Below are 288,358 nucleotides of genomic sequence, written 5' to 3' on the forward strand. Positions count from 1 at the left end.
TGGCCACAGGCCTGGTGAGCCTCAACCCCAGCAACTTTTTTTTTTTTAATTTTTTTTTCAACGTTTTTAAATTTATTTTTGGGACAGAGAGAGACAGAACATGAACGGGGGAGGGGCAGAGAGAGAGGGAGACACAGAATCGGAAACAGGCTCCAGGCTCCGAGCCATCAGCCCAGAGCCTGACGCGGGGCTCGAACTCACGGACCGCGAGATCGTGACCTGGCTGAAGTCGGATGCTTAACCGACTGCGCCACCCAGACGCCCCAACCCCAGCAACTTTTAAAGGAACCTGAAACTTCTTGCTCTCAGGGTTGGGTGGTTGTTTCTGGGAGGGGTGGATAAACTGATTTCCATGCTGTGACTCTAAAGCGAAGCTTTATAGGGGCACCTAGTTTTGTAGGGGCACAGTTGGTTAAGTGTCTGATTCTTGGTTTCAGCTCAGGTCATGATCTCATGGTTCGTGAGATGGAGCCCCAAGTCAGGCTCTACCCTGACAGTGTGGAGCCTGCTTGGGAATCTATCTCTCTCCCCCTTCTCTCTGCCCCTTCCTTGCGCTCTCTCTCTCTCTCTCAAAATAAATAAATGAACATTCAGAAAGTGAAGCTATATTCTTCTAAAGAAAACATTTATAGTATTTTGCTAAGTGATGACTCTTTTTGTGTTTCCAAAGTAAAGGAGTTTGGCCAAGAAATCCTATAGAATAGGGGTTGGAAAACTTTTCTAGAAAGGCCTAGACAGTAACTAATTTAGGCTTCCAGGCCACAGAGTCTGTGTCACAACTACTCAGCTCTGCCATTACAGCCCAAAAGCAACCATAGATTATGCGTAGATTGAATGAGTGTGACTATATTCCAAAATACCCTTCACTTATGGACACTCGCAGTTGAACTTCATAAAGTTTCCATAGGTCATAATGTATTCTTCTTTAGATATTTTAAAACCATTTTAAACTGTAAAAACCATTCCTTGCTCATTGCCCTTAAAAAAATTAGGCAGCCGACCAGGTTTAGCCCATGGGCCATAGTTTGCCCAGCCCTGCTATAGAAGAAAGCCATTTGCTGTGGAAATCTGTGTCTCCAAGCACTGGGGGCTTACACTAGCCCTGGTCCTGACAGCCAAATTACGGTGTCTCTTCAAATCTGTGCAACTAAATAAATGAGGGCAGGCCCCTCTTACCATCTAGAATGCGATGTGCGTACATTGGTGTTATTTCACGTATCAGATCCCTGCACGGAAAACACTGTCATGCCATTAATAATCTTCCGAGGAACACCTTGAAACTTGACTCTAGGAGGGCACGTTGCAAATGGGCTCTAATGGCTTTTATTTCTCATTCTTGTCACCTCAGATCTAATCAGCTGTTTTGTCATTTTTAATTCCGATTTGGCGGGATTCCCCCACTTCCCTGGCCTTGTAGGTAGATGCTCAGAGGAAAATGGGGCCCTGGGCCTCTGAGGGCTTGGGGGACACAACAGGGAGATGGGCGTGTGAGTAGATGGTGACCTTCGATCCTTGGCTGAATCAGGAGGACCAGGAAGAAACCCAAATCCCAGGATAATCTCCAGTCCTGCCCTCCACCTCTCTTCTCTGGTTCACTCATGTCCTGAAAGTGCTTTCTCGGGGGGGAGAGATCTCCCACTCCTCCATTAGGAATGAAGCTCAGAACTTATTGGCTGGGAAGAAGATGGCGCTCTGAACTGGAGGGCTCTCAAATGTGTGGCTCTTTCTTACACAAAGCAACTGAGCTGTGGTCCAGTTCCCCCGAAACAGAAACATACACCCCCATCTAGCCTTGAGACAACAAAGAGCCACCTTAGACCATGACTCTACCTCCCTTGGAAGGCAGCAAGGCGTTGTGAATAATGAAAAGTAATCCATTCGATAAAAATAAAATTGCAATTAAATATGTAACAATTAAAATCAATCAATCAATCAATCGAAGAAGAGCTAAGTAGTTTCTAGTGTTTGCATGATGTTAAGCATCTTACTTATATTAACAGCTCATTTACTCCTTATTGTAACTCAAGAATGTTACTGTTTTCATTTTGTAGGTCAGAAAAGGAAGCCCAGAAAGCAAGCCGTTCCTCCTGGTCCACGGTTGGAAAGTAGCAGAGCAGTTTACAAATGCAAATATATCCTGCTTCTGAGTCTGAGTCCGTAATTATAAACACCCACCCACGAGGTGGCTGTGCATCTTTGCCAAACCAAGTCACCTCTCTGAGCCTCAGTCCTCTCAGCTCTGAAGTGAAGCTTAAGACCACAAAATCTCTAACCTCACTTTCAAATCAAACTTCAGATTCCATTATTTTCAGCGTTCCCCTTTCAGGAGGGGAAAAAATAAACAAATAAATTCATATGGTAACTTCGTTAAAAAAACAAGAACTAAATTTCCAGGGTGTATCTTTGAGTCAGTATTTACTCAGTACAATCTCCTATACCTTTTCTTTTCCTTTTTCTTTTTTTTTTTTTTTGTTTAGTTTATTTTGAGAGAAAGAGTGAGTGGGGGAGGGGCAGAGAGAAAGGGAATGAGAGAGAATCCCATGGAGGCTCCAATGCGGGGCTCAGACCCATGAACTGGGAGATCATGACCTTAGAGTCGGTCACTTAACCGATTGAGCCACCCCGGGTGCCCCAATACCTTCTTTATATAAACCTATGGTACAATTAGTACTCACTCTTTCCTAGACTTGGGGAGGAGACAAAATGGGGGTCTCCTTAGATCTTTGCTTGCAAGAAGCTTATAAACTATCTTGAAGGTAGACATAAATCAGAGCATAGAGTTTTTCAATCAAAAATTCAAGATCCTGAATTATTTAAAGAAGCATTATGCTTATTACACTATATTTATTAACACAGAAAAATAGTTGATAGCAAGGTTTTACACCAAGGATTGAAGCTTTAGGCACTTTGGAGTTTAGCAGAAACTTGTTTAATTCATCGTTTCAATAAGGAGTATTTCTGTTTAATTCCGAAACCTAAGTAGCCAATTAACTAAAACTCCCATTCCTGGGGTGTTCCAATATTGAGTGTCAGAGACAGACGAAAGGATCAGGGCTGGGGTGATAAAATCCAAAGCCCTCCTCTGAATACTTGCTGAACAAAAGATTGGAGCAATTTCTTTCCAACCAATTAAACCCAGAAATCCAGATCTGTCCCAGCGGAGGCATGGGGGACATGAGGACAGTGAGATCCCTAAATCCAACCCAGTGATGCTATAGCCAATTGGCTCACAGGGAGAAAGCATCACCAACCTCCCCGTAGGGTATAAGCTGTGGCATTAAAAAGAGTCAAGAGTATCTGGGAGAAAGGCAGCCCTCCTCCTTCCTCCTTCCCTTCTCTATCTTACGGGCCCTAGCAAGAGTGACCTGACCCAAATTCATTTATACGCCTCATTTTGGTCTTTCAAATATTGATTTTCAAAATATTCTTCAGGAGAAAGCCACTCGGGGACCTTTACGCTGGGGTTCACAAATGACGCATGCCCAGATGCGTTTATTGCAGGATGGAAATAATAGACTTTTCCCTCTCCTCCTTTCTCTCCACCTAAGTATCTCTTTATTCATTACTTTAATTACCTAATCGTAAATTTCTTTAGGGGGTTACTTAGAAAGAAAATTAGCATCAAAGCTTGGCAGTAAATTCTGGGGCTTTTGGAGACAGTCCAAGCTGTTTCACCTGTGATTAATTAGATGGGTTTTTTTTTTTTTTTTTTTTTTTTTCCCTTTAAGTGCCAGAAGGCTGTTGAGGTCTTTAAGCAGTTACATGACTGCTGGCAGTGCTGCAATTATGATGGATGCATGCGTCTGGAGTCTGGGGCTGCAGCCCAGCATTTATCGGGATGTGTGTGCACGCGTGCGTGTGTAGGAGAGAGACAGAGACAGGGACAGAGACGGGGACAGACTTGGAAAGCACAAGTTCGGGAAAACTCCAAGTGTTTAAAACACACAATGAGGTGCTTCTTTAATACTCTTGCAAGTGCAAGTCTAGAAGCTCCTGGCCAGGATCTCCTATCAAAATACCTTGGCAATTCCAGTAATGTTGGCTTAGCAGGCCTCTTCCTCCCCATTAGTCACTGAAGTCCTCTGTGGGTCTTTGCATAAGCTCTTTTATGGCATGCACTAAGGAATGCACATTTTCAGCAATCCTTTTGCTATATATAAAGCAGAGCAGTCACACCTGTTTTAACATTTTGCCCTGGTGAAAATCAAGACGGGGAGAATGCTGTCTCTTTGGGTAATTCGTTGGGTATAAAATGATCCCCAAACACTGGCATAAAGGCAAAGCTACATCTTGGTGTATTTGGAAAAAAGTTAATACTTCCAGTCACAATGAATATGCTATCAAGGATGCAACAGAGAAATGTGGTGACTGTTTTATTACAAGTACCAGATTATCATTTTCTTCCTTTATTCTCTGGGTGAGTGAGGGAGTGAAAGAGCCATCTGACTCCATCAAGGTAGCAGAAAGTTTAAAGTTTTTGCCAACTTTTGCTGAAGTGTCTGTGTAAACTTAGAAAACTCCTAAGCTCCCAGAATTGAGATCAATGTCATCTAACATATATCGCTCCGTCTGCCTATAACGTCCACCACAGTATTTAAACAGCAAATTAATATCTGGTACTAACTTGCCCTCCAAGGGCTGACAGGCATGTTAGCCACATGGGCTGGTTACAGAGATTCCTGCCTAGAGCAGGGGTCTGCCGGCTCTTTCCGTAAAGAGCCGGAGGGTAAATGCTTTAGGCTTGCGGGACATTAGGTCTCTGTTGCAACCACTCGACCTTGTCGTTGGGTGAAAGCAGAATAATCAAGAGGCAAATGAATGGACGCCCTGTGTTCCAATAAAACGTGTTGGCTGACCCCTGGCCTACAGCTTCTCAGACTTTAACGGGCCTACAGAACACCTGGGCATCTTGTTACAATACAGATTTCAGTCCAGCCGGTCGGGAGCGGGCCCTCGATCTGCATCCCTAACACCCGACCGAATGGCAGTGATGCCGCTGGTCTGCAAACCTCACTTTGAGCGGCAGTCCTCCAGTGTCTCCTTGAAATGCATCCAGGCTATTTCCAACAACACAGGCTCTGAGAACGGAGACGGGCATTTAGCTCATTAGGAATATTGCTGTAGGAGTAGTATTAGGTTTATACCCTTCAGTCTATGCGCTTCAGAGAGTCTTCTGGCACGCACCCCTTGGGAGAGCCCCGGTTTTCCTCTCCTGGATGCTATCTTCCTTCTTTTTCACCTTTAAGATTGGTTGTTAAGGTCTTGCATTCCTAAGCAGACAGATGGCTCCGGCTGTGGTGCAGATGTACACACAGTTCATCACGGTCATTTATACCGTCTCTGCCGCCCAACTGCCAGCACCTTCCCAGCCTCGGCGTGGAGGGCTCTAATGGCCAAGCAAAGGGCCCTCTGGCCCCCGCCTAATTGGCTGCAATGCAAGAGCTAATGTAGGTTGAGAGACCAATTAACTGGGCTTGTTTCTACCAACAGTGCATCTGAACATCAATTATGCTAAACACCACGCTATATTAAGACATTTCCCTGCCACTATCATTTGCTACGGGACACCTCCGAGCAGCGCGGAAAGGAGTTGCCTCTTACTGCCTGTCTGAAGGGTTTCTCTCCATCAGTGCAGGGGAGCACAGCTTTAGAACCAGAAAAACCACAACTCAGGGACATATCTGACACTAATTGGTTACCTTCTCTGGGCGTCAGTTTCTAGACTATGGGGATTTAGGTCCAAGAAGCCAGAGAACAGGATGGGTGAGAGATCATGGTAATCCTGTATGACCCACTGATCCCCTCAAGAAATAGAAGACATTACACACTGGGATGCTCAAAGGATACTTCCCCTAGAACCGGAAAAAAGCGAATAACTGGAAGCTGTTAGGAGGAGGAAGTGATACTTTCTTCTATAGGTTTAGTTAGGTTTGCATTCCATTCCTCCTCCGTTATTTCATTGCGAGCTTCTCCCTTGGAATGACCTTCTTCACTCACTTTCACATCGACACTTTGGTCTTGAAGCAGCCCAGTTCATTTCAATTCATCCTGATTGTGCAGCTCCTGTATACTGAAAATGCTGAGGCCCGCCCAAATTTATGACCCAGCGGAGTTTACAGTTCAGTTGGGAATATTGGGCTAATGCCGATAAGTACTCATTTACTCATTCACCCGTGAACAAATATTTGTTAATAACCCATTATACTTCAGGCACTCTGCTAGGCTACAAGTACTGTTCCTCCTCCTGTCTAGGTTTATTGCAACATGGAAAGGCAGGTGATCAAATGAGCAACAGTGACGTGGTGTGAGATGTGCTATTATGTCTGCCAGAGTGCAGATGCTCTGGAGGCACAAACTGCACCAAAAACAAACAAAAACTCTGGAATGTAATTATACCTCTGTATTAAAGCATTAAAGTGTAATGTATGCTTAAAATCCCCCATTCCGCACAGTGCTTATTCCGAACAAGAGAAAACAGAATATTAGGTACAAGCTCCCTCAAGTTCCAGCAATCGGAAAGCTATGTTTGCATTTATTCTTGAACCCATCCTCCTGGTCTTGCAGGAAGAGATGTTATTTCTCTCATTAAGGTCCTTCCCTCCACCTGTGCTCTTGCCCGACCCTCCTGTCTCAGCTGGGACCTTCCTGCATCTGGGACTCCCTTCCTCCTTCCCAGATCGGTGACTTCATCTCAACTGGTCCCTTCTGCATAGTGTAAAATTATGATCAAGTCTGTTGTCTATCTTAAAAATAAAGTCCTCCCTTGATCCTGCATCTCCTTGCCCTTTCTTACCTCCCAAGCCCAGAATGCTTGCTTCTTCGCTTGTTTTCTATTATTTCCATCCTCTTCTCCCTTGTTCTTCAAACACCTGCGGTCTGGCTTCCTCTGTCCCTGCATGCCCAGACGCTGTTGTGGCAAAAGGCTCTAACAATCTTCCCAGCTAAACCTGATGCATTCTTCATCTGATGTCATATTTCTTTATCTTGACCCCAAATTTCACATTAATGACTATCCAGTTCTCTCTTTTCCTTCTTTGCTTCTGTCCTCTCTCCACTACTCCACTGACCAATCCCTCTCCTGTCCTCTGTTGACTCTTACTTCACTGTGTGTACCTTAAATGTTGTGTTTCCCATTTGTTAATCCTTGGGCCTCTTCTCACTTCATACTATCCCTAAATGGCCCCTGATCACCCCTGTCACCTGACACCATCTGCTGACTGTCAAAATGCATTCTGGTCAACTCTGCTCCTCTGAGCTTCGGCCCCCTCTACCTGCCTCCCAGGCATCTCTGCTGGTTCTAAACATAAGTCTTCGGTTTTCCACCAAAGTCTGTCTTAGTGAATGGTGAGATCGTGTGCAACCTGGATGTTGTCGTCTACTCTTGTTTTTCTCATCCCGACACCCAATCGATCGATAAGTCCTGCCGACTCCGTTTCTCTACGATTTATTCATTATATCTGTCCTCGCTTCTCCTATTCACTGCTCCTGCCTTAGTTCAGGTCTCATCATCTTTTATATGGACAAAGGCAATTAGATTACCATCGGATTCTTTTGCCTCTGCAAAAGATGTTATCTCTGATTTTATACCCTTTCAGTCTACCCAACACACTGTAGTCAGGGTTACCTTTCTAAGATACAAATATGATTGAAAATAAAAACACACACAAAACCTTCTGTGGCTGGCCACTGCCGGAAGCAGTTGTCAAACTATACAGGAGAGGTTCGGCTGAGACATTTGAGCAAGGCTCTATGATAGGGGATAGAGGGGTAATTAAGGACTTTGAAATCCAGGCTCCCACGTTCTGCTCCTTGTACCTCATCCAGCATTGTGCTGGCAAGTGTTTACCAACCAGCCCTCAAACGGTAAAAACAAAAACCCCTATTTGCAGAGTTTGATGATTTCCATGGTGCAAGTACTCCCACTATGGCCGGTTTCAAGCTACGAACATCCCTGGAGCTGGGAAGAAATGTTCACCACTACATTTCACAAGACCACAGCTCTTGTTTCCTTCCCACACTCTATGGTGGGGAGCAAGTGAAAATGCTTCCCTGCCCATGTCTGGCCCATTGTGGGGGAGGCCTTTGACAAGCCTCACCTTGCTACAGACTGTGCTGGACCTCAGAGAGGAGCAATGGCATGCAGAAACCAAATGCAAACTGACGAGATGCCCAGACTCCATAAACAGAAGGTGAGGTGGAGCTGATGCCCACAGCAACGCCATGCAGCTGCTCATGGGAATGCCCACTTCTCGACATGGAGGACGGGGGGACTGGATAAAGGGATGCCCTTGCTCATGGACTGGCTCACCACATGCTGACGCCCTGCAGCTGGCCTGCCTGAAAGCCACCCTCCCAGATGGCACTGCCTCTGTTCCCCAAAGCAGCACACATGGAACTTTTTTGTAACCGTGACCGAATGGATTACTCCTTTCTGCACAAGAATGTATGTCGTTGTCAACATCAAAAACTTCCCTGCTCTGCTCTGGCAGCACCTGCCTTTTAGATTGGGTGCCTTCTGAACAACTCACACAAAGCATTTAAACCTGTCTGACTTCAAAAGTAAGGTAAGACAAGCCACGCTGAGCAGTATCGCACACACCTAATATGATTATTTCTCCTCTCCCTGGCGATAATAGAATTATGCAAAAGCCGCCCTGACCCAGTAACAGTTTGCTCTTCAGAATCAAATCTCTGCTTTCCCCAAACTCACGACTCCTCCCCTTGACCCCCATCCCTGCTTGCTTTCTACTCCTTTGGCATTGCAGCACGTGTCTGTGCAGCACACGTCTGTGCACTATCCTGCAAATCCAAGAGTGTCTCCCTGGCAAAGTACAGCAAACTAATGAAAGATGTGGCCAGATTTATCTAGTAGGTAAATGATGAAGAAAAACCATCCACCTCCGTCTATTAATTCATTCTGAAATGTTAATTATCTCCGGTGTGACTTACTCCGCTCAGCCACGTTTCATTTAACGAGTGAGCCTTTTTACAACTTTCTCAGGATTCCTCCAGTTCTTACTGTCCTCACGTTGTCTGAATCCTGGGAGGGGGCATGTTCTGCTACTGGGCTCGAGTAACAGTTGATTGACAGACAGCAAAATAGAGCCCTTGAGGGAAGATCCAGAACAAAGCAGCCTCCAAATACCAACCACCTCCAGGCACGGGGCCTGCACTTTACCTATGGACACCGTCCCAGAGAGAATACGCCTATACTTCACAAGCACCTTGTCAGGGAGTCATTATTAGCAACCTCTCTTGGGTCAAAAAATGTTCTGAGAAGTTAGGCCACTTCTCCAAATTCATGCCAGACAAATCAGCAGAGCCAGACCTGGAGACTGGCCTCTCTACCTTTAAAACCAGATTCTTTTCTTCATCCTGCATTTCACACATAACTGGTGCTCAGACTTTCTTTCACTCCAGGAGGAAGACAACGTTTGCCTAACGAGGGTTTATGAGGTTATTTTGTTTGGTGGGTTATTAAGAGGCAAGAATAAGATGAGAATGCAGTGAGAAGGGCATCTGGGAAATGCTGGAGTGACTTAAGAAAGCGGTAGGTTCTCTTAACTGTAGAGCTTTTAGTAATCTACTCTAAATGTATGGATTACAAAAGGACACACTTCTTGAAAACATTTATTTATTTATTTATTCATTTATTTATTTATTTATTTATAATGTTTATTTTTGAGAGAGAGAGAGAGACAGAGAGAGACAGAGCATGAGCGGGGGAGGGGCAGAGAGAGAGGGGGACACAGAATCTGACACAGGTTCCAGGCTCTGAGCTGTCAGTGCAGAGCCCGACGTGGGGCTCCAACTCACCAGCTGTGTGATCATGGCCTGAGCTGAAGTGGGACGTTTAACTGACTGAGCCACCCAGGCGCCCCCAGAAGAACATTTTTAAAAAAACAATTCTTTCCAGACTTCTTGGGGTATGAACTTCAAGCACCGAGTTACGAAGACTTCCTCTGAGTCTCAGGTTAGAAGCCCATGTGTGCAGATGCCCAGACCCAGAACATCTTTGGCAACAACAAAACAATGAGTCTCTATTCTTCTGAACTGCTTTTGCTCATGCCTTTAGTGGTATCAAACTTCAGGACATATGTTCCAACAACAAATTATAAATTTATTTGTGAATGAAGTGAGATTTCTGTAAAGCTAGGGAAAGTTATTCCTTTGGTATGAAATCTCATGTTTATTATTAATTTCTCCATCTAATATCCATTCAGCACCTAATGTGTATGAACCGCTAGTCTAAGTGTTGAAAACAAAGCAGTGAATGGGGCAATGAGTCTTTTAAAAAGATCTCACTTAAAACAAATTTACTTAAAATAAGATCTCTTAGGAGGCCAGGAAACACTGTGAAGTGAGGACCTAGGTGGTGGCAACAGGGGGGCAACAAGTAGATGAAACCAAGACATGTTTTAGAGGTAGAAGTGACAGAACTTGCTGATGGATTGGATATAGATTGGAGGAAAGGAGAGGTGAGGATAAGGCCTTCCTCATTTGGCCTGAGCAACTGGGTACATGTGGGTGGAGTGAACTGAGTTGCAGTCCCATGGAAAAAGAAAGGACTGGGGCCAAGGGAATGGTAGAATCAGTAGTTTTCTCTTGATCATATTAAAATTCACATACTATCAGACATCCTGGTGTTGAAATTAATAGATGCATGGGACTCAAGACATACAAACGGGTTGAAGATACAAATTTTAAAGTTATCAAGATCTTTAAAGTTAGAGACTTGAATGAGGTTACTAAGGAAGGTAATAAACATAGGGAAGATGAAGCAGCTTAGGTTTGAGCGCTGGAACTTTCCTACACGAAGGAGTAGATAATGGGACCTATTCAATATGACTGGAAGGAGTGACCAGTGGAAAAGGCAGAAAGCCCAGGGAGTGAGGTGTCATAAAAGTGAAGAAGGGGTTTTCAGAAGACAATGATAATCTATGTAAAATGATGCTGAGAGATCTTATGAAATGAAACAGGAAGTTAGCCCCTCTACTGAATAACATGCAGGTCACTTGGGACCTTGAGAAGAATCGTTTCTAGGGTGTCATCTGGCAGGAAGGCCAACTGGAATGAGTTGAAGAAATGACTGGGAGTAAGGAAATAAGTCAAACAACTAGTAATTACTTTGACGGAAAAAATTATGAGGACTTTCAAAAATCTCAGCCACATGATGAAATAAATATCCCATATGTCATCTGGAAAGTGATAGAGACTTCTAGAGAAGCCTCTCAAAAAAAAAAAAAAAAAAAGAACTGGTCTAGTGTTTAACAGATTGGAAAGTTTTGTTCTAAATGAATGGCAAGTACCTTAGATTTCTTAGAACCAGATCTGATATGTGGCTAGTATGTACTTGTCTGGCGATACTGTTTGGTACAATACTTCCATGGTGGTTGGTAAACAGTCATTACCTTAAGTAACCCCATTCCCCTTCCACCATACCAAGTGACCCAGCCTTCTAGACCTATTCAAAATATAATAATGATGTAACCACTAGCAATGTCTGTGATCAAGGGCCCTGCTCCCTCTATGTAGACAACATCTGATATGATTTTTGGTGTCTGTAATCTACATTTTTTAGATAACATTACTGCTTAGATCCATGATTTCAAATGCCAGTAGCAATACTAAGTATTGATAATTTTGTAGAGACAAGTCTGTTTCAGTGTATGTTACTTTCTGAATGTCTCTCAGTGGAGACTTTTACATCAAATCTTTAACTACACAGGCCCCGTTAGGAGTCAGAGTTTCTTCTTTTGCCCCAGATCAAGCCTCTGGTCCCTTCAGGAAACTCCAGGGCTTATTGGGCATGTGTTTTCTAGCTTTACAATTGAAGTGAAACTTATGGCAAGGCCAAGAAGCCAGGACAACAAAAATTCAAAATAACAGAACAGTTCTTGCTGTGGTGGAAGACAGCCAGATATAGGGTGCCATGAACTTAGCCTCTTCCTAGCTGCAAAGGCACTAGTTTGCTCCTCCAATATCAATTCCACTCAAGTCATGGTGGAGAGACCAATAACCTGGAACACACAGCAATGTGAGAATTATATATGTACAGAGTTATAGATGCAAATAAACAACTTTATGGCATAAGCTGTATGTGCTCCCTTTACAAAGTCAGTATTCAATCTGACTAGCGAAGTCACTAAGCCACTATCTGTGCTACAAAAGCCTTCTATAAGAAGGTCCATGTAGATGCCAAGAGTGTTTTTTTCTTTCCTAGTCTCTCAAACTGTCACTCCTCATAATGCCAGATAGTTTTGAAATTCACAGATAACTGAATTCACTGGCCTCAACCCACACCATCCCTGTGTCATACTTTCACCTGACCCCTCCATAGCACTGCTTTTGGCCAGAGTCTATCAGAGCTACTCATGAAAACAACTCATTTGCTTTTTAGCCAAAATAAACTAGAACTCTTGCTTCTGTCATTACAGTTGATAGGTGTTCCTGAAGGGCCCTTTCACTGCAAAAACCAATACACCTTGCATAGGAACTATGCGTTGAGGCATTGCTGGCTGCATAAGAGATAGAGGAGTTCTCCACAGACCACACCTTAAAACAGAGACACAAACATACAAATAAAAATCTGTATGTTACATTCAGGAATGCAGCAGGTTGTTGAGACCAAATACTGGACATCCTGCATGGATGCAATTGACCTAAATAGATGACTGTTACAAAGGTGCTATCAGGAGGTAGAAAGCTGAGCTTGGAATTATGCACTAATTGTTGTGTGTGTGTGTGTGTGTGTGTGTGTGTGTGTGTATGTGTGTGTGTGTTGGGAGAGAAGAGTGGTTGATAGGATTGAAGTGATTCCAGTCAGTGGTGCTTTCTAAATACTGGAAATGTTAGAAACAAATTCTTTCTCGAAGAAAGTTTCACAATTAGATCCAAATGATTCCACAGACTAAGATCAATAATAAGCTTGAATGAAATATCAGCAAGACCAGAGAATTCAGGTGATGATGAAAGTCAGAAGAAACAAAAAACAAAAATTAGATTTCTAGGGACTAAAACATTGACAAAACATTGTCAGGCATTGTATGTATAAAATGTTAACCTAAAATTAAAGGATACAACCACAAATATGCACAGTAAAAAGGATACTATCAAAATTAAATGCACAGAATTGAAAAAGAAAACAACTATAATGTGTAGATATCAAACATTAATAGCTGGCTTTTTAAAAGTCTGAGTAGAAGAATTAAATAGAGGCTATTAATAGGTGAAGAGACAATTAGTAAAGTGAAAAATACAGTCAAAGAACTACTCAGGGTACTGCATAGAATGAACAAAATGAAAGACACATTATAATATATAGAAGCCATGTCTTAGTGTAAGGGCCAGAAATAGATAATAACAGGGAAGAAGGGTAATATCTAAAGAAACAATGGCTATAAATTTCCTATTATAAACAAAAATCTCACTAGAACAATGCATTCCAGGCAAAATAAATAAAAAGCAATTCATATCTGGGGCCATAATAGGATAAACAAAGACAAATAAAAGGTCTTAAGAAAGACATCAAGAGCAGATATTTGGAATTACATCACACTCCTTAAAAATAACAGTGTAAGCCAGAAGACAATGGAATAATAACTTCAAAGTATTTAGAGAAAATAACTTTCAACAAAGAATTTTACACCTAAGAAAGTTTTTTCCATAATGAAGATGAGATATAGATATTTAAAGAGACATAAAAAACTTTGAGAGCTTATCACCATACACTTGCTAAAAGAATTTCTTAAGGTATACATCTAGAACAAGAAAAATGATTATGGAAGAACATTTTGAAATGCAAGATGATGTGGTACAGATAACCTAGATAAAATAGATAAATTCCTAGAAACATACAACTAAGACTAAGTCAAAGAAATAGAAAATGTGAACAGACCTAAAACTGGTGGGGAGATTTAATTAGTAATCAAAAAAATTCCAACAAAGAAAAGTGCAGGGCCAGATGGCTTCACTGATAAATTCTACCAGCAACAACGAAGAAACAAAAAACGAACAACAACAACTACAAAAACCGCCCAGAAAACCCTAAAAACCAAAATGACAAAAACAAAACAAAACAAACAAAACAACTCCAAAACAATAACAACAACAACAAAAACAAACAAACAAACAAAAACGAAAGGCAAAAGAAAGAAAAAAGAATTAGTGTCAATACTTCTCAATCTCTTCCAAAGAATTGAAGAGCACAGAACACTTCCAAACTTGTTTTTTGGGGCCAGTATTACCTTGATACCAAAGGCAGACTTAAAGACACTGCAAGAAAAGAAAACTTTAGACCAACATCTCCAGTGAACATGGATGAAAAAATCCTCAATGAAATACTAGCAAACCAAATTCAGCAGCACATTAAAAGCATCATACACCATGACTAAGTGGATTTATCTTGGGATACAAGAATGGTTTAACATACACAAATCAATTAATGTGATATACCACATTAACAGAATAAAAGATTAAAACCACATGATCATTTCAATAGATGCAGAAAAAGCATTTGACAAAATTCAACATCCTTTCATAATAAAAACTGTCAGAATGAACAAGGAATAGAAGAAAATTACCTAACTGTAATGAAAGCTATATATGCAAGGTCCATAGCATACATCATACTCTATGGTGAAAAACTGAAAGTTTTCAGGAAAGCTCAGGAAAAGGCAAAGATGCTCATTCTCACTTTCTATTCAACATAGTACTGGAAGTGCTAACCAGAACAACTAGACAGGTAAAAGAAAGAAAAGACATCCAAATTAGAAATAAAGTTATCTTTGTTTGCAGATGAAATGATCTGACATGTAGAGAAGCCTGTTGGAACTAATAATAAAATCAGTAAAGTTGTGGGATACAAAATCAACATGTGAAAGTCAGTTGCATTTCTATACACTAACAATGAACAGTCTGAACAGGAAGTTAAGAAAACAAACTAATTAATGATAGCATCAGAAACAGTAAAATACCTTGGAATAAGTCTAACCTAAGAGATGAAAGATCTGTAGGCTGAAGGCTACAAAACAGTGTGAAAGGTTGAAATCTTTTCTTGAGATCAGGAAAAGACAAGAGAGCCTATTCTCACCACTCCTATTCAACATAGTACTGGAAATCCTAGCTATATCAAATGGGCAAACCAAAGAAATAAAAGGCATCCAAATAAGAAAAAGAAGAAATAAAACTGACCCTGTATGTAGACAACATGACCTGATATATAAAAATCCCTAAAGACTCCACTAAAAAACTATTAGAGCTAATAAGTGCAGTAAAATCGCAGGTTATAAAATCAACATGGAAAAAATCAGCTGCATTTCTTTACACCAACAATTTAACATCTGAACGAGAAATGAAGAAAACAATCCCACTTACAATAGCCTCAAAAAATGGACTGAAAACTATAAGACATTGATGAAAGAAATTGCAGAAGACATGAATAAATGAGAAGATATTCCATATTCATGAATAGAAATAATTAATACTGTTAAAATTTCCATGCCATCTAAAGGTCCTTATCAGAATTCCAATGGCATTTTTTACAGAAGTAGAAGAAACAATCCTAGCATTTGTATGGAACCATAAAAGGATGTAGATTAGTGCAGCCACTATGGAAAACAGTTTGGAGGTTCCCCAAAATAGATAAATTCTATTTAAACATAGAATGCCATATGATTCAGCAATCCCAATTCTGGATATATAGCCAAAGGAAATGAAATCACTATCTTATTAGTGATTAGGGATTAGTGGAGAGATATTTGCACTTCCCCTTGTTTGTTGCATCATTTTATGAGAGCCAAGACATGGAAACAACCTAAATGCCCATCGACAGATGAGTGGATAAGTAAAATGTGGTACACATATACAATGGAATCTTATTTGGTCATAAGAAAGAAGGAAATCCTGCCATTTGTAACAACATATACGAGGGCATTATGCTAAGTGAAATAAGTTCAGCAAAGACAAACACTGGACGACCTCACTATTATGCAGAAACTTAAAAAAGAAATCATAAAAACAAGGAGTGAATTGGTGGTTGCCAGGGGCTATGGGATGGGGGAAATGGGTGATTGTGGTCACAGGGTACAAACTTCCAGAATAAGTAAGTTCTGGGGATCTAATGTACACTATGGTGACTCTAGTTAAACATAGCGTAACATACAGGTGAAAGTTGCTGAGAGAGCATGAGAGAGTAAGTCTTAAATATTCCCACACACAAAAAAGAAGGTAACTCTGTAAGGTGATGCATGTGTTAATTAACCTTATTATGGTAATCATGTTGCAATACATATGTACATCAATATATATATGTATATATATGCGCACATATACTTTAAACTCATACAATTTTATATATCAAATATATCTCAATAAAGTTGGGAAAGAAGTTATTCTTAAAATCTCTAAATATCTCCATTTATGTGGAAGCTTGTTTCACTATTTTTTTAGTTAAACTTTAATTCTGGACATGAAGAGGCTATTTACTAGGGTGACTATATTCTGGGAAAAAGGAAATACTCAGGCCTACCAAAAATGCCATTGTGGCCCATAGTGGAGGCTTACTATGATCAGGTAATGGATTCTTAACTTGAGCCCAACTCTCAACAGGCCTAGTTAGTAACTTGATTCAACCTGTGCTTTTCTCTCCCCACAGTTCCTTTATACATGGTTGGAACAGACAAACTTGAGAATAGGCAAGATCCACACATTGGCACTCTAGACCCATGGAGGTGAGTGTCATTAAGGCAGAAAGCACTAAATGGAAACCTCTGGAAATTCCCCTCATTACCAAGATAGTAAACTAAGAATAATACCTCATCCCTTAGTGAACTGTAGAAACTAATACCACAATAAAAGACTGGAACAAGGTAGGGGTGGTGATATATGTTATATTCCCACTTAACCCAATGGGGGACTTTGTAGCCAATTTCATCAGTACCTCCTAACTCTCTACTAACTGATTTTCCAGGTCACTAATTTTACCTTCTTCTTTACTCAAACATCTGTTAAACCCATCTTTTACATACAATTTTACTTCGTATACTTCTTAAATAATTTTTGACGGATCATCATTTTCTGGTAACTTTCTCCATCTTGTCACCCAATTTTTCTTGTGTGTGTGTGTGTGTGTGTGTGTAAACATTTTTATAGAAATTCAAATATTCTTTGTTTTCCAATAATATTCATTGACATAAAAATATCATAATATAATAATAGTAAATGGTAGAAGTTAATATAAAAGATTATAGATACAGTTTAATACCAATTTTGACATTATTTGGGGATTGTTTCTTATCAGCACATATACATGGCTGGCTTTTCTTTCCTCGTCTTTTTCATTTCTCTGAATGACTTCAGACTCTTTTATTAAGCAGCAGAGTTTTTAGAAGTCTTACATGAAAAAATGAGCAAAGGCCAAGAGGTGAATGCAGGCAGGGGCTCTTTCCCCTCCACATATATTTTCACCACTGTGATAAACAATCAACCACAAGGCATTTCACATCAGAATCTTGCCTCATAAAGATGTTTACAACAAAAATGAGAATGCTTGAAGAACAGAAGAGTACTTGTTCTTCAAGAAACCATGTCCCTGGGCACTTCACAAATATGCTTACCAGAGACAGGTACAAGGGACTAAAACATCTAATGTGACCCCTGGAGAGTCACTTTTGCTTTAATATATTTCTGAGGGTGGGGATGATGAGTGCAAACAATGTACATAAAGCTAAAAACCAAAGGTTACTTGAAAAGCTTTGTCATGTTCTACCAGCAACTGTGATTTCCTTGAAGATGGGCATGTGGTTTGGATTCACCTGCATCGGATTCTGTTCCAGGGTCTTGAGATGGTCTGCTTCATGTCCTGCCAGGCCAGTGTCCCCTCACTACCAGCAGCATGCTGACCTGGTCATCTGTGAAATCTGGGTGTTGCTAACCAGTCAAGACATCCAGATGAAGCAGAGAAGGGTCAGTGAGCTTAGTAACTTCTGCAGTGGCTATGATGGTGTCACCGTACTCACCTGTATCTTTACCAAATCCAGAAGCCACGTTCCCAAACAGGAAGTGGAACTGCCCAGCCTCCCTGACCACCCTCTTGGCACCCTCCCTATGCTCCCTGATGCTCCAGAATGTGATGCGCTTCGGCATTATGGCCCACGGGGATCCCACTTGTCATCCTCCTCTTTTTACATGGCTTTTAATTTTTGGAAAAATCATTGAGATATTCTTCCACAGTGAGACAGATGATATTCCAGTGTTTGAACCTAACAGCCACTTTTTTCCCATCAGTTCACTGAGAGGTTGTTCTAAATCCAGGAAGACCTCCCGAAGCAGGCTCCTGCAGCCCTCCTTTGCAACGGTGTCTGAATTCCACCCATGTTTGGTTGGCTCAGAGATCTGCCCTCTTGCACTTCATTCTTTGAAATACTTCCTTTTAAAACCAACTATAAATTAAAGCTCTGACAGTAGTTGTTCATGGCTCTCATAAACTGAACATAATGTGGGCACTCCTGACTTCTTGGCCGTTCTCGATACAACTGAACTTCATCTTTGGATTTACTTAAAAATGAATCCATTTGCTAAAGGCACAGACTAGTTTGTGTAACAAACTTTTATTTTCAAGTCTTCACTTATCTGAGCAGCAACTTCAAGAATCTGCTCAGGACTTAGGGGAAAATGGCGGCGTAGGAGGACACTGGGCTCACCGCGCGTCCTGCTGATGACTTAGATTCCACCTACACCTGCATAAATAACCCAGAAAGCCGCCAGAGGATTAGCAGAACAGAGTCTCCGGAGCCAAGCACAGACGAGAGGCCCACGGAAGAGGGTAGGAAGGGCGGCGAGGCGGTGCGCGCTCCACAGACTAGCGGGAGGGAGCCGGGGCAGAGGGGCGGCTCACCGGCCAAGCAGAGCCCCCGAGTCTGGCTGGCAAAAGTGGAGGGGCCTGATGGACTGTGTTCCGACAGCAAGCGCGACTTAGCGTCTGGGAGGTCATAAGTTAACAGCTCTGCTCAGAAAGCGGGAAGGCTGGAGGACAAAGGGAGGGAGAGCTGCTGAGCCCCCGGACGACAGAGCTCAGTTTGGTGGGGAACAAAGGCGCTTGCCAGCGCCATCTCCCCCGCCCATCCCCCAGCCAAAATCCCAAAGAGAACCAGTTCCTGCCAGGGAACTTGCTCGCTCTGTGCAAACACCCAACTCTGTGCTCCTGCGGAGCCAAACCTCCGGCAGCGGATCTGACTCCCTCGCTGCCACAGGGCCCCTCCTGAAGTGGATCACCTAAGGAGAAGCGAGCTAAGCCTGCCCCTCCTGCCCCCGTGCACCTTGCCTACCCACCCCAGCTAATACGCCAGATCCCCAGCACCACAAGCCTGCCAGTGTGCAAGTAGCCCAGACGGGCCACGCCAAACCACAGGGAATCCCACCCCTAGGAGAGGGGAAGAGAAGGCACACACCAGTCTGACTGTGGCCCCAGTGGTGGGCTGGGGGCAGACATCAGGTCAGACTGCGGCCCCGCCCACCAACTCCAGTTATACACCACAGAACAGGGGAAGTGCCCTGCAGGTCCTCACCACTCCAGGGACTATCCAAAATGACCAAACGGAAGAATTCCCCTCAGAAGAATCTCCAGGAAATAACAACAGCTAATGAGCTGATCAAAAAGGATTTAAATAATATAACAGAAAGTGAATTTAGAATAATAGTCATAAAATTAATCACTGGGCTTGAAAACAGTATAGAGGACAGCAGAGAATCTCTTGCTACAGAGATCAAGGGACTAAGGAACAGTCACGAGGAGCTGAAAAGCACTTTAAACGAAATGCAAAACAAAATGGAAATGACGACAGCTCGGATTGAAGAGGCAGAGGAGAGAATAGGTGAACTAGAAGATAAAGTTATGGAAAAAGAGGAAGCTGAGAGAAAGAGAGATAAAAAAATCCAGGAGATGAGGGGAAAATTACAGAACTAAGTGATACACTAAAAAGAAATAATATACGCATAATTGGTATCCCAGAGGAGGAAGAGAGAGGGAAAGGTGCTGAAGGGGTACTTGAAGAAATTATAGCTGAGAACTTCCCTGAACTGGGGAAGGAAAAAGGCATTGAAATCCAAGAGGCACAGAGAACTCCCTTCAGACGTAACTTGAATCGATCTTCTGCACGAAATATCATAGTGAAACTGGCAAAATACAAGGATAAAGAGAAAATTCTGAAAGCAGCAAGGGATAAACGTGCCCTCACATATAAAGGGAGATCTATAAGACTCGTGACTGATCTCTCTTTTGAAACTTGGCAGGCCAGAAAGGCTTGGCACGATATCTTCAGTGTGCTAAACAGGAAAAATATGCAGCCGAGAATCCTTTATCCAGCAAGTCTGTCATTTAGAATAGAAGGAGAGATAAAGGTCTTCCCAAACAAACAAAAACTGAAGGAATTTGTCACCATTAAACCAGCCCTACAAGAGATCCTAAGGGGGATCGTGTGAGACAAAGTACCAGAGACATCACTACAAGCATAAAACATACAGACATCACAATGACTCTAAACCCGTATCTTTCTATAATAACACTGAATGTAAATGGATTAAATGCGCCAACCAAAAAACATAGGGTATCAGAATGGATAAAAAAACAAGACCCATCTATTTGCTGTCTACAAGAGACTCATTTTAGATCTGAGGACACCTTTAGATTGAGAGTGAGGGGATGGAGAACTATTTATCATGCTCCTGGAAGCCAAAAGAAAGCTGGAGTAGCCATACTTATATCAGACAAACTAGACTTTAAATTAAAGGCTGTAACAAGAGATGAAGAAGGGCATTATATAATAACTACAGGGTCTATCCATCAGGAAGAGCTAACAATTATAAATGTCTATGCGCCGAATACAGGAGCCCCCAAATATATAAAACAATTACTCATAAACATAAGCAACCTTATTGATAAGAATGTGGTAATTGCAGGGGACTTTAACACCCCACTTACATAAATGGATAGATCATCTAGACACACGGTCAATAAAGAAACAAGGGCCCTGAAGGATACATTGGATCAGATAGACTTGACAGATATATTTAGAACTCTGCATCCCAAAGCAACAGAATATACCTTCTTCTCGAGTGCACATGGAACATTCTCCAAGATAGATCATATACTGGGTCACAAAACAGCCCTTCATAAGTTTACAAGAATTGAAATTATACCATGCATACTTTCAGACCACAATGCTATGAAGCTTGAAATCAACCACAGGAAAAAGTCTGGAAAACCTCCAAAAGCATGGAGGTTAAAGAACACCCTACTAAAGAATGAGTGGGTCAACCAGGCAATTAGAGAAGAAATTAAAAAATATATGGAAACAAACGAAAATGAAAATACAACAATCCAAACGCTTTGGGACGCAGTGAAGGCAGTCCTGAGAGGAAAATACATTGCAATCCAGGCCTATCTCAAGAAACAAGAAAAATCCCAAATACAAAATCTAACAGCACACCTAAAGGAAATAGAAGCAGAACAGCAAAGGCAGCCTAAACCCAGCAGAAGAAGAGAAATAATAAAGATCAGAGCAGAAATAAACAGTATAGAATCTAAAAAAAACAGTAGAGCAGATCAACGAAACCAAGAGTTGGTTTTTTGAAAAAATAAACAAAATTGACAAACCTCTAGCCAGGCTTCTCAAAAAGAAAAGGGAGATGACCCAAATAGATAAAATCATGAATGAAAATGGAATGATTACAACCAATCCCTCAGAGATACAAACAATTATCAGGGAATACTATGAAAAATTATATACCAACAAATTGGACAACCTGGAAGAAATGGACAAATTCCTAAACACCCACACTCTTCCAAAACTCAATCAGGAGGAAATAGAAAGCTTGAACAGACCCATAATCAGCGAAGAAATTGAATCGGTTATCAAAAATCTCCCAACAAATAAGAGTCCAGGACCAGATGGCTTCCCAGGGGAGTTCTACCAGACGTTTAAAGCAGAGATAATACCTATCCTTCTCAAGCTATTCCAAGAAATAGAAAGGGAAGGAAAACTTCCAGACTCATTCTATGAAGCCAGTATTACTTTGATTCCTAAACCAGACAGAGACCCAGTAAAAAAAGAGAACTATAGGCCAATATCCCTGATGAATATGGATGCAAAAATTCTCAATAAGATACTAGCAAATCGAATTCAACAGCATATAAAAACAATTATTCACCATGATCAAGTGGGATTCATTCCTGGGATGCAGGGCTGGTTCAACATTCGCAAATCAATCAACGTGATACATCACATTAACAAAAAAAAAGAGAAGAACCATATGATCCTGTCAATCGATGCAGAAAAGGCCTTTGACAAAATCCAGCACCCTTTCTTAATAAAAACCCTTGAGAAAGTCGGGATAGAAGGAACATACTTAAAGATCATAAAAGCCATTTATGAAAAGCCCACAGCTAACATCATCCTCAACAGGGAAAAACTGAGAGCTTTTTCCCTGAGATCAGGAACACGACAGGGATGCCCACTCTCACCGCTGTTGTTTAACATAGTGCTGGAAGTTATAGCATCAGCAATCAGACAACAAAAGGAAATCAAAGGCATCAAAATTGGCAAAGATGAAGTCAAGCTTTCGCTTTTTGCAGATGACATGATATTATACATGGAAAATCCGATAGACTCCACCAAAAGTCTGCTAGAACTGATACATGAATTCAGCAAAGTTGCAGGATACAAAATCAATGTACAGAAATCAGTTGCATTCTTATACACTAACAATGAAGCAACAGAAAGACAAATAAAGAAACTGATCCCATTCACAACTGCACCAAGAAGCATAAAATACCTAGGAATAAATCTAACCAAAGATGTAAAAGATCTGTATGCTGAAAACTATAGAAAGCTTATGAAGGAAATTGAAGAAGATATAAAGAAATGGAAAGACATTCCCTGCTCATGGATTGGAAGAATAAATATTGTCAAAATGTCAATACTACCCAAAGCTATCTACACATTCAATGCAATCCCAATCAAAATTGCACCAGCATTCTTCTCGAAACTAGAACAAGCAATCCTAAAATTCATATGGAACCACAAAAGGCCCCGAATAGCCAAAGTAATTTTGAAGAAGAAGACCAAAGCAGGAGGCATCACAATCCCAGACTTTAGCCTCTACTACAAAGCTGTCATCATCAAGACAGCATGGTATTGGCACAAAAACAGACACATAGACCAATGGAATAGAATAGAAACCCCAGAACTAGACCCACAAACGTATGGCCAACTCATCTTTGACAAAGCAGGAAAGAACATCCAATGGAAAAAAGACAGTCTCTTTAACAAATGGTGCTGGGAGAACTGGACAGCAACATGCAGAAGGTTGAAACTAGACCACTTTCTCACACCATTCACAAAAATAAACTCAAAATGGATAAAGGACCTGAATGTGAGACAGGAAACCATCAAAACCCTAGAGGAGAAAGCAGGAAAAGACCTCTCTGACCTCAGCCGTAGCAATCTCTTACTCGACACATCCCCAAAGGCAAGGGAATTAAAAGCAAAAGTGAATTACTAGGACCTTATGAAGATAAAAAGCTTCTGCACAGCAAAGGAAACAACCAACAAAACTAAAAGGCAACCAACGGAATGGGAAAAGATATTTGCAAATGACATATCCGACAAAGGGCTAGTATTCAAAATCTATAAAGAGCTCACCAAACTCCACACCCAAAAAACAAATAACCCAGTGAAGAAATGGGCAGAAAACATGAATAGACACTTCTCTAAAGAAGACATCCGGATGGCCAACAGGCACATGAAAAGATGTTCAATGTCGCTCCTCATCAGGGAAATACAAATCAAAACCACACTCAGATATCACCTCACGCCAGTCAGAGTGGCCAAAATGAACAAATCAGGAGACTATAGATGCTGGAGAGGATGTGGAAAAACGGGAACCCTCTTGCACTGTTGGTGGGAATGCAAATTGGTGCAGCCGCTCTGGAAAGCAGTGTGGAGGTTCCTCAGAAAATTAAAAATAGACCTACCCTATGACCCAGCAATAGCACTGCTAGGAATTTATCCAAGGGATACAGGAGTACTGATGCATAGGGGCACTTGTACCCCAATGTTTATAGCAGCACTCTCTACAATAGCCAAATTATGGAAAGAGCCTAAATGTCCATCAACTGATGAATGGATAAAGAAATTGTGGTTTATATACACAATGGAATACTATGTGGCAATGAGAAAAAATGAAATATGGCCTTTTGTAGCAACGTGGATGGAACTGGAGAGTGTGATGCTAAGTGAAATAAGCCATACAGAGAAAGACAGATACCATATGGTTTCACTCTTATGTGGATCCTGAGAAACTTAACAGAAACCCATGGGGGAGGGGAAGGAAAAAAAAAAAAAAGAGGTTAGAGTCGGAGAGATCCAAAGCATAAGAGACTGTTAAAAACTGAGAACAAACTGAGGGTTGATGGGGGGTGGGAGGGAGGGGAGGGTGGGGGATGGGTATTGAGGAGGGCACCTGTTGGGATGAGCACTGGGTGTTGTATGGAAACCAGTTTGACAATAAATTTCATATATTAAAAAAAAAAAAAGAATCTGTTCAAACATCTGGAAGCACCTGGTGGTACCCACTTTGGTCAGCTTCAGGATCAGTCTCTTTTATGTAGTCTTCTTGTTTGTTTCTAGTGCTTTTTGCAGCCAGGTAATAATGTCTGAAGTGAGAGTTGACATGTACCTGTGGAGCAGCTCAGAGACCACGTTTGGAGAAAGTAAAGGTTCCAGGGCATTGACATCTACTTCGGGGCCAGCTCCATATTCTCCATCACCTCTGTGCTTGTGTAGGTATTTGAGACCCATGTCAACAAGGCTCTTGCTCTCATTTGCTTCTAGGTCTTCTGACTTGAGCTCCTGCATCCATGTTCTCAGGGTCTGGTTGTACATGTTCAGATGGCTTCCGAAAATCTCACACTGGGGAGGGAAACACTCAACCATTAGGTTTGTGGCAATGATGGGTCATCCAGGACATACTTCCTTATGATTTCCAGATGGCAGATGAACCACGTCTTTTTGGACTCCCTGGGGTCTTCCTGTGTGTCCTCAATTCTAGCAGTCAAGTTTCCATCCAAGTTTCCAATTTCTCCTTGCAATCCTTGGGCCCCTAGGGAGATATAAAGCTAGTTTGCCTTTTTTGGTCAGATACACATTGGTCAATTTTTCTTCCTTTTGATAATCCTGACGACTGAGACTAGCAAGTGGGGTCACAGGAGATGATGACCAGCAAATTCTGCAGCACCATCAACATCTGCCTGACCAGCTCATCTGAGAGCCCCTGCATGCTCCCAAAGTAGCCATGGGTGAAGGTCATGTTGTGCATGTTCCCACTGTCCATGTGGGACTGCTTGAATGTCAACCGTTCTTGAGAGTGAGCACTCCAGGTCGATCAGCTTCTGGGAGGCTTGAAGAAAAGCCCCTTGTTCAATGAGATCATGGGTCTCCCTCACAATCTGGGGGCCTGAGATGTTCTTGAGGGTCTCTGAATACTTCATGTCCTTGAGTGGCACTGAGGCTCTGTCTCCAGTCTTTGCTGACATTGGCAAAGGACTTCTGGATGTGTTTGACATCGTTCCATGCCTTGTGGAGCTGGTTCAGGCCTGTACAGCACCCCATCCAACCACAAATAGATAGTGTCCTTCCATCTGGCCTCTGTGGAGGCCTTTTTCTGGGCCTCTTTTCTGCTATCTTGCTCCACTTTGTCCAGCTGGTTCTGGGCACTGAAGCATCCCAGCATCCCTTTGGACTGCTTCAATAGCTTCCTGATCTGTCTCATTGGTGGTTATAAACCAGGTGAAATCCCTGTACCTGTCACACTAGAGTTACCCATCCTCACTGCCCCCAGCGAGGAAGAAGCATCACCCATTTTCTTGGACCCCCTCTAAGTGTCACCCAATTTCTTGGACATATTCATCACAGTTACTTTAAAGTATGTCTTCTCTATTCTATCTAGATCATCTGTATTTTGTCTCCATTACCTGTTTCTTTCCTTTGGGTTTTTGGTCATTTGAGTCTCTGTATTGTCATTCATGGTAATAATTTAGATTATTATTTATTTCTTGAAGGTAGAAAAGGAATAAAAGAGACTATCAGTGTTGCCATATTTCAGCAACTAGAAGGAAGCAAGGCTCGGGAGCCTATCTGGAGGCTAATTTGGGTTGCTAGAAAAAAGCATAAATTAAGGCAGAGATAAGACTGACTATAATCATTTTTATAGAGTGCTAGATACTGTGTAGAAACTCTGAATAATACTAACTTCCAGCAGAGAGGGTTTATTTATTTTTTACTTACAGGTAGTTACAATAGGGATTGATCACCTTGATGTAATCAGGGAAGGAGAGGCACTGAATCTGACTTCAGGCTTTATGAGAACTATTCTATTTCTAGTTTGAAGTAATCCCAAAGTAGGACCTTTCAAGAACGTCAGCTGAAAGCAAAGGTTGTTTTTCTAGGCCCATCCTCTTGCCAGGCCTTGAATGCCAATTTTCCCCTCCCCAGCAGAATTCTCAATTTCTCTGAAAAAATAATCTGGAAATTTTTTTTTTTTCAGTAGATCAGTATACTGATCAGTATATGCTCTCCAATTTTCTTTAATTATCTGGATTGCTTAGTGATTCCCGCGAGTAAAAAAAGAAGGAGGTCCATAATCAAGCTTTGAGTAATGCTAATACCTAATTGTGTTGTATAAAAGGCAAGCTGGAGGTACCATGAGAATGCATATTCAAAAAAGCAAAAGGAAAATTAGAAGATTGTCTTACACGAAAGTCAAGGGAAGACAGTTTCAGGATGGAGGGAGAAAAGTGTGATTAACTGTTCTAATTCTCTATATTGAGTGACTTACGTGTAATTAGTGATCTTGAAAGAGTATTTTTAGTAAATAATGGAGATGACAGCTAGGTTGGGGTGGCTTAAGTAGGGAAACAGAGATGTGGAAATAAAGTAGCGAATGTAGACAGCTAGTTAAAAAAGACTGCCTGTGACAAGAGGACAAGAAAAAGGATGTATCAGGGGAAAGATGGGGTTGAATAATAAATTGAAGATAAGAATGGCCTTTCTTTACTGCCTTCTTCTCAGTACCATTAGCCAGCCTTTCCCTGCTTTCCTGAAAGATGAAATGCTGCTAAGATATTTTCTTGAAGGCAAGAAAGAGTGAAAGATGGACAGCATTTCCATACCTCAGAAAGAAAGAAACAAGGCTCGCTGGGCTATCTGGAGGCTGATTTAGGTTGCTACAGAAAAGAGTAAATTAAGGCAGAGAACAGGCTGACTTCAACCATCCACCTGACCTGAGGAGTCACTGCTTTGTCTGAAGTTGCCCTCTCTCCTGCCTTTACAAGAAACAGTCAGGAGACAGCCACACAAAAGCTGCTTTTTTTCCTTTTCAAAAACAAGAGGAGGGCTGGGACATTTCCCCCTAGCTGCAGGGATCTGTTAATTGGCTCCCCAGTAAAATTACAGAAGCAGCCTGCCTGATAATGATTGTAAATGACAGAGACGATCAGGTTTACCTTGTGACGTCCCCAGGGGACTTGTAGTTAGTTTAGTCTGAACTTACCATCAGCTGCTCAGGTAGCTTTCTTCTCAGCACGCAGTGGCTAGACTCATCCTGTATTCTTTCAAACCTAATTAGCATTAGGGGCCTTTTCTCTTTCTCCCTCCCATCCCTGGAAGCCTCCTTCTTCTTACTGTCCCCCCTCCTCCTCCTCACTTTCCATGTCTCTCTAAGCATGCCAATCAAGAAACTGAGGATTACTTACAGAGGTTGGGCTCTTTTGTCTCTTGGCCTGCAAGAAACAACTCATGGCTTTGAGCTGTAGGCTACTGTCCCTCCAGGAAACTATGCACCAACTTCACTGAACTCCAACCTCCATTGACTCCTTTACAGTTTGAAGGTACTCAGCTTGAGGATTTTATAGTTCATTGTAGGTGTTTGGAATGTACTATGGGTCTTAAATAGAAGCTAATATGCCAAAGAGCTAAATGTTGAAGGAGGCAGCTTTCATTAAAACCAAATCTCCAATCTTTTTATCTTCCAGAAATATGTGGATGTGGGTATAGTTACATATGTCTGCATATGTATGTTTGTATGTGAATTGTATGTATGTGAATATGAGGATATTTAATATATATTAGATATACTATTATGTACACATATAAAATACATGTAATCTATGTGTGTGTGTATATATACATGTATATGTGTGTATGTGTGGGTATGTAACATATATTACAGACATATATTACATAGTACATATACATATATATTAATCCAAACTGTAATGTATGGGTCACTTATGGATCTTATTAAAATGCAGACTCTGATCCAGGAGGTCTGGGACAGAGCCTACTTTCGGGTAATGTAGGTGTTGCTGGTTTGGGGACCACATTTTGGAGAGCAAATCTTAGAGAGATCTTTGCATATTCTCCTCCAGCGTCATCTTAAACCTAACTGCCCTACTCCTCAGTTCTGTGCAAATGTCGCTCCGGTATTTCTTTAAGGCTAACAGTCCACTTGATAGAGGGCATTTTTTGCTGTTTCTCAAGATGAAATTAGCAGACTGTGAACTGGTGTTCTGCTTTCCTGTTCCAGACAAGTCCACTGGGAAGTGCCAAAGATGATGTGAAATCTCTTTAGATTTTTATTAGTTTACTGTTATTTGTTTAATTTGCTAAATTGAGCAAGTTATGTCATGAATTTTTAGGTAATTTTTATCTATTACACTATGTGTATTTATCTATACGCATATGTATATAAGGTTATAAATTCACTTTTGCTATTTTTTTTCTCAGCATTTTGATGTTACTGGTCCATAACCTTTTTTTTTTCCCCTTCAATTTCTCAAGGGAAATCCCTTTATAGGGAATCTGCTTTTCTGTCTAAGTATAGCTATGTCTATATGTAGACTCATTTTACATATAGACTTCTTGCTCATGACTCACTGGACTTCTGATATCTCAGGATTCTTGTATTTTATCAATTCTAAAAATTTTGTGATTTTTTTTTTTTTTTTTTTTTTTTTTTTGCATCTTCCCCATTATCTCCCTGTCTGGAAATTGAGTTCTTTATATATTAGCCTTTCTCATTCTCTCCTCCATGTTCCCTAACTTCTCTTTCATATTTTCCATTTGTTATATCTTTATTTTACATTTTATGCAAATGATTCAGATTTATCTATATGTAACATTGCTTAAGTCACATACTGAATTTTAATGTAATCAACATGTCTAGAAGTTCTGATTCTTTTTCAACCCTGCCTGCTCATTTTTTCCCCATAGTATCCTTTTCTTTCATCATGATTTATAATTATATCTTTTTAACCTTTTTCATCATTTTAAGTGTATGGCCTTTTTCAGATTGTTCTAATATCCAAAGTCTGGGGTCATGCTAACTCTCTTGTTTGATTTGTCTGCTGATTCTGATTTATGAGGATAATTTCTCATTTTATTTCTAATTTTTTATTGTGGGCATATTGTCAGTTTTTAGAAAGTTTTGAATTCATGACCACCTCCCCCCCCCCCCCCCCCAAACACCAATGGAGTTTTAAAATTCTTTCCTGCAAAGCATTATTCATTTCTTTCTACCAGTTATCTCAAGAAGTTGCTTGCCTGGAATCAGATTCTTTTTCCCATTCCTTTCTCAGTTTTAAATTCCTGCCACATGGCATATAAATGGGGATACTACATTTACATATAATGTGAGCTTGGGGCTTCCATTTCTCATGATAGGTGTTTTTCGCACCAACATCCCTAAGCAGAGATAAATTTTCTTGTTCCTTTCTTGGGTCAGTATGAGGAGCCTGTTGATGGCCTCTTACACAGATAAGCTGAGCTTTCCCTGGTGATGGTTACCTTAGGTCTCAGTTCTTGTCTGTATTTCCTGGCTCCACGTGGCATTACAGTCACAGCCATTGACGAAATAGTCCTATGGATGAGTCTTCTATCTCTCACAGACACTCTTTCTGACTATGACCTCCTTCTTGCTTCTGGCTGGAAGCTTCTACTTCTTAAAAAAAAAACTTTTTTAATGTTTGTTTATTTTTGAGAGAAGGAGCGTGGGTGGGGGGTGGGGCGCAGAGAGAGAGGGAGACACAGAATCTGAAGCATTCTCCAGGTTCTGAGCTGTCAGTACAGAGCCCGACACTGGGCTCAAACTCACAAGCCGTCACTGGGCTCAAACTCACAAGCCGTCACTGGGATCGAATTCACAAGCCGTGAGATCATGACCTGAGCCGAAGCCGGCCACTTAACTGACTGAGCCACCCAGATGCCCCGCTTTTACTTCCTTTAAAAACTGCTATATGTTTAAAAATTCTTGTGTTGTAATTTACCTAGCATTTCTGAGAATTTGTAGCAGGAAGAAAATCCACTTGAATTCAGTTAGTCATACTGTTGAAACCATAAGTGCCCAGAGTGAGCTTTCAAAATATAAATGATGACACATCATTTTTACAGTGTTTTAAAATTGTTAAAGAGCTTCTCATTGATAGAATAACATGTTAGAATAAGATGTAATCTGTTTTTCATGGTCTAAGAATCTTTCTTAATCAGGTCCCACCCATTCTCCCAGTATCATATCATGTAACTCTTCCTGTGGCTCGTTCCTTATCCTGTAACCATACTGGCTTGCTTTCTTTTCTTGTACATGCCAAGTTCTCTCTCCTAAAACAGTGTTTCCACAGGATTCTTCCCACCTTTCAGTGGTCCTGGATCATCATATTCTCAATCACATCAATATGCTTAGTTCCTTCCCAGTATTTGACACAATACATAGTTATCTTGCCCATTTACTTATTTATTTTCTGCCTCTAAATAGAGTGTATGCTCCATGGGGAAAGCAACTTTGTCTTGCTCTATCCTCAGCATCTAGCACAGTACCTGATACACAGTAGACAGTGAATGGATATATGTGTTCAATGAAAGAGTATGGAAGTAATGTTCAGCATCCTGTAGTTTAACTTTCTGCTTTTATAAAAAAATAAAATGAGCTGGGAAAGTAGCTGAGAAAAGTTTAAGCACTTGTCCAAGATCATAAGTGTTTAATTAGATACCTGAAACAAGTATTCCTGTCTCCTGACTCCCCTGCCCTATTTTCTTTCTGGTCACCACTCCAGTGGTTATAGAAGGCCCAGATCAGGGATTTAGAAAGACAATGGATTAATAGGCTATAGGGTATTCCATGACCTCCCTCCCACTTATATGATGAATTTTGTGGAATATACACACAGATTAATTTTCTGAGGAAGAAGCCTGTACCTTTCATTCAATTTTCAAAAGAGTCAAAGCTTCAAAAAATCTTAGCAACTACTGGCCTACATACATATTGTTTATGAAATATTAAGTTCCTTGCATATTTTCTCTTGTCTTTGTATCAGTTCTTCTATAAGTAATAATTGAATAATCATTAAGGAAGTGAAAGACCTATATTCTAGACACTAGAAAAGATTGACTAAATAAAGTGAAGATGATACAAATGGAAAGATAGTCCATGCTCATGGATTGAAAGAATTAATACTGTCTTTTTTTATTTTATTAAAAAATTTTTTTTAATGTTTATTTATTTCTGAGACAGAGAGAGACAGAGCATGAGTAGGGGAGGGGCAGAAAGAGAGGGATACACAGAATCCGAAGCAGGCTCCAGGCTCTGAGCTGTCAGCACAGAGCCCGAGGCGGGGCTCGAACTCACTGTGAGATCATGACCCGGGCTGAAGTTGGATGCTTAACCGACTGAGCCACCCAGGCGCCCCAAGAATTAATATTGTTAAAATGTCTGTACTACCCAAAGTAATCTCCAGATTTAATGCAATCCCTATCAAAGTACCAATAGCATTTTTTCACAGAAGTAGAACAAACACTAAAATTTGTATGGAACCACAAAAGACCCTGAATAGCCAAAGCAATCTTGAGAAAGAAGAACAAAACTGAAGGTATCACCATCCCAGATTTCAACATATACTACAAAGCTACAATATCAAAACAGCATGGTACTGGCAAAAAATAGACAAATGGATCAAAGGAACAAAATAGAGAGCCCAGAAATAAACCCACACTTATGTGGTCAATCTATGATAAAATATAATGACAACACATCATTTTTACAATTTTTTAGAATTGGTAAAGAGCTTCTCATTTATGGGGCAAAAAGTCCCTTCAATAAATGATGGTGGGAAAACTGGACACCTACATGCAAAAGAATGAAACTGAAACACTTTATTTTACCATACACAAAAATAAATTCAAAATGAACTAAAGACCAAATGTGAGACATGAAACCATAAAGCTCCTAGAAGAAAACACAGGCAATTTCTTTGATACTGGTCATAACATCTTTCTAGATATGTCTCCTCAGGCAAGGAAAACAAAAACAAAAGTAAACTATTAAGACTACATCAAAATAAAAATTTTAGGCACAGTGAAGGAAATCATCAACAAAACAAAAAGGCAACCTACTGCATAGAATATTTGCAAATGACATATCTGATAAAAAGGGCTAATATTCAAAATATACAAGCTACGCAGCTCATCCCCCCCAAACCCAAAATAATCCAACTAAAAACTGGGCAGAGGACCTGAATAGGCATTTTCACAAAAACATACAGATGGCCGACACACAAAAAGATGCTCAACATCAGTAATCATCAAGGAAATGCAAATAAAAACCACAATGAGATATCTCCTCACACCAGTGAGAATTATTATTTTGAAAAAGAAATAACAAGTGTTAGTAAAGATGTGGAGAAAAAGGAACCCTCTTCCACTGTTGGTAGGAATGGAAATCAGTGAAGCCACTATGGAAAATAGTATAGAGGTTCCTCAACACATTAAAAATAGAAATACTCTATCATCCAGTAATTCCACTCCTGGATATTTACCCAAAGAAAACCATAACACTAATTCAAAAAGGTATATGTACCCTTATATTTATTGCAGCACTTTTTAAATAGCCAAGATGTGAAAACAACCTAGGTGACCATCAATAGATGAATGAATAAAGAAGGTATGTTATATATGTGTACAAACATGCACACACACACACACACACACACACACACACACATGCACACACACACTGGAATATTACTCAGCCACAAAAAAAAGAATGAGATCTTGCCATTTGTGACAAGACAGATGGACCTAGAGAGTATTATGCTAAGTGAAAATAAGTCAAAGACAAATACTGTCTTTGATTTCACTTATATTGGAATCTGAAAAAACAAAACAAATGAACCAAGTAGAAACAACCCATAAATACAGAGAACAAATTGGTGGTTGCCATAAGGGAGAGGGAGGAAAAAGGGGTGAAAGTGAGTGGAAGGTACAGGCTTCCAGTTATAAAATGAGTAAGTCATGAGGATAAGAGGTACAGCATAGGGAATATAGACAACGGTATTGTGGTAGTGTTGTGTGGTGACACATGGAAGCCACATTTGTGGGTGAGCATAGTATAGTATTTAGAGTTGTTGAACTACTATGATATACACCTGTATTGTAATATTGTGTGTCAACCATACTTCAGTGAAATAAAGGTCTGAATAATCATTATCAATTAAGAATCTACTATATTGCTAGAGGATCTAGTGTCATGATTTGTATTAAAATGTTGCCATTTATAAGTAAAAGGTTTTGTTCTAGAGCTATGGAATCACTTTGCACAGGAGTCTAGGGGTATTCTGACAATTTTATTTATCAAGACTGGCAGTAACAACACTCAAATGTTGGCTGTAGTGCATATACCTCAATGTTTATTTAGCCATATTTCTGGTAATTGTTCCCCTAAAATACTAAAAAATAAAGAGTTTCTCATTCTAAATTCTCTGCTGTGTTGGAAACGAGCTCATTTGTGGGATCAGCTTTGACTCTGGAGAAGTGAGGTTCAGATGCTGAACAGATTGGTTGATAATGTGTAGAGCAGATTTGTGGATTTTAAATATGAAAGGACTAATCTATACTTTTCTTTCTCAGCAATATTTTTTCCTACCAAATCTATGTGTAAAAGATCCTGCAGAGAATGGGGAGAAGGAATGATCCTGCCTTTGCAGTAGATGTTTGGTGCAGTGTCTTCCCAGACCATGAACCATTTTCCCTTTCATCCCTGAGAAAAGTCCTTCATTGGAGATCCCCTGCTGCTCAGCCATTGATAGCTGTGGTTGAGTGGCCAAAGCTGAACCCACTACATACTGTCTTTCAGAAATTAGGATTTGAGAGACAGAGACAGGCCAGTTAAATCTCTGATGCACCTACAACTCTTATCTATAAATGTGGAATTGCAAGAAAATATACTTTGCCACGTGTAATGAAAGGCAACAAAAAAAGCCAGTCTGTAAAAAGTGAAGGTAAAGATGACTCAGGTAAGCTTAAACAAGAAAAAAGAAAAGAAAAGAAAAGAAAAGAAAAAAGAAAAGAAAAGAAAAGAAAAGAAAAGAAAAGAAAAGAAAAGAAAAGAAAAGAAAAGAAAAGAAAAAGAATCTCCTTGGTCTCTGACAACTTTCCTTACAATTACTCCTTTTTTCCCCCCACATAGACTGAGTTAATTTTATTACAAACTAAGTTTAACTAATATAAAATTTTATTTCCTGTGGATGAATGTTCTTTCTTTTTGGTTTGTTTCATTTCTTTGATTTGTGTGCTTGGATGCAGAATGTCTGCAAGTGCTGGAGTCAAGTCAATTAGGTTCAAATGGTGATTTGATCACTTGCTAGCAAAGTATAATAATTTGGATGCACTCATACTAAAAATTTACTGGTTATCTGAAAGTTCAAATTTAACTGGGTATCTTTTCTTTGATCTAGCAACCCTACTTGTGCCATAGCTGCTTCCTTTGTAAAGTGGAGGTACTAATACCAAATTAGCAAAGGGGTTAAGAATGTCAAGGATATCACAAACATCATTTAAAATAATATATCAGAAATACAGTTTATTATTTTCTTTCCTCTTCTCTTTTACCTGTGTTGTATCTGGAACACAAGAAGGTGTTACATACAAAGGTCATCGTTACGAGACCACCAATTGGGAGTAAATGGTTCATTTTGGAACATGGGGAAGTTTTGTATGCTTTTTATGCAATGATGTCTTTATTCTCAGATTAGAGAATGTGGAAGGTCATGTATTTCTATCTGCGTGATTTCACCTTGGCACCCTATCTCAGGATATGCTAATATTCATTCCTGTGCCAGGCATATACCTAGGTCCTAGTTACACACAAACTGGTTTCTGATTCAAACTGGTGTCTCCCCATCTGATCTTTCTCACTTCCTATGGACAGAGATGAAGAAAGAAAAAGCATGAGGAATAAAGAGAAGGAGAAAATATACTGGTTTACTATTGGCCTGCTTGAGGAAAAAGAATGTAAGATTCTTCATTTGAGGGCTCTTTTATTTCTTGTCTCCTGTGTCTAGGTCGTCATTGTTTTTATCTTGCTCACTTTTTATCCCCTGACTGGAGGAACCCAAGTCCTGAAGGGCCTCTTTAACACAGCTCATTCTAACATATTTTCTGTTCGAGGGACACAGAGAAAGGAAATTTTCTTACACAGCATTCGTCATGTATTTCTTTATTTATCACTCCAGACCCAGTGGGATTGGATCAGACTTTTGCCTCTCCCCCGTGTGGGCTTGCTCATCAACCACGAAGCAATGGGCACAAAAAAGGCATCTTTCCATTTTTATTTTCCTGTCCAAAGTCACCATCTCTGGAGATGCTTTACAAGTAGCAAGCTAAAGGCTTGTGGAGAATATCAACAGGTTTGATTTTGAAGAGGCAGGGGCATTCTCCTCTGTGGTTTCCTTCATTTTTCCTTTCTCATTTTCTTTCACGGTTTCAGTTTCACCTAAATGTGGCTGGGGTGGCATTTTACTGCTGTGAGCTACGACGGTTTGCTTAGAACCACTAATGGAAATGGTTTTTGGCTGCAAATGATGAAGTGATGTAGTCAAAGGTGGTTTTGTAGTCTGGTTAACTGGGTCAACCATAGGAGAATCATTTATTTCTGTAACTGTCTCTGATGCCAGTGGCACCATGTTTATTATTTCATACGGACTCTGAGATGAAGTACCATCCATTTTGTAACAAGAAGTGCCATAAGGGATGGCACAAAACACAAGATCCGAGGGCAGTAGCTTAAAGTTATTGGGTGGCCGGGTAATCACAAACCTGTAAGAAAAGCCAAAGATGACTCCTGAGCCTCTCTGCAGCCAGGATGGCATGGCTACGGGTGATGGCCAAAACAAGGAAGTCTTTCTGCTGGGCCAGAGGAGGAAATGTTTTTGTTCTGCTTTGCCTCATTGGTTTCTGAGTAATAGTGAATACCCCTGGCACAGTATAACTGAAGCCTCAGACTAGGAATCAGGAGACTAACATTCACTTCTGCCTCTGAAACCAAGTGTCTCGGACCTTGGTTAGGCATGGCATCTCCCTTCTTTGGGCCTTGCTTTTTTCACCTCTTTAATGGGAGAGGGATAGGATGGAGGTGTGGACTGACTGATCTCTAATTGACTTTTGGACTCCAAGTTTCCCTGTTTTTAATATCCACTACACTAATGAACTCAGTTGGCACAATAGTGAGCACTTGGCCAAGCTTTATCAAAAGCAGATTACATACATTCCAGCTATTTCTATTCTGGCTTAGGCCTACCCTAATACTTACACCACCATCTTTCACACAGAATGTAGTGTGGCCAATGGAAAAAAAAAATAAACCAGTTTTATTGGAAATTTTGACTAGTAAGCAAATAGTGAATGTCAGTGAGTCTTAAAGAACACCCACAGCCTGGTCCTGTTTACAGGGCAGCAGGATGCCTTAGCACAGTAGCAGCTACATAGCAAATCCTCAATAAATGTGAGTTAAATGAATTACTACACGAGCATTCATGTCAGAACACTGAGGCAGAATAAGGCAGAATAACTTTTCATGTCTTTCATCCTGTATTTCCTCACCACTGCCCCAAATAGTCACCTCGTATTTCCTCAACGCCCATCTCAGTGCACCTCTGACCTCCTTTCACTGAACAATCTTCCCCTTTTTACCTTTCCTACTGAGTTCCCTGTGATATCTATAATAGTTTAAATAAGATCTACTATAGCCACATATTCCCTTTGAAACAGAAATATTTCCTTCCAGAATGTCCTCTCAAAGAGGGGCTGCACATTTTCCCTATTACCATGTTCCATGGGTTTTCCAGAAGTATTGGAGCAAGGGCATGGAGTTCAGGCAGAGAAAGAGAGAAACCAGCATCATTCATGCTTCCCAGTGCTGCTTCCAGAACATCACTGCTCCCCACCATCTTTGTGATGAATACTCTATAGCCAGATCACCATCCCTCTTGATTCATCAGTATCATCTATAGACCTCCATGTTTATATAGGTCTCTTGCACTTGGGATACTTTTTCTTTCAAGCTCTAGGACCACTATCATTTCATGTGCCTGCAATGTTTATGTGGCTTACAACTCCAAGAGCTAGGTGCCTTTCCACTACCCAAGAATCTTATCTCCAAACCACTTTCCTGAGCACATACTGGAAGTCATCATTTCTTGACATGTCCCACCTCTCAAATATCATGCTTCCAGAAATCACTCTCTGGCTGTCACTTCCCATCATTCTGTCCCCGTTCATTCTTGCACTCTAAGTACATCCACTGTTTAACGTCATCAGGACTTTCAATCCTTTGTCCTTTCATTTTCGAGTTGGGTATTGCTTCTACAAACCTACAACCAAGTTCTTCTATTACTCTCAGTAGCTAACCTACACTTTTACCTCTTTTCCAACTCCCTGTAATACTTCCTCCATCTTTTCTCTCAGCAACGGCCATGGCTATGCTTCACTGAGAGATCCTGGTGTTACATACAAATTCGTTTAAGCACATGGTATGGCAATGTTTGCCTTGGCACCCATTCTTTTCCTTCCTTTCTCTGATGAGCAGAAAGTTTTCTTTCCATTCAAGACTACTCCACTTTGAGGAAGTTGGTTTCTTTCTCCCTATGAACGAGAGCAAGGTTCTATCTTCTTCCACTCTATTGTTTTTAATTTCTCCTTGGAGAAATTAAAATGGACTGAATCCTGTCCATTCCCACTGTGAGAATCTTAGTTTGGACCTACATTATTGAATTGTCGGTAGACTGTACCCTCTCTTTTCCCCTTCTGCCTTCCACATACATTTCCTTTATGTTCTCCTATGCTGCTATCAAGTGGATCTTAGTTTTAACTGAAATATGAACATAACACTCCCACAATTTACACATACCAAGCCAAATGGGCTAGAAATGAGGCAGTCCATAAACATTTACCCAAGGAGCCCAGCAGAAAACAAGTAAATCTTTCCAGTGGCTTTTAGCTTTAAAAAGTTGCATAGAGATGGATGAGGGGTAAGTTACAAAAGAACCCTGATTTAAAATCTGGGTCTACATTTTAGCTGTCACTAGGGACACAGACACCATTCTCCTTACATAGTCAGTAGTAATTGTATCCCAATCATCAGTTCATTCATGTTATTCAGACCCATGCTTCCTTATTCCTACATCACTCTCTACTCCCCCTGGACCCTTCTTTGTAAGCATGGACCCTCAGCTCTGGACTTTTCTTTCACATAAAATAAAGTAGCTTTGGCTCCTATGCTTGGATAGATGGGTACCACTTTCCAAGGTAGCATACTCCCCTTTTTTCTTCCGGGTTGTTCTCCTCTTCATCTATCATGCGGTATAAGCCAAGGCACAGGATTCCAAAATTATCTAATGAGCCACAGAACACTTGCCCAAATGTCTTTCTTGGCTGGGGAGAAAAGAGAAAAACATGTGTCTGTTGGCACTTTAATTAAGCAATAACAAGCACTTACTGGAAAGTTATTATCTTTCTTTGCAGTAAAAGTTTGGAAGACCCAAAAGCCATTTCCTAATATCTTTTATGGTGGCATTGTCAAGTAGGAAATTAGGTTTATGAATAGTTTTGAGCCTCTAATCCCAGTGATTGTTTTTATCACTGTGGCCTTCCAGAGCCCCTTGTGGGTGTGGTGGAGCATGTTGTTATGCTAGTTTTTATTACTACCGCTGTTTTGGTAACCAGTAAGAAGTAACAATGAGTAACAGGTTGGGAAATTCAGTTTGCAAGCTATATAATGGGTTGGGATGTAAAGTGACCTCAAGAGGGTGTTTTTCTTATCCTACTCCCCAAATAGCACACAGTCCCGAGCCTTCCTCCTGACACTGTTCTCAGGCTATACCCAACAAGGGCATCATGAGACAACACGGTCAAAGTAACAGCAAGGGGATTCAGTGAAGTCACTTGAGAACAGTTCGTTTCATTATGTGATGCTATGGGGTAAAGAACAAAATGAGGACAAGATATAAGTGGAGAAAGGAAGGACAGGAGTGTTGACCAGTCCACTGTCAGCTCTGATAGTAACAGGCAGTTGCTGGCGGCAGTTATCCTGGGCTGATAGTCACTCGTAAGTCATTCCCAGGTGAGGAACCCAAGACCACAGAAATGCCAAGGGCCAGACTATGCTAAGGGAACTTGGCAATGTTGTTTGCACCTGGAATTCAGATGTACAGAGCATGGGCTTTCCCTTTTTGGCAGTATCTATTAAGACATATCAAGTATAGACACCTAGAAGAAATTGCTTCTTGTGAAGGGGTTTCTCTTTCTACTGATGTCCTCTGAAAAAACGAAAAATATTTCCTTATAAATTCCTGCCCCTGCTAACTGGTGGGGAGCTCAATGTAATGTCAGTTAAAGCTAAACCAAAAGGCACTGATAAGTTGATTACTCATTCCCAGGCTAGACCCCAATCTGATCAACAAATACCCAGATGCCTCCCTGGAATCTTCCTTCATTAGCTTTTCCCCTTGCCATAATCTACTGCTCACCAGCTCAGTGGGCTAGGAAAATTCAAGCATTTCCCACTACTTAGCCCAATCAGAGTCTTAGACTCAAACACAGAATCCTTCTGCCTGATTTCAGCTGGCATGATCAGATTTCTTTATCAGCTCAGACATAGGAAGAGTGGGCAGACCCTGGGTCAGACTGCCTTGGAGGGAACCCTGCTTTTCCAGTGGGACAAAATGTGATCTCAGGTAAGTCCTTGTTTCTCTGGGTCTCAGCTTCTTGATCTGTTCAATGCAATTAATAACAATACCTACCATGTAAATCCTTGGACAGATTAAATAAACAACAATAACAAGAAAAACAAAGCAGACAGGCACAGAGAAAATGTTCAGTAAATATTAACTATTAGAGTTATTATTAATACCCTTGCTAAGGTACAAAGTTATTAGACCTCTCAGATGCTTCCTGCAGACTTGGATTTTTTATCTGGAAGATGGGCATGAAAATGACTGCCTTATATACCTTTTGCAATTGTTGTAAAAAATAAAGATAGCACATGAAAATGCACTGCAAATTATAAAGTATGAGTATAAGGTTGTATTATTGCTCGTTATTATTTTTATGCTATAGGCTATCTAGGAACCCAAATAGCCTGAGTCATTTTCAGAAACCCAGAATGGTAAGGAAGGGGGAACCTTTATTAAGGTAGGAGTAGACTCACTTCAATGTTGGACAGAATGGTTTGGTTTAAGGACAGAAGCCCCAGCTTACACCGCGCTCTTCCAGACACAACCGAAGTGCAGCTGTGGATCAGCCCACAGAAACTCTTATCCAAAAATTGTTCCAGCTGGGAACTTATCCCTCCTGTCACCAGCATCTGAAGTAATTCCAGGACGTGATAATTGTAGAAGGCCTGGAAAGCAACGACAAAGCCACGTGCAAAGTCAGAAGAACCAGCATAGAAACTGTGGACGTGTATAGCCTTGGAAATTTAGGGGGGGTATCACTGTTTGAAATGGATCAAATGACACAAAACAGGGTCTCTCATTATCATTATTTTTATTTTTATTTTTTATCTTATTTTTGAGAGAGGGAAAGACAGAGCGTGAGTGGGGGAGGGGCAGAGAGAGAGGGAGACACAGAATCCGAAACAGGCTCTAGGCTCCGAGCTGTCGGCACAGAGCCCGACTCGGGGCTCAAAGTCATGAACCTCGAGATCATGACCTGAGCCGAAGTTGGACGCTTAACGGACTGAGTCACCCAGGTGCCCCTCATTACCATTATTAAAATCAACTAAAAACTGGCAGTTCAGGTAGGGCACTGGGTTAGGCCAGGTGCAGAGTGACCCAGTTCTTGCTCCCTCAGGGCTTACACTGTAGCAGAAGAACAAAATGGGAAATGATACTGACACCAAGGATGTCTTCCAAAAATAGCAGAGGAGTATGTCAGGCCACAGATACCCTAATAATCATCAACAGACATTTAAAACTATGTATTTAATGAGACTTCCATAGATTCCTCCCTAGGGACTACTGACATGATTACTGTCATCTATAATTGAATCTTCTGGATGTGAATCTACTTATATTCCTTTTGATTGTGACCCACTTGAGGACAGGTATTGCCTTGGGCCTTACTGATATTTAGATCTCCCACAGTTCTTGTGTGGAGCTAGAACACAAAATTGTAAGGGTTGAATAAATGGATGGAATTTTTGGAATCTCTGGCATCAAAATAAAACCAAAGGAAGACATGTGGGACAACTGCTTATTTTGAAACCACCTGGAGTCCGAATAACTCTAGCTATTTTATTATTTTTAATTTGTTTTTAAGTTTACCTATTTTGGGGGAGAGAGAGAGAGACAGAGACAGAGAGAGGGAGAGCACACGTGGGGTAGGGACAGAGAAAGAGGCAGAGAGACTTCCAAGCAGGTTCCATGCTGACACAGCACAGAGCCCGATGCAGGGCTCGAACTCACGAACCGTGAGATCATGACCTGAGCCGAAACCAAGAGTTTCGCAAACGCTTAACTGACTGAGCCACCCAGGGAGCCCCTGGCCCTAGCTATTTTCTTAAACTTCTTTTCCAAAGGATTCCTACCATATTCAGTGTAAACTGGCCATTGGCATACACGTAAAGAGCACTGGAATACATTACCCATCAGATTTTCTCAAATCTGAATACATAGAGTTTTAAGTGTTATGCTTTTTGTTTTATCGAAATTAGGCTTTTACTCCAGTAGACATGATAATTCATAGGTTTACATAGTACCTATAGAAAAGCTAGTAATTTTTTTTATTAAAAACAATGGGGCACCCGGTGGCTCAGTTGGTTAAAGCATCCGACTCGTGATTTTAGCTCAGGTCATGATCTTACTTGCTTGGGATTCTCTTTCTTCTCTGCCCCTCCTGACCCCCACCCCCAAATAAGCAAATAAGAACTTAAAAAAAATAATAGTAATGAACTCAATTGTTACTGTCTTAGAAATGTTGCCATTCACTTTCTCTACTCTCAGATTCAAGGACTCATCTTCTGCAGACTGAATTATGATAGCAACCTGTTTACCTGTCTTCCCGTCTTGTTTTTCTTCTCACTTGGAATCCTTGTTCGAACTGTTTCCAGAGAGATTCTCTTGAACACAAATCAAATCATGCCATCCACCTCCTAAAACTTTCAGTGTCATAACCCTTGCTGTAAAACCAAGCTCATCTCCTCTGTGAATGGTGCCCTCCAGTGCTCAATAGTCTATCTGTTGTTGAAGCTACATATTTACTCCTTCATGCCTTTGCTTTAGAACATCTGATCGCTCAACTTGGGGATCTCTTCATCAGAATGAAGTTTTCCTTTCTTTGTGATCCCACAGCCACTGGCTTTTGCTTCATTTCATCTTTCTGTATTATAAGGTTGGCAGTTTTTCTGAAACATACTTGACTTTGAATCTTGGACTGGTATGTTCTAGCTGAATACTTTTGGAAAATTCATGTGCTCCTTCTCAGAAACCAGTTTCAAAACCTTTACAGTTGACATGATAATACCACCTTTGAATATTGTTTGTGGGATGAAATAGATCTACTGCACACATTATTAAGTTCTGTTCTCTTCAACATTGGTTCTCATGTATCTGGATCACCTGGAAGGATATTCATGAGTGTGGGTTTCTGGAATACAAGATTTACTGGATCAGAATTTATGGACAGGAGTGGGAATCAGAAATTTAAAGGCCACCTCTAGTGGTTCTGCCACTGGTTGGTGCTCAGATCACTCTGGGCAACATTTACTTAAATGATGTGCTCTTTCCGAGGACGGACTTTGTCTCCTTAACATTCATGTTCTCGGGGGTGCATTGAACAAAGCAGGTGTTCAAAGCTGTACGAATATTGACTGCAATTGGCTGTTGATTTTTAACAAATAAACAAATATTTCTAGCAAAACGTAGAGGTCATTGGGACAAGAGGGCCTAGGAAATAATACAAGCTATATGATTTAAGAGAGAATAAAAGGAAAATAAGTTCTAAAGTAGTTTTCAGACTAAAAGATGACTTCAAATGTCCTGACTGAGGGGATCCCCTGACTGACGGTCTTCTCCTTACATTTCTTCTTTGTTCCATGTTGCTACCACCTAGAAGGGAGCTTCCAGAATTGGCTCACGGAAATCCAGGGGTGAACAGGGGACGTAAATCCAGGTTGAGCCACAATCCGTTTAAGAACAACTGGCCGTAGTGTACAGTGATCAAACATAATGCTGTTAGAATAATTCTCCACTGATGAAAGCAAAGGTCTAAATTCTAGGGCTGTTCTGGTGTCAAGGGCTCTCGGGAAACATGTGCTTTGCATATTTAACAGAGAGAGGCTTAGCTGTTGAATATGTCATTTCTTCAGTTTTGACTTCAAAAGGATTGCAATTCTATGTTGGGGAAAATAATGGGATTTACATGTCACCCTTATTCTGAGAGCTCATCTAGTATTCTTATTATCCTGGGTTCTCTCCTATTGGCCTCTTCCCCACCCCCCTCACTCCCACTCTTCCTTCTTCCTTTCTTTTTTTTCTTTCTCAAGAAAATATGAAAGTTGAAATGTGCTTCACATATTTTAAACTTGGATAGTGCTTCTGATATAATCAGATTTAGTAGAATTTGGACTTCCAGCGTTAGAAAATGTTGAGGCACAAAGTGTTTTCACTTTTAGCTACAATGAAGCTTGAGGTCTCTCTCATAACCTACAACATTTCTTAATAACATAGATAGTAACACCCTAGATACTTGCTGCTTTTTATTCTGAAAATCCATCTCCAAAGGCTTTAAGACCAACCATTCTTATCAAATATTTCTAATTGAAAATGAGGCTACATGGTAGGAAAACTGCGAGTAACCAGCAGAGGGACCTTAAGGGAGTCACATACCTTCTGTGAGCCACAATTTTCTTACAAGTAAGGAAATTGCTGCCTACGTTCATGTCCAGTTCTGAAGTCCAATTGTTATAAAGCCATACAGGAGTCCTGCTTATGGATCTGAGTGTCTCTCCATATATTTTTTTAAAGTTTATTTATTTATTTTGAGGGGGGCGGGGAGAAAGAGAGAGAAAGAGCATGAGTGTGCACATGCAGGGGTGAGGGGCAGAGAGAGAGAGAGAGGGAGAGAGACAATCCCAAGCAGGCTTCCGCACTGTCAGCGCAGAGCCTGATGTGGGGCTTGAACTCATGAACTGTGAGGTCATGACCTGAGCAGAAACCAAAAGTCGGACACTCAACTGACTGAGCTACCCAGGTGCCCCTCCACATTCGTATTTTTTTTACAGTATTGAGCTGAGAGAGGATTAAATGTGAATATGAATTATGTTTCACCGGACTGTTTTCCCATCTGGGGCAGTTTACAGTAGTATACCAGAGGCTACTTGAAGCCGTAGTGTCAGCTGTGTCCGATTTGGAAGGAAACACTATTATTTTACATTGGAAAGAAAAAAATCACCGGTGTATCAGGGGATAGAATGAAAAAGGACATGAAATCCAAAACAAAACTTCAGTTTAAGCAGTGACGACTTCACAGCACGTTATTCAGGCTTTGTTCCATCCTTGGGACCCACACCTTCATTCCTTTGTGTTTATTAAGGGAGGGCAGAGGAAAAGGTGGAGAAGTCCAGACTGGTGATCTAATCTTGTTTCAGACATGGGTGCGGCGTGTCCTGAGGGGAATCTGTTCTGAATGCATCTGTTTTCCCCTTTGCCCTTCTGGGTAGTATGGGCATCAGGGGAACAAGCTCTGACTTGTGACCTCTGACCATGCAGCAGCAGGAAACAGATCTCTTGGTGCCCTGAGCTGGGCGGCAGGTCCAAAGAACCGCTTGGAAGGTGTTTCTTGGGAAGGGGCATTATGAGGCAAAAGGCACATGCTAAATGGGGTGGGGTGGTGGACCCCTGTCCCTCACACAGGACTCAGGACCGGAAACTGGATATCTTGTCTCAGAACAGCAGATGGGATTCTGTTCCTTCCGTTTCATGCCTCTCTCTATGGGTCCCATATTCTAACTTCTAGGAGTGACCTTCCAGATCTTCTTAACAACAGAAATCCTCCTTCGAATCAAATTGGAGGCAGAGCATCACACACAGTGCAGATGAAAGCTGAGTTGTTCTGACTGGGGGGAGGGGTACAGGTGTGTGGGGGTGCCCTGATGGGGTGAGTGTGCCCAGGGGGACCCCCCCGCTGCTTGTATGCTCAGCAGCTCCTGAGCACGCTGGAAGGCAGATCTCTTTTGGCAAAACTTGAAAGTCAATGCACTGGAAGGCTACTCATAATCACAAAGATTTCTGGAAGGACAGGACTTTGACAGCAAGGTCTGACTCTGGAATCACAGAAAGTAGGGTTTGAAAACCAGCTTGTCATCTGTAAGTGCTGTGACTTTGGCACTTTATGTATCCCTCTAAGCCTCAGACTCTTTATCTGTAAAATGAGGCTCATAATTATATTCTCCTAATTGGGTTGAAAGAAGAATTAAACATGGTATTGCAGGTAATGCGCTTAGCAAAGACCTTGACCCAAAGTAAGTGCTTCAGAGATGTTATTATTATTCCTATCACAGTTATTGCCCTGATTCCTAATATTACCCTAACAACAGAACTTATTCGAAGAAGTTGCCATGAGGTCTGTGCTGAGAAAGAGCCGCAGGTGTGATGTGCAGGCAAAGAAACTGACCATTAGTGGCGCCTGCCGTGGGGATGGCTTACAGGGAGTGATAACCACGGACGGAGCTTGCAACTGCCATCCTAACTTTAAGGGGAGACCAAGATCTTTGCCTTTCTCCCCAGCCTCTGAGTAAGAAGATGCTCTGATAAGAATGGAGAATAAAGCAGAGTGGTGACGAACATATTCAGAGGCCACTGCTCTCATTTCCGCAAGACCAAGGGTCAGGTCAGGAGGCCAGCCAACATCAAATGGTACTCAGAAGAGTGGAGACGATAGAATTGGAGGCTCAGGTCTGACCTGTGGCCTCTTTCTTTCTATGTGGCTAGACAATGGGAAGTCACCCCCACCCTTAGAAAGCCAGGTGGACCCAGCAGCACCAGACGTCAGGGCAAAGGAAACAAGGGTGGGCAGTTACCTGATTATTTTCAAAGGTCTAGTTCAGCTTCTCGTGGTCAGAGATTTGGGGTTGGAGCTCTAAATAGTATTAAAGTGTGTTCATTTTGTTGTGTTGTACATCATTAAGGATTCAAGAGCTGGGGCGGAAGGTCACTAGGTAGATACGCAGAGGGTCAAGATCCAAGCCAGCCCCTTTGACATAAAAGCTTCATTGCTATGCTCACCCTATGTTCTGTTGACCAAGTGCTAGTCTTTTTAATTTTATTTTTTAATTTTTATTTAGTTTTGAGAGAGAGAAAGAGAGACAGAGTGCAAGCAGGGGAGGGACAGAGAGAGAGGGAGACAGAGAATCTGAAGCAGGCTCCAGGCTCTGAGCTGTCAGCACAGAGCCCGACGCAGGGCTTGAACCCACGAACTGTGACATCATGTCCTGAGCCGAAGTGGGATGCTTAACCAACTGAGCCACTCAGACACCCCTGTCCTTGCAGACAAAGTGAGGGTCCAGTGTGGCTTGTGACCTCATGTGACTCAGTTGTGTGGCTTTTTCTCTCTTCCACAGACTTCACTGTAGGGCCTCAGAAAAGACTCCTGAGTTCTTACATAGCTTATTTCCTTTTCCAGGAGGATGAACTTGTCCTTTCCCACTGAGAAGCCCAATGGTACAATACCTGAAGGTAGCCTGGGAGGAGGTGGTACTTCTCAGTGAGGTCACAGGTCCTGTGGTAAGTGGTAAGAGGCCCAGCTGCTGGCTCTCATGACCAAGTTTGTGTTTCCTATGCTGGCTTACGTTGTATGTTCATTTGTTTTTATTTCTATTCTCTTAGCCCTTCTCTGCCCATCCCTTTCTTCCCACCAGTTCTAAGCAGAGTCTGTGACTTTGTTCCTGCTGCTGTGGGCCAGTGGAGTTTAATTAAGGCTCCAGTTGAATTTAAGGCACAAAGGTGCCTGTCATCTAGGGATCTCTGAAGAGACCTGGGACCTTAACCCCATTGAAAATGTATCCTGCAGACGGTCCAGTTCATCCAAAGTCACCTCCTGCCTGATACTTCAAGTCATTAATTACCGGCAAGGGAACTGACATATCAATGACAGACAGTGATAAAACCCTTTCTCTGACACAGCCATCTTCCCAGCAAGGTCACCTGACTGGGCTCCTGGCTCAGTCAAGGCTGAATGCTGCCTAACCCTTTGGGAAATTCATAGTCTACCAACTTGTTTAATGTTAAGCTATCACCGACATCGTTTTCTCTCTCTGAGAACCGGATGGGATTTATGACACCCCCTCCCCACAAGGCTTAGGGAAGCAGAGGCCAAGGCAACATAATCCCCTGCTGCCATGAGGGCAGTGCCTATGGCCCAGCCACACTCCCCTAAAAAATGCAATCTGTGCCTTTGAGGCACCTGTACAATTCAGGAATGATGCCCTTTCCACACGGAATTACAGAAGGCTGCAAGCCTATCAAACTGGCTCCAGAGCCCTGTCCGTCTAACCACTGGTATTCAGCTGCTCCGCAGCCCTTCCCTTGGAAACTCTGGGGAGGCGTCTGTGAGGCAGCCAGGTTTCCGGTGGAGGGGTTCTTGCAGTCGTTCACAAATGGTGACGTACAGATTTTGTGTTTTAGTCCAACTCCCTGAACATAAGAGCACTTGCACCTCACTGCCTTTTCCCTTCTCCTCTCTGCCTGCAGTGTTTCTTCTCCCAAGATCAGAATGACACCAACTCCCTTCTTCCCCAGAGCTGGCCTTGCATGCCTCGACTTCAGTGCTGCCTTCCTTCTCTGGCCGCGCCATTGAGACTTGCAACTCCTTTCCTAACCCTCACATTTCTTATCTCACATTGCCTTAGCCCTTATATCTGACATGCCACATATGGCCCTTATTTTTCAGGTTCGTGTTTGGTTTTGTTTTGTTTTAAGTTTTATTTACTTATTTTGAGAGAGCACAAGTGGCGGAGGAGCAGAGAGAGAGGGAGAGAGACAGAATCCCAAGCAGGCTCTGCACTGTCAACACAGAGCTCGATGTGGGGCTGAAACTCATGAACCGTGAGATCACGACCTGAGCCGAAACCAAGAGTTGGACACTTAAGTGACTGAGCCACCCAGGCGCAACTATCATGTTTACGTTAATCTCCTCCACTACCCTAAGCTCTACGTGGGCACACAGACTTCTGTCTGTTTCATCACTGTTGTACACCTGGCACCTAGAACAGTGTGCCCTTCATAGAGTAGGTTTTCTCACAGTGCATTTAATTCTGCTTATGGAAATGCTGGAGTGGAGGCAAGGGACATGCTCAGAAGCTAAAGAAGTATTGAGAGCTGAAGACCAACCACATAGTCAGGCGCCCAGGGGGCACCCGGGTGGCTCAGTCCTTTGAACATCCAACTCCTGATTTCTCCTCACATCCTGTTCTCACGGTTTGTGGGTCTGAGCCCTGCATCGGGCTCTGCACTGGCAGCATGGGGCTGCTTGGGATTCTCTCTCTCCCTCTCTCTTCCTGCCCCTCTCCCACTGTCTCTCTCTCAAAAATAAACAAACATTAACAAAACAAAACAAAACAAAGCACCCCAGGAGAGGGGTGACATGGAGGGAGAGTCAACATAGCTCTGAACAAAACTCATATCGCCAAAGGCCAAAGCTTTTTTTCCTAGTCCCCCTGTCCCTTTATGGCTGAGTCCTGCATAAGCTGTTGAAGATATTTTAGAAAGAGGAGAAAGGAGTATCTCATAAGTTCTGACACCACAGCTTGGTCTGCCAAGATGCACTTGAAGCTCAAAGGTAGGTACCCTCCTCTTTAGGTGCTCATTCTTCCTGGTACCAAGTGATCTCGTTCTAAGGGCCAGAAGACATTTGTAATTTTGAAAATGTGAACATTTGGCTCCCGTTGCCAGGTAGTTGTGAAAAAAGATGAAATAATGTATCTGAACAAGATTTTTTGTGAAATTCCAAGAGAACTCAGAATTGTGAGGAATTCTCATCATTTCTCTAAGCCCTAACCATCCTTTCTACCCTCTGCAAGGGGCTTGGTTCACAGGTTCAGCTCAGCTGCACTTACTGTGGCCAGGAGGGAATCCAAGAAGCTGCCAGAAAAGACGGTGCCAGTGGAAAAGGATGTGCTGAGATGCAGGTTTGTTCCTGAGAATGATTCATCCAGTCCACTCAGCTGTTCAATATAGTGGATATTGGAAGGATTTTCTGCAAAGCAAAGAAGGAAAAAAAAGAAAGGCAGGCAGACAAGCTTAAGAATATGAGACTGCCATACAAAGCAGGCCAAGGGGTGACCACTGATCAAAGGATCTGATGTCTACTCTGGGGCCAATGTGGGATCTGCCCTTACTTTAGTATATCTAATCTATATTATATATATATTATATATATAATATAGATTAGATATAGATATAGATATAGATATAGATATAGATATAGATATAGATATAGATATAATTTTTTTTTTCTTTCCAAGCATCTTCCTCCCCTAAAGACATGTATCTGTCTTGGGTACCTTCATCATCAAGGGCATATCCTTGACCCAGTTCCTCCAAACAAATGCCTCCAATGTCACCTTTATATAATTTACCTTTCAAAGCAGGACACTTTTGGAAGTAAAAAGGGGCACTCTCAATAACTGCACTGGGACAACAGGCATAAATGGGAACATATGATCACCCCAATTAAAGGCATTTTTCATAACACTACATCATAGATACCTTGGTATTCACTTGGGTTTTTAGAGTTATCTGGGTCCAGGATAAGCTAAAGCAGTAACACTCAAAATTTAATGTGTGTATGAATCACCTGGGGATCTTGTTATAACACAGATTATGATTCACTAAGTCTGGGGGTAAGAACGGGATTCTAGGCGTCCAACAAGCTTCTAGTTTCCAGCTGCTGATTCATGGACTATACTTTGAGTAATAGGGCTTAGAGAATCCTCCTAACTGGGGCCCCTGTAGAAGTGGCCAAATTATCTACTAGCATGTCTATACTTGCCCCAGCTGCAACTCAGATCCTTGTAGGAAGCCTCTGAAGGAAATGCAACTGGTCATTGTTGGGAGTACAAACAGAAGCCCTGATTGCCGTTGTTCCAAGATTATTGTTTCAAAAATGTTTGAAGACCAAATAGCTTTGGATGACAGAGATAATATCTCCCACCAGAGCAAAGGGAATCAAGCTTACTGCCTGTTATAAAAGATTCTGGTTCCCAAAGCCCATGGTTTCTCTCCTACAAAGCAATCCATTGTTCGTACAGGTATTATTTGGCCCTTGTCATGTCACCCTGTGGGAATGAGGCTTTGGGCAAGCAGCACAAAATTGATGGTACTCTGGCTATTGCCACTGCTTTGAGTAACAAACTGTTCTTTATCTCTGTCCCAGGGGTCTTGTGTCTTCTTCCAGTATCCATGAAACTGAGGCAGGTCAACTTAATGGTTTGCAAGTAACATAAGGTCTTACTTACATCCTTCACAGTTCTTGACAGTCAGATTACAGATCAAACCAAACTTCCTGGGCATACAATGCAGAATACATTCCTAACTAAGACTGGATTATTCCTTAATTCTTCAAATCACTCCATGGTTTTATAAAAGATGAGCAATGTCTGACTAATATCTACCCACCTTTCTTATGCACATACACTTTTTTCTCCTTGCATTCTAACCCTCGACACACACACATACTCCAGGAGCCCTTGTCCAAATCTCGCTGTGTCTTCTTAAACTACTGGCCTCTGCTTTCTTAGCCATTTTCCTGTATGCCACTGGACATTCTGTACCAAAGTGCTGACAGTCAGGCCTGCAGCTCTCATGTCATTTTGACCTTTTCCAGCCAGCCAAAGAACAAAAAACTGAGGGAGCTGACAGGTGATTTGTTATACTAATTTGACAAGGGCTACCTGATGCCAGAAAGTCTTTAGTTCAACAAAGCTGTAAGTCCCTGGATGGTGACCAGATGTACTTTGGGGCCAGGGAAAACCTTGCTGGTCCTCTCCTAACCACTCCAACTTACATCACAGTTTTCTAATCAATGTCCTTAGTGTATCTACGCCTTGGGTTAAAGATGGTTCAAAAGGGTAGAAAAATAAAATATAAGTAAAAACTGCAGTTGACAGCTTCAGGTTCTAATCTGTGCTAAAGACACCATGCCCCTCTTTCGTATCTTCCCCTTTCATCATCAATTATTGCTATTATTAAATCCCAGTGTGTCCCCTGTTGTCTTAAAAATGTATCCCCAAATGCACAGGTACCTTCGCTGCCTTCCCTACTCTTCCCACCCTCAGAGCTCCTCACATCCAGGAAAGTCTCATGTATGTGCATTTTCCATATGGTGTTGGTGAGAGATAACAGCTTATTCTGGTGTTTCTGCATGAAGTATTTTCATTTTAGAAGAGCATCACTCAGAGCCAGGATTCAGATGACCCAAGGGAGGTACCTGGGACACAAAATTTAAGAACCCCAGGAGTGGACACATCCTTAAAATCTGTACCCCAAGTGCCTCATTTGCATCACCCTGGTATCCTGGCCCCGGTGTCACTACAGGAAAGGAAGATGCCTGATTTAAAGTCCCATGATGGGTAGGTAAGTGAGTATTGGGAGATCCTTCCTAGAAGTCTTCAAATCCATGGTCCCTCCCACAAAAGATTTCCTCCAAACAGACTGAGCCAGTGGCTGATTTCCTCCTGGTCACTGAACAAAAGGAGAAGGCAGATGCTATTCCTGCACCCTGACACCCAGATACAACAGGCTCTGCTTGATGATGTCACCAGCTGTGTAAAAGCCCAATGTAATGTCCAAACACTTAATGTTTGTCTGGGCCCCATTCTGATTCTTCTGTCCTTTGACTGTGGATTCTTAGATCACAAAGATTTCTCCCTTGAATTTTATCCTTGAAACACAACTTACTCAGTTCAGTGAGGATGGGGATTCTTCGGAATTTTAGTTTCTCAGGAAATCTGGTGAAACACTCTGAAGTCCCTTTTGTGAACACACACAACAAAGAAAAGAGATTGATAAATGCAAACAAAGTGGCTTTTAAGACTTGGCAAGGATGTAAATGCATGCCATGTTACTTGATGCTTTATCTTAACAAAGTTAAGGGAAAGAAAATTGGGGCCTCCTCAGCATTTCCTTTTGAGAAGTGGTGTGTGTTTTAAATGGCATTTCAAATGAACTACAAAAAAGTGAAGCTCTCCCAGTCGTTGCTTATTGATGACAAAGTAAAATATGATTATTCTGCATGGAGTGGTAGTGCTGGGTAATGGCTCAGACAGGCTGTGCCTCAATCCACATCCATTTGCTTGCAGAACTTTTAGGGAACCATGAATAAATGGTGGTGCTTCCCCACCAGTGCTTCTGGAGATACTACCACTAGTTTCTGGCTCCTAGTGCTCTTGGCTTCTTTGCGATATTCTCTGGGTACCCGGGTGCCCATGAGGCAATGCTCATGTCTTCTTTCTTCTTTAGCAGAACTGGCTGCCTCCCATTTCTGGTTGGCTTGACTCAATCCTAAATCCCTTGGGACTTCCTTAAAGATGGGCAGGATGTGACTTGGGGCCTCTGAGCTTTGCTTTCAGTTTACAGACAGATTTCCCTCCTGTGTTAGGAGGTGAGCCTCGACTCACTTCCTCTGTGGGCCTCGACTCCAAAACACAGCAATACATGGCACCAGCCTGAAACACAGTGCTACCTTGCAGGGAACAACAGGAAGGTTCAAAACCCAGATGAACACCAGAGTTTCGGTCTCCGAGCCACACTAAAAAAATGTAAAGGATGAAAAGGGAAGAGAGAGTTGGGAAGCTGGGGTCCACTTAAAAAAGAAACACACGCACAATGATCTCATCAGAAGTGATGCTTTGATAGGGTTTGAAGAGAGGTCTCTTGGATGTTTGAATGGAGTCCTGAGGGATATGGAAGGGGAATGGGCAGAGGGAATGGGATAAGGGATACAAAGCAGGAAAGAGTCAGTATAAATAAGATGAAGTAGGAGAAAATTCAAACTCCCAATTGGCCTCCAAAACCCTGTGTGATTTTCCTATAATTGTCATGGGTCACCATTATAGGGTGTAAAGTAGGGAACTGACATTATCTGTTAAATATTTATAAAAGATCCCTCTGGCTGCTGTGAGCAGTGGAAACTATAGAGCAATCAGGATTTTACCACAGTCCTATCAAATCTGTGAATTAAGTATATATAGTCAGAGGCTTCGATCTCAAATGTTCTTACTAGGTGCATACACATGCTTATCAGTTGAAATAACTGATTTGGACACCAGCTGAAGGACAGCAACTGAATTTCTGCCTTAACTCCCTCTTGTCTTGTAGAGCAATGGTTAATTTGAGTATGTGTCAGATCATAGCCTGGATATATTTCACTAATTGTCAATATTTTTGCTATGTAATAGTACATAGTATTATACCTGAAATCTTCCAGTCTGGCAGGGTGCTATTATAAAAGATTGCTTAATTGTAGATTACTACTGTACATTTAAATTTCAGTAGCATATTAAGTTGTCAGACTTAATTACCATTATATGTTTAGATTATGCCACAGATTATTTAGTTCAATACCTAGGTTTGCTAACCTGCTCTCCCTGTGATGTGACAGGGCAATAATTAGAACGTCACTGGAAAACCTAAAGTTTCCCACAGAAATGTCCAGGAGGCCTGGCGTTCTTACTGATCCTTAAGAAAGTCCTCACTCTGCTGTCCCCAACTCCCAACATCCCTTGGTGAATCACTGTATGGAATAGCCTTGGTAGTCTTAGATGGCCTTCACATATAAGTTTATCATGACTGCGAAGATGTGGAAAAGCCTGCTTATCCCACAAGAATCTCACCAGATATGCTAGGGCAAGGTTTCTGATTGGTACTATTGACATTTGGGGCCAAAAAGGTTTTGTTGTTATTATTATTTTAAATCATGCGGGGCTGCCCTGTGCATTATAGGATGTCTACCAGCATCTCTGACCTCTACTCACTAGATGCCAATAGTATCCCATCAAGTTGGGACAACCAAAACTGTCTCTAGGCATTGTCGGATGACCTCTGGGTGGAAGGGTGGCAGGGGAGAGGGGAACTGCCCCTGGTTGATAACCCCTGTCCTAGAGGAAAGGAGAGCAAACTGCCCATTGGCTAGTCTTATGTTGGTGCTCAGCATGCAAGATGTTTTCTGACTCCTGGCAGAATTTCATAGTCCTTTATACTGTCAGTTCTTGGAAGTGTATATTCTCATCTCTATCTCTTAGTGATGGTACAAGAATGGTATTCACATGAAATGGGAAGAATGGTTAAGAGAGCCAAACAGGCTTCTTCAAGGCTTCAGAATTTCTCTATATAAACTCCGAGTAGATTTCTATAATGACAGAGTAATTGATGAAAAATCTGAGTAATGATCCTTTACTATTCTTGGGTGCTCATAACGTGACTTTACTGATGTTATAGCCAGCAGATAAGCAGACTCAATGACCTTCGTTAGGTGGCGCAGTAGAGCCTGTCTAGGTCTCCATTTCCTGGTCACACAGTTGGGTATGATGATATCCCTAAAAGAAACCTTGCAAGGCTCCCACAATACATTTTTCTCTAAACCTTTCCTTTTATCTTTGGGGAAAGCATGTACTCATACTTCATAACAATTGAAATACTTTGATATGTCTTCATTTTCTCTGCCTCCTTTCCAAACCTTTTTCCTTCTCTCTTTTACCTCCTTCTACCAATTAATCTTTCTCCTTTGAGGGCATCCTTCTAGCCTGTAACAGAGTACATGGCACATCATACCAAATCAATATTGTTTTGTTGAATTAATGAATAAGCAAAGGGATAAAAATCACTAGAAATAAAGGAAAGTGGAATTAAATCCATAGGTTTCTCTCTTTCTAGCCTATATAAGATGTGAGATGAAGTGAAAGTAATGATAGGAAGGACAAGTCACCGAGATGATTAACTCAATGGCCAATGTCAGTTTATCCCAGGCTTAAGTGGGCATTTTCATTTGTATACTGATGACTTTGCCTTTAAACTGAATACTTCTTCTTTGTCCAATTATAGAAAGTTATAAGCATGGTGGGTACACACACACACACCACTCACACATATATCACACACAAATCGTGTGTAAATCTGAGTGACCCTAATTGCTAAGCTAAGGTTTTATGTGCAGAGCACAACAGCATTTTTTGATTTGCTCAGCAGAGATATGGTTCATACAGCCTCAGTCTGGATTTCTATGGCACTTTGATATTCATAAAGTGCTTTGTTATTAGCCTGCTTTGCAAAACACCCTGAAACTCTGGGTGCTGAGTGGGCTTTCATTGCTTAGTGAGGGTGTCTCAGGTAGCTGGCTCAGTTCACCTACCAGAGATTAGGCTAGATTGCTCATTTATTCCTCTGTCCCAAGACCCTTTTATGTTCTCACCTAGCAACAGCACCTAGGAGTCAGAGAGAGTTCTTTTGGTTTCCTAATTTGATTCATGAACATTTTTATCCAAAACAATAATCATGAAAGCCTTGTGATGCCGTTGATGTCTGACTGTTCCAAGTTCCATGCAAAGTGGTCAACAGCTATGTGGCTAAAGGACTAAGTTCCTGATCCTGATACAGAGGATCAACATTCCCAAGGGAAATGGCTAGATTCAGGGAACCCCAACCATGATTTACTTTTATTTGTTGAGTTGAAAATCTGTTTTAGATACAGAAGATTCTTCAGAAATAGTACTTTCATATTAGGTTGAGTGTCTAGTACTCAGTTTTGGAAACAAATTAATAGTAAGCCTTTTCCCATTTGGGAGGAGAAGGAAAACCACAATATTTAGTGGGAATTTACCTTGAACACTTGGGTACAGTCAAATATAAGGGCTCAAGAGTCCATCTTACTGGCTTATTTGTTGCAATTCAGTGTGTATGTGGTAAGCATCTAAGTGACCATAGTTGTACTAGGAACTAAGAGGAATACAAAGGAGGAAGAGACTTGATCCCCATCCTGAACAGATCCTGCTTCTCACCATCTCTTTCCAATCTGAAGCTGCAATACAACATTTTTAGTCTGTAGAAGTTGAAAGGGACCTTAGAGATAATCTTGTACAATTCATATATTAAAAGCATCTTCAAAGAGTAAGAGAGAGTTATACTTCATTCTCTCAAACATGAAACTAGGAAGAGTATGGAAACAACTCTAAGATCCAATGAGGATTGATACTACTACTGCTACTACTACTAAATGTTATTAATTATAATAATATGCCAATTTCTATCTTAACTAATATTTAATAACAGCAACAAAAACAGCACTAAAATTCAGTGATTTTTCTTAAAATTGGAAAATAGTGTTACATGCATTCCATTTAGAATACAGACATAGTTTTCATTTGACTTAGGATCCCCAAGGACTGAACTGTCTGCTACTTCCATTATAGAATTCTCAGAGTTGGAAGGGAACTTCAAGGCTATCTGGCCCAATGTCTCCTCCTCCCCATTATCAAAATACTTCAGAGAGGAGTTAATTCTCTTTCCTTGTTCCATTCTCTCTAGCCTCCTCCTGTCAGGGAGTTGTTCTTACATGGTTCTTCAGGCATATTGGGAGCGCAGCTAACCCGCAGTGATCCGATGTTGAGGGTAGCCATGATGGTCTCTGTGTCTACCAAAGCTGGGCTGCTCAAAGCCTTGGATGAGGAGGATAGAACAGCGCACATGGAACATTCCTCTATGTTGGCTGCGCGGAGGTCTTCAGGAAAGAGTGCAGATCCCTAATGAGAGAAAACCCAGTAGAGGAGGGACTTCTCAGATGGAGGGAATTTATATCATGGCTCAGGGTAATGGCTCTTTGTGGGTGATGCCAATTTTTCAGCCAAAGCCTCTCTAGCCTCCATTGACTTGGTTTCAAGACTCAGCTACCTGATATTTGAACACATTTAGCTTCATTGATCATTAATATCTTAGTGTGACTAAATTTCACAGGCCCTTTCTTGAGAGCAAGTCTGGATGAGCCAAAGGAGGGTGGAGACAGAAGAGCCCACATCCATTCAGATGACTCAAGTGGGAGAAGCAAATTAGGGATAACAGTAGGGATAACAGGAAACATTCAGAGAAAGGAGAAGTTATGGATCTAAAGGCAAATTTTGCATCCCCACAATTTTGTTTGTAGCTGACCTTTCCTGTTACTCTCTGGGTTAACTAGCATAGTGGTGGTTACTTCTTTCCCAATTTGGTGGAGACACAGGGATAGATCTGATCCCACCCTCAGGAAGCTTAGACTAGAATACTGGTAATTCCTAACACTAGCTGGATCTGGAGATTTCCGGTTCTCTTCCTGTCTTCCTTTCTCTGGCCTAATAAAAGGGTGCAGTGCAGAGAACTTTGTGGTGCCTTTTTTAAAGGGAAATGAAATTTGTTCCTTGACGGAACCATTTTTGAAATTTGAAAAATATTACACGTTGCCAGCATCATTTCATGAAAAATATTACATGCTTTGGTGCATTTCACACTGCCATATTTTTTTTTTAATCCAGGGAAAGAGAGGGATACAATGGCATACAGACCTATAAAGGTTCAGAGCAAATACAATTACAACCACAATGTCATATATGCAGAACCGATCCATTTCTCATAAATGTAAACCGAATTCTTCCTTTTCATACATCTATCAAGGACTGTGTGGCATTGTGTTCCAGATTAGATGTGTCTCCAGAAAAGACGAGAAAGTTGGAACACAAAGGCTTAGCTATTAGCTTTAGCTATTAAGTCAGAATCAGATTCAGAAATGCAGAGAAACTGTTATATAAAAACCATAAAACATAATAATAAACATAAAACATAACATGCAGTGGATCCTGAGCATAAACCCAGGAGCCAAAATGTCTAGATTTAGGTCTTAGTTCTGCTACTTACCAGTGGTGTAAACTTGGACAGCTTACTTACTCTCTCTGTGCCCAAAGTTCAACACTTTCACAATCTACCCCATAGGATTACTTTGAGGATTAAATGAGTTACTTTACGTAAGATGCTTGGAATAGTTTTTGATAGCAGTAAGCACTATATAACTACAAGCTATTATTTTGTTATTATTAATGCTAGTACCATTAGTGAATACAAATATTCACTCTATGTGACACTTACAGGAAGAATGTATATCTGGGGAAAATTCCGGAGAAACACCCATTCTCTCTTCAGGTAATCCAAAGATCCGATGAATACAATGTCCTTCAGCTCCTGCCGGGTATAGCTGCTAGCTCTCAAGGGTATTACAAAATTCCGAAGCCCCATCAGCGTGGAGTGGGCATCTCCAAAGACACATGCTACCACATGGTTCCGAAACTCATGTTTTGACTTGTCCATTCGTTTCTAAGCATAAGCAGGCCAGAGTCTGGTCAGTTTTAGAAACAAGCTGAGAGTCTCTCAAAGAGGGCTCCTTCCCCTCATACCAATACTTCTAGGTACATCCACAGGAGTACTTCCACAAGGATAATGTAATTCTGCAAATTGCTCATAAAAATGGAATTTATCTGCCTTGGGGCAATTCTACTTTTTATCTTTTTGTGGAGTTCCTTCTGACTCCACTGTTTAAAGTCTTTTATTAGCCTGGAGTACATCAATTAAAACTCAAATAAGTGTCATTCCTTGAGGTGTGACATCATAGAACCAAATGGGGAACAAATCTTTTATTGTCATTACATGTTTTTGGCCTTGTATGTGCTATAGTGAGATTCGATGGAAAGCTAAAACATTACAAGTTCCTTTGCTAAATTTATGTTTTCTAGTGAGCCCTGAAGATCACGTCAGGTTGTACAAAATTCTTCAGTTTTCAGTGGATTTTTGTATATACGAAAATATCCATTAGTTTGGAACATGTGAAATTGCCTTTTCACGGGCCAAAAATGGTTGAATATTGGTCATTTTATATGGTTCCACCTAATACACCAAACTGATTCAACAGATGCTTTGCAAAGTTGAAGAAATTTCTATGCAAAGTGCACAAAAGAAATAAAAAGGTCACAAAAATTCCATCTGAGATCAAGCATTTATACATGTCCCACACTATCATCAACAGCACCAGTTGTTAACGTTTCTTTAATATCTCTAAGTTGAAAATAATAATGTACATGAAAAATATTTAGGTTAGGTTTCTCCCACATTCACAGAGACTTTTAAGAATGATAAATGTCACTTTAAAAAAAAGAGAGAGATGATATTCCTGTAGGAAACTCATGTTGAGCCTTTGTCTGATTTCTTCCAGGGAATGAGTCAAGGTCCTCTCTAGTGACACTGGGATGGGCTGGAAGGAGCAGTGGATCTGGAGGAAGACCTGATTCTGTATTCTTTTGTATGACTACGAACAAACTAGTTTCACCCTCTCACCCTCAATTTCTGTAAGTTTCAATGGTTTAAAAATAAGAGTGAGGGGCGCCTGGGTGGCGCAGTCGGTTGAGCATCCGACTTCAGCCAGGTCACGATCTCGCGGTCTGTGAGTTCGAGCCCCGCGTCAGGCTCTGGGCTGATGGCTCGGAGCCTGGAGCCTGTTTCCGATTCTGTGTCTCCCTCTCTCTCTGCCCCTCCCCCGTTCATGCTCTGTCTCTCTCTGTCCCAAAAATAAATAAAAAACGTTGAAAAAAAAAATTTGAAAAAAAAATAATAAGAGTGAATTCTGTTGTAGAAATTAAATACCATATTGAAAATGTAATGCTCGACTAATTAGCTGTTGTTCAATACCTATTAATCAACTCTGAATCTTATCGAATTCCTAGAGTTTCAAAGGAGGACTCTTGGAAGGTGGTAGAGAACAAGTTAAATGCATTTAAAAGCATTTCATGTATGAGTGTGTTCTACATTCGTCTGCTCATGAAGACTCAGAATACTTCAAATGGATACATCATCCTCCCTCACGTCCGTCCTTAGCTGGGTTAAATGACAAGCTTCTGTGAAACACGGGCTGATAAAATCTAACCAGATAAATAAGTAACATCTGACATCTCCACAATTAGTTTGTCAAATTAGCATATATGAGGAAATACTCTCTTTTCAGAGGGAATTGCCCTGTGAGGGGAAATAAAGCTACTTGTCTGGAGAGCCTTCCTAGAGAGTGATGTGAATCTTAACCAAATCTATTAAATAATTGTCTCTCGCTAATCCGATTAGTTGTAACTTGAATAATGAAGCCTCTAACGGTATTTAATGTAATATGCCTGAAGTCCAACTATCGCTCTTCTGAGTAGAACTAAACAATTAGAAACAAGATGCATGGCAGAGTGCATTAATGGGCACAGCTACAGAGGCAATTTCTCCAACAAACTGTGGCACAAAACTGTCTCCCAATTGAGAAAGATGGCAGCTTTGGGAGGAAGTGGAGGGTGCACTATTTGTTCAAAGTAACTTAAGCCAACCACTTCCACTTGACCCTTCCACAAACCAAACCAAATTCGAAGACCCCTTGAATTCTGCAGTATGGACATTTCTCCTCTATGGTCACAAGTTTCAAACCTTTAGAATTTCTTAAACTAGAAGCCCTTTTAAACTTATCAAAAGACTTAGTTGGTGTTCTGAACTATATTCTACATCAAGCGTCAGAAAGGAGCTATCTATCATGGCAACCTGTCTCTGTGCTTAAGAAATAGGTATGATAAAACATCTGCCATTTCTATTTCTTGGTCTCTTGGATACCTCCATCTGCAACCAACTTCTCAACCTTTCTAATGATTTCCCTCCCACTGAAAACATGTTTATCTTCCTACTCAACGGAGTTTATTTTGCTTAGTTTAGAATAAGACATCATTGCTGAAATGGTGAATTTCAGCCGCAATCCTAATAGTGTTCTAGTTGATATGACAGTTCTGACAATTTTGTGCTTCTGATCAAATGATTGATCAGGCTTTTACAAAAATTGGAACATATTCTGTCAGGACACTGGTACCAAGCCACAAGAGCTCTCTCTCTCTCTCTCTCTCTCTCTCTCTCTCTCTGTGTGTGTGTGTGTGTGTGTGTGTGTGTGTGTCTAACAGAAGAAAAGTGAACTGAACTACTTTTCGAAAGCAAGAAAAAGATATAATTATCAATTAGTCATAGTTGAAAAAATGATATAGGGTTCATACAACATATAATCACTTTTATCAGTTATATTTACCAACAACTGCTTGCAAGTAAACCACTGAGATTATGCTAACTCTGGAAAATGAGAATAGATGAGGATCCAGAAAGCAGGTGTCAGAGCCTGGATTAGGATACAGACTTTTTACATCTTAGTTGCTGGCATTTCAGTAAATTGAGTTAGTTCATTTCCTTGAGAAAACAGAGGCAGGGACAGGATTCTAATATCTATTAGGATTCATCCAGGTTATGCATCTGGGAGATACACTCTTGCCTAATGTATTACGCTTAAGTACAGCCGGCTTTAAGAAAAACCACTATAGAAAATCCAAACTTTAAAACAATAATTAGGATAATGTTTATTTACTTTTTAAAAAAGAAAGGCTTCAGAGTTCTTGTAAATGGTTTCCCTGGTGCACTGAAATTAATTAGATTTACTAGCAAAACAGCAAAGTGTCAGGAGAACATTATTCTAAATAACTGACTCAGCTAAACCCTGAAAGGAGGGAAAAAGTAGTTGAACAATCTGATCTGATTGCTTCAAATCCCAGCATATTACCCACATCGTCTTTGTCAAATGCTACATCTGTTACCCTGCATACCATTCATATGGGTGGAGAGGAATGTGTCCTTCCTTTGAAATTCACAGTGTACAAAGAGAAATGGCAGGCGCTTATAACTAGTGTAAGGACTTACTTTCCCTAGATGACTAGCTTTATTTTATTTGAGATTTGGTGCAAGATCACCTACCAGAATCACTCTGTCCAAAGCAATTGCTCTGCACCAGTGAAACATGCCGCTCTCATCAAGCTGGTCACAACCCGGTTCTGGTTCATACAGAAAAGTCCTAAGTAGGGAGAATGGAGAGTTAGCTGAGAACGTTTGGGGCACTAATGTAACAAAGCCAAGATGTCAGACTCATTAGAACCTTGCACTCAAAGTGCAAACAACACAAGGAAAGTGACCTTCAGTCTGTGAGGGTCCCGAATAAAGATTCATGTCTGAAGGACACCAATGAGTGTATCACAGCTGAAGACATACTAAGCCTGTTGAGTGTGTGTATTTAACAGACCTATCAGTCTCTCCTTTTACCTTACATTATACTGCCTTAAAGGTAGTTATTTTTGCTCTTAATTTTGCTACTGCAGTGATGAAGAAATCATGGGAGGTGTTTTGGGCACCTGAATATAGAATTTAAAAGGCTGTGAGATTGAGTCATGAATGCTGTCTCTTTCCTTGGCCTGTTTTCCTCCCCTCTCTTTTCTATATCTTTGTGTATGAGGCCCTGTTGAATATGAGGCCCTGTTGAAACATCCTCACTTACTCCATGTGTTTTGCATTCTTTACAGCTTCCATCCCTGGCCTGCATTTGACTAAACTCTGCTCTAATCTTGGTTTAAGTCTTGGCAAAGCCCTCCACGTGATCACCCCACACTGGAGTTGGGCACAATGCTTGTCATGGATATGCTCAACCACTGAAAGCGTTAGATGATCTTTGGAAAAATCTCCTCGCATCCAAAGGAATGAATATTTGCTCAGTAGAGAAGAGAGGAAACCCTTCTGGAAGCACAGAAAGTTCGGAGTTGAAAGAGACTGAGTCAGGAGAATCAAGGCTTAGTCTGCAGAAATAACCTCAAAATTCCAGGGGCTGAACATAACCCGGGTTCTCACTCACACCATGTATTTTCCTCAGGCAAGCAGGTGCCTGTAGTCCATGCAGCCATCCCAACCTTTAAGGGCACAGAGGCTATACCATCTTAGGTTCACACACCTGGAACTCACATCCTTCTCAGTCGTTAAGGCAAGGGAAAAGAACTGGAGAATCAAGACTGGGCTTTAAAAAATTTTTTTAACGTTTTATTTATTTTGGAAGGAGAGAGAGACAGGGCATGTGCCAGGGAGGGGCAGAGAGAGAGAGGCAGACACAGAATCTGAAGCAGGCTTCAGGCTCTGGGCTGTCAGCACAGAGCCCGATTCAGGGCTTGAACTCACAAGCCATGAGATGGCTCACCTGAGCCAAAGTTGGATGCTTAACCCACTGACCTACGCAGGCACCCCAAGACCGGGCTTTTAATTTCATTGGCCCAAAGTGACATGCCATCATTTTTGCTTACATTCCAGTGGCCAAACCTAGTCAGATGGCTCCTGCTAGCTTTAACAGAGCATAGGGAGTAACTGAAATACTTAATGATCATTGTAGTCTCTGCCAGACACTTTAAAGACCACTCCTTGTTTTATGGATAAAAGTCAAAGTGCTAACAAACAGTAAAGCTGGTGTTTCAATATACTGCTAAGGTTGACATTACTGGTGCTCAGAATACCCAATTTCCCTTTCCTTCCTTAGTATATGGGCAGCTGTGGAGTCACATGACCAGTTCTGACCAATGAAATGTGAGAAGTGATGGCTCAGGTAGTGACACACTCCTGTGTGATTCTTCAGGCTCTCTCGTAACCTGCTTAAGTGATGACCAGCCAGCCTGACAATATGAACACCGAAGTGGAGCAGAGGGCCCTAGCCTCACTGACCTGTGTTGGACGTGTCACGGGAAAAAGAAATACACCTTTGTGGTGCTAAGCCACTAAGATTTCGTGGTTGTTACCATAGCATAAATGCATCTTCTTCTGACAGAAATGCCTTTTCTAAAAGACATGTTGCACGTAATTGTAGTAACTGGAGAAGTCCTGAGGAAATGCTTTCTGCAGTCAAATAACCTTTGAGAAAGATGCCCTCTCTTTGAGATTCACACTGTGCCTTAGCGTATGAAAGGTTCAGAAAAGTCTCGTAAAAAAGAAATCCTTGAAAGTTTATATAATCCAGTGTTTCACACACTTGTTAGACCACACACACGTTTACCATTTACTTATTTGATATATTCATTTACCAATTTAAAAATTCCTGTCACTATCTCTTGAAACACCTTTTGGGACATACTGTACAATGTCACATGATAGGTTCGGCCCCAGTAATGAGTACATTATGAGAGTACTCTCCTGTGAGGTTTTATCAAACATCCTGGGAGAAATACAACATATTGCACTCTGTGCTGCAAGTGAAGGTTTTTTTTTCTTTCTGTGAATTAATACAGCTTGTTATTCAACACCTGGCCCAAAGGCTCAGACTGTAAGATAATTATCAAGCAATTTTGATGTCTTTAACCAAGTCAGTTTCTAAATTGCTATCTTAAGTCATAATTTTTCAGACAAAGGAACTTACTTAAACTTAAGATTGTCAGCTTAGAAGTGTCAGAAGACCCAGACAGAGAAGCTGCCATGGGAGAAGGGTTTGGAAATTAAGAGCTTATTGCCAGTGAGATTGGCCAAGACTGAGGTGCAATCCTTTATCTTCGTCACCATTTAAGACTCCCTATAAACCTGGTGGATTCTAGTCATTTACCTAGCCAGAGAATGTTGCAACGCAAGCCTCAAGGTCAGTTTAACCAAAATGGGTTATCTTGTTCTTTCAAATTAACATGGCTTTTGGTGGTTTAAATACGGCTCTTAGAATTTGTGTACAAATTCCATAACTCGTGAGCTCTAACTCCTAATTCTAAGAGCCATACAGGCTCTCTTAATGGTACTAGATAGAACCGTGGTGATGGCTTTATGCCAGGCTTGTTAAAGAAACTCACCAGGGGACATACCTAAGATGAGTCTGTTTTTGATTTTTATCAGGATCTGGAGAACTGGCTATGGTACTCATTCATACAACCTACTTTTCTCTCCACGTGTAGATAGATTCCTAGACACCATCCCTCAGATACTGATATAATATACCCAGGTTACCTTCAGGGAGGTGGCTTCCTGCTCTCCGCTCTCTTCATTCAAGTGTGCAAAAACTGCTACTGTTTTCCTTCTGGTCACTTTCTTCAGCCTTTTCACTTTTCCCCTCCTTCTCCCTCTTCCTGCCCCTTCCTCCATCGCCATAACGAGGACTCCTGGTCTTTTAGGCAAAAGGAGAATAATCTTCTCCCCAGCACATTTTAGCTTGACTCGGGATACCAAATCAATCGCTGTACACTTTTCTATCATAATAAAAGCATGATCTATGTACACAAGCTGTCACAGACAACATCTTTCTTCATTCTGATGTTATGGAAAACAGATATGCCTTAGAGGAAACACCTGTTGGAGACCTGCATAAAAGAAAAGGCTGGAGGAGCCCCACTTCATCATAAAGGCATCCATCTGGTGTCCTTGCCAAGCAAAACCTGATGCAACTTATTTCACCATCTCTTAACTAAAGCTCCCTTCTGTCGTATGCCTTGCAAATGACATGATCCTTGCAGAAATATACCTTCCTAAAGAGAATAATAAATCACCTATGGGAATGTGCAGCACTAGCAGTCTTATAACTAGGAAATGAAGATTAGAACATAAAGGTTGATGCTATTGGAGGCAAGAGGTGCCACAGAACACCATCCTGGTCATTCAGGGCAAAAAGGAAAAGCCACACCCTAACCAGAGGTAGAAGTTTCCAGGGTGAAGGACCTTTCTGTATAGGAGAAACTGGCAAGAAATATGGTAGGAGTTCCCTGAGAGGGCCCTCAGCAGACATGTTTAGGATGAAGGCAGGGTAGTTCACTGGTCACAAGATGGGCTTCTCTTTGTGCAAGCAAAGTAGGACACTTCCACCTGGGAGCATCCAGGAAGCATCAAATTCTGAATTCCTCTCAGAGTCAGGTCTCTGATTTCCATATTCAGAGGCTGACAGGTCTAGTGTGTTGGGTGAGAACAGCTTTTGTAGCCAGTCCACTGGTGGATGTCCAGAGAGCATGGGGATGAAGGCTCTAGCTTTCCTTGCTGATGACTGCCTTCCTCGGAGCTGCTTTCATATGCACGAAGCCAATTATCTTTTGAGTACAAGCGTGAACACGTCCCAGCTAAGGAAGGCAGGCTCTTTCCTCTCTGCTCCCTGGAACCATTCCGAAGAGTATTTTTATTCTTCCATGTGCATAGCAACTTATCCTACATGAATCCTATCACTTAAAGGAAAATAGAAGCGAAGGACCATGTGCCTTCAGTTTCCAATGGTGACATCTGATGGAAGAGAGAGATCAAGCCATGTAGGAAATCCTCTGTTAAGGTGGGGTAGGCGTCAGTGTCAGGTCAGGAAATACAGTTTCCAAGACTCTAAGTCTGCTGTCATTATTTCCTCAAAGTTACAGACTTGACTTAGATTGTTCTTGAAGATGATCTACTAGTGGATGATATCCTCCACTGTTCATTGGTATCTATTATAAAGTTTAAAAGGCACCAACATTTCTTTTTTCTCTCTCACTCTTTTGCAGGCCACATTTTTGGATGTGTTAGGAAACCCTGGCATGTAACCATTCTATCTGAAGCCCTTTTAAAACTCCATAGGTGGCTTGTAAATTCTTAGGAGAGTTTTCTGGCCTGGTTGCAGAACAATGTATTTTTTGCTCAAGACTTGAGTTAAATTAAAGTAACAAGTTTTAAAGGCTTAGCATAGAAAGGACAAGCCCCTTGGCTGAGCGTTGGGAAGGAGTGGGGAGGAATGTGTCAGTGTGCCCAAGAGTTTCAGTGCCCTTCTTGGTTCAGTCTTTGGAAAACTCTACTGAAACTGTACCTTGAAGGTAGTGATCAAGTTCCCACCAAAAATGGAGGGAATATCTTCTGTCCCAGGATCCCTTTGGTACTACTAAGGACTTTGTATCTTGAAGGCTACAGCTGTCTTCTCTCTGATGACTTCGTGTATAGTGACAAGGTGATTCAGTTTACACTTAATCTGAAAATACTAATTGCTTGTCAATTCTGACTACCACCTTTCATGTTCTAGGAAAAGGACAATCACCTAAAATTTGGGAATGTGAGGGCCAAGTTATATAACCAGTGCTTCCCACTCTATCCTGTGCCTGTCTCTTTCTCTCTCTGTCTTGCACACATTTACACATACTACACAGGTGTATAGTCAAATTTTCAAATATGACCCTTTATGGCCATGTTATGATTTCATTTTTCTGGGTTTCACCTTGTTGCCACTTATTCATAATAAGGCATTGTTTTTTACCTTGAGGGAAACTTAAGGTTTAAAAACATGGGTTATTTTTTTACAATCCATTCCCCTAGGAACCTATAGATGAGCAAATGGAGAGGGTTCCCGTGAGTTCTCAGACACTTTTGGGACCAAGAAACCAGGTAAGAATCTCAGGAAGGAGGAGAGCACAAGCCCTGTCCTTGTTAGAAAGGCCTCGGTGATCACTTCCTTTTTCATGAGAAAGGCAAAGTGTGCACCTGGTTCTGCACCTTAATGACCAGCTTGACCAGATATCCTTGCTGAGACTCTGTTACCACAAGGCAGAATGCAAGAAAACCTGCCATGAAATCTCAGGGGATAATCCATATGTTGGCAGCAGGCTGGTGGTTATCTCTAAATCATCATGCCCTCTTCTGCCTTCTGGAAAACCCTAGGAAAGGACGGGAGTGGCTGCTGCTGTGTGTTCAGAACTGGAGGTTCCCAGTACAGGAGACTTTCAGCACTAAAACTGGACCCTCCACTACCAGAATGGGAAAAAGCTCCCAGGGAGGGAGGAAAAGGGAAGGGAGAATAAAACACTTGAAACACTATGCCCAGAAAACCTGCCTCTTTGCTTGTAGGTGGATTTGGTTGATGTTCGGTGGAAGGAAAGACAGTTGGGTGGTCAGAGCCCCATATGTTTTAAGACAAGTAGGTTCCAGTGAATTCTATCTTCCAACTTCCTGCCTCTGGTTCCTGTCTCTTGATTCTTTGCATAAGAAATCATGGTGGTATTATAAACTTTAATAGTAAAGATTGTAGGTATGATTTGTTTTAAAAAAATCTGTGAATGGCATTTTAAAAAGGAGACATGATAAAATTCAGGGCATCATTGTATTCAGTGTAATCTTATTTCAGTCTACATAATCTGTAGACTGTGTTCTAATGTAAACCAAATCAGCTGTGAATAGAGTGTTCAGTTTGCCTTTAAATGCTGCTTTACAGATGGAGTCTATCAAATCTATGGCCTCTGATTTCAATGTTTACAATTTAAAATCTCCACAAAGCCGGTTTTTTCCCACCATCTTGCTTAGAAATTAGACACAAGTCAGAGTGGTCCCAGACCAGGTGAAGACAATAATAAGATGGTGCTTCTAGTAGATAAACCCACATCTGAGCTTTCACTTGAGCATCTCTCTGTTAAGCTTTGCTTTATTTCTGATGGGTATAAACTGACAGCTTTCTGCAGAGCATTTTCTGTGAAAATATACATGTAGGCACCTCAGAATTTAAATTGTTACCAGACAGATGATCAAGGAGAAAGATAAAAAAAGACAGTTTCCCTCTTCCTCACCCACTCCCCAGACAGACCCTCATTTAAATCCCTTTATATTTTATGGATATTGCATTTGGGATTTCCTACAATTTGAGCACAAATGAGGCATGACCCAAAGCAGTAGGTACCTTTAATAAAGGCTGGAGTTTGTGCTGCGGGTAGAGGAGCCTGGGGCTCAGAGCAAACCTCACATCTCAGGAGAACAGTCTCCACAGCCCATCTTTTCAGCATGAGGCTATACTTTTAGGGTGCTCTTTTCTACCCCCCCTAACACCTTCTAAATATCAAGTGACATTCTAAACACAGAGGTTGACCTAAATGAAAACTATTTTCCAGAGTTTGGGATACAATCTTCTCTGCTCTGTGGACTAGCAACGGAAAGATCAAGTCAGTTACTGATACTTTTGATCCTGACACACATTATTGAAGCAAATGAGAATTTCAGGCAAAAGACTTTTGCCTTTTTGGTGGGATATGGAGGTAGGAAGTAGGAATTTGAAATATCTGCAAACTAGCAAATTTTTCATTGTATTTATAGTTTCTGAGGTTTTATGGGATTGAGCCTGGGTCAGAGATTAGCATGACAAAAATTATTTCCTCATGCATTGGGTGAGAAGCTTGGTCTGGGCAATTATCAATAATAATAACAGCCTCCCCCCGCCACTGAAGAAATTAGGACAGGAAAAAATAGCATCCATCAAAATATTACTGGTGTGTGTGTGTGTGTGTGTGAGGTGAGGGAGGGCTATCACATTGAAAGATACAAGCTGTGCAGAGGAAACAAAAATAATTGCAGGTTACATGAATGCTACTGGATTTTCTTTTTTAAATAGGAAGTTATTTGTGAAGTCTCCTTATCTACATTCCTTAGTTTCTCTGACATTCTTGTTGCTGAATGTCAACAAGGAGAGATTATTAGTGTGCTGGGGACTACAGGTTTTTGGAAACACTGAAAGGACCTAATGATGTGTTGAGGGTCACAGGCTTTTAAAATTTCCTCCCATCTGGAAGCCATCACTGGAGGGAAGGCTGTTGAATAAAGGCATCCTGAGTGTTGTAACATTTTACTTAGCACCAGTGACCTGTCAAGAAGCAATGGAGATAATGGCGGTGGAGGCCACTTGGGATCACTCATGACATGGGGCCCTCCTTCTGCTCAATGGACTACATGAAGGCTATTTTTTTTAAGTGGTGTGCCTTGATTAAAGGTGAAAAGTTAGAAGTAGGAGCCTCTGGGGGGTGGGAGAGGGAAAAGGCTGTGGGGCTGTGGTTAGTGTTCTTTAACAAGAAGAAGTGATTAAAGCGGGGCTGTTATTAGGGATGAAAGGTAGAGTCAGGTTTTTTTATTCCCTCACATGGGGGACATAGAAGGGGATCTGCAGAGTGATATGGCCTTAACAAGGCAGGAGGGTCACAAGCACTCTCCTTAGAGGTTCCCTATGTTTTAGCTCTTTAAGTTAAAGATGAATGAGAACGAAGGAGGAAAGAAGTAGAATGTTCCTCTTGTTCTGTTCACCTCTAATTTGAAATTAAGTTTCTGCAGCACATCAAGTCCTTAACTTTTCTTATATGTGACTATAAAGGTAACATTCACATCTGGATTTCCTGAAGCCAAGGCCTGTTGCATCAAGAAACCATCTGGATGCTCCACCTCTTACCTCTACTGCTTAAGCTCCAGAAGGAACTTTGCAATATTCTTTACTTAGTTCCAGCCTTTTAGAGGAGGGAGAGAAGGAGGGAGGGAGGAAGGGGGGAGGGGGAGAGAGAGAGAGAGAAGAGAAGAGAAGAGAAGAGAAGAGAAGAGAGGAGAGGAGAGGAGAGGAGAGGAGAGGAGAGGAGAGGAGAGGAGAGGAGAGGAGAGGAGAGGAGAGAATGATCCTATAAACTTTCTGGAAACTTTGCTGTAATTTAAAAATCACCATCAAACATACGCACATATATACACATTTTGGCAATAAAATTCCTTTGTATGTCTCACCTAAATGTCCCCCGTGCCATGGAACCTGTGCATGTTGGTAAGTGAGTTTTGCCTTGTATCTTTCTTGCCCTATCTCACACTAGGGACAAGAACACCCGATGGTCCAACACTAGTCACCCAACAGGCAGAAGTGCATGCCTATCCCTCTTTGCTGCCCATGCAGACCAAGTGGAAGACCCCAAATAGTGCACTGTCAAAGGCTTCAGCTAAGAAACTCTGGCTTTTATACATTAGAATAAATTGGCATCTGTATACAATTACATAGACAGTTAATATAAATGTAAATGATATCTGCCTTCCTGATGAGTAGTTTCTTGACTATTTTGAAAGAATGCAACTGCCTTCCTATCATCTCTTTCTCCTCCACCTCAAAATCTCCATGGAAATAGGTTCCAAGTTATATCTGAGCTCTCATCACTCTGTGAAAGAAAAAAGAAATTATATGCTCTGTGAAATCTTCTCCCCATCTCAATCATTAGAGCATGTGAAAGGAGCCTATTCTCTCTCACTCAGGATGCTGGGAAAAGTCTAACAGTAACCACACCAGGTTTCGGGTGTCTTAATGGTTATTTTATTCTACTCTTTGATTCTTTAATCTTTTAAATTATCATCATCATTATTATTATTATTATTTTCAATATATGAAGTTTATTGTCAAATTGGTTTCCATACAACACCCAGTGCTCATCCTAAAAGGTGCTCTCCTCAATTAGATGTCTGGAAATAATAGGTAAAGATTAATTTTAGGATAATTTCACAAAGGCAATAATTCTCATCCCAAACTTTTACTAAAAGTTTTGAAGTTAAAAGGGTATTGAAGAGCTTGGAAAAGTAGAGAGGCAAATAAGGAGTACCCACATAAAGAGCAATTTGACTCTACTGAAACAAAATAATCTTTTAAATTTTCATCATCATCATATTATTTTGTTTGTTTCAGTGGAAAATTGAGATTATATAATTGTAGAGTCAAATTGCTCTTTATGTGGGTACTCCTTATTTGCCTCTCTACTTTTCCAAGCTCTTCAATACCCTTTTAACTTCAAAACTTTTAGTAAAAGTTTGGGATGAGAATTATTGCCTTTGTGAAATTATCCTAAAATTAATCTTTACCTATTATTTCCAGACATCTAATAAAATACTGGTCAACTATCTATCTAGAAAAGGATTGACAAATTTTTTTCTGTGAAGTGGCTGGGGAGATAGTATGTGAAATATCGCAGGCCAAGAAGCAAAAGTGGTATTTTGCAGGTAGCTATATAAGAGAGAAATTAAATTTTCACAATCTCTCATTGATAGTATTCAAAATATACTACTACTATTGCTACTACTACTACTACTACTAAATACAGTTTTGTATTACGGATCTACTAATCAAAACAAAGAAATTTTTAAAGGGATCTTCCTTAATTGGCATTCATAGTTAGTATTCTCTGTCATCAAAATTAATTGCAAATGTTCTTATGTTAATGCTGACCCTAATAAGGTTTAACATATATAATCTTTGAAAATGTCTGTTTACACAGATAGGTACTACCAAATACTGATCGTACCCCATGAGCATATGATTCTAATTGAGCATATGCATCACTTAGAAGGCATTTACAGAATTATATTAAACTCTTCTTTCAATATTTGTCTTTTGGCAGGTCATTATATGGCAGATCAATCACTTACAATGGAAGTTTAGGTGGCGATGCCTCAACTGCATAGTTAAATAAACTTAAAAACGTAGAAATTTCCTTTGCACTTGCATCAAGGTAAAACAACAACAACAACAACAAACAAACAAACAACACAAAACACAAAACCAAAACCAAAACCAAAAAAACATTCCTGGAACTGAGATCAGAAAATATGCCCACTCCAAATGTGTGTGGAGATAATGATCTCACTTCTTGTAACTTCTGACATGATGGAAAGTATAGAAAGAAGTATGGGATTATTTGTGATTCAAAGAATGATAATTGTAAAGACTTTAGACAGAATAAGTTTTGCATATAAGCTTTGTTTTGTCTTTTAATTTGATGCTGGTTTCATTAAGAAACATTATAAAATCTACAGTGAATGCTAAGTCTTGAAGCCACTTAATGTTCTATGATAGTGCTTGAGGGCAGTTCTCCAGAAAAATTTGTTTTGACCCACAGCTCAAAAAATCACATTAAATCTTTTCAGTGCTAAGCTCTTGAACTGCTTTGTGGTAGGGCAAATCAAATACTGAGTTTATATTTCTGAGAAAAATTCACAGCACTAATAATAGTGTCCATGAGAGCAAATGAAATTCACCATTGACACTCTTGGCCAAACAAATATGATAAATTCATGTATTTCCCATAAAACACCTGCTATGGGTATTATAATGAATAACCACAGTGTTTACACACCTTGCACTCACAAGCTTTGTAAATTTTTCTAAGTAGGATTTTCTTTTTCTGTTCTACACGTATTTTTTACCATTATCAGTTGTAATACATCTTAGTGGGTTCCACTTCAGATTGTACTGGCTTAGTGTTTTCTCAACTTTTTTGAAGATATTTTCACAGGTAGTTGTGCCATGCAGACTATTCACAGAGGCTAATTTTTCAGTTACTTCAAATTCAGCATTGGCTCCCTTAATAACGAACAACTGGACAGTATCAGTAACATTTGTTGACTCACAAAGAGCCAAAGGAAACCACTCAAAATCTTTTGGCTTATTTTTTAATTAACTATTGTTATTGCTCCCAATGTCAACTCTTCAAGCAACTGTTTCTGCTGAAGGGCTAATAGTATTACACCATTATATTTTCTCTGGACACCCTTGCTGGCTGTTGCAAAAACAATTTAATTGACTTACCATCAATAAATGACTTCTCTTGCTTGGTTACCAAATAAGCTACTCATAAACAAACTTTGGGTGCAAATTTACTGTGATTAAACAGTCTTTTTAAATTTTCTAATTTTTTAAACCAGTGCTTTGCTGTAATAAGGAATACTGTAATAAGTACCTAATCTGATAATATCAACATATATTGCATTCTTTTAGCACAGCTATACTGTCACTGCAAATTAAACACACTGTCCTGCCATTTCAAGCCATACTAAAATAAGTGGTGGGCTGGATTTGGCCCTCAGGCCATAATTTTCTGACCCCTGAGCTAGAACACATCCTGGCATCATTTAAAAATAACTTTTGCACAGATCAAGGATATCACAAAGTCCCTATGGCGTTTGTTAATGTTAAATTTGTGCATGCTTATCTATAATTCTAAAATGTTTGGGTTTTTTAATTTGTAGATTAGAAATGATAAATTATTGTTGAAGAGAGTAGTTTCTGCAAAGAGATGGTTTATATCAGTTTAAAGGATCATGGCAATTTTAATATGAAGATGAAAAACTAGAAAAAGTAGCCATGGTGAAGTACTTCTAGAATGGCTGTAAGGACCTCCAAAAATCTATTCTTTCATAAAAGCAAGAGATATGGACAGAAACTTCCAAAGTCAACTTTTTTCAGAATTCTGAAAATTAACCAGAGGCTTCAAGTAATTAAGGAGTGTTTAGTTAAAGGAAAATGGCAGAGTCTTGGTAAAAAACAAACAAACAAAAAAACAAAACAAAACACAACAAAACAAACAAAAAACCCAGTGAATTTGTGCATTTAACTTGCCTTAATCTCATTACCCTCTTCCCAGCTCTGACGTAGCTTTAGAATCCAACAGCCTCACAATCTCAGTATCCACAAAATCAGCAGTCTAGCAGCCACTGGAGGGGGAAGGACAGATCTTGGGTTCCCCAAAAGTCCCATATAAAATGTCATTGAGTTTTATGGAAGCTTCCTGGAGATACCCACCCACAAATAAAGGTCTGCCTTCATATGACCTGATTCGGATTTTCCTCAGTGGGAATAGCTAGTACTCCTGAAGAATTTTCCAAAACTGGGGAGTAGCAGTTGCTTTAAATTGCAGATATTGAGGAAGAGATAACAGTGTAACAAACAAAAGGAGAGCCAAAAATTCCTTAAATGGCAAAAGTGGAGAAGGGGGAGTCCATGGGAGCTCGACAAGCTTTGATTTATTCATTCTAGGAATCTAAAAGGAAGCACATGCATGTACAGGACTGTGCACATGATGCCCAAGAGACTTGAGACATCCCTGATCTCTTATTTGTGGCTGCCCTGGAGAGTCTACACAGAGATGTAAACTGCTAGGGTGTTGAAGGCACTCCCCAACTGCACACAGAGCCCCTTGGCAAAGGTGGAGAGATTTATTGGTTCGAGGCATTTAAGGGAATCTCAGTGCAATCATTAGCTAACCAGAAAGTGAGTGTGTAAAGTCTTCAGTGTCAACATACCACAGAGAATACAGACTTTAAAAAATTATTTCAGAAAAGTTTTGTGACAAACAACAGGAACATGAACAACAGCAAACTCTAGGGTGAGGGGGGAAATAATTTCTAGAGTTGCTTTCTATTATTAAGAACATGTGGCTTTTAACAAGATATTATGAGACACCAATATCAATGACCTATGGCCCATACATAGCAAAAAAAGTAGCAAAAAAGCAGTCAATAGAAACTGTCCCTGCGGAAGCCCAGACCCAGGACTTACTACGCAAGGATTTTAAAACAGCTATCATAAATACAATTTAAAAAATGAGGAAACCATGTCTAAAGAACTAAAGAAAATTATGAGAACAATGTTCACCAAATACAGAATATCAATAAAGAGATAGAAAATAAGAACCAAATGGAAATTCTGGAGTTGAAAAGTATAATAACTGAAAATATATTTTTAAGTTTTTTTTTTAATTTTAATTCCAGTATAGTTAGCATACAGTGTTATAGTAGTTTTAGGTATACAACATAGTGATTCAACAATTCTATATGTTACTCAGTGCTCATCATGGTAAGTGTACTCTCAATCCCCATCACCTATTTAACCCATTCCCGCACCTACTTCCCCTCTGGTAACCACTAGTTGGTTCTCTATAGTTAAGTTTGTTTTTTGGTTTATCTCTTTTTTTCCCTTTTTCGTTTGTTTTGTTTGTTAAGTTCCACATATGAATGAAATTGTATGGTACTTGTCTTTCTCTGATTATTTCACTTAGTGTTACACCTTTCAGATCTATCTATGTCCTTGCAAATGGAAAGATTTCATTCTTTTTTATGGCTGAGTAACATTCCATTGTGTATATACCATATCTTCTTCATCTACTCATCCATTGATAGACACTTGAGCTGCTTCCATAGTTTAGCTATTATAAATAATTCTGCAATAAACATAGGGGTGCATATTTCCCCTTCAATTAGTGTTTTCATAGTTTTTGGGTAAATACCCCATTGTGTAATTACTGGATCAAATGGTAGTTCTATTTTTCATTTTTGAGGAAACTCCATACTGTTTTCCACAGTGGCTATACCAGTTTGCATTTCCACCACCAGTGCATGAAGGTTCCTTTTTTTCCCATATCTTCACCAACATTTGTTGTTTCTCGTGTTTTTGATTTTCACCAATCTCACAGGTATGAAGTAGTATCTCATTATGGTTTTGATTTGCATCTCCCTGATGATGATGAGTAATGTATAGCATCCTTTTGTGTGTCTGTTAGACATCTATATGTCTTCTTTGGAGAAATGTCTGTTTGTGTCTTCTGCCCATTTTTAATTGGATTATTTGTTTTTGGGGGGAGGGAAATATTTATACTAGAGGGGCTCAACAAGAGATTTGAACTGGTACAAATAAATCAACAAACTTGAATATAGGTCAATGGAGACTATTTAATATAAAGAATAGGGGGGAAATGAAGAAATATGAACAGAGATTCAGAAAACTAGAAAACAGCTTACACATGAGAACCTCAGAAAGAGTGGAGAGAAAGGGGCAAAGAGAATATTTGAATGAATAATGACCAAACACTTCCCAAATTAAATGAAAACCTTAAACTACATGTCTAAAAATCTCATCATACTCCAAGTAGGATAATAGCTACATTATAATCAAACTTTGAAGACCAAAGACAAAGAAAGAATCTTGAATGCCAGGAAAAAAGAAAACAACAACAGTATGATTGGCACAAGACAAAAGTTGCCAACTCCCACCGTTTCTTTTTTTTTTTTTAATTTTTTAAACATTTATTTATTTTTGAGAGAAAGAGACAGAATGCGAGAGGGGGAGGGCAGAGAGAGAGGGAGACACAGAATCAGAAGGAGGCTTCAGGCTCTGAGCTGTCAGCACAGCAGGGCTCACACTCACAAACTGTGAGATCATGACCTGAGCTGAAGCCAGATTCTCAACCGACTGAGCTACCCAGGTGCCCCAACAAACCCCACTGTTTCTTTTCAACATTGTACTGGAGGTTCTAGGTAGGGCAATCAGGGAAAGAAAGAAAGAGAGAAAGAAAGAAAGAAAGAAAGAGAGAAAGAGAGAAAGAAAGGAAGGAAGAAAGGGAGAAAGAAAGGAAGGAAGAAAGGGAGAAAGAAAGAAAGAAAGAAAGAAAGAAAGAAAGAAAGAAAGAAAGAGAAAGAAAGAAAAGAAAGAAAGAAAAGGAAAGAAAAGAAAAAGAAAAAGAAGGAAGAAAGGAAAGACATCTAGATAAGAGAAACAGAAGTAAAAGTAACTCTATCTGCATATGACACAATCTTACATTTATATGTAAAATCCTAAGGAATACACACACAAAAATCTATTAAAACTACCAACTTCAGCAAGTTTTCAGGATACATATCAATAAACAAAGATACATTGTATTTCTATATACTAGCAATCAACAATCTGATAATAAATTAAGAAAACAATTCCATTTACAACAGCATCAAAAAATTTAAATATTCAGGAATAAATTTAATAAAAGACATCCAGGATTTGTACAATGAACACTGCAAAATTTTGTTGAAAGATATTAAAGAAGATCTAAAGAAATAGAAAGACATCTCATGCTCATGGATTGAAAGACTAAGTATTATTAAAACGGCAATTCTCTTGGGGCGCCTGGGTGGCTCAGTCGGTTAAGCGGCCGACTTCAGATCAGGTCACGATCTCACAGTCTGTGAGTTCGAGCCCCGCGTCGGGCTCTGTGTGACCACTCAGAGCCTGGAGCCTGTTTCAGATTCTGTGTCTCCCTCTCTCTCTGACCCTCCCCCGTTCATGCTCTGTCTCTGTCTCAAAAATAAATAAATGTTAAAAAAAAAAATTAAAAAAAAAAAACAAAAAACGGCAATTCTCTTCAAATTGATCTGAAGTTTTAACTCAGTTTGTGTCAAAATTCTAGGTGTAGGGGTGGCTAGGTGGCTCAGTCAGTTAAGCATCTGACTCTTAATTTTGGCTCAGGTCATGATCTCTTGGTTGTGAGATCAAGCCCTGTATTGGGCTCTGGGCATGGAGCCTGCTTAAGATTCTTTCTCTCACTCTCCCTCTGCCCCTCTCCTGGTTGTGTGAGCTCTCTCTCTCTCTCTCTCTCTCTCTCTCTCTCAAATAAAATAAAATGAGATAAAATAAAAAAGAAAACTTAAAAAAAATCTAGCTGTATTTTTTTTTAGGATAACTTGACAAGCTGGTACTAAAATTCATACGGAAATTGAGGAACTTAGAATAACCAAAGCAATCTAGACAAAGAACAAAGTTAGGGAATCACACTTCCTGATTTCACAACTCACTGCAAATTATATTAATCAAGACATTATGTTAGTGGCATAAGGACAGACATATAGATCAATGGAATAGAATTAATAATACAGATATGAACCCTTTCATTAGTGGCCAATTCATTTTCAAAAAGAGAACAAGCATAATTCAATGGGGGAAAAGAATAGTATTCTCAATAAATACTACTGGTACAAATGGATATCCACATGTAGAAGAATAAAGCCAGGTCCTTCTCTTATACCTTATACAAAAATTAACTCAAACTGGATCAAAGACTTAAATGTAAAAGCTAAAAGCTTAAACTCTTAGAAGAACACAGGTGTAAATCTTCAAAGCCTTGGATTAGGCAATAGTTTCTTAGACATAATACCAAAGAGCACAGGCAATAAAAGAAAATACAGACAAGTTGGATGTCATTAAACTGGAAATCTTTGTGGTTCAAAGGAGTCCGTGAAGAAAGTGAAAAGACAACTCATGAAATGTGAGAAAATATACGCAAATAATATATCTGACAAGGAACTTTAGCAGGAACATATAAGTAACTTTTACAATTCAACAACAAAAGGACAATCTGGGCAAAAAATGGATAAAAAGGCTTGAATAACCATTTCTACAAAGAAAACATGCAAATGACCACTAAGCAGATGAAAAGATGCTCAAAATCATTAGCCATCAAGATATTCAAATCAAAACAATGAGATACTTTACACCCACTAGAATGGCTATAATAAGAAAGACACGTAATAACAAATGTTAGAGAAACTGAAACTCTCAGGCATTGCTATATCCTATACTTTTAAGTCTATATCCAACAGAATTGAAAATATGTGTTTATATAAAACTTAGACACAAATGTTCATTGCAGCTACTCATAAGAGCCAAGGAAATAAACAGCCCAAATATTTATCAATGGATAAATAGATAAACAAAATATAGTGGGCTGATACATTGGAATATTATTCAGTGCTAAAAAGAATGAAGGATTGACATGCTAAAAACCTTGAAAACATTATGCTAAGTAAAAGAAGCCAGATACAAAAGGCCATATATTGTATCATTCAATTTTTATGAAATATTTATAATAGGAAAATCCAGAAAAGTAGAAAGTAGATTAGTGATTACCAGAGGGTATAAGGGGTATATGGGAAGTGACTGCTAATGGTTATGAAGTTTCCCTTGAGAATGATGAACCTGTTCTGAATTTAGATATTTATGATAGTTGACAACTCTGTGACTAAAACCACTGAGTTATACAGTTTAAAGGGTGGAGATTAAAGTATGTGAATTATATCTCAATAACGGTTTCAATAAAAATACAAAGTAGCCACAAGAAGGAAAAAGTATTTTATTTATTTTGTACTCTTCATTAATTTTTAAGTGTATTATAGTACTACTATAGTATTCTATTTATTTTCTTAGAGGGCCAAATTCTCCGCCAATTCAATAAACTGTAACTGTACTGTGTGCCATAATACATATGATGACTACAGTCATAATGATAATTGAATAGCCTAGAAAAAGTTCAGTTATAGTCAACACATTCTTCCACAAAGAATCAGGAATTCCATAAAAAATCACAAATCCTATGTTTCTAGGGTTATTTCCATGTAAAGTTATTAAATGATAAGTAAGTTCTAGGCAAAGTTATCCAGAATGATTCATTCTGAGACTTCTGACTCATGGAGGTTGGAAAATCTTGTAATGAATATCTCATATAATGTTGACATTTATAGAAGATGAAACACTGTTCAAATTTCCACTCCAAGGCCTTACATGTTCGATTGAGTTCCATGAGAACAGAGATCACATGTGTGTCCAGGCACTCAGCATAGTGTCTTCCACATTAAAATTACTGGGGGCATCTATTAAATTTCCAGTAAATATTTGTTGACTTAGTGTTTAGAGACTGAATGATGACAGGCATTGACTGTATCTCCAAACTTGGCCAGTTGTGTTGCCACATTTTATTGGTTCAAGAGTTATAAGCCCAGCATCTCTCCTACAACTAAGGAATTTAAACTCAAAATAGAATTCAACTTCCTTATAGCTTTCACTTTCCATGATGTTAGGGAAATTCCAATCTATTTGTAGGTACATGGTGATTACAGTGAGATGGGCACCCTCACCAAACCATAAACTAACAGGTAAAATTTAAAGTAATAAAATACACACATGATGAATACCATTGGATGTATTAGAGGAAAAAAAAAAAACCAAGAGATTATCTAATACCCCCAGATTCCAGGGGAAAATGTTCAAGATAGCAGGTTGAATAAGATTATAATTTAGTAAATGGATTTAATAAATACCATTTCTAAAGAAATATTCTCTAAATAAAGTCCCTTTAGCCTAGGAAATGAAGAGCAGCTGGAGCCAATCACTTATCTAAACTCTTCCCATAGGAAATGTTTCCTTCCCTCTTGGGCTCAAACTCATTTGGCAATAGGTTGGAAAGGAAGCTCTGGTCCTGACATGTAGATGCAACAGGCTGTGATTAGCCTAAGAATCATTCAACTAACTCATTCTGCTAAAATTTCACGTTTTTCAAACAAATTTCAGATTATACTCTGTTTTATAATAGGTACCACATATTGAGTAAGCACTATTTGGAAGGCACTGTGCTAGGCGATTCACGTTGATTATTGCTAATCCTGCAATAACCTTATTTTCAAATGAGGAATTTTAGGAAGCTAGGTAACTTGATCAAGATCCCACTGTTGTTCTGTGAATAAGGAGAGATAGACTGGCCATGCCAACTTGAGTATTTATGTACCTTGAGTATTGTAAAGTAACATATGACCATTTGGTTGGCATACATCCTTTCCTAGAAAGCCGAATTAAAGCCGATCAAACTGAAAAACAGACTCCATTGAATGGCAAATAACCAATATGATAAGAATACCAACCTATGAGAGGCCTTGAAAGCAAGCAAATATTGCCAGTTTCTCCCACTTAAACACTGATATCAGCATTCACAAAGGCAAAAGTATTGGAAATTCTTTGAAAAAAAAAAAAGCGTTTCTGCAGCATAATGATTTCATGAGAGAAGAAATACCATGCTATGTTTCAAAACGTATTTTGTTTTAAACAAATTTTATCTTGTTTATAGGCAACCATGTAGCCTGAGTTAAATGGGTAGGTAATGGCTTTTGGTTTTACTATCATAGTTTTGCCTTTTCCAGAATTTCATATAATTTGAATCATAAGATATGTAGCCTTTTCAGACTGACTTCTTTTTCTTAGCAATAATCATTTAAGATTCTTTGTTGTCTTTCTGTGTCTTGATAGTTTATATTTTTTAATTATGGAATAAAATTCCATTCTTTGAACAGCATAGTTTGTTATCCATTCCCCTATTAAAAGGTATCTTCATTGCTTGTACTTTTTGATGTTTATGAATAAGTGGCTATAACATTCACATGCAGGTTTTCATGTGTATATACATTTTCAAAGAAGTTGGGTAAATACTTAAGAGCACAATTAGTGGATTGTATGGTAAGACTATGTTTAGTTTTGTAAGAAATCTCCAAGCTCTCTTCCCAAGTGACTGCCATTTTACATTACCAAAACAATGAATGAGAGTTCCTGTTGTTACAGAGTTGGAGGAATTGGTTTTGTTGGTTTTGTTGAATTTTAGTCAAATGAAAAGTTATATGATGGTATCTCATCAATGTTTTATTCTATAATGACAAATGACTTGAGCATCTTTTCATATGTTTATTTTCCAGCTGTATATCCTTTTTTTTTATTGAGGTGACTTTTGAGCTATTTGCCCATTTTTAATTAGGTTGTTTTTCTTATTGAGTTTTTTTGTTTATTTTGGACACAAGTCCTATACAAAATACGTGGCTTGCAAATATTTCCTGTGGCTTATCTTTTCATTTTCTTAACAGTGTCTTTCAAAGAACAGAAGCTTTTGAGTTTAATCAATTCCAATTTATTGACCTTATACTATTTCCTTTCCTAGATTGTACTTTTGGTGTTTTATCTAAAAACTCATCTACAAACCCGACTCCCCCTAGCCATTCTCTTATGTTTTCTTCTAGAAGATATATAGTTTTGCATTTTACATTTAGATATACATTTTGATCCAATTTTTGTTAAAGGTATAATTTATGTGTACATCTAGGTTTGTTTGGTTTTAGTTTTTGCATGTGGACATTGAATGGTTCCATTTCCACTTGTTGAGAACACCATCCTTTTTCCATTTAATTGCCTTTGCTCCTTTATCAAACATCAATTTATCACATTTGTGTGGACCTATTTTTGAGTTTATGTGTTATATTGATTAACATGTATATTCTTTTACCAGTACCATGATGTCTTGGTTAATGTAGCTGTCTAGTAAGCCTTGCAATTGGGAAGCATGAGTCCTCCAACCTTGTTCTTCTTCAATACTGTGTTGGTTATTGCAGACCTTTTCCTTTCCAAATGAATTTTAGAATCATTTTGTAAATATCTACAAAACAGCTCACTGGAATTTTGATTGGAATTGTGTTGCAGCTATAGATCAAGTTGGAAGGAACTGACATCTTAAGAATACCAAGTGTTCCAATTTATGAATATGGAATCATTCTGCATTATTTAGCTCTTCTTCAATTTCTTTCATCAGAGTTTTATTTTTTTGTATGTAGATCCTATACATATGTTGTGAGATATGTAATTTTCTTTTGATGCTATTGTAAATCGTATTTTTAAAATTTCAAATTCCAGTTGTTTGTGGCTTGGATATGAGAAAACAATTGGTTTTTGTATATTAGTCTTATAAGACTTTGCTATACTCACATAATAGTTGCAAGTATATTTTTGTAGAATCTCTGGGATTTTTACAGAGATAGTCATCTGAGAAGAAAGATAATTTTACTTCTTTCTTTTCAATTTGTGTAACTTTTATTTTCCCTTTTTTTGCCTTATTTCACTTGCTAGAACATCCAGTATGTTGGTAAGTAGGAATGATAAGAGGGTATATCCTTGCCTTGTATATGACCTTAAGGGGAAAGCATCCAGTTTCTGGTCATTAAATACGATGTTATCCATATGCTTTTCATAGATATTCTTTATCAAGTGGAGGAAGCTAGCCTCTCTTCACCTAGTTTGCGGAGTTTTTCCTTTTTAATCATGAGTGAATGTTATTATTGGGCCAAATGCTTTTTATGCATTGATTGAAATGATTATATGATTTTTCTTCTTTGGTCTGCTATATAGACAATTACATTGATTGATTTTTCAATGTTCAACCAGCCTTACATTTGGAATAAATCCTAAATGGTCATAATAAAAATTCTTTTTACATATTATTACATTTCAATTGCCTTTATTTTGTTGTGGATTTTTGCACATGTTCCTATGAGATACTGGCCTATAGTTTTCCTTTCTTATAATATCTATATCTGGTTAGGATAATGTTGGTCCTGAGTTAGGAAGTATACAGTTTATTTCTATTTTGTGAAAGAGATTGTGGAGAATTATTATCATTACTTAAATGCTTGGTAGAATTCACCAGTAAAAACTTCTGGGGGCTATTAATCATCGGCTATATTTATTTATACAGATAGGTCTATTCAAAGAGTTTTGTGTGAGTTTGGGTACTTTGTATCCTTCTTTTTAAAAAAAAAATTAATGCTTATTTATTTTTGAGAGAGACAGAGAGAGAGAGAAGTGCAGAGTATGAGCAGGGGAGGAGCAAAGAGAGAGGGAGACAGAATCTGAAGCAGGCTCGGGGCTCTGAGTTGTCAGCACAGAATCCAGTGCAGGGCTTGAACTCAAGAACCATGAGATCATGACCTAAGCCAAAGTCAGACACAACCTACTGAGCCACCCAGATGCCCTAGTACTTTGTGTCTTTCAAGGAATTGTTCCATATCATCTAAATCAAATTCTCTGCAGAGATTTAATAGAATTTCTAAATTATCCTTTTAATGTTCATGGAATCAGTAGTTAATGCCCCCTTTTCATTTAGTCTGGCTAGAAGTTTATAAATTGTACTGGTATTTTCAAAGAACTACCTTTGGGTTTTGTTGATTCCATTTTGGTTTTTTGTTTTAATTTTAATTGACCTATCCTCTAATTTCATTATTACTTTTCTTCTGTTTAGTTAATTTTTTTAAGGTAGAAGCTTAGATTATTAACTTTAGTTCTCTCTTTTCTAAACATAATTCATTCAGTGTCATAAAATTCCCTTTAGGCACTGCCTTTTTTCATGTCACTAATTTTGAGAATTTGTATTTTCATTTTTCTTGAAAACATTTTAACATTTCCTTTAGACTTATTCTTTGACCTATATGTTATTTAAAATTTGTTTATTTCCACATATGGGGGGCGGGCGGTTTCTAGCTCTTTCTGTAGTTGATTTCCAATTTAATTCCATTGAATTCTGAAAACAGATTTTGTATGATTATGATTCCTTTAAATTTCTTAATGTATTGGCCCAGAATGTTGGATGGCCCTGAAGAATGTAGTTTATTTTGTATACTTAAGAATGTGCATATTGCTATTGTTGAAGTATCCTACAAATGTCAATTAGATCAAGTTGATTGATAATCCTGTTTAGAGCAACTATATTCTTACTGATTTTCTGCTAACTTGATCAATTACTGAAAAAGGGGTCATTAAATCTCCAACTTTAAGAGTGGATTTGTTTATTTCCTCTTTCAGTTCTATCAATTTTTTATTCCATGTATTCTGATGATCTGTTTTTAGGTACATACACATTTAGGATCATTATATCTTCTTGAAGGATTGACCTCTTTATCATTAAGTAATGTCCCTCTTTATCCATTCTCCTTGTTCTGAATCTTCTTTGATAAAATTCAAGCTTTCTTTTTCATTAGTATTAGCATGGGTTATCTTTCTCCATCTTTTCATTTTTAACTGGTCCAAATATTTATATTTAAACTGAGTTTCTTATAGTTAGCATACATTTAGGTTCTGTTTCCTTATTCACACTGAGATATGTCTTTTACTTGTTTTATTTATACCATTCTTATTAAAAGTGATAACCGAGGGGTGCCTGGTTAGGCATCCAACTCTTGTTTTCCGCTCAGGTCATGATCCTACAGTTCTTGAATTCAAGCCCCTCATCCAGCTCCGTGCTGACCCGTGCAGAGCCTGCTTGGGATTCTCTCTCTGCCCCTCAACTGCTCACCCTCTCTCTCCCTCTCTCAAAACAAATAAACTTAATTTAGAAAAGTTTTAAAAATTAAAATTTAAAGTGATCACTGATATAGTTGGATTATCTACCATGTTTGTAATTGTTGCTATTTGTTGCATTTATTCTTCTCTCATACCTTTTTTTTTTTCTGTCTTCTCTGGTTTCAACTGGGCATTTTATATTAATTCATGTTAACTCCTCCTTTAGGATATTGCTTGTACTTCTTTTTTTTTAATTAAAGTTTTTTTAAATTTATTTTTTATTTATTTTTATTTTTTAAAATTTACATTCTAATTAGTTAGCATATAGTGAAACAATGATTTCAGGAGTAGATTCCTTAATGCCCCTTACCCATTTAGCCCATCCTCCCTCCCACAACCCCTCCAGCCACCCTCAGTTTGTTCTCCGTATTTATGAGTCTTTTCTGTTTTTTCCCCCTCCCTGTTTTTATAGTATTTTTGTTTCCCTTCCCTTACGTTCATCTGTTTTGAGAGACAAAACAAATTAAAAAAAATTTTAAATTGCCTTTAAATTTGCAATATACATTGTTGACTAACCTAAGCCCATCTTCAGATAACACTATAATGCTTTGTGCTGGTAGCTTATGACAGAGTATTCCTGATTCTTCCATCCCCTCTCTTATGACATTGCTTTTATTCATTTCATGTATGTATACGCCATCAACACTGATACAATTTTACTATCAGTACTTTAAACGAGAAACTGAAAACAAAAATGAAGTATTTTATTTTACCTTCATTCATTCCTTCTCTAATGCTCTTTAATGTAGATCTGAGTTTCTGACCTATATCATTTTCCTTCTTCCTGAAAAGACCTTCTTACTTTCTTACCTTCTTTTGATTCTTCTTAGAAGGCAGGCCTTCTGGTGATGAATTCCCTATGTTTCTGTCCATCCAAAAAAGTATTTTTCTCTTTACTTCTGAAGGAAAATTTCACTGCATATAAAATTTTAGGTTGATGGGCTTTTCCCTACCAATACTTTAAATATTTCACTTCACTCTCTTTCTTACCATAGTTTCTGACAAAAAGACCACTGTAATTCTTATCCTTGTTCCTCCACAAGTAGTCTGTTTTTTCCCCTCTGCTTTCCTTCACAAGTTTCACTTTGTTTTCGTTTTTGTTTTTTAGCGGTTTGAATATGATATGCATAATTGTAGATATTTTCATATTTATCACATTTGGTGTTCTCTGAACTTTCTGGATCTGTGATTTGGTGTCATTAATTTTGGAAATTTCTCAGCCAGTATTACTTCAAATATTTCTTCTGCTCCCTTCTCCCTTTTTATTCAAAAATGGATGTGCTACACAATTTCAAATTGTGTCATATTTCTTCAGTATTTCTCTGATTCTTCATTCTTCTTTCCTTTTTCTTACATATCACTTGGGGAAATTTCTGATGACATATCTTTAAGCTCACTCATTCTCTCTTCTGCTTTGCCCAGTCTACTAGTGAGCCCATCAAGGCATCTTTTTCAAAATTTCTGTTATAGTGTTTTTAATTTCTAGCATTTCCTTTTGGTTCTTAGAATTTCCATCCCTCTGCTTATATTACTCATTTGTTCTTCTATGTTGCTTACTCTTTTCATTAGAGCCCTTAACATATTAATCATACTCATTGTATTTATTTTTGTTTAGTTTTTTTTTAAGTTTATTTATTTATTTTGAGAGAGAGAGAGTGAGTGGAGGCGGGGCAGAGAGAGAGAGGGGGAGACAGAGAATCCCAAGCAGGCTTCATGCTAGCAACTGAGCTGGAACTCACAGATTCTGAGATCATGACCTAAGCCAAAATCAAGAGTTGGACGCTTAACTAACTGAGCCACTCAGACACTCCTAATCATACTCATTTTATTTTTTTTTTAATGTTTACTTATTTATTTTGAAGGGGGGTGGGCAGAGAGAGAGGAAGAGAGAGAGAATTGCAAGCAGGCTCTTTGCTATCAGCACAGAGCCCAATGCAGGGCTCGATGTCATGGCTTGTGAGATCATGACCCGCGCCAATGTCAAAAGTCCGATGCTTAGCTGACTGAGCCCCATAATCATACTCATTTTAAATCTCCTGTCTGATAATTACATCTGAGTTTTGTTCTAATTCTTGCTTTGTCTCTTTAAATAGTGTTATTTCTTGCCGTTTAGCATGCTTTTTGTTTTGCTTTGTTTTTATAATGGGATATGATGTATTAAGTAGTAACAACTAAAGTAAATAGATGTGAGTGTGAGGCTTTATGTTAATCTGGCTAGCAGTTGCACTATGTTTAATACTCTCTGTGGCTGAAGTTCCCAGAGGCTTCAAATTCCTCTCTAGTGTCCTTGCTTTTGTCTCATCTGTCTTTGGGTTTCTCTAAGACCTGTTTCTTGCATAGTCTGCCCTTTGCAACATTTTCAACTATAATCCACCGTCATTATAGCTGAGACCTGTTGGTGTGGTAGTAATGTACAGGAGAGGGGAAGATTACATAATTTTGTGATTAAATCTGTTTTTAGTAGTCCTGTGATCTTCACAAGTGTATCTTAGCTGCACCCTGCTCCCCACACGTGAGAAAGAAGGCTATGCAGGGCTCAAGTGGGAGAAATGCCATTCCCTGACCTGAGGCAGGCACTGGTAAAACCTTTTCCCCTAGGGAGTAAGCCTGTGTTATGGTGAACCCCGGGGGTGTATTTCACTACAGTTACTCTTCCCTTTCTGCTGTCGGAGTTGTGGAAGTGTTTTTTCTGGCTCTTTACTGTGAGAATTTGGTAGAGTTCCTGAAGGTAAAACCCCCAAAAGTGTGGATGTTCCTATAAATGTGCAGCCCCCAGGAGTTTCTCACTCTTCACCTAATCCACACTCAACATCTGTCAATTCATCAAAATTACCATTTAAGCTCACACCAGTGTCTGGGTCCATTGGGTCTCTCCCCAGGTAGGTGTATCTCTGCCGTGACTCTCCAGATTTCAGGGTGATGGTTTGTCCTGTAAACCTCAGCTCTCGGATGGGTAAAGAAAAGTCTTTAATTTTCAGTTTGAATAGTTTTAGTTTTCCTGTTGTAAGGACAGGAGTGATGACTTCCAAGCTCTTTACATGTTGGAGCTAAAACTGGAAATTTGGCAATGGCTTTCCTTCTTCTCCATAATGCAAGTTTCAGAGGCTGGTTCTTCCAGGTCACAGAACCAGCTCAGTTTTCAAATATGGTTCATATCTTAGCACATCCCATCTACCTGTTTAATCTGAGAACTCCCTCTTCAGTAATTAAATATACTTTCTTCATGGGTCATTATGGTGTGATTTATGACATGTGTGTAATTGTCAGAATTACTGTGGGTAATTAAAATATGAAGTGAATGCTGCCAGAGGCTTCAGTCACTCTCAGTGCCCTCATTAAAAATCAGGAGCTGACCAAATTATAAATAGACTGGTTTGCACAAGTTCCAGGCAAAACCTAATTATGAAACTTATCCTTATTCTATCAGAACTCACTCCATTAGTCATGCAAATTCTGAAAATGATTAAGTTATTTTATGTGCCGGAATTGTGGAATTAATAATAAAGAGGTGAGTAGCAGTAATTAGACATTACTATGAAACTTTATTATGTCAGGTCACTCTGGGTCATACTGTCTCTGTTCCTGACCCCACATCCAATACAACACAATACACACACACACACACACACACACACACACACACACACACATCTTTGAAATAGTTTAGAAAATGGCTTAATATTGAATAGTTTTAGTGGATTTATAAGAACTTTTTAAAATGGGAGCCAAAACAAAGAAGGATTTGTAAACTCTGCATGAGGTATTATCTTGGAGTTGGTCAAAGAAAGAGATTTAATAAGTATCATCAGGGGAATCCTTTCTCTCTACAAAAGGCAAAATACCACAAGGAGAAATCAGTTACTATGAGGATGTTTCAAGATATGGGAGCTGGACCAGGAGCAAGTGATAACTTAAAGCTTAAAGGACCTTTAGATGACCATGTCTACCTCCTTTCTAATTTGCAGACAGGGGACTTAGCCTAGAGACATCGTGTGGTTGCCAGTGAACAAGAGAGTCAGGTTTGAGCTTAGTGTCATGCTTCTTTTCTCTAAAGTGCGGGAGGACACAGACTGATGGGGAAATTGGTGAGCATCAGTTTTCTCATCACGGGACTGGGTGAAAGAACACTGAAGGCAGGTCCATACTAAGTTTCCAGAGTATGTAAAAGGTCATCTACTGGTGGTTTAGTTTGGTGAATCATAGTCTCATCTGAGACAATCTATTACTATATAGAAACAGAGATATCAAGATGCTTACTCAGAAGAGCCTGAGAACTTTGATGATTCAATCGACACATGTCTGGGAAAGCAAAAGTAAATAAAATTTAAAAGGTAAAAGAAAAAGAAAAGAAGGGAGGAATAGGAAAAGGAAAGAAGGGAAGGTGGGAGATGAAAAAAGAAGAAAAAAAAGAAAAGCACACTTCAGAGACAGATCTAAGATTCAAGAGTTACACATTTACATATCAGTTAGATTGTAGGGCCTTCAGCATTGCCAATCAGCTGGACTGGGGATGGGGCTTATGCAAATGTTCCTTTGTGGAGACAAAGGGGAAAATAGAGACTGTGGGTGAGGAAGAGAGAGGGGTAGTGGGAGGGAAGGAGAGAGGCTCATTTCTAACAGGAGTACATAAATTCAACTCTGCATAACTGACTGCCTTTATAAACTCAGTAGCTATTTGAAATTTACCCTTTGGTACTCTCTCCTTGGGTTAGGGGCAGAAAACTTTCTGAGATCTCAAGTGAAAGGCAGCAAAGCTGTGAACTTTGACCTGAAGCAGTTCCTCCCTCAGCCCCTGGTGGTTTTGGGTACGCAAGGCAAATGGCAACAATGACACGGATGTATCCAGATGGCATCTTCACACAAATGTGACAAATAAGCAAAGGTGGAAGGTCCTTGGGAAGGTGACAAAGAGGAAGAGATGGGGGACAAGAGGGCCAGTGGTACCGCATGAGAGAATGGGTCTGGTCTTGGGGAAGGGGCTGCCGAAGCTCACATTAGGTGTCTACAAGTCACCTACTGTAAATTTTAAGAGAGAATGGAGGGAGATCTGACATTAAGGGATCTGGGGATGGAGAGATGAGTGAGCATGACTGACAAACTCAGGAAAATGTAGAGCTTTATCAGAGAGAAGGTAAGGGTCTTGCTGACAGGTGTTGGAGCCAATCAGTTGTGTGTGTGTGTGTGTGGGGGGGGGGGGGTGTGTGTTGTATGATTTGACTTCACAGCAACACCATGAGGTAAATAGTAAAAATATTCTCATCCACTTTTTATGATGATGAGAAATTAGGCGACTCACTCACAGTTAAGCTGTGAGTGTCTTAAGCTAAGACGTTAAGCAACAACTTGGATTCCCAACACCTGGACTCCGTGTCTATTACATGCTCCTCTACAACAGAACTGATGTGGTGGTAAGTAGGGAAGTGAGAAAAATTAACACGTACTTCCCCCCACTGCTTGGCTTTTTAGAGGGTTGTTTTTTTCTCTTGTCTCCAAGGGTGGCAAGGCCTCAGGACTCTGCAGAGGGGCTCATGTGACAATTAGGCAGCTGCCTGGTCCCATCAGAGGGGGACAGCTAAAAACTCCCAAGGGCACACCTTGCCTCACGGTGTCCAAGGCCTTCGAGACCTCTGTTCCTGCATCCTCCATCAGCGGCCGAAAACCCCCTTGGGGAGACTTTCATCTCTTTTATATGAGTTCCAAGGGCCCTGCTGAACAATTCAGACTGCACGGAATCCTTTGAATCCTTTGTGCACCCCACAGGATGCTCGCATATTTGTCACTCGCTCAAAGAACAGTAAATCCTTCCAATGCGTCTTCTTGTTCTGTGTGTTTGTGTGTGTGTTTCAAGTTTCTCAGCTTTTTAGGGTAAGAGTATGACACATTCACCTCCAAACATGGAAGTGTCTCAGCGAGAGGCACTCTGAGAAAATGCATTTGAAAATGGCATTTGTTGGCTTGCTGGAGCCAAATACGGCCACCTCATCTCTTGCTTGAAACCCAAACAGGGTGACTGCCAGTCAGGGATTCCAACCAGCTGGTGGAATTGGCCTGCACAATCTGACAAAAGGGATCCCTTTTCCTCAACAGCAGCTTCTCCACCTCTTTCTCTCCCCTTTTTGCTCGAGAACGCACAGTTTTGCACTTGTCCTTCATACAAATAACTGGAGGGTGGGAATTATTCAGAAAGCTCATGTTCGACACCCCATCTGTTCATTTCTGACAGCAATATATAATGTAAGGCTATAAAAACTTGAAAAATAATGCAACATAAAAAGGGATTGACTCAGCTCCAAGAGGCCATAAATGGTAACAAATACCACTGGATGATTTATTTCATGCTGTAATCTTTACAGTAAGTCATCTTTCAGACATTTCCTTGTGACAGGTTTTAATAATATTAATGCCCAGAGCAATCCAAATCATCGCCAATAGACGTATTTATCAAGCTGCCAATCCGAGTAAATGAAATTCTATAAGCAATAATGTAACATGTTTAAAGGAAGCTAATAAAACAAGTCAGCAGAGAAATATTACTTCAAAGTATTCTCTCCCTCTAATCCAGTCCTGTATGTTATACAGCCAACATGCAAATCTTTCCATACTTGATTTATTGCTCCAAAAATACCAATGACCTTTTCCCCAAGCTTCTGTATATTCACTCTCACACATTCATAAAGCCTGCCGTGCATCCTGCCAGAGTTGCTGAACACTGGAGTGCTTAGCATTTATTGTTATGTTTGTCTTGCTTTTTACGCAGGTACTTGATTGGCAGCTGCAGTGGATAACATCTAAGTTTCCAAGCCTTATTAAAATGTAACAAATATCCAAGCCATAAACCGATCTTTGCAGGACCCATTCTAGGCAGGCCGTCCAGAATACTTGAGAAAGTGACTTGAGCAAAGTCCTGATGGTTCACTAGTTGCCAGGTAAATTTCACATGAGGGGAAAGCCAACCTGTGTTTTCCTTCAATCAGGTTTGCTTCGTTTTGCATTAATTATTTGTTATTCATGCAGATCACAGTACGCCAGCTGTTAAAGCATTTGGCATTTCAAATGCAGCTCAAGATCTGCTTCCTGCAGGAAGCCTTCCTTATTAATTTCACTCATTTTCTGATCTCTAGCGCAATAACTTCTGCTAATTAATGAGTCCATAAAAGTATAATGCACCTCAAAAGCACTCACCAAATAGTAGATGGAAATACAAAGTGTATCCATTTATTTGATCCATTCTACAATGGACTGATACATCCTTTTCCCTTGCATATCACACATATGCTCCTTGGGGATAGATTTTTTTTTTTATTGTTTAATGGGCATCACAAGTGTTCACCATGACACTGTGTACCCTGTAGGGGCACGGAATTATACATATTTATATCTATATCTATGTCTATTATAGATCGTCTATTGACATGATATTGGTTAAATGTGTTTACTTACGATGATTATGGTTCCTATGTTTATATGGAGTAGATAATGGGAGTAGATCCCATTATCTGCACTTCCCTACTTCTTTGAGAACTGCCTCATCCCCCACAAATGGCCATGTTTGTTCCTGATGACTCTACTTCCTGGACATGATTGGGTAAGTCAGGAAACCTAATTTGAGCTGAGCAAATCACACCCTCTCTTCCTATCATCAGAAACTGGGATACTGGGAATCTTGTGACCTAGTTTATAATATCAGAACTGGGATGCGGCTTGAGGACAGGAGTAGCCAGATTCTGCAGAACAGGGATACAGAAGGCTTCTGTGCAGAGAATGAAGCCCACTACCCATTGGGGGTGCAGCTGGACAGCACTGGCGCAGGGCACACAGGTTCCAACTTATTGGCTCCAGTCTCAATGGAAAACATGCAGTGCTTTCTCCCTTATAGTTTTGCTGTTCTGTGATTCCTTATTAGGTATTCTTTTTGTCTTTCTTTAGTTTAAAATAATTTCTGTTATTTGCAAGTGATTGGACACTAATTACAATGTTTATTTTTCACTGATTCAGCTTTATAAAAGACCACATGAGAGACACACTTTGGTTTGAAAGGACTTCATTCCTTGTAATGGGAAGCCACATTTTTATTGGATATGAATCAAATACAAAGCCCTTTGTAGCTTGGTAATCCAGAGTATTTTGACTTGAGTTTTGGAGTGCCCTTAGAACAGAGTGAGATTTTATTAGACAAATATGAGAAGGGAATCACATTCTAGGAATATGCACAGGTCCACAGCAGGAAAAGGAGAATGGTGCATATTTGGAGAAGTGGGAAAATATACTGTTTGAGCCCAAAGGAGTTTTCTGAGAGGCAGGGACCTTAGGATGAAGGGTATTATTAAGGATTCTGATCTCATTCCTAAAGGTATTGACAAACCACTGAAAGGAAACAGTACTGCAAAATTTTCATGTTTGATACCTCATTCTAAGTGCAATAGAGGAATGGATGAGGAAGGACAAAGGAAATGGAAGGAGACAGGGTGAACCAACATTTTCACCAGTGGTCCAGGGAAAGAAGATGGTGGCTTGGGCTGGGATGAGGATTGGAGATGGAAAGGGTGGAGAGACTTAAAATATTTTTAGGAGTTAAACAGAGAAAATGAGACAAATGATTGACTCCAGGACAGAAACCTATCTCCCAACTTCCTGACCTGTTCCTCTTACCTCTCACCAGGGTTGCCAGCCCAGACGTTGGCTACTGATAGATCTACATCGGTTTACTGTTGGTTTTACTGTTTGTTTTGCCTTTGTTTTTGCCTACCTTAGAGTGTGTTCCTGAGTGCAGTGAATAGACGCAGGTTATAAATCAGGCACTTGGGGAAAGTATTAATTTTAGAATTGTTTGCCCATTTGGTACAGTGAAATTGGTTCCAGAATTGTTACTTTTACTCCTTCTCCAATTCTTATTACTTCTTTTCAACTTCAGTGCTCCCGTCAATGATGTCTTGCCTTGTACACTGTGATTCTCAGAGTGAAAACAAGCCAGCCAGGGGTGGTATGAGAGTCACGGGTTGGGATACAGTTTGAAGAGGCCTCCCATCCCCTGAAAATTTCATTCTGTGCCCACATACATACAGCCACACTCCTGGGAATCACTGTTTTTATCTCTTCTCTCATCTTCTGTTATTTCCAGGCTTAGAAAAACATTACGATGAGATCCAGTGGTTAAAACAGTAAGATGAGGAAGAGTAAAGGGCGAGTACAAGAAGGAAAAAGAGCTGGTGACAGATGCCCAGATCTGGAGGTGGACCTGAGAATATCTGGCTAAAGAGTGAGAGACTGATGGGTTAGGAAAGGTGTTCCTTTACTTCTAGTGCCCTAACAAGGGAAATGTTCCAAGTGGGCAGGTAGGCTATGAAAGTCCCTCTGGAAGGAGGAATATAATCAGGGATGACAGAGATAATCTACTTATGTGGATTGTAAAAACGTTTCTCATGTGCTCTTCCTCCTGGTCCCAAATAACCTTTAAGATTTAGAGCCACCTGACATAGGCCCGTGACTTTGAAAAACAGATGAATGTAAACTCACCTAAGATGGTTTTTGCCTGTTTTGTTGAATAATACGTTCACCTTTCCCTCCTATAAATTAACTGTTTAAAAAAAAAAAGACAGCTAGAATCCATATAAAGAGGTCAGAAACTTTTGCCATTGGGTTCATTGATTTTTTTTTTCCCTACCTCAGAGTTTGTTCCTGGGTGAGCTTAAGGGATGCAGATGAAAATCAATGGCTTGGGGTGGGGTGTGGGTGCTGAGAGTTGTTCCTGGAAGACTGAACTCATAGGCCAAGCAGATACTTGACCTGACTCTACAAATCCTTCCCAGTTATCTTCTCCCTCTGAGCCATCTCTAAGTATCTTAAAACTGGTTTCTGGTGTTGATCCACAAAATGGATTTCTCAAGGATTAAAACAGAAATAAAGTGAGAAAAAAAGGAAACATATCACCCACCGTCCTGGCAGCTCAATACCTACATGGTGAGCAAAAACTGAAATCAGGGACATTTAATTTAGAAAGGCCCAAGAATATTTGGACCTACCCTACAAACAGTGGAAAGCCAGGCACTAGGCTTGGCTGACTGTAAAATATCACAGACTATTTCACTGGCAGCAAATCTAGCTAATCAGTATGAAAATGCTTTTCATGAAATATTATTTTAAACACTGGAAATATTAATGTGTTCTTACTTGTGGTAAATGCAAATATAAAAGTCTTAAACATAATAATCATATCAATCAATCAATAAAGACCGTGAACATTTTTATGTTGTTAGACCATCTACATTGTTCTCAGTTACTAAGACATACCTATGGTTTGAGATGCTACCCTAAATCAAAGTCTGTAACATCTGCCACTCCCCATTTCTGGCTTCTCTAGATCTTCCTGTAAATATGTACACATGTAATGTATGTATACATAGGTGTGTATGAAGTATAAATGTATAAAGTAAATCATATGTATATATATATGCACAGACATATGTGATTTACTTTACTGATTGATTCTCATATAGCCAACCCCAGAATCTTCCCCCAAAGAGTAATTTATCCACAATGTAGGCACAAGCAATTCTAAAAAATATGTATTAAAAATTTCTTCCATTATCTAAACTGAACATTTTACTGGAAGTTTGAGACTGAAAATGGCAGCTTCTCTCATACTTATAAATTGCTTTATGATTTTTTTTAACCAGCTTTTCCCCACTGGTACCTTAAACACAGATGAGATAAAATAATACCTACACTTCATTATGAGGAAACCAGAAAGCAGAGAGGCAGCAGCCTGTATGGGTTGAAAACAGCCTCCAGGCGAGGGCTAAGCCTTGCCTGATGGACAGAGGCTCCTGAGGCAGAGAAGGCCCAGCCGCCCAGCCTGTCAAGGGCCAGCCTAGCACCCTATGCCATCTCATCTGAGGGCGGAGCTGTGTTCCCAACATGATCCTGGGAGTGGAGGAAACTCTGGGTTTTACAATAAACATAAGGGGTTGTTTCTTGTCTTTACTAAAGGGTTCTCCACAGAAGTATGTATAATAATCTATTCATTTAGAACATAAAACAGAATAACATTTGGGGGAAAAAAAGTATGTGATTTCCACATGTTTTAAGCAATACGACTATTGCTTAAAGACAGATGGGCTTATAAATAAAAACAAGAATGGTGGCTACTCGGCTTTTCTCGGGGCTTTGAGAACGGAGTGGGTTTTCAAGGAGCCAAGTTATTTAGTTTACGTTTTAGCATTATCTGCAGCGATATTTCAGAGTGAAATAAGTAAAATATCTGTTCCTTTTCACTTGGCAGCAGCAAAGATCTCAGGGAAAAAAAATAAATAAGAAATATGCAATCCCCACGGTGTAATCCCAGGGTATGGAAACTCACTTCTCTTAAATACCTCCCTCTGGCATAATTGACTTTTCATATGCATTTTAATAATGGCATTTCAGCAGGTTGCAAGGGAATTTTTTTTTCTTCTGTTGTTGTTGTAAATTATGGTTTAGAAAAAAAGTGTTATAAATCTAATTACATTTTCACTTATATTAACAAGTCAGCACAATCTTCCAGCATGTTTACCAAGCAATTCCAATATTTACAGCTGACCTAATTGGTTGTGGGGTAGAAGCAATGAACAGTATTTTATTGTCCTGAGAGCTGCGCATGTGCTGAAGACAGCTGCTGAGGCCTACGGCTACCCAGCGACCCTGAAGTTTTGCCTGCCTCGTGTTTGCTTTGCCATAGTTGTCAATTAGCTGAACAGAACAGGATGCGGGGAGGGAAAGGGAAGTGGTTCTCAGTGTAGGGAGAGGAGGAGTTTGGTAAAGATGCCTTTTTTCAATCCTCTCTTGACAAGAAAGATTTTCCAATTATTTGGGGACTGTTACAGACTCAAAATGAAACTGTTGTTGGCAAGTTTGGGTGAAAAGTTATAAATAACTGCATTAAAGTCAACGATGTGTTAGGTAAACATCTTTGACACTTGCGGAGTTGAGGGCAATCATGGCCCCCCCCTTGACTTTCACTGTCTAAGCCACCGTGGTCTTTAGGAGCCCAGCATGGGACTAACATAGGCTGGAACTCTTATAGTCTTAGGTCTTTGGGGAAAGGGTTAAAAAAAGTAATTGTTCCACCTAGGCAAAGACCATATTGCTTCATGGGGAGACAGGGACTGGGGCTTCCTCTGTGACTAAAGGTGAGTTCTGCAGCAGCTTTATCACCCCTCAGATTTAAATTGAAATGACATTTATCTCTAAGTCCTCTGTCTTTCCTACTCATACAACTGGTGGTAACACAAATGAAGAATGCTAATAAGTTTTTAGCAGAAAGCTGCTTTGAGGTGAGTCTCCAGTATGTGGGTTCAATTATTCTGTGGGACAGTCATGTCTCCTGTGTCCTGATAATTGCTAACATTTATAGAGTGTTTTACTCTTGCCTAGGAACCTGGCCAAGAATCTTACACTTAGTCTTCTCATCAGCTCTGTGAGGTCGGTGCCACCTGTTTGACAGAAGAGGGGTCTGAGCCACAGTTCAGTAAGTGCCTTGCTCATGATCACAGAGCGTAGGAAATCACAGAGCTGAAGTCTCATTCTTGACAGTCCACTTCTGGCATGCCCACCTTACCCACGGATCTGGTGGACTCCTGCTTTATCACTCCTGCTGCAACCTAAAAACTAAAATGCCATAGCACACAATAGGCTTTGATGCGTGATTTTAGATATACCTGAAAGGCCCTTATTGAAGGTCACCTAAAAACATATGTCCCCTTCTGGTTGATGCCTGAAATTCCCTAGTTAGGGAGATTTTCTTAGCTGAAATCCCTGATCCCTGATGGAAAAAAAAAAATCTACCTCTGGAAGGGCTAATATTTTTTTGAAAGTGATGTTTGGTTCAAATAGCAGATGTTGATGGGGATAGTAAGTACCTGGGAAATACAAATCCCAGAAAAGGATGGTGGTGAGTGTCAAGCAGAGAGCAAAGAATCCTGAATAAAAAGTCTGTAACCAGGGAGCCTGGGTGGCTCAGTCATTGAGCGTCTGACTTCGGCTCAGGTCGTGATCTAGTGATTTGTGGGTTCAAACCCCATGATGGGCTCTGTGCTGACAGCTCAGAGCCTGGAGCCTGCTTTGGATTCTGTGTCTCCCTCTCTCTCTGCCCCTTCCCCACTCATGTTCTCTCTTTCTCAAAAATAAACATTAAAAAATTTTTTAAAAAGTCTGTGACAATTTTTCCTAGAAACTATGTAAGTCACGTCTCTAGTCTTTGAATAGAGTTTTATACAGAAAACTAAGCTTCCCATAATCTTCACCTTGTGTTGTTGGGTTGGTTTTTTATATACGCCCTTAAACAAACAAGGTCTCATCTCTGTCTTTTAAGAGATTATAAATGACAAGAATGAAAACATGTAAAAACTACTTAATGCAAATAAATATATACACTCCATAAATGATCAGCTGTCCACTGTAATTTTTATTTGCATATTAACAAAGCTGCTTCCTTATCTTCCCACCCAGCTACATTGATGGAAAGTTCCATACCCTCAAGTCCTAGAAGAATTTGACTTCATTTTTCTTAAGACCTGTCTACAGGTAACAGAAAGGTTGAAAAAAGGCCTTTGTCCCTCCTTTATTACAGACTCCTAAGCTAGTCATATAGGGCAAAGAAGACAGGAATAATGGAAGGAATATGCTGAATTTTCCATGGTATTCCGCTGACATTTTTACAATGTTTATTTATTTTGAGAGACAGAAAGAGAGAGAGAATGAGCAGGGGAGGGGCAGAGAGAGAGAGGGTGAGAACCCCAAGCAGGTTATGTGCTGTCAGTGCAGAGCCCAACACAGGGCTCAGTTTCACAAACCGAGAGATCATGACCTGAGCTGAAATCAAGAGGTGTATGCTGAACTGACTGAGCCACCCACGCAACCCTATTTTTAAATAATAGCAACAAAATATTGTTTGATAATCTGAATAGTTCATTTATTTAATGAATACCTAATGAATTACTCATATATATATACATACACATACATATATGTACATATATATACACATGTATATATGCATATATATACACACATATATACATATACATATACTTACATATATATATGTATATATATATATATATATATATATATATATATATATATATACTTTTATAGTATTTTTGCTAGAGTTGTAGCACTTTGATTCTCAGAAATCCAATTTTTGGCTATAGGTACAAGGTAAGAACTAGAAGTTCTTTCCAAATTCTTATTCTTCTATTTACTAGCACCCTAACTCTTTCATTTATCTTTGGAATTCAGGCCCATTGTGCTTAAAAATATCATTTCTACCTGTGTAGGTGTATGTCTATCTTTATCCCTATCCCCATACCTATCTATACCCCTAATCATGCATGATGCATTTGTATTACCATTTTCCTTGTATTTTCTACTGAGACTCGATGAAGATACGTATTGTATTCATGACTGACACACGCCCCTGCTAGGGGTTCCGACATACTCAAATGCCATCAGTTGCAATGAGGAAGGCAACTTCAGAGGTTCTAGAATCTCCAAGAATGCAAACGTAAGTGCTATCTGGACTCAGAGAAAGGTAGATCAAATGCTGGCTTATACAGTATTAAGCACATGTGGATTTCTAGAACATGATTTGAAATCCTATAGTAAAGGCAAACTCAATATGCATATAGGAATGAAATAATCAAAGAACACTTTTGATTTACTAGTTATGGACTCCATTTTATTCAAATAAAGAAGTCTCTGATTATCTAGAGGGAAAGTCATTTCAAAAGCTTAATATGGAATGAAGAAAGAAAAGTACCCACTCCGGGCGCCTGGGTGGCTTAGTCGGCTAGGCTTCCAACTTCAGCTCAGGTTATGATCTCACAGTTTGTGAGTTCAAGCCCCGTATCTGGCTTGGCACTGGTGGAGCAGAGCCTGCTTGAGATTCTCTCTCTCTCTCTCTCTCTCTCTCTCTCTGCCCCTTCCCCACTTGTGTGCTCTCTCTTTCTTGAAAGAAAGAAAGAAAGAAAGAAAGAAAGAAAGAAAGAAAGAAAGATATCCTATCACTTAAAAAAAAAAAGTTCCTGCTCAGACAATCTTATATGCTTAGTTTCTATAGAAATCTCAGGATGTGGAGACAGAAGAACCATGTGTGGTGATTTATATCCAATATTCTGACTCTGGAAAGACCCTGAAAACTGGTCCTCGGTAGGAGTTCAGTCATCGCTGAGGCTACAGGATGGTGCTTCTCTTGCCTGGAGAATCCGGGGCACAGAATTCAATTAGGTGTGTAGAACTGAGAATAAAACGGAAGGAAGGATCCAGCTTCCTTGCCTAATTCTGTGTCGGAGGGTAGGGTGAGGGTGCATAGTATCTGGAAGTGAGTGATCAGATGGGCAAATGTCTCAGGAGTCATCCCTGAGAATAATTTATACAAGGGCTGGGAGTGAGTGTGCCGAAGATAAACAATTTCTCCCAGTTAAATGGATTTCCCTATGTCCGTATGGATGATGTGCCTCTGATACTAACAAGCTTCTGGCCTGGCAGATGATATAATGGCAGTCCTTCTGGATGCTCTGTAATTTGCTCAGAAACTAAAGACTGCCATGAAATCAACTATTCTGGAAGGAGCTGAGAAACGGCCAAAGAGAGAGCTGGAATTGCCACGGAAAAAAGTGTTCCAGAGGGGGAACAGTGAGGTATGGGCAGATATGGACACGGTAAAGTGACTGTACCAGAGGAAGTTCCCATAGTACAGGTCTTCACTGAAAATCCTGATGATACACTCTGTTGAGCTGATGGGCTATGGATGGTGGGTGGTACACAGTGAATGAAATTGTGGAAGGTCTGGAACTTCACACCCTCTCCCCCTGAATGTGAAAGGAATTGGTTGCAAAGCATGAAAACCTAAGAGTCAGGGAAATAGTGGCAGAGGAGGATGGGGGAGCAGAACAACAACATGACCCATTTTACACTTGCTCAATTTAGGCTCTCCGTAAGAACTCAGCATGTTTTATCCCAATTATTTAGGTCCTAATAGTATCTCTATTTTGCAGATGAGGAAACTGAGCATAAAAGCTAAAGAGGATGGTGATCCAGGGTTCATGCCTGATATATGGACAATGCTCATGACCGATATCTGTGACACGCTTGACCTTTAAAGAGATAAGACTGGGTTGGATATTAAGAAAGAGAGAAAAAATGACATGCATGGTCTCCAGTCCTCTAAAAGCACATGGAGAGTATGAAGATGAAGTTGATACCATATTTACATATGATCTTAGTCACAAGTTTCACAAAGATATAGTGGGAAGGGAAATTATACAGGAAAGTTCAATATCTAGATTTCAATATAGTCTGTAGCAGTTGAATTAAAGCAGACCCAGAGGGAGGATTTCTAGGGAAGGGCTAATATACCCGAAGAAAACAAATCTTTTTTATAGGAAATGGTTTCTTATCCTGACCCAGGTCTATCATAAACTGCCTAGAAATTTCTGCTTCCTCTTGTTCATTTCATTAGGTATCTGTCAATATGTACTTGAGTTTATAAACACCTATTTTTAAAAATACTGAATGACTTAGTGTGGTTATTGTGTTACTGGTCAGTCACAACATGATATGAAATAATTGTATCTGAATCTTCTCTTTGTAATACCTCATCAAATCAGTTTTACTGAAGAAGTGAATTTTGATAGGAGAGGTAGAGTAAATAACTCAGTAAATAACTATAGAACAGTAAAATGGGTAGAACTCTCTCAAGCTCACCCAAAATAGGGTAGCCAATAAAGAAATTGGAAGTGAGGGCAAAGGGGATCCAGGAGCAGTTGAAATGTATTTTTATTTATCATAAAGTTTTGCGTAAGTCTCACTGGATCACCATGGAAAGAAAGAGGAAATATTCATCTTCACTCTCTCATGTTACATGAATCCCTTGATTTAACGACACAGAACAGAAGTGAATAGAGCTAGTGTTTGTTTACTTACTCAACAAATACACATTTAACTACCATCTATTAAATAGACTTTTGTGTGCTCATCTGAGAACCTAACTGCTATTTATAACATTGCTTATTCTATGGGAAGAGAAAGACCCCAGGGACACAATGAAATATTGGACTATAACTTTTGTATAAGTTAGGGCTGTCTGTACTGCTTCAGTACTAAGAATAGAAGATGGTAGTTTCTCAACTTACTGGAAAACCCACCGGTGGGCTGAAGATTACATCTTTAAAAGCACCAAGCCATTGTCAGCAAAACTATCAATAATGTTATGCTGTTTGGGGTATGTGAATGTAATACTATTAACACATCAAAAATGGATCACAAATAGCACACACCACACATTTTACATTTTTCCCCCAATCATAACTACTTAACTCTATTAAGCCATCAAATTTATTTTACTACTTGTTGTTACACAGAAAGTATGTTTATCAATTTAATAGCTGGAGTTATCTTTGCCCTGCAAAAAAAAAAAAAAAAGAAGAAAAAGAAAAAACTAAAACAAAACAAAAACACACCCTATTTTATAGTACTAAGTGGGAGCAGGATCTGTCATTGATCCTATTAACACTGTACTTAAATCAACTGAGCTAACCAACTCCATTGATGAAATATCACAGAAATGTACCCACAAATGGCACTTACGTATATAGAAGTATATATCACTGTCTAACCAGCAGGACTCTGATTATTTTTTTTAAAATATGTAGCTCGGGGCGCCTGGGTGGCTCAGTCGGTTGGGCAGTCCACTTCGGCTCAGGTCATGATCTCGCGGTCCGTGGGTTCGAGCCTCGCGTCAGGCTCTGTGCTGACAGCTCGGAGCCTGGAGCCTGTTTCAGATTCTGTGTCTCCCTCTCTCTGACCCTCCCCCGTTCATGCTCTGTCTCTCTCTGTCTCAAAAATAAATAAACGTTAAAAAAAAATTAAAATATGTAGCTCATGTGAACATATCTTGCTTTTCAATTAAGAGGTGCAGATGAATTAAGGATCATCTTTAAGAGATGATCTGGCTGGCTAACTTTCATGATCTCTGACCTTCTTTAGGAGCTTTTAAAGCATATTCAGGGATTTCCTGGCCAGATATAGGGCTGAAAGGCCCAATCTATGAATGGACCATGCCATCTAGACCAATTCTCCTTTTAGACGTCTGCTTTGAACAACTTCCTTATTTACCATAGACAGTGCAGGTATTTAAGACAATGGAAAACATACCAATAAGTGATTTTTTTGTAACTGACTAAAGAATAATGAGGAAAAGTCTGTGAAACTGAATGCCTACATTTACATTTAAGGATTTTCTATGGCTTTTTGTACCCATTACTTGCCAATCCTCTATTATCACAGAAGATGTGGAAAAGGATAAATAAGCACATAAGCATGGCTGAAGCACTTCATGTGTTATCCTCAATGTTGTCTTTAAAGTCTCAAAAGCAGTTTTTAAATGTGAATTATGTTTTTGTAACAATTGCGCATTAACATAAACAGAACATGGGGTGCCTGGGTGGCTCAGTTGGTTAAGCGACTGACTTCGGCTCAGGTCATGATCTTTTGATTCGTGAGTTTGAGCCCCACGTTGGGATCTGTGCTGACAGCTCAGAGCCTAGAGCCTGCTTTGGATTCTGTGTCTCCCTCTCTCTGTGCCCTCGTACTCTGTTTCCCTCTCTCTCTCAAAAATAAATAAACATTAAAAAAACCATAATCATCACGTATACACAAATACACAGATGCACAACACCAATAGCCAAGAAAGTATTCTTGAGAAATTTGAGATGTTCTTTCATACAACATGCTAGCACACATTCTCACCTCTGGTCAGGCTAGCTGGCACATGGAAGGCTCCGGGTTTCCCCCATGCCTTGCCCATGTCATGACCTTCACACAAGTTGAGATGCCCATTCTCTCCTACTTTTCCAAATCCCACCTGCCACAGGAAACTTTCTGGAACAATCCATCCACTCCTCACTGACCTCTTCTTCCTTTGCCCTCCTGCCCGAATTATCTATGTAGCACTTCAAGGAGTACTGCTTTATTTGAACTCTGATTTATGTTACATAAATTCAACTTGTTTACCCAACTAGATTGCATGGGGGTTGAAACATCATTTCTGTATCTCCAAACACATCAAGCAGAGTGCCTACTTAGCACATAGAGGCACTTAATAAATCCCTATTTACCAACCATTTAAAAAAGAAACCTGCAAACCTCAATTATAGTGAATAGCTGTTTTGTTGTCATTAAGAGTGTGAATTCCCGAAATTCCATAGCACTTTCCTCCACACAAAGTTCTTAATCCTTTCCCACAGATTATCTCAGTTTCCTAAAATACTGAAATAGAAGGCAAGGAAGGGCAGAAGCTAGAATTCCTAGGCCTGTTATATTCCTCTTGGAAAATGTGGAAAATGCGCACACGAAGAGGTGGCACCTTTGGTGGCTCAGACGGTGACACCTGCCTCACCTGTGGGAGTGGTAGGGTGAAAACCTCTGTTAACCAGACCCAGCTCTCCAGAATCCCCAGTTAAACAGAAGCACGGTTCTTCATATATTAAAAGAAGGAGGTGAGTGGGGCACCTGGGTGGCTCAGTCGGTTAAGCGTCCGACTTCGGCTCAGGTCATGATCTCAGGGTCTGTGAGTTGGAGCCCCGCATCGGGCTCTGTGCTGACAGCTCAGAGCCTGGAGCCTGCTTCAGATTCTGTGTCTCCCTCTCTCTCTGACCCTCCCCCGTTCATGCTCTGTATCTCTCTGTCTCAACAATAAATAAACATTAAAAATATATATATATAAAAAAAGGAGGTGAGTTATTTAAAATAACAAGATCAAGGATTTTATTTAAAAATCTACATCCTTGATAGGTTATACACTTACTACATATGCAGCCCAATTTTGTGCACCTTCCCAGGTATAGCACTTGATAATCACAATAAGGAATATCTGATGAGTACTTGCTGTCAGCCAAGAATCAAAGAGCTTTAAATAACTAATCTCATTCAATTGTTACAAAACACGAAGTGTTTATGACTATCATACTCATTTAATATAGCAAAACTGAGATAACTAGACAGCCTTTGAACTTAACCCTAACCCTACCCCACACCCACATTATGTAATGCCAGTACATATTGACCACACTCTACTGTTAATACAGTATCTACCTGCAGATAATCACAATTCTCAATCATTAAAAATTTTTCCTAGTATAGTATAGGTACTAAATTGAAATGTTGCCAACATATTACAAAACTATTTACAATGAACTTTGAAGCAAGAACTTTTAGATTAACCTTCTATTTAAAAAAATTTATTTCTTTATAAGACAGGGAGAGAGACAGAGTGCAAGCAGGGGAGGGGCAGAAAGAGAGGGAGACACAGAATCCGCAGCAAGCTCCCGGCTCTGAGCTGCCAGCACAGAGCCCAACATTGGGCCTAAACTCACAGACTGCGAGATCATGACCTGAACTAAAGTTGGACGCTTAACTGACTGAGCCACCCAGGTGCTCCATCAACCCTCTATTTAAAATCAACTGAACAGATCACCCTCCACTGCCAACCCTGCATTCTTGTTAATCAAGATTTTAATGCACTAAAGAACTGCAGGGAAAAAGAGAGGGGGAGAAAGAATTTCTTGACCCTATTTTGCCGATCCAAAAACAAAAGCAACCTCATCATCAGTTTGTTGGAAATAGGGGATGGATTAATACTAGAAATTGGGAATAATTGAAATTTCACCCCAGTCCACCTGTCTAGGGTACCTGATCTGAGAGAACACTGGGCAATGACCTTTGGTTGTCACAAGTATAAATTTCTCTGAGCGATGTTGCAAGGAGGTATATTTGTTTAGCTTAATGATATTGGGAGAAGCAGAGATGAATTCATGTAGGTGGGGAACAATTCCACTGGCCACTATCAGGGCTGATAAAACCAATATTCTGGTTTACATCACATTGGTATTGCCCAAGGATCTTCGGAAAACGAGAGGGAATCGGTTCTCTGAGGCTCTTACCTGGTGGCGAAGCTCACGTTGCTCATCAGGTTTGCCTGTCCGAATGGCAAATCATCACTCTGTGTAGAATCAGAGAATTCCCTCATGCTGCCTCTCTTTACCAGAAGTGTTGTCCCTGCAAGAGCGCAGCAATCTTAATGAGCCAGTCTGTCTTTCTGCAAGGCATTTTTGAACCACTGCTACTGCCTGAGACAGTGGGCCCCCGACTAGGGAGAGGGTAGAGATCCTTAGCCACAGACTAATTCTAAGAGGATGGATTATAGAAATTTCTTCAATTTCCTTCTGCATGGTTAGAGAGTGGGTAGAAAATGATTGTGAGGATTTCAATACCATATGGATGCCTAAAATAAGCACCTATTGAGTTGCTGCTCTACCTTTCTAAGACATCACTCTAGCTCACCCAAGTGTAGCATCCCAGGGAGCTTCCTGTTACAGACAGGGTCTACAGCCACTATGGGACTCCAAGAAAGGATCACTATGCAAGTCCCTTTTCCCTTCTGCAGATACTGCACAGGCTATAATTTATTCTCCTCAGATACTGCCTCCTTTGCTTTACTTTTCCTTCAAGGAAGGATTCCTTTATGATTAATTTCAGCTTTTGAAGAATCTTGATCTTGCATGGGCGAGGGCTCAAAATATTTGTGAATTTCCAATCTGGAAATAATACAAAGGGAAATCACTTTCTCACCTGCAAAATGGGAATGATACTGGGACTTCAAAGGGTGACTGTGAAGATAAATGCAAGAAAGCTTGAAATTTAATAATGAAATGAGCTATTTGCAGCTGCTCTGAGATGGAAAAAAAACCTGACATATGGACCATTACTTCTCCAGTGATGCCATTTTTATTCCAGAACCCAGATTCGACTTAGGAATTCTTTCAACACACTGGGCTAGGACATCATTATTGGTCAATCAGAATTGGCACTTAGTATTGTGATAAGAAATATCATTCTAAAGGATGCCTGGAAGTTACATGCTTCTCTTTCACTCTTCAAGGACCCTGCATTATCTGCTTGCCTGAACCAGACTGCTGGGTGATCAGAGATTGGGAACTGTCTGAGAAGAAGTTATCAAGGAGATGGACAAAGTCAAAGAGTAGTTATCACTGTTACTCTTCCTCCTTGCTTACCCAAGTGGAGAAAAGAAACACAACCTTTTTCTCCTGTGTCAATTTAAGAATTATCTGCGTACTCAGACTACTCAAAATGAGGAGTTCAATTAGAGCAAACCTTTAAACCCACATATCACCTGGTTTGGGACAATGGCCGACAGAAAGAGCCACAAAAACATCTTGGTATCCCTCTTCTTTTGATGTAATTCTTTCTGACCCATTCTAATCCATGGAAAATATCAATTGAGTGAAAACACACTTCTGGAAGAAGAGACACCGCCTTTGGATATGGGATTTGTCAGCTTCAATCAGCAGTAACTGCATCACACAGGTGTTCTAAGAGTCAAGTTTAAAATGAGACTGCTCCCTACCTGTAATCCCCAGATGCCTTCACTTACCTAGGGTGGGTTGATGGGGGTTTTCAGGTTGACTGGTGTTTCCTTATTTCCTGGTTACCTTTTGCCCTGGGGGGAATGGCTCAGGGACAGAACATCTGAAGAAAATTCTGAGTGAGGATTGGTGTGTCAACTGTCAATCTTTAAAGGCTACCCACTGAGTACAGGTGATAGAAGCTGAACTATGGAATGCAAAAGGCAACATGCCCAAACTGGCTTAGAAATGCTGGAACATTCAGGAAGTCTCTGCTTTCTCAAAGCCTAACTTGGCAGCCAACATTTGCCAGGTATTAAAAAACGGTGGGAGGGGATAAGTGGGTGAGGTAAGTGCTATGTATGAACCCCTTGAAATTTTTGCTAAAACTTTGAATCTTCCCTTGCGTTATTTTTAACAAAATCTCTTCTGAAAACACATTAAATATCTGTATAATTTTGGAAACTTTCCCAGTTCTGGAAGTATGTGCATGTGGGGGTCTGAAAGAGAAGCTGTATGGTGGCTGGCGACACCTCTGGCCTTGGGCTGCCTGCCTGAAAGTGAAAGGTTAACTGGCACACGTGACCTCTCCTGGTCCTGGTCCCTTCCAACTCAAATTCCGTAATCCTAATGACCATCACAAAATGTCTAGAAGTGTTCTCTCTACCAGGTTGCAGACAGGGCAGGTAAGAATGTGCAACATCTATTATTGCCCCTACCCCCAGTTTCTATGCTGCTTCAAATGACTGAGGAAAAAGCAAAGAATACCATAGAAATCGGAAGCCAAAGTCCTCTATCTCAAGGCAGTTGATAAGCAACTGAAGTTTCTCTGATTACATTCTAAGGCAGTCTGATCATTTTAATATATATTTTTATCTATCTCCAGATGACAATGTGCAAGAATTTTTTCATATATTAGGCAAGAAAAGAACGGAATGGATTTTTGCCTTAACACTCTAGCTAGACTGTTAATGTCCCTTCATGATCTCCTATGACCTCCCTACAGATATTCCAGAGAAGGTTTATGGATAAAGCATCAGACCTCAAAAAAGGACATGGTATCTAATATATGTAAATTATTTTAAAAAAAAGTCCCTGTAAAAGGCCAACATTTTGATTACATTTCTCTCTTCTTCAAGAAGTGATACCCTTGAAAGCCATGGGCAAACATTTTCTTTTTTGGTTTACATGATAGGACTGCATGTGAAGACATACCTCATATATGGATAGCAGTAACTCTAACCCTTTCTATCTCATCCAAGAAATCTTATCATCGCCCAAATAAGCAAAAATAATTCCTATATTATTTGGATAATTATGAATCTGCCACAATTTCCTAAAAAGCTAAATTGTTGCAATTATTTACAAAATTTAATATTTGGCCACCATTGTGACACGCCTAAAGAGTGGTATCATGTATGCTGGATAGGAACCACTACTCTTAGGAGATAAAGAAGAAGCAGGACAACAGAACATGCCAATGCCTTAGTCTTGCAAAAGGAGGGATAGCATTCATCCATCTGTTTATTTTTTTCTTTATATATCCATTCATGATCAGAAGTTTTTTCCAAGAAAATTATTATAGCCATGAAAGATGGCATAGATTGGCATAAAAAGAGGCTAGATCCAGGGAAACCAGCCCAGAAGCTATGGTAATCACTGGGATAAGAAATAAATAGGGACACAGCTGAGGTGGAGATAGACAACAAAGGCTGGAGAAACAGAGCCCCACTTTCAACTACAGTATTAGAATAACAACTGTCACAAATATAGGAATACAAGATATTTGTACATGACCTTGCTAGGCTTATTATCAAGTTGCTTTCCTTTTTACTGAAATTCAGTGGGCATGTGGTCCCTGACCCTGCTTTAGAGAAGAAGAGTCACCTAAGAACCCCTTTTATTCTCTTGCCTACCTAAGGCCACTGGTGCAGGAGGAGAGCTTTGACCGGATTTCAGAATTGCTAGGTAAGCCAAGCCAGGGAGACCAGCTGATAGATTCATTAGGGGATTTCTATCTCAACCTTCTGGGTTTGCAATTCTCCTCCCTCGGAAACACTGTCTGGGGTGACTCCTGTCTTAACAAGGTCATTTAGTCTTGGATGTTTATGAAAAAAGTGACCCAGGGCCAAATCTAAAGAGAACTGTGAAGTAGGGTACATTCAAGTTTGGACCATGGATCCAAACCATTTCATATCATTGCTTCCTGTCCCTGACTTCTTTCACATCCTCTCTCCAATCTCCATTTAGTGATTCCCTTCTTCTTTAGGTGTGACTCCACTGCAAAAATTAACACTTTAATGAGGACTCTAAAACAGTGCTCTGCGGTAGAGATTAGGGAAATCTGGAAACAACTTTCCTCAGGGCCATTTTCATACTGCTCATTTCCTCCACCCCACTGCAAACAAAGATCTGTGAAAGCTCCTCCTTACCCTGGTAGAGGACACCTACTCTAAGACTGGAGGCTTCAGAGGTTTCAGTGGTAAAATAGCAGGCAGTGAACTGTATAGTTAGGGCTGGAGAAGTTCCTGCCCAATAATTTACCTAACTATAGTAAGCAGAAAAACAGAAAGACAAGTCCTCCTGATCTGAAGGCTAGCCCTACTGGTCTTCCTGCTCTGAACCCCAAAACATCAGGGAATGGGTTAAAGTAAGTATAATCTGCTAGGACTTCTCTGCTAATTCTTATTTCATCTGCATTTCATTGATGAGAAAAGAAATAATCAGATTCTTTTTGAGTTTATATTCCCACGGGTAATATGATAATTAACATACATATACTTACTATTTTCCAGGTACTGGTCTTAATGCTTTTTATGTTAATATACTCCATTTGTATACGCTTTATGTGTTAATATTCTCATTTAGTCTTCTGAGAGATGTAATATTGTCATCAGCATTTTATAGTAATCTGAAGCACAATGAGAGCTTAAATAATTTGCTTAAAGTCACACAGCTAAGAGGTGGCCAATGCAGAATCCATGTTCTTCACACTGGGCTGCCTCTCTAAAACGTTAAGCTTATGAATTTAAGTGGAGAATCTCTGGTGTGGTTCCAGTTTTAAAAAGCGGAAGTGGGGGCGCCTGGGTGGCTCAGTCGGTTAAGCGTCCGACTTCAGCTCAGGTCATGATCTCACGGTCCATGAGTTCGAGCCCCGCGTCGGGCTCTGGGCTGATGGCTCAGAGCCTGGAGCCTGCTTCCGATTCTGTGTCTTCCTCTCTCTCTGCCCCTCCCCCATTCATGCTCTGTCTCTCTCTGTCTCAAAAATAAATAAACGTTAAAAAAAAATTTAAAAAAAAAAGCGGAAATGATCAAAGGAAAGAGGGATTATAAATCATGGAACATCAGAATTGAAAATGGCCACAGGGATGACAAGAACCGCCTGGCTTGGAAATAACACAGAGACTCCAAAAGGTAGCACGTCTTCCCTAAATCACAGCTAATCAGTGGTCGTTGGCATTCAGGTCTTCTGAACTCTCAATTAGCATAGTAGGAGGAAGAAATTGGTGGGACTGAGAAAACTCAATTAGCTCAAGAAAGAGATAGTTATTAGAAAAGAGTGGACTGGGGATACTCTTCATCTGGCTCTGAAACATGAAATATTCAACCTGAAATTTGTACTAATCCAAAGTTAGAAAATTTTTCTATTTTGTCATCTACTGCTAAATTCCTAAGCTAAATTCCTAAGAAATTCACTGGGAGAATCTCCACATACTATCATGACTTTTCTATGAGGCCAAAGAGCCCCCTTCTACGGTGATGTCCTCTTCTGCACATTTCCTTGAGAGCTCTCTCTGGATTCAAATTCCCCACACAAGCCTACTCCCTAGCCTCCAGATCCATGAGCATTTCCTGGTACTCTGCTGCCATCGTCTGGCAAACAAAGTCAAGAACAGCTGCCTACTATTCGAGCATCTGTGTACCAGATAATTTGATAAAGTTCTCCTGGACACAGGGAATAGGCATGGCAGGAGTGGTGACTGAGGATTAGTGCTGGGCAAGAAGAAGAAATGATCCTATTATGAGAAAAATCAAATATTCTGAGAATTGTGATAACTACAGAAAAGCTCAAACATTAGAGTATAAGTCTTACTAATTTACTCCCTAGATACTATTAAATGCATGTTACAGAAGTGGGTAAAATTTGGCATATCTACAAATATGATCGCCAAGCCTTTCTATTTAGGCAAAAATCTTTCCCTCTTTATACTAGAGCAACTTCCTGTTTTAAAAAATATATAATAGGGGCGCCTGGGTGGCTCAGTCGGTTAAGTGGCCGACTTCGGCTCAGGTCACGATCTCGCGGTCCGTGAGTTCGAGCCCCGCGTCGGGCTCTGTGCTGACGGCTCGGAGCCTGGGGCCTGTTTCGGATTCTGTGTCTCCCTCTCTCTGACCCTCCCCCGTTCATGCTCTGTCTCTCTCTGTCTCAAAAAAATAAATAAATGTTAAAAAAAAATTTAAAAAAAAATATATATAATAAAACCACACATAAAAGCTGGCTAAATAGAGTGGTGATTACTAATTTTTATAAAACAGTTTTGTTTTGCAAAATGACTGACAGAAGTGTGTGCACAGGAGTGTATACACTGTGCTTGCAAAAGTTTGTACACTGTGTTTACAGGAACACATCTACTACATGAAACCCTGCTAGATTTTCATATATTCTAAAGACATGTGTAGTGAAAGGATGCTTTAAACATATTGTTTTTTTCTCTTTCTTCACTCCTTTCTTTAACAGGATTATTTCTCCTATTTATTCAGCCTCATCCCTTGCCTCTGGAAAGATTCATCGTTTATAGGACACAGTAAGAGTCAGTGTTTAGCTTCTGAATCCAAAATAGGGCTTTGAAGTCTATTTAATTAGCAATCTTCAGACTTAAGCATTCAGTGGCAACCCTACAGACAACAGGGATTTCAGGAAATCACATAGGAATAGCTTCTTTTTATGCCCAAAATGGTGTTAGATTTTCATGCGGAAATTGAAAGATTCAGAGAAAATAAAGCCAAGGTTAAGATGGAGCCTTTAGTTCTGCACGTGGAATGGTAACATGAGCAGCTCCACAGATCTGTTCCTCAGTGAAACAACGTAAGTAGTGAACATTATTAAAACAAATGTGCGCGCACACATGCACACACACACACACACACACACACACACACAGATGTCAGACTCAGTAGACAAACTCTTCAGAGCAGCTGTTATAAATATGTTCAAAGAACTTTAAAAAATGATGATTCAAGAAGGAAAGCATGATGACAATGTCTCTTCAAAGAGACAATAACAATAAACAATTTTTTACAAAAAGGAAACAATGGCAATTCTATAGTTGACAAGTACGCTAATTGAAGTTAATTATTCACTAGAAGGGTTAATGGACTGAATAGTGTCCCCTCAAATTCATGTCCACTGGGAAGCTCAGAATGTGACTGCAGTGGACTGAATTGTGTCCTTCCCAAATCACATGTTGAAGCCCTAACTCCCATTGTGAGTATATGTGGAGATGGAGACTTTACGGAAGTAATTACGCTAAATGAGGGCCCTGATACGATAGGATTAGTATCCTTATAAAAAGAGGAAGAGAGACCAGAGCTCACTCTCTGCCATGTGAGGACACAGTGAGAAGGTGGCCAGCTACCTGTCATGAAGAGACATCTCTCCAGGAACTGAGCTGGCTAGCACCTTGATCTTGGACCTCCAGCCTCCAGAACTGTGAGAAAATAAATTCCTATTGTTTACGCCACTCAGTCTGTGGTATTTTGTTATGGCCATCCAAGCTGCCTGCTATAGTGACCTTAAATCTTTGCAGATGTAATTAGTTAAGAATCTCAAAGTGAAATCGTCCTGGATTTTGGGTGAGTTCTAAGTCCAAAACTGGTGTCCTTAAAACAAGAAGAGAACACACGGACATGGAAGAGAGACACAGGAAAAAGGGCCATGTGAACATGGAGTCCAACTGGAGTGATGCTACCACAGGCAAGGGGTCACCAGCAGCCTCTAGAAGCTGGGAGAGGCAAGGATGATTCTCCCTGAGGGCTTTCGGAGGGAGTGTGTCCCTGATGATACCTCAGCTTCAGACTTCGGTATGACAGGCCTAGGAGATACATCAAGGAGCTTATGATAGGCACAAAATACACCTTCCCCCAAAGATGTCCATGTCCTAATCCCCAGAACCTGTGAATATGCTCAATATGGCAAGAGGGATTCAAGGTTGCAAATGGAATTAAAGGTGCCAATCAGCTCACCTTGAAAGATTTTCCTGGATTATCCAGGTGGGTCCATTGTAACAGAAGTAACATTGTAAAACAGAAGTTCCTTAAATATGGAACAGGGAGGCAGAAGATTCAGAGTCAAAAAAGGTAATGGTAATGATGGAAGCAGAATCTGAGCGATGCGACATGAGAAAGACCTGACCAGACATTGCTGGCTTTGAAGACAGAAGGGGGCCATGAGCCCAGGAGTGCTGGCAGCCTCTCCAACCTGAGTAAGCAAGGCCATTCATTCTTCCTTAGAACTTCCATAAAGAAACACAGCCATGCTGCCAGACCCCATAACATATGACAAATGTTAATTTATAACTAAGCCACTAAATTGTGGTAATTGGTTACAGTAGCGAATGGAAATGAACACAGGGCCCAACAATAGATTTCAACTGCCAGAAGAAAAAAATTAGCAAATAAAACGACAGATTGATAGAGACTGCTTTCCAAAAGAGTAAAAGCAAGAGGGAGAGAGAGGGAGACAGATAGATTGAGACAGGCAGAGAGAGAGAATAATGAAGAAAAATAAACAGTTCCAGAAAAATGTGGATTCACATTATATGTAACATATACATGTAAAGACAGGACCAATAAGAGGGAGGAGAGAGAGATGAAGAAGCAGAAAAAAAGACTCAAATAAATAATGAATAAAATCTTCCCAAATTTGATGAAAAATACTAACCTACAAGTATGGGCACACCTCAGATGTATTGTGGGTTTGGTTCCAGACTACTGTGATAAACAGATATCACAATAAAGCATGTCAGATGAATTTTTTGTTTTCCTAGTGCACGTATAAGTTATGTCTATGCTAAACAATAGTCTAAGTGTGCAATAGTATTATGTCTAAACAATGTACATACTTTAATTAAAAAAATACTTTATTGCTAAATAATGCTAAACATCATCGGAGCTTACAATGAGTCACAACGTTTTTGCTGGTGAAGCGTTTTGCTTTGACGCTGATGGTTGTTGACTGATCAGAGTGGTGGCTGCTGAAGGCTGGGGTGTCTGTGGCAATTTCTTAAAATAAAACAATGAACTTTCCTGCATCAACTGACTTGTCCTTTCACTTGAACATATAGAAGCTATTATAGGGTTATTAACTTGCTCAATTTCAATATTGTGTGTCAGGGAATAAGGAGGCCAAAGGAGAAGGAATGGAGTACTCATCAGTGGAGCAATCAGAACACGCACAGTATCAATTAAGTTATATGTGTTAAATGGGCACGGTCCATGGCACCCCAAAACAATTACAATAGTAACATCAAATATCACTGATCACAGATCACTATATATATATATATATATATATATATATATATATATATATATATAAAATAATAAAAATATATATATATATACATACACAATAAAGTTTGCAATATTGCAGGAATTAACACAATGTCACACAAAAACATGAAGTGAGCAAATGTTGTTGGAAAAAATAGTGCCAACAGACTTGCTGGATGCAGGGTTGCCACAAAACTTCAATTTGTGAAAAATGCAAAACCTGCAAAGTGCACTAAAGTGAAGCACAATAAAAAGGGGTATGCCAGTATTATTTTCCCATGAATGCTGTAACAAATTGCCACAAATTTGGTGGCTTAAAAAAGCATTCCTTTATTCTCTTACAGTTCTGGAATTTAGAATCTGAAGTAATTTTCCCTGGACTAAAATCAAGGCATTAAATTCCTTTCAGAAATTCTAGGGGAGAATGCATTTCCTTGCCTTTTCCAGTTTCTTGAGGCTCTCTGTATTCCTTGCCTTGTGGCCCCTTCCTCCAGCTTCAAAGACAGTGGCACAACAATTTCTCTCTCTGAATCAGCTTACATCTGTTTTTACCACAAGCCCTTTTCTCTTGTGTATGTAGTTAAATCTCCTTCTTCTGCCTCCCTTCCATAGGCACCCTTATAATTATAATTAGACTACACATAGATAATGCAGGCTAATCTTCCCATCTCAAGATCCTTAATATAATCTGCAAATTTCTGCAGTTTCTTTTGCCATATGAAAATCACACTCACAGTTTCCAGGGATTAGGGTATGGATATCTTTGGTGGCCATTACTTAGTCTATTACATTATACATCTGAAGATATCAATGAATTCCAAATATGATAAACAAAGATATCCAGACACAAACATATCACAGTAACAATGCTGAAAGTCAAATATAAGAAGAAACTCTTGAAAGCAGCAAGGAATAAACAAAACTTGATTTACAAATGAAATCCAATGGGATTAACAGATGACTTCTCATCAGAAAGAATGAAGGCTAAAAGGAAGTGGGATGACATATTCACCGTGTTGAAATAAACGGTCAACCAAAAATTTTATACCCAGTAAAACTATCTTTCAAAAATGAAAATGAGACACCCCCGGCCCCAAATGGTAAAGACTTTGGAAAGTTTGCCTCTCCATAAAAACAAAAAATAAACTGACAAAAATGGTCAGGATAAATTTTTTTCAGAATTCTGAAAACTAACCAGCAGTGACCCAAAAACCATTCAATCAAGAAAAATAAATCTCAGTAAAACTAGAAATATTTGTGGTGTTTTAACTTATATTAGTCCCATCCCCAACTCTCTAGCTAATCAGTGTCCTTAAAAAGTAATGTCCCATATTCCTGGTGCCAGAGGGAGCAGAGTAGAACCGCATTTCTTTCAAAGCCTTATTTCCAAAGAAGAGTCCTTATTAGACCTGTGTGGTGGTTCCCTGGATGATCCTATTTGAATGGCTTATATTTTCAACCTTATTTGAACTTACCTAGTTCTAAAATCCTCTACTCAGTGAGCTGTATGACACATTTTAATATCACAGCTGCTTAAGGCAATGGATAAAAGATAGGGCAAACAACAGACTACAAGAAGTTTAAAGGGGAAACTGAGGACTGAGTTGTCCATACGGACTTTGAAAAACTCTGGAATAGTAATGTAAACAACAACACACATGCCCAGGACTTCAGGACTGTGTACAGAAGTATACATGCTGAGAAGGCCCTAGGCACTCACCTATAACTGACTTGATGTTCTGTGTAAGCAGGAGGCGAAAGCTGAAGCAGAGCTGTCAACTGCCTAGCTGAATATTGAGGGCATGCCTCAGCAAAAACATGGAATCCCTTGACAAATACTGGGAGACTTATTGGTTGCAGGTATTAAACAAGATCTCTGTCCAATTTTACATGGTTGTTCAACTAACACAGTAGAGAATTCAGTGGCCACAAATGATAAAGATGCAGACATTATAGGATTAGTTCATAAAAGTCACTGAACAAACAATGACAACTATAATAAGCAGTAACAACAAAAAACACTGGGGAAGGAGGTGGGTGAAATCGGATTTCCATAATTACCACATTATAGTATTTTCAATGTCTACTTTTTGATAAAAGTTATGAGACATGGAAAGAAACAGCAAAGTACTATCTACATACAGGATGAAAGGCTATCAATAGATACTGTCCCTGGGGAATCCAGGACTTGCATTTATTAGTCAACAACTTTAAATCTATCAAAAGCTATTTTATGTATGTTCAGAGAATTAAGGGAAATTACAGCTAAAGAAATAAAAATTACAGCTAAAGAAATACATAACAACATAAAACAGAGAATATCAATAAAAATTTAAGAGTTATTAAAAAATAGAAATCCTGGAGTTGAAAAGTATAACTGAAATAAAGAAAAGACAGTGTAATTTGAGATCAAGTTTGAGCATGCTGAAGAAAGAATCAGGCAACTCAAATATAGGTCAAGGGAGATTACCCAGTCTGAGTGACAGAAGAAAAGGAAAATAAAGAAAAATAGAGCCTAAGAGAGCCTCTGAGATGTCATATAAATGTACTAACACCTACCTAATGGGAGGTGCAGATGCAGAGGAGAGAAAGGGTGGAAAGAATTCTTAAATAAATCATGTTCAAAAACTTCTCAAATTACATGTAAAACATTAGTCTACACAACTAAGCAGCTCACAAAATTCTATGCAGTATAAATTCCAAAAGATCTACACCTAGACACCTCATAAACTATTGAAACCCAAAGAAATGGAGAGAATCTTCAAAGAGGCAAGAAGTGACTCATCATGTACAGAGGATTCTCAATAATATTGACAGCTAATTTCCCATGAGAAACAATGGAGGCCAGAAAGCAGTAGGATGACATATTTGAAGTCCTGAATGAAAAAAAAAAGCAAAACAAAAAACAAGAAACAATTCTATATCTGATAAAATTATCCTTCACAAATGAAAGATAAATTAAGATATTTTAAGACTAACAAAAACTTAGAGAGTTCATTGCTTCTAGACAAGCCCTATATGAAATATTAATAAGAGTCCTTGGATTTGAAATAAAAGGCACACCAGGCAGTAATTCAAATCTTCATGAAGAAATGAAGAGCACTGGTAAAGGTATATTTACATAAGTAATATAAAATAAAACAGAGGGGTTTTTGTTTGTTTGTTACCGCTTTTATTTCTGATTTAAAAGATGAATATACAGGGACACCTGGGTGGCTCAGTCAGTTAAGCATACGACTTCGGCTCAGGTCATGATCTCTCAGTTTGTGAGTTCAAGCCCCATGTCTGGCTCTGTTATGACAGCTCAGAGCCTGGAGCCTGCTTAGGATTGTGTCTCCCTCTCTCTCTCTGCCCCCACTTGTGATCTCTCTCTTTCTCTCTCTCAAAAATAAATAAACCTAAACAAAAGATGAATATACAAAGCAACAACTGCTAGGCTATGCTGATGGGTACACATATATAAAGATATAATTTGTAATGATAACCTAAAGGGAAGAAATAGAATTACATATAAAAACATAGTTTTTGTATACTACAGAAATTAATTTGGCATTAATCCAAACAGGATTACTATACATTGTTATGTTAACAGCAAACCCCAGGCCAACTACCAAGAAAATAATGAAAAAGAAATATATATGTAAATAAATGGCAAGAGAATTAAAATGGTGGACTAGAAAATATCTAACACAATAGAAGGAAGTAGTAAATGACTTAAGAAACAAAACAGGTATGAGAAAGGAGGAGTTAAGATGGCAGAGTAGTAAGAGGACCCAGGACTTGTCTCCTCCTTGAAGACAGCTAGATGAATGTCAAATCATTTTCAACACCTAGGAAATCGATATGAGGATTAACAGAACAATCTGCATAATTCAAGGGAGGGAAAGCAGCAGGTTTGTGGTGTGGAGAGGTGAAGTGCGGGAGAGAAGAACCACAGTGCCACAGAGGGGAGGAAGCCCTTTTTGTGGAAGGGAGAAAGACAGAGGGGGAGAGAAAGCAGAGCATTGGGTTTGCACAAGAAAGCACACCCCCTGAAAGTAGCTAGAGAAAAAGAGTGAAAACATGCACAGGAGATTGCACAAGAAAACTGTACCCCAAAACCACTGATGGGGGAAAAACAAGAGGATTTCAATACCACCAGATTTTTATGAATGGCAGAGCACAGAGTCTGAAGTTTCCAAGCTCATCTCCTGGTGGTGCTTCCTTAAGGAAGCAGGGCAGAGCCCTGGGAGTGGGCAGTACAATCTGAGGATCCCTTGGATCACACAAGGAGAAAAACTTCCCCTGCTTGAAGTGTATTTGGTAGAGGTGATATGCCTTTCCATGAGCAAAAGACCTAGCTCCATTAAGCTGCCGTTTTCACCCACACAGAAACAAAGATGCCAGCTGAGGAGAGTATGCCCTGCTGATGGCAGTGCGTTGTGATTTACCATAAACTCTGAGCCCCTGCCCTTACATGGATTTCCTAGGACAAACTGGTACCAGCCACCATATGTGAGAACCTTCCCCAGAGGATCACTCCAGGACTGAACTGTTGGGGGTGGAGGAGGGGGGTCTCTGAAGTGTTGGGTTTGAACCACAGCCACACCTAAGAAAAAACTCTGAAGGGAAGTGCCCCCTGGTAGGCCGACAGCTCAGACACAGACTGGAAGAAGCCACAGAGCTGATGGAAATGGGAGACACAGGAGGGGTGTAATTGACCTCTTGGCTGTGAGGGCGTGAACTTCCCACTCCAGAGACTAGAGAATTGGGCGAAGACATTTTCACCAGTAGCCCACCAACACTGATCGACCTCAGTGAACTGAACAGTGCCACCAAGTGGAGAATGGAGCCATTACACGAAACCTTGCTCCCTGTGCCTGCCAGGCACATCTCCTCTAGGACAAGTCTACCTGAGACTAGGAACAGAAGGTCCCTCCCCCAGAAGACCAACACAAATCCCTTTCATGAGCTTAGTCTTCTGATCATAGACTGCTGCAAAGTTTCAGCTTTAGGGGAAATAGGATCTAGCTTCATTTGGGTTTTGTTTGTTTGATGGTTCATATGTTTGTTGGTTTTTGTTGTTGTTGCTTCTGTTTTGCTTTTGTTGTTATTTTTCTTTTTTCTTTTTTTTTTTTGGATACAGAAAGAGCAAAATCTTTTATGTTACTTTTTAAAATTTTATTATTTAAAATTTTTTATTTTTTTTCCTATTCTTTTATCTTTTCTTTTTGTTCTATCAAGCTTCTCTTAACAAGTAGACCAAAACACACTTAGGATCTAGTTTCCTTTATTTGTTTTTTTTTAATTTTTAAATTTTTACTTCATTCAATTATTGTTATTGTTGTTGTTGTTGTTGTTTCTTCCTCCAAAATGACAAGATGGAGGAATTCACCTCAAAAGAAAGAACAGGAAGAAATGATGGCCAGGGACTTCATCAAAGTAGGTGTAAGTAAAATGTCTGAACTAGAATTTAAAACAGTGATTATAAGGATATTATCTGGGCTTGAAAAGGGCATAGAAGATACCAGAGAATCCCTTTCTTCAGAGATAAAAGAAATAAAATCTAGTCAGGCCAAAATTTAAAATGCTATAACTGAGATGCAAACCCAAATAGAGACCATTAAAATGAGGATGGATGAGGCAGAGGAGTGAATTAAGGATACAGAAGACAAAATTATAAAATAATGAGGCTGAAAAGATGAAGGAAACAAAGGTCAGAGATCATTAAGGTAGATTTAGGGAACTCAGCAACACCTTAAGGCATAATAACATTCTTATCATATGACTCCCAGAAGATGAAGAGAGAGAAAAAGGGGTAGAAGGATTATGTGAGCAAATTATAGCTGAAAAGTTCCCTAATCTGGGGAAGGACACAGACATCAAACTCCAAAAAGCACAGAGAACTCCCATTAATTCAATAAAAGCCATCCATCACCAAGACATATCATACTCAAATTCACAAAATACACAGACAAGGAAAGAGTCCTGAAAGAAGCAAGGGAAAAAAAGTCCTTAACCTTTAAGGGAAGACAGATTAGGTACACAGAAGATCTGTTCATAGAAACTTGGAGGACCAGAAAAGACTAGCAAGATATATTCAACGTGCTGAATGGGAAAAGAATACTCTAGCAGCCAAGAATACTCTATCCAGCAAGGCTGTCATTCAGAATAGAAGAAGAGATAAAGAGTTTCCCAGATAAACATTAAATGAGTTTGTGACCACTAAATCAGTCCTATAAGAAATTTTAAGGGGGACCCTTTGAGTGGAGGAAAAAAAAAGACCAAAAGCAACAAAGGCTAGAAAGGACCAGACAGCATCATCAGAAATACCAACTCTACATTTAACACAATAGTGTTAAATTCATACTGGTCAATCATTACTCTGAATGTAAATGGACTAAATGTTTTAATCAAAACACGTAGAGTATCAGAATGGACAAAAAAGCAAGATCCATTTATAATGCTGCCTACCAGAGACTAATTTTAGACCTAAAGACACCTGCAGCTTGAAAGTGAGGGGATGGAGAACCATCTATCATACTAATGGACATCAAAAGAAAGCTGGATTTCTTAAGAAAGCTGGATTATATAAATAGATAAATTAAGCATAAAGAAACTCATTGATAATAGTACAAAAATAATAAGGGACTTTAACACACCACTTACAACAATGGACAGATTACCTAAGCAGAAAATCAACAAGGAAACAATGGCTTTGAATGATACACTGGACCAGATGGACTTAACAGATATATTTAGAACATTTCAGAGAAGCAGAATATACATTCTTTTCAAGCACACGTGGAACATTCCCCAGAATACATCACATACTGGGTCACAAATCAGGCCGGAACAGGTACAAAAATATCAAGATCATACCATGCATATTTTCAGATCAAAACTTGAAGTCAACCACAAGAAAAAATTTGGAAATCCCTCAAATACATGGAAGTTAAAGAATATACTACTGAAGAATAAATGGGTCAACCAGGAAATTAAAGAAGAAATTAAAAAAAAATACATGCAAGTCAATGAAAATGAAAACATAACAGTCCAAAACTTTTGAGATGAAGAAAAAGTAGTCCTAAGAGGGAAGTATATTGCAATCCAGGCTTATTGCAAGAAAGCAAATAAAGCCTAAAGCCAACAGAAGAAGGGAATAATAAGGTTAGTGCAGAAATAAACGATACAGAAACAAACTGAAAACCAGTAGAACAGATCAACAAAACTTAGAGTAGCTTCTTTGAAAGAATAAGCAAAATTGATAATTCCCTAGCCAGATTTATCAAAAAGAAAAAAGACCCAAATACATAAAATCATGACTGAAAGAGAGGTCACAACCAACACCACAGAAATATAAACAATTATAAGAGAATACTACAAAAAATTATATGTAAACAAACTGGGCAATCTGGAAGAAATGGACAAATTCCTAGAAATTCACAAACTACTAAAACTGAAACAGGAAGAAATAGAAAATTTGAACAAAAAGAAAAATTAATGCCTATTCTTCTCAAACTGCTCTGAAATATAGAAATAGAAGGAAAACTTCCAAAGTCATTCTACAAAGCCAACATTACCTTGGTTCCAAAACCAGACAAAGACTACACTAAAAAGGTGAATTAGAGGCCATCATCCCTGATGATAATGGATACAAAAATTCTCAATAAGATACTAGCAAATCAAAATCAACAGTACATTACAAGAGTTATTCACTGTGATCAAGTGAGGTTTATTCCTGGGTTGAAGGGCTGGTTCAATATCCATAAACAGTCAAAGTGATGAACCACATTAACAAAAGAAAGGATAAGAACCATATGATCATTTCAATAGATGCAGAAAAAGCATTTGACATAATATAGCATCCATTCTTGATAAAAACCCTCAACAAAGTGGGAACAGATGGAACATACCTCAACAGGCCACATACGAAAGACCCAAAACTAATATTGTCCTCTACGGGGAAAAACTGAGAGCCTTTCCCCTACAGTCAGGAATAAGACAAGGATGTCACCTAACCTTACTATTTAACCTAGCACTAGCACTGGAAGTCAGCCTCAGCCATAAGACAACAAAAAGAAATAAATGGCATCCAAATAGGAAAGGAAGAAGTCAAACTTTTACTATTTGCAGATGACATTAATATACTATGTAGAAAACCTGAAAGACTTCAGCAAAAAAACTGCTAGAAATAATACATGAATTCAGCAAAGTCACAGGATATGAAATCAATTCAGGAATTTGTTGCATGTCTATACACCAATAGTGAAGCAGCAAAAAAAGAAATCAAGGAATCATTTACATTTGCAATTGCACCAAAAATAGTAAGATACCTAGAAAGAAACCTAACTAAAGAGGTAAAAGATCTATACTCTGGAAACTATAGAACACTTATGAAAGAAATTGAAGAGGACACAAAGAAATGGAAAAGCATCCCATGCTCATGGATTGGAAAAACAGCATTGTTAAAATGTCTATACAACCAAAATCAATCTCCACATTTAAAGCAATCCCTATCACAGTAACACCAGCATTTTTTTTCAGAGCTAGAACAAACAATCCTAGTTTGTATGTAACCACAAAAGACCCTGAATAGCCAAAGCAATCCTGAAAAAGAAAAACAAAACTGGAGGCATCACAGTTCTGGATTTCAAGCTACATTACAAAGCTGTAGTCATCAAGACTGTATGGTACTGGCACAAAACAGACAAATAGTATAATGGAACAGAATAGAAAACCCAGAAATGGATCCACAACTATATGGTCAACTAATCTTTGACAAAGTAGGAAAGAACATTCAATGTAAAAAAGACAGTCTCTTTAAGAAACAGTGTTGTGAAAACTAGATGGCAACATGCAGAAGAATGAAACTAGACCACTTTCTTACACCATACACAAAAATAAATTCAAAATGGATAAAAGACTTAAATGTGAGACAGCAAGCCATCAAAATCCTACAGGAGAACACAGGCAGCAACCTCTTTGACCTCAGCCAGACCAACTTCTTACTAGACATGTTGCTGAAGGTAAGGGAAACAAAAGCAAACGTGAACTACTGGGACTTCATCAAGTTAATAAGCTTCTACACAGTGAGGGAAACAATGAACAAAACTAAAAGGCAGCCTACAGAATGGGAAAAGATATTTGTAAACAACATATCTAACAAAGGGTTGGGATTCAAAATCTGTAAGTAATTTATCAAATTCAACACCCCAAAACAAATAACCCACTTAAGAAATGGGTGGAAGATACAAACGGACACTTTTCCAAAGAAGATATTCACATGGCTAACAGACATATGAAAAGATGCTCAACATAATTCATCATCAGGGAAATCCAAATCAAAGCCACATTGAGATATCACCTCATACCTGTAATAGTGGCTAAAATTAACAACACAGGAAACAACAGGTTTTGATGAGGATGCAGAGAAAAGGAAACCTGCTTGCACTGTTGTTGGGAATGCAAACTGGTGCAGCCACTCTGGAGAACAGTATGGAGATTGCTCAAAAATTTAAAAATGGAACTACCCTACATTGCAGCAATTTCACTACCAGATATTACCCAGAGGTCCCAAAAATACAGATTTGAAGGAGTACACGCACTCCAATGTTATAGTAGCAGTATCAAAAATGGCCAAACTATGCAGAGAACCCAAATGTCCGCTAATGGGTGTACAAAACTGGAGTGTACACACACACACACACACACACACACACACACACACATTCATACAATGGTAATATCACTCATCCATCAAAAATAATGAAATCTTGCCATTTGCAATGACATGGATGGAGCTAGTGTATTATGCTAAGTGAAGCAAATCAGTCAGAGAAAGACAAATACCATATTACTTCACTCCTTTGCGAAATTTAGTAAACAAAACAGATGAACATATGGGAAGGGAGGGAAAGAAGTCAGGAAAACAAACCACAAGAGATTCTTAATGATAGAGAACAAACTGTGGGTTGATGGAGGGAAGTAGGTATGAGATGAGCTAGATGGGTGATGGGTACTAAGGAGGGCACTTGTGATGAGCACTGAGTGTTGTACGTAGGTGATGAATCACTGAATTCTACTCCTGAAACCAATATTGCACTGTATGTTAACCAATTAAAATGTAAATTTTAAAGAAAGTATTAAAAAAAGAAAAAAGATATAACATGAAAAAACATAAAATGTCAGATGTAAATACTAACTTATCAGTAACTGCATTAAATGTGAAAGGATTAAACTCTGCAATAAAGAAGGAGGGACTGGCAAATGGAAAAAAAAAAGACATGATCCAACTCTATGCTGCATGCAAGATATATACTTCAGATTCAAAGACATTAACAGATTGAGAGAAAAAGGATGAAAAAATATATTTTATGACAATGGTAATCAAAAGAGGGCTAGAGTGGTTATACTAATTTCACACAAAATAGAACTTAATACATAATACAAAAATAGTAATTCAAAAATATTACTAAAAACAAAGACATTTTATAATGATAAAATGGTTAATCTACCATGAAGATATAACAGACTCAGAGGCACATAACCATAGAAATCCAAAATACATGATGCAAAATCTAACATATTTAAATGGGGAAATAGACAATTCAACAACAATAACTGGAACACTAATAGCCCACTTTCAATAATAGATAGGACAACTATCAATTGTTCTATTAGCAAGGAAATGGAAAACTTTAAAAATTCTATAAATCAACTAGACCTGACAAATATCTATGGAACATTCCACCCAACAACAGAAAAATACATGGCCTTTCCAAGTATACATTGAATATTGTTCAGGATAGATCATATACTAGTCCATAAAATAAGTATCAAAAAATTTAAAAAGATTTAAATCATACAAAGTATTCTCTTAAACTACAATGAAATGAAATGAAAAATCAGTAATAAAGTAATTATAGAAATTCACAAATATGTGAAAATAAAAACAACACATGCCTAAATAACCAGTGGGTCCTCCCTCCCAAAAAATCACAAGTGAAATTATAAAATACTTTTAGATGAATGAAAATGAAAACACAAAACATCACAAATACAACATGTCCCTGAAGGGTGCTTAGAGAGAATTTTATTGATGTTAATTCCTTTACTTATTAAAAAAGAAAAAAAGATCGAAAATCAATGTAGTAATCTAACCTTTCATGTTAAGACATTGAGAAAAGAAAATTAACCCACATCAAGTTGAAAGAAGTAAATAATAACAATTATACATCATTTAAATAAAAGAAAAATAGTAGAAAAAATAAATTAAAAAACCCAAACAAAATTGACAAGCATTTTTGGCAAGACTGGCCTCAAAAATGAAGAAATACTCAAATAACAAAAATCATCAATTAATGGGGTGATGTTACTACTGACATGACAAACATGAAAAGGATTATAAGGGAATATATATGTATACAATACTTTGCCTGTCAACAAATTTGATAACTGATTAAATGAATGAATTCCTAGAAGGACAAAACCATCAAAACTGTCTCAAGAAGAAACAGAAAATCTGAATAGATCTGTAAGTAAAGAGATTGAACTAATAATAAAAAAATGAAGTTAGGCTTTACTGGTAAAATTGCATGAAATGTTTAAAAAAGAATTCACACTAATCCTTCACAAATGCCTCCAAAATATCAAAGAAAAGGAATGCTTCCCAACATATTCTTTGGGGCCAAATTTACAATGACACCAAAATCAGACAAAGACATCACTCCACCAAAGAAAGGAAAACTACCATCCAACATCTGTATTGAATACAGATGTAAAATTCCTCAACAAAATGTTAGCAAATCAAATCCAGCAGATATGGAAAGGGTTTTACAGTATGACCAATTAGGACGTTGGTTTAATATATAAAATCAATTAATGTAATATATTCTACCAGCAGAATAAAAGACAAAAACCACAAGTTTATCTCCAAAAGGAAAAAGCATTTGACAAAGATCAAAACCACTATAAATCAAGAAAAGAAACAAACAAACAAACAAAAAAAAAAACCCTGAGGAATTTAGGTATAGAAAAGAATATCCTCAGCCAGATAATGAGCATCTATGAAAAACTTACAGTTAACATCATACTTAATGCTTTCTCCCTAAGGTCAGGAACAAAACAGGGATATAAGCTCTTATTACTTCTATTCAACATTGTCCTGGAGATTATTCCAGGACAATTAGGCAAGAAAAAGAAAGAAAAGGCCATCAAAAAAAGTATTACAGCTAAAAAAACAAGTTCAGCAAGGTTGCAGAATATAAGATCAATACACAAAATTCAATTGTATTTCTATACAGTAACAATGAATCATCTGCAAACAAAATCAAGAAAACAATTTCATTTATAATAGCACTAAAAAGAATAAAACACTTAGGAATCAATTGAACAAAAGTAGTCTAAAACCTGTTATCTGAAAATTATAGAAAATTGTTGAAGGAAATTAAAGATACAAGTAGATACAAAGACATCACATGTTCATGAGTCAACGAGTTACTATTAAGATAGCAATATTTCCAAAATTGACCTACATATTCAACACAATGTCAATCAAAATCCCAGGTGGCTTCTTTGTAGGAATTGAAATGTTTATCTGAATTTTCATAAAGAAATACAGGGACCCAGAATAATCAAAACAATACTGAAAAAAAATAACAGACTTGGAAGACTCATATTTCTCAATTTCAAAACTTAATATAAAACTACAGTAGTCAAGTCATTGTAGAGCTAAATGTACAGAGCAATGAAATAAAATTGAGACCCAGAAATAAACTCACACTTTTGCAATCCATTGTTTTTTGACAAGGGTACCCAAAACAGTTCAATGTGGAAATGTTTTGAGAAAATGGTGCTGGGCCAACTGAATATCCACAGTGAAAAAAATGAAGTTGGATCTTTTTCTTACATCAAACACAAAAATCAACTCAAAAGAGATCACCACCCTACATATAAGAGCTAAAAATACAAAATTCTTAGAAGAAAATATCAGAGTAAATCTTTATGACCTCAGGTTAGATATTCCACAAAAACACAAGCAACAGAAGAAAAACTACTTCATTGGACTTCATCAAAATGTAGGAATTATATGATGAAATAAAAAGACAAACCACAAAATTGGTGAAAATACTGGCAGAATATACATTTCATGTATTTAGAATATACAAAGATCATATACATCTCAATATTAGGAAGATAATACCCTTATATAAAAATGGTTAAAGGATTTGAATAGACATTTTTTCAAAGATATACAAATGGCCAGTAAGATCCTCATAAAAAGATGCTCGACCTCATCAGCCATTAGGAAAATTCAAGTTAAAACCACAATAAGATACCAATTTAAACCCATTAGGATGGCTATCCTTTTTTTTTTTTTAAAGGGAAAATCATTTTTAAAAAAAGGATGTGGAGAAATTGGAGTTCTTGTGTCCTGCTTTTGCAAATGTGAAATGATGTAGCCACTATGGAAAACAATATGGGGGTTCTTCACAAAATGAAACACAGAATTAATATTTGATTTAGCAATCCTACTCATGGATATATACTCAAAAAATTGCAAGCAGGAACTCAAACAGGTATCTGTGCACCAATATTCATAGCAACATTATCTGCAATATCCAAAAGGTAGAAACAATTCAAATGCCCAGCAACAGATGAATGAATGAACAAAATGAAATATACCCATCCAATGTGATACTGTTCAGCCATAAAGAGAAATGAGGTACTGACACATGCCACAGCATGGCTAAGTGAAAGGTGCCCAACACACAAGGCCACATGCTGTCTGATTCCCTTTTCATGAAATGGCCCAAACAGGTAAACCTAAGACACAGAAAGTAGACTAGAGCCTGTGAGGAGTGTGGGCAGATGGGATGAGTAACTGCTATTGGGTGTGGAGTTTCTTTGAGAGGTACAGAAAATGTTCTAAATTTGTATTGATAGTTGCACAAATCTGCTTACGTACTAAGAACCACTGAATCGTTGTACACTTTAAAAGTATTTGCTTGATGGTATTTAAATTATATCTCAATAAAGCTATTATAAAAAATGATAAGAGACCGGATCTCTCAGATGGGACCCAGTCCCTTCCCCCCCATCCCCAACACACAGAGCTTGTGTCTCAGGTTGGTGAGCAGGGGCTAGACAAGGGAAACATGATAGTTTTGTGGTGTGCAAAGGGGAAAATGAGAAATGTGTTTCCATTTTCATATGGTGTTTCATATGGTGTTCATATGTTTCATTTTCATTGGTGTTGTGTCCTTGGAGGAGGGTTTAGGAACAGTGCAAGGTGGTTACTGAGGAGGAGACGAGCCAGCACGTGTGTTTCAGCAGAGAGAAGGCCTGAAAGGGCTCCCACCTCCTGACAGACATATGTATACCAGGAGACTGAAAAATCCCAAACAGCTGAGGGATCAAAATAACATATGGAATGAAAAGCCTAGGGATACAGGAAAAGGGATGCTTCAGACCTCAAGACCTGAGGCTATAGTAGGGATGATAGATTTTAGTAACAAATGACAGAAGGTGACCCAAAGCCAGGAGGAGCTGACACTGGTTATTGATGCAGAGGTCACAGAAGCTGACACTTATCAAGGGAATGAGGCACCTCAGGAACCGGTAAGGACTTGTATGAAAGGGTATCTTGCTATCCACTACAAGAACAACCAGGATGTTAAGCAAATTTACTCCTGCATTTAAATAGAATACTGGGGAGAAGGGGAAGATAATCTTAGAGATAAGAAAAGTCCTGATAGGAAAGTCAAATTTTGAATTAAGTTTAATTGCTGAAACACTAAGGATTTTACTCATAGAATTTTACTGTACCTGGAAGAGACTAAGTTTTAAGCCACAAGGGAGGAAGTTACCATGAATGCTTGAGATTCATTTCTCTTTTCCTGCTATTAAGTGGGAAAGGTTGTTGGTAAGCTATTGGGTTCATGTAGAGACAGAATAAAAAGTTACATTTCTTCATCACTGTGTCAAAATGAGTAAATTTTAACCCCCCTATTATCCATTAAGGAAACAGAATACTCAAGGGATGGTATTGTTCCCAAGAAAGAAATGATAATAATGTAGCACAGTAGAGGTGTTAAAGCTACAATGGCAATCATTTTGCAATATAAATATATCAACTCAATATGTTGCACACCTTAAATTTATACAATGTTCTTTGTCAAGTAAATGTAAGGCAATAATTTTTATAAGAGTGGCCATGAGGTGGCCTATGGCCAACCAAGCAGTCGGATACAGGCTGAATGAACTTTGAGACTGAAGTCGGGAAGCACCTCCAGTTAGCTCTGGGACTTTGCACGCTACTGAATCTCTTGGTACTCACTTGCCTGTGTGTGAAGGAGTCTAACTAGATAACTAGTAAGATTTGTTCCAGCTCTAAAAGACTGATTCTCAGGTCTTGTATGCCCAGTGGGGAAATATCTGCCCCTTCTTGGCCAAATTCAAGTGGGCATTATCTTTTAAGAGGGGGGAACCTCTCCTCTTTCCTTGGCCATGCCCCTGGAAGCTGGGCTGAGGGCAACCAGATATAAAGTGCAGTTACCTGGGAAGTGTCGCTGGATCTTGGTTTTGCAGTTACATTTTCCAATTAGCTCAGGAATGAAGACATCACCGTGGCATTTGGCACAGTAAAAGGCGGCTCTGGACAATGAAAGCAAATGAAGAATGACTTAAGTGAGGCTTAACACTAAGGAAGCGTGGCACTGGCTCAGTCTGTCTGCCGTTAAGTTGCATTTGCCTTAGGACTTTCTCCCCTAAAGTAACAAAAAAATTACCTTATGACTTCCTTTGAAGATTCAGCAATAAAGAACCCTAATGTGTTCTTACGCAGTTTAACTTCTGCAGATGGATTTAGCATCAGACCACTGGAAACAGAAAATAAAAACACAGTAATTTCCCCCCTTTAATTTCTGTGGCAATAATTGGTGTTTCATTCTGTCATAACCAATGGATTCTCTAAGCTATAGAGTTAATAGGACCCCATCCGCAACTACAGCCAAACACAGTAGAAAAAGTGAATTTGACTATATTTCTTTGATTGCTGCTAAATATCTAGAAGGGAGCCACGTCACAACGCGATTGCTGAGTTGCACACAGCTGAGCTGAGTCCAGCTGAGCTGGACTGCGTCCTGAATCTGAAATGGGCAAACCAACTAAGATGCATGAAGCCTTGCTAATTTAGGCTATCCAATGCCACGGCCACACAGTTGAAAGTCTTACGGTCATGCTAGTGGTGTTTATCCTTAGGCTACTCGCCCTGTAAAAGTAAATGATGTCTAGTTAACCAGCTGGATTCAAAGGCTCCTTTTGTTTGCCTATGTAATTTTTGAACTTATGTATTTCTTTTGACTTCACTTTTTTTTCTATCTTGATTGCAAGATTTTTGAGAGCAGGAACCACCTGAATAGCTTCTACCGCTACATGAATGCTTTGATTTTCTATTTTCTTATGGTTTGTGTGTTTGAAAATGACATCTTACAAATTTTATCCATGATACTCCTTGATGCAGTACTACATTATGACTATTTGAATTCCTCACACTTCTCCCCATTTGTTGAGATATCCCGCTTTTATTTCCTTTAATTCAGACCTCCAGCACGGTGAGGTCTTATAACCCTGAAACTCCGATCACTTCATTTGTGCATAATGAAAGTACTTCTTCCCACCTTTAAAACGCAAACCTTTTATATTGACATTGGAAAGAAGTCAAGTCTTAATTTTGGAAAGCTTATTCTGTTGTTAGGGCACTCCAAAGTAACGTGCAAATGTAAGAGCCTTACAAAAATAAAAGGGGTTTCACCACAAAAACTCTTCCACCCTATGCCAAGAGTAGAAAGATGCTGAATAGCTGTATTGAGGTGGTTTGTTACCTGAGATACTGGATGGCATTTTCAAAAATGCACTGACTGATATTAATGAGCAGAACAAACCATTTTAACTTTGAAAGGAAAAGAACATGGATTTGTGCCCCTACCCCAATAACCCTGGTTGATGTTCACCAGCCAGCAAGCATAAACTTAGTTGTATCTTCTTATCTCCTATTTTTAAAGGGGCATCTTCTGAACTCATATTAAATAATTAGTTATGAAGATACTGTCATGATAATATCTGTGGTGACATTTGAAAGAAGAGGTGAACTCCCGTTGAAGATTTTTCCAAACTTTTCCCATACTCCCTCCATGAATCATGGCCAGTTGCTCTCTCAGAGAATGTTCCTTACTGGAACAAACTTAGAACATTATCTGACTGGGGCCAGATCCAGCTCTATCTCTTAGCAGATGACAAATTATCCTCTCAGACAAATCCTGATGATTATCGAGGGCTTTTCCAAGTTTTAAAGTCTATTCAAGTGTATCAATGAGAAGAGAAAATAAAAGATGAGAAAAGATAGGTTCCCCCCCCCCCACCAGTTTTTCCTATATACTAGTCTAAAACCCCAGCCATTGAGATACCCTATTTTCCTTCCTTTTGTGGCTGTGGTGGAGTTAGCACAGCATAGTGAGCAGAAGCACTGTCCCCAGAGCCAGGCTGAGTTCAGATTCTGGCTCTGCCACTTGGGGCTGGTGTGAGTTTGGGAAAATTATTTAACTTTTCGGGGCCTCATCTTCCTCTTCTATAAAATGGGACTAAGAATTCTACCCATTGTTGTAAAGATTCAAGAGTTTATGTAAGTAAAGTGCCTACAGCACTGTTGGTCATAAACTAGTAAAGGTGTAAAGACAGCTATTATCCATATCAGGATTTAATCCTTTTGATTCACCTGACTCTTCGGTGAGAAAACAAAATTAAATTTAAGTTGGAGCAGGTTCCTCTTTCATGAGGGTAGTTGCATGCTGGGTAGTAAACAGCACCAGGACATTTGAATATATGTGGACATTAGCTACATAATAAATGGTCATGTTTCTGGTCTGTCCCATAGTCATCCTAATAATAAAGTTTAACAAAATCAAGGATGTTAAAGTTGGAAAGGGTCTCAAAGACCATTTGGTCCAGCAGTTTCCAAATCCCAGTGAATAAAGTGACTGTATCAGGAACTTTAAAAATTCTCTGGCTCCACCCTTGGAGATTTTAATTTTATAGAGTTAAGAAGTGGGATTTTGGAATCTATATGCTTTGAAAGTTTTGCAAATAATTCTACTACATAGTCCAGATTGTTGAAGGCCAAAAACATTCAAACTTGATCAGGTTCTGAGCTAGTCTCAAACCCAAACTGCCTGGGTTATGGTTCTAAGACTCCCATCTTTTTTTACCATGACCTATTTCCGGAAGAAGAGCCATTTGTCCAAGGATTAGATTTCGAGACTTTCTTGAGTATAGCAGGATTGTTAATTAGAATATAGACAGCCAGACAATACTATTTGTTATTCTCTCTTTAGTGACTTCCTTCGTACAGTACCCTACTCACTTCTTTAGCACAGTTACATTCTGAATCCTCTATACTTCAATTTTTCTTTTCAACGTTTCATATAAAATTAGCCCTCTGTAGTCCATCTGCTATCATTCAAACTTATTGAACTGTTAATATTTCCCTGTAATTCTAAGGCTCCTGGTAATGACAGTTTTAGAGCTGGAATGACTTCCTCATTTTACAGAAGATGGACACTTCTCCAGTGCCATGGGGCCAGCAAATCATAATCAGGATCAGAATTTATTCTGTTGATTCCAATTTAATTCAACTTAGTTTTCCACTAAAAACACACACACACAAGCCAATATAATATTCTTTCTTGTTCCTCATCCCACTTAATCCTCTAGTTTTTCTTATTTTTTAGTATCTTTTATCTCTGTATCATTGTAGCTGATTCTCTGTTTGTTCTGGATTTTCTTTTTCATTACATGATAAACTATCTTACTTCTCATATTATCCATTATAGGTTTTCAAGAAATTCCATTGATCTAATAATGTTACTTCTTTCTTTTATCCACCCTACCAATAGCATACTTTGTTCAGTAGGCCAAATTCTTAGTTTGCCATATTTTGTAGCTCACTTTCTAAGGCTACAATTTGTGGGAGCATCTTCTGTCATAAATAATTTTAACTCTTAGTATTATTTGATGGTCAAGACTTAGAAGATCTGGTAATACATTAAAAGGAACAGATATGAGAAGGAGACCACTTCTCTCTCCTGCTCATGAGAACTTGGGGAGGGCCATAACAACAAAGGCAAAGTACCTGCTTACCCACCAGGATAACCATTCTAACCCCAATCATTAGATTCTAACCCCAGTCACTAGAGACAGTACTAAGTGCACCACAGCAGACTGGGTGTCCAACAGGCTGGCTCTCAACAAATGGCAAAACCTTAGTTATGGCTGTATTTTTGTAAAAGTCTTAATCATAAAGATTCTCCTTTAAAAAAAAAAACTGAAGAGATTCAAAGTCTCATTGGTACCAGCAACCATGAAACAAGGATTTGTGTTCGATGGCTATCAGCATGAGTCCCATCTTCACAAAGCAGAGCCTAGGAAGGAAGACATGTAATTGTGAGGAAAGGGAGTGGCAGGGTGCTAATTCACAAGAACATGACCAACACTTTGTGCTCTGTGTCTGGGAAAACACTAGTACCTCAGCAGAGGAAGACCCTCCCAAATGTGGAATCCATTCTAAAGTAAGTCCCAGCCCACATGATGACTGTGACAGACACAAAACTGTCCCACACAGACTGCAAAGTTCTAGGTTGTAGAGACTCAGGCATGTTCATTCCCACATCTTCAACATCTACCATGGAGCCTGGCCTACAGTGAGCCCCGAATGAGCACTGTCAAAAGAATGTCACTTCAAGAAGAATGAGGAAAGTTATTTCTATTAACTTACCGGGAAACTTCAGGAAAACTCATTCCAGCAAAGTCATCAGAGAGACGTTGAGTCAGGATTTTGTTCTTCAGGCCATTCAAGAAATGTTTTTGCCAGGGCTGTTTAGGAAAAACCTGGAATACACAATCATGTGACATGAAGCACAATGCCATGCAATATGGGATATTATAATTCAAGTTGTATATCCTGCTAGGCAGCAAACCAGCGCTCGTTGTGCTTAAGTCATAAAAAAGAGATTTGTCCTGGGGTTAACTGAAGAAAGGAAGAACTTAAACTCTAACATACATCTTTACTATTTACACTAGAGAGTTCAGAATGAAGTAAAAGCATCATGACTTGATTTCTTCCCAGATGGCATTCAAGACTCCTTGTTGAAAACTGGAATTTTTCTAATAATTTCAGCAAGATAGACTAGTTTTTGAGTCAGTAACAGTAAGATAAGAAGGATAATATGGTATCTAAATTGTCTCTCCACGGATATGGCTATTCAAGATTGTTTTTTTTAACATATTAGTTTTCTACTGACTAGCCATATACCACAAAGAAAAAAATATGCATGGGTTCTGCCCAGCATCAGAAGTCTTCATAGCTTCAAATGAATTTAAGTGGCCATCCTGATCAATGGAAATGGGAATATAAAAATTGAGGGCAGCAATAGGTTTCTAGAGAAGAGGGAGATGGGAAGGGAGAAGGGTATCTCTCAAAAAGGCTAAATACAGCCTGTGAAGGGTGAGGGCTGCTGGGTAACTCATCCCTGGTATTTGTGTAAGAACTTGGAATTTTGTTGTGCTCTATGTACATCCCCATCATTCTCCCCATCTGCTGCCATAAGAATCTCCAGCACACTGCCCTGACATGGCAGGACAGGCCCCTTTATACCCCAGAGTCCCAGGTCAATGTCTGGAAGTTCTGGAAGCTCTGAAACAGTGTGGCTGTGGACAGTTAAGGCCAGTTCAAAAATACTCCTCAGATGGCCATCTTGCAGTTTCAAAACAAATAAAACACACACACACACACACACACACACACACACACACACACACACACACACACACACACAAATCTGCCTTACAAAAAAGGACTAATTTTATCAGGCAGTCCAGGCAGGCACTCTCCCCTGCAACTCCCTTTCCAAGATTCAGCTGAATCTCCTGCCTTTTTCCACTCTCTTAAATTCTTCTATTGAGAAGGGCTCCTCTCACTGGGTGGTCCCTATTTAAGTTCCAATTACTGAAAAAATTGGCTTGGCACTTCTAAGCCAAATGTTTCAGTTTTTGAAAAATGGTAAAAAAATGATAAAGATGGAGAAGACTTCCTGTGCTCATTTTTTAAAGTTCAGAAAGGGAAACAAGAAGATGGATTTTGGATTTAGATAGTGGAGTCAGGGAGCTCAAGTATGTAAGTTGGAGTAGATCTAATTTAAATTTAAGCCTAAGGCAATGCTCTGTGCCTTGAAGCAACTGGAAATGCTCTTTGGACTATAATTTCTCACCATATAATTAATACAGGTGAAACACATACCATTGATCCAAGGTCTTTTAATCTGAGTACTCAGAAGTTTTACAGATATTAACATAATACTTACAAAAATCAGATTATGAGATTAATAGCTTATTTTATTTTACTTTATTTTTCAAGCCTAAAGAAAGTTTTTGGTTTTATTTTATTTTTTTTCCAAATTTTTATTTAAATTCTAGGTAGTTAACATATAGTGTCATATATGGTTTCAGGAGAATTCAGTGGTTCATCACTTACATATAACACCCCGTTCTTATCACAAGTGCCTCCTCAATCCCCATCATTCATTTAACTCCCCCCACACACTAAAACTCCCCTGTAGCAACCCTCAGTTTGTTCTCTATCATTAAAAGTCTCTTCTGGTTTTCCTCCCATTCTCTTTTTTTCCCCTCCCCAAATGTTCATCTGTGTTGTTTACTAAATTTCACATGAGTGAAATGGTAAGACAAATGGTATTTGTCTTTCTCTAACTGACTTATTTTGCTTAGCATAATACACTCTAGCTCCATCCATGTCACTGCAAATGGCAAGATTTCAGTTTTTTGATGGCTGAGTAATATTCCATTGTAAATATACACCACATCTTCTTTATCCATTCATCAGTCAGTGGGCACTTGGTCTCTTTCTGTAGTTGGGTTATTGTTGACAAGGCTGTTATAAACATCGGGTGTACTGACCTCCTAGAATCTGTATTTTTGTATCCTTTCTGTATACCTGGTAGTGCAATTGCTGGGTGATAGGGTAGTTCTGTTTTTAGCTCTATGAGGAACCTCCATATTAATTTCAAGTGTGACTGCATCCGTTTCCATTCCCACCAACCATATAAGAGGGTTTCCCTTTCTTCACATCCTCATCCACATCTGTTGTTTCCTGAGTTGTTAATTTTAGCCATTCTGACAGGTGTGAGGCGGTATCTCATCATGGTTTTGATTTGGATTTCCCTGATGATGAGTGATGCTGAGCATCTTTTCATAGGTCTGTTAGCCATCTGGGTGTCTTCTTTGGGAAAACATCTATTCATTTCTTCTGCCTATTTCTTAACCAGATTATTTGTTTTCTGGGTATTGAGTTTGATAAGTTCTTTATAGATTTATAGATTTTGGATACTAACCCTTTACCAGATATGTTGTTTGCAAGTATCTTCTCCCATTCCATAGACTGCTTTTTAGTTTTGTTGATTGTTTCCTTCATAAATCTCATTTTATTGATGCAGAAACTGACAGAGAAAATAAGTGTCCAATGCAACAAAAATGGAACACAAGACACTGGAGTCCTGGCTGTTAAACCTAACTTAACAGTTTATTACGGAATCTATAAACCAGAGCAGAGTATAGAATTACAAAATCTGGGGCCCAGTTTAAGATTTCTGAAAGTAGGTTTTAGACATCACTTCCAAATAATCTCTCTCAATTCCTATATCCCAAAAGCCCTCTTATGATGAATGTTGACAGGCCATGTTCAGTGAGGAGGTTACAACTGCAGATTACACATCAAGAAGAACAACATAATACAGTGTTGGTTTGCATTTTTTCCTCCTCTATTTCCATGAAAGAGATGAAGTCTTCATAGAGGGTTCTCATTCCATTTACTTTCTCTAGCCCTGGAGATTAGTATCAGAGTCATTACAACAGATATCGTGGTTATCTTGCACTTTGTAAGGACACAACACAGGCAGAGACAATTTCCTCACGAGTGATTTTCGAAGCCTTACACAGTGACCACTAAGATAAGGCTAATGCAGGTTCACTGTAGTAGCACCAGGGCTCATTTCCTGCTGCCTGATGGTCATTTCTATTTATCTATATATGATATCTCCTCACATTCACAGAAGGAATTACAGAAGAAACCTTTGTTTTTCAGTTAGTGTTCTGATGGCCAGAGCATCTTTCATGGTGTTTATTTGTTTTTATATCGTACCAGGGATGAAAACAGAAAAGATGCAAAAAGTTTTTTGAATTTATTACAAAAGGAAATAAAATGCAAAAAAAAAAAAAAAAAAAAAGGCCAAGAGGGAAACTGAGTATAAAAGAAGTCATGTGTGGACTCATAATTAAATGAAGAGGAAATGTCACTCTCAGACTCTCTGAAGAGCCTCTGGACAATGGGATACCAGGCCCAGCTGAGGGTTAGAGCCTTTCCTGGAATATTTCATGGGAGTGACATTTCAAAGGCCATACTTGGTACTATAGCACCCTAATAGTCCCTTCACTTATTTTGACTCAAAGGTATCAAAGGACCTGATGTGGGAGATTGTGAGTAGATACCTAACAGCCACAGGCATCAAGCATAGTGGTAAGACATTAATTAGGTCAGACAATTCTACCTCTGCTACTCACTAACTTCCTATAAAATCAGGTTAGCTTCACTGACCTATTACTGGGATGCTATCTTAAAATATTATCAAGGAGAAACATAATGTATTTAAAATCAGTAACATAGGAGGCACTCATAGTGGTGACTATTATTATTACTGCATGGAATGTCCCCAAAATAACCTGAAAAATTAGATTGTAATTATTATTTGTATTATTATTTGTTCAATGAATATAATTATTTATTATTATATCAATTATTACATAGTTACTTTATATTTAAATAGATGATTTTCCATTAATAATATAGTCTTTATTTATATTCTTTTTTTTTAAGTTTATTTATTTTCAGAGAGAGAGAGAGAGAGAGAGAGAGAGAGAGCATGAGAGGGGCATAGAGAGAGGGAGAGACAAAATCCCAAGCCCCATGTTATGAGTGCAGAGCCCTACATGGAGCTGAATCTCACCAACTGTGAGATCATGATCTGAGTCGAAATCAAGAGTCAGATACTTAACCACCCGAGCTGCCCAGGTGCCCTTATTTATATTTCTATGTTCAGTAACTCCAAGTACTTCTACATTTATATTCCCAGCATCTTGGACTGCAGGTAGGAAGCAAAGATACTATTTCTATTTTGCAGATAAATATTCTTAGACAAGAATAAGATAAATAACTTCTTCAAGGTCAGTGTAATGTCTGGGACTGCAGTCTAGATCTCTCAATACTTTGCCGTTCAAATGGAAGTCAAATCTGATTCCTTGGGGCTTTCTTGCCTTCTTCAATTTTTTTTTTTTCCTATTTCTGATCCTAACCATGTGAGGACATGGGAAAAAGCCAAGATTCAACAATTTACAAGGTTACCTTTTTGTTCTGTTCAATAAATAGAGTCGTTAGAAAGGTGCATAAACCTGGCACCAGACAGCCTTGGGCCATGAATCCAAGCTTCAATTCGGCAAAGCAGATGATGTTGTCTCCAGTAGTCCAGTTCCAGCTGGGAATCTTTGGCAGAAAAACCTGTTTCATAGTAGAAAGTAGGTCAAACATTATGAGTAAATACAATTCAAGAAAGTTTTTTCAGAATGAATGTGCTTTCTTGCATTTGTTTTACTTGAAAAAATTTGTTGTGCCTGTGTCAGTAGAAGGTATCAGAACAAATTCAGCTTTTAAAAATTATTAGTGGTCTACTGCTCCCACTTTTTAAAATAGAAATAGTGAGAGTTGCGAAATCAGGTCAAATGACTTAGACCTCTTATACTACCCTGAACCTACAACTTTTATTTTTGTCCTTGTTTTCGTTGAGATATAACTGACATATAACATTGTGTTAGCTTCAGGTGTACAAGATAATGATTCAATGTGTGTGTTGTGAAATGACCACCACAATAATTCTAGTTACCACCTACCACCCCAATAGTTACAATTATTTTTTTCTTGTGATTAGAACTTTTAAGACCTACTGTTAATAACTTTCAAATCTACAATAGAGTATTATTAACTATAGTCACCATGCTGTACATTATATTCCCATGACTTATTTGTTTTATAAACAGAAGTTTGTTCTTTTTTATCCCTTCATCCATTTTGCCCACCCTCAACACCACCCCCATCCCTACCTCTGACAATCACCAATCTGTTCTATCTGTATGGATTTTTGGGGGGGGGGGGGGGTTGCTTTTTTTTTTTTTAATTTTTAAAGTTTTACATATAAATGAAATCATATGGTATGTCTTTCTCTGGCTTATTTTCACTTAGCATAATTCCCTCAAGGCCCATCCATACTGTAGCAAGCGCAAAATTTCCTTCATTTTTATGGCTGAACAAAATTCCATTATATAAACTATATATTTTATTATATATAATTAATATATATAATAATTATATATAATACATATAATATATAATAATTATATATATTAATTATATATATAATTATAAATGAGGGGCGCTTGGGTAGCTCAGTTGGTTGAGTGTCCAACTTTGGCTCAGGTCATGATCTCACAGTCCGTGAGTTCGAGCCCTGTGTCAGGCTCTGTGCTGACAGCTCAGAGCCTGGAGCCTGCTTCGGATTCTGTGTCTCCCTCTCTCTCTGACCCTCCCCCATTCATGCTTTGTTTCTCTCTGTCTCAAAAATACATAAACATTAAAAAAAATTTAAATCATTTATAAATGGAGAATTTAGCCCATCTATATTTAAAGTAATTATTGATAGGTATGCACCTATTGTCATTGTTAATTGTTTTCTGGCAGTTTTGTCAATGCTCTGTTCCTTTCTTCCTCTTTTGCTCTCTTCCTTTGTGATTTGATGATTTTCTGTAGGTCTTAGATTCCTTTCTTTTTATTTGTTGTGTATCTACATATATTTTTCCTTTGTGGCTACTTCATAGTAGGCCACATAACTCATTTTTATAACAATCTATTTTAAGTCCTAACAACTTAAGTTTGATCACATTCTAAAACCACATTTTTATCCCCCCCCACCCCATTTTGTTTCTGATATCACAATTTATAGCATTTGGTATATCCCTTACTAAGGGATCCCTTAGTGTATCCCTTACTAAGTACTGCAGTTATTTTTACCACTTTCGTCTTTTAACCTTCATATGAGATTCATAAGTGATTAGTCCACATTTACAACATTAGATTATTCTGAATTTTACTATACATTTTCTTTTGCCATTGAGATTCATACTTTCTTATCTTTTTCTGTTACTAATTGATGCCCTTTCCTTTCAGCTTGAAGAAGTTTTTTTTATCATTTCTTATAAAACTGTCCTAGTGATGATGAATTCCTTTAGCTTTTGCTTATGTGAAAAACTCTCTGCATGACAACATTGCCAGGTAGACTATTCTGGATTGGCAGGGCTTTTTTTTTCTTTCAATACTTTCAATCTATCAGGCCATTCCCTTCTGGTCTGTGAAGTTTCTGCTGAAAAATCTGTTGCTAGTCTTACAGTGGTTCCCTTAGACATTACAAGTTGTTTTTCTCTTGCCAACTTTAAGATTCTCTCCTTGTCTTTAACTTTTGACACTTTAATTATAATGAGTTTTTGTGTGGATCTCTTTAGGTTCATCTTATTTAAAATTATCTGGGCTTCCTAGATATAGATGTCTGTTTCCTTCTCCAGATTAGGGAAGTTTTCAGTGACTGCTTCTTCAGATAAGTTTTCTGCCCCTTTCTTTGTTTTTCTCCTTCTGGGATGCCTATAATGCAAACATTGACCCAATGGATATTGTCCCATTAGCTGTCCCCACTCATTTTCATTCTTTTTTCTTTCTGCTCCTCTGATTAGGTGAGTTCCACTACCCTGTCTTCCTGTTTGCTGATTCTTCTGATTCATCTAGTTTGCTGCTGAACCCCTCTATTGTATTTTTTTTGGTTCAGTTACTAAATCCCTCAGCTTGTGATTTCTATTTGGTTACTTTCTTATATACTCCATCTCTGTTGAAGTTCTCATTTTCTTCATCCATTCTTCCCCATAGCTTAGTGAGCATCTTGATGACTGTTTTGAACTCTGTCATTCACCTCTGTTTCGTCAAGGTCTTTTTCTGAGGTCTTATCTTACTCTTTCATTTAGAATATATTCCTCTGTTTCTTCATTCCCCTTGAAATTCTGCACTAGGTAAAATAGCCACCTCTCTCAGTTTTGAAGAAATGGCCTTGTGTAGGAGTTGAACCTTTTTGCTCAACCCTGTCCTAGCTTTTGGTCGTCTCTCAAACCTCTGTGATTGTCTAATCAGGGTACTGCATTTTTAGTGGCTCCAAGTAGTCATAGATGTGCCAAGAGAGGTAGGTCAGTGTCCCAAAGGAAATGATATTAGCATCTAGATTTAGGTGGATTAGTAGTTAGACCCTCAGGTAGCAGCTGCTAAAGTATGAAAGTATACCTCTTTATGAATTTGCATTTTTAAGTGATTAAAAATCTTAATGAACCTCCAAATTTCACCTGTAATTGGCAAAAAATCTTTGAGTATAGACCTGTGAGAAATTAATAAGTTTTATTATTTAGACAAAGGAAGTTATTCAACTCCATAGACTAAAAGGGGATGATAGGTAGGCTAGATGGTTACCATACCTTGTTATGGGATTGAAGTATCTGTATGATGACTCTGGTATTAGGGTTATAGTTTTTGATGGAGAGAACCCTACATAAACAACAAATATGCTCATCAGTGATGTACAGTATGCAATAATAAAACAACATATAAAATGCACGATTATGCTGTCTTCTAATAATGTTCTGTTTAATTGCATACACAGTAAAGGATGATATTGTTTTAGTGACTTAGTAAATGTAATCTATGGAAGGGTCGGCTCTTGGTACTAGGAGACTGTGGTGTTCTGAAACCAGTTCTTGAGGAGAAAATCAGCAGTTTCATGTATTTTAGCCTTCAAATACATTAATTACAGAAAAAAAAAACAGTGATCGCATTTCTGTCTATAGCTTGAAGTAGCTCATAGACTGTCTTACCCAACATTCTCATTATACATATTAAGAGACTGAGGTCCAACTCATATATACTGTATTATGCACAGTATATGTTCTCAACTGTTTCTTGCTGTTTGTAGAATCACCTTTAGCTATGTATGTTTATTATGCTCTGGGGACCATAAGTTCATATGGTTGGGCACAATGCCATTGCCATCACCATGATAGCTTGAAACTATCACCACAAGTCAAGTTCCCGCTCACAGACAGCTCATAGTTAAAGACAGTGATACCAATTCTAGTCATCTGGAAGATATTTGCCAACAATCACAAGCACATTATAGCAAATGATACACAATATTTCACCAGAACTACTGGAGAAAAACTCCAATAAATAAAGTCTACTAATAGGATTCACCAATCAGAAAATGGCATCTTTATTTTTGGAAGTTTAAAGATGTTATTTATTAACGGTGTTATCTGAACAGCTATCAGTTATTGGTATGCTTGCTTTTTAAATTTAAATACCTATTACCTGGGGTGCCTGGGTGGCTCAGTCGGTTAAGCGTCCGACTTCAGCTCAGGTCATGATCTCACAGTTTGTGAGTTCGAGCCCTGTGTTGGGCTCTGTGCTGACAGCTCGGAGCCTGGAACCTGCTTCAGATTCTGTGTCTCCCTCTCTCTCTGCCCCTCCCCAACTTGTGCTCTATCTCTCTATGTCTCTCAAAAGATAAACGTAAGAAAAAAATTTTAAATAACTTTTACCCATATGAAACTTTAGGAAAGTATATGGAAAAGCACAAAGATACTCAGGATACTCTATTTTTGCATCCACACAGCTTTGGGGAGAAAAAAAAAAGAAAGAAAGAAAGAAAGAAAGAAAGAAAGAAAGAAAGAAAGAAAGAAAGAAAGAAAGAAAGAAAAAATAGGCAGAAACCTGGAATATAATGAACCTAGTGCTGTAATAGATGACATCTTCTCCTATTTGGTCCCATGCACTGGGCCACTGGGCTTTATTTTAAAAGAGGTAGAAATAAAATCATCTTGAAGCATATAAAACAGTGCCAGCTTCTTACCTCATAATGTTGGAAGTGTCTTCAGCATGCGAATCACTGCACAAAGGGTTGGCTATAATCAGGCATGCTTCTGCAGATTCCACCTATTCTTCAAGATTAGACAGTAGCCATCTTGTTAATTACATAGGAAATGCTCTAGTGTTCCCCCTCTGGGTTTCCCTGTGGTTTTATCATAAAATTTTCCATAAGAGAGAGAACACCCTTGGGAAGGAGTGGTGATAAGGATGTCCTTACAGCAGGATCAGAGTCCTGTAGATGCTGTAATGGCTGGAAGTGCTGTAGTGGACAGACCTGGGCATAGGGTCTCCAACACAGATGCAAGACTGCTTTAAAACAGGCAAAGTACATAGTTGTATTTTTCCTATTATCCAAAACGAAGTTTTTAAGCAACTTCCTATACATTGATTTGCCTCTCAGGACAGCAAAGAATGGAGGAACTGGAAGTATGCTTGACCCAAAGTAATCAGTCATTCAGTATTTGTGGATTCTGAATCTTAAGGGTATAGAAAATTATTGAAGTGGCACTTACAATACTGAGTTGCGGGAAAGAGAAAGATTATTCTGAGTCTGTCATTTTCTATTTCAATTCTTTATGTTAACTCTAGAGATCTCTGATTTAAAAAAACTACAGCCCTTGGTTTATGTGATTCTATGAAATCTAAAACATGGGAGGAAACCTGCTTTGATCTTAAATGAAAGCTGTCTAGACTGTTGGCCTTTGCTCATTATTTTTCATCCATCCTTAATGGGATTTCTGCTATTTTCCTTTCTGTTTCTCTTATCAGAAAGTGGATCAGTGTGTTTAGAAAAAGTTGGGAAATCTGTGTCTGGTAAGGATTCTATTCAATGATAAGATTAAACACACTTTTGCCATCCATAACTTTTTCAGATTTCTTAGACTGCTAAAATAAAACTGCTCTAGATAAGTAGAGGATTTAGTGAAATAAATAAATGTTAAGTGTAGGTAAACAGTGCTGTCTACTTGACATTTATCAAGGAGGATTTGGAGATTCAATAGCTACATTTCCTTTATGATCAGTTTTTAAAGTTGAGGAAGTCTTATTTCCACCAATTTAAGCATGTGGACTGATACTTTTGAAAGAGAAATACATCCTATCATCTTAATTGTTGCAGCTTAGGATAATCAGAAGAAAAACAACTAGTTCTTACCGCAACTCGCCTCAGATCCTCCCACTTAAGTGCCGATCCAGAAACAAAAGTCGTATAGGCCATGTAGCACTTAAATAATGTTTCTAATTCCAAGGAAGGAGGAACCCTGGGCAAAGAATATAGTACCAAAGATGTAAAATGATGACTGACTTTGGTTTAGAGTTCATGGTATTTATTTAGTGGCTTTAACAGAACTCCGAATCCCCTGTAGGAAAACATCCATCCTCTATTACTAATCCATGTGGTTAGGTGATACTAAACATCTGGCCTTATTTCTGAGTGCTGAAGAATAAGAACAAACCAGTCATATAACAGCAGGAGAAGAGTTTCTGAGAAAAAGGCACAAATCAATAACGTGGTCTTTCCAGAACTTAAGGAGATACAAAATATTAACTGAATAGGATATGGAGTGGCAGAGACACAATTAGTATTTCTTTAGGAGACAAAATTGATGATATTGATGCAAGTATACGTAAGGCTTAAGGGAGAGGAGCAGCAAAAACAATGCCTTGCTTTCTGTTTTTAGGAACTGCACTGATAAGGTCCAATTTGCTGAGACAGAAAGTGCCGTGTTCTTTCCTTCTTTTATGTATTTGCCTTGTTAGCTGGAGAGAGAGATATAAGATCATGAGTTTGTTTTTTAAAATGTTACATCTGAGGGGCCTTTGAAGCTCTGGGATGGAGATATTCAGTAAGCAATTTAGTTGTGTGAATATGGAGCCACAGAGAATGTCTGGTGGAGGATATGAATTGCAGAGTCATCAAAAATTATAGGTAATGGGAAAAATTCTAGATGAGTGCTTCCAACATTTTGCACCATTTAAAAAAATCTCACATTTCTGTTTTAGGGGCACCTGGGTGGCTCAGTCAGTTGAGCATCCACCTTCGGCTCAGGTCATGATGTCTTGGTTGGCGGGTTCGAGCCCCACGTCGGGCTCTGTGCTGACAGCTCAGAGCATGGAGCCTGCTTCAGACTCTGTCTCTCTCTCTCTCTGCCCCACCCCCACTCGTTCTTGGTGTCTCTCTCTCTCCCAAAAAGAAATAAACATTAAAATAAATTTTAAAAAGTTTCATTCGTTCTCTTGACAAGTACCTATGTCCATACAACAGTAAATACATCTAATGATTTCCTTTTTGTCTCAACTGGATTATAATTATTAGCCCCTTATCACTAATTTTAGCCCGGTTTTTGACTATTTTTTAAAATAAGGATTCAAGTAACATACAAATAACCGAAAAGACAGGTAGGCAATTACACTGAAATAGAACTGTTGGCTGTCCCTCAATGTAGCACCATGAAGGAGTTCAAAATGCTGGTTGGTCATCTCATACAGGGGAGCCCAAAGTTGTATTGGACTGGACATGCCACAATGTACAAGGTACAAAGCGCTGAACTATAAAATGTGTGAAGGTGGAAGTGGCGGAAGTGATCCTGTATATGATCCTGTCCAAGATCAAAATGCCCTTTCCAATCTGCCTGACTTATTTGGTGGTGTGTGGATAACTGATAAACCATTTGAACAAAATAAAGAAGTTAGTTCCTTACACTTTACACAAAATGAATTCCAGGGAGCTTAAATACAAAATATTTCAATATGGAAACATAGAAACGCTAGAGAAATATTTGCTTAATTCTAGAACAAAGAGTGTCAGAAAAGCCAGATGCCACAATGAAAGAGTCGATGGGTTATAGTACATGTAAATCAGATGCTTCTGCGTGCACACACACAGGCAAAGAGAGAAAAATATTTACAACAAATGACACAAAAAGGCTAATATCAAAATACATTAAGACCGCTGAGAAGTCAGTAAAGCAGCAGATAACCATCCTCATAGAAAAGCAGATATGAGAAATGAAGACAAATTTCTTTATTCATCAAAAAAGGAAAATCAAATGGTCAAAACATACAAAAATTGTTCAATCTCACTGGGAACCAAAATTGTAAAATAAAACGATAAGAAATCATTTTGCCTACTTAAAAACCTTTTCATATTAAGTATGCATTTTCTAGGGAGTTCACAAAATAGTTGACTTGGACTCTACTTGTGGAAATGTAAGTTTCATAGAATAAAAACATCATTAAAAACAATCCTTTCTGCATCTATTTGAACTCACATTTCCAATTCTGAGAATTAACAGAATAGCAATTAGAAAAAATGCCAGACTTGTGCACAAAATCACAGTCACATAAGAGTAAATGATAGGAAATCTCTTTAACAACGTTAGTATATATACAGATAAACATCAGGCAAGATATATTCCAAAATATTCTCTGAGGTTAACTCTGGTCGTAAGATTGCCTTTTCTTCTCCTTTTGCTTATTATTATTTCCTAATTTTCCTATGAATATTGCGAGGGTAATTTTTTTCCATTAAAAAAATGCACACATATTTCAAGGATTAATTTAGAGCCCGTGAATGGTACAGATAAACTTACTCTCCCAGAAAAACAATCTCAATGTTGATTTGCCCTGACTTATGGCGGAGAAAATTCCGTAGGAAAGCTGTCACACTGTCAACCGTAATGTTCCCACAGACCACGATGAACCTAGGGGGCAAGAATATGTGAGGTGGATCATCTGAGAAACAGAAGTATCTTCCTGTCAAGACGCAGAGCTAAATTTAGCTTAAATTTAGCTTTAAATCAATCTGGTATTTGAATTACCCAGATTTTTAAAATAGAAACATTGAAGACTGCATCTCCAATAGAGAAAAGAAACATCAGATTTCTATGGTCCCTAGTTCATTCCATGTTGGGTATGAATCCAAACATTTGAATAACAGGTAGGTTTTCAGGAATACAATAATAACTATTGTAATTGTGACATTTTTCATAGTTATTATAACTTATAATGGACTTGCACATGTGTTACTTCACTTGATTTCTTTCACTTGACTCCTGATTAGCTGATCTAGTCTTTTTCAAAGGAACAAAAGAGGCTCAAAATACTTCACTGATTTTCTCATAGTCAATACTATGGCAGAGGTGGCAGTACATTCTGGATTATTTTGGTTTATCTTCTGCACTGAAAATTATCTAGTAGCTACTAAAAAGTGAGTCCAATGGAGAGTCTTCAAGGACAGGTGTAAAAATCTCAACTTTTATTGTGAAAAATAGCTATCAACTTCCTTACGTAATGCACTTAAATAAGCTATTTTTCCCTCCATTACTCATTTAAGGAAACTAAAAGCATACATGTAGCCTAACCTAACCTTAAGATTTCCAGACCTTTTGGGCTAATTTGGCATGTGTCCCGCATTGCCTTCTTGTGATGAACTGCGTAAGACTTTGGTTTATCTAGTTCATTTCCATGTTTTCAATATTTATTTTTCACTCATTTTATTGTTGTTGTTATTATTATTTTATTTTTATTTTTTTTTACTTTCCTTTTCAGACTCCTAAGTTAATCTTGGTTTTCATCCAATTGTGCTAAGAGACCACTCCGAGGGAGTTTATCTCCACTGGATCTCTTTCCTCTACAGCAAATAGAGACTAAAAAAGAGTTGCTTCCAATTTAAGATCTCCAATCCATTCCCTCCTTCTCGGATGTGAAAACCATAGTGGATACTGAAATAACACATCACAGAGAAATATGATAAAAAACAACTCCCAACTCCATTTTCCTCCCAGAACAGGTGGCTGTGACATGGACAAAACAGGTGATCTATGAAGTGTTGTAGAAGACGTGGAAATTTCTCTTCACTCCAGCAAACCTCTGCCTGTGAATGAGCCCCCATATGGTGTTAGTGGAATTTTGGCTGAGACCACAGAGTCGAAGTAATTATTTTAAATTTGAACTGCGGCTGTAATTTGATCCATTATGTGAAATTAGCCGTAAGTTAACCACATGATTAAAATGAACAGAACAGTAATAGATGTTAAGAGCACAGTGATGAGGGATGCAGAAATATTGTCACACTTAATATTTGATAGGGAATGATAATATTATTTGTCATTTTAGTTGTTTTACTGCTCTTACCAGCATCTACATAGTTGTTTTTTTTTTTTAATTTTTTTTAACGTTTATTTATTTTTGAGACAGAGAGAGAGCATGAACGGGGGAGGGGCAGAGAGAGAGGGAGACACAGAATTGGAAGCAGGCTCCAGGCTCTGAGCCATCAGCCCAGAGCCCGACGCGGGGCTCGAACTCACGGACCGTGAGATCGTGACCTGAGCTGAAGTCGGACGCTTAACCAACTGAGCCACCCAGGCGCCCCCTACATAGTTGTTTTTATCAAGTACCAAATATCTTCTTATGGTATTTATTTTAGCACAACCCTCTTCAGTAAATGAAGGACCTTGCCAATATATTCACTTTAGGCCAAGCAACAGGCATTTTTAAAGAGATATGTGACTAGTAGAATTTCTCAAACTGCAGAAATTATGCTTGAAAGCTACTTACTTCTTCCCTTTGACCACCTCATAGGGACTGGTGTATTTCCTCTTGTTAGCAAAAATTTCCACCATTTCAGGGACATAGTTCGCAAATAGGATCTAAAATGATCAGCAAATAAAATCTTAGATTTCATTTTTTTTAATGTTTGTTTTTGAGAGAGAGAGAGAGAGAGAGAGCGAGCGTGCACGAGCAGGGCAGGGAGAGAGGGAGTCACAGAATCTGAAGCAGGCTCCAGGCTCTGAGCTGTCAGCATAGAGCCCAATGAGGGGCTCGAACCCATGAACTGTGTGAGGTCATGACCTGAGCTGAAGTTGGATGCTTAATGGACTGAGCCACCCGGGCACCCCCAGATCTCATTGTTTTCAAGGACATTCTAAAATTCTGAGATTATAAAAGAGAAAGAAGGTGCATAAGACTTTCTCTTATCTGTGAACTGTATTTCAAAAGGCAGGCCGTTTTTCTTCCTTGACCTTTGGATTTGGTTTAAATCAAATAAAATGCTTTGCAGCATTCCAAATTATGAAAGCAAAGACAAGTGGTAAGGCATACTTCCTGTCCCTTTTGTCCTCTAGTCACAACTAACTGCACTTCTGACTCTTCTGACGTGATACTATGTGAGGCTTAGAAAAAAAATAAAACATGTGGGACAGAGAGAGGTTTAGGGGAAATGACTGAAATGAGGGGATGTAATAATATGGACAGGGGAATATCAGAAATGTGGAGGGGAGAACTCTGTTACCGGTTTTTAAGGAGCTGAAGTTAAAGTAACTAAAAGAGGTTTCCTTTGTCCATGATACACTCTTGAACCAAGCACAGATGTTCACATATCTGAAGTAGAATGCTAGTTCAGAGAGAGTTACTCATTTGGCTCATTCAAATCAAATCTCAAATGCCCTTCCTCATTGGAAGAAAGACTTCAGTCTGATGGGCAAGAGGTAAAGGAATATAGGATTGCTCAATTCAATGCAGACTCATAAATAAAGTCTGCTCTCCTTTGTCTGCCATCCTCATCTTTGGCAATCATGCAATTGAAGCACGTGCTCCAGAGGATGCAGTTTGGAAAACATAGGATGTAAGTATCTTTCCATTTTCATTTCACACTTGCTCTGAATAATGCAACATTCACTCTCAAACCTGTATTGCTTTATTTATCACCATTAACTACATGTGTTGGGTTAATGTAGCTATATTCAAAGATATTAAAAATATTCTTCACCAAACTCCCCAGGGTGAAAAACATGATGAAGGTCCGTCCTAGGGATGTCTTGGCTACCACATCTCCAAAGCCAACAGTTGACGTTGTTGCCATGACCAGGTAAATAGATTCAAAATATGATATGTTCTGTGAATTTCTACCTTTGAGCCAGGGATCACCAGAATTTTCCACCTGTTCAAAAAGAGGAGATTCAGGAAAGGTCTCTGAATGGAATCCAACGGAATGTTTATAAAGAATAGGAAAAACATTGGCTTAGTTTCACTTAATTCAATCCAAATGAAGTATTAATGATTCCTAGCCTGTGTTAAAGGGTTTGCAAAGTGTGTGTAGAGATCGTGAAGTCTTGTTTTCTTCACTGAGATTACTGCTGAACTCTGAGGGAGGATGTAGCTTGGGCCCACATTTGGAGAGCTCCCCAGGGGTACTGGCTGCCTGTATCTCTTTCCTTTCATTTGGGCAAGTCACTGCATTCTAGAGCCATGAGACTCAGATAAGCCAGGTTCTGAAATCGAGCAATTATTATTTATTCTTATTTACCAGTAGCTCAGGGTTATTATTGAAAAGTAAGCACTTACATGAGCACTTCACTTCAATGTGCTTAAGAGAATGAAGGCTAGTGTCTAAGAAAAAGCAAACAAATTTTCCACATTATTCCCCACCACCACTCCCTGCCAAAAAAAAATAAATTTTTTTCCATGATTAAAAAAAAAAACTCTGAAGAATATTTCCTCTGATTTCTCCCTAAGTCTTCACATTTTAAGAAAATTAAACTCATTAGATTACCTTTTTATATTAAAATGAGTAACTTAGGCAATGGCACTATGTATTTGTGGTATATATAAACTTATAAATATATGATATGTCATATATTATTATATATTATAAATGACAATTATATAATGTATACAACTTTCCTTTCTTTTTCCATTTTTTGACATTTTTTCCCAAATATCTTACATATTTCTTGGATGTTTTCCATTTCTATTTAGAACAAAAATGTTAAGATGTTAGAGATGCCTGGAAAAGTAGGTTTTTTTGTTTTGTTGTTAAGAACTGAAATAGAGGGGCGCCTGGGTGGCTCAGTTGGTTGAGCATCCGACTTTGGCTCAGGTCATGACCTCACAGTCCGGGAGTCCAAGCCCCATGTCGGGCTCTGTGCTGACAGCTCAGAGCCTAGAGCCTGTTTCAGATTCTGTGCCTCCCTCTTTCTCTCTCCTCCCCTGCTCATGCTGTGTCTCTCTCTTCTCAAAAATAAATAAATGTTAAAAAAAATTCTGAAAAAAAAAGAAAAAGAACTGAAATAGAAATTAGAAATAACATAGTTCGCTCAGGTATTTGACCACTTTTTAAAAGTGAACTTTTCTTAAGTTTGAGGAGTAGGTTAAGAGTATGGACTCCTTATAATACCCTATTCCAAAATAAGAAAGGGATCATACATGTACACTTAACTCCCAAAGCTGGCAGAGGGTTTTGTTGCAAAGTCTACTAATCTGCTTCCACTAACTTCTGGAGTCTTCACTGTTGTCTGAGACTAGTACATTCTAAGAAAACCAGTTTAAAACACACAGATTATGTCATATATATTCCCTCAGGATTAAAAGAGTTGCCTGAGACAGTTTTAAGCTGAAACCCCATAGTGTCTGTTAACAGCATCATAGCACAGGGATTAGATCGTATCTTGGTACAACCTGTTGTATAAACTAAAACTAAGTTTATTGCAACCTGGAATTCTCCCTCACGATAAATTAAGTAACATTTTTAAGGTTCAGCTCACTCTCTTTGGGGGTATTTAGTGTTTCAAACCTCTTCCCTCCCTCCCTCCCAGCACTCTCCAAGAGTCTGTGGCCTGCTGTTGGCCCCCTTGTCCACTCTGCTCTTCCTCCAAAACCATGTGAGCAGAGACTCAGATGGGAGATAAGATAAAGTTAAGGTAAAGGATTTTGGACCAATGTTAAGATACTGAGTTATCATCTATTTTTAACTTCATATTTCAGAACTGAAATTTTATGTTTCAAGCTTGACATCGTTCAACTTCAGATAAGAAATGCTATGGAGGACGCTAGGGGGATCCCCCCTCTCCTCTTACCTTGCCATCACTCACACAAGTTATGTTATCTTTACATGGTACATGTGTGCCTAGTCTGTAGCCATAACGCCTTTGGCTATGCCTTAGTGCTGTTTTTAATTCATTCAATAATCCCCACCATTACTTTATATCATGGTTTCCTCATTCCTGAGTTCCTAGTTTTGATTCATCTCCTATATGGCTGGATTTTACCATCAAGGTACTTATTTTTTAAGTTTATTTATTTTTATTTTGAGAGAGAGCACATGCACATACAAGCAGGAGAGGGGCAGAGGGGGGTAGAGAGCGAGAATCCCAAGCAGGCTCCACATTGCCAGCACAGAGCCCAACGTGGGGCTCAATCACACGAACTGCAAGATAATGGCCTGAGCTGAAACCAAGAGTCAGACACTTGATCAACTGAGCCACCCAGGCGCCCCTCAAGATATGCTTTTAAAAGGGACTCCTGGGTGCTATTTTCTCTTGAATATTTAAAATGACAGGATAGCTTATACTTTCACACCAACTTTGCAGACCCTACTCTATCACCTTCTGGTAGCCATGGACATTGACAAATTGGAGGCGAGTTTCATTTCTCCCCCTTTTATAGACTTTGCTTGGTTCTGCTTGGATTCTCTCCTTATCCTTGAAAATCAGTAAACTGCTCCATAATATGGTTGGAATAAATAATTTGTGTCATTTTTCCTGGTATGATAGGGAAAGATAGGATTCAGTAGGCAGAAAGGGAGAGGCTAGGGCTTGATGGTCCCTGGGAGCGAGCAAACCACATATTTGAAAAGAATGCTAGGAACATCTACCCATGAGAAAAACTACCTCGGAAAAAACTCTTCTGGGCCTGACCATGAGGAAAACTCTCTCAGACACAAAGTTTTCCTTACAAATGTAACAAGCACCACCTACTCCTGCCCCAGGTTCCCCTCAGGAATAAACAAGTCTGCATTTATAGTTATCAGACCAATAAAAAAAAAAAAAAGAACCTAAAAAGAAACAAAGGGAACAAAGAAAAAGGAATGGGCCAAAACCCTATAAAATAAAGTCCCTTGCCTATCATCTGGGGCATTCACTTTCATGTGCCCCTTATCTTCAAAGAGAGCTTTTGTACAATCCTTGCTTCCACTATTCTTACTTTTTAATAAAAACTTTTGCCTGCTGCTCATTTTATTCTGTGTTCTCCTCTTCATTCTTCGAAGTGGCAAGACAAGTTTCCCTGGGTATTGAGCTAAAGAATCCTGCAACACTGGGACATGATATACCCTTTAACCCACAGATTTAAGGGGTGCCTGGGTGGCTCTGTTGGTTAAGCATCCAATTTCAGTTCAGGTCATATCTCACAGTTTGTGAGTTTGAGCCCTGCATCCGGCTGTGGGCTCGGAGTCTGGAGCCTGCTTCGGGGGCTCTGTCTCCCTCTCTCTGTTCCTCCCCCACTCATGCTCTGTCTCTGTCTCTCTCAAAAATAAACATTAATTTTTTTTTAACCCACAGATTCAAGACTTTATTTTGGTGACTTCTTCTGGTGTCACCTGTCTTGTCCTTTGCTCTAGGAACACTAATTTTAGAGTATGTTCAGTTGACGTTGCTGGAATGCCTTTGTTCTTTTCCATGTCACTTTGCTGCAATCCTGTCCACTATGTTCCTGAGCATGTTTGTGTCCCCTTTGATTACATTTTGGTTTCCTCTAATGTCATTTTCAGCTCTGTAATACTTTTTCCTCTGATATCATTCTTCTTTTTCTCTGATATCATTCAGCCTGTTTTCCAACTCCTGCTACTGTTTAATAGTCTTTTATTTAAAACCTTATATATTTTGTTTGAATTAGTATTTTTAGTTTTTAAACCCTTTTATTTGCATTTTTTCTCAAATATGGATTTTTTTTTTCTTCTCCGTTTCCTTGGACAAATTATCTTGTAATTATTGTTCTTTTAAGTGTTATATTAAGTAACTGTTGTTATGCTGATGTCTCTCTTTTCTTCTTTTCTCTCTTTTCTCTATTTTCTCCACTATACCCCCTTGTTATTTTTGGCAGAATTCTTGATTACTTCTGGTTAACACTCACCTTTTGAGGGTATCAAATTTAAAAAATTTTTCTTTAATGTTTATTTATTTTTGGAGGAGTGAGAGACCGAGTGTGAGTGGGGGAGGGGTAGAGAGAGAGGGAGACACAGAATCTGAAGCAGGCTCCAGGCTCTGAGCTGTCAGCACAGAGCCCGACGCGGGGCTCAAACTCACAAACCACGAGATCATGACCTAAGCCGAAGTTGGACGCTTAACCGAGTGAGCCACCCAGGTGCCCTGAGGGTATCAACTTTTAGGTGAAGGCCAGTAGTTATATGTGCAGCTGGTGAGTTGGGACAATTATAGTTTTTATTTTGGTTTGTCATTTCAAATATCCTCCCAAGCAAATCTGCCATTTTCTACGCTCTGGGATATAGCTCTTCTAGGCTATCAACATTCCAGACATTGGGGTGACTCACAGTGGATCCCCTTAAGTCACAAGCCATCTGGTTGCTTCTTCTTTCTCTGCATATATCCTTGCTGGAGGTCTCCTCACCTGGGTGACTAGCAAGGTTCACATGCTTAGAAGGGTTAAGCAACAGACTTTGATTCAAGTGAGCCTGGCTGTGTCCAACTCAAGAGCACATGCTGTTAACAGAGAGCATCAAGTCTACAACTAGGACTGGTAGTGGCCTTGAGAGACTGGATTGCGAAACTTTGTATTTTCCCAAAGAATCCAGAAATCTGGGATTTTATGTGAGCTCTCTGTAAAAGTTAGAAAGCAATAAAAAATTAGAACAGAAAATACAAACATAATTAGGTCAGACAAAATAGGTCTATAGGCCACATTCAGCCTAAGAGCCCTTCATGGGGAACTGCTATTGATGACAAAAAAGTTTCTCCTTGAGCACTCTTGCCTACCATTCTGTGATGGCCAGCAGGTATCCAAAAAGACACTGATGATTGCTGCTCCCATGGCGGGCCCATGCACCTAGGTGCAACCCTCTAGAGCCAGGGATCCACTTGTACTACTGTGATCTTCTTTCAAGGAAATTTCTCTCCTGCTTGAGGATGGAGGAGGGATGTGGCTGGTTTCAGATTTTTTGAAGGCTCGGATCATGGTTTACATTTGGTGTTTGGCATTTTTCTTGATCAGCTGAAGATGGTAACTTTAAAATTCTTTTTCCGTTTTGCCATTAATGCTTTAATTAATTTTGAGAGGACTCAAGTGAAAAAGACTCCTGCTGTGCTTTTTGTTTTGTTTCCTTTTCTCAAAGACCTTTGCTTTCAACATCCTATTTCAATTTCTGCATTTTCAATGACTGCTCCTCAACTGTCCTCAAGCAATGAAGTCCAAGAGTTTGTTCCTTATTGTTGAAATCCATTTATTATAACTCTGATTATGTGAGATAAGAAGGAGCCTCAGGGCACCTGGGATGACTGTGTGGCTCAGTCGGTTAAGCATCCGACTTCAGCTCAGGTCATGATCTCACAGCTCATGAGTTCTAGGCCCGCATCAGGCTCTGTGCTGATGGCTCAGAGCCTGGAGCCTACTTGGGATTCTGTTTCTCTCTCTGCCCCTCCCCCACTCAAGCTGTCTCTCTCTCTCTCTCTCTCTCTCAAAAATAAATAAATTTTTAAAAACTTTAAAAAAAAATGAGCCTTTCCTACAGGCAAAGGAGGCAGCTATATATGCAGATGGATTTCGGGAGAACTGAGAAAGCCCTAAAGCTCCCCTTTGTAACCTAGCAATTTGTCTCTCACAGCTCTCCTAGTTCATAAGTGTGACAGTTCTCACTGCTTTCATTTCTTTGACTTTTTTTTTAAATGCTGAGACTCCTATGAAGATACAACAATAAGGTTCACCTACTGCTTATAATTTTGAAGTGTAAGCTTATTAGATCCTTTCTTAAGAGCAAGTTTTGAATGTTGAAGGAAGGAACATAGATACCTTGAGTGCAGGAAACACGTATTTGTGGAGAATATGGGAGTGCAGAAGACCAAGAAAGGGGAGGTAAAAAGATAAACTGCACACTGGTTACAGTGAAAGAGACAGGAGTTCAGAAGGTCTGCCTGCATTTTTTAAAGGAAAGATGTTCATGCTGACCAGAAACACTTGAGAGTTTGAGAAAATGCTTACCAGATGAATGAATCCTGCAGCAGTGAACCAGGTACTGAGGACTATTGATAACAGTTTGGAAAACTTCACTGAACTGCTAGAGGAAGAAAGACAAAAAGTTTTTGGGTTCAGACAGATTCCAGAACAACACAAGTCCTCTAAAATCCGACTATTCTAAGTGTGGTTCATGGGCCAGAAGCAATGGTGCGCTTACCTGGGAGCATTATTAGAAATGCAGGATCCCAGCCCCCACCCCTGATCTACAGATCTGCATTGTTGTAGGGATCCTCTGTTTGATTCATATGCACATTAGAGTCTGAGATGCCCAGTTCTGAACATACCCAGTCACACACGCTTGTTCAAAAATTTTACACTTTGCTATGCTATCCACCAGCCTGATATTATATTGCTTTTACAAATATATATGTATCATCTTAAACTAAATTTAATAGATTGCCACATTGTCTAAAGTAACAGTACAAAGTGCAGTGTCCTGGGAATCCAGAGAATGGGTCTGCAAAATGGAATTTTGAGTAGATCACAGAAATGTCTCGCTAAACTCATACCAGGCTCTTTCAGTGAAAAGGATTGGACAAGCTCCTATGTCCTAAGTAAAGTTCTAGAGTTTAGCTGAAATCTCTGTGGTTTTCAGGTAGGGTTACCTGTTACACAAGAACAGCCCTTTCTAATCCCAACTGCTCCATGATGCACGAACGCCTAGCAGCGAAATCACCTGGCCTATAAAATTTGATGTTTCTGGGGAGAACATAGAAGCATGAAGATTTTCAGTGGGTAACATTAAACCAAACTGCATAACACTTTAGAAGTATTGCTGCTCAAAGGTAGTTTGCAATTTTTTTTTTGAGACATTTAGGCAGCTCTATTTTTGTAAGCGATTTCATTGCTGCTACTGGGTGCCTCACGGTCAGAAAAACTGTCTCACATTCCTAGATAGAAGAGACATGATTCATGATAGCAAGTATATAGAACCAAAACCTTTGGATTGCTTTCATTTTAATTTTTTGGGGGGGGAGGAGGCAGAATTAAAGTCTAAATGGACTTACACAATGTAGCTCTACAAAACAGACTCAAATGATTGTCAACTTCCTAGTCAGCATGTGATATTAATACAACAGGAGTAAGGGGATGAATAATATCTTAGGAGCTAAGGGATTTCATGGGGTTTACACTGAAATTCCGATGGGAAAGGAACTGAAGGTTCAGTTTACATTTTTAATTTCCTAATCCAAATCAGCAAGCAAGCAGGACTTACGGCAGGGCTAGCATTTACCTGGTTCTGATGGCTTGGAGAATTTGCAAGATTTGAGGGAGCTCTAGCAGCCGCAAAGCTCTTAAGAACCTTAAACCTACAAAGCAATCAAAAGGACAAATCTGCCAAAAGAAGAGGGTCACTTCCGGAAGTAGTCAGGGTTGTAACACAATCGGGACCACTTACCTTCTTTCTATCTCTGAGATGCTCACATACAATGTAAGGCCACGGGTTTAAGGGCATGAGCTTTAGTTCAGATCCTGGCCCTAACACTTAACAGCTGTTGTAATCTACAGCAATTCCCTTCATGTCTCTAGTTCCTCATCTACAAAATGGGAATTAAAAGTACCTAGCCCATAGGGCTGTTGAACTAATCATAGAAAGCATGTGGGAGCAGGCCTCGCATATAATAAGCACTACTCACATTTCACCCTATAGAATTCCTCTTTAGAACAGACAGTAAATTAGTTATTAACCACTTAAACTCCTGATTATAGAATCTCTATGGTCTGTTCCTCAGCTTTCCCATGATATTTTACTTTACGTAGTTTGATAATTCCAACAGCAAGGAATATTTGATAGGTAATAAATAATAATATAAAATTCCATAAAAACTGATAGAAGCCACTTAATGTCCATGCACTGCCCATAAAGACAAAGTAAGCAGTTAGATAGATATATAACATGTCACAGCCTGTCTGGATATGATGATTTATTGCTTTGAGAGACCAGTGGAGACTTTTCATCTCTTCCAGTCCACGTGGGATTCTAGCATATAGGTGCCTCAGGGGGACGGGGGGTTTGGACCTTGCCTCTCAGACAGTGGATGAATCAGTCCACAAACAATAAATAACCAGTGTCACCTACTGTGCATCAGGTACGTTACCAGGTACTGAGGTTTAAAAAAAAAACAGGTTTTAAAAATATATTACAAAATCATATAATCATGGTGAAAAATGGTTTTAAATGGCATTTAGGCCATTTAAAAAATGGAAATGAAGGATACTTATGAGTGAAAGTGGAAGACTTAAATTTATTTATTTATTTTTGAGAGACTACACCTGATTCCCACAATGCACTTACCTAGCCAGTTACTCTTCAAATAATAAGAAATAAAGGTTGGTGGAATGGTAAAGATGTCTACAATCGAATTCATCTCCAACCAAAACTTGATCTTGTCATCCGCTGCCACAAACTATGAAATGGAAACAAAAGACTCCATATTCTGTTACCCTCGAGAATTTAAAAATGAACATACCAGTGGCTTTATTAACTCATCTCACTCAACGGACGCTTTGATCTCAATCTATTACATACCTATACATACACACGCATATGTACTCAGATAGCTATATACTTGAATATATATTAGTATAGACATGTAGATAAATATGTATTTACATAAAGACTGTACCTTCAGGGGCACCTGGGTGGCTCAGTCGGTTAAGCAGGACTCTTGGGTTTCGGCTTAGGTCATGATCTCATAGCCCGCATCTGGCTCTGAGCTGACAGCACGGAGCCTGCCTGGGATTCTCACTCTCCCTCTTTCTGCCCCTCTCCTTCTCAGTCTCTCTCCCTCTCTCTCAAAATAAATAAATAAACTCTAATTTTTTTTTTTTACAAAGAACTTCCTTTAATGGGTGTTCAGTAAATGAACATGAACCCATTTTACTCACCAGATCTTAACACTTACACATCAGAATAAACACTTTGAACCTATTGATGCTCTTAGAGCTTTCTGATATAATTATATAATGCCTCTTTTAAAAAAATTTTTTTAACGTTTATTTATTTTTGAGACAGAGAAAGCATGAATGGGGGAGGATCAGAGAGAGGGAGACACAGAATCTGAAACAGGCTCCAGGCTCTGAGCTGTCAGCACAGAGCCTGACGCGGGGCTTGAACTCACTGACCGCGAGATCATGACCTGAGCCGAAGTCGGCCGCTTAACCGACTGAGCCACCCAGGCGCTCCTAAAATTTTTTTTAACATGTATTCATTTTTGAGAGACAGAGACAGAGTGTGAGTGGGGGATGGGCAGAGAGAGAGGGAGACACTGAATCTGAAGCAGGCTCCAGGCTCCAAAGCTGTCAGCACAGAGCCTGATGCAGGGTTTGAACTCATGAACAGCAAGATCATGACGTGAGCTGAAGTCAGATGCTTAACCAACTGAGCCACCCAGATGCCTCTAAAGCCTCCTACTTGTGAACAAAGATACATGATTTAAAATGGCCCTTAATGGAAAAAGTACAACTTTCTAGAAGTTTGGCTGGCCAAGACCTGTGTCTATGAGCTTCCCTATTTGGATTAAGAAAGCAAGCATATATAGAGGGATAAATTACTATAAAAAGATTTTGATGGTCAGTGTGGTCAGAGTTAAGTTTTGAAGGAAGGTCATAAAAATACAGATATATGTATGTGTGTATATATATACATACACACACATATATACACACACACACATATATATATATATAGTCTCCCATAAACATGTGATGGATAAATACATTGAAATCTAGACCTATGATGGATCCTCAATAAATGCCTATGGAATGATAGAACTATTTAATAGATGAGTGTAACAAAAATGAAACAAAGGTATTAAAGTATTTTATACAATTATATGGCACATGTCCCATCAGTGGAATCGGTTGAGCCAATGACATTTCAGAGGCTGTTCCTCAGGTTTCCTAGCTTGTGATTATTAGTAAAGCTTTCTCAGTGGTAGGTTGGGAAGCCAATAAGGAGGACAGTGTGACAGGGTATCCAAAGGAATCATTTTCATTTGCACCAGAATTTTTTGGCCTAGATACAGTGTTAAGTGCAAGGGAGAGTTTTCATGTCTCTTTATACATTGGACAGGTTAGGGCACACACCCTCTAGCTGTAGAGCCTGAAAACAGAGGCAGATTGTACAACTAAGGCACATAAAGGCACCTCTTTACATTGCACCTGTTGTGTTCATTTGTTTCCTCCCACTTTCCATAGATACTTACTCTCAACCCAAAATAGAAACTAAAGAACACATTGAAAGTCAAATCAATAGGGATGGTTTTGTCTTGGTATGAAGAACAGCTTCCAACAGGGCTGGAAAAGAAATAAGAACCATTTATACAGATGTACATTTTAAAAGTTTTACTATAGAAGACCAAATAAAGAGTAGGCAATGTTCTATTTATTCACCATGAATGGTTAATGCAAGACACTTACGTTCACATTTTAAGGAAATTACTTTTCCCTTGGGAGGAAAGGTATGCACAAACAAAACCACAGGACTGCATGTGGAGCTGAAAATAACAGGACAATTACCTGTTCGTCCTTTCATAGAGTTTATTGGTTCTATTTCTGTTTTATCGATGAGGATTCAGATGCACAGAGATTATGTGGCTCCTCTTGGTTTGCAAAACTATCTGCCCAGCCAGGACATTTTGACATCTGTGCCCTTCTCATACAGACCTACACTAAGTCAAATGGACTGATATGAACCCAAATGTAAAGAAAATTTCCTAAAAGGTCAGTAAGGAGTTCACAAAGCAAAGACTACTAGTTTCCCTAGCATTTCCAAAATTGCCTGACTTCTGTGGCCCCATAATACCAATTTTACTTCAGCTAGAAATCCAGTGTAATTCCCAGCTGATCAGCGTGGAGCTCAGATTAGATTAGGCTGTGTCCAAGAAACCATTCTAACTTGGGTATAGAAGATGAGAATGGCTTCAGAGAAGAGCAGACAATAACTTGCTCCTTTATCCCAGGTGAGATCTAGCATGTTCCATCTTCAAACCCATCCAAAGTTGTTTGAAACCTATGACAAACCCTGAAACAACTATAAAGATTCTGTTTCAACACTTAAGGATTCCAAAGACACAGAACACCCTCAGGAGTGGTCCAAGGGTGGAGACCACAGCTGGAGGCTTCTAGTCTCAGAGACTCTAAAATAGATGTGTATACAGCACCACAGCCCGTAGCAATGCACAATGACAGGATACAGGGGAAACTCATGCCTTTTCTGGTGAAACTAGATTTAGTGCTTCATGGGGGGAATACTCACCCTTTTTTTAATGAGTTTATATGTGTGTATGCCTGAAAGCATATTAAACATTATTCCCGGCAAAAAATTCCAAATTAGCTGGCAACCTAATGACACAGAAGACAAGGATGACTGGGGATTTTACTCACTCAGAAGAGTTGATGAAATAGATTATGAGAGACCCAATGCTTAGTACAAATACAAGGATCATCTGGAAAAAAAAAAAAAAAAAAACAACAAGGACCAAATAATTGTATTGATATATAGATGAATAAATAAACCAACAAAATTGTGTTTACTCTTTTAACCTTGCCTATATATGCAGCCATTTTTCACACATTCATTTATGTTAGCATGCATGCATGAATTCATTCATTCATTCTTTCACTCAAGAGAAACTGATTGGACCTTTACTAGGTCTTCAATAAATGACACACACTCACTCATTTTACTTATGTAATTTTCATTCCTATATACTTTAGAATAAAGTTTGTCCCTCCTACCGCTCATAAAGCTTTCTGATCTCAAGAAGTCCCATCGTTTATTCATTTCTTCACTCATCAAACATTTATTAAGTGCTTTAAATGTGTCAGGCACTTTATTACATGCTGGAAATGAGGGCTATTGGACATAAACTGTGGACTTGAAATGTCTGTGATACTGGAGAAGAAACAGTCCCAACATGTCCATGTAAAAGGATGGTCAGGATTTTGACAGGAGGGAATGTGCTGTAAATGAGGAAAAGAATATGAGTGCGTTTAACATGCGAATGTGCCTGGTTTATGGAAGAAGCAGAGCTGGTGGAATGTTATCAGAAGTTTTCCCATTCCAAACCCTCAAGGCATTTGGATGAAACCTTTTGCAGCCTCCATGACTTTTCAGGTCAACTTTAGGTAACTAAACATTCCTCCAGTCATTTACAGTTTTCCAGCCATTCTTTTTTTTTTATGTTCAGTCCAGTATATTATTAGTAATACTAATAGTAAAACTGAATTTTAGTTACAATTAAAGCTTTACTCCCTTCCAGCTCAGGTGTTCCTTGGGCAGGTTACCTGTACTGGGAAAAAGGTCAGTCTCCTCCCTATTAACCCTTTTTGAGTTTTTGTTTCTAGTTGCACACTGACTAAGCCACCTCCAGCCTCTCCAGAATTGTAGGTCAAGGTTAGAGAATGAACAGACAAGGGAGATCAGAGAAGGAAACGCTGGACTTGACTGCTGTTAGATCACTATGCTCTCACCCTGGGGGTCTGGGAAGGGGAGGTGTTTAATATTTACTTGCATGGGCTATTCCATTGCTCTTTGGAGATACCAATTCAATTCATATTCAAATTAGGCAAATATATATATATATATTTTTAGTACCTATCATGACCCAAATATCATTCTGGTGATTGGGAACTATCAGTGAACAACATGTACAAAGATCCCTGCCTTTTTGGATCTTAGCATCTAGAAAATACAAAGATGACTACGGGGCGCCTGGGTGGCTCAGTCGGTTGAGCTTCCGACTTCGGCTCAGGTCATGATCTTGTGGTCTGTGAGTTCAAGCCCCATGTCGGGCCCTGTGCTGACAGCTCGGAGCCTGGAGCCTGCTTCTGATTCTGTGTCTCCCTCTCTCTGCCCCTCCCCCACTAATGCTCTGTCTCTGTCTCAGAAATAAACATTTAAAAAAAAAAAAGATGACTAATCTGTAACTTACATGGTATGTTAGAAGTTACATGCTAAGAAAATAAAGTTAAAGAAAATAAAGGGGATCAGAAATGCAAAGGGAAAGGGCAGAAAGGGTTGCAGTCTGGATAATACTTAATCACTAAGGGTCCCCTTTGCGATTCCCTTAAATTGGGTGGAAGCATGTTCTTGAACTGGTTGCTCACAATTCTTTTCTCAGTACATCTCACATGCCTTTATTTTGCTGGAACCCCTACCCCTCCAGATGCCTAGTTGAGCAGGCAAGAGAAGACTCTCACATGTGACCCCTATCTGGCAGGTGGAACAGCTCAAGCATTCTTTGTCCCAACAAATAGTAAAAGGACAAACTATCTTCAGTGTGACAACTTCTCCATAGAGCAGCTAGCCCAACAACAGCGCCTCTCCACAAACGAACCAGATGTCAGTCCTCTGTGTCCTCAGAGTTCCCAGAGATGCAAACTGAAAATTCTGAGTGGTTCCTCTTAAGCCTTTCCTTAGGCTTGATGTGAGAGGGAAGCACTCCCATACCTCTGCTACAACAGAACTTGTTCCAAAAATCCTCTGCTATTTCCAACTTACCCTAACTTTTTAAAGTTTTTATACTGTTTTCAAGTGTACAATATCTTGATTCAACACTTCCATACATCACCTGGTGCTCATCACAAGTGTCCTCCTTAATCCCCGTCACCTATTTTACCCATGTCCCTACCTATCTCCCTCTGGTAAACATCAGTTTGTTCTCTATAGTTAAAAGTTTGTGGGGCACCTGGGTGACTCAATAGATTAAACATCTGACTCTTGATTTGGGCTCAGGTCATGATCTCAAAAGTTTGTGAGCTTAAGCCCTGTGTTGGGCTCTATGCTGACAGTGTGGAGCCTGATTGGGTTTCCCTCTCTTCTCTCTCTTTGCCCCTCTCCCCATTTGTGCTCACTCTCTTGCGCTCTCTCAAGATAAATAAATACACTTTATTAAAAAATTTTTTTGTTTTTTGGTCTGACTCCCTTTTTCCTTTGCTCATCTATTTTGTTTCTTAAATTCCACGAGTGAATTCACACAGTGTCTTTCTCCGACTGATTATGCTTAACATAATACCCTCTAGCTCCATCCACGTTGTTTCAAATGGCAAGATTTCAGTCTTTTTTATGGCTGACAAGTATTCCATTGTATATATATACAATACACCTTCTTTATCCATTCATCAGTCAATGGGCACTTGGGCTGTTTCCATAATTTGACTATCGTAGATAATGCTGCTATAAACATCAGGTTGCATATATCCCTCTGAATTAGTATTCTTTGGGTAAATACCTAGTAGCGCAATTGCTAAATCATATGGTAGTTCTATTTTCAACTTTCTGAGGAAACTCCATATTGTTTTCCAGAGTGGCTGCTCCAGTTTGCACTCCCACCAACAGTGCAGGAGGGTTCCCCTTTCTCCACACCCTTGCGAACACCTGTTTTTTCCCGTGTTGTTGATTTTGGCCATTCTGACAGGTGTGAGGTGATATTTCTTTATAGTTTTGATTTGTATTTCCCTGATCATGAGTGATGTTGAGCATCTTTTAATGTGTCTCTTGGTCATCTGGATGTCTTCTTTGGAAAAACGTCTATTCATGTCTTCTACACATTTTAATTGGATTATTTGCTTTTTAGGTGTTGAGTTTTATAAATTCCTTAAATCATTTACCATGATCAAAGGATATTTATTCCAGGGGCACCTGGGTGACTCAGTCGGTTAAGCATCTGACTCCAGCTCAGGTCATGATCTCACGGTTCATGAATTCAAGCCCCACGTCCGGCTCTGTGACAGCTCAGAGCCTGGAGCCTGCTTGGGATTCTGTGTCTCCCTCTCTCTCTGCCCCTCTCCAGCTTGTGGTCTATCTCTCTCTGTCTCTCAAAAATAAATAAACAGTAAAAAAAAATTTAAAAACAAGAGGGATTTATTCCAGGGTTGCAAGGGTGGTTCAACATTTCCAAATCAATCAACATGATTCACCACATTAATAAAAGAAGGGATAAGAACCATATGATCATTTCAATAGATGCAGAAAAAGCATCTGAAAAAGTACAACATCCGTTCAACCCTCAACAAATTAGGTTTAGAGGGAATATACCTCAACACAATAAAGGCCAAATATGAAAAACCCACAGTTAATAACATCCTTAGTGGGAAAAACTGAAAGCTTTTCTTCTACAGTCAGGAATAAGACAGAGATGTCTACTCTCACCACTGTTATTTAAAATAGTACTGGAAGTCCTAGCAATCAGACAACAAAAAGAAATAAAAGGCATCCAAATAGGCAAGAAAGAAGTCAAACTTTCACTATTTATAGATAACATGATATTCTATATAGAAAACCCAAAAGATGCCACCAAAAATCTGCCAAAACTGATACATACATGAATTCAGTGAAATCACAGAATTCAAAATCTAAAATCTATTGCATTTCTATACACCAATAGTGAAACAGCAGAAAGAGAAATTAATGAACCAATAATAATTTCAATTTCACCCAAAACAATAAAATACCTAAGCATAAACCTAACCAGAGGTGAAAGACCTGTACTGAGTAAAACTATAAAACACTAATGAAAGAAATTAAAGACAACACAAAGAAATGGAAAAATATTCCATGCTCATGGATTGGAAGAATAAATATTATTAAAATGTCTATACTACCCAAAGAAATCTACACATTTAATGGAATCCCTATCAAAAGAGCAACAGCATTTTTCGCAGAAATGAACAATCCTCAAATTTGTGTGGAACCAAAAAAGACCCCCAAATAACCAAAGAAACCTTGGAAAAGAAAAGCAAAGCTGGAGACATCACAATTCCAGACTTCAAGTTATATTACAAAGTTGTAGTGATCAAAACAGTATGGTACGGACACAAAAGTACACACAGAGATCAATGGAACAGAACAGAAAACCCAGCAATGAACCCACAACTGTGTGGCCAATTAACCTCTTACAAAGCAGGAAAAAATATCCAACGGAAAAAGAGTCTCTTCAACAAATGATGTTGGGAAAACTGGACGGCAACATGTCAAGGAATGAAACTAGAACCCTTTCTTTCATCATATACAAAAATAAATTAAAAATGGATTAAAGACCTAAATGTGAGACTTGAAACCATCAAAATCCTAGCACAGAACACAGGTAGTAACTCTTTGACATCAACCATAGCAACTTCTTACCATGTATGTCTCCTGAAACAAGGAAAACAAAAGCAAAAATAAACTATTAAGAATTCATGAAAATAAAGTTTCTGCACAGTGAAGGACACAATCAACAAAACTAAAAGGCAACCTGCATAACGGGCGAAAATATCTGCAGATGACATATCTGATAAAGGGTTAGTATCCAAAACATATAAAGAACTAACTTACCATAATTTACATGTCATTGGGTAAGAGCCAAGAGCTTCAGATGGTTTTCTTCCAACAGCTTTGTAAGTGACAATATTGCAGCTTATTTAATACCTGGGAGTTACTGGCATCTATTTCCTTGGGGTCTCACCATTGACTATAAGCTCCATTTTAACATTTACATTAGGTGTTGATGGAGATATTACTAAGTCTGTGGGTTTAACAGCAGTTAGAAATGTATTCTGAGGCTCAGGAAAGATGTTGGGAGTGGATATTAGGTACTGATAATGATTAATAGCTTCCACGAAATCTTTTTCTTGTCTTTACGCATGATTTTTTTCTCTTTCACTAAATCTCTTTAGTGATTTTTCAAGTATAAATCATATATTGCAAAGCTTCCAGAAAGATGACGCCAGGCCGTATGTTTACAATCCTCTAAACTGCAGAAATTAACCCCCCTCCCACCCCAAAAGAGAAAATGTTAGTTTCATTGAAACTAAGAAAAATACCAACCTCATGCCACAAACCTAAAAAATATTATCCAGAAATAATATATAACAAACAGGAAAATGTATACCCAATCAAAAGTAGGCACTGGGAGCTAACATCTTGTGAACACTGTTCACCGAGTCAGACAGACATTAGGAGGGATTTCCGAGGGGATGTGTAAATTTTTCTTGGGTTGGAGGGGCAAAATCTGGAAGCATTGGTTGTTTGTGGGGTAGAAAGCCCTCCACTTGAGCCCACAGACTAAAGATGAAGCCACAAAGCCAGAGAGGCCTGGAGGAGACCCTGAAGCCACACCATCACTGCTGGGGAATCTCTTGGCTAGCAGCGGCAACACTATTTTTTTTTCCAGAAGCATCCGGGAAAGCAGTCAGAGAAAAATGTGAGACCTGTTCCAGAGAAAGCCTTGTTTGCAGAATTGCTGGCCACAGCATGATCTCCCATGTTTGTCTATGTGGGAAAACTCACAGTAAATTGAGACTGATTTCCACAGTGGGGCTTAAAACCGCCAATTTACTTGGTAGATAGTTTTGTGTACCTAGAGAACACAAGTAACAGCCAACACAGTAAACGAGGGACACTGAATCTCTAAATCTTCATGAATGAGTATTAGCAGACAATAGAAAATGCCAGTTATGTGGGAAATGTAAGAAAATAGGAGAATCAAGCAGAGGAAAGAGATGAAATGACCTCCTATGAAAACACTAATACAGAACATGTAATTAAACTTGGTCAAATTACAATTAGTGTTCCTAGTGGGATTCTAAAAATCTAATAAACAGCACCGGAGGATGGGAAAGGTAGAAGGACAATATGGGAGTTATAGGGAGGTAGTAACTGAAAGAAGCTGCACCCTGAGGGTTGTCTGGGAGATCAACAAAAAGGGGTTAAATGAGCGATGTGCATTAAGGAAGGCACTTTTGGGGATGAGCACTGGGTATCATATATAAGAGATGAATCACTGGGTTCTATTCCTGAAGCCAAGACTATACTGTATCACTGTGTGCTAACTGACTTGAATTTAAATAAAATAAAAATAAAAAATAAAAGGATGAATCAACTCACACAAAAAAAATCACAAAAGTAACAAATATAAGACAGACTGTTGGTTGCCATGGTTGAAGAGTGTTAAGATGGGAAGGAAGTGGATCTGGCTGTAAAAACAAAACTAAACAAAACAAAACAAAACAAAAAACAAAACCAAAAACATGAGGGATCTTTGTTATGGAAATGTTTTGTAGCTTGCCTATCTCAATGTCAATATCCTGGCTGTCATTACACTGTAGTTTTGTGAGATACAACCATTGGGGGAAATTGGGTAAAGGGTAACTGGGCTCTCTCTATCTTATTTCTTTCAACTGCATGTGATTCGCCAATGATCTCAAAATACAGAACTTAACTGAAAGTTACCAACAAAAAAGGAAAAAGAGGTCAGCATTATCAACATTAGATCTTAAAAGAGGTGCCCTTTGGAATTGAGTTGCAGACCTTGGAGGAGGGGTCCTAGCTGGCCTGGCTGGTGGTGGCACCTCTGAGGAGGAGATGATGTGAGCCTGATTTTGGCAGTGTTGGAAAAACTGGAAACCAGAACCACGGACTGCTACCAGAGTGAAAAGCTATTGCCTGAGTGAGGCTGAGAAAAAACAGATGCAAAACATCCATCCCTAGGCTTTCTGTCTCCTCTCACACCCTTGTTGGCAGAGCTCAACTATGAGCACAAGCAAGCTGACAAAGGACACATGTAATAACCGAGGCCTGGCCTCACATCACAAAGCAGAGGGCACGGGGTAGATTTGGAGCTGAGAGACCTGAGCTTTGTATCTAGCAGGCAGCCTTAAGTGCTAGAAGATACTGGAATAGCATTTATAGAAATTTTAGGAAAAAGGACTGAAAGCCAAAAATCCTACACCCAAGAAAACTGGTGTTCACTCGCGAGAGCAAGGAAAAAACTATTTCTGTGTGACATTCAAGGTATGAAAGTATACTACCCACACTTTCCCTTGCAAATGAAAATGGGAAACACTCAAGAAAAAGAAAACATTCAGAAAGATAAAACATGTTACATTAAAAAAAAAAGTACCTAATGAAACTGGTAAAGTTAATTTTTAGCTCTAAAGCAAATATTAAAAAAAAAAATCTTACCAGACGTATAGTGCTAAAAACAAGCAAACAAAAAGCCACAACAGCAATCTGGTACTGAATGTTCCGATTCATTCACAATTTCTGGAAGGAAGGACAGGTGGTATGGTGGAAAAAAACAAAGATCTCCTGCACATGGAGGATACAGACATAAAACATGTTGAGACAAATTATGGAAAGAGCCTAAATGTCCATCAACTGATGAATGGATAAAGAAGTTGTGGTTTATAAACACAATGGAATACTACTTGGCAATGAGAAAGAATGAAATATGGCCTTTTGTAGCAACATGGATGGAACTGGAGAGTGTGATGCTAAGTGAAATAAGCCATACAGAGAAAGACAGATACCATATGTTTTCACTCTTATGTGGATCCTGAGAAACTTAACAGAAGACCATGGGGGAGGGGAAGGGGGAAAAAAAGTTACAGAGAGGGAAGGAGCAAACCATAAGAGAATCTTAAAAACTGAAAATAAACTGAGGGTTGATGGAGGGTGGGAGGGAGGGTAAAGTGGGTGATGGGCATTGAGGAGGGCACCTGTTGGGATGAGCACTGGGTGTTGTATGGAAACCAATTTGACAATAAATTTCATATAAATAAAAAACATGTGGAGATACACAGAGGAAATATAGAATGGGAAGTCTGTTCTGAACTTGGTTTAACCTAGTGTGTCCGTGATATCCTATTAAAAAAGGAATTATACAAAATATGTAATAAACAAAAATGTCAGCCAATGGTCAATGCTTAGTATACCCTGAATGGTTTATATTTATTATCATATACGTCTCCCTACAATACTTTAAAGGAGGTTATTCATATTGTATGACTGAAATCTAATTTAGAAAAATTAATTTGCCCAGGATTACACAATAGGAAGTGGAGGAGCAAGTGTCTGAGTCCAGGTCTCTCAAAATCAGTCACGAGGTATCTCTGGCCTCTCTAGTAAGATAAGAAACCAAGGCTGGGACAGAGCTCTTACCTGCCTAACACCCATTTTCCTTTTCTTTGCTAACTTATCTACCATTTGTTTTTTTTAATCCACTGATATTTAGATATTCTATTATGTAGCAAATTCAATCTCTAAGTATTATGAAGACCAATAAAACAAATTACCATAAAGGAGAATAATTCCTCTGATAAATCAACAAATAAATGGATTCTTAAATCAATAAGAGAACAAAAATCCAGCTCCATGTTATTTATAGAGACACAGTTAACAGGAAATTAGAGAAAAAGACTGACAGATAGCTGGGCAAAGACATCCCAATCAAGTATGAATAAAATGAAGGCAAAGTATTCAAAAATATTCAAGCCAAAAACAAAACAAAACAAAACCCAAAACACTAAATGTGAGAACCATGAATATTTCATATAGATAAAAGGCACAATAAAGCAAAGACTTAAAAGATAATGTTATGCACTAATTGATATTATGTAAAATATATAATTTAAAATGGGTTAGAAATGCAAGATGAATATATTCGATAGAACTACAAGATATTCAATAAAACTACAAAATCATAAATAAAAATGTTTGGCATGTCCCTTTCAGTCAGCAAATAATTAAGGGGTATGGAAAACACATATAACACAATTAATAGTGCTTCTATATCAAACATAATACATATTCTTTCAAAAGTCCATTAAGTAGTAATAAAAATTGAACATGCACTAGGCGACAGTGCATTTCCCCATAAATTTCATAAGCCAGAAATCATAAAGGCAGTAGTATTCTTGGACCATAAAGTTTACCAAAGTGGAAAAGATAGCCACTCTATCCCGAGGAAATAAAAGCTTATACATACAGCATTCCTCTAAATGGATGATGACTCAAACAAGAAATCAAAATTAAAATTTCAAACAACTTACGACAAATTAGGCATTCATAAAAATCATAATGCTACTTGCTAAAATCTATGAGACATGGCTAAGAAAGAACTCATCGGAAAATTTTTTGTGAAACAAATACCACCGAAAAAACCGGAGAGACTGGGCCGGCCCAGAGCGCGTGCGTGCTGCGTGGCAGGCTGCGCAAGCGCGGTGGGATCCCGGGCCTGCATGCGCAGTGCCGTCCTGCAGCTTCCAGGCTGGGCTCCGGAAGGTGCGCGCAGACGTAGTGGTTTCAAATACCGGGCTTCCCTGATGGACGGGGAATATTATCGCAAACCTTAGGCAAAGCTGACTGAGGAGGAGGTATGAGTCCAGCGCAGGAAGACTCAGCTCATCAAAGTGGCCCAACAGCGAAAATAAACTCTGTGCTGGGAGACCCAGTGACCAGTAAACTGACGAACACGAGGAAACAAGTACTGGCCAGAACCCTAACGATGGAGCTGTGCAAAGAGAGCAGATTGAGCTGTGCCGCGCTGCTTCTGCAGAGGGACAGCTGACCATTGAACATAACTCCTAGGCCGCCTTCCACCAGATCCTGGAAATCCCCAAGCCTGTGGGGGCGGTCCCCATCCTCAAGGGTGGCCTTTTCTACCTGGTCCCTGCGCGGGCAGCTGACCCAAGTGCGGCCCGTCTTCCTGTTCTGGCGTGCTGGGAGAAGCAGCTTCAGCGGAGGAAGGGGGCCTGAGAAGCTGTCGCGCCAGCTGCTGGCGGCTCTCCACAACCAAGGCAGGTGATTAGAAGGAAGCATGAGCAACCTGGGATGGTGGAGGCCAGCGGCACACCCTGGCCTGAAACCGCTGCTGGTAGAGGGCGGGTAGAGGCCCCAGGAAGAGCCCAGGGCCCTCTGCCACATGGAGAAATAACCTGCAGCTTGAGGATGTTCCTTTTAAAGGCGAGGTTCACAAGGCGCAGCAGCGTGTTGATTGCTCCTTAAGCCTTCTTTTGGGGCTTGAACTTGCTCTCCCTGACTCAAGTCTCGCAAAAGAGAAACATGTCGTTGAGGGGATTTCTCCCAATAAACTCAGAGTCCATCCAGTCAACTCTTCCCTGAGCTTCAGGTGGACTTTTGGCTGATAGGAAAAGACGCAGATTTGGGAGCAGAAAAGGTTTATTAAAAAATTCTCACCCTGAACAGGTAGGGTACCCTGTTAGGTAGTATCCTCATTTATTAAAACTGACTGGGGGGGGGGGGGGGTAATGAAATTAAACAAATGGGAAAAATGGGATATTGAAATTAAGAAGGATAAAAAATATATTAATTATATATGCAAATGTGTATGAAATATAAAAGTCCCCAGCAAAGCTAAATAAAACCAAAGGAGAGGAACATGGCCCATCATGGGAGAGGAATGGTGTGGATTAGGGACAGAGAGAAAAGAAAAGTGTTCTTTCTAACCAGAAGTGGACTTTGGTCCTTACAGCAGTCAAGAAGACCTTCAAACTTTCATTCCTTCTACTGGCTCCTTTTCCTTGGAAAATGACCTCTGGCTTCAAAAAAAAAAACACAAAACTTTTCATTTAAAACTAAAGAGACTGTATTTTTTATCATACCAAGTATGCAAACTTTTAAGAATGAAAGTGATCCTATAAGCAGGTACACCAGGACAACTGGCAAAAACCTGGGTTTAGGATTATCATGCTTTATGATGTATATTATATTGATTCAGTAATTACTGCTTAACACCTAGAACAGGTTTGTAATCTCAAGATAGGTGCAAGAAACTAAAAGGGCATCTAAATTTTCTGACACCTTTCTCTAAATGTGTTTTTTACTGTCTTCCACATTGAATTATATTGTTTAGACACACCTGAGGAAAGCAATGTAACTATACTACAAATTATGGTAAATACTGCATGGAAAGTTTATCCAAATGAGGTAGATTTTTTTTCAATTAATTAAAGGTATTGTTGCTAAAATGAGAAAGGGTTCAACCTCAATTTTAATCATTTTTTTGTTTATAGAGACAAGTGCTGAGTATTGTTTATAAAAATATTAATAATAGTTCCACCTATATATGTATTATACGCTAGGCATACATGTATATTATTAACTAGTGAGTCTTGTAATTATTATATGTTAGTTCATTCTCATATATTAACACAATTATTCATTGAAATTACCCATAGATAGTATTTCTCATTCCCATTTTATAATTTTTACCTTTTATTTCTCTATGCATCAGATTCTTCATTTATCAAAAAGAGGTAATGGTAATACTTCTGTTTTGCAAAATGGCTTTTAAAAGAGTGATGGAGAGGAGAACTGTTGTGAGAAGTCCTAAAGTAAATCCATTTTAGGAACTAGCACCCAAAGAAGAGAATTGGGAGAATTGATCTAGAACAAAGCTGGCCCTTTAGAAGTCTGTTGGAAACTCCTATCCCACTTGCTCAGGCTGTATTCCAATTTAAAGACACAAGAGATCAACACACCTGAATTCACATCTCATTTTGCCTTAGCTGGCTGCTATTCATTTTACTAGTCTTCACAAAGGACTTGCCACAAGAATAACAGCTTCTTTTATTTCAAAATTTAAATTTTAGAGATACAACTTATGGAGGAGAAAAGTTGTTTTAAGTCACTGAAACACCCAAAGAAAATATATCTGACAATGTTACTGAGAATCTTCAAGTTTGAAGGAAGAAGCCCGTAGCAGTGGATGGAGATAGGGGTAAGGAAGAAATTAAGTTTTCACTTCTGCATCCTTTGGTATTTTTTGAATAATGTGCCATGTGCATAAAAAGGCAAACAATGTAACCATGCACAAATAATCAGTGTGAATATTGTGTGGTACTTCCTGTCAGTCTTTTCTCTATTCATATGATAAAGATCTCTAAACTATAGTCTCATACAAAATAGGTGTCTGATGCTTGACGGTATATTAAATATAAAATATGAAATAATGAAATGCAAAATAAAACATAAAGAAACAACTCATCTCAAGGTGGTGGGAAAGATTTTTAAACTTTATTTTTGTAACATAAACAATGGATACAATGTATGAAGAAACAGATCTAGTATTTTTATGTTTCTTTTCCCCTAGAACTATTACTGCATTATGAAAATGAGCAAAACCCAGGGAAATAAGTTTTTAGTCAGTTTTTCCAGCATCATTTTTTAAATATTTTTTTCTCATTTCCAAACAAACGGTGATGCTTTCTTTGCTCATTTATATACTTTGCTCATCTGTATACTAAGATTGACAACTATTGATCTAGTTAAGGGCTTATTTACACATTTACAGAAGGGATTACATATTCACAGAAAAGATTACACATTTTTGGGAAGGAGTTAAGACAATACAAAGAAACATAAAGTGCTAGATTGCCTGAAAAAATAGAAGCAAGGGAAAACAGGATAACAGAATGTGCACATAAAATGGTGCCTAGAATGATGTCAAAAATAGACACACTTATTAAAGATAAGCCACATTTTTAGTTCTAATCTGTTCTAGCCATCTAAGCAACAAAGAAGCAGTCAATTACACAATTAGCCACAACCCCCCTGCCCACTTCCACTCAAAAAGGAACAGCTTGTTTAGGGATAGGACTATATTTAAAACTTAACAGAGGGATTCCTGGGTGGCTCAATGGGTTGGGCGTCTGACTCGGCTCAGGTCATGATTTCACAGTCTGTGAGTTTGAGCCCTGCGTCAGGCTCTGTGCTGACAGCTCAGAACCCGGAGCCTGCTTGGGATTTTGTGTCTCCCTCTCTCTCTGCCCCTCTCAGCTCACGCTTTGTCTCTCTCTCTCTCTCTCAAAAATGAATAAACATTAAAAAATTTAAAAAAAACTTAATGCAGAAGAAAAGATAGTTGTAAAAACATAAAAACTTTGTGATGACTAAAACAACAAGCCCTTTGATGCTGCAGTGTTGATCAATACTTTGCCATGTTTTAATCTACAGAGGGATTTCTAGAAGGTGTCCTGTTTTGAAGATACTATATTTTCTCCTTTTGACTATTGGAATTTTTCTCCTCATTTTTCTTCTTTTTCTTTTCCTTTCTTTTCCTCTTTTTTTTTTTCACCTTCTGCTCTTTTTCCTCCTCCTTCCTCTTGTTCTTCCACTGGCTGGTTGGCCAAGTATCCTCCCTCTAAATATCAAGGACATTAATCTGTAGATTTTTTTTTCTACTTGTTATCTTTAGGGGTTTTGATACAGACACTGTGCCTTCATTGAAAAAGAAAATTGAATGTTTTCTTTCTTTCTTTTCTGTGTCCTGGAACTGCTTAATTTGCATTAGGGATATCCATCCTTGAAGATCTGGTTGACTAGACCTTAAGATCATCTAGGTCTCCCATAGATGGAGGGAAGAAGGGTGGTGGTGGTGGTGATGGTGATGCAGGTCTTTGACAGCATCTGTGTTTCTTCCAGATATTTGATGTTTACGTTTCTTTCTTTTGTGATAAGTTTTGGTAATTTATATTGTCCTAAGGAATCATCCAGTTTTCAAATTTAATTGCCTACATAGCGTTCAGTTTCCTTCTTATCAATGTACTTATTCCTCACTTAATGTCTTATTTCTTATATATTTGTGCTTCCCCCCCCCCCCTTTTTTCCTTGGTGAGGCTAGCTATTGATTTCTCGTTTTTATTGTTTGTTTCAAATAATCAGCTGTTTTATAACTCGTTAATTTCTGACTCTTTATATTTATTCTGTGTAGATTTAATGTGTTTTCTTTCTCTAACTTGTTGAGATTGATGATTCATTGATTTTAATTATTTTTATTTATCAAGTTTTTATTGTTAGGCATTTAACTCAGAACCACTCCCATCTTATACTCTAGGTGCAAGGGGTATGTGGTGTTTTCATTATTTTTATGATCTAAATATACCACAAGTGTTATTTTGACTTTTCAGAGTTAAGCGTCTTTTGAGAGAGGGAAATGTAACAATTATTAGCTGTAAGATCTTCATTTTTCTTTCTTTTTTTCTGGGTTGTTATTTTCTTATTTATTTATTGTGCTGTATTCAGTTAATGTTGGCTGTCTGTACTTTGTAAGTTTCAAAATTCTGGCTTTTTTTTGTGGCCTGATAATATGCTGAATATTTATAAATAGTTCATAGACACTTGTAAGTTTAATTTCTGTTTTCAGCATAAGGAGTTTAATCATTTCAATCAGCTTTCTGTTATTAATTAAGTTACTTTGGTCTTCTTTATGCTTATTATTGTTAAAAACAAACAGGTGCAAAATGGAGTCACTTATGTTAAGACCCGTAAAGACTTAATACCTAACCCAGTAGCAGTTTTAGCCATTCCAGGGAATGGAATATTAAACCAGTCTGGAATTTCCTGACCAGCACTAGCGAGGTAATCTGCATGATAAGACCCCCTGCTCTAACCCCTAAGGGAAGGTGATCTTGCCTGAAACAATTTTTCTTTTCTTTTACTAATAACTTCCTTGCCCCACTCTCCTTCCTATGAAGATCTTCCATTTTGTACAACTCCTCGGAGCATCCCTCTGCTTGTTACATGGGATGCTGCTCAATTCATGAATTGGTTAATAAAATCAACTACATCTTCAAGTTTACTTGGTTGAATTTTGTTTTTTAACATTATTTCTTTTCAATTTATGAAGTCCTGATATGAGGAAGGTGAACTAAAAGCTCCTACTACCAATGTGTTTTTAATATTTCTTTTTTATTTCTTGTAATTTTTATTTATTTATTATCTTAAAGTCATATTTTTGGTGTGGTGATATTCATGATGTTCTATCTTGGTTGAGGGTTGTTAATTTATCATTATGAAGGTTGTGTGTTGAATTGTGTCCCCCCCAGCCCCCACAAAGGATATGTTGAAGTCCTAACCCTCAGTCCCGCCTAAAGTGACCTTGTTTGGAAATGGGGTCTTTGCAGATGTATTCAAGATAAGATAAGGTTATGAGGATGGAGTCTCAATCACTGTGACTGGTGTCCTTAGAAAAGGGAAATTTAGACACAGCCATGAATAGAGGAAACATTATGTGAATGCCATGTGAAAACAAGGTCAAAGGTGTGGGTGCATGTATGAGCCAAGGAACACCAAGGATTGCTAACCAACCAGCAGAGCGAGGAGTGAGGCATAGAGCCACTTCTCTCTTACAACCTCAGATGCAAACAACCCTTGACCTGAGACTTCTCACCACCAGAATTTTGAGACAAAAATTTCTGATGTTTAAGCCACTGAGTGTGTGGTACTTTCTCATAGTGATCATAGGAGACTAAGACAGGTTACTTGGCTTCATTTATTGTTTTCTTGCTTTGAATTCAAACTTATCTGATATTAAAATGTACTCCTGATTTCTATTGTCACTTGCCTGGTATACCTTTGATAATTCCTTTATTTTTAAACTTTAGTGCCTCTTGAATTTTTAAAACATAATTAGACCATGTTAACCACATGCTCAAAAAACCCTCAATGACTTCCCTTTGCATTAGAGTAAAATCATTCCATTTGAATAGCCTAGTTCCTTACTATGAAGTACAAAGCATTGCTTGGTTCTCCTGTCTCCTCTCTGACCTCATTCTCCTCTGCCTTCCGTGACCTCTAGCATGCACGTCCCACTGTGGTATTTGCAGTAAGCTGAACTTTTTATTTCCATAAACCGTTCTGTCGATAACCTTGTTTCTTCCACTCTTTAATTGCTTTATATTTTGATTCTTCATGTCTCAGAGAATTTCTCAAAACCTTTTAAGAGATTTCTTTTCTGATCACTGTATCTGATACGATCTAATAACTCCATTTCCACCAAGACTCTCAAACACATCAGTCATAATCCCAATACCATTCATCACCATATTAATTTTATCTTATTTGTTTATGCACATATTTGTCATCTCTATTCCCCACCGGAATTTAAGTCCCAGGAGTGCAAAACTCTTGTCTGTGTTTTCACCATATCTAGAATGTCAGCCTTGTGTGTAGTTGGCAAACAATATCTATTGAAAGAAGTAAGTAAGAGAATTACAAAGAAAGGAAGAATGGAAGGATGGAAAGGAAATCTACAGGCTCTTTTGTTCTCTTCTTAGCCTTTCATAGAATACTTGCTTGGCACCCCTACTGAGGGTCTCTATTATGCCTTTCAATAATCAATGCCTAGAGTGTTTATTCTAATCTAACCTTTCTCTAACCTTTACTTCTGTTGTTCCAACTACTTAGTCATCAGCTATAACAAATTGAAAAATTTTTTTTTCCATTATTTTAAGAAGTAATTTTTATTGGTACGTAATCAATGATCGATCATTCCTTACTCACCCATTCCCCATATGCAATGCGTATATGGTGGATGGTATAGGTTCTCTTCTCCCTCACCCCAGAGACCTTTAATATGTTATTCCAAATATTATCCTCATATGTCACACATGATTTGAGCATTTGAAGAGATCCTAGCTAAGAAATCACTGATATAATCAGAAAGAATCCTTCTCTAACAGGTCATACTGATAGGGATTTCAGAAAAGGGAGCAAAACTAGAAGAAAGAAAAAGCAATGTTCAGATGATTCCACATTCCCTGTAGATTTTATCAGAATTATGTACTTCCTAACAAATTTTAAAAATAATTCTATCTGAATGAACATTAACTAGAAAAGAGCACTGTTTTCACCAATTACAAAAAAAAACAGAGGATAATCTCTAGCTCACATCTACTCCACCATACCACCATCTGATGGCAGCATACCCTCACACTATAGATTCTATTTTCTAATATTTCAGATCAATTCATTCATTTATAGGGCGTCTTCTGTTTCCAGACAATGGAATATAAGCATTTCCGTGGCATAGTCTGTTCTCTCAAGGAGCTCACAGTACACTAGAAGAGACAGGCATATGTACAGGTAATTTTAATAGCAGTGTGCAATGAATATATAGAAGGTTAGAGATGGACTCTTAGCCTATTATGGAGATAAAGTAAGATTTTCCCTATGAGATTATGTCTGAATTAAGTTTTAACATGTATGAATTACCTAGGTTAAGACAGGTAGTAAAACACTAAATACCATCATAACGAGGCAAAAAGACTAGTTTGTATAAGGAAGAAAAAAGCTATTACAATCAAAGGAGGGGCTAACAGTTACACATTTCAGGCCAGATGACCCACCAAACATCATATTTATGCCAGACATTCATCTACATTCGAGGCAACAAACTGAACGCAACCTTTGTGCTAATAAAGCTTCTCTTCTAGCATATCCCCTGATGATCAATAGGAAATACAATGCCAAGTAATTATATTCAGATTAAAAGACTAATGGAAGAGAAGGTAGACAAAGGGAGATGGCTGTGGGGAGGCAGTGATATTTTAGATAAAGCCACCAGGGAACACCAAATGCTTACCTGGGCGATAGAATTATATATACTGACAATTATGTTCATGGCTAAAGTACATTAGCAAGCTAACCATGAAAATGTACTTACCAGCACTTGCCCCACAAAGGTCTGTGCTGAAAGCAACATTTCTATACGATTCCGAAATATTCCATGGAAGTGGAGACTTTTCAAATGTTTATTACCGGTGCTTTTTGTCAAGAGTAGTTCCTACACACAAGAGGAAAGAATTGAGAGTGAGCTGAATCTCAGAGAAAGTAATCTGTTTTATGTATGTTGGAGCCTCCTGCTGTGATATAAGCTGGAAATCGTTCCACCTTGTCCAACCCAGAGAACGCTGAAGTTGCTTGTTCAGCATCTCATGAAATGAATTTTACTGGGTTTGCATTTGATTCATCTTTTGCACCGCTTTTTAATGATGAATTCTGAAGTCCTCACCATGCCTTCCTCACATACACTCAGTCCTAGACCCTTCAAGCTGACATTATCGTAGTGGTCAGGATTGAGAGTAGCATGCTTCTTCATGCTGTGGGGACGTGTCTTACCCTTTTCTATCAAGATACACGGACAAAGACAAAAAGATCATAAATTGATTTTTAGTGATTACTTAAGTACCTAATTTTTGTTTTGAGAAAGAAGGAAAGTTTCAGCAATTTTATGTTGCTTTTAGTTCCTTATCTGGTATCACATCCTGCTAATATAATCCTTCCTCATGTTTATAAAATGCCTTAATTATTATATTTAAAATTGATAGTAACCCTATGAGGTAGACAAAGTAAGTGTGATTAAATCCACTATCTATTGATAAGGAAACATAAGCAGGGGATGAGGAGAGGCTGGAGTCTGAACTGGTCCCCATATCTGTTGATAAGCTACCACCAAGAAAGATAGAAGTGAGCTAGGATTGATCACACCATGCTGACCCTCTGACTTTTGGAAAAACTCATTGTATATGGAGCCAGGATTTTGAAATGGCTTAATTTTTCTACTCATAATTTCTGAGTGGTAGGAAGAGAAGTCTCATTAAATAACTATTTGATAGAATCCATATCTTGATCAATGATTTGCCCTCTAATATGTATGACTCATGTGCATTCCTGAGATGTTGTCTGAGAATTGATTTTTTTTTCAAAAAAGTATTCAATATAACATTAATATGGAACACTCCTTTGAATTTCGTTATGAAATTAGAGCCTTCTGTGGGAAAACAAATTGACCCTAAGATATAATAAAATCATATTTATGAATGTAGTAAGCCTTTTAAAAATGCACATTTAAGGAGAAAACTATGACTCCAAATAACTTTTAAGATAACTTTGACAGTTGTGACATTTTTTGCATTAGGCCATTTTCCCAAAGGCTTAGAGAAAAACTCTCAATTAAATATAACAAGTTGCTGAGAAGTCACTCAACTTGTATCAAATTCTCTCCTCAGGATTCAAAACCATAAAAGTATAGTATTTTGGCTGCTTTGGACCCTACTTCTTTACATTTTGTTGTATTTGCTTCCTATTAGAAATTAAAAGACGCCTCTGGACTGAAGGGTAGACATGAATTACATCCAAAAGAAGTGAAATATACAGCAAATATTTAGGACAAATGGGTTCTCATATTTTGTAACCACACAAAAATAAATATAATAGGGGAAGAAGATATATTTCCTGGAGCAGAAGCCTAAGGAGATTTAACGAATCTACCAATTCATTTGTGCATTGGGAGAAAAGAAAAAAGGTGGAAGGCAGATTCACCACACTCATTACTCATTTGTGTACTCTATCAGTCTTGTTAAGAAGTAAGTACACCTGAGAATTCTTTCCATACTTTTTATGCCACTGCTTAAAGTCTTTACAAATAATTAATATTAGTATATGTGCTGCCGAAGCAAGCACGAACAAATAATTAATATTAGAAGGAACTTGTTTAACAACAAAATGTCTGGACTTCAGTATTGGTACATCTTAAATGAAGAAACCTGAATTCCATTTTATGATATTGCCAATGACCTTAGAAAGTTACCAAGTTATTACAAATAATGTTATTTTATGTCAACGTTTACAATGAAGAGAAATTTTTTTAATGTTTATTTATTTTTGAGAGATAGAGAGAGACACAGAATCTGAAGCAGACTCCAGGCTGTGAGCTGTGAGCACAGAGCCCAATGCAGGGCTCTAACCCACAAACTGTGAGATCATGACCTGAACTGAAGTTGGATGCTCAGTCGGACGACCGAGCCACCGAGGTGCCTCTGCCGTTTAGAGAAATATTCTAAGCAACTCTTCAGTATCAATTACAATGCACAAGTGAAATGTGTTCTATTATGGAAATTACAATATCAGAAAAACAAAGTTTGGGGAAAAAATTGGAAACAAATCACACAGGGCATAATAAAGCCCTTTGCCTTTGACCGCTGGTAATAGAACAGCCATTATCTAGCATTGGAGAGTTTTATTTCAAGCTCTTAAGCAAAGTCTTATCTGGGCACGATACCATTACTCTCATTATGGTCATTTGCCAGCTGTTGCTCACCACCACCCACCCTTGCAAAGCTTGTTTGCTTGTGAAAAGTGTCTGCATTTGTGACTGTATGGCATGTGCATGTATGCATGGGTTTCTGTATGAACTCAGTGTATTGGGTTAACATGGTTTATGAAAGGCAGTTTACCTGCGTCAGTGCATCTGTATCCTACAATGCACGATTTGTGAAAGTAAGCTTGACTTGATGTTCATTTTTGCCTCCCTCATACATAGTACCAAGCGCAACCATCATTTTGAAATTCAGAATAGTGACATAGACATACTGTTTGTGGACATTTTTTCAGAATAGCGACCTCTGTTTCCAGAGCTACCATTCATCGTCAGCCATTCAAAGCATTTGCTTCTCTGAGTGGTGGGAGGAGAGGCGTAGCTCTGTACCTGCAGGTTTTGGAATGGTGACCTGCTGTCCTGTTTTCCACCCCAGTGGAGGATCAGCACCAAATTAGAGCTGGCCCTGCTAGCTCATGAAAGCTGAGTGAAGCTTAAATTGTTTTCTAAACACAATCACTTGCCAGACCTGTCTAGATCTTCTTACAGTGCGATCCCAAATAAGGAAACTGACCAAGATAATTCCTGTTCCCTTGATGTTTTGCCATTTTTTAATGGTCCTCCAGATTAGCCTGAATATGAATAAGATGAGGAGTCCAACGAAGAAGGTCACAAAGGAGGAGAGAATAAATGCTGCTTGGATCTCAATGGAGCAGGCCATTTTCTCAGGTCTTCACCACTCTACCACTCTGCAGCTTGGTTTGAAAAATCAGCAGACGGAACTGTTGGGCTTCTGTGATGTCACGATCACATGGTAATGATTCCAGAAGTTAGAGTTTAGTGTATTACTGAGTCCTAATGCCAGGGGTAATAACAATGAGTGATCCCAGGAATAAGGGTCAGCTAACCACCACAGTGCTGACTCAGAGGATGCAAATGAATGAACAGAAGGAGAAGACCAGGGTCCACAACATGGGTCTTCAGAAGACCAGAATTCTAGGTCTGATTCTGTTACGGACTTTCTCTCTGACCTAGAGGAAATTATAGCCTTCATGGCTATGGTCAATGGGCTATATATTTGGTTTGTTGCAGACACCTTCAGAATAACTTAGAGTGAAATGGCATCCAGCAATCTGTGTGTCAGTGAATTGATTCTTCACTGGAGCAGATGCCACATTCTCAGTGATCTTGGACAGACAGATGAGAGAATACTTCAAGACTTGTGTTTAGCTCGTCAATAAGAAAGGCACGATAGTGCAGGTATTGTAGAAGGTGATTTTACCAGTACAAGCATTGGTCAGTTGTTAAATATTTGAGCCCAGGAATGTTCCCCTTATCTCTTCTTTAGGGAACCCTTCCCTTTCTTGCTTTTATCCCTGCCCTGTCAGCAAACACTTTGGTCCAGCAGAGGTAAAGTTCAGAATGAGAACTATTTCCTTTATTTTTTATGATGTTTTCAAAGGTGTAGGAAATGTCATGCCTTTCAGTGCACACAAGTGACAGGCAAAATGTCAGCCTGATGGGGGGCCTAGTCCCCCCCACCTCCAGTTATTGTGAAGATGGCATGACACAAGGTGATGAGACCCAGGAGAAATGTTATTGTCCTTTGGAGCTCGCCACGCTTCTGCTCTGTGTGGAAGACTATTTCTAGAAGAGAATTATAACATTTCCTAGAACTGCTGCCACAGTTCTAGTTCCTTATTCTAGGCTGAGCTATAATTTTCACAAAATCTAGTCATGAAGCTAGCATTAGGGAAATATTAGGAAGGACTCTGGTCTAAGAGTTGGGAGCCCTGAATTCAGTTGCTGTGTGATGCCTAACAAGTCACTTTACTTTTCACAGTCTTATGTTGAAAGTAACATAATAACATACTTGATGGAGTTACTATGGGGATTCAACAAGGTCGTATTATCGTATTTTGAAAGGCATAAAACACAAAACAAGCAAGGATAACCATTAACTATTTCAGTTCCTTTTCTGAATGGCACTAATTATAAAGAAAAGAGGAAGGAAGGAAGGGAAGAAGGAGAGGAAGGAAGGAAGGAAAAATTATGTGTTTATATCACATGCACACACGGGTGCAGGCGCCTGTAGGTATTTGGAAAATAAGATCACAGTTTCCAAGTTAGAGCTCATTTACTTAGTCTGATTCATCTTAAGTAGTGGTTAAGCTATCATCATCAATGAAATTTTCTTAACTTTCTCTATTTAATGTTGTCAAAGTATTACCAGTTCTTTCCAAGATGCTATCTAGACATCTTTTCCCTTTTCCCAGAAATTGTCCTGTGAGAATAAAAAGATTCAATATCAATGAAACAGCCAGCTAGTTTGGCCCTCTAATTTTATGTTATGGTGATGGTAATATTAGTTTCCACAGTGGAGTCAAGAAATATGAAGATGGTTTCAAAGTCAGTCTGTCCAAATTTATCTTGAACTTGGGGTGTCTGGGTCATCTGGTTTCCCTGGGACTATCCCAGCTTCAGTATTGAGATTCTAACACCCTGAGAGCACCCTTGGTCCTGGGTAGATTGGGATAGTTGGTCCCCCCGCACCCTACACTTGCACTTTCTCATCTGCGGAGTGCTCTGTCCACACGGCCTCATCTTGGCTACAAGAATGTGCAGAGCCTTTTCTTTCTCCAGGTCTTTCCAACACACTGCTCCCTCTGCGTAAAATACACACCCGTGTCTCCAGCAGCTGCTCTTTACAGGTCTCCATGTAAATGTCTCATCACACTCTCCTGACCATCCTACAGAAAGGAGGGCCGGTCAGTATTCTTTACGGCCCTTTCCCTCATAGCGCTTCTTACAATTACAGTATTTTCCTGTCGCCTGGTTTATTTTCTGTCTTCCCTCCTAAGAGTAAACTCCACAATCTTAGGAATCATACTTGTTTTATTCATTACTGAGTAGATTGTGTCAAGTAATGCACATGCCACATGCCTGGCAAGTCACTTGATCTTAATAAACATCTGGTGATTGAATGAGTAAAATCCTAGATCCTTAAAAATATTTAAGTGGAGGAAATGCTGACTCTACATGGACCTTAACCCAAGTTATTTCTCTACTGCATATTTCCCACCTCTCATTACAAACTAGTTTCATGAAGGCAGCGTGCCACCTGCAGTGCGTTTATGTACGCACGGTACACGGTGTGCGGGGGGTGTGGACGTGCGCCCTGAGTGTGTGTATGTGTGTGTTTGTGCGCATGGTGACGTGTGTGCTTGTGTGAGCAGTGTATGTGTGTCGAGTGGTATAGTATGTGTATGTGTAGCGGAAAGGGCATATGATTTAGATCAAGTGGCATTCAAAGCATTAATATCTTTGTAACAGGTTCAAATTTGATAACTTTTCTGAGTTACCGAGTTATTGTGGTAGAAGTGTGCGATGAAGGAAAAGCTGCCATTTGTAGCTTGGTAGCAATTAAGCGTTCAGAACTAGAGACACGGACAACTTTGAAACCACTTTACCTTTTATAACAGCTGAGAAAGGAGTCTCCTTGCACTTGATAGTTTAACGAAAAAAATAACTGCTATGTTGGCTATCTCTGTCAGCCAGAATGTTTGTCGTGTGTGTGTGTGTGTGTGTTGAGTGTGTACTATGTGCTGAGCACAGTCAAAGCACAATGGTCAACAAAACAAACCTAGTTCATCCCCTCAAAGCGTTTACAATTAACTTGAGGAACATGTTTATAATTAGCAACTGGAAAAAGTGGGGGACAAAAACAAGGGGTGGAAAGAAGATCCTAATCTAGGTGAGAGGCCAGGAGCTGCCGTGAGCACGTTGTGCGTGAAACTGAGGTCTGAAGCGTGACATGCATGCTACTTCAGCCCGATCCCCTGGGGGGCAGGAGAGGCTGGCAGCAAGCACTGGGCCTCCCGTCAGTGCTCACAGCACCATCGTGGGCCAGGGTGGGAAGGAGGACGGCATCCTGAAGGCGGTGGTTGGATGGAGAGTAATGACCCCAGAGAAGGCCAGCTGCCTTTGAAAGGAACCAGATCATGCAAGGCCTTGTCTTGTGTTCCAGTTTAGGATTAGGAAACACAAACAGACAAACAAACACCCCAAAAACAAGAGGAAATATTTGAAGGGTTTCAGAGAAGGAAGGTAAGTGACTGAATCCCAGTTATAAGGGGGTCACCCTGGCTTACAGAGAACACTCTGCTGCAGGCGAGATGTGTTGGCTTCTGGAGACAAGCTGACGGGCGCCCGTCCGGTCCAGGAGGTAACATGTGCTCACGTGCCTGTGGGAGACGAGAGCGAGGACCTTCCAAAGCTACCTTGCATTTCCAGCTGGTACTTCTGGGTTGTTCTTGGGACCATTCATGCTGTGCCTTTGAAACTCCGTCTAAGAAATGAAGACTACATGACTGAAGAACTTTTTTTTTTTTTTTCCCATTCAGATCAATTTTATAACGTAGCAGTGATTTGATTAGAAAAACAGCTTCACTTTGTATACTTCTCTGTAATTTACCTCTGGGCACTCAAATATTCTGGAAAAATTGTAAATTTATAATGGGATTGAATAAAAACATTAAACATTAAAAAATTTACCTTTCAAGAAATGTGCCAGATTTGACAAACGTCAGTAAGAACTTCATTTTTTAAGTAAGTAGCAGGACTCATGAGTGTGTGTGTGTGTGTGTGTGTGTGTGTGTGTGTGTGTGTGTGTGTGTAATGCTTGTCAAAGTAATAATCATATTATAATGTTATCTTTTAAGGGCCTAAATCCACCCATCGCAGTGAATTGTATACCTTCTGTCTCTACAAGCAGAGATTCATTTCCTACCCCAATGAACATCCTCCCTGTCTGTCAAACATAGTGGTTAAGAAGTACTAGGCTCAGGTGGTGCCTCAATGGCAGAACATAGTCTCAAGTCAGGGATGAAGATGGTTTCAGTTCCACAGAACACTCACATGCTAGTGAAAATATATCAGGTTTCTAGGGTAAACATCTTCTTGTCCATTTAATGTATCTATAGCTTGGGGAATGTTACTTACAGATTATAGCCTCAGTCTCTCAAGGTGTTTACATGAAGCTTTTTAGTCACTGATTCTTTACCTTTCACCTTCTTAAGTTTTCATTTTTACTTTTGGTTTAACTCTCCTCAAGTGTCATGCAATAGGAGGGATAGTCAATGAACTACTTTTAGAAAAGGCTTATTTTTAAGGGAATATGATTCAGATCCATGACTCGCGCTTTAAAAAATTCACTGTTCTTTTTAACTCACTCTGTTGTCCCCTATTTATTCTAAGTGGACAGACCACAGCAAGACGTTCCACTGTGGTAGGCACTTTTACTCAATCTAATATCTACATTATTTTGGTGAGTCTGTGGGTTTGTATTTAGAAACTATCAGCTCTGGAGAGGCTGATATTATAAACAATGTAACCGTAGTGAAAATCCATACAGAAACCTTGAGTTATGTTTTTCTCTTTTCATCAGATTTGTTGGTTACTACTGAAAGCCTAAGCCTTTGGACAAACTTCTTATGCTTCCCCATCTTAATTTTCTCATTGGTGTAACAAGGGGGCTACTACTGGTATTTGAGATTGTTACCAGCTTCAAAACATGAATTTTTGATTCTATAATCCTAGATTATGACTCGACTAGATTGTAAACTCTTTTCCACATACCAAGTGTCTAACCGCATCCTCTAGATGGAGTCTTTAAAAAAAATGAACAAAAAGGAAGAATTTCTGAGTGGCTTTTTACTGAGGGGGTGTCCTTTCTGATAAATTAACTTGGAACTCACTCAATTTGATTTCTTCTCAGGTCTCACAGAATTATTTTTCTCCGTAGAGGGAATATGGTTATGTTGGTCACAGTCTCTGATTCCATCTTTGCACCCCGAGCCTCTTTCCCCGTGTGATCTGACTAGAAATATGCTAACCGGTTTGCCAGAGACACCCGCTCTTCTTCTCCCTGTCCAACCTCCCATTCCTTTTCTCACTAATTTGCTTTCTGTGGTACTGCAGTTATGCCTCATTCTGGGTGTTTGCAAACTGCATACGTGAGCCCATATGTATATCAAATATATTAGAGGATTTCTAAGTGCAAAGTGGAGAATTTCCTCAATCTTTTTAATTTTCTCATTTGTGGTTCTTAATTACTGCACAAAATGTTTGGAGGGTGGTCTTCAATCCTGGTACAAGTATTAACAACCAAAATTTAAGACGTGAGCCTTCTCCATTTGGCCAGTAGATGGAAGTATTTCACAGGGAATTAGCAGGCAGCCAGGTTTTGTTTGTTTTTTGTTTTTTGTTTTTTGTTTTTGTTTTTGTTTTTGTTTTTGTTTTTGTTTTTAAGAAGAATGGAGGACCCTTCTGGAAGAGAAATAAAAAGGAGAAAACAAAAACAGAAACTTGAGAACGAAGAGAGGAACACCCAATCATATAAAATACAGGGTTTCCAAACAGTCTCACCAAAAACCCATTTTCTGTTCAGGCTCTTTCTTACTCTGCCCCTTTGGAAAGAATAGAAGGGATAAATTAAACTGTTGGTAACTCTGGAGTTTTTGTATTTTTTAAAATATAATCTCTGTGGATCCTCGAGAATACTAAAAAAATCTTTCCGTGAGAATGAATAATGCAGTCTCTCCAGCAATCAGGCCAGCTGAACATGAAGCTGGCGATTTCATCAGAATGCTTAATGCCCACCAGGCAAAGTGGTGTGAGAGACACACAAGCGGAGGCTCACCGTTGGCAGCTCGAACCAGCAATTCTGGCCAGGGATTCAATGCAGAGGTCACTAGGTCATCCCTTTGCCCATCTTCTCTACTGCTCCCATTTGGAATTATTAGTCTAACATTGAAAAGATTAAGGAGAGTCATCAAGCATTGTCCCGGCAGCTGGTTGCCAGGTGAGTGTGTTTCCAAAATGATAATTTCAAAGAAATGTGTGTTTCTTTGAGTCTCTGGGCAGTCTTACCCAACTTGAAGATTAGGTTGAAAAACGGAGTTGTCACCAAGGGCACAGGAGATGAAAGCTGTCTCTTCTGAATCGGCTCCCATTGAATTGACACATTCGCCCAGACACTCATCTCCAAACCCCACTGTCTCCTTGCAAGCTTTGGCAGGAGACGAAAGAACAGACTGACCTCCTGCTCCATCTTTGGTTTGAGGAGAGCCCAGCACTTTTCCAGTTATTCTCAGGAGAGAAACTAAAACTCTATAGATACAAAACTACTTTGTAAAGACAAATTTATTTTAATCTACATGTTTTAAGGAAAATCCCAACGAATGGTACAAGGTACATACACGAGGCAAATGAAGTCCTCTGAAACTGGTTACCATCTTCTAGGACACAACTTTGCATATTCACTAGCTCTATTATTTCTCCCCTGAAAGAATAATGTTGCTCTCTTTATTGGTATTTCTGACTTTCTTCATCAGTATTGTGATTTTAATTGCATTTATCTAAAAACTGCCTCCATAAGCAATGCCCTTGATATAGAGAGTGAAAGTAACTGTTGCATTAATACATTTACTTTCTTTTCTCAAGATGTCCTTGAAGTAAAGGCCCTTTGGAATATAATATGCAAAAACTATGTAGATGAGCACTGAGGCACAAGAATTACTGAACATTAAATCAGTTTATCCCTAAGTCCTCCTCATTTATTTTTAAAAACGAGGAAACTAAGACCAGGGCAGAGGAATTTATTCTTTAGTTTGTGAAAATAGAGCTGCCTTAACCCATGCAAAGACATAGGATTTTGGAGAAAAATGATAAGCCTATGATGTTGAGTAGTCATCAAAGACTGGTGGTGAGCTTGTTTGGTAAAATCTTTGGAGCTCTTGAATATTTAAAAATATCTTTTAATCTCACTTCTAACAGGCACTGAACTGATGGTGTGAAAACTAAAAGTGCTATAAAAGAGATAAGGATCAAATCCTTTCTGGCCAAGAGAGATAGTGAAAGGAGCAAGCGTAGCAATTTGGCTGCAAGAATTTATTTGCTAGTTGAGAAAGTCAAATTCCATGGAATAGCCATCATTGAGAGAGTAAGAGCACTCCTCTCTACGTTTACACTTGCCTGTAATCAGTGGTGTCAAGGGCCAGGTCCTTGCCTTGCAAGTGTCAGTGCAGTTATTCACCAAAGATTGCTCCTTGGAAATCTTGCCACTAGGGAGCAACATTAACTAACTTTTACCCTGAAGAGTGTTTTTGTTTTTGTTTTTGTTTTTGTTTTAAAGGGAAAGTTAGGCTTCTTAGCCCTGGGATACATCCAAATAAACCCTTGGAAAATTACACCTGTGCAGTTCCTGCTCACAGTAAGAGGAAGGAGGGAGTCCTGGATAACATCAAGATCAAGGAGAGCCTGTGGCTGTCCTTTGTTTGCAAATACCTTGGCTCACCTCAGTGAAGTTGGAGGGAGTGAAGTTAGGACTGTGCACATAAATCTTAATGGTTTGGGAAAGGTTACTCAGGATGCCTTTACTCCCTGGATTTTGTATGTCAGGAAAACTGTAACTTGTGTTTGCAAAAGTTAATCCTTGCCCTGAAGCATCATCCGTGGATTAGTCAGTTTGGGAAAAGAACAAAAATAATAAATGGTATTACTTCTCCACTCAAAATATCTTCTTTAGCATGAGCTTTTTTGTAGCAAAGACCACCTTACAAGAATGATCTCAATCAGAGGCAGAGTTCACCACAGAAATCAAGAAATTGGCAAGAGAATCTTAAAAATGTTTCCCGTTTAATTTTATGACGCAGAACAAAGCACAGAAAGATAGGAACAATTGAACTCATTTCTTCCAGAAAGGCAGTGGTTCTGTAGGAAAGATGGACCCTCTTACTTGGCTTTTTGGGTTCCTCCTGATCCCCTCTGTAGCAGAAAAATTAGCTTCTGGGAGCCCTTTTGATTTCTAGACTCTTCTTTCTGACCCTGTCACACACTGGTTGTCAGTCTCCCTCATCCTACTATTCCATATGTGTCTTACTTCTGGAACAAGGCAACAGTAGGTAGTGGAGGTGTGCAGAGTTTAGTACCCTAGCCTGGCCAGGCAACACCAGATCATCAGATCATCACATCACTAGCCTTTCTATTGGGTATGGTGTTGGGGATAAGCCTGCTCTGCTTCCCTATTTGCTGAGAGTTCCTAGTTTGAAAAACATGCATTTCTACCTAATGGTCAGTCTATCACTAGCCTTCTAATCTTTTTTTTTTTTTTTTTTTTTTTTTTACATTTATTCATTTTTGAGACAGAGACAGAGCATGAGCAGGGAAGAGGCAGAGACAGGGAGACACAGAATCCGAGGCAGGCTCCAGGCTCTGAGCCATCAGCACAGAGCCCAACACGGAGCTCAAACTCACAAACTGCAAGATCATGACCTGAGCTGAAGTCAGTCGCTCAACCAACTGAGCCACCCAGGAGCCCCTATCACTAGCCTTCTAATAGAAATCACCTGCTTCTAGAATCATTAAACCGACAGCACATAATAGCTGGACTTCTTAGCTGTAATACTGCCTGGCTGAATCAAGTAGCTGGAATTAAAACAACCGAAACACACTACTACACATTATTTAGAAACATTATTCACAAGGGAATCATGGCCTCTGTAGATGGTGTCTCCTCCCCTGGAGAATCAAGAGGTCTTTTGTGGCCAGGGGCAAGTGCCCTGGACCCTCAAGGGATGGCTTTGAGTCTTGATTTTGATACTTACTGCATCTGGGGAAAAAAAAAAACAAAAAACAAAAACAGAAACAGAAACACCCACCAGTCTCCTGGGAGATAATATATCTACCCTGTCTGCCTCATAGATTGCATGAGGGTGAAGATTGCTATGAAGAAAGCAGTTTGTAAATTAAAGTATTAAGCCTCCAGTGGGATAGCACTTTGAACACTCAATAATAATAGCTGTCATTTACTGAGCATACGGTTCCCTATTAAACATTTTGTGTAGATTGTCTTAAGAAATCATCACAACTGCAGAGATTAAAAACTTGAGGTCCAGAGAAATCCAGCAATTTGTCCAAGTTTTCTGAGCTAACAAGTGGTGATTTTGATTCAAAGCCCAGTCTGCAGTCTAGTAGACTCCAGAATCTGTGTTCTCACTGATGGGGTTCAGGGCATGCTGTCTCAAAATATTAAATACTGTTAGGAATTTTTTTTTAAATGACAGAAGCAAGAAGGTCACTCTGACCTCCCATGCCCCTTGCCCTTCTCTCCCCTGCAACAGGTCATAAAACTCCTATGTGAAAGCTATCTTCCCATATCTGGAGGAAAGAAGATATTCTTATCACCAGAGACAGGGAATTCACCATGTAGTTCACTGTTTATTACCTCTAGCCCAAACTCCTTCATCTTGTCAATTCTCCACACATGTATTTTTCATTGTTCAAAAGGTATAAAAGATTCCTGCTCTGGTCACTTCTTTGGGCCTTCATTCTCTTGTGAGGGCTCCCCTGTACATGTAAAAAATTCAATTTTTATTGTGTATGCTTTTCTCTTGTTCATCTGTGTTTATCAGTTTAATTGTCATACCCAGCCAGAGACCCCAGGAGTGTGGAAAATTCTTTTCCTCGTCTACATCACCGTTAAGCAACACTGCTCTGCAGACTGATTTGTTGCAAGCTGCCACCTTTCTGTTGGGCGGTGAAATCTTCAGCATCTGAGGCTCTTCCCTGCAGAAAGGTTAAACCTCCTTCCTCCTTCAGGCCCTCAAGGTTCCTTACAAAGGGGACTTGATGCTAATGAAGGATCTTTTATGGCCTTGTGTAACTACCCCATCACCTCCAACACTCTAATTTGGAAATTACATTGTATCTAAGGGAAGACCTTCAGACTAAGGAGGAAAGAATGGAGCTGGGAATGGAGAGAAGAGAAGACAGGGCACACTGGAGAGACGAGGCCAGTCACCACACCTAATTAGCATTTTGCAGCCAACACAGAGGAAAGTTCTCCTAAGAAGTCGGATTAGGAGGTTGTGGTGTTTGAAGATGCTGCCGTCCTCTAGAAGACAGGAAGGAGTGGAGTGTGGAAGGTGGGCACAGGTCATCTGGAAGGTCTCAACTCCAGAGAATGTGAGCAGAACAGGGAAATAGCCCCATAGCTCCAAGATGCATCAGGAAGGAGTTAGAACCTATAATACATCATTTGCCATCCAGTGTTTGGTGTCGGTGGCTGGAATAAGATTAACCCTTCCATACATATGTTTTAACGTGCAAGTTCCTTGATTGGTTGGCAGTAAGGATTAACCTCTTCTATATTGATTTTATCTTGATAAATCAAAAAAAATCAGCTGAAATTTGTATATCTTCTTTTGCTTCCTCCATAGCATCTGGTAAAATCTGTCCGTATTTTAAAACATGAGTTTAGTGGAGGAGATAGGTGTACAGGGGAGGAAAACATACAAAAAACCAGTGAGAGACTCTGAAGAAATTGATGGGGGACCTGAATAGAAAATGATCATCAGGGGCACCTGGGTGACTCATTTCAGTTAAGCATCTGACTCTTGGTTTTGGCTCAGGTCATGATCTCATGGTTTTTGAGATTTACCCCCTCCTCGGGGTCTGTGCTTACAATGTGCCACCTGCTTAGGATTCTCTCTCTCTCTGCTCCTCCCCTGAATACTCTCTCTCTCTCTCAAAATAAATAAATATTTAAAAATATAAGAAAAAAGAAAATGATCATCAAAGTCCATGTCAGAGAATATGGCAGTGTGATATTCAATAATGCTGGTACAGTCAGAGAAGAATGGACGGATGTATATTTAAGAGGTAAAATTGGGAGGACTTGGTTACCACATGGGAACAGTGGTAAAGCCTGCATAGTATTTATCAGGTAAATAAAGTGGAAGTTTATTTACTAGACTTGAAGAGTTACAGTTTCTGAATTTTATTATAATCATTGAAAACAACCTTTAAAATATTCCTTTAACCAAAGCAAATTTATACCAGAAAAATATTAAAGAGTAAACTCAAATCAAAGTAATTAACTTGTTCAAATCCCCAAGTATATGAGTAGCAATGGACACATCCCAGCTTGGTGTCACCTGTAAGCAGTCTAGGTTTCTGGCTCACTGGACCACAAGGTAGACACTTTCACAGTCTTCAGCATGACAAAGCCAGACTATGTTTTGACATGCCTGTCGAATAGTTCTGAGGTGAACTGGTATTTCCTGCAGAAGGAAGGAAGAACATGACGATTAGAGTGTTCATCTGAACTTTATTGCAAGGGACCATGGGACTTGATGCCTCCAGTATACATTAAAGATGAAATTTACCCCCTTTCATTCATGATGTTAAATGACATGCTTCTCATTCTGTTTTCATTGGTGAGAAGACTTGATAGATCACGGTGTATTTTAATCTCTTATAATATAGAGAAAAGCATCCCCTTTGGGATAATGTGGGAAAGCGAAGGTTTGTTTGTGTAAGATCTAAGAACATGGGTCCCAAGAACATGGATTTTAGACTTTCCTTTCTTGTCCCATTAACAATCTGAGCCAGCTTCGTTTGCAGAGCTCATGTCACACAGCCAAGTGGGCAAGTCAGAGCAACTGTTTTATGCTGGAAATGGGGTGAAGAGAAGCAAAATATCTATCTACACTAATTGGAAGGGGAATAAGCTAGGCATAAGATAGTAAAAATAGACTATAAAGTGTCTTACTGGGAATCAAAACCCATAAGAAAACAGAAATAGAGTAGATTCTTGGCATTCAAGGAGAACATTTTAAATTTCAATTATTTAGGAACATGTAGTAGTAATTAGTAACTTAACAGCGCTCGTAAATTTGAACTTAATGTTCTAGAATGGGCTAAGATGGCGAGTCTCTTAGTGGATGAACTTAGCGGGCTTCCCAGTATCTAAATCTTGACTAACTCATTTCTCTACGTAGCACCATCTATTTACTACTGCCTGTGATTGAATTAAAAACAAACAAACAAACAAACCTAAACTAAACTGAAACCCCACATTCATATATTTTGAAAAATGACCTTGAAAGAAAGTCAACAACTAGGGTTGGGATGAGAGTTAAGTGACTCCACAGTTTATGTTTCTCAGCCGGAAAATAATATTAAGGAGTCAAATGGTGAGTTCAACTCAGAACTGTGATGTACTCTTCGGAGAAACAAGAGTAAGCAAATCTGTGAAACTACTTCGGCAATTGCTTCCACCAGAATTTATTTTAATAGCTATATAAAATACTTTAGTACTGAATTTATGGAATCATTAATTGTCTAAGGGGGTCACTTAAAATTTTAAGTTATACTTTATGACATTTTATGGAGGAAATGCTATGTAATAGCAGTATTTTCAAACTTGTGAATTTGAGATGGCTTTGGGGCATTTCCCTCAGGAATGCATATTTCCTAAAGCGTTAATGATATGGTACAGATAAGAACGGAATAATTTAGAGAAGAGACAATGCAAAGTGGCTAAAAAAGGATTCACTTTTTTCCAGTCAGATATGGATTTAGAGATAAGGCAGCCTGATTTTGAGTCATAACTGGCTGATAAGGGAAATGCCAATGAGAGAGAGGTGTGGCAATGATGGTGGAGGTTAGAAATCCCTAAAACTTCGAGTCAAGAACTTGATGGGAACAAATTCCGTGAACTATGAATGAGGAGTGGGGTAGAACTTCCGGTCCCTGTCTGCTCTGAACTCCCTCTCTGACTTTGGGGGAAGTCATTTATCCTCTCTCATCCTTACTTTCTTCTTTGAACCTTAATTTCTTCATCCATAAAATGATTGCTGGGGCCTGGGTGATGTCTGAGGTACAGTTCAGTGATTTTATGGCTTGTGGGTAATCATACTATACAGTTTTGCATCCTATTTTCTCCTTCTATTGTACATTAGACATTAAATATTGTCACGTCCCTAAAATTACTTTAAAACATTGTTTCAATGGCTGTGTAATACATATTATATTATCTTAATTATTTTGTCATTCTCTGTTTAGGTTTTCAATGTTTTTATTATAAAAGTGCTGCAGTAAGTGTCTTTGTAAATATTTCTTCCCTCTCTAGTGATTTTCTTAGATTGAGTCCTAAAAGTGAAATGACTATGTCAAAGAATATGAGCATTTTTAAGTGCTGGATATTAATCGTCAAATCTCTTCTTGGACAGCTTGTATTGTTTCACTCCTGCTAGATTTCCTGGGTCTTCTCTCTTTCACCCACACTGTCATGTTGAACATGTTTCAAATGTTTAGTGTTTTTTTATCATTTTAATTTTTATTTCTTCTTTCATTTAAAAAAAAATTAACGTTTATTTATTATTGAGAAACAGAGACAGAACATGAGCAGGGGAGGGGCAGAGAGAGGGAGACACAGAATCTGAAGCAGGCTCCAGGCTCCAAGCTGTCAGCACAGAGCCTGATGTGGGGCTCGAACTCATGAACTGTGAGATCATGACCTGAGCTGAAGTCAGACACTCAACCGACTGAGCCGCCTGGGCGCCCCTTCTTCTTTCATTTTTAAATTGAGTATTTGTACATGTGCACTCATAAGTCATAATGCTTCAGGTAGGGCAGAAAAAAGGTTTTCTCCACCCTCTTTGTGTCCCTAGCTGGGTATGGAAATGACACTGGTGGAGACAGATGAACAGGAGAAAACCATACAAATTTTATTGAATTTTTACATGTGCATGGAACTTTCACAATACAAAAAATGAAGACCCAAAGAAGTGACCAGAACAGGAAGCTTTATAAACAATAAACATGTGAAGAATTGACAAGACAAAGGGTTTTGTGCTATAGGTAGTAAATGGTGAAGAAGTAACTGGAAAATAAAGGTTAGTTTAACTAAGGTTTATTTGCAGACTCCTCTGGTGCCCTCTCTGGGCCGATAAGAGTTTATCTCCAGTGAAAGAAGAATTTATATCCTGCCTTTAACTAGAAAAGGGGAGCTTTTTCTGCATTTACTGTTTCTTAATTGCCTTCAGCTTAAAATTTTTGTGTCAAAGAAGCATGTGTTGGGGTGACATACTCCAGTTTCCTCCATTCACTAGGAAATTATCTGTGGCTATCCATTGACATTTTTTTCCCCATTGGAAAGGCAGTCCTTTCTTTGCTTCAGTGTTAAGAATATCTTTTATATTAAAGACAGTATTAACCTTTCCACTCTTTCCTTTGTAACTCATAGATGTCCTGGCCTCACCTACCAGCAATTGCAAATTTCTGCCATTCTATAAATCTTAATGTTCAGAGCTTCACCCTTCTTGATGAAGCACTTCTGGGGCTTCTCTTGCCACATTATTTTTTAGGGACTTGGATGGGGAAGAGGAGGAACTAACATAAAGATCAGACATTTGTATGTTTCCATGGTGGTTACTCCTTATGTCTCAGAGTACTTGACAAAGAGCCCACTGCTGTTCCCCACATTCCCTAACCAACACGGAGGTTCTTCTCTCTCGTTGGCAAGCAGGTAGGTTTCTCTATGTTTTTTAACCAGCTCTTCGGAAAAGGTTTCCCATACTAGATAGTAGTTGAGTTTGTCAATTATATCACAGGCCGGGCCTTTCCTCCTCAGACAGCATCGGTGATCCAAGAGTGGAGGTATTTCTATGGCAGGCAGTGAGTAGGCCAGCTTCACACTTTTCTTGGACCCAGTTTTCTCACTGATCTTTAGGTTCTGGCACTTTCTTTCCCACATACTCCTTAATGCTCTGCTTTCTGTCCAGTTTACCAGTCATTTGAATGCCGTCAAGCTTCCTGTTCTCCCTTTCAGACCAATTCCCAGATCCTTCCAAGTAAGAGACTAATTTGAACATCTATTCCCTCTCCTAAGCATTCCGTGGCAGTTGGGCAGCCTGCCAGCAGGTAGGGGCTAGAGGGCTCCAGGGGAATAGTATGACCCAAGGTTATGATGATCATAGCATCTGCCTGACTCCTACACAAATACTGCTACATATTGTTTAAATACTTCTCCAACATTTGTTTCTGATGTTTTCCCATGTATAGAAATTTATATTTTTATGTAATCAAATTTAGGGTTTTTTAAAATGATTTTTTCCACTTTTATTTAACATCAAAAGTACCCTAATAGTCTGAACTCTAACGTTCACCTGGAAAAGACTTCCTATGAAGAGTTTAAAAGGGGAAAACTAATAATTTGCCCTATCCCGTTATTACAACGTTTATAAAATTACAGTGATTAAAAATAGATTGGCAAAACAGGCATATGTATACATCCAAGTGACAGAGTGGAAAATCATGAAATAGAACTTAGGTAAATATATAATATATAATAGAAAAAATACTGCATGTTAGGGAACAGGAAGCCTGTTATTCCATGAATAGTATCTGAAAAATTGGCTATTTAGGTAAAATATGAAGGTAGAACTTCATATAACTATGAGGTACATGTATAGCTATTTAACCCAATTTCAGATAGGCAGTTTTACTTGAAGTGTTAGATACTATTCTAGGTACTGAGGATATACCTGTGAAATAGACAAGGACTCTCCCTTATTTTAGCAAGAGGAACGTGCACTAAATGAATGGAATGACAAATTAATAAAACATCTCACAATGCAAGTTCTATGAAGGAAATGAGCAAGATGAGGAGTTAGAGAAGAAATGGGGAGGAGGGAGGGTGACTTCTGATGTGGCAGTCATAGGAAGCTCTACTAAGAAGGTGGAATGTGAGTAGAGGCTTCCAGAATGGGAATGAGAGAGGGTAGATGACAGCAATAAGGAGAGTGGCACCTCTGGGATATCCTGATGGCCAAAGCATGCGAGGAGCTGGGCTATCGCAAGAGGAAGGAGCAATGGTGCGAGTGAGGAGAACACTCATACTACTTCCTGGCCCTGCAGGGTGTGGGAATGAAAGAGGGAGACAAGAGGCCTCCAAAGAGAAAATGGAGTTCTTTGCAGAGAGTCAGTTTTCCATAAAGGCAAAGTCATGAAGAGTCGGAGGATTTACTGTTCCTAAATGAGGGGATTGAAGTTGCAGAGTAGAGGCTTTGCAGGGGCAGGAAGGTATGGGGAATGGATGTGGAGGTAGCAGTAAAATGACAAGAGTATGGTAGAGGTGGTCCTTAAGTAAGCAGGGATTACCTGGGATTAATCGTGGGATTACCTCTGAGGATCCCCGGGAGGAAGAGGAACAACTAGTTCCAGCATACTTCCAATAAATTAACTAAATGATATGGAGAGACTCTTCTCTGCAGCTACGGATGATATTTATCTTATAGTCTTGACTGGGGATAGGACTGGGGGAGGGCAAGCAGGCTGGGAGTTTCTCATTGGGAATGAGAAGCAAAGTGCTGGTCTTTGGGTACATATTTTGTCAATTGCTTTCTATTATAATGGGCATGCAGGAATATAGGAAATAGTTCATAGAGTTATAGACATTGATGCCACAAGTCGTAGATGGAGCTGTCTCAACAAGGAGACGGAGGTAAAAGCTATCTTTTCTGCTAAAGAGTTATGAAGAAAGATATTTGTAAGCCTGTCTATAAGCTGTGATTATTTGTAAAAGAATTTTAGGCCCTAAGAAATTTCATGCAGTACTTGTCAACAGTGCTGGAAATCATGTGTATCTTTACACATAAGGACCTCACAGTAGCTTGAGTAGCTGAGAGTGCTGGATAACGGAGCTTGTGGACCACATAGCCAAAGTAAGAGTCAGAACAGTGCCACACATCTCATCTGTTGGGATACCGACATTATTGCCAATTGTGGCAGGCAAAATGGAGCCATTAGAATGTCTACATCCTAACCCCCAGAGCCTGTGAATATGTTGCTCTACATAGCAGGAGGGGCTTTGCTGATGTATTTAAGGTGTTAGACCCTAAGATATGGTCTACTATTTTTATCCAGGTGGATCCAGTTTCCTCATGTGAATCCTAAAATAACTTTTTTTTTTTTTTTTGACTGGATGCAGAAGAGAGTGGCAGGGGAGAAGTCAGGGAGATTTGAACCATGAGTGGGACTCTGCACCGTTGTTGGTTTGAAGATGGAGGCAGCAACATGATGATGGGTACAAGTGACCTTAAGGAGCTGAGAGAGGTTGCTGATGACAGCTAGCCAAAACATGGGGAGTTCAACCTACTACTACAAGGAACTCGGCTAACAACCTGAATGAGTTTGGAAGCGGATCCTCAAGCACACCAAAGACAAGGCAAGGTCAAGATTAAGACCAGTCTGTTTTTACTGGTAAAGATACAGTGAGCCTCTTTTGGATAGCAGTTTATTACCTGCATAAACAGCAAAAGGAAGATTAGCCAAAGGATCTGTTCTCCCATGGTGTTTTTTTCCACACACCAAAAAAGACAATGTCTAAGCAAAAGGGACCAGATGACTATAATGTGAATTGTGGAATATCTCATTGCTGAGGAGCAAATTTTAGGGTATAGATAAGCAGTTTTATATCCTACAACTCTGTTTTTGAGGGGAGAAGGTGGAAGGAAAGAAAGTCCCATACCGCATCATAATCTGGAAGATGCTGAGCAACTGTGTTATGAACGCCTCCCAGGGGAGATAGGTCCAGTGGGAAATGGCCTCAGAGATGCTTCCTATAATCTTCCTACCCTCGTCGATTCTAGGAGGCATTCTGCCAAGGCTCAGATAAGCTGTGGTTTAAGCCCTTGCTGGCATGGCCTGTGTGGATACATACAAAATCAACAGGGTGCTGTGGCAGAGCCATTCCAGACTCTCCCCAGAGCCTCCAGATAACAGCACAAGTGGGCCACCACCTCAATTCCTTCCTTATGACCCTCAGAGTGGAGAAATCAGTCAACCACCCACACTTCTGACCTACAAAATTGCATGAAAATAAACTAAAAAGATGGTGGTAATTTGTTATATGGTAGTAGGAAACTAATGTGAACTCCAGGTGCCATAGTGATCCTGGCCTTTGAATGAACTCTATTGCTGGCACTCCAGATGCTGGTGCTTTTGGAAACTGGATGCACCCACATCTACTTTCAGAGAAATTTCCTCTGATCTTACTTTTTTGCTCTACCAGTTCTGTATTCAAGTTCGAGAATGAATGCTTGTTATTCGCTATTTGATCATATGCCCATGTGCTAATTACAAAAGGATCTTGAAAAGGAAATACTTGAGCTTCTATAAACAGGTGGTAGGCTCTGCCTCTCTTTGATCATAATGTGAGTAATTCCCCAAATATTGAAAGGAGGCTCAAATAATGGTCAGGAAAAAAAGTGTTGTTACTGCTATATATCACTCTTTCTGTTGTCCAGTACCAAGATAGACCCTGGGCTCCCACGGTTTGAAGATTTTAGTATTGCAGGAGAATAGTGCTTCCACTAAACAGCTAAACAGTGGTTCTATTAAATCTGAAGCTATAATATGCACCTGGATATCTTGGGGTTCTCCAGGAACTGATTAAACAGGAAGAAGGGAGGTTTGTGATATTGGAATATTGGTCAAGGAAATTGATGTTGATTATCAAGGGGGGATAGGTTTGCTGCTTCTCAAGATGAAATTTTGTGAGAGGGTCATGTGTACAAAACTAAGAAAGGATCTTTTCACTCTGACCTCTTGAATCCCATACCTGTACCCTCAGGAAGAAGAGCTCCATTGTTGGTTGCTGGTATAGAGTGAATACCAAATCTATGTACAACACCCCTGTCTTGTTTGGTGTTTTCTCCTAGTTAACATTGTGTCTGTTTTATATAGCATCGGTGAACATTGCATCTTACTGAGCCATTCTGCAGTTTTACAGAGCTAGCCACTCCTAGATGATGGATTGGATAGTAACATGGCCTTGGTTTCTTTCACTGTAAAGTGAGTTTACTGAAAAGTGAATTACTTGGCTAAAAACAGTACTCTAAAATTTTATTTGAAGTGCTTCAGTTTGAAGGGTGAGGTGTATATGCATGTCTAAATTAACATTAATCTATACTTCAGGGGTGGTCACATAAGGTGAAGTGTGCTACTCAGCAATTTACACTTCAGAATATTTCATAGGTGATTGGTTAGAATGTGAAACCTTATTCCACAATTCACGCTGTCTTCAGAGGGGACTATAGAAAGTGCTTCACATATCATAGTCTGGTTTGGCATCAGAGACTTTATTAATTAACATAAATAATATTAAATTATGTCACTGGAGAAATGAATAGTGTCAATATATGTCAAACAGAAAGATTTGTACAGAAAAATCTACCATTGCATGATTAATAGTCTGACAATCCCAGCAGGCTAATATTTTTTCAGCAGTTCCCTAAGTCTAGAACTCTACTTATTTCTGAATTCCCCACTTTATAGACAACTCTTTGCTCTAATCAAGCCAGACATGTAGCTGGTTTCACTATCCAAATATTTGCTATGGCAGGACGAACCTTTCATGCATGGGGCATACCTACAGAGGCAGAGTGGAAAGAAGGGGAGTGAGGACTTCAAATTTGCAAGATTGGTTACGTGCATGTTTTGATTTTGCTTGCTAATAAATGTTGGTACTTGTGGCAGAATTAGGTATGGTGCTTGCTTTTTAGAAAAAAAAAACATAATATCTAATAATGACACTGCAAGAGGGAGTAACTGTGTCCGGTCAACACTAATTCCTGGAGGCAACCAGTTTTCACCAAAAAGAACCTATCGACTCTGAATGGGTATATTGGCTTAGTTCAGTCTAGTAGATGTCATTAGGGTGAATAATGCATTCAATAGGGCAACAGATGGCCATGGTGGCAGGTATATCGTTTCAATTTTCTGGTTGTTTCCTGGCTGGTTTCACTGGTCTGCAGGAATGAGTTGTCTTATATCGACTCTGGTCTCTTTATAGGTGGTAGCTGCTGCCAGGTGACTCAAAGTAGGACATTTGTCACTGCTACTGCTGCTCTCCATAAGGTGCTGAATCCCTGACCCCAACCCACTAAGGGCTGCAACATCTTAGAGGTGCCAAATGAAGCTGTACTTTCTCTGAGTCTTCCAGGTAGTGGAACCATGTGATAATCTGAAGAGAAATAAAGAGAAATAAAGAGAATGCACCTCACACCCTGGTTCTGTGTTAAAAACTTTCTCACTTGGGCACTCTTTGGGTTCAGAGTCTCACCAAGGTCTCTTAAAGAATTGTTTCATCCCACGGTTTTAATTCCATTCTCTGCAAGAGCTGAAACACTGTGGTTCAGGAGACACTGAGAGTGGTAGTCACTGCTCCATTACCTTATTACACCCAGTATCCCTGTATAATGTGCCCTCCTCCAGCGAGAAGCAAACTCCCATGTATTTAAGTCATACAAATAGACTCTCAAAGGGAAAAGTATGTGCATGTTTAGGTCTATGTGTGGGGAGAGGGGTGTTGCTGAGCCCCCTATCAGGCTGTCTTTAGGATGAGGTCATAATACACTAATGTTTACCAAGGTGAAAAATTATATTTGGTAAAGAAAGATTTATCACTATTCAGTCTAGGGCAATTTCCTTGTTGTGCTTAAAGTCTTTTGACACTTAGAATACTTCCGAATGTTTATGACCGAATGGGATTTTACAGAAGCAACATAGCATCTGCAGATACTTCAAGGTAGCTTATAGGACAGTCATATTCAAGACCAGAGAAACATACAGTTGGGCCCAAGGATTTTTTTTAAGTTTTGAAAAATGAGTTAACACTTTAAAATCAGGAAATTTCACTTTTAAATGTCTGGATTTCTGGATGTATTTGAAAAGTCATACTACACCCTCCTTCCTAAATGGCAGTAATATGCTATGACTTTTAGAGAGGGCACTCTTCTCCAGTTTTTTACACTTTCCACTTGCTCACTTCATTCTGTAGGTATTGGTATTTGTGTTCTCTGCTTTGGGGCCTCATTCAAATGGTATATTTATGGAAGTGCCCTAATGAATTCTACAGAAATTAACTTACTCTACCAAAAGCTCTACAAATACAATTATCATAGAATCTTGACTTTAATTTCATCTTGTCCAGCAGTTTCCAAAAATCTGGTCATGAACTAAAATCTGGATGGCTATAGGAAAATTAACTGGGGGAGTTTTCTGAATCCAGGTTATCAGACCCCACCCTCAAAGATGTCTACCTTGTTTATGAAAATATCTAGATTTTCATAGATATGTGAATATGTGTGTTGAGAACTATTGGTCTCCTCCAGCCCTTTTTACCTTGGAGTGAAGGAGGGGTGGGGAAGGCCACGGAAGTGCATTCACTGACTACCCAAGCTTGGCTGCTTGATGGGTCAGAGGAATACTGATAAGTATAATTAAATTTGTTGGCATTAATAATTTTATTTTGATCTATCAGAACAGTCCACTGAATGCAAAAATCAATATCTAAGAGAAAGGTGGCTGAAGCCAAAATGAGGTCAGAAGCAAAATCAGGCCAGATGTCTCTATCCCACTTTTCTTCTGTTTCTCTCCAGTCTTTTCTCTTATAACATAAGCATCTCTGCCCTGCACATCCTCTTCATTCCCAGCCTTCTTCAAGTTTTTCAGAATGCTTAGCAGAGGGGCAAGCAATTTAGTGATCCTTGGGTTTGATATCTCTTTTATTTTACCTCTTCTACTTTTTTCTTAATCTCTGTCCATAGATAATTCTTTGAGGCTCTTGCACAGTATCAACACATTCCAATGGCGGGTTACATAAATATCTCTTTTCTAAGTTTTGACACTGATAAGTTTTTTTTTCTGGTCTTTGTCAGTATTTTTCACTGGAAAATGTTCATCATTAATTTCCTAATACACACACACACACACACACACACACACACACATGCTCAGAGGAAGTATATGGTGAGGGTAGAGGAAGAAATTAGGAGCTTCAGATTGGAGTCCAGAATCCATGTGGCTTCAGGAACCTGATTATTATCTCTCTGAAAAAAAAATTACCTCAGTTGATATTGTCAACAGCCTTAAAAAAGTAAAGCACCAGTATTCTAATAGGCACAAGAAAGCAACGCTGTTCTGGTATGGGCTTAATCAAAGAGAAAAGTGCTAGAAAAGACTAAGTAGCTACCGTTGCTGGAAGATCGATGCTGCTTCTGTGCATATGAACTAATAGCAAGTGAAGACATTTCTCCTGAAATATAATTACCTCTTTTATCTGTGTGGATATTTCAAATCTGAAGGTTAATAAAATAGAAGAAATGCAACATAACTTTTGTGACTTTGCAGAATGCTACCAGTGCAACAGCAGCCCTGATTAAAAAATACAGCATTCAGGACTTCCATGAAAAATCTTATTCATGTGCTCAGGCCCTTTTGTTTTTCCCTTCCTGACCACTTCTTCCTCTTCTTTTCCTAAATCTCTCCCCTTTGTCCCTTGCATTAGTTATCTTTCTCTATGTAAAACACCATCTCAAACAGAGTGACTTAAAACTACAAACACTAACTTGCAGTTCTGTGGGTTGGCAATTCTGCTCCCAGCTTGGTTCAGTAATGCAGCTGTGGTCAGCTTCTGGTCAGCCAGAAGGCATTCCTTCTAAGGCTGCCTATTAGCTGAGATATTAAGGACAGTAGAGCAAGTATCTTTTAATACACAGCAGGCTAGCGTATGTCAGTTTCCATGGCAGTCGAAAGGGTTCTGAAAGACAATGAAGTATGCAAGACCTCTTGAGTAGTAGGCTCAGGACTGGTACACCTTCATTTCTACCACATTCTATGATCAAAGCAAGTACAGCAAAGATACAAAGGATTAGGGGATAGGTTCTGCCTCTCGCTGGGAAGTCCTGTAAAGTCACATTGCAAAGGGGGATGGATAAAGGACAGAGTAGAGAACTGTGGCATATTTTGTAATCTGTCACCTCCCTCCTGCAATTTTCATGAGTCATGTGTATGCATAGGTACTATAAGGGAGTGACAAAAAGAACAAAAAATTCTGTTGCTATATTCAAGTTGTTTATAATCTAGTGGGAAGAAAAACATCACCTTCATCACAGATTACAGGTACAAGCATTACCAGCTTGTAACAGTCAAATCCATGTATACTAGGAAAACGTGGATGGAAAGCTATTGGTAGTGGAGATTATCAAAGCCCTCTTTAATTGTTTAATACAATTTAGATAACCTCTTGCATTTTCAGCATTTAATTCCAACAATTTTAAATATATGAAAGTGGGAAAAACAGTACAGTTACTCCCCCATATACCCACCACCTGAATCAAACAATTGGAAACATTTTGCTATATTTGTATCATATATATACATGCATGCATACACATAAGCACACATATATAGATATATGCATCATATATTAAATGTTGATGGTGTTAGAAATACTACCACATGGATTATTTCCCAACTGTAAGGGGAAAAATGGAGAAATCTGATTATCATCATTATGAATAATGAAACAACTAGTCATTTTGTGACTCCAAATATGATGCAACATGAAGTACTCAGCATCACCAATGAGCTATTTTGTTAAATTGTGGTAAAATATACATAACATAAAATTGATTATTTTAACCATTTTAAAGTATACAGTTAAGTGGCATTAAGTACATTCACATTGTATGCAGCCATCACCACCATCCATCACTAGAACTTGTTTTCATCTTCCCAAACAGAAACTCCCTACCACTAAACACTAACTCTCCCTTTCCCCTTTCCCCAAGCCCCTGGCAACCATGCTCCTAGAATTTGGCTACTCTAGAAACCTCATAAATGTGAAATTACAATATTTATCCTTCTGTGACTGGGTTTATTTCACTTAGTATAATGTCATCTAGACTCATCCATGTTGTAGAATGTGCCAGAGTTTCTTCCTTTTTAGGGTTGAATAATATTCCATTATATATACCATATATAATATGTACTGTATTATATATAATATATATGTATATATACTACAATATATACATATATACACATGTATATGCCATATTTTGTTTATCTATTCATCCTTTAACATATGTTTGGATTGCTTTCAGCTTTTGGATGTTGTGAATAATGCTGCTATGAACATGGATATATAACTACATGTTTGAGTCACTGTTTTCAATTATTTTGGATACCCTTGAAAATGTTCTTTTCAGATTGTTCATTTTTAGTATGTAGAAATGCAGTTGATTTTTGCATGTTGATTTTGTATCCTGCAACTTTGCTGAGCTAGTTTATTAGTTCTAACAGTTGTTTGGTTTTGTGTGTGTTTGTTTTAATCTTAATGTTTCCTACATATAAGATCATGGCATCTGTGAACTGAAATGATTTTATTTCTTCCTTCCCAATTTGGATGCCTTTTCTTTACTTTTCTTGACTAATTTCTCTGGCTAGGGCTTCCAGGTCTACATTAAGTAGAAGTAGGCATTTTTTTTTTTTTGTCTTATTTCCAGTCTTAGAGGGAAAAATTGCAGACTTTCACCATTGAGTATGATGTTAGCTATCGGTTTTTCATATAAGACTTTTATTCCATTAGGGTAGTTTCCTTCAATTTCTCATTTGTTGAAAGTTTTTATCATGAAAAGTTGTTGAATTTCTTAAATGCTTTTTCTGCATCAAGTGAGATAATCATATGGGATTTTTTTTTCTGTTAATGTGGCATTTTACATTGATTTGTGTATGTTGAACCAACTATGCATTCCAGGTATAAATCCCTATTGGTCAATGGTATACCATTTTAACATGCTATTGCATTTGGGTTGCTAGTATTTTTTTTGAAGATGTTTGGATTCATACTCATAGATAATATTAGTATGTAGTTTTCTTTTCTTGTAGTGTCTTTGGCTTTTAAATCCAGATAATGCGGACCTCATAGTAAGAATTAGGAAGTGTTACTTCCCTTTCAGTTTTTTAGAAGAGTTTGAGGTTGTGTCAATTCTTCTTTAAGTGTTTGGTAGAATTCACCAGTGAAGCCATCTGGTCCTGAACTTTTCTTTTTTGGGAGGTTTTGATTCAATATTTTTGTTCCTTACTGGTCTGTTCAGATTTTCCATTTCTTGATGATTCAGTCTTAGTAGATTGTGTGTGTACAGGAATTTGTACATTTGCTTTTAGGTTATAAACCTTTTTATTTCTGTAAGTCAGTAATAATGTAAGCTACTTTAATTTCTGATTTTATTTACTCTAGTCTTTTTAGTGAATTCAGCTAAAGATGGTTAATTTTGTTATCTTTTTGAAAAAATAAGGATCTTGTTTTCATTGTTTTTCTCTATTTTTCAATTCTCTATTTTATTAATCTCCACTTTAATTACGTTCTTCCTTCTGCAAGCTTTGAGCTTAGTTTTTTCTTCTTTTTCTAGTTCTTTAAGTTAAATTCTTCATTTATAACCCATGTTCTTTTTAAATATAAGCTATAAATTTCCCTCTTAGTGTTGCTTTTGCTGTATGGCATATCCTTTCAAGGATACACTATTTTTCTAAAAATCATGAGTTTACATAATTTTCTTCAACACAGCAGAAAATTTACTTATTTATGAACTTTGTATGATTGTGTCTCTTTTTCCATACATTGAAATCACGCATATAATGTTGAAATAATTATTTATTTGTAGCGTAATACAATGTTCACAAGTATCAAAATAATAAATATTAACACTGAAATTAAACTACAGAACAAAGTTTAAGGTTGTTATTGTACTTATTTTTTAAAATAGGATTATCAGGGTTTTTTTTTTAATTGTGGCAAGAGCACTTAACATGAGATCTGCCTTCTCAACCAATTTTTAAGTGTACAATGCCATATTGTTAATTATAGGCACACTCTTATAAAGCAGATCTCTACAATTTATTCATCTTGTATACTGAAATCTTATATCCATTGAATAACAACTTCCAATTTTACCTCCCCCCACCCCCTGGCAATCACCATTTTCCTTTGTGTTTCTATTTTAGATACATTATATAAGTAAAATCATGCAGTGTTTTTCCATCTGTATCTGGCTAATTTTACTTCACATAATGTCTTCAGGCTTTATCCATGTTGTTGCATATAGTAGGATTGACTTCTTTTTGAAGGTTGAATATTCTATTGTATGCATATATTCCATTTTCTTTATTCATCTGTCCATAGACACTTAAATTGTTTCCATATCTTGACTATTGTGAATAATACTGCAATGAACATGAGAGTGCCAATATCTTTTTGAAATCCTGATTTCAATTATTTTGCTTACATAGTTGGAGGTAGGATTGGTAGATCAGACGGTAGTTCCATTTATAATTTTTTGAGGAACCTCCATGTTTTTCTTAGAGGTTGAACTATTTTGCATTTGATCAACAGTGTTCAAGGATTCCAGTCTCTCTGCATCTTTGCCAGCTATTGTCATTTTATGTAATAATAGCCATCCTAACCGTTATGAGGTGATATCTCATTGTGGTTTTGATTTGCAGTTTCCTAATGATTAGTGATATTGAGCACCCAGATTTACAGTTAAAAAGTAAATTACGAGATCGAATAAATTTAGTTTCTATTTTTGTCCCTGAGCCCCATATCCCTTTACCACTTCTATATAACCATTTCTTTTTTTAGTTTTTGACTGTTTCTTCTGATGAATATCTTTGTAAGTGTATATATTTATATTTACATATAAATAATATAGTATATATGTGTATTATTACTTCCTCTCCTTCCTCACACAAATGTTAGCATGCTATATACAGTGCTCTGTATATAATTAATTAATATTAATTAATTATATTAATTAATGTATTAATATATTTATTTGTATTAATTAATTTTTAATTAATGGTGTTTTTTCTAGAGATTTTCCCATGTAAGCAATATAGTTATCTTTGGCATTCTTTCTTTTTGTGCCTTTTATTTATTTTTTATTTTTATTATTTTTATTTTTATTTTTTTTTCAATATATGAAGTTTATTGTCAAATTGGTTTCCATACAACACCCAGTGCTCATCCCAAAAGGTGCCCTCCTCAATACCCATCACCCACCCTCCCCTCCCTCCCACCCCCCATCAACCCCCAGTTTGTTCTCAGTTTTTAAGAGTCTCTTATGCTTTGGTTCTCTTCCACTCTAACCTCTTTTTTTTTTTTTTTTCCTTCCCCTCCCCCATGGGTTTCTGTTAAGTTTCTCAGGATCCACGTAAGAGTGAAAACATATGGTATCTGTCTTTCTCTGTATGGCTTATTTCACTTAGCATAACACTCTCCAGTTCCATCCATGTTGCTACAAAGGGCCATATTTCATTCTTTCTCATTGTCTTTGGCATTCTTTTTATGTTACTGCATACTAATTCAACATAGAAATACATCATGTCTTATTCAATCACTCCCTTAACAGAAGACATTTTGTGTTTTTCCAGACATTTACTATTACAAATAATGCAATACTAAATAACTTTGTGAATGATATTTTGGACTTCTGCAAGTAGGTGTGTAAAGTAAATTATATGAGCAGAATTATGTATGAAAGCATGGATGCATCTGTAATTTACCTAACTTAATTTTACCAGCTTTCAAGTGCCTGCTGCTTTTTCCACATAAGTAGAGCAATGCAGTGAGAATGCTTAGGATTTGGAATCTCACTGGCTTGGATTTGAATCCTGACTTTATAACTTATTAATAAACTTTGTGGCCTCGAAGGTTAATAATACCTACTTCACAGGGCCATTAAAATTAAAAGAAACAATGTTTAAAGCATCTTGTATCTTGTCTTGCATCAGAGATGCTCCCCAAATGTCAATTCCCTTTCAGTCACTGAAATCAATAACATCTTAGTGACTTTGGCTGTTGATGCATTTTCAGAATTCTAGATTCTTCGCTTTTGATTCTTTTGTGACATCTCTTATTAACCTTCACAGACTTAGTTTTGCCATGAAGTATTCTGAGATTTCTCCAGAAATCTTCAGCCATTTTTTTGTTAGCTTAGAGAGCCTATTGCTGAACACATATTTGTGAACCATAGGACACTATTCTTCTCTGTCTCTGTGTTGGCCGCTGCTTTTCAATAAGCTGCTTTGCTTGGTAATCCGTGGAAAGAAGGGGGCCTCCATCCACACCTGGCATCCTCTTCTGCATCTATTCTTAGAAATCTAGAAATGAAATCTACATGATTGATTTCTACCTTAAAATATGTCATCATTTTGAATCATAAAAATTTTCTGCGCTTTAGTTTATCAAACTTTCTCTGTTCTTCTACTTCTAATTGTCAGAGCAATTCTCATGGCTCCTACTTGAGTCCACACAGCCAGCCTACATCTGAAAATATAAGAGGTTTTTAAAGTGCTTGGATCATACTGGCTCAGCAGCACTCATGCATATAGGCATGAATCCCCACCAAATATTGAATCAGAGGCCATGTTGCTAAAGTAGTGTTTCTAATTTGAGAAAGTAATTGCTTTTGGATTATTCCACTGACTTATATGATTCAATACAGTAGGATTTTTGGCTTTTTAAAATCTATTTCATATTTTAGGGCACATGAATTTTAGTTTTTTTTATATTTAATGCTTTAAACTTTAAGTGACGAATGAATATCTTTTAGTAAATATTCTCTTTTTCTGTGCAAATATATGTATTTTTAGCTAAGAGTTTGTTTTGGCTATGCATGGGGGTTCCTAACTCTTAATATCAGCTGTATAATCTCATGTGTGGAATTTAATAATATCGAGCTCATAGAAACCAATAGTAGAATGGTGGTTGCCAGGGGCTGGGGACAGAGGAAATGGTGAGATGTTGGTCAAAGGGTATGAACTTTCACTTATAGGATGAGTAAGTTCCCAGAATCTAAGGTACATCATGGTAACTGCAGCTAACCCTGTGCTGTATTTTAATGTTGTCCTGAGAGTAGAGCTTTAATGTTTTCACCATAACAACAAAAAGAAAATGGTAATTATGCAAGGTGAAGGATGTGTTACATAACCTTATTGTGGTAAACATTTAGTAATATATACATGTATCAAATAATCACATTTTACACCTCAAGCTTACACAAAGTTACATGCAATTATATCTGATAAAGTTAGAAAAAAATTCAGGAAATTTAAGTAAGATGTAAAAATAATTGTTAATGTTGTCAACATTAAAGGACATTGAATTATAAAAGCCTTTATAATTCAGCCAGAGACAGTACAATCTCAAAGTCTTGAGTACTTTTTTTTTAATAAAGAAATTATTCAATTTGGTCTCCCCCCAACCCCCTCCCCACCAAAAAGTTATGAGAATCAACTTTTAGTAGGGGTTGCCCATATTCTGAGGAACAGACAATCTACCTACACTAGGTTTCTTAATCCTGCCTTCTTGATAATTCTTCAAATTTGATGAAAACCCAAATGAATTCTAAGGCTGGAAAATAGAGAAGTTGAGAAAATATCAAATGACAGGACAACCCAGAACTGTTTCCTAATTTGGCAACTGTTCTGGGATTATGATGTCTTCTAGATTGGGCAACATTTTGAATAAACCAAAAATACCATTTTATGTAAGAACGTCACTTCCTACCTTGGTCTTTAATATCTTTTGTTTTGCAGCTGAGAGTCAGGAGACAAATGAGGAGAATTAAACCCATTCAAAGCATGAGGAGATCTCATTCTTTCCCGGTGAATTATTTTAAAGAGGATAAGACACATTGAAAGAGATTTATAATGTTAGTTTATTTGAAAGAATGATACTCAACATTTCAACCTATTTTTATTAACATTTCTGAAGATAAATACCTTTCCCCCCTTTTAGTGAATTAATCTCTTTGGTTCCAAATCTTATGACCATGTCACAGATATCTGATGGCATCTTAGAGAGTAAATGCAAACAAAGGAAAGAACTGTTTCTTCAATTGGATTACTTACAGTGTTGTAACTGAATATATTGCTTTGCTATTTATTTATTTATTTATTTATTTATTTATTTATTTATTTTTAAATTTATTTTTTAAAATTCAAGTTACTTTACATACAGCGTAGTATTAGTTTCAGGAGTAGAACCTAGTGGTTCATCACTTACATATAAAACTTAGTGCCCTCCTTAATGCCCATCACCCATATAGCCCACCCACCTACCTCCCTTCTAGCAACCCTCCGGTTGTTCTTTGTATTTAAGAGTCTCTTATGGTTTGTCTCCCTCTGTTTTATCTCATTTTTCCTTCCCTTCCCTGCTGTTCATCTGCTGTGTTTCTTAAATTCCACCTATAAGTGAAATCATATTTGTCTTTCTCTGACTGACTTATTTTGCTTAGCATAATACACTCCACCTGCATCCACGTTGTTGCAAATGGTAACATTGCATTCTTTTTGAGCACCAAGTAGTATTCTGTTGTTTACATATATCACATCTTAATCCATTCATCAGTCGACAGACATTTGGGCTCTTTCCATACTTTGCTATTGTTGATAGTGCTGCTATAAACATTGGGGTGCATGTGTCCCTTAAAATCAGCATTTTTGTATCCTTTGGATAAATACCTAGTAGTGCAATTGCTGGCTCATAGAGTACTTCTATTTTTAACTTTTTGAGGAACCTCCATACTGTTTTCCAGAGTGGCTGCACCAGTTTGTGTTCCCACCAACAGTGCAAAAGTGTTCCCCTTTCTCCACATCCTTGCCAGCATCTATTGTTTCCTGAATTAATTTTAGCCATTCTTACAAGTGAGGTGGTATCTCATTGTGGATTTTATTTGCTTTTTCCTGATGATGAGTGATGTTGAGCATTTTTTCATGTGTCTGTTGGTCATCTGGATGTCTTCTTTGGAAAAGTGTCTATTCATGTCTTTTGCCCATTTCTTCACTGGATTATTTGTTTTTTGGGTGTTGAGTTTGATAAGTTCTGTATACATTTTGGATACTAACCCTTTATCTGATATATCATTTGCAAATATCTTCTTCCATTCTGTTTGTTGCCTTTTAGTTTTGTTGATTGTTTTCCTTTGCTGTGCAGAAACTGTTTATCTTGATAAGGTCCCAATTGTTCATTTTTGTTTTTGTTTCTCTTGCCTCCTGAGACATGTCTAGTAAGAAGTTGCTCTGACCAAGGTCAAAGAGGTTGCTACCTATTTTCTTCTGTAGAATTTTAATGGTTTCCTGTCACACATTTAGGTATTTCATCCATTTTGAATTTATTTTTGTGTATGGTATAATAAAATGTTCCAATTTCATTCTTCAGCATGTCACTGTCCAGTTTTCCCAGTACCATTTGCTGAAGTGATTGTCTTTTCTCCATTGGATACTCCTGCTTTGTTGAAGATTAGTTGGCCATACATTTGTGGGTCCCATTCTGGGTTCTCTATTCTGTTCCATTGATCTATGTGTCTGATTTTGCTCCAGTACCATACTGTCTTGATGATTATAGCCTTTTAATTACAGCTTAAAGTCCAGAATTGTGATGCCTTCAGCTTTGCTTTTCTTTTTCAATATTACTTTGGCTATTCAGGGTCTTTTCTAGTTCCATGAAAAATTTAGACTTGCTTTACTATTTTATTTATTTTTGAAAAATGTTTATTTATTTATTTTTGAAAAATGTTTATTTATGTATTTTGAGAAAGGGTGGCAAGTGGCAGAGAGAGAGAGAGAGAGAGAAGAGAGAGAGAATCCCAAGCAGGCTCTATACTGTCAGAGCCCAACAAGGTGCTCGAACCCATGAACTGTGATATCATGACCTGAGCTGAAATCTGCATTTGGACACTCAACCGACTGAGCCACCCAGGTGCCCTTACTTTGCATTTTATACTTTACTTCAAGCTTCTGATATGCCACATAAATTCTCTTACTACTTATGCCATCTTGAATGGCAATGTGGAACACAAAAGAGATCTCCTGGAGTCCAGGAGGCTAGGATTGTAGCTGTTGACACTTCTTCCCATTGGAAAATTACCTCCTTTTTCATCTTTAGTCCCTTGGTCTTTGGATTATCCAGATAATCCAGTAGAGCTTCAGAATAAAGACTATGACCATGTTCCATGTGTTTCTTTCAAGTTGTAAGGACTGTCAGCAAGCTGTTGATAGTGAGGTGTCTCCTGATTTTGCCCTTGGAAGTAGGTTCATCTTGGCAGAAGTCCCTGGGGAGTAGCTGGAAGTCCCTACATGTCTACCTATTTTCTCCACAATATTTTGTTTACCAGCAGGTGTTAACTTTGGATTAAGAGATTTTCTTTCCCAGGTTCTCTTGTTAAATATGACATCTCTCATAAGAATATTCAATACTAACGAGTTGCTAAAGAATTACAAAACTATTTTGGGAATTATAAAACAGAGATAAAGGGAAAATTAGAGTGGAGGGGCATGCAATACCATTTCAGGAGTGTCCTGGAACAAGTGACTGACACACTGAGAGCACTTAGTAAATAGAAGTGAGCAGGTCTGAGAGGGAGAGTTGGAAACTCTCCAAAGGCAAATTGGCCAATTATTGGCCCCTCCAATGTCTGTATGGTGTAAGTCATTTTATGGGTGGAGTTGGGTGCAGAATGGGTTTTTCCTTCTTCCCCATAAATTAGGGTGAGAAAGCATCAGCCTTGAAGAGGAAAGAGACCTTAACTTCATTTAATTTTCTCTTTAGGTTAAATAGATATGGCCATTTTTGTTTAATCCTGTGGACAATTTTCTCCTAATTCACCACTGTGGGTATTTAATGCAACTTAAGCATAGAACAGAATTGAAGAATTATGAATAGTAAGTACACAGGAATGTCACATTTCCAAAAAAAAAAAAAAAGTGATAGGAGGTGAAAGAAAGTTTGAGATCCTTACTGGATAGCAGAGCTTGACATCAGTGATTTATGAATACTTGGGGCCCTTAAGCTGCCCTCACATCTGACTGTCTGCTGGTCTCTAGCACTGACCAGCAAAAGTTGTGGCTTTTGCTTTCCTTCTCTTCATGCCTTCTATGTCCTCATACATGGGCAGCAGCATGTTTTTCTGCAGTTAGAATGTTTAGATCTGTTTGAGCCCCCACTCTCACACATTTCAAATGTACAATGTCAGGGAAATATCTTCATCTATCTGAGAGATAGTAGCACATGCTTAGCACTTACATTATGGAGACACCAGGATGCTATTCCTAACAGCTGGATAGTGTTTTCCAATTGACAGGGTCTCTTCCACTCTTATTTCCTTTTTTTTTTTTTTTCTGCCCTTGCTCTCACAAATTGAAGTATACTAAAATATTTTCTGATTTATCTTTAGTGAAGCTTTGTTACATGAAATCTATAAATTATACACATATATGTATATATATGTATGTATATATATGTATATTTGTGTGTGTGTGTATATATATATATATGTGTGTATATATATTTGTGTGTGTGTACATATATATATGTAAGGAAAACTAAAATGATATGTTTTACTCCATGTGTGCTTTATAGTTTTAATGTGGTTTTATTTATTTATTTATTTCTGGCTTTGAAACAAAAAAATCCTCTATTGCACATTTATGGCTTTATGAGTTTTCATTTAACAATTTAATGTGGCTGCTTTTCAGCCCTTGGAGCTCCCATACTGATATTGCACTGTTTTGGGTGACGCAAAAAACAAAACAGAACAAAACTATTGGTCTTGTTCAAAATTCTTACAATATGTGGCTCTTCTTCAAATAGCTATGCTGCTCCAGGACTGATGAACTGCCCTGGAAAACTTTATAGTCACCTCTATACAGCTGTCAGCTGTGAGAACTGAGGGACTTTAAGCTCAGGAAATGCAAATATATTGATATCAACTATAGTATCCTGACTGCCGTTGAGAACTTCCCTCTTAGATATCCAGAGCGATGGGACTGACATGGGGGAAAATAAAGCCTATGCCCTTTGTATCAGTGAATTAGATCTAAAATATCACCCATTCATATTGATCAGGATGATAAGTGAGAACTTCCAAGTCAGCCTTATGAAGAGGGTGGGAAGGAAGGATCTGTTGGTTAGTGCTGGTATTTTCCAATAGTTCTCAATATGCAAGTACCGTAGAATTTTTGCACGTATACTTGGTGCGTTTGACTTTGCAGTTTTCCTCCTAAGAAAATTATTGCTATTTATTATTATTGCTATTCTAATATTTATGGAATCAGGAAATAAATAGGGATTGGGTCAGCCTCCTTCAGACTTTGGGATCTAATAAGATCTTGAATGTATGGTAGAGATTGCTAATCCTTCCCCTAACATCTGGTGCCTTCTTCATTAGATAGAGAACCTTGACTTTTAGCTGAGCACATTGCAATGTAGAATAAAAGACTATATTCTCAACATTCTTTGCCAGTTAGAAATGCAAAGGGGTGAATCTTTACCAGGAAAATTCTGTGCCTTTCTGTCTGTCTGTGCTTTTCTTCCTCCTTCTTCCTCAACACAGTTATGCATAACTGCAAGATGACCTTGAAAAGGGAGCCATAAGCTGAAAATGTTGTAATAAACAGGGAGGAGTCCAAATTTCTAATAGTGCCATGTAGCTCTTTTCCAGCCTAGAGCTGCTGATTCAAGACTTCCTCTATTCAAGAAAGAAGTTAATTTTTTTCTGATTTAAGCCACTGGTTGTTGTTTTCTTTGTTATATGAAAGTAAATTCTAAGTTTTTAAATATAGATAGGATCAATAACAGTGCTGTAATGGGGCTACATTGGAGCCTGAGATAAGAAGAATACTATAATACTAGTCTTGTCTTTATTTATAAGTTTTGAGGTGACTCTTTGGTTAAGTGGCAACTCTTGATTTTGCCTCAGGTCATGCCCTCACGGTTTGTGAGTTTGAGCCCCACATTGGGGCTCTGTACTGACAGTGAGGAGTCTGCTTAAGGTTCACTCTGTCTCCCACTCTTTCTGCACCTCCCCCACTCTGTCTCAAAATAAATAAATACATTAAAATTTTTTTTTATATTTTGTTTCCATGGATTTTTGCATGAATTTTTATGTTCTAAAAATATTACATGGGATTTCCACTCTGGGAAGATAAATTAGACATATTTTTCTCTATTTCTTCTAAGTACAACTAAAAATGTTTGATATTATATGTAATTATATGTAAACTATGGACTTTGGGCTATAATATGTCAATGCAGTATCATTGACTATAAAATGCAGTTTCATTGACTATAAAAAATGCACTGCTGTGGTGGACAATGTTGCTAATGGGGGAAGCTGTACATGTTGTGTGTACAGGGGATAGATGGGAAATCTCTGTACTTTTACTCAATTTTGCTGTGAATCTAAAGCCGCTCTAAAAAATAAGGTATATTTTTAAAAAGCTGATAGAACTTCAAGCATAGATAAAAACCACAAATATATTTGAAGAAATCAACCTCCTTCTCTCAATAATTAATAGAACAATTAGACAGAAAATCATCATACATATAGAACTCAATACCATGAATGAAGGGGATGTAATCCACTGTCATAGAAAATAAACCATATTTGGAACATAAATCCAACCTCATCAAAGTTAAAGGAAAAAACCCCATCAGATTGAGTGTTTTCTAACAATTGAATTAAAGTAGAAATCAATAACAAAAAGATAACAGAAAAATCTATAAACATTTGGAAACTAAACAACACACTTCTAAATAATCTATGGGCTGAATACAAGTCTGAAGATTAATCAAAACATGGTGAACTGCATGAAAATGAAAATGCGTATTAAAAATGTGTGACACAGCAAAAGCAGTGCAGAGAAGGGGAGCGATAGCATTAAATGAATGCTTTAGAAAAGAAGAGAAGTCTCAAATCAATAATCTATGCATTCACTTGAAGAATCTAGAAAATGAAAATCAAAATAAACCAAAACAAGTAGAAGGAAAGAAATAATAGTGATAAGAGCAAAAATAAATGGAACTGAAACAGAGGAGCAATAGATAAAACCAATGAAACAAAGAACTGGCTCTTTGAAAATATTCATAAAAGTGACAAAATTCTAGCAAAACAAATTTCTAATGTCAAGAATGAAACAGGATGTCATTAGAGAACTTGCAGACATTCAAATGATAATAAAGAACTATTAGAAATAATTTTACATGCATGAATTTAACAAATTAGATGAAAAGGACTAATTCCTCAGAAAACATAAACTACCACAACTTACAAATACGAAACAGATAATTTTAATAGCCCTATAACTATTAACACATTGAATTCACTATTTAATAATCCCCCAACCCCTTCCACCCCAAATATCCTCTAGGCTAGATGGTTTCATTGGAGAATTGTGGCAAACTATTAAAGAACCATTTCCAGAAAATAGAAGAGAAAGAAACACTTCTCATTTTATTTTATGAAACTAGGATTAATCTGACCAGAAGAAACCAGATCCCAAGTACAAAAAAATAAAAACTACAGAGCGACATATGTCATAAATACAAACAGCAAAATCTTTAACTGAATATTAACAAATAGATACCAGCAGTTTATAATAGGAATTATACCTGTGACCAAGTGGGATTTATTCCAGGGATACAGGATCCCCCTAAGATCAGGAACAAGCCAAGGATATCCACTCTTATTAAATATGGTATTGGAGGTCCTAGCCAGTGTAATAAAGCAAGAAGAGGAAGTAAAAACCAAGAGATTAGAAAGGAAGAAATAAACTGCCTTTTATGTGTAGATAACAAGATATCTACACATGGTTAAGTTGAGGAAGATTGCAGGATACAAGATAAGCATAAAAAATAGTGTTTCTATATACTGGTAGCAAACACATGGATACTGGAATTAAAAATGAAATACCATTTATAGTCACTTAAACAACTAAATACTTTAGTATAATTCTAGCAAACCATGTATGAGACTTGTATCCTGAAAACTACATAATGCTAATGAAAGAAATTAAAGAATATCTAAATAAAGAAAGAGACATACTGTGTTATGTGTTGGAAGACTCAGCATAGTAAAGATGTCAAGCTTCTTTAAATCGATATGCAGGTTTAATACAACTATTACCAAAATCTCAGAAAAAATTTTTGTATGTTTAGGTAAGACTATTCTAAATTGTGTATGGAAATGCAAAATAACTTGAGTGTAGCTAAAATAAGCTTTCAAATGAAGAGTAAAGTCAAAGGATTCAGTCTACCTGATTTTAAGACTTATTAGATAGTCACACTAATCCAGTCAGTATGTGATTGGCATAGGGACCAACACATGGATCAATAGAACACAAAGTGAACCAAGAAATAGCCCCAAATATGACTAACTGATTTTTCACAAAGGGGCAAAGGTGATTTAATGGAGAAAAGATAACCATTTAATACAAATAATATTGCAGTAAGTGGACATCCATAGGCACAGGAATGAAATTCAACCAAAGTCTGACACTTCATGCAAACATTAACTCAAAATGGATCATGGACTAAAAAGAAAACAGAAAAATATAAAACTTTCAGAAAAGAAAGTATACGAGAAAAATCTTTAGGATTTAAGGCTAGGAAAAAATAAACTTGACACAAAGTGACTTGAAGATCCATAGACTCGATGATCCATAAAAGGAGAAATTAAATTGGACTTCATCAAAATTAAACTCATTTTCTTCTTGAAAGATCCTTCAAGTAGATGAAAATATGTGTAAGCCATATGTCTAACAAAGAACAAATATTTAAGATAATAACTCTTAAAATGCAACAATAAAACAAAAAATACAAGAAAACAGCAAACAAAATCCAATTAGAACATGGCAAAGGACATGAATAGACATTTCATTTCAGTTAAGAGGATAAACTGATGAAAAATAAACACATGAAAAGACATTCAACATCATTGTCCACTAGGGAAATGCAAATTAAAACCATAATGATTAGGCTGATAATTTTCTAAATCTCAAGTTCTGGTTCCTTTTAGCTTTGAGATTTATCTTCTAGGGGCTCTAGGCTCTAAATCTATCTTCTAGGGTGGCTCCTTTGGTTAAGCATCCAACTTCGGGTCAGGTCATGATCTCACATTTGTGAGTTCAAGCCCTGCGTAGAGTTCTGTGTGGACAGCTCAGAGACTGGAGTCTGCTTTGGATTCTGTGTCTCCCTCTCTCTCTGCCTGACCCCCATTCACACTCTCTCTCTCAAAAATAAATAAACATTTTAAAAATTTAAAAAATTATCTCCTTTCTCTTGTATCTTACTACAAACCGCAAGGAGAAACCAGGTCATGCCTTCAACACTTTGCTTAGAAATCTCCTCAGCTAAATATACAAATTCATCACTTACAAATTGTGCTTTCCACAAAACATTAAGACACAAATAAGCCAAATTCTTTGCCACTTTGTAATAAGGATCACCTTTCCTCTGGTTTCCAGTAAGATGTTCCTTATTTCTTACCAGAAGTACCTTTAATGTTTACATTTCTACCAACAGCCTTTTCAAGGCAGTCTAAGCTTTTTCTAACATGCACTTCTAACCCTTCCAGCCTCTACCCTAATCACTCAGTTCCAAGCCACTTCCACCACTTGTTACAGCAGCAGTACCCTACTTCACAGTACCAAATTCTGTATTAGTTTGGCCGCCATAACAAAGCCACCACAAACTGAGTGGCTTAAATGACAAAACTTTATTTTCTCACAGTTCTGGAGGCTAGATTCCCAAGTTCAAGGTATCAGTAAGCTTGGCTTCTTCTTCTTCTCCACTTAAAGTGGCACTTTCCTAGTAGATATCAAAATTCGCTATCATGTTTCATAAATCACTCTAAACAGCTGAAGCAAATAGAAGACACGAAATCTGAATGATCTTAGTACTCTAGACCCTATCGGACCTAACTGAAGACACTGTTTTTACCCATGCACAACAGGACTTATTTCAACTAATTGAGCCAGACACATGGATTCATTCTGTTCTAACATAATGCTAGTCTTCGATGATTAAGTAGCATAGCCTCTATTAATACCTTTTTTCTACCATTTAAAAGCCCTTGATTTCTTTTTCTAACTGGTAAACAACTCATGAATTTCTTCACTGTGGTATGTTCCCTTAGTGGAAAGTTAGTAGACATAGAGTTGTAAATCTGTCAGATTCTAAACCGGATTTGACTCAAGGTCTGTTAGATTCCAAACCCAAAGCTCTTGCATTCATCCTATGCTGCCCACAACTTACAGGTGCCCTGAATAATGTAAACATTTTTTTTTAGTTTTATTTATTTATTTTGAGAGAGACAGAGACAGCATGAGAGACAGCAGGAGGGGTAGAGAGAGAGGGAGAGCGATTGAATCCCAAGCAGGCTCTATGCTGCCAGTGCAGAGTCTAACGTGGGGCTTGAATCCCTAAATCACAAGATCATGACCTGAGCCAAAACCAAGAGTCAAATGCTTAACTGACTGAGTGCACCAATAATGCACACATTTTTATGAAATACAGACCTGATTCCTCAAGAAGCTATGGATTAGTTGAGGTAAATAAAGATGAAAATAATGTGAGCAATATTTCAATAAAAAAATTTAATTGATGGAGAATGGCAGAAGCCAAAAACACTGGGACCTGTTAGGTGGGAGAGCAGGGTGAAGAAAGAGACTTGAGGCAGTGATGTAGAAACTCTGTACACAACATTGAGTGCACTAATGTTCCTGTATCAGGGGTTGATAAAGCTGAATGGCTGTGTGGTCAGGCATGGCTGCAGTTTGTGTAAGGAAACTGTATTTTATTATCTATCCTAATAGTTCTTGGAAATGTGCCCTACTCATCTCAATAGCAAGAGCTGACACAACAACAATCCTCAAAAAGGGGTGGGATGGAAGAGGAAATTAAAAAACAACCACAAACTCACCACAGTAAGCCATGGGGATCTATTGGAGATTTTTGCACAGGGATAGACACCTAGTGACAGTGGCATTTTCTAAGAGATTAATCAAGAAGATGAAAGGAAGAGGGGAAATAGAAAGGGGGATGTAAAAGAATTACATATTTTAATCAAATCCCACATTTTTGTGAGTTATTTGTATTGCTTGAGAATTAGAGGATGAAATTAAGTGCTGAAGTGAACTGAAAGAATGAAGTCCTCTGTGAGCTCTGTGAGCGCAGAAATGGGTTGGCTTATTCACAGCTGTGTCTTCAGAACTTGCCTCAGTGCCTGGCACAAATTGATATGCAATAAATATTTTTTAAATGAATAAAAATTGAAATGATCAAATTAAAGCAAGCTGGAGAACTTCTAAATTAGGATTGTGTATGAAGACTTGGTAAATCCAGGGAAGTTGAGAATGGTCTACATTGAGCTTTCTTTATTACTGTTGTCATTAGATATTTGAGTAGGAGCTAGATTTGGGGAAATAGTGTGTGTGTGTTTAAATTTTAAGTAATTTCTTATCCTGATTCTGACGTTCACTTTATTTTTTTCCCTTATTTTTTTTTAAACCTTTACTTATTTTGAGAATGAGAATGCATGTGAGTGGGGAAGGGCAGAGAGAGGGGGAGAGAGAGAGAAACCCAAGCAGGCTCTGCAGTAGCCCGACCAACCGTGAGATCATGACCTGAGCCAAAATCAAGAGGCGGACGCTTAACTGACTAAGCCACCTAGGTGCCCCCTGATGTTCACTTTACTACAGAGAATTAGGAAGTGTTTTAACAACTACAATAGCTTTTGGCAAAAGCTAGATTCTTGAGTCATCAGATAAAGTTTTCTGTCTTAAAGTAAGTCTTAAAGTAAGGCTACCTGCTCAGAAATAAATACTCATTAAATATTCAGGATCTGATCTTGGATCAGATAAATATGATCCAAATACACTGGTATTCAACCTTGTACACAAAAACCACTGAGAGAACTCTTAAAATGCCCATGCTGCAACCACCCTGAGATTTCCAGGTATAATTTGGTCTGGAAGTGGAGCCTGGATATGAGTATTTTTTTTGAAAGTTGTGTGGGAATTCTAATACACAGCCATAGTTGAGGACCATTGCTGGTAAAGTCATCTCCTGATATCCCACTTTCCTGCTGCACACACAAAAATGCACCACATGCTTTAACTTTCTCTAAAGGTTCCAAGCACTTTTATATTTTTGTGCCATTGCTCATGTTGTCCCTTGACTCTCCTACTTCATCCAATGAACACATACTTCTTGTCCTTGTGACCCAGATCAAACCCATTTGTTTTATAGCATCTACTGTCTTCACATGGCCAACTCTGGCATAATCCATTCCTCTCTATTTGTGTTTCCAGAGTTCTCAGTTGACTTGTTTACTATTGTTCATTTAATTTACACACTTATATTGTGAGCTTGTTGGAAGTAAGAAATATGGTTCATTTTTCTTAATATTCTGATTGCTTGTCACATGGTAAACAATTAATAAATGTATATTTGATGGGACCAAAATCACTTGAAAATACAATACAAAATAATTTCCAAGTATGTTGAAGTCCCATCCAGAGTTGTGGTTTTTTGTTTTTTTTTTGTTTTTTTTTTTTTTTATGTTTTTTTTTAAGGCATCCTCTGTAAATGTGTTGTGTATATCAGGACATAGAGCTGCAAACTGAAAGTCTTGTTTTTTCTAATCTGGGCAGTCTTTCTGATTTCCTTGAGCTTTAGTTTCCTCATCTTTGAAATGAAGAGTTCTGCCAGATGGTTCCTAGGTTCCCACTGATTTCAAAAGCAATTTGTAGCTTATAGAATATCAAATTGTCAAATGTCCTAATGGGGTGGTAACAAGACACACAACTTCATGTTTGTAAATTGTTCATATGTTAAGTGCATGTTCACCTCGTGAATGCATATCTTTGTAGGCTGGAACATTCTTTTTTTTTTATTTTTTATTTTTTTTTAATTTATTTTTGAGACAGAGACAAAGCATGAACAGGGGAGGGTCAGAGAGAGAGGGAGACACAGAACCTGAAACAGGCTCCAGGCTCTGAGCTGTCAGCACAGAGCCCAACGCGGGTCTCGAACTCACAGACCGCGAGATCATGACCTGAGCTGACGTCGGCCGCTTTACCGACTGAGCCACCCAGGTGCTCCGGCTGGAACATTCTGAGAAGCACAGGAACTCAAGAAATGTCCTGACCTGCCAATCCTTCAGTAAGCATTAGTCACCTAATGGATGCCTACCAAACGTCAGGAAATTCACATCTGGAATGGTATTGTATGTGTCTACCTCATTTATTGGTCGTTTATCATTAGGCTGCGATAGCACCAACATATGCTACATTCATACTAATAGGGTTTGTTTGACAATCACCATTGATTTACCCTTCATTACTCTAAAAAGATGAGTGTTAGGTGAAGTGAAACAAATTTCCAAAACCAAATTATTTATTCTACATGAGCAAATAAATCCTTATTTTAGAATAGAAAATCCCAGTCAGGGGATAATATTATATAGCACTTGCTGAGCACCTTCTATGTGCCTTGCATTGTACTTTATTTGTTCTCTCATATGTACAATTTTATACTCACTAACATGGCAAGGTATATTTATCTTACATTTATCTTTAAATTTTATTCATTTTATTACATTTTAAATTTATTTTAAAGTTTTAGAATGAAAAAACTTCATCATCTAGAAAAGTGGGCAGTATAATGTTATGAGCATCCTTATGCCCATCACCTAGACTGAATCATTTGCTAACATTTTGCTATATTTCATTTGGTTCTAGGTTTTTAACAGTCAATTGCAGGTATCATGACATTTTCCCTAAATTCTTCAAAATGCATTTAAACAATAAGCATAGTTTCTGAAATAACTATTAACAGTACCAGTAGAGCACCAAAATAACATCTAGCATCAAGCTCATATTAAAATGTTCCCATTTGTACCCAAAGTGTGTGGTATTAAAAAAACATATTGTCTAAACAAGGATCCAATAAAATAACACAAATTTTATTTGATAGTATTTATGTTGATGATCTCTTCCTTTAGAACAGGCATCCTTCCCTCTTTTTTGTATGACATTAACTTTTAAAAGAGACTGGGAGACTTCTAGTTTCAGCTCTGACATATAAAGAGCTAGAAGTCGGGGTGCCTGGGTGGTTCAGTTGGTTAAGCGTCCACCTCTTGGTTTTGGCTCTGGTCATGATCTCACAGTTTCGTGAGCCCTGCATCCGCTGGCAGCACAGAGCCTGCTTGGGATTCTCTCTCTCCCTCTCTCTGTGCCCCTCCCGCCCTCACATTGTCTCTGTCTCTTTCAAAATAAATAAACTTAAAAAAAGGAACTAGAAGTCATCACTCCTAACCTCACAACAACAACAACAACAACAACAAACTAAACAAACTTGAAAGTAATGACTTTTTTTTGTTTTAACCTATGGCAGAGCTGAGGTCTCAGGATGAAACTCCACACCAAAATTTGGAGACACAGGAAAATCCAGAGAGTCAGTCAAAACCTTCTCATGTAGGATAGTGGTCACTTGAGCAATAAAGTGCTTAATGGTAATTTGGACAGATTGGTGGAGGCTGAATATGGGCTAGCATGAAAATTAGAAGCTGCTGGAGGCCACAGTGTTATGGGAACCACCACATTTTAGTAGGTTTTGCCTTCCAGACGCCCAGCAGATTCACACACTGAAGAACCAATAAAGACTTTCATAGCTCTGGTAGAGGGAGCAGAAAAGTTCCCATTTTGAAACATATTCTGGCTATTTTCCCAAAGGCCTACTTTCTAGGATAAAAACTACTGCAGGAGGGATGACCACACGCATTCCATCTTGGGCCCTGCATTCTTGTTCATGTCTGTGCAATGATCTCTTTCAGGGCTGTGAGTTCCAGGCCCTGTGGAGGTTAATGTATGCCCTGACCAGAATGCAGGAAGGCTTGATCTGATCTGCCCTAAAGTGATGCACAGAAGGCCCTCTTTCAGTAACTAGTAGAGATGACTGGCTCACAGAAGGTCCCACTTTAGATAACTACCCTGTGACCTCACCACCATGCCCCTTGTTTTATAAAAGTTGGAGATTAAGGTCCAGAGTTAGCAGAGAATAAGGCAGAGAATAGGTGCTTACCCCTGGTTCGCCTGCCCACCTGATCCCCCTTGTTAGTAAGTTACCCTGAATAAAACTGTGCAAATGGTATGGATGGGCTTGCTTCATTTTTTTTTTTCAGTCTCAAAATGCCTTCTTCTGGAGGGTGCTTTACTGTCCCTCTTCCACCTTCTAACATACTACCTGAGACTTATGTCACCTGGAAGAAGGGAATCTATCCAACTATAGTCCTTTCTAGGCTTCCTGTCTCACATAAGATAGGCAGAATTGAGGGGGGGGGGGCAGATAGAAAGAAACATTTGTAAAGGTCACAGATCAGGGACACAGGCTCATTAAAAGACTGAGACTTAACCATAGATTATAGAACAATTTTCCTCGTTCACAATTTACCACTATACCAAAAGCAAGGTCACTAGAGGAATCTGAAGCCTCTGGAAAGGACAACTATAGCAAATGTGAAACAGAGACCACCAGGCCAAATGAACATAAAACACTACACAAAAGGCCCATGTTCCTCAGTTCCTATTATCTGATACATCATATTAGGCTTTCAACAAAAATTAAAAGGCATGCTAAAAGAAAGGCAAACATACAATGTGAAGAGGGAAAACAAGCATCAGAACCAGACTCAGATATGATTAATATTTTGAAATTATCAAACAGGGAATTTAAAATACCTATCATAGTATGTTAAAGGGTCTAATGGAAAAAATAGACAACATGCAAAGATAGATGGATAATGTAAATGGATAATGGGAAACTCTTAAGAAAAATCTGAAGGAAATGCTGCAAATCAAAACTACAGTAACAGAAATGAAGAGTGACTTTGATGGGCACCTCAGTAAACTAGACACATTCAAGAAGAGAATCAATGAGCCTGATTATGCAGAAAGAAACTTAGCAAACTGTATTGCAAAGAGAAAAGAAATGAAAAAAAGAAAAAACATCCAAGAGCTGGGAAAAATCAAAGATATAACTTCCACATTATTGGAATACAAGAAGAAAGTGAGAATGGGACAGAAGAAATACTTCAAATAATAATAGAATTTTCAGAGCTAATGACAAATATCAAACCACAGAGCCCAAAAGCTAGGAGAACACCTTATACCAAGGATAAAGAGCAGCCTAGCCAGATGACACCTAGGCATATGATATTCAATGAGAAAATAAACAAAAAAATAATCAAAGAAGTCAGAGAAAAAATAACCTTATCTATTGAAGAACCAACATAAGAATCATAGCAAACTTCTGGTCTGAAACCATGCAAGTGAGGAGAGTGAAGTGAAATATTTCAGGTGCTAAAAGACGAAAGCCATAAATCTAGAATTTTATATTCAGCAAGATGACTCTTGAATGTGAAGGAGAAATAAAGACTTATTCACACAAATAAAAACCGAAGAATTCACGACCAGCAGATTGGTCCTGAAAGAAATGTTACAAGAAATTCCAGTAGAAGAGAAATAACATAGGTCAGAAACTTGAATTCATATAAAGAAAGTAGGAGCATCAGGGAAGGCTTAAGTGAAGGTAAAACACATCTTTTATTTTTCCTATTTTAATTGCTCTAAAAGACAACTTTGTCTAAAATAATAGCAATTTATTGAGTGATTATAGCATATGGATAGTGAAATAAATGACAGCAATATAGTAACTGGTGAGAGGGAAGAATTAACAGTACTTCGTTATTGGGTACTTGCACCACGTGATGCAGTATAATGCTTTTGGAAGTGAACATGGTTCATTTGTAAATATATATTGCAAATGCAAGAGAAACCACTAAATATTTTTTTTAAAAGAACTATAATTGATATGCTAAGAGAACATAAAATGCTCAGTTAAAACCAGAGAAGGAAAAAAAAAAATAAGGAAAAAGAAAACAACAAGTGTAACAAATAGAAAAGTTACAACTGTGAAAGATATTAATACGATTATATCAGTAATCAATTTATATATGAATGGTCTAAATGAATCAAGTAAAAGAGATTTTCAGAATGCGAAAAAAAAAAAGAACTAGCTGTATGTTATCCACAAGAAACCCACTTTAAATATACTCAGTTTAAAAGTAAGTGGAAAATCCCCCAAAATATGTAGTAATTTAACAACACACTTCTAAAAAGCACAGAAGTAAAAGGAAATTTAAAGAGAAATTCCAAAACATTTTGAACTAAAGAAGATGGAGCACAATTATTCAAAATTTTTGGTATGCAGCAAAAGCTGTCTTTAGAAGGAAATTTGTGTCATTGAATACATATATTAGAAAAGAGAGATCTAAAATCAATAACTTAAATTTCCACCTGAGGACATTACCAAAAAAAACTAATATGAATCCAAAGTAAGTAGTAGGAAAGAAATAATGAGAAAGCAGAAATCAATGAAATTGAAAACAGGAAATCAATAGGAAAAAATCGACAAAACCAAAAGCTGGTCCTTTGTAAAGATCTATGAAATTGACATGCCTATAGCCAGGCTAACTACATAAAAAAAGGATGGGGTAGCTGGCTGGCTTAGTCAGTAGAGCATGCAACTCTTGATCTCAGGGTCATGAGTTTAAGCCCCCACATTGGGTGTGGATCCAATAAAAAAAAAAGAAAAAAAGGCAGACAGAAATTACTACTATCAGAAATGAAAAAAATGAGCATTACACCAGATCTCATAGATATTTAAAATATAGTTAAGGAATACTATGGATAACTGAATGCCCACAAATATGAAAACTAAGTTGAAATGGATCAATTCCTTAACAGACACAATCTGCCAACTCCCACACAAGAAATAGATAATCTGAATAGGCCTACACCTATTAAATTTAACAAAATTGAATCAATAATTAATAACCTACCAAAGCAGAAAGCAACAGAGCCAAATGAGTTTACTGGCAAATTCTACCAAACATTTAAGGAAGAAATTATACCAATTCTTTACAATCTCTTTCAGAGGATAGAAACAGAGGGAACACCTTCTAACTCATTCTGTAAGGCCAGCATTACCCTGATACCAAAACCAGGTTTCAAAGGCAATAAAAGAAAACCGCAGGCCAATATATCTCATGAGCACAGATGCAAAAATGCTCAACAAAATATTAGCAATACAAATCTGACAATGTGTAAAACGAACTATACACTACACCAAGTGGGATTTATCCAGTTATGCCAAGCTGGTATAACATTCAAAAATCAGGTAACATAATCCATCACATGAACAAGAAAAAGAAGAGAAACCACATGATATATCAATAGATATTGAAAAAGCATTTGGCAAAATTCAACACCCATTTGTGTTAAAAATTCTCAGCATTAGGAATAGAGGGGAATTTCCTCAACTTGATAAAGAACATCTACAAAAACCCTACAGCTAACAACATACTTAATGCTGAGAAACTTGAAGCTTTCCCTCCAAGATCAGGAATAAGACAAGGATGTCTCCTCTTATAACTCCTTTTATAATTCAATCTGGAAGTCCTATTTAATGCAATAAGACAGAAAAGGAAATAAAAGTTATAGACACTGGAGAGTTTTAGAAGTAAAATGTCTGTTCACAAATGACATGATCGTCTATGTAGAAAATCCCAAAGTACTGACCAAAAAAACTCCTGAAACTAATAACTGAATATAACAATTTTGCTGGATACAAGATTAATATTCAAAGGTCAATTGCTTTTCTATACACCAGCAATAAACACCTTGGATTTAAAATTAAACACATGTCATTTATTGAAGTACTCGAAAAATGAAACAAGATAAACCTCACAAAACCTATACAGAATTTGTATGCGAGAAACTACAAACTCTGGTGAAAGAAATCAAAAAAGCTTTAAACACATGCAGAGATATTCCATGTTAATGAACTAGAAGACTTAAGATATCAATCCTTTCCAACATGATCTATAACTTCAACCCAATTCCAATCAAAATCTCAGCAAATTATTTTGTAGATAGTAACAAGCTGTCTCTAAAATTTATATGGAAAGCAAACCAGCAGGAATAGCCAATATAATATTGAAGCAGCAGAACAAAGTTGGAGGACTCACTCATACTTTTCAATTTCAAGATTTATTGTCAAGCTACCGTAATCAAGACGCCATGGTATTGGCAAAAGAGCAGATACATTGAACAATGGAACAGAATACAGAGCTTACAAGTAGGACCACAAAATGTAATCAAGTGATGCTTGAAAAAGGAACAGCAGCAATTCAATGGAGAAAGAATAGTCTTTTCAACAAGTGATATGGAACCATTGTCAAAAAAAGAAACTAAACCCAGACATTTACAACTGTCACAGAATTAACCCAAGATGGATCATGGGCCTAAAATGAAAATGAAAACCTATAAAACTTCTTAAAGAAAACATTGGAGGGGCACCTAGGTGACTCAGTCAGTTAAGTGTCCGACTTCAGCTCAGGTCACGATCACACGGTTCGTGGGTTCAAGCCCCTCATCGGGCTCTGTGCTGACAGCTCAGAGCCTGGAGCCTGCTTCGGATTCTGTGCCTCTCTCTCTCTCTGCCCCTCCCCTGCTCATGCTTAGTCTCTCTCTGTCTTTCAAAAATAAATAAATGTTTTAAAAAATTTTTTAAAAGACAACATTGGAGACTATCTAGACTATCTGGATTTGGTGATGACTTTTAAATAAGCCACCCAATAGATAATCCATGCATGAAAAAAATTGCAAGATTGATAAATTGGACTTAAAAATTAAAAACTTCTGCACTACAAGAGACAAAAAGTTTTAACTTCTTAGTGATGGGAGGTGCCAGATGCAGTGTCTCTTTTACTTTGGAGAGGATATCTGAGCACACGCAGACTACCAACCCCCTCATAACGTTAGGAATATGGTGGGGCTTGAGAGTGCTCAGAGTCTGTCTTCCTTCCAACCAAGCACATACTTAGCAAGGTCTCCAATGTAATTGCCATTTTTTGTTCACTTTGATCATTAGTGTTTTATAAATAGGAGGGACCAATGTAATATTTTGTTAAAAGGCCAGATGGTCCAGGACCACTTGGAGGGTGGAAGAGATAGCAGATGTGACTGTAAATGCATTTTTTAAAAATAAATGTTTATTCATTTTGGAGACAGCATGAGCTGGGGAGGGGCAGAGAGAGAGGGGGACAGAGGATCCAAAGCAGGCTCTATGCTGACAGCAGCAAGGCAGATTGGGGGCTTGAATTCAGGAACCCTGAGATCATAACCTGAACTGAAGTCAGACATTCAACCGACTGAGCCACCCAGGTGCCCCTGTGAATGCATTCTGTTGTCCAGTCCCAGGTGAGCAAGAACTCCTTGGGAACTTCTTTTCTGATAGAGAGGGCAAAGAACACATTTATCAGATTAATAACATGAATGCTCTTTGGAGGTGGCCGTAGTCCTCATCCTGGAAGGAGGCAGAAGTCGTAGGTGTGGCAGTTCCTGAGGCCAAAGGCAATTCCTTTAGAGGAAGGCAGGTAAGAGCAGTCAGAGCTAACATTCCCTCAGCAGCAGCTGGATGGGTTATAAGTCCTGGCAGGGAGATTTGAGTGGAGACCACCAGATCCATTACAACAACTAATTCCCATCGTCTTATTGAGAATTAAGTTATGTAAGGTATGTGGGAACCAGAAAGCATTATTAGGATTTTAATATTACATTTTGTTACTGCAGTGGAAGGGGAAGGAAATCTAAATTTATTAAGTGATATGTGCTTTTGGAAGGTTTACTGTTACTGTCAGTGGCTTTTTCCATAGGGAAGTGGATCAGGAACTCAGAGGATTTAGCAAGATCTTCATGTGTTTCCCCACCCCCACCGCCCCATTGCTTTACTCTCTCAATGTGTGTGTTTTAAGTTAATTTGACTTTGTCACTTTAAGAGTGTTCTCACTTGGCTCCTGGAAATCAATTTATAGACCTGAATAGCCTTGTTCATACACAGAATACTGACACTTTCCAGTAGGGGGGAAGACTATTACCAATAAGAATTCAGCACAAGGTACCTGGGCAGACTTTTGCAGTTACAAGGAGCAGAAACCAGAATGAAGGCTTGTCTGTGGTAGTGTTCGAGCCAGGACTAAATGCAATAACACACGTATTGATTGACCTCGCTCCTTCAGCCTTGCTGTTTGAGTCACTGTGTAGGTTAGAAACAATTTGATTTCTTTGTTTCTGCCTTCCCTAATGTAGACAAGTTCGCCTGGCCCCGGGATAGGATTTCTGAGGGGGAAAACATCTCGTCTTAAAAACTTATCCTCAAACTTTGCCTTGGTGCAAGAATGAAATCACTCTGCCCAGCTTTCCTACATGCTTGGGATCTAAATGTTAGAGGAGCAACACACAGCCTATCTGGGTCTCAGTTCTACTTTTCTAAAATGAAGAGATTGGACAGGGTGCCTGGATGGCTCAGTTGGTTAAGCATCCAACTTCAGCTCAGGTCATGATCTTGCAGTTGAGTTTAAGCCCTGAGTTGGGCTCTGTGCTGACAGCTCAGAACCTGGAGCCTGCTTCAGATTCTGTGTCTCCCTCTCTCTCTCCCCCATCTCCACTCATTCTCTGTCTCTCTCTCTGAAAGATAAATAAACATTATAAATTAAAAATATATATATTTAAAATGAAGAGATTGGAATCAGTTTTCATTGTGGACACCTCCACTCTGAAATTGTCGTCTATCTCCTGAGATCAAATCACCTTTCTGTACTTAGATTATCCTAAAATTAACTTTCACTACAGTGGCCAATGCATCTCACATTCAGTTGTGTTTAAAACAAATTCATACTATTATTATATTATTATTTGGTGTAAAAGTAACACATGATTTTCAGAAATAAGTTTCTCTGTGGATCCAACCACTTAAGAGTGATAGGTAAAATATGAAGTTATAAGCTGAAACCAGGCCTGGGGTGTGGTATCCCTTTTCCCCGACTGCTTTGTGAAAGGAAGCTGAAAACTGCCAGTGCTGGCAGTTGCTGGAATCTGTGGCTTCTGTGGGGCTGTATTTCTAGGGAAGGGATGAAGGGACATGGATGTAGGTTTGAGACCAAATCTGAACCAACACACTCATCTCAGTAGGTAGGGCTCAGTAGGTAGATGTGTACTATCTTCAGATCACCAATATCAGACTCCGTTCTGACCCGGGAGTCTGGTGGAGACTGAGTACAAACAAATACGGCAACTAGAGAGTGGGTGTTAGTGAAGAGAAAAAAGGAGAAATTCTCTTCCTTAAATTTTCTCTACATGAGATTAAATTAATAAAACTTTCTGAAAACTTCCATAAAATGTTCATATAATCAAGGAGATAAATGTACAGGAACTATTAATAGAAAAAGAAAAATACAGAAACAAGAACTGATAGAAGATATTTTTTAAAACATTAGAAATCTTGGAAATAAGAAATGTAATAACTGAAATAAATATTGTTTTAAAAATATTTAAACTCTAAGCTGAGCACAGGTATAAAACTAATGAATTGAAAGGCACTACTAAGTACTAAATTACAAAGAACAGCACAGAGACAGAGATTTTTTTTTAAATATGAGTGTGTAATTAAGAGGCATTGATAGATTTTGAGACACCAACATGTATATAAGATGATTTTAATATTGAGGATGGAAGGGCTTTCCAAGAAACCGTATTCAAAGACATAATGGGTAAGGGCTTTCCATATTAAAATACGACTTGAGTTTCAGATTGAAATTGTACTCTATATGATAAGAAGGATAAATAAAAATAATATGCAGGTACATTGCAGTGAAACTGCACACCACCAAGAAAGAGGACATTTTAAAAAGCTACCAGAAAACTGAATGAAAGGAGAGGAAATTGGCTCTCTCCTTAGTGGAGATGGAAGGGGTCTTCATCTGTTTTGGAGCATTTAATCATATTTTTTGTAAGCAGGAAAAACCATGCTATATTGTGTAGAGGTACATGTAAGGGATAAAACTGATCTTAATTAAAAAACAATCAGTGCATGACCATCCTAAATGTAAAGATATTGGTTACATCTAGAGAAAAGAGAAGAGATGTGGTTGAGAAGGAGCACACCATAAGCTTCCAGGATGGTGGTGATATTTTATGGCATGGCCCAGTCACGCCCCAGACAGTAGTGATATAGTTTTCACCTTGCAATTAGTCCTTAAACAGTATACAAACAAAACACTTTTCAGTATGTGTGATATATCTGATTTTTTTTAATGTGGAAATGAAAATAAATTGATACTGAAAATGGCAGATTTTTAAAACTATTTTTTAAGTTTATTTTTGAGACAGAGAGAGACAGAGACAGAGACAGAGAGTGAGCAAGGGAGGGACAGAGAGAGAGGGAAAAGAGAATCCCAAGTTGGCCTCAAACCCATGAATCACAAGATCATGACCTGAGCAGAAATCAAGAGTCAGATGCCACCCAGGCACCCCAGAAATGACAGATTTCTATCTAGAAACAAAAAAGTAGACTGACCATAGATTTCTCAGCAGTAATAATGGCAGAAGACAATGAAATAATGTCTTTCTAGCTTGAAGGGAATATACTTGGCAACATGGAATTCTATACCCACCTAACCTATCATTAAAAAATAGGGGAGAATATAAAGACACTTGCAGATAGACGAAGGTTAAGAAAGTTAACCATTCATAATTTACTGAAAGATGTTTTAAAAGTAATGCATGAGGAAAAGTGAATGCTGAGGAAAAAAGCAAGATGCAAGAAATAACAGTAACAGAGGCATTAAATAAAATTGAATCTAATGCAGTTAAATAGTAAAAATTGTTACTTTTATTAGAAAGTACCAATATATCACATCAAATGGATAAAGAAGATGTGAGAAATATATATATATATATATATATATATATATATATATATATATGAATATACTCTGGAATATATATAATGGAATATTACTCTGATCAAAAAGAATGAAATCTTGCCATTTGCAACAACGTGGATGGAACTAGAGTGTATTATGCTAAGCAAAATAAGTCAGTTAGAGAAAGATAAGTATCATAGGATTTCACTCATGTGGAATTTAAGAAACAAAACAGATGAACACAAGGGAAGGGAAGGAAAAATAAGATAAAAACAGAGAGAGAGGCAAACCATAAGAGACTCTTAAATACCCAGAACAAACTGAGGGTTGCTGGAGGGGAGGTGGATGGGGAAATGAGTTACATGGGTGATGGGCTTTAAAGAGGGCATTTGTTGGGATGAACACTGGGTGTCATATGTAAGTGATGAACCACTAAATTCTACTCCTGAAACCAGTATTAAACTATATGTTAAATAACTTGGATATAAATAAAATTAAAAAAAAAAGAAATTACCAATAGAATCTCTAAACAACTAGGATGATGCAAGTGGGAGTGTTATTTGATTTAAAGGTCATTAAAGTGTGCTCATGTTCTTTCCTTTACAGAGGTTAGCTAGACATGCTTAGTAACTTCAGACTTCATTAGAAAAGTTATAGTTAATGTATGTATTAAAATAAAATTAATTGTAGAAAATTTGAAAAAAAAAATAGATAAAGATAGAAATGAAAATCTCATATAACATCATCCCCAGAGAGACAACCATTATCAATCTTTAATATAATTCCTTCACACACAAAAAATAATTTTTTCGCATAGATGTTCACATAAATATATAGTTTATATATATGTAAATACCTTCATATGTATATATGTGTATATATATGTATATATATATATACACTCGTGTGTGTGTATATATTCACATATATCTATATTTATACACATACACAATTGTACAATTTTGTTGTACTGTGGTCCAAATGTTTAGCTGCTCCCTGCCCTGCCACCACTCAAAGATCCGTGACACTGGGCCCAAATTCCCAAAGCAGGACTGACCATCTTTTAAAGACCACTTATTATTTCTGTGCTTTTCCCAGTTTTCTGTCTCTCTATTTCTCTCTCTCTCACTCTCTGTCTCTGTTTCTCTTTCTTTCTCACTGCTCTTGAGTTCTATGATTTTAGCCTTTAGTCTTTACAAAATTTGGCAACTCCTTGAATACAAAACCCAGTTAATTATATGATCTTATTAAAGAAAAAAAAAAAAAAACTTCTTTCAGGGTGGCCTGGGTGGCTCAAATCAGTTAAACGTCTGACTCTTGATGTCGGCTCAGGTCATGATCTCACGGTTCTTGAGATCGAGCCCTGTGTCAAGCTCAGCATGGAGCTTGCTTAGGATTCACTCTCAATCTCCCTCTCTCTCTGCTCCTCCCCTGCTTGCTCTCTCTCTCAAAGTAAATAAATAAACATTTAAAAAACCTTCTTTCAAGTTTTGTGATCTTTTGTTGAAGATTGGGGTAAATAGTGTTGGAGGTGATGGTTACAAGACAGTGTAATAATACAGGATGTCAGACCTCTCATTTGCTGGCTTGCTTGCACATCTGCGCTCTCTCTCTCTCTCAACTCTTTTTGTCCTTACCTGAGTTACAGCCTTATCTCTACCTATGTTCCATGCAGCACAATGCCACCATCACTCACGTTTCCTCACAACTGATCTTTTTAATGCCAAGACTTAAACATATATTTTTCCAGCACATGCATTGACTTTCTCACTTTGTTAATTTTTTGTAGCCCTCCCAGCACCTATGTTTAACTTGTTATATTAGAAAGAATATTACTTAAAATTATGGTTTTTGTTATTAACCACACCATAATTGAATCAAATACCACATTTGATTTTATCCCTCACCACGACACGCAAATGTTCATGTGCTTTCATCCAGTAACCTCACTTCTAAGGCTTCTGCCATGTCTAATGCTTTCCTTTCTCAAGTAAGGATTCATAAGCATCTAATTTAGCAGTGAGTAAACAGATATCTTCATTTCTGAAAAGCAGTTAGCCCTACAGTAAAACTGAGCAGCTCTCTAAAAGTCAGGCCATAAGCCCGAGGAAACCATGGATATAAAGAATAAAAAGATAATTAACAAAATTTCCTATGTCCACTTGAAATGCTAGAGTTACTTTAAGTAGGAGTTCCATTATCATCCCATATGTCTTAAAAGACCCCAATTCAGTATTGTCAATGCACACCTTCAAACACACCTAGACTTATGTACTATCCTGAATTCATAAGAAATATGAGTCCTGTCTCTGAGCAGCTTAATATCAAGGATAAATCTGAAGTAGATTTATCCAGAACCTCGCAACCAGTATGTCTACTTCTAGGGGGAAAAAAAGGGCATAAGATAGTTTTATGAGCCTGTAGCCAAAATTTCATTTTATGATTCATCCAAAAGGGATGATAAACAATCTTGTCAACATGTGAGTTCAAACCACTTCAGGGACTTTATGTAAACCTCGATTATATGATGTTGGGAAAGCTTTAAAAAAATCATTCATTCCAAGAAGCATTTGGCTCATTATTAATAAACAGATTGGCTTTCCAATATAGGTTATAAATACTAGAGTTGACTAACTGTTATCTGCTTTTTTTCACTCCTAAACTTCCCCCCACCCCCAATCAGATTACCATGGAAATTGTAATAAAATTTGTATCTGGTGCTTCATTCATATTTCAATATTATTGTTACTATTCAAGCCAGTGAATAGAAAACAAATTTACATCATGATAAGAGTACAGGCAGATGCTATCCATAATGTTAACTACTTGTCATACGTGGAGATGTATTTTCTCTCCCTTAGGAATGGGATTTCTCATTTCTCCTTACGGTAGAGCAGTAACATTTATTGTCTCTTGGCAAAAGCTACAAGGCATTCATTGGATGATGTGTTTTCTCAGAATAGAGTTTTACAGTTTATAGTTTCTCTTACTGGCCTCATCTCTGCCTAAGGCTGATGTGACAGAGATTCTCTCTGGCAAGGAGTATGGAGAGTGAAGAGAGGTTAAATCATGCAGCTACAATCTGCTCTTTCCTGTGACAGTCCACAGGGACCCCATATGAAAGGTTTGGGTACCCTTCATAGAATCCCCAGTGGGCAGGGGTGGAAGCTGCTAAAAGTTCCAGAGGCCAAAAGATGGAAAACACTGACAAGTGGAGTTTTATCAGTCAAGCCTGATAGAATCCACATACCCGAACTCTGTTCCCTGAAGTCAAGTTTAAACCTAAATTACAGTTTCTGGCACTTCCTGGAAATGCCCTTGCTGACAACTTTGGAATTCTCATTCTCTACTCTCCATATTAACTCCCCTCAGTGACTACCAATAAGAGGCAAGAAAACTTTTGTAGAAGGTATTAAAATATTGTTGAGGGACTAATGGGGAATAATATCCGTGTTCTGTACTCTTTTATAGTAATACTGACAAAATAACTTCTTCTTAAGGTTTGCAACCAGGTGAACTGAGCAGTTACGTATGCACTGTTGACAGTGTAGCACTACTGCGTGTTCCTGGCAGGTGGACTGGGAAGCGTTTTAGAAATAGGACACCTTAGATTTGGTTCTGGCTCAACCATTGACTAGCAGAATGGCTTTTGATGAGCCACACAGCATCTCTGGAATCTAGTTTTCTTATCTGAAAAGTGTAAGGGTCTAAGACACATTGCTCATTCTGTGATTCTTAGATTCTGTCCCTCCAACACATGCATATGGATAGAAGCAGCATGGAGTGGGAGAGAATGAAAGGAAAAGAACACAGACTTTAGAGCTAGAGAAATTTATCCTGTTTTTCTTTTTTCTTTTCCTTTCCTTTCCTTTCTTTTCTTTTCTTTTCTTTTCTTTTCTTTTCTTTTCTTATTTATTTATTTTGAGAGAGAGAGAGAGCACAAATTGGGGAGGGGGGGAGTGAAAAGGAGAGAGAGAGAGAGAGAGAGAGAGAGAGAGAGAATCCCAAGCAGGCTCCACGCTGGCAGCATGGAGCCCTATGTGAGGCTCGAACTCATGACACCATGAGATCATGACTTGAGCCGAAACCAAGAGTCAGATGCTTAACCTACTGAGCCACCCAGGTGCCCCTATGCTGTTTATTTTCAAATTCTGCTTCTACTATATGTAAGTGGGATAGACATAGTCCCTTCAACAATTTTTGTGCATGTCTCTTCATTTGTAGAGAGGAGATAATAATGCATACCTCCCAAGGTTGTTGTGAATATTAAATACAAAAACCTAAATAAAAAAAGAAAAAGCTTGACCATTTATTGGCACAAAATATGCAAACTGAAAATGGCGATTTTATTCACTTTTATATCTGAATATTTTCATGTAAAAGTTTGAATACTGCTTATTTATAGGTGACAAAGAAATAAAGAATAGTATACTTTATACTTTTTTAAAGAATTCTAAATGAGAATAAAAGATTCTGGATTTAAATTTAAATTCTGCTGTGTGGGTGACAAGGAAAATACAACATACTAATACTTGAGGTATGAAAATTACTTTTAGAGCATAATTCGTGGGAAATATATCTTGTAAAAGAAAGACTAAAAATCAATTACCTGAGAATCAAAATCAAGATGTTAGGAAAAGGACAGTGTAATAAATCCAAAGGAAGTAGAAAAAATGAAAGAATCAAAGTAAACGTAGAAATGAGTGAAATTGAGAACAAATATACAAAAGACAAAAATCAACAAACAAAATGTTGGTTCTTAAAAAAACTAATAGTGGGGTGCCAAGCTGGCTCAGTTGGTGGAGCGTGCAACTCTTGGTCTCAGGTTGTGGGTTTGAGCCCAACTTTGGGTGTAGAGATTACTTAAAAATAAAAATCTTAAAAAAAAAAAAAAAGACTAATAGAATTACTAAAGCCTGAGCAAGGCAGATCAAGAAGAAAGAGAAAAAGCACATATTACCAATACCAGGACTGGAAAGAGGGATATCACGACAGAACCTACAGATACTAAAAAAATAATAAGATACTGTATATTAACTGTACTGGAATTAAAATTAAATACTTAATAAAAAATATCCTTTTAAGAATGTAATGCTGACAATTTAAAAAATTTAGATGAAGTGGACAGAATGCTTAAAAAACACCAAACTCTCACTGACTCTTTTAGAGAATTGAATAAAAAGGAAATGTTCATATGAAACCTGGATAATTTTATTACCAAAATATTGGTACAAAAATATTGTACCAAGAGCAATACAGAAAAAAAATTATAGATAGCAAATCATGAGCATAGATGCAAAATCTTAAATAAAATATTATCCAACTGTATTTAACTATATCTAGGAATGTTTTCTTATAACACAAACTAATTGGAATTATTTTATGATTGCGTGTTTGATTTAACATTAAAAATGTCATTCAATAGAGTTTACTACATAAATACAACAAAGACAAAAATAATGTACTCATTTCAAGAGATATAAAAAGAAGTATTTGATAATAGCCATTCATAATAAAAAGAAATTGGTGATAGAAACAAACATTCTTAATCTTATAAGATCAGTGTTTATCAAAAAATAGCCAACAATAATGTACTTAACGTCTTACTAACAACTAAAAGTGAGAATGAGATAAGGATTTATACTATTCCCACTTATATTCAATATTTAATAAAATCTTAAGCAATGCACAAAGGTCAGAAAACAAGATGAAATCGTAAGGATCTGGAAAGATTAATTAAATTGGTATTATTCATACAAGGTCTTAGTGTGTGAGTAGGATAAACAGATAAATCTATAGAAAACTAAAAGAAGTAATAATTTTTTTTTAATTTTTATTAAATTCCAGTTAGTTAACATACAATGCAATATTATTTTCAGGTGTATGACATAGTGATTCAACACTTCCATACAACACCCGGTGCTCATTACAACAAAAAAGAAGTAATAATTTAATGAGGGTTCAAGGTCAACATACAAAATCAATTATATTCGATAAATCATCTAAATAAATCTTCTTTGAGATTTATTTAAAAATACTGCATGTAGTGGTATAAATAATATCAATTATCTAGGAATAAATCTGGTAAAATATAGACACAAATTCTATGCTGAATGCTACTTGCTGAGATAAATTATAAAAGACCCAAATTAATGGAAAGAATTATTATATCCATGAATTAGAAGACTCAGTATTTCAAAATGTCAATTCCCGACAAATTAATTATTTAAATTCAGAGCTGTCTTAGTCAAAATCCCAGAAGGATTTTTGTTTTGTTTTGTTTTGGAAGCTGAGAATTTGATTCTAGAATTTATTTTCACAAGTCTAAGTCTAAGAAGAGACAAGACAAACTTTAAAAGACAAAAAGTAGAGGACTTTCTCCAATAGATATTAAGACTTAGCATGAAGCTACATAATTAAAATACTATATTATTAGTGTGAGGAAAGACATCAAGATGTTGGAATAAATTAAAGAGTCCAAAAAGAGACCTATACATACATACACACTTGATTTATTAAAAAAAATTGTCACTGCAAAGAAATTGTAGAAAAGTAGGGTGTTTTTTTTTTTTTCAGTAAATGGTATAAGGTTAATTGGATTTTCATATGGAGAAAATGCATCTTAACCCCTACTCCACACTATACACAAAAATCAATTTTAGATGAATTGTGCATCTGAATGTGAAAGATAAAATGATTAATCCTTTTGAGGAAAACAGGAGGATGATTTCGTGATCTTAGAGTAGGCAACAACTTCTTAAATAAAACAGAAAAAGTACTTATTGTAAAAGAATTGATTTTTAAAAGGAAACTTATTAAAATTAAGAACTTTTATTTATCAAATATATATTTGAAAATAAAAAGGCAAGCCACAGAGTGGGGAGAGATATTCACAGTACAGAATTCCATCAAAAAATTCACATACAGAATATACAAAAATCCCTGGCAAAGCAATAAGAAAACAAATTCACTGGAGAAAAAATGGACATCACTCTTGAAGAGGAAGTTCACAAAAGGGTAATCCATATGGTGAATAAATATATCTACAGGTGTTCAATTTCATTAGCCATCATGGAATGCAGATTAAAACTACAATGAAGTACCATAGCACACTCACCCTAATTGCTAAAATGCAATTATCAAGTGTTTTCAAGAATGTGGAACAACTAGAACCCTCATATACTGCCAGTGGGGGTGTATGGCAATCATTTTAGGAACCTGTTTGGCAACGTCTCCTAAAGCTGACTGTATGCATACCACAGGACCTAGCATGTTCGTACCTAGGTATATACCCAGTAGATACACACACATTTATGAGTATTCATAGTAGCATGATCTGTAATACATTCAAACTGCAAAAAACCTAAACATCTATCAGTAATAAAACGATAAATAAATGGTGGCATATTTATAATATAATACAACAAGCAGAGTGAACAAGCTATTCCATGGACAACACGCATGAATTTCACAAACATCATGTTGAGTGGACCAAGCCAGTCACAAAAAAAGAACATGCTGTATCATTCCATTTTAATGAAGTTCAAAAGCAAGCTAAACCAATCTATGATATTAGATCTTAGAATAGTACTTAATTTATGGAAAAGAACTTACTGAGATGGAACATGAGGAAGGCTTCTGGGGTGCACAAAATTTTCTATTTTTTGATCTGGGTGGTAGTTACATAGAGGTATTTGATTTGTGATAATTTATATAGCTATGTACTTATGACACATGGGCATTTCTGTATGCTTATTAAATTTCAGTAAAATGTTGACATAAAAATAGTAAGCTCTATGACTTACTAGCTTTTTGTTCTTTGGAAAAATCACTCATCATCTGTGTCTCTTAAAAGTTTTCTCTTTTAAGAACAGTGTGGTCTATTGGTCACTACGTTCCAGGTACTGGGAATAGGATTGGTGAGATAGATAGTTTCCCTGTCTTCAATGAAGTTGCAATTTGTTTATTCTGAGATATGAAGGCAAGGATCACATTTGATCTAACCCGAGTTCAACCTTCTTTAAACTTCCACACAGAGCATTGCTTTAAAAAAGTGGCAAAAGTGGTAAAATTCATACTTGAAGAAGACAAAGATGACATGAATTTCATGTTATTTCCCTCTCCTATTAACCAATAAAATGGATAGAGTATGTATAAGGTAGCTGGGACAAAGTTGAGAGCAATGATGTTGTTATTAAATAGTGAAGATGAAAGTTATCAAGGTAGTGTATTTAAGAAGCTTAGAAATATTGATAGCACCAATATATTCTTCAAGCCTAATCTTTGTAGAGTTTTACTTTCTTCCAGGTTTTTGTTTTGTTTTCTTTTTTGGGTTTTTTCTTTGTTTGCTTGTTTTTTTTAAAAATCATTCAGTGAGGACCTAACTCTCAAATGCAGTCACTTGTACATTCCCACCCAAGACGCAGCCTGTGGCTACTTTGCTTGTGACTTTCTTGGCCGGTCCCCAGTACTCATAGCACACATCCTTTTTTACCATGGCTCCAACCTAAAGAGAAACTTGAAATTGTTATATTTCTGAGGCCCCCTTTTATAGGATCTCTGGGTCTCAGCAGCAATCCGTACGCCATGAAGGTGAACCACCTAGCAATGATAATAGAGCACCATGGTGTACAAGTAAAGGAGTGAAGAGAAGATAGTTTTTCTCTTGTATAATACCTAGGAAATTGAAACAATTGCTAAAACATGTGGATTCTGATAAACCTTAGAGCTGGGCTAACTTCACTTTCAGTTCCCTAAGAAAGAATAGAACATTCAGGAACTTTTGAATCTCACTCAGAATTCAAGGTAGGTGGAAAGGGAAGATGGTTGGGAGAGAATTTAAACTTCTGAGCTCAGTAATGCTAAACTATTGTGTCTCATTAAAGTTTATCAAGAGCCTTCCTTGGTAGTAACAATTTGACTTCACACAGAACAGATTCTATTTTCCTAATATACTTCTCACATTGTGAAATGTAGACATGAGAAAATGTTCATTGGTCAGAGTTAGTTTTAAATCTTTGCCCTAGATTTTTGTCCACTCTGTTGTGATTGAGCAGTGACATACGAAGGCAATTGCCACAGGAAGTAGAAAGTAGATCTTTTCAGATTATACTTCATGCCAGCAATGATTCTGTAGCATCCCTAATAGACAACAATAATAGTAAGATCTTAGTGTGTATTGAGTGCTTGCAATGTGTCAGATGCTGTTCTGAGATTTCATGTCTGAAATCATTTATTCTTTACAACATGCCTTTACAATATGATGCACTTTTTAAAAAAATAAGCTCTATTGTGATATAATTGGCATACAGTAAATTGCACATACCACAAAGTTATAATTTAATAAGTTATGACACATGTATATCTCCATGAGCACATCATCACAATCAAAATTAAAAAATTATTTTTGATCACCTCCAAAAGTTTTCTCATGCTCTAATTCTTCCTTCTTATGTCTCCTACTTCCCATCCTTGTCCAACCACTGATCTACATTCTGTCACTATAAATCAGTTTGCATTTTCTAGAATTTCACATGAATTATATAATTTTTTAGATGGTCTGGCTTATTTCACTTAGCATAAATATCTTGAGATTCATCCATGTTGTTGTGGGTATCCACAGATCATTTTTATCACTGAGTAGTACTCCATTGTATGGATATACCACACTTTATTTATGCATGTGTCTTTTCGTGGATCTTTGGGTCATTTCCAGTTTTTGATTGTTACAAATCAGGCTGCTATGAACATTTGTGTATAAGTATTTTTGTACACATATATTTTTATTTTTCTTGGTAAAATATCTAGTAGCCAAATAGTTGGATCATATGGTTTATTTACCGTTAGAACACCACCAAACTGTTTTATGAAGTGGTTGTGGGATTTGGTATAGAATTTTACTTTGTATCAGTATATGAGAGTTCCAGTTACTCTACATTGTTCTCAATACTTGTTATTGTCTGAATCTTTTTTCTTTTTCTTTTTTTTAGTTTAGCCATTTTGTTGGGTATGTTATAATATCTCACTATAGTTTTAATTGGCATTTTCTTAATGAGTAGTGATATTGGGTATGTTTCCATGTGCTTATTTGGTGAATTGTCTCTTCAGGTCTTCTGCCCACTTGTAAGGGGTTGTTTATTGTATACTTGTGGTGCATAAAACACATAGAGGGGTCTGGGAAATGAACAAACAAACCCTAGTTATAAAAAAATAACTTATGTTCGAGATCTCTACCATCAGTCTCCTTTATCCAGGTTAATATAGTCTTACTTTGCTCCCTTTCTTTTCCAAATTCAGGTAACATTTTATTGATTTCATAATATATATGACAACATTTCTTACTTAGTCTTTCCTTCAACAAGGTTGAGCCTGGGACTTTTGCTATAGAAAAATATTGAGTAGAAGGAAAAGCTTTTGTTACATAGAACTAAGGTCAAGTGTCAGTTCTACTACATGCTAGTTGTGTACATTTGTCTCTGAGTCTCAGTTTTCTCATCTGGAAAACTAGGGCTGAACACAAGGGTGGTAATATCCCCCTTATAGAGCTGTCATGAGGATCAAAGGCACTAAGGAAAGATAAGCACCCAGGACTATGCTAGCTTTATTTTTTACCTTTTTTGTCTTTCTTTTTTGACTCTGTAAATTAAGTTGAAGACAAGCCAGGGATCTGTGTAGAGTTTGAGAAAACAAATATATGACATTCTTGGGGAGAGTCTTTTAAACACTCTTAAGTAAATGCCTTTATAACTCCACACATAAGAGTAAAAGTTCTTCCACCAAGAACTATAGGTTATGAATGAGCAAAACATACCTGGCACTGTGTATGTGTCAGATTTTGTGTAGGTCAGTACAGGGAGTATAGTGATAGCATAGTGATAGAATATTTTCCTTCAAGTATTTGAAACCTACCTGGGGATCCAGACCATGTCCCCGTAATTCTTATTTTTTATCATTTCAAGTTATATGAAATGTTCACTGGGAAACAAAGGATCTCCTCTGGCTAATGCTGAATGATGTTGATGTTTTTATGAAATATGGAGATGATACTGTTTGCTGCATTTAGGTGGGGAGTAGACTGGGAAATTGGGATTTGAGGACCTTCAATAGTGCTAAGTATTTGTAATGTATTTAAATCTGTTCCAAAGTACCTTGTGGTGGACTATATTATTTGCTCATAAGTACTCAGCCTTGTTTCCCTGTGATTAAAATATCCTTCTGTGTGGTGTTTTCTGACACCAAATATGCCATTCCAAGTCTCCAATTCTTCAACACTGACTGGGTAGCCAACAATTCAATTCTGACAATACCCACCCATCAATAGTGTAGAGCCCACAGGTTAAAGGCTCTGTCCTTCAAAACTGTCTCCATTTCAGATGTCAGCTGAAAATGGGGTCCCCAAGCTACCCGCACTTCTTCCTGCTGAGTACCAACTCAGGGGTTGAACACCCCCAACCCCAAGTTTTAATAGTTTGCTAAAATGAGTCATAGAACTCAGGAAGGTGCTTCAGTTATGTTGCTGGTTTCTTATAAGGATACAATTCAGAAACAGCCAACTGGAAGAGAGGCATTGGGCAAAGTGGGAGTGGGGAGACACAGAACTTCGTGCCTCACTGCACATCAATGCATTCTTCAACCCAGAAGCTTTCTAAACCCCATCATAGGAGTTTTTGTGGAGGTTTCATCATATAGGAACACATGATTAAATTACTGGATGTTGGTGATTGAATTCAGTCGCAAGTCCCTCTACCCTCATGGGGACAGGGCTAAAAGTTCGACTCTGCATTCTCATTGTTGGCTTTTCATGTGACCATCACCCATCTTGAAGCTACCTAGGGCTCCCCTTCCTCATGAGTCATCCAATTAGCATATAAAAGATAGTAGATTCTGAGAGTTTGAGGAAATCTATGCCAGGAACCAGGAACAAAGACCAAATATTTATTTATTATTATTATACTATATTTCCTATGTCCCATTGACATTGGGCTTGATCATGTGACCTGTTTGGGACAATGAAATACAAGCAGGGTGATATTATACCTGCTCCAAGTGAAGCATTTAAGAGGAATTCTATGTTTCTGCTCATTGTCTTGAATTTCCGTCTTCTGTCACCAGCACATCCCAAATAGTGGCTATTCCCTGAGTTCTCCTTGAAGTTCCCAGGATATGACCAGCAGAGCAGACTTCAAGACAAATAGTAGCCTGGAGCCAAGCCCAGCTGAGCCCAGCAGAGCCACACCCAATTCACAGACCTGTGAGTAAGCAGTAGATGTTTGTGTTATTATCCACCGAGATACTGAGTTTGCTGCTACTACGGCAAAACCTGGCAAATACATATACTGGTATGTGTTACTTCATTTTTATCCTTTTCTTACTCCTGGATTTTGAGCACAGTTGTACAGCATGTTGGAAATAGACCATTTGTCGCTAAGTTCAGAATTGACATCCATTTAGATTTTCTTTGCATCTTGGGTTTTAAGCAGAGCTGTAAAAGTCTTCATTGTAATTTGCTCCTATGGATTCAGGCCCTCTTAAATCCACAAAGGCCTGGAAATTAAAGGAATAAATAAGTAGTACACCTGTGGGGCAAAATCCGATGCAGACTTTGCAAAATCCAATATGTCTGAAAAATATGTTCCTTGAGTGGCTCAGTCCAAATGCCACTGGCTTCCTCCATCCCTGGTTGATAGTACATTATGTTCAGGACTTATCAAAAATGCAGCCAACCTGCAATTCAAACCTGCTTGCACGGAGGCAGAGTTCCCAGTGGGAGATGCCTCCCAGAACTTAGTCATCTCTTGACTAAGAATGGCTAGTCAGGGACGACAGCTCTAAAAAGGAAAATAGGATTGAGGGTGAAGTACATGCTGAAGAAATGTATATAAAAAAAGCAACAAGAAGACAAGAGAGGGGAAAAAAAGAGAAAAATCTCAGGAAAAAAAAAACAAACCTGAAGTTTGCCCTGTAGAAATTCAACTTGATGTATGTTCGTGTGCAGTAAAAGACTTCAAAGCCCAGGAATCAAGGCAAAGAAAGGTGTTAGCTTATGGTAAGAAGCGCACACACGGCTTGATTGCTGCTTTGGTGCTGGGGCAGGTGCTGGCTTGGAATACAGAAGGGGTGGGGGAGGTGGGAGTAAACCAGAGCTGTTTCTGAAAGCCTTCCTTCAAGCTGCCTGTTTGGACTTTTGCGGTTTTGCTTCCTCTCTTTGGGGCATTTTTCCTGTTACCCAGCCGCTGCAAACTCAGCTTGAAAGCAAACCTGACTCAGTCAAGTCTATAGGAAAACGAACACAGCAAAGTCTGTCTCTTTGATCCATGCTCTCTGTCATTGATCTTTTTTCCCCCCACAGCCATAAGAAAAAAAAAAAAAAAGATCTTAGAATATCAAGAACATGAAATACATTTCCCTCCTGAATCACCCTTAATGATGGTTTTTATTAACTCATTTGTGGGTCTCTGGGCCTAGGCCTGTGAGTCACATGACCTGTTGCTTGATCTCAAAAGTAAATGCAAAACTATTGACAAACTCAGGAGACTTTGATTTATAAATCGTCCACTTTTAATATAGCCAGACTTACAGTCTTCTCTGAAACCCATTTTTTCCTTTAATGTAATGCAACATTTTAGTCTGTCTTATATCTAATAACCTCTATGGGTGTTGGATGAAATTAATTTTCAACCAGTTTCAACCTGAGCTATCACCATTAAGGTTTTTTTTTCTTCTTTTTTTTTTTTTTCAATTTTGAACTTTAGGTCCCTGAAATAATTACTGGAACTTGGTAGTTTTAGATGGATTGATTTCCATTATCTACTACATATCTACTACTAAGTAAATGGCCACAATTGGGTTGGAGAGACATCCCATTTTCACTATTGTTTGCTTTTCTGAATAAGTTTTGAAAAATACACTTTAAGAAAGTAAAGGGGACTTATCACTGGCATTGCGTCTATGCATTAAAGGAAAAAATCCTTAATTATTGGGGATAAATGAAAAGAGTTTTCTTTCTAACGGTGAACATGTTCCATGTGGGTAGTTCATCATTACAGCATTGGGCTCCTGTTTGCACTTTAGTTTCAAGTTCTTCCCTCTAGAAAATGGGATTCAGTAAAGCCGGGTCCAGGGGAATTTGGATCCTGTTTTAAACACACTGTTCTTAAAACATTACCTCCCCAGGGACAACCTAAGAAAGCCCTCATCCTGTACAACAAGCCCTCCATTTACACACACACACTCCTCTTGGAGGTTCGTTCCCCTGACAGTCCTAAATTGAACTCATACATAGGAGTAAACAGTGGGTAAGTGTTGGCCTGTCTGTTGAGTAGAATATAAAGGAAATTCTCATATCATCTGACACTTCCCAAACTTGAGAGAAGGACGACTATGGAAAAACGGCCCTTGTCTTGCTTCCGTGCAGCCAGAGGAAAAGAATGGAAGGAAAATGAAAGGTTTCCCCTGGCGCTACCAAACTCTGCTTCCAGCTTCTTCCTCTAGTGGCAAGCACAGATCATTAACATTGGTAATGTCCTTACTAAATCTGCTTGGAGAAAGTGACAAGTCTAATTTGTTACTGACAGACCAACGGCTGGGAGTATGTTTAAAATGCATTGCTCTTACTCCTGGACCCTTTGAATTGCTGTGTGGTTTCTGTCAGGTAGGCTTGGTATTTGGTTAAAGACTATCTGTGATTTCATCAATCTCTTCAGCAGCCTCCAGAGGAAAGGCTCGCCACTTCAGTTACCTCCTCTTTCCTCTGTCCAAGGAACAGCCTCTGCAGCAAGCCCAAAGGTGCTGTGATTTGAAATTCAGAACCTGGAGAGGGATTCCTTAAGCAAGTAATTACCATTCATAATCAATAGCTCTCAGCCTGACAAATAATTGTGACAGATCAGGATGAGATTAAACGTGTTCTTTGAGATATACGGATGTGGCAGTGATACTGGTTTTCATTAACTAGAAAAACACATTCAGGGCCCCATTCTGATATGCTTTAGAGTGATTTTAAATGAAAGCAAGTGGATTTAAAAAACATGATGCAGCTGGGGGCTGCAAGGAATAGAGATGAGTTAGTCTCATGAAGGAAAAGCTTAAATCATGACCTATGACCTAAAATTATAATAAAGTGAATTTTATGTGGAAGAGGGAGATAGTCTGATTCCAATGTCAACTAAACTCAGAGCAATGATTATAGATTTTAAATCCCATATGAAATATTTAGACTATGCATTAGGGAGATTCCTCCATAATGCAGGGACTTAACTTATGCAAGAAGCCATAAAAGGAGATGGACCAAGAGTAAGGCAAGTATTTAGTCACACACTATTATCTCATTTCTAGCTCGAATTAACAGTCCTGAGTCTTTGAAAAACATTTGTGGGATTCAGAAAGTTTCGACCTGAAAGTGAGTTCCCCAAAACGTCAATAGAACAATCATCCGCTATGATAGACGTGGGTCACAATTTAAAGCAAAGCTCGTGTTCTTCTAAGATTTTACATCTATTTTCTTTTTAGTTAATGCCAGTGGTTTTCTAACTTAGTTTTAGAAGGTTAGTCATTACGATTTAGTAAATCCCCCTTTAGTCTGATCCAAAAGTAGATGCACCATGGGAATGGAATATAAACCAATAATAATTGAGCCCCTGCTAATATACCAGGCACTTTGCTAAGCATTGTACATACATTATCTCATTTAATCCTCTAAACCGATGAGATATTTACATCATCATTTCTATTTTCAATAAGGAAACTAAACATCTAAAGAATGCACAGGTTTGGAATCTCCAGAATTTGAGAATAAAACTAGTGGAAGATAGTGTAGGAAAGTTATAGCCACATAAAAGCAAAGTCCAGTGAAAGCCTGTTTCAGATGGCCCTGATTTGGAAATGGATATAACAAGATATTCATTTCTCCACTCTAAATATCAAGGGCCCAGAGATATTTGAAATTAAATAAGAAACAGTACCCATCTTTGAGACCCAAGAGTTATGGAAACAGCTTGGGGAAGACATGTTCTCAAAGGGGATAACTACTGAGCTGGATCCAGGATTATGGATGGAAACATGCCAAGGCAATTCCAGGGAGAGGCTAGACAAATCAGAGGAAAGAGCTTAGCATGGAGGGATAGTAGGCCAAAGAGTCAGGTGTTTGTGCAATGGCAAAGAGCACAGTGTGGCTGGAATGTAGACGGTGTCACTTTGGTGAAGAGTGGTGACTAAGTTAAGGGAGATATCAAAATGGCAGGAAATGAAGCCTGAAAGTTAGGTTGGATCTGGATGCTCAAGGAACTGGTCTGACATTAGGAGAACTTTCAAGATAGTGGACTTTTAGCAGCACAATCTTCACTTTCACCCTTGAGGTTGTGCAGTCAAAGACCCCAAGTACCGCTTCCCTTCATCTTTAAAAGGTCCCGGAGACTTTGACTTTTGTTGAGCGCAGAAGCTCACTGGTGGCACAAGACTGAACAGTTGGTTTATCTTCTTACCGCACTGGAGAAATCACTTCCGGGCTTCAGTATCCACATCAGCACACTTCTCTTACGGCCTTTTCTTGTCAGTTCTCCCCTCATGTCTAGAAGCATTATACATATTGCCACTAAGACCACCACTAGTGATTGTGTAAACTGGAAAATGTTGGACTTCCTTCTCCCTTCCTCCTCCCAGTCACTGACAGCTTCACTGACACCCAGCTTGGGAGACAGATGTTTTTGTACAAAGAATCCTCCTCCATCCGGGTAGTCGCAATTACTTTATAACAGAAGGCTACTAGATTGGCATTGCTACTGTTTTGCTCACCAGGACATTGCTGTACACATCTCAAAATGCTTATACAACCATACTTTGTAGTCCTGGTCACCAATTTCCAGATAAATAGCACAATGGGATGGGTCACACGGCCTCAGAATATAGCAAGCTTCTGCCACTGGGAGTTCTAGAACAAAGGCTGAACCATCATCTAGTATTAGTAACGTGACAGGGAAGATTTCTGGAAATTGTGGGACATTAGAATAGATGGCCTCTCAGATCCTTTCTGACCCAGAAATTCTGCCCTGCCTTATGACTTTCCAGAGCACCGTGGCAGACGAGTGACCTGTAACCATTGACTAAAGCCCTGTGAGGTTGTGCAGCTGGGTGCGAACAGCTCTTGGAGCACATAGAAAGAACAGATTTCTTAATGGTAATTGGCTTGCCTCTTGGATATCAGTGCTCACTTTCAGCCTCATGTTCTGGAGGTCGGTGTGTCTGTATGAGAAAAAAAAAAAGATTTTTCAGATATGAATTCTTTTATAGCTTCATAAATTGACACTAAGTTGACAATCTTCAATTCCTGCCTCATCTCCAAATACCAAGCATGCAGAGGCAGGGGATTCAGAGGTTTGGTTAAGGGCCTGGCTTTGCCATTAAGGTACTTGTGTGATCGTAAGTAAGTCACACTGCTTTTCTGGATCTCCAATTGCACTTCCCAAAAATGAAGATATTTGAGGACATTGCCTCAGTTTCCCTATCACTATTCCCCACCACACTGTGAGGATAGGCATGAGTCCCCCTCTTCATTTGCCAAAGGTGTCATCCTACAGAAAACTGGACTCCAAGGCCACTCATAAATCCTCCTTCTTCCTCCTTTTCTGCTAAGAAAGACAGCATGCTGGTACTCTGACCATTTAGCTCTTTCCCCAGAAAGTGACATATCCAGCAGCAAAAAGAAGCCCGTGCCTTAAAAGATTATTTAAATTGTTATTGCTTTGCTCTGATTTAAAACTAAAACTAAAACTGAAAATCAGTTATGGCCCTCTGGAGGTTTGAATAGAGACTCATTCAAATCATTTCCTTCTACAACTGTTATATATTAGCTTTCACACGTTGCCCTGTATAATAACACAGCAAGATGTTTCCCACTCTGTGGACTTTTACTACAGAGAACTCCCATCAGTCATGTTGCTGTGCGCTTAATATTGGCTCCATCACAAATGCATTTTTTTTAGTACATTCTGCATGCTCAGTACTCTGCTGCAGATTGTACACATCACTCCAGTTGCATCAATTGCTGTTTATTTTAGAGAATAAGTACAAATGTAGGTACGCTGTGTGGAGAGTGTATTTATATTCACAGGGCCTATTTGTGTGATGGTGCATATTAATTACAGCATTATTCAAGTGGTTCTTGTAGAGATGAGGACATACACTATATACAAGTCATTTAAAGTTCATTTGAGTGGAAAATATTTAGATAAACCAAAAGCAGCATCCCAGTAAATGCAATGCCGATTCTTAAATTTTTCTAGTGTTTACTTTCTGAGCTTTGTGGCTCTCAACATGAAAACCGTACTGTAAATTGTTGAACAAAAGACATGTTCAATTTGCATAGACAAGAGTCAGTATTTGACTCTCAACCTTGGCCTTTTGTAAGTGATATGATAAGGGCAAGAGTGGGGCAAGAGGTCACTCTTATCCAGAAGGATGCATAGAGTCTATATTGGAGTACAGGGGCATGAACTGCTGTAATGTCTAAACAAGATACTTTGTGTCTTTTTTTTTTTTTTTTTCTAATTTTTGCTCTTAAACAGTTCCTGGGTATCTAAATCTCATTTGAAATGTACTGCTTTAATTGGATGTCAAATTTTTTGTGGAAAGCAGGAAACAGGAAGCAGGGAAGAGGGTGTTGTTTGGGAGAAAGGGTAGAGCTAAGATAATGACAATATATGCCAAATCAGATGGGATTTGGAGCAAGTCACTGAACTAATTTTCTCACTTGAAAAACTGGTAGATGATACCTCAAAAAATGGGGCTAACGTTTGCCATAAGTCCTCCCCAGTGTTGTCTTTAAGTTGAATGAGCTTCTGTTGTGAAGAGACATTGTGGTGTAGTTGTTGAAAGTAAGTCCTTTGGTATGAGTTGGAGGAAGGCTACGATCCCAGAGGGACTGGGAGATTGGCAGTTTACCAGTACTGTGACTCAGTTACTGGACCTTGAGACCAAGGAGGGCAAACAGGCTAATTGGATGTTTTTTTTTTCCACTCTTAACCTAGACTTCTTTAAATTCTCTCTAATGGGGAGAGGATACGTGCTGGTGTCTACATGGAACCGAAGCTTCCAGATGGAGGTAGGCCAAGGATTGAGCTGTCACTCTGTGGCTTTAATCCTCAATGAGGCACCCTTGCAATTCTTTTTGGATCAGTTCTCATGAACTAAATACTTAGAGACACATCAATAAATAAGAACTTAAGGGAGTTTGAAAAATACATGGATGATCCACAATGAAATAAAAATGCTGCAAGACCAGAGCCAGTGAATATTCTGAATCATGCCTTTTTTCAATGCCTTAAACTTAATACCTTTTGAAAACTAACTCTATTCAAGAGTAGTTAAAATGCTAGTTGTATTCACACTTCTTACAATAAATAACTTCTAATTTCTAATTGTACTTTAAATATAAAATGAGTCGGACTAAGACAATTAGAAAGAATAGTACCAAGAATCTTATCTTGTGCCCATTCTTCTGAGATATGTAATTAAAAATTATGAAATACTAATACCAAGATGTAAAATACAAATATATAAGTCCATTAAGATTGAATTTTTTCCCTCAAAGATGGCCCATTTAATGCTTTTCTGGAGAGATATCATTATTAAATATAAAACTCTTTCAAACATCTTTTTGATGATCCTGCCTTGCAGAGTGCCCTAAGCATATGCTTTTTCTGCCTGTTGGGAAACTCAGAACAGATTGAACACAGCACGGTATGTCTCCAGGGCAGGAGCATCTCTCCTATACATGCTAGACTGGGGAAAAGAATAAAGGCTCCAATTCAACAAACACTCGGAGCAAAAGAATGGAGTTAAGACTCCTACAGTGGAGAAGGCTAGTCAGGAATGCAAGTTGCTCCCACCACACCTCTGAGTAAGAAGACCTCCAGAGAGCTTCTCTGGAGTTCTGTGGCTGCACAGTCACTGAGTAGTGTTTGAGCGGATAATGATAAGATTAGTTACTTTTCCTTCTTTAAGGATGATGAAAGTGAAAGAAGAACTGATATATTTCTGCTCAGTTATTAAGTGTGATGAGTCAGCAGCAAGTTTAAAAGGAAAAAAAAATTGACAATATACTTCTAACCCTTCATAGAAACAAATACAAAGTTTGAAATCTGGCAGCTTGGCCTTTTTGTCCCCTTCTCGTTTCTCTCTGTGGCAGTATGTTGGCTGAATGATATCTCCCAGCATCTGGTTCGGAGTGGAGGAGCCATATGTGACCACTTCCACATGTTATCTTCAAACTCCTTTCTTTGGTCTCAAGACAAAAAGCCAGAGTGTTTTTTTTGTTGCTGGGATTCTTGGGGGTGAGTGTCTCTGGAGAGCAGTGGGGATAAGATTGTCCCTGTGGCATGAAAAAGGGATCGGTCTAATGAATAGAGACCAGAGTAAATAAATAAATCATAAAAATGAAATAGGAAAGCATAGAAAAATAGTAGGTGAATAATCAAAGAGAAAAGAGAAGGAAGGAACCAGTTATGGGCTGAGATGTGTTCCCTCAAATTCATATGTTGAAATCCTAGCCCCTAACACCCAAGACATGTGACCGTATTTGAAGATAGGACTTTGAACATAGTGATTAAGGTAAAATGAGGTCACATGGATAAGTCCTGGTCCAATATAACTGGTATCCTTATAAGAATAAAAGATCAGGACACAGACACACACAGAAGGAAGACCATGTGAAGAGACAGAGAAAGACAGGAGAGAGGCCCCCAAAGAAACCCTACAGACACCTTGATCTTGAATTTCCAGCCTCCAGAATCATGAGAAAGTAAATTTCAGCTGTTTAACACACCTAATCTGTCAGAACCAAAAATAAATAAAATCTTCCAAGATACATAGGAAGAGCAGAGAAAAGGAGCAGGTAGCTAGAAATCCACAAGAAAATAAGATGAAAATAAAGGAGTGATCAAAGGCAAATATGAAAGGAAGGGGGAAAATAGGGAGGGGAAATCAAAGGAAGTGGTGGCATTTCCGGGTGAATTTTTGTGGAAAGGAGGGAATAAGGCCTAGAGTGAAGGAATACAATAAGAGAAAGGAAACATTAGCTATTGTGTGTGCATGATTGAGGTAAAATGTGAATGTTTAGTTGAACTTCCTTACCTTTTAAGACAGTGACCCCAGGGAATGCCTTGCAGTTCTTTCCTGGAAGTTTCAATTATTTGAGAAAATAAATATGTGAATGAAATAATCTTGATTGTACTTAAGAAACCATTTCAAATGAAGAATAACAGTGAGGAAAATGCCACAAGATTATTATTTCTAAAAGAACAGATTTATCCATAGGTTGAACAGGTAGTTAAGATTCTGTTAATGATGATGTTAACCTGGCTCATTTCCTGTTCATACTGGCACTCTCCAAAATATAAGTATTGCTGATGGTTTGCCCAATAATATGTCACAGAAACTGTGGAAGAATGTCTGACATGTGAGGCTTGAAGTCAAGTGCTGAGAAGGGGAAAAATGCATTCCAGATTTTTTGCAGATGTTCTCAGATCAAATTATGGTGTTGAAAAATTGTATAGTATGTTCAATGGAGCATCCAAGATGAAAAGACAATTCAGTGGCTTTGTAATCTGGGTAAGAAAAGAAACTTGGAACTGTGCTTATGTAGGGTGTAATTCACAAATTCAGAGCTGTCAATGGCAGAGGTAATGACAAAGGAGCTAAAACATTTGACTTTTTAAATAACTTTCACATAAATTCCATATAAAAACTTTTATGTGAAAGCCCAGATAACAGATCTTCCTGATTCCTTATTTTCTATATCTTTTGAGCAAGTGTTCTATTTTGTCTGGATTTAAAAAAATTTTTTTTTTTTTACGTTTATTTATTTTTGAGACAGAGAGAGACAGAGCATGAACGGGGGAGAGGAAGAGAGAGAGAGAGACACAGAATCGGAAGTAGGCTCCAGGCTCCGAGCCATCAGCCCAGAGCCCGATGCGGGGCTCGAACTCCCGGACCGCGAGATCGTGACCTGAGCTGAAGTCGGACGCTCAACTGACTGAGCCACCCAGGCGCCCCTAGTCTGGATTTTTAATTAACAAGTATATGCTCTATACACATGAAATATTAAATGAAGAAAGAATATACCCTAAGAATCATGGGATTTGAGAATATGGAACAAAACCAATCACCATTAACTTTGTGTTCTTTAATTTTCATTCCTGTACAACTGAGGTTCCAAGATTCTAAGTGATTTGGACAAGGTCACCCTGCTGAGACAGCGATAGATCAAGATTAGGACACAAATCACTGAAACTTATGAGGTTCCTGGACTTTTGAGGTCTTTGAAAAAAAGATGCTGGATGTTCCAACCAACATTTTTCTAATTGTTTTGAAAAGAAAATAAGCCTTTTAGTAGACTGTATCCCTGATAAGGAGCTCTATTTTATTTATTTATTTATTTATTTATTTATTTATTTATTTATTTATAATGTTTCTGTATTTTTGAGAGAGAGAAAGAGAGAGCACAAGCAGAGGAGGAGCAGAGAGAGAGAGAGAGAGAGAGAGAGAGAGAGAGAATCCCAAGCAGGCTCCATGCTCAGCACAGAGCCTGATGTGCGGCTCTCTCACGGACATGAGATCACGACCTGAGTTGGATGCTTAACCAACTGAGTCACCCAGGTGCCCCGAGAAGCTCTATTTATATATAAAACTGGGACATTATAGGATCTACCAGAAGTGTTGCAAACCTATATTTGGGGGATATCATTCCCTTATTCATCAAAGAAATAAATATTTATTGAGCACCTGCTATGAGCCAGGCACTCTTCTCAGCACTGCAGATACAGCAGTGAGCTAAACAAACTCTCTGCCCTTCTGGAATTTACATTTTAGTGTGAGGAGACACTAAAAACAGAAAAGATGTGTAGAAAATCAAATATAATAGTGCTATTGAGAAGCAGAAGTTGAGAAAGTGATAGGGACTGCAGTGGTAGGTTAAAATGAACTAATTAGAGTAAGCCTCACAGATAAAATGAAGTTTATGCAAAGGTCTGAAGGATAAAAGGGAGTGAGCTGTGCAGATACCTGGGGGAAGAGCATTCCAAACAGAAGGAGCACATTCTGCAGAGCTGTTGAGATATTCCCAGATTCTCACCATTTTGGAGGATGAAAAATCAAAATTAGTTGCCAATATTTATTAAATGGAGGATGTAAAATTGGGGTAAGTGCCACTTGTTCTCTTCACTGTGTAAGGTGACAATCTTCTTGGACTTCCCAACCCTCTTGGCATATACAGACTGACTTGGGAAAGTGGGCCCATGTAACGAACTCGTTGTTTGAAGATGGTAAAAGGGAACCTTTGTTAAATTCAGTCAATAGTTAGTTGTTTTCTTTCATGTCAGTTTTTATCTGTGGGCACAATATGATTGTTTGGGTTAAGCAATCTAAATTGGAATACTACTTTCTGATAGAAATATGATGGATTTATTCAGCATGTCACAGCCAGATGCATACTCTCCTGAGGAAATGAACGACTTAGTGTTTCCAGGTCACGGGATACTGTGAATTCCACCCACTGAAGATGATACGTTAGGCATATTTAGTATAAATGCAAGTCTTACCAAAGAGTAACATGTCAGCAGGGTTTGGAGTGACTCTTTTCCTTAAAAAGCAAACTGGTCTTTCCCAAACATTCAATTTTTCTGCTATGCCAAACTTTACAACAATTTGACATGTGAAAAATTGAAAATCTAGTTCAGATGCACTTGAAAAGAAAACCAAAAGGGTCTCTGCTTTTTTATCCATACACTTACTTCTTGGTTTGTGTACGTTAACATACATTGAAGTACATATTGACACATATCTAATTTATGTGTCACTTATTAAATACTCAGCTGTTGAAAATAATGAAGTCTTCACTGTTGCAAGATCTATACAAATCTTAAAGGGATCAGATACCCCTCACAGGTTAAATATGGAATGGGGACAGATTACAGATGAGGACTGGAGTTACAACAGGTGGCCAAGCAGGGGGATGAGCAGCAGTAACCAATGGTTCCTGAAAATGCTTTTGAGCACTTGAAGTACGAGAAAACAGTGATTTGAACAAATACTCTATTTTCGGATATGCCTGGAAATAGGACTGATAATGAGACCAACACCAGTAAATGTTTTTCCTTCAGGTAACAATTGCAGTGACTCAGCTTTGTAAACACTTCCTCCATTTGCTTAAGAAAGAACTTCAGTTTGAGGGGGGCAAGCTCTCAAACCTGGGACAGGTATTCAGATGTGAACTCATACTCACTTGCTATGGGATTTGACCTCTTTGCCCACTTCTCTGTTCCCCCTTAGGATAGCACTAAATTTATTTATTTATTTATTTATTTATTTATTTATTTATTTATTTATTTTTACTTGAAAAAAATTTTAATGTTTATTCTTGAGAGAGAGAGAGAGAGAGAGAGAGAGAGAGCATGAGCAGGGAGGGGCAGAGAGAGAGAGAGAGAGAAAGAGAGAGAGAGAAAGAATCAAGCAGGCTCCAGGCTCTGAGCTGTCAGAGTAGAGTCCAATGTGGGGCTTGAACTCACCAACTGGGAGAGCGTGATGTGAGCTGAAGTTGGAAACTTAACCGACTGAGCCACCCAGGCACCCCAGGATTCAACTAAATTTAAATGACATAACCCACATACATTGCTTGGAGCAGTGTTTGGTATAGTGAAAAGGCTCAAATATATTAAGTACCACTATTATGTTTCATTGGCTTCTGGAATAAAACATTGAAAATTATAAATGTTATAAATTTATAACTACCAGTTAGTAAGTAACTAATACTTTAGTTATAAACTAAAACTCTAACTCATTGCTGAAGATTCATTCTGGTATGATGTAAAGAACTCGGGCTTTGTAGTTAGACCTGGGTTCTGACTCCAGCTCCACTCTTTACTACACCATGTGACAAAGTAAATTCTTTATATTTTTTTAGCTTCTGTTTCCTCATCTGTAAAGTGAAGGTAGTGATGCCTTCGTGGCAGGGATGTGACAAAGTGACAAAGATTAACTGCAAATGCTCATTAAGAATGCCATTCCTCATATGGATATTTAATGTCATATTAAATTTTTATTGTACATAGTTATGAAACCAAGAGTCAAATCATATCCTCTATATTATATCAAGAGCTGTAGAACATTTTTTAAAGAATAAAAATTAAAGGGATGCCTGGGTGGCTCAGTTGGTTAAGTGGCCAACTTTGGCTCAGGTCATGACCTCACGGTTCGTAGGTTCAAGCCCTGCATTGGGCCCTGTGCTGACAGCTCAGAGCCTGGAGCCTGCTTTGGATTCTGTGTCTCCTTCCCAGCTTGCTCTCTGTCTGTCTCTCTCTTAAAAATAAATATTAAAAAACTTTTAAAAAGGAATAAAAATTTTTTAAAAAACATGCAATTTGTTAGCGGCAAAATACCTGGGAATAATCTAGGTCCTTCTTTTTATTTTACAAGTAAGTGAACTAAAACCAAGAAAAGGCATGTGCATTGTTTCTGAAGTTTGCATGGTTAGTTCATAGGAGATCTGAGACCACATGTTTCTGACCAGCACACCAGAGCTATTATAGGTTTCTTCCATAGCTATCTACCTAAGCCGGCCTTCGAATGCAGCTAAGGTTTATTTCCATTTCTTACTGTTTAATCTAAATAATGAAGATCTTTGCACTTTTTATTGCAAATATTTTCACACTTTGTTTATTCACCTCCAGTGGCTATAGATTTCAGAATATCACGTTTCCCTTATGACTAATAGTTGTTTGTTTGTTTTTCAATTTTTAGGCAAATAAGTTAATGATATATCTCCATGTGTACCTTGCTTGGTTGGGGATGGGGATGAAGTAAGGCAGATAGGAGAAAGGGTGTGATACATGGAGAGCATTTGGAAAAGGAAATACTGCACAGTGTCATCTTCCCGTTAGCAGGAAAATTGAAGATCAATGTCTCACTTAATATATGGTAAATATCATGAGATTTAAGAAACATTCTAGAGTTAAATATAATTATCACTGTCTTTCCAGAGCCAAGGTGAGAGAATGGGTTATAAATTGCAGCCTGAGGAATTTGCATTGAACACATAGATCCTGGTACTAAATAGTGCTAAGATGTAGTAATATATTCAGTTCATCAACTGGCTATATAGTTTCTATAGCAGCTGTGTGTTTATTTAAGTAATAGTCTGCATCTGAGATCTATACCATCTCAGGTCAATCAACTCAGTGAAAAAAAGAGAGCCAAGATTAGTTCACTTGATAGCTCCCACTACTCTAGTGTCCTGATTTTATTTTATTTTAAAACTTCTCACTTAGTAGACATTGGTTTATTTTATTAAAAATAACTTTTGAATGGTAATCAAAATTCCTGGCATGAATGTTAGTTGACTTACACTCTGATTTGTGAATTTGTTTGTTTATTTATTTATTTACTTATTTACTTATTTAAATTTACATCCCAGTTAATTAGAATATAGTGGAATAATGATTTCAGGAGTAGAATCCCATGTGTGAATCTGTATATTTTAGAGGTACACTAAGGAGCTGTGTAATTTGCACCGGCAGATTTTCAAAAGCATGGTGAATCTTGAAACTCCTAGTATATTTTTCCCTAGCACTTTTAGCCTAACAATACAAAGATGAGTCAAGCATACCACAATTGCATGTTACTGAAAAAAATTTTTCTTATTATGCATCCACTTAATAAAAGTTTCATTGAATGCTTCCCATGTACCAAGCAGTGGTCAAGATATTGTGTTAAGTGATAGGTATATGTACAGATGTATTTTTTAAAGTTTATTTATTTTGAGAGAGAGAGAGAGAGAGAGAGAGAGCATGAGAGCACAAGTAGGGTAGGGGTAGAGAGAGAAGGGAGAGAGAGAATCCCAAACATGTTCCATACTGTCAGTGCGGAGCCCAATGTGGGGCTCGAACTCATGAACCATGAGATCATGACCTGAGCTGAAACCAAGAGTCAAATGCTTAACTAACTGAGCCACTCACGTGCTCCTGTATGGATGTATTTTTATCAAAAGTGGGAGAAAGCTAAAGGAGAAGAGAAAGAACATAGAGACATTATTTAATTATTCAGTTTTTATAAAATCTGTAGGCACCGTTTACTGAGAATTGGTTTTCTTCTCTCCTGCTTGAAGATAAGAAAGGAAATTCAGTGAAACACTGGAAGAAGTTACTCCCAGTGTTCATATTATTTAGGTTTATTTTGCTTCTGATTATTAGTGGTGGAAGGTGAATTAAACTCCTCTTCACATGAGTACATAGGCTAGATACCAGGAAGACTTCTCATCAGAAAAATCTATCAGGCCATAGCATCGTTTGTGGAAAACATTAGAAGCGTCATTTCTGGAGTCCTTTAAAGAGAAAAATGGACACAGTGATGGTGTGTTATTGTAAATAACTTAGACTCTGACTCTGTCCAGCTCTTTGCTCTGTAAAGGACCTAGTGCATTTTGGAGCTTAATAAATGTTGAATTGTAAGTAGCATTCTCACATAGCCTCTGGGGATGGACTTTCAGTCCTAATAAGACTTTCCCAACTCTAATTTTCATGATTTGCTGCTGTGTACGTAATAGGCATGAATTCAGCAAGATCTATAAATGCAAAGTATTTTGTAGTCTCAATATGTCAAAGATAGGATTTCACTGAAAGTAGCACTATAATGAACACTATTGAGTACCTCCAAAATGTGGATCTAAGGACAGTCTATAGAAATTTCACATAGGGCAAACATCATATGAAGTGATAACCTGGGTTAATTTTAAGGTGAGATTGATTGAGAAATAAGATTAACTGGAAATGAGAAGAAAGATCATTATCCTCCAGAATGAGAGCTGTTGGAGGATTTACGGTGGAACAAAAGCAGAAAGGACCAGAACTAGTGAATTAGGTAAAAGTTCAGCATATATCAAACGGGTCATTTTGGTACTAATATATTTCTGAAAGAATCCTGCTTTAGCCAATCCATAAAGGAAGCCTAATGTGTATATATGGGTGGTACAATGTGAAGTATGTGTGTGTATTGGGGGGTGAGGATTCAGGGAAATTGAAGTAGAGGTGAGGTTAATGCGTCTTTTAGATTAATGTAGTCATAATGTAACTGATGCAAAGAGAGAGTAGGTCATAAATTGCTTCAAGGGAATCAGAGGGCAATAGGGGGCCTGGGCAGACTCTCTGAATAATAGTTTCAGAGCATCTGCTGTGCAATATGGTTAGAACCCTTTGAAGCCCCATTGTATAACTCACTTGTCACTTGGCTTGAAGAAGAGATGACAGATCTGCCAGGAACATTCAGGAAGACTTTTCTTTTTTTCAGGGAAGGGAACAAACCAGCTGTTCTTGTTGTATTGATGTTTTAACAAATGCATTGATTTGGCATTCTGTATTTACCTGGGATTTTAATATTTCATATATGATATGTTGAGGAAAGATACTGCCTTAGCATCTAGGAAGTTCTCTAAAGAGACAAGATGAAATCTGGCAGATGGATTTACTTAGGTAGCACAAAGTCATTTTAAAGATGAAGAAATACCTTGTTTAATTTCCTGTAATATGCTTCATTATCATCTCTTAGAGTTGCCCTTCACCTCATGGAATTAATTCAGGAATTTGACCTTTTCAAACTGTGCAGAAGAATAAGATTGCTAAGGCTCTACTCATGACAAAAACCAGAATTTGGAAAAGTGCAGATCGCATCTCAGTTCCTATCTTTCCACATATCCCCCTGTTACACACACAGCCACCTCCTACCCCACCACACAGACTCTGTCATTTCCTTGAGTCAGCCAGTTATGATTGAAGTCACCCAAGGACATCTGGATTATGGCGTTAGCCCTTCTCTAAGCACTGTCTCATCTAGTCTGTCTACTTTCCAGTCAGTTAAAGGGATTTTCTAAAAGTTACAACTGACTTGTTACTAATTTCCTTTAAAAAGTTGGTGTTTTCTCAATGCCTTTAGTCACCTTAGCATGGGTAGTCAAGGTCTGGGTTTTACTGGCTGTTCAGCTTCATCATCTCCCACCACTGTCCATGAACTTTATGACAATTTTCATGGGTATGTTTGCCATTCCTAAACATGCCATGGTTTCCCTCGATTCTTGTCTTGTGATTGCTGCTTTGCCCACCCAGAATTTCCTAATGTTCCCTTACCTCTCTTCGTTGTCAGTTTAAATCCTAGTCCTTCATGGCTTACAACTGTCCTTCATGGCTTAGTACACTTGTAATCTGGAAGTCTCCCTGCAAATAGAGTTCATGGCCCCTTTTGTATGCAGCCCCAGTATTTTCTTCATTCCTAGCTGTATTGTTGTTATTGTTTGTGGTTCTCTCTCAATGTTTTGAACTCATTGAATCAAGAAATATGGCTCGCCTATTTCTGAATGCTGAGGACCTAGAATAGCCCTTACTTGTCTAAGGTATTTGTGTAGTATTTATTGATTGAGCACTGTCCCCACTCAAGGCTTAGAGCTTATGTTTGGGAGTCTTCGTTACTTTTAAGTTTTCCCTTTCTAACATTTTTTTTCTTCCATATCAGTCCCCGATGTCCAGTTAAAAAATGTAGCCTGGTTTCACATTTATGTGGTCAATTCCAGACTCTTTAAATTTTGCATATCTTGTCTTACATGATTTACAAGGCTCATACTTCAAATGATATTAAATGATCCCTTTTATGCTGGAACCAAATTCCCCACTGTTTGCCTATTTTTAGTTCCTTCTTTTTATATACCTCAAATGTCACCTATCTTAAGATTACTAAGACACATTCTTCTTTGTTCTCTAGGGCCCATTCATTTGTTCATTCATTGGGGATTATTTATTGAATGTCAAGCACAATGCTAAGTGCTAGGGATATAACAGATTTCTGTCTTCTTCTAACTTACAGTCTAGATGGGGGATAAAAAAGGTAAACAGACAAGGGCAATGCAATGGGATAAATGCTCGTATACAGAAAGGAAGAATGGCTGTGGAAACACATGAGTGGGAAATTCACCAAGGCTCGGGGAATTAGTTAACATTTCCTGCAGGAACATGTACAATGAGATATTAAAGTAGTTAAAGTAGATAAGTAAAGAACTAGGAGAAGTCCATTCCAGCTAAAGCCTAGAGTAAAACATCAAAAGGCCATAGGACAAGGAGAATGTATAAATTCAGAATTCAACAGAATACTGAGGGATGAGGCTTTAGAGCTAAGAAGGATTAATCTTATACACTGTCTTATAAGCCATGTAAAGTGGTTGAGTTTACCAAAGAAAAGTGAGGAACAATTAAAGGGTGGTAAAGCATAGGTGTAATTAACTTTGTGTTTTAGAAAGATCGGTTTTCCTAAAATATGGAGACTGGATTAAAGAAGGCACAAATGGCTGCTGGGAGACCAACTGGGAAGTCATTGCTGCCATTCAGATGAGAGTGGGCTATACTAAGAACTGGAGGTGCAGAAGAAGGAAAGCAGAAAGCTATGAGAAATGCTTAGGAACCAAAATGGTGCCCCCATGATTAATTCAACATGAGAGAGGAGGAGAGAGAAATGGCAGTTGAGGATTCTGGAGTCAAGAATGATGCTCAGGATTCTGGCTTAGGCAACTATGCAGGTGGTGGTAGTGAGGACTCTGCTAAAAATGTAGGGTTAGGTTATAAGGAAGATGATGAAATAGACTTTGGCCACTTTGAAATTGAGGTGTCTGTGAGAAATAAAAATGAAGATGTGTGGGTCTATGGCTCAGGGTTGGAAGAAATATTTTAGAGTCATTAGCAATTGGGTGTAATTAAAATCATGGCAGTGAATGAGTTCCTGCAAAGAAGACAGAATACTGATGCAAGAGAACCCAGGACAGAATTGACAGGATGAGAGAAGAAGGAATACCTAAGGGAGATGGATAAGAGGCAGAAGGACAGCCACATGGTCTATTTGGGACCATGAAGTCTAATGGATCAGCATGGTTTCAAGAAGAGGGAAGTGGTCATCAATATCCAATGCTGCCATGAGATATCAAGTGAGATAAGAACTAAAATGTTTGTTTCATTTAATGATAAGGTGGACTTTGATTTTAGTAGTGCAATGAAGATGGAAGTCAAGTAAGACTGGATTAAGTTGCGAATGAGAAGGGGAGAAGTGATGATAGTGAGGAATACCATGTTTCTGAGCTGTGTTGTGAAAAAAAATACAGAAAGCAATTGGTTTTCATAAATTTTCTAGTTGAGGGAACCTCCAGGTTCTAACCACTTTCATTCTTTCCCCTAAACATAATTTGCATTTTTCTAACTATTTAAGTCACTGATTTTCAAGAACCACAAATAAATCCAGTCTAGGGAGGGATTGGAGGCTTCCACACAAAGCTCCAAAGTCACCACTTCAAATGTGTTTCATATCTTTTTAGCAATAAAGCTGTTTTCTTAAAAATCTCATGAATAATTATAATAGATGAACACTGAGCTACTCTGATTTAAGGAAGTATGGAAGGCTAGGAGCCCCAAACTGAGGTTCTTTACATGGTTTTCTGAGGTGGCCCCACATAGGCATTCCTAAAGAATTCTATGGATCCAAGGAACTCATGTTTAAAATCACCCCTAATTCACAGATTATATGGATTGAAAGATACTGTTGGCCTCCTTGTTCTGGAGTTTTTTCCCACAGCCTTCTCTTGAATAGTTACTGAGAAATACCATTTGTTGCCAGCACATGTCCTAGGACAGAACAAAATGACAGATTTTTAAGATAACAGAGACGCTAGTGAAGTTTGAATTCAGCCAAACACCATTTAAATGGTGCTTTGGTCTCAAAAATATCATCTTGGTAAGCAATTCCTTTTCTTACCATATTTTTCTGGGCAGTTCTATCTATCCTTACTGTTACTTTCTGGAACCTTGGGAGACAAGGGCAGAGAATGGAATGATGAAGATGAGGGAACTGCCCAGCCCTCTGTGGACAGCTCAGCACATTGCTTCTCAGCTTCTCAGAGGATGCCAAAACATGCCAGCAGATGAAATCTGAAAGGTGTCCCTGTTTTGACAAAGTATAACCTATGTGGGGTCTTATAGAAATGACAGCAGCATAAATAATAGAAAATAAGATATTTGGACAATACAGAATGCATGAAAGAGCTGTACAAAGTGACTAGGACTGAGTATTCAGGGTTTCTTTCTGCCTGTAGCTGTTGAGAAAATCAATGTACTGGGTGAATGAATGCAGCCATGAATAAATAGAAAGGGAGAGAAACCACCTTGTACTGGAATAATATCATATGCAATATCCTTAAACAGTTTATACACTTCCTGGTAAGCACAGAAAAGCCCAAAAGGAAAAAAAAAGGAGAAAATAAATCACATTGCCCTTCAGCAACTCTTTAATATGGGTATTATTAGCTTCATCTTATAGAGGAGAAAACCGAGGTTCAAAGAAATTGAGTGACATGTCTCAAGTCACAAAGCTGGTAAGGGGAGAAGCTAGGATTTTTCCATATCATTTCCAATATTCCCATTACAACAGTAAGTTTCAAAATCAACATTCTTCAAAAATGTGACCGAGTCCTTAACATGAGGAGAATACCTCATGCCTTTCCTTATATATAGTCTTCACAATGAGCCATAGAAATAGTACTTTTCATGGTATCCTTGTATTGTTGATCAAGTCAGCTTCGGAGTTACATTATAATTATGGAATCTCATCTGGTGAGCAGGAAGACTAGGGTGATGGCTGCAAGGTAAAATCTGAGGTGCTGATAAGAAGAATGCCCTCAATACATCCAACTCCAAGCTAAGAATTCCAAAGTCACTGCTGTGATTCTAACATTAGAACTTTAAGAAATTCCTTAGCTTTTCAGCTTTTGTCCCTTTTAAAAGTGCAAAGTCCCTCAGTTAATCCAGTTAATTCACCCTTTGTTCAGGCTTTACTGACCTGTAATATTTTATTGGGTACAGTAGCAGAATTATCCAAGGCTGAGAGGTATGCCTTCATTCCTTGTAGTGGTGGCAGATGGGAGTTTGGAAGGGAGCGCCCCACCACTAATTGTTAAAAAACTAGAATTCACACTTGAGCAATACATGAAAACACCTGGTCCTGTTACCACAGCAAATTTGAGGTGGCCTCTCTCCTTTTCCACATATTTCCTTTCAAAGGGTTTCTTTCTGGCTATTCCTCTGAAAGAATACTTTCAATGACCATTTTAACTGGATTTCATTCGGGTAGAAATGTTGGAAATTGGCTCCACGTGGACTAAATGTCCTAGGCATGCCTCTGGTCCTCAGTTATCTCTTGAAAGAATTATGCCTCAGCTGCCCTAACCGCTGTCCAAGGTTCTGAGACACTTCGCATGGACAGTTAATGAATGTTAAAAAAAACACCTCAGGAAATTCTCCCCTAATGGCCACTCAGCTGAGATTAATTGTTCTAGTTGAAATTCCTTCTCTTGCAATATCATTTATTTAGCATTTTTCCTAAATTGTGATTGGGATATACTATCCTAATAAGGGGAAGGGGCCATTCTTTTCCTTTAAATCAAATGATTCTCACCAGGGGTGGTTTGATAACATCTGGAAACATTCTTGGTTGCCAAAACTGGGGGTGTGAGAAAGGTACAGAAGTTGTGGACACATAATGGATAGAGACTAGAATACAGTACTGCTAAATATTCTGATATACACAAGACAGACCCCCACAACAAAGACTAATGCAGCCCAAAATCTCAATAGTGCTAAGGTTGAGAAACTTTTTTTAAAATTTTTTAATCGTTATTTATTTTTGAAAAGCAGAGACACAGAGCCTGAGAAGAGGAGGGGGCAGAGTGAGAAAGGGAGACACAGAATCTGAAGCAGGCTCCAGGCTCCGAGCTGGCAGCACAGAGCCTGACATGGGGCTCGAACTCATGAACCATGAGATCATGACCTGAGCTAAACTGGCAGCTCAACCGACTGAACCACCCAGATGCCCCAAGAAACTTTGTTTTAAATAAATCTCTACAGAAAGGAACATTACCACTCTCATTCTTCTACTACGGTAAGGTAGCTAGGTTCTGATATCTGACATAAAAGCTTCTAAAGAGAGGAGTATGCTGGTTAAGAGGTTGAGCTTTGAGTTAGACATAGATTTTACTCCCAGATCTGTGATCTTAGATATGTTGCATAACCTCTCTACAATTGGATTTTCTCAGGTGTGAAATTAGCAATGGTATTACTTTATTGGATTGCTATGAAGAATCAGCAAATTCATCCAAGATGCTCAGCACAGACCATAGTAAACACAGCATATGTTAGCTATGATCATTGTTATTCTTCAGTGAAGGTTTTATCAACTCTCAGTTCCATACACTGAGAACAGACAGAACTAAGTGTTGGTGTAAACCAGACCCAGAAGCATACACCAAAAGGCACCCTTCAGTTCCTTTTCTAATATTAACCATTTCTTAGCCCACCATTGCTGCCATTAATCCTTTCTTTGCAAAAGGGGAATATGAGGATGAGAATGGCATGACCAACATGGCTAGTCACTAATATGTATTCAATCATTCATTATACCTGGCTGGGCTTGAGGACAGGAGGAAAATAAGGAGAAGTAGATTGGCTATGAATTTTAAACTAATATGACTAAGACATGATTTCTAATAAAAGACTCAAGGGACTGATTTAGAACTGGGAACTGAGACATGGACACAGAGGAGCTTGATACAAAGTAGAAAATTACAAAAGGCCAGAGAGATGAGGCCAAAGTTCGGAGAGCTTTATGGCAGTTCCAAAGAAAAGAGACTACTTCTGGGTAGAGAAAATCTTGAGGAGGTGGTGATATTTGGGCTGCACCCAAAAATATAAACATTGTGTTGGTAGGTGAGGATTTGGGGGAATCTATCCAGATAGAAGGGATGGCTTAACCAATTAACCACACAGAAGCAATAAATCATGAGGCATATGGGGGATGTGAGTTAGTATAATATAGCAGGCACATCAGTTATGTGTGGTGAAGATAAGGTTACAAATACAGGCGGGGACTGGGATGCAGGGGGCCCTGAATGTTACATAGTGACTGCTCTTTGGAGCTCATAGGCCTCCACTCAGACAATAATCACACAAGAGGTTAAGTTCTATCACAGAGGAAGGCATAGCAGCTATAAGAGAATAGAAAAGGAAGTGTCTGCCTCACCTAGTAGAGCCAGGAACAACATCACAATAGAGGTGACCATTCAAGTTGAGATCTAAAATATGAGTAAGAGTTTTCTAGGAAGGGAAGGAGCTGAACACAGGTGATGGGAAGATACTCTAAGCAGAAGGAACTGGCTAAACAATGACTTAAGGGAGCAAAAAGAGTCATTTGATATAACCAAGCGAGGAGTAGGTGTGAGGATTTGGAAGAGGATGAGATTAAAAGTGTAGACTGAAGCAAGATCACAGTAGATTCTATAGGCCACATTAAAGAACCTGACTGTATCTCTGCAGTGATGGAGACTGAGCTGGTTTAATACAGGGAACAATAAAGAGGGATTGGCTTGTTACTAGTATCACTCTGTCAGCACTAGGAAGAATAGTTTGCAGAGATGAAGACTAGAAATAGGAAAGAAGCCAGGTAGGTAGGTATCAATTGTTAAAACTCATGTGAGAGGCTGAGTCTAGCAGTGCTATTGGGAATGTGCAGGAGGAGCTGAGTTTTTGGGAGGGAGAATGTTCACGATTTAATGACTGACATAAATTAAGGTGGTGAGAGGAGTGAGGATAGACTCGGGAGGATAAAATTGGAAGTGACTAAGACACACGCTGTGATGATTGTTCAGAGCCCAGGCTTTAGTGCCAGACTGTCTGGGTTTGAATACTGGCTCTATCACTTACTAGCTCAGGCAAGTTACTAAGCATCACTGTTCTTATTTTTAAATTGAAAGTGATGGAAACTGTTCCAACTTCATATGGTTGTCGTAGGATCTCCAGCAATCCAAGTAAAACAATTAGCATAGTGCCTGGCATGTGATCAAGGTTCCATAAATATTAGAATATTAGCTCCTCTTTCCCTTTTCCCTGTCCCTCTTCCTCCTCTGCTTCTTCCTCTGTCCTTACCCTTCCTTCTCCCTCTCCTCCTCCTCCTTTTTCTCTTTATTATTTTTCATCATATCTTCATCATCATTATTATTTCTAAATAATTCCAGCACAAATGGTAAGATGGTAAAGCTATTTTCTAATTTAACAAAGACTGTAGGAGGCACAGCAGAGGACCATTTTCTAGCCTTTTCAATATAATCTTATCATTTATCAAAACAAGGCTGTAGTGCACTCACCAGCTAGTTTCATGCTTGTATAGGTAGGAGTCAACAAAGTAAAGTGAGCTTACTTTATATGTACTTTTTAAAAATAACTTTTAGTTTTTAAGATAAGTTTTAGGTTCACAGGAAAATTGAGAGGAAGATACAGAGGTTTCTCCTATATGCCCCTTGTCCCCACTTATGCATAATCCATAACCTCTCCCATCGCTGACATTCCTCGCTAGAGTGGTTCATTTATTAAAAATGATAAGCCTACATTGATACATTATTATCATCCCAAGTCCATAATTTACATTAGGGTTCACCCTTGGTGTACATTCTGTGGGTTTGGATAAGTGTGTGATAACATGTGTCCATAATTGTAGTGTAATACAGAGTAGTGTCATTGTTCCGTACTCCACCTATTCATCTTTCCCTCCCCCAAAACAGTGATCGATTTACTGTCTCCATAGTTTTTCCTTTTCCAGAATGTCATATGGTTGTAATCATACAATATGTGACCTTACAGATTGGCTTCTGTCATGTAGGAATAAACATTTAAGGTTCCTCCATGTCTTTTCATGACTTGATGGTGCATTTCTTTCTCATGCCGAATGATGTGCCACTGTCTGGAGGTACCACAGTTTCTTTATCCATTCACCTACTGAAGATCATCTCTTGGTTGCTTATAAGTTTTGGCAATTATGAATAAATCTGCTATGAACATCCACATGCAGCCTTTTAAATGGGCAGAAGTTTTCAACTCCTTTGGGTAAATACCATGGAGTGGCAACTGCTGGATCATGTGGGAAGAGTATGTTTAGTTTTGTGAGAAACTGCCAAACTGTCTTCCAAAGTGGCTGTATCATCTTACATTCTCACCAGCAATGAATGAGACTTCCTTGGGCTCTATATTCTCAGCAGCATTCAGTGTCAGGGTTTTGGATTTCAGTCCCTCTCACAGATGTGTAGTGGTATCTCATTGTTTTAATTTTCATTTCCCTAATGGCATATGATATGGAACATCTTCTCATATCTTCATTTGCCGCGCATATATCTTCTTTAGTGAAGTGTCTGGTAAGGTCTTCGGCCCATTTTTAATCAGGTTGTCATATGCACTTTTAACTTTAACGAATTCAATTAAATATACTTGGTGGGAGGAGATAGAAAGCCAAGGGGTGTGAGTGGAAGAAAGCAAGGAGGAGATAGGAGACTTTAAGTAGTGACCTAAAATAACCCACCCAGTAAGCATTTGCCTCAGGGTTAGGGGCAGGAAAAGCACTGTTTAGCCACACTGAGTGGCATTCTAGTATTTAGAGGGTGTACCCTTGTTAGACAACACATTCCCACACAGAGCAAGCCCCTTCCTCTGTGCCCAAATGAAGACAGAGCTGTCTCAGCCAATGCTGGTGTGAGATGGAGTAGTTTCCAATATGTCATTTTCCTAGGAAATTTTTGCAGGTAATTTTCAGAGTATTTGATTTTTGTTTTCTGAGATGACTTTAGAAACCAAACTGTATGTAAAATGTTATTCTACTCTGCATACACACCTGTTTCACCTTAGAAATATCTCTCATCCTGAATGTCCTGTGTAAGAACCTTCCCCCATGAAATAATGCTTGATGCATAGCCATGATGCTAAAAGTATTCATGTTCATTTCATTGATTATCTGAATGATTTCATTCTAGATTGTGAAACCCTAAAGATAGTTCCTTAGCAACTACTAATTGAGAATTTCAGTTTTTGGTGAAAGACTTGGGAAGAGGGAGGATGCATTAATGATGAACTTTATTTTGAGGTGCCTCAGATGAGAGAGATAGTGACCAACCATTGGTTGGTCATAAATAATATCAATTCTATTTCTTTTTATGTTGTACTTTGGATTAAGGAACTGTTGGTGACTACCATATTATAGATAGCTCTATAAAATAAAGATTTATTTTTCTCCCAGCAATCTTGCCTAAAGTCAGTTAAGACTGAATTCAACTACCCATTCTTAGCTGTGGGACCTTGGGGGTTCATTTTGACAACTCAGAAAGTCAAATAACATAACACATGAAAATACCACGTGTGATAAATAGAAAGCTTTCATCAGTCATTAGCTACTGCTGCAGTGGTGCTCATTGATGTTATTCTTCCCTGAGCCCAAGGTCAAAGGCTTCAGTGGGAGGCATGTGGGGCAGCCCATGGGACAGCCTGTAGTACGTATAGCTGGACTGTGTAGATCTGTGGATACTCTGGCTCTCACTTTGATTCAATTCACTTTAGAGAAATAAAAGCTGTCACAAATATATGTGATCGTTTCCCTAATAAACTCAGAGTTGATCTCTTGGGTCGTTTCTACCATCTCATGATAAGAGATGAGTTTGCAACACCTGCTTAATCCAAGGTGCCAGATAGGTGAGTGGATCATTCAAGCTGAAGTGTTCAGTTGGGGTTGGAGCTGTCTGCTCTGGTTATGTCCATTGCTCAAATGCACTGCATAATTACACAATTCTGTCTTTCACCCCATACACTATATGCAAGTCTGTCTCTATGGGATTTTGATGATCATCAAAGACAGGTCCAGTGCATGTGTACCACGTAAGTTGCTCACAGCCTTCTATCTATTCTGGCACAGCATGTGCCAAAAACACATGAACAGAATCAGTTTTGTTTGCTTTTTTAAAATAAAACAAAGGCAAATGACTCAAGTACATCTCAGATGTTCTCCAGATTAAGAGCTTGTATCAATTTTCTAAATAGCAAACACCATTTATACTCTATCAATCTTTCTTTCTTACCAGGTTTGGAAGGATTTTATTTATTCTAAACCCAATGATAGATATAATTTAAATGAGTCCTGGAGTCCTCCCTTTTTCCCTTCAGCTTTGGTGGTAATTAATCATGGCTATTCCTGGCTTTTAATAGCATTACAGTTGTGCCTTACTATATTATTTTGGTTGTCTCTTAGAAACTCAACTGTGTCAGCCTACAACAATGCAGAGAATAGGTTCATAAATGTAAATTAACCTTGATTCACCCCATCCCTGAATGGGAGCTTCTGAGTCTTTCAGGAGAATTCTCCCCGTCATTTCATGTGAAGTTATCCATTAGGACCCAAGTGTCTAGAGTTTTTCACAGAGCTTTTAATAGGAGGCCAGGTTATTTGGGCCAAGAGAAGTGTGTTTTTAAGCAATACTGAATCATTTCCCTATTTAAGTAGGATTTAAGGGCTTCAGATCAAGGGGCAAGAACATAGAATAAGGACTATGATAAGGGTCTAAAATTCTCTAATAACAATTTGTGTTGAAAAATATCACACATTTTAAGTCCTCTTTCAAAATAATTATGTTTCTTATTTGAGATGGTGATTTTGCAGTTATCAACTCCCTTGAAATTCTTATAAAAATTTGGAGAGGAGAGGAAAAAAAGATATAGTTAACACACACATACTGTAATAGTAGTATGTAATAATTTCCTGGTGTTTGGAAGGTCTGTGGTGACAAAAAGAGGTGATGATTGGTGGCAAATATTGACACACATTTGAAGGAGAACAAACTTTCTTTCCTAAAGAACTTTAATGAAGTACCTTGTTTCTCCTCTACTCTGAACAGAAACCCAAGGTCTGCAACAACAGAAAATATGGAGGCTAACCCAGTATATAGTCCAGAAAGTGAAAAAGACCGGAAGTGTGGGGGGCTGGTGGTGAAGTACTGGGTCTGCGGAGGTATAATTTCAACAAGTAAACTGTGGGATGGGGTGGAGACAGGGAGGAGCCCTGGTGCAGACTGGGGACTGTAGTGCTCCTATATTTCATCTCTTCTGCACGTCAAAGAGAGATGAAGCTAGGGAAAGGTGGCTCATCTCAATCCCTCTGTGCGTGGAGAGCATCTGTGGTCACAAGATATAAGCTAGTAGCCCGACGCTTTAATTTGGGTCCTGCTGTGTACCTGAAGAGTGAATTCCACTCGCATCTGAGGACACACTTGCCAGCTGCTGTGTTCAATATGCCCATCTATTATTCGCATGGTATAAAATGAATTGTAGGCTTTTTGATTGGTTGAGAAAAGTTGGCTTTTCATTTTGGTACACAAAGGACTTTTCTCCTGTCAGTGGATTCCTAATAATCAGGAAGGTGGGCCATGAAACCACATTAAAGATTAAAAATCACTGGGCGCCTGAGTGGCTCAGTGGGTTAAGCGTCCGACTTCAGCTCAGGTCACGATCTCTTGGTCCATGAGTCTGAGCCCCGCATCGGGCTCTGGGCTGATGGCTCAGAGCCTGGAGCCTACTTCCGATTCTGTGTCACCCTCTCTCTCTGCCCCTCCCCCATTCAGGCTCTGTCTCTGTCTCAAAAATAAATAAATTAAAAAAAAAAGTTAAAAATCAGTAACAATGATGATATAAAGCAACCCATAGTCTGATATAAGGTGGGCCTTCTTTATCAATGTTAAAACTTTCCTTCCCTTCAGTATCTTCCCTGCTTTTTTTTTTACTGGGATGTTTTCTAGCCCAACCAAGAAAATGCTACTTTTCCTTTTTTCCTTTTTTCCCTAACTCTGTTCTTTTTCTCCCCAGTTGAGAAGCTGACCACCAGTAAATTTAACTTATCCTCAGTTGTAAGATAGATATAATAGTGGGACTGTATTACAGACTAGTTTTGAGTATTGAATACGGTAATATATGCAAAACACTTACTACAATGCCATGCACATAAAAACACTTTATAACATAAAAACCTTGAAAATGTCATGACCTAAATATCCTCATTTGGGAACAAGCCGTGCACATGGCCATGCCAAAAGAAGCTTGGCCTGCAATCAGTGAGAAACAGAAAGATCTGGGCCCGAAGAGACTTAGTAGCAGGGGCATAGGAAGTGCATGCAGGAGGTCCTGGGACCACTTTGAACCCAGCCTGCAGGTGTTATGTTCTTTTTATATCCTTTTTGTTCTATATCCTTTATATCCTTTTTGTTCAGCTATCAAATATCCTTGCTCTCTCATTAAAGGAGATTGGGATCCCCCCTCTTTTTTTTTAAGAGACAACATGAGTGGGGGAGGGGCAGAGAGAGAGAGAGAGAGAGAGAGAGAATCTCAACTCAAGCAGGCTCCATGCTCTCAGCACAGAACCCGACTCAAGGCTCGATCCTACGAACGGTGAGATCATGACCTGAGCCGAAATCAAGAGTTGGACACTTAACCGACTGAGTCACCCAGGCAGCCCGGGATCCCCTCTCTATCCTTCAGAAACCAAAGTAGAAACTAGCTGATGTGGTCCTTACGAACATTAGTAACCTGATCACTAGGAGTTAGGAATCAATTCTCTAGCAATCTGTGCTGGTGAACATGCTGAGTAGGATGTTCTTTGACCTTCATATATGATCTAAACTGGGGGAATTTTTCAGTCTGCTACTGTAGCAAATTGGTGCTCTGGTATGAGAAGGTATAATCTTTATCATGTTGTATTACTGCAGAGCTGTATCAGGGCAATACTACCAGCTCTTTGAGGTAACCCTCAAACCTCAATGATTTAAGGCAATAGAAGGTTATTTCTCATGGGCCTCAAGTCCAACTCAGGTGTTCCTAGTCATGGGCAATTCCTTTCTAGGCAGAGATTTAGGACCCCAGACTCCTTCTGTCTTGAGTAAGTGGCTTCCACGTGTGTTTATATCAAGCCATTGCAGATGGAAAGAGCAGGGAGCCTTTGATGGGCCAGGCCTCGGATAACAGACATTACTTCTCACATTTCACTCGCTCCAACTTCATCACATGGCCACACCTAACAGGGTAGTCTGGGAAATGCAGCCCAGTCATAGGACCAGAGAGTAGATGGTCACACAAGGACCAAGACTGGTCTGTCCGTGAGGCTGGCTGGCAAATGCGTAGCCTACAGTGGGCTCTCCTCAGTCTTGAATGGACATCCAGGACACGCACACACATACCCCTGCAATGAAGATTATGGAAAATACTTTGAGTCAGGAAATTTCACAATACTTTAAGACTCTGGGGCACCCCACCTACAAAAATTATTTAATCCAAGAGATGGAAAAATACCGTAGGAAGGCATGGTCTCTTTGAAGCAGGGTGGAAGCTCTCAGAAGAGACAGGTTGAGAATGAGGCTGTGCTGCAGAGTCACCTCAAGAAATGGTGCCTCAGTGAAAATACTGCATCTGGCTTTTTCACGTAAATATGTATGGTAAATATTTTCCTAAGCCATTCCATCCGGTCTTGCCGCTTTCGGTAACTTACATTACACATCCAAATATGCATGATTGACACTTCTCCTCAGGCACCTTCATTTTTCCCTTCTGCAGACGTTTGGAGGTATGCCTTCTTATATTTTTTAATAAACTTTAGAATTTAACACATATACATGTATATTGGGAAAACTGATATGGTATGATAATTGAATCTTCCCATCCAGAGATATAACATATCACTCAATATATTCAGGCTTTCTTTTAGGCCACTCAGTAACATTTTAAAGTTGTCTTCAGGGGCGCCCAGTCGGTTGAGCGGCCGACTTCAGCTCAGGTCATGATCTCGCGGCCCGTGAGTTCGAGCCCTGCGTCGGGCTCTGTGCTGACAGCTCAGAGCCTGGAGCCTATTTCAGATTCTGTGTCTCCCTCTCTGTGACCCTCCCCCATTCATGCTCTGTCTCTCTCTGTCTCATAAATAAACGTTAAAAAAATTTAAAAAAAAAAGTTATCTTCAGCTTCTGTACGTTTACTTATTAAGGAAGTCACTTAAATTTTTCTGAAGTATAAATTTTCTTAACAGGATTAATAATAGTGGCTACCTCACAAGAGAATATTGAGTATTAAATGAGATAATATATGTAAAGGTAATTATCATACTGCCTGATATAGTAATAGCTATTAAATAAGTGGGAACAATTATTATAATTATTCCTAGATTTATTATAACATATTTGCTAACTTATGTCAATTTTATGACTAGGGTCATTTCCCCATCTTTTCTTTTTTTTTTTTAAATGCTGTTTTTTAAAGTTTATTTACTCTTAAAGAGAGAGAGAGAGAGAGAGAGAGAGAGAGAGAGGAGAGAGAGAGAGAGTGAGCTGGGGAGGGACAGAGAGAAAGAGAGAGAGAGAATCCCAAACAGGCTCCATACTGCCGGTGAGGAGCCCAATGTAGGGCTTGAACTTATGAACCACGAGATCATGACCTGAGCTGAAATCTAGAGTTGGACACTTGACTGACTGAGCCACCCAGGTGTCCTGTTTCCCCATATTTTCTAATTGGCTTTGTAGGTATGTAAGAAATAGGTTGTGTGTGTGTGTGTTTGCTTTTTTTTTTTTTTTTTTTTTTTGCATACCTACTGGATTCTGATTTACTAAATTCTGGGTGTTTCTAATGGTTTTTCAGTAGATTATGTTGGCTTTTCATGTTTATTATTATTATATTATTACTTTGTTTCATTACAATAATAAATGATTGGAATCTAATACCTGAAGTTCATCTTAGTCCTTATATTATCATATGGGTTAAAACTTCAAGAAAAAAGCATATTAGCAATAATGATCGTCAATGTGCCTGTCTTATTCCTAGGTTATTATAAAAGATGAAAAATATTTCTGTTAACATGAGCTACATGATAGTGCTTGAGATACATAATATTTATCCTGTTAAAAAAGTAAATTTTTACTCCTATCTTTTTTTTGGGGGGATGCTGTTTATATTAAGTTAAAAAATTAAAAAATTGTACAAAATAGTGTTGCTTTTATCAAGTATCTTATAGGTGTCTATTGTATGATGTCATGTTTTTATAAGCCTGATTTAATACTGTTTTGAATTAAATGAATACGTGTTGTTGAACTATTTTTACATGACTAGGGTAAATCTTATTTGGTTTTGAGATGTTCTTTTTTTTTTTAAATGTTTTATTTTTTGTTTAAGTTTATTTATGTATTTTGATAGACAGAGAGAGCATGGGCGAGGGAGGGGCAGAGAGAGAGGGAGAAAGAGAGAAGCCCAAGCAGACTCCACACTGTCAATGCAGAGCCTGACATGGGACTCGAACTCACAAACCCAGAAGATCATGACCTGAGCTGAAGTGGGACGCTTAACCAACTGAGCCACCCAGGTCCCCCCATATAAAATCTTTTAAAAAATAATTTGATGTAATTACCCATAAAACCATTTGGATTTAGCAACTTTTCTTGAAGGTAATTACTTGGCATACATTTTTACCTCTTACTGTTTCATTTATATTTCTATATTTGATCTTCAGTCCATATTTAAGTTACATTATCCTAGAAAATCATTTACTTCACCAAGATTTTCTTATTAAAAGGGATAAGTAAAAGTACTGTGTATTTTTAATAAAAATGCCTTCTTAATTTCAGCCACAATTTGTCTCTCTGTAAAATGAATACATTGGACGGTATAAATTTCAGAGACCTTTTCAACTCTAACACTTTGTAACTGTGATTCTTTACTTCAAGCAAGTCAATTACTAATTTCAGTGGAAAAAAGAGTGACTTTTCAGTGACGTATCCATCTGTACCTTTGCAGGTAGGCACCGGCACCCCGGCTCTCATTCTCTTCCTCCTGAGATACTACCAGTTGATCTCTTTTCATTCAGTGTTACCTCCTCAAACCTATGCTCAGTATTAAGGCCAGACTTAGTTTCCTGAAACCAGTTTGCATACAATCCCTATTAGTGCTTTGGTGATACTTTCCTACAGTGATGCTCTACCTCACACTTAGGGTCTATTTCATTCATTACATTTGCACATGGCCTGAAAACCTCACAGGACATAAGCTTCTCTTTCCTCTCCCTCATCATCTCCCACTTCTTCCTGTGCAGCCCACTCCATTGAGTCATGCTGGCTGCCTTGTTCTTCCAACAATGCAACTGTGTTTTGCCTGAAAGGCTTTCACTTTAGTCTTTGTTAAGAACTCACCTCTTCACAGTATTTGTCCATTGCCATCACTATCTATAACTCTCATGACAGTCTGTCTTCTTACCTTGCCTCATTTGTCATGACCTGACAGTTTAACTGTTAATTCATTTGCTTATTTAAATTTTACATGTCTTCTCCACTAAAATGTAAGCTCCATGAGGGCAGGCACTTTGCCTTGTGGTCTTCAGGAGATTAGTACAATAATATTCCCTGCAGTTCCCTATTGTTACCACCAGTTTCTTCTTTCCAATTCATACGTGTGCCAGCATGGTTAAGTTAGTATTTTCAAAGCCAGCTTGCAACCACATGACTACCTCGCATTAAGTTGCACGTTACATTGCTTACGGAATTAAGACAACGTTCCTCACAGTGGTAATTCAATGTAATCTTAGCCTAGATTTTGTATTGTTATCTCTCACTATTCCTCTCTTTTATTTCAACCAAACTAGACTTTGCAATGCAGCCAAAAAAATGTGCCTAAGCCCCACTTCCGTATTGCTACACCTCCAATATTTTACCCATCTTAGAAGTCTTACCTCAAATCATTCCCTCTTTATGAAGAGATTTCCAATTCTCTTTGATCAAATGTGACTTTTCCGCTAGTCTCTGAAGAAGTTGGCCTGTACCTCTGTTACTGTGCTTACCTTATCTTTTTATCCTGTCCTCCATTTCATTACAAGATGGAGACCATGTTTTATGTGACCTCAGCAAACCAGTATGCCTGACGCCGTGTTGACAGCTGATTGTGGATAGGCTGAATGACCACTTGTTCAGAAATAAAACAACTACCTGATGTAGAAACTATTATTAATACCATTGTACAAATAAGTTGAGCATACAATGAGGCTGAGTAGCTTATCCTATGTCACTTTGGTGGAACTCGGGCTCCAACTTAATCATCCTCTCTCCACGGTATGCTGTATGGCAAGGACATTCACGAGGTACATGATCTGACAGATCATGGAAAGGTTTATTCATAATGAAATCACAAAATCTGGGGAATATAACATCTGCTTATTCTGGGTGTGAATTTTAGGATTTCTCTTATTTTTTCCTCATGGCTGGCAGCAAGGGTTTATTTCTGACACATCTCTGTGCCATTTTGTTTTTTTGATGGAAATGATGTACTATCCAGATTTATAAGACTGTTGTGAAAAACATGCATTCTATATTGCTACTCAATTGAGTCACCTGATATTTTAAGCCAGTCAACACTGCTTATTCAAAACAATCAAGGGACCAGGGAGCAATTAGTCAGGAGGCCTTGACAGCCAGAGAGTAAATTACATTTACGAGCATACTCTGGAGCCATCACAAAAAGCTCTTTAATGAGAACACAGGCTATTTGTTCTTGTCCATTAAACAATATCTATATGGATGTTGGTTGTTCATTTGTACACACCCTGGCTTTTGTTTTTACGGGTTAGAGTGGAGATTTCTCACACATATTGTTGTCTGGACCACTTGCAAGGGAAGATGAACTATATTGGTCAGGGTATCAACACTTCACGGGCTTGGAATCCATACTAATCTTTTGACGGCACTTTAGTACATTTTTATTGGCAATTTGGCCATATGGTATAATAGAAATTATGTTAAGCTTGAATTCAGGAGTCTACATCTTCCTCTTACTACTTCATAAACTGGGCAGTCATTTACTTCTTTGGTGTAAAATAGGGGATGGCAGAGTAAACTTCTGACTGAAGGGGCGCCTGGGTGGCTTGGTTGGTTAAATGTCCAACTTCGGTTCAGGTCATGATCTCATGGTTCATGAGTTCACGCCCCGCACTGGGGTCTGTGCTGACAGCTTAGAGCCTGGAGTTTGCTTCAGATTCTGTGTCTCCCTCTCTCTCTTTGCCCCTTCCCCGCTCACACTCTGCCTCTCTCATTCTCTCTAAAATAAATAAACATTAAAAAAAATTCTGATTGTATGTTGAACATATATTGATGTGAATATGCAAAAGTCTAAGTTTATAAAAGTCTAGTATAATTTAGAGATAAACCTTTCTTACAGTTTCTTGTAAGAAAGTTTCCTTGGCTTTTGGAAGAGATATTCAAATATGTGAAACGGTATCTCGCTAGTTATACTTAGGAGAGAAATAAGATTAGATGTTATTCGTCAAAACCAAGCTCCAGAGTCCATTAAGGAAGAATGGAGGTGAATTAAAGTAAGCCCATGTGCTTCTGTCGTTTAGGTTATGCTATTCTACTGGGAATGTTTACAGTACCTCTGGATATGGAGAAAAAGAAAACAATGTGGCTCCTCAATTACCCTAAAGTATTCAGTCTTGTGGAGCATATCATTAAAATGTATTCAATGAGGGGCACCTGGGTGGTGCAGTTGGTTGGGCGTCCAACTCTTGATCTGGGCTCAGGTCATGATCTCATGGTGTGTGAATTCCAGCCCTCATCAGGCTCTGTGCTGACAGTGCAGACTCTGCCCCTACCCCACTCACTCTTTCTCTCTCGAAATAAATAAAGTACAAAAAAGATAATAAAATAAAATGTGTTCAATTAGAACTAGTAGAAAATCCAATTTAAACAGCTGTAAAAATAGAGGACGTCTCTGCATCCATGTCTTAGTGGACAAAAGTCAGTCTTTGACAGGTTTCACCATAAGGTTGCATGAAACTATAGTTCCCTAATTCTTGCTTATTAAAATATTGTTTTGTCGTTGGCTGAGTATAAGTTTCTCTGTTCAGACTTTTTTTCTGAACATTTTTAGGCTGCCACACACAGTGACAAATCCATTTCTGAAGTCCCAGCAGTTAACACATCACCCCCATCATTGCACACACTCTGTAGACTGGTCCTCATTTGTCTACATCTATAAATGGGTCTCCCACTGGTTCTCAACTAAAAGCACTGCTGGTTTTAATAGAGACATATAGGATTACATGAGCTAAAATGGAAGAAGAAACTTTAGGAACAACAAACAATCTTTCTCCCATGACCTTTATCCATTAAGGTTTAGTTTTCATCTGAGCTGGTCTATAGGGTAGTGGAAACAAACACAAATGAGCTGATCCATCAAGAAGCATATGTGTGGGATACTTGTTGAAAGTCATCTAAAGTCAATGCCCTGAGTCAGAGAGAAAAACTGCAGTAACCAGCAGAAACAATTAGGTACTTGAAAGGATTATTACTTACAATAAGATAGTTCCCTCTGTCTTCTGAATGTTGTCAAAGTTGAAGTACAGCAGAAAGTATATAGCACAATGTAACTGGTCCAATGACTCAGAGGAATGGGACTTGAATATATTTTATACTGAAAATTATAACTAAACCAACAACTTAACTAATTGAACATGAGCAAAATGTAACTGAAGTTTTCCTTTTCTTAGGAGCCAAGCAGGAGCATAGTGTAGGGGTGGGGGTGGGGTGCAGGATGAGAGGTGAATGAATTCCCATTAACTAAATAGGTGTGTGACTTCACTTCTCTGGAAGTCCTTTTCATATGTAACTTGGTGTGGGTTTGGGGATAGGGCTATGATGAGAGAGTTAAAAGTATGATGTCCGGCAATTCTTCAAGTTGTAATAAAGATGATGCTGTGATATCATGCCTTCCAATGTCGTTTTCCCAGAAGCATGAACTTTTGGGTTTCAGGATGTAAATATGGATAGAATACTCCAATTGGGAATAACCAGAGAGAGGACAATTGGATTAATTACAGCTTTTATTTCTGCAGTTGGTTAAAGTATGTTGCTAATTGAGGTCAATGATGTGGGTTCAGTTCCTTTAAGGGCCAGATGGCTTTGCTCAGTTTTGGGGCAAGAAACTGCTACACTGGTCCTCTACCAGTCACCTCACTAATGTGTATCATTGGTCCTGGAGGAGAAGGACATAAATCAGAGTCCGTTTCCTGGGAACAAACAGGTCAGCATCATTATAGAACCCAGCATTTACAGAATCTCAGGGTTGAATGGAATAGTGTGACCTTCATGAGAAGAAAGGAGAAATGAGTATCACTATTACTATGAGATTTTGAAACACAACACTATTAATTTTTGGCTTTCCTTTCTCTTGGTAGGAAATTTCTAGGATTGGGATGATATATCACTTAGGGTCTCATCAGAAAAGCAGAATCACTCTGCCTGATGTAGAATAGGGGATGAATGACAAAAGCTTGGCCTTGTGCAATTCTGAGAGCTAATAAAGAGTCCACGTGAAGCAGGTACCTCTAATTCTGTGGCTGGGCCTGACCTCTGTAGGGCCGATAGTTGGGAAACAGAGATGGATGGAAAGCAGGGAAAACAGAGTGAACAGGAGTTCAGAAGGTGAGCTGTGACCCATGAGGACAAACTGGAACCTGCATCTGCCCCTCATCACCACCGGGCCACCAACTTCACGGATGTGGATGAACTGCTCGGAAAGAAGCTGATGTCCCTCTCCACAGAGCTTCATGTAAACCTGGCCAGGATCTGGAGACATTGAAGGAGGCTGTCTGGCAGGACCTAGAGGAGCTCAGGGCTCAGCCACTGCCTCACGGTAAGGTGAACCGGCCTGTCAGCAGCATGTGTGGGCTGCACCAACACGGAGAGTATAAAAAAGTAGTTGCATCAAGGGTGCCTTCTAAATTCATGCAGAATGTGACTTGTGACCCATGCTAATCTAAAAACAGACAAAGACAAAGATTCTGGGAAACATATAGGTCTAGAAGACAGCGTACATCTACCACAGAAGAAAGTATTGTAATTTAAAGAGTCTTGTAAATAAAGTTTTATCAGTCCCATATATGCATGTATAAATATGCATATACACATGTATATGTGTATATACATGTGTGTATATATATATATATATATATATATATACATGCACACACATGAGTCTGTTCTTGCAAAAGGAATGATTTTATTATTTTCTCCCAAGTTGTCTGGATGTTAAATCTCTCACCTGGGGCATATGGGTGATTGGTGTCTTCCTTGGATTAGTAGAAAGCAGAGGCTGTGGGCCAAATTTGGACCACTTCCTATTTTTGTAAAAATCATTTTCTTGGAATGCAGGCACTTCCACTTATTATGTATTATCTCTGGTGCTTTCCCACTACAGCAGCAGAGCTGGGTAGTTGCAACAGAGACCGTATGGCCTGCAAAGCCTCAAGTACTTGCTAGCTGTCTATTTGCAGTGGTAGTTTGCTGACCCCTGGCATAAAGCCTGGCTTGAGTCTGTTCTCTTGACTATAGTTCTGTACCATCCTCAGACGTCTTCCAACTCACCATTCTGGTGCTTAGAGGTAGGCAATAAAACAAAGCCCTCTTACTCCACGTATCTCCCCCATGAAATTGTTTTGCCACAATTCTGAAAACTCCATGTTAGCATTAAGGCAAGCTTCAGAAAACATCTTCTAAAACTGCCAGTATGCCACCAGATTTTACACATTCACATTAAAAGCGATTAATGTGATTCCATTAAACCAATTAAGTTCATTTAATGAACACAGTCCTGAAGAAACAGAATGCAGAACCAGAAGTTAGTGTTGGAGGCTCAGGATTGTGAGCCAGCCAGTTTAAATCTCAGGGCTCTGTCTGGGTTGGACAGACCTCCCTGGCCCTTTCAAAAAGAGCTAAGGATACCTGTGCCTGGTGGCCAACTTATGAGAGAAATGAAAACAGAATGCAAGCTGTACTTCCCCATGTCATAATTTTGCTAAGGACCAACTCTCTGTTAAGAAGAGAGCTTGTTTTCTCTCCCAGGCGGGCCAGCTACAAAAATCAATCCAGGAAGACTCAGAATTTTAAAAGAACACTTCCAGCTTAAATCAGAACAGTTAGGTCAGAATGTCTGCACCCAGTTTATAGCCGTATGGCCATTATTTGACAGGTGATCCTTGACTCGATCAAGCTCATACTGTAATTGAGGCCCCAAGGCTGGTGTGTCTGGCTAGTTCAGTGAGGAAGTCAATGGCCGCTTTTTTTTCTTTCCTAATAAAAGTCTGCCACTGGCATCTCCCTGAACTTCTCCTTTTCATCTCTTATTGTATATGCAGCATGGTTCCTTATTTAGATGCCTGAGTTTCTTTCTGCGAATGGAAAACTTTATTAATAAGACCCAGGTAAAATCTCAGGAGTGTTTCCTCCTGGGAAGTGACTTTCAACTCAGTATGAAGCTAACAACATGGTAAATAAAGGTTATTTCTCAAGGTCTCCTGGGCTAGAAAGTCGGCAGAAATGAGAGCAAAAGAAAGGTCTTGAGTTAACTATTGCAGGGCTGTTTAGTGTGGTTGTAAAGCTTATTAAGCACACAAAGTCACTTTATAAGCAAGAATGACTATTCGTGTTGCTTGATCTGTGGGGCTCCCTGTGTGTATTTTGAGGTTGCCATAATGATGCCGTTTGCCGAAGCTTTCCAAATCAGCCAGAACATTTTGACCTTAATCCTCACTCTCCTTGTTGATGTCCTGCTTTTGAATGCCATGATTTCCAGCC

The 288,358-nt window shown here is 38.6% G+C and overlaps 1 protein-coding gene and 1 pseudogene across 1 annotated transcript; both read right to left on the reverse strand.

The window, feature by feature from the left end:
• Positions 1–17,756: 17,756 nt before the first annotated feature.
• On the reverse strand, positions 17,757–29,960 carry LOC109262147 (exocyst complex component 3-like; annotated as a pseudogene).
• Positions 29,961–35,582: 5,622 nt separating this feature from the next.
• KCNU1 (potassium calcium-activated channel subfamily U member 1) lies at positions 35,583–184,212 on the reverse strand. The gene is made up of 27 exons (XM_053901086.1): positions 184,017–184,212; positions 181,010–181,129; positions 163,167–163,228; positions 161,987–162,077; positions 160,075–160,186; positions 159,013–159,088; positions 157,743–157,818; positions 151,525–151,695; positions 150,315–150,406; positions 148,349–148,459; positions 145,912–146,017; positions 144,742–144,824; positions 143,312–143,381; positions 140,100–140,252; positions 135,408–135,520; positions 134,986–135,054; positions 131,368–131,457; positions 131,136–131,233; positions 106,565–106,679; positions 62,246–62,342; positions 58,535–58,759; positions 56,979–57,165; positions 52,331–52,402; positions 49,489–49,628; positions 40,585–40,776; positions 38,697–38,810; positions 35,583–36,196 (listed from the first exon to the last, which is right to left on the reverse strand). The coding sequence occupies exons 1-27, from the start codon at positions 184,161–184,163 to the stop codon at positions 35,762–35,764; spliced, it is 3,417 nt and encodes a 1,138-aa protein (XP_053757061.1). The 5' UTR covers positions 184,164–184,212; the 3' UTR covers positions 35,583–35,761.
• Positions 184,213–288,358: the final 104,146 nt, after the last annotated feature.

Source organism: Panthera pardus, unplaced genomic scaffold (assembly GCF_024362965.1).
Source record: "Panthera pardus isolate Hobbes unplaced genomic scaffold, ASM2436296v1 HiC_scaffold_13, whole genome shotgun sequence".
In the NCBI taxonomy this organism is placed as follows: domain Eukaryota; kingdom Metazoa; phylum Chordata; class Mammalia; order Carnivora; family Felidae; genus Panthera; species Panthera pardus.

Coding starts and splice junctions, on each gene's coding strand:
- KCNU1 (XM_053901086.1), bottom strand. CDS start 184,163: ATGGCCTGCTCCATTGAGATCCAAGCAGCATTTATTCTCTCCTCCTTT. Junction 159,089..160,074: donor TTTGAAGAGTAACTGGCTAG/GTAAGTGCATTG, acceptor ATTGCTTTGTAG/GTTTAAGGTTCTTAAGAGCT. Junction 144,825..145,911: donor AGGATCTGAGGCGAGTTGCG/GTAAGAACTAGT, acceptor CTTGAAGAATAG/GTGGAATCTGCAGAAGCATG.